The sequence below is a fragment of the Hetaerina americana genome, unplaced genomic scaffold (genome assembly GCF_022747635.1).
Source record: "Hetaerina americana unplaced genomic scaffold, ioHetAmer1.1.p SCAF_123, whole genome shotgun sequence".
Lineage (NCBI taxonomy): Eukaryota > Metazoa > Arthropoda > Insecta > Odonata > Calopterygidae > Hetaerina > Hetaerina americana.
The window spans coordinates 582,902-871,259 of record NW_027286326.1 but is presented as its reverse complement, the minus strand read 5'-3'; the positions used below and the strand labels follow the sequence as shown (position 1 = coordinate 871,259).

The 288,358-nt window shown below is 48.8% G+C and overlaps 1 protein-coding gene across 1 annotated transcript in view; it reads right to left on the bottom strand.

Moving 5' to 3' along the window:
* LOC139685976 (uncharacterized) overlaps positions 1-11,897 on the bottom strand; it is a 14,093-nt gene extending 2,196 nt beyond the window's left edge. Inside the window, exons 1-2 of the mRNA XM_071583103.1 lie at positions 11,649-11,897; positions 6,361-6,718 (exon numbers count right to left, since the gene is read on the bottom strand). Coding sequence (XP_071439204.1) covers positions 6,361-6,718; positions 11,649-11,897 — 607 coding nt within the window. The remainder of the gene's footprint in view (positions 1-6,360; positions 6,719-11,648) is intronic.
* Positions 11,898-288,358: the final 276,461 nt, after the last annotated feature.

The window sequence follows — 288,358 nt, the reverse complement described above, 5'->3', positions numbered from 1 at the left end:
CCAATTGGTCATCTAATCCAGTTCACTCAGAAGGAAGCCTGCCTCCCATTGCACTTCTGTAGGACCTGGGTGGGTCCACTTCATAGGGTGCTAGGATGGGTGGATTCCTGGCCACAGGCCTGCTGTGCCCGTTTGCAGATCAACAGGAGTGTCCAAAGAATCTCCCAAAAACCTTCCCTCCCCGGTAGCTCAAGTCGTTTTATGCGCACAATCCTATAAACATCATACTCAAAGATATAGGTACTTAACTGAATGCATGTGAAAGTCCCGGGCTTAATGATATTCCAGTCACTATTTTTGCCATTCCAGTTGCCTTCTTACAAGGCCCTGTCATGAAGTGAGAGTAGTTTTGTGAAGTCGTCTCTTCATATATTTGCCAGGTTGGTGGTATATGGAGTAAATGTGTAGGTTTCCTTGTGATGTGTGTAGCGTGATACCAAGGGCCTCAAGGGTTCAAAAATGAAGATGGATAAGGAGGATTGTCTAAGTTCCATATGGTGACCAGGGATGTTTCTGTCTGGTGGATGTATGTTGTGATTATGAGAGTAATAGACATTATGGTTTTAGAAATATTTCTTGTAAAAGTGTAATGTCTAATTTGTTTTTGTCTATGTATTTCAATAAATGGTCTTTTTGTGTGTGTAGTATGCTGTTGCAATTCCAGGATTGTTCATATGTGTTGTGATGTGTTTGGAAGTGTAATGTTGTTAGTTCAGTCTGGAAGAGAAACATTTTTCTAGCAAGAACAATTTCTTTTCCTTAAGGGAAGGGAAGACATTTTTGCCCAAGTGTCCCTGAAGAAGGGCATTTAAGCTATAGATTCATTCGTATCAGTCTTTTGTTGAGAGAATGGTGTTGTAGGTGAATAATGGATTAAAGAGGGAAAGGAGTTGTTATTGGTGAGAGCAGCAGAGAAGGATTGTGTGAGAGAGGCTGGACAAGGTGCTGTGGTAAGAAGTCCAGCATTTCCTCAGTGCAATAGCAAAACTTGTTTTGTGTTTTTGTGGACCAGGCACCCTCGATAATTGGCAGTGTGGTCTTGTTTGCAGAGATATCACATGGCTGGGTGTCTTTGGAATTTTGACATTTGGAGGTGGTGTGGTCTTAGCCACAGCAAACACAGTTTAAAAGACAGGTGCTGTGATTTATGCATTACCAATGGCTGGGCACCTATGGCCCTGCACAGGTAATGGAAATTATTTTAAATAGTCTATTTTGATTGCCAGACCTGCTAGATTGGTTTTTAATGACAGGGCTTGGGGGTGTTCTGAATTTTCAAAAACTAGGTGACAAGTTGTGGGATATTTGGCCACAAATTGGATCCCTAAGGTATGCTGGATGTCAAAGGGACGAGTAGAGCATATTCCGCCTACTGATACCATTGAGAAACTGTGGCTTTTCAATTCTGTTTGCCTTAATCTTCAATGGAAGGGAAGAGACTCCTCAGTGAAAATTATATTTTCTGTCTCCAGGGAGTTGGTATGTGACAAAGGGACAGTCATGGATTTCAGAATTTTACCTACTTTGTGATATTCATGAACAGTGGAACATTTTATTACCATAGTGTTGGTACCAGTCAAGTAATGTATTGGGAGTATGTATGACAGAGTTTAATTATTTCGTTGTTAATCACCAGCCAATTGCTAGTGTCAGCAATGTGAAAAGGTGAGTCAAATGTTTTGCAGTCTTTACAGCTGAAAGGGGGCACATTGCAGCAGGTGTGCTTGTGGTAACCTAATTGTCCACCAAAGTGGTTTGGGCTGAGAACCTAAAGAGAGCTGAGAAGCTAAATTATATTTTCTATATGGCCTACAGCATGATAGATTGAGTTTGGATTGAATTAAGCTAATTGTCTACCTGTTGTGAAGGCACATTAGCAGTAGTGGTGGATGTATTAGTTTTGTCTAATAGAATGGGGATTTTAAAATAGTTATAATGAAGTCCTCTTTGATCTCAGTGAACATTGAGGAAAAAAACATTCAACATATTTAAATTAAGGGCTGGTGTCGTTTGCCCTTAGGAGGCATTTTGGCCGCCATACCCATTGAATAGAAAGTCACCTTTGAAAGAAACCCTTTGTGTAGTCGATTTTGGCATTACTGCACCTAATGTCTGAAATGGCTCATTGAAAGCCCTTGTGGGCACACGTACCATGCTGGTGGGTGCAAACAACCTTAACAGGTCGATTCACAACAAATGAAAACCATGGCATGATGAAAAAAAACCAACGTCAGTGTGCGTGTTGTTCATGAGAAGAGAAGCTTATGACACAGCCGTATCATTGTCGGCCCTTGCGGGCGCATATTATACCGTCCCGGTGGGCGATACCCACCTTTACCGGTCATTTTACATAAATTAAATCCTTGGCATTGCAAAAAACCTGACGAAAGTATGCATGTGTTTGTGAGAAGCGGGAAACTTAATACTAAGTGCAATAGGACTGTTACACCCTAACAATTTACAACATAAGTTGAACGAGCTGACAGGAACATTTCGGGGAAACATCAGTAAAAATAAACAGGAAAAAATGGCGAAGAGAGTGCCGTACATTTAAGAGTAGACATAGGAAAGACTCAAAGTCGAGTAATATCTTTAGGCAGTGTATAGGTATGTTTCCGATTTATGTCGTAATCCCAAATGGCCGTGAGGAGTGGATTGCCCGCTGATTTCAGGCGCGAATGGAATTTGGTTACCTGCGTGCGAATTAAGTCCGCGACGGCCGGGATATCGTGGGCGGCACGGACCTCGGCCATTCGCGTCCTGCGGCTTAGTGCAGTAAGCCCCGTATGGATTTGTTTTGAATGGTTTCCAGGTGGCGCCATGTAGTTTTACGGTTTGCGAAAATGGAGCTGGCATAAAGAAATTTGGGCCGAATGATCGCCTTGTAAAGGCGCATTCGGTCCTTGTGACTGAGTGGCGATGTCGTCAAGGTGAGGCAAGACAGCTTGTTCCTTGCGACAATCGCCGACGTTCGGCAATGGTCCAAATGTGGTCGGAAGGTCAGTTTCTCGTCGATAATGACGCCAAGGAAGCTCTAGGAATCACATGTTTTTGGAGCGTTATAGGAAGGTGAGGAGTGCGTTGGCGTCGTCGGGCGAAGTGGACGTGTGTGCTTTTGTCGGCGTTTATCTTAATTTTCCATGTAGACGTCCACTTTTGCAGTTTGCGTAGGTGCGTGTTGATGCGCCGAATGTTCGCCGAGCGTACCCCGGACGAGGCAGCAATGGCGGTGTCATCTGCGTACATGTAGAGATACGTGTGGGGCGTGGACGGTATATAATTAACGAATAAATTGAATAAGAACGGGCTTTAGAGAGCCCTGCGGGACGATGCCGGCGGGGTTCTTTACGGATGAAAGGGAATCCCCCAAGCAAACCCGAAATCGGCGATTGGCGAGAAAACGGCGTACCATTAGGAGGAAAGGTTCATTTTGAAAAGGAGACCGTTGTGCCATACCCTGTCGAACGCACGGGCGATATCGAGAAATACCGCGTCCGTGGATCGACGAAGGTTGAAACCGTGCGAAATACGTTCGCACAAGCGAAGGATTTGAAATTCCGCGGAAACCAAGTTGCTCAGGGCGAAAAATGTGACGGTCGCGCGCGTGCGATTCTAGCAGGGACAGAAGGACCCGCTCAAAGATTTTGGACACGTTAGAGAGCAGAGTAATTGGTCGGCAATTACCCGGTATCGTGGCGTCTTTCCCTGGCTTTGGAAGGAGGATAACTTTCCCTGTTTTCCAAGGGGAAGGGAAGTGGGCGGAAAGGTAACAATGATTAATTAGGTCGGAAAGGATGAGAGGGAAGATAGGTACTTGGGCCGCAAGAATAAGTTCCCGATTTGACACATTGTCAAACCCGGGCGCCTTCTTCGGCGGCAGCGAGGTTAAGATTGACTTTATTTCGTCTGCAGACGTTATCAAGGGGAGACTGGTAGGATTGGAAGGAAGATTCGCAGGGAATTTGCGGATTTTATGGTCCGCGGGGGAAGGATCGGCGGCCATCGTACCTTCCAGGAACACCGCCTTCTGGGTTGGGTCGAAAATTAATGTCGATTAATTTCAAGGGAGGTCTGTTTTGGGGAGCGACGAAGGGACTTAGAAATTTTCCACAGAGAGTTATCCTCGAAAGACAGAGAGGAAACATGACGCATCCACTTTTGAGAAGAGAAAGCAGCAATGGAGCGCCTGACGTCAGCATGGAGCCGATTGTAAAGGGACTTGTCCCAAGGCAATCGGTCCCTTTGCCATGCACGGCGAGCGGCATTTCTGGCTTTTATCTTCGCAAGAATGTGAGGAGGAAGGGCACGGCTTTTTCTCCCAGATTTGGGAGGGACTGATGACGTAATACGGCGCTTCGCTTCCGCAAAAGCTTCCGAAACGGCCTCGGCATGGCGGTCTAGGTCCTCGGGGGACGGGGACGTCTGCGAGGGCATCTGGAAAGCGGTTCTAGGAAAAGGACTGGGTCGGGGGGAGTTGCGCACGTGGCGAGGAGATAGGGAGATGGAAAAGGACGGGAAGATGGTCCGAAGTGAATCCGTGAACCACGGAAGGAGGAGAGATGAATGGAAGATTAAGGGAGTCTATGATGCTGACGGAGGAAGGGGATCGGGAAATATGCGTCGGCTCGGAAGGAGCCAATATGGACGCCGACTGGGATTCAATGAAGGACTGCAGAATTCTCCCGTTGTAATTTTGTTTAGAACAGTTCCAATGGAAGCTGCGTGCGTTCCAATCGCCGATGAATAAGCCCGATTTTCGTGGGGAGATCAGGCGCGCGAGGTCGTCTTTATTCAATTTATTCGGTCTACCGCATAGTTGGTAAATGGAGAATATGTTTATAGTACCGTTCGTTGTATGTACTTCGATTCCTAGAGCTTCCATGCTGGAGAGAATGGGAACAATAAGAAGGGAATGAGGAATATCCCGCTTAATAAGGATAGCAACTCCTCCGCCGGGTTTGTTTCTGTAAAGACGGTGTGTGCAATACTCTGGAGAGTAAAAGATGTGTGGCTTCAGAAAGGTCTCCTGAAGAAGCAGTATGTCGATGTGATGTAACGCGGCATAGTTAAAATGTTCGTGTTTCTTGTTTAACAGGCTATTGCAATTCCAAGATAAGATTTTTAGCGAACGACGCAATGATGTACACGGGGAATCAAACATGTAGACGGAGAAGTTGCTCAAGAATGAAAATCTTTTTCGCTTCGATAGTCGGGGCCTGCTGAATGACGGACATTATTCCGCGGAACCATTGCAGTAGGTCCGTAGCAGCGGAGGAAAGGAGGGGAGGTTGCTGAAGGCCGGGGAGGGGCGCGTGGCAGGCTGGCAGCGGCGGAGGGGAAGACTTAGAAACTGGGAGCGGAGGGAACTTCACATTGGAGGTCATTGCCCGGGCGAAGGAGCGAGAGAGGGGAGGGGGAGCGGTCGCCGAAGGAACAGCTGGCGCGATCTTTTTACGCTCCGCTTGCAAACTCTTGGCTTCTTTGTGGACCTCGCAACCGCGATAATTCGCCGGATGCGCGTTACCACAGAGGAAACATAATGCAGCCTCCTCCCTAGGCTTCGTACATTCACTGCTCAGATGTTTGCCACCGCATCCAACGCTAATAGGTTGCAAGAAACAATGGTTTTTCGTATGTCCTAAACGATGGCATTGCACCGGTTCGTTGGGTTTGCGGAAAATAGAAACCGCGACGCGTAAGACCGCGAGGGATTGGATTTGAAGGAAAGCTTCCGTGTCGACGGAGCTTTCGCAAGCTATATGGCAAGTAGTAGTGGGATAACGGGCGACTTCTTTAATTTTGTGGGACCTTTCAATGTCCGACGGGCGGGTTGAAAAAATGCGGCGAGCGAATATCACCGGGAAGCCTAGAGATTGCAAGTGCGTCGTTATTTCAGATTCCTCGATTGCCGGAAGGATGACCTTGATCGCGAATTCCCGCCGACGATTGCACGGGAGTTGGTATGTTTCGTAAGGAACATTCAGCTCCTTAAGGATTACAGAGACTTTATTGTAATCGTCAATGGTGCTACATTTTATTACCGCGTAATTATTACTCGTGGAATGGGCGATCGGGGGAAACTGGCAAGCGCGGGCGATCATCTCTTCATCTCCGTCCATTGTTTTGTGTCGGCGATACGGAAAGGAGGGATTTTACCTTTATTCCCGCTCGAAGCGGACGTCGGCCGCGGAGCACTGTTACCGGATAAATTAGCGGAATTGGATGCCATTGAATTGGAAAGTAATGAATATTTGTTAGAAATCGCAACCGGAGCGATCGGGAATGCAGGTAAAGCGCCTGTGGCCATGTGTCGCCGGCGCTTGGATGACACCACCTGGAAATTTTCCACGGATGAAATACCTTCATTTGAAACCTCGTTTACAGTGCCAAGGGATGCGCTCTGCTGGCACTGGCGGTCAGGCACAGGTCGCGCATTGGGATCAAGAATTGAATGACCGGCAAGGAAGGAATCACTCACCGCATCCTGAGCGGAGCTGGTCTCCATGGGCTCGGCCGGGACTGGTGTGGAAGCCGAGTGGCGAGCATCAGGGATGGAAGTAGTGCTGACTCCTGCTGAAGGCGAAGTTGTCGCGTGGAGAACGGCAGAAGGCAAGTCCTTGGGCGAAGTAGAAGGAGCAGAGGCGGTCGAAGGACGGAAATTGTCGAGGATTGCGTCCCTTTCGCTCACCGAAAGGGCCGCGAGCGCGTTGCGCAAGCTCTGTTGTCAACGGGGTAGCGTTCATGGCGAAAGACGAATTCGTATCACGCGTTATAGCTGTTGTTGAAACTTTTGTTAACGCCACTGGTGACGAAGTCGTACGGCGATTGCCACGCAAACCAATGTTTATTGAGACGTCATGCGCACCGCGCGGGTGACGAAGCGGTCCAGTTTCGTGATGCAGCGGAGTAGAGGTTTTTATTCTCATTGTCTGTTCACCTGACACATCGGAGATGTTGCTCTCGACGATGGAAAGGGAAGGAGAGGGGGGCGGGCGAGGAAAGAGAGAATGCTCGGGCGGGGCGAGCGCCAGGGCGGCTCCGGGGAGGAGGAGGGGAGGCAAGCGACTGGCCCCGGCGGGCGGGGTCGTTGCTCGGCGGCGTCGGCCGGATCAAAGGACCCGCCGGTCGGCACGATGAACCACAGGCTCGTACTGCCAAAATGCACACAAAAACCAAAGGAGCGCACGAAAGACACGTCCGTTCTCTTTGAAAGAGCAGTATGTTATCGAGAAGCTTATGAAATGGAGCAATGGAAGCCCTGGAGAGGGCACACATAAACCGTGCCGGTGAGCGTTACCCACCTTTACCGGTCGTTTCACAATAAAGAAATACCCTGGCAATTTGAACTAAAATGACGTCAGTGTACGTGTTGTTTCTGTGAAGAAAGAAACTTAACAACTAGTATGTGAGGAGTACATTCTCACATGAAATGAACATAAAAATATGACAAGCCGACAGGAAACGGCTTGGGTTAAGAACTATGAATAAACTATACGGGAGAAGGCAATTTACAGGGGGATGACTTAAAATTTAAAAGAAAGGATAATGAACTCTAATATGAATATATGGCGGGGAGTATTTACAGAAAGGGGGAGCGCCCGTATACGTCCTACAGGTGGACAGGGCGGGACTAAGCGATCGCTAAAAACAATAACGAGAGAACACCGAATGAATATTGTTATCGGTGAAATATTAACATCAATGGGTGCGAAAAGAAAGCACCCGGCTAAGCTGAGAAGGAGATTACACACGATATGATAGGCTATAATGAACGCTAACTTAGGACGATATATTTAAATTTAACGACTAAGAAGAAGACTAAAAGCAGGCATAGGAAAGACTCAGGCGAGTAGTATCCTTAGGCAGTGTATATGTATGACGCTTTTCAATATCGTAATCCCACAACGACGCCAGAAGGGGATTACCAGCGGTGGTCAGCGACGCATGAAACGACTTAATTTGGCGGCGCATAAAGTCCGCAATTGACGGGAGGCGATGTGCCGCGCGCACATCTGCCATTCGGGTGAGACGGCTCACATTAAGCAGACCCCGAATGGCTTTGTTTTGTATTGTTTCGAGGTGGGTCCATAACGTCCTTCGGCACGCGAAAATTTGAGATCCGTAAAGAATTTGCGGACGGATGATCGACTTGTAAAGTCGCATCCTGTCCGCGTGCGACACAGAAGAGGCTTCCGATGCGAGACATCGAAGCTGATTCACGGCCACAATGGCTTTGCGGCGGCACAGATTAAGGTGCGGTTGGAAGGTTAATTTGGCGTCAAGAGTGACGCCAAGGAATCGGCATGTCATTGACGAATAAATTGAATAGAAACGGGCTGATAAGAGAGCCGTGCGGAACACCCGCTTCGGCTCGCTTTACAGAGGAGAGGGAGTCCCCATTAGACACCCGGAATCGGCGATTGGAAAGGAAACTGGCGATCAAGTTGATGAGGGGCGGAGGAAAGTGCGAAAGGTGCAATTTATAAAGCAGACCTTTATGCCAAACTCCATCGAACGCGCGGGCGATGTCAAGAAAGACAGCGTCCGTGGATCGACGGAGGTTAAAGCCGTGCGAAATACGTTCGCATAAGCGAAGTATTTGATGCGGCGCGGAGACGCGAGATCTAAAACCAAATTGCTCCGGGCGGAAGATGCCCTGAGCGTTCGCGTGTGATTCAAGCTGAGTCAGAAGGACTCGCTCGAAAATTTTCGACAGGTTTGACAAAAGAGTTATCGGGCGACAATTTCCGAGGATTGAAGCGTCTTTCCCTGGCTTCGGAAGGAGGATAACTTTCCCTGTTTTCCAAGGGGATGGGAAATGGGAAGCAAGGTAGCAATGATTAATTAAGTCTGAAATGAGAAGGGGAAACTTCGGAACGGAGGCGGCAAGTTTAAGTTGATGGTTTGTTATCCCATCAAAACCGGGTGCTTTTTTTGACGGAAGAGAGGTGATAATCCCTTTGATATCGTCCGCCGACGTTATCAAGGGGAGATCAGGGGGATTTGACGGAAGAGATTTTAAAAACTGTCTGATTTTACGATCCGCGGGGGATGGGGTTGGATCGACTGTCATGGTGGACTCCAGGTGGTCAGCCTGGATGTCCGCCTTTTTCATCGGATCGAAAATTAATTTGTCCGTTAATTCAGTGGAGGGTTGGTAGATTTAATGTTACGGCGAAGGGACTTGGATATTTTCCAGAGAGAGTTATCCTCGAAGGACAGGGAGGAAACATGACGCAGCCATTCCTGCGAAGAAAAAGCCTTAATGGACCGTCTGACGTGAGCAGCGAGGCGGTTGTATCGGGACTTATCCCAAGGCAATCGGTCACGCTGCCACAGACGACGGGCGGCATTTCGTGCTTTGATCATCACAAGAATGTGCTGTGGAAGGGGACGCGATCTCCCAGAAATGGGAGGAATAAATTTCGTTATTCGGCGTTTCGCTTCTGCAAAGGCATCCGAAACGGCTTCTGCTCGGCGGTCAAGGTCCGCAGGAGTGGGGGAAGAAAGGGGAGCAAACGGCTCCAAGACGTCTGCTAGGGAAGCAGGAAAAAGGTCCCAGTTTAAGGACGGGGTAGGTGGGGGAAGAAGACGAGGAGAGGGGGAGGTGAAAAAGGACCGGGGAAATGGTCGGATGAAAAATCTCGGACGACCGAGGGCGTGCCGACAAAGGGAAGGTTGATCGCCAGACCGAAATCGATAATGGAAACACGGGAAGGGGATCGGGAGACACGTGTCGGCTCCATGGGAGCGAGAAAGGACGAGGGTAGGTTCGATGCGGACGCATGCAAAATGCGCCCGTTTCGGGAGGTCGAGGAATAATTCCAATGTCTGCTATGAGAATTCCAATCTCCTATGTACAAGCCCGACCTGTGACGTAACATCAAAAGGTTCAGGTCGTTTTTATTCAATTTACGCGCCCGGCCGACGAGTTGGTAAATGGTGAATATATTCAGGTTACCCTGCGTTGTATGTACTTGAATTCCGAGAGCTTCCATGCAGGAGAGGATGGGGACGTCGAGGAGGGAATGAGAGATATCCCGTTTAATCAAGATAGCAACTCCTCCGCCTTGAGCGTTGCGGTCGAGACGGTGTGTAATGTAATCGGAAGAGTAGAAAGAGACGTGAGGTTTCAAAAAGGTTTCCTGAAGAAGAATGATGTCTATGTGGTGTTGCGAAGCGAATTGTAGCAACTCGTGTTTTTTGTTGGAAATACTGTTACAATTCCAGGAAAGAATTTTCAGCGTGTCGCGCGGTGAAGACGTGTGGACGTTACACATGAAGTTGGAGGAGTTGCTCCAGGATAAACATTTTCTTCGCCTCGAGCGTTGGTGCATGCTGAATCTGGGTCATTATACTTCGAAACCATGCTAAAAGCTCCGAGGCGGGCGAAGAAATACGGGATGACGGCATAGGGCCGACGAGGGGAGGGGATGCGCTCCGGGCGTGGGCGCGTGGCCATCTGGTCCGCTCGGAAAGGGACGCCTTGAGCGAGGGAGCGGAGGAAAAGCAGCTGACGAGGTCACTGCCCCGGCGAAGGAGCGTGGGAGGGGAGGAGGAGTCTGTGCCGCGGCAAAAACATTGGGTTTTTTCTTCGCGGCCTGCAATCGCTTGGCTTCCTTGTGGACGTCGCATCCACGGTAATTTGCGGGGTGATCTTGTCCGCAGAGATAGCAATGTGCCGGGGTTTCGCGGGATTTGATGCATTCATTACTAAGGTGCTTTTCGCCGCACCGAACACAGTTCGGCTGCAAAAAGCAATGGTTTTTGGTGTGCCCGATTCTCTGGCAACGGTGGCATTGCACGGGCATGTTGGGTTTTCGAAATGGGGTCACCGTGACGCGGAGACCCGCCAAGAATGATATGCTTAAGAAAGCTTCGACGTCGACTGCGTGTTCGCAGACGACGTGAATTGTGGTCGTCGGGTAGCGCTGAATTTCGCGAATCCCTTGTTCGCGTTCGTTATCCGATGGACGAGTGGACGTGATGCGTCGCACTGAGATTACAGGGTGGCCAAGCGACTGCAGATCGCGAAGAAGAGAATCATCGTCGATCGACGGAAGTACGCCACGAATAGCGAATTCGCGGGGGCGGTTTTCGGGCAGTTGATACGTCACGTGGGGAACCTCCAGTTCCCGGAGTATTGAAGCGACCTTGGTATAATCATCGGAGTTAACACATTTAATTACGGCCACATTCGCGCCCGTGGAATGAGCGACCGGGGGGAAAGCGCAAGCTCGCTTGATGCGCGAATTAATTTCTCCCCATTTGGAGACGTCCACGAGTCGAAACGGCGGAATTTTCCCTTTACCTGGGGACGTATTTGGACCCGCTGCGGTGGGCGATACGCGCGCCTGATCACGCGGAGGAGGACGAACGGAATTTAAACGGGAAGGGGGAGTTTCACCTTCCGTCAGAAGAGTAAATCGGTTCGCGATGTGAACGGAGGACACCGGCGGGGAAGATAATGCGCCTGACGCCATATGGCGGCGGCGTTTAGACGTCACTAGCGTGAATTCGGCGTCTTGCGAATTGGAAACACTATTAATATCGTGATTTGCATTGCCAGGGTATGCGCTCGGACGCATTGCGTCCGTCACAGTGCGCGGAGGCGAATTTGAACGACCGGGGAGGGCGGGAACACTCACCGGGGCCGGGGTGGCACCAAGGTCCATTGGCTCCACTGGCAAGGTAGCTGAGTGACAAGGTGTCTGGTTGAGTGGCGATGTAGGAGGCCGAGAAGGTGATGTGATGGGAAGAGCAGATGTTGTGGCGTTGTGAAGCACAGGCGACACAGAATGTGGACGAAAAGTTTCGAAGATTGCGTCCCTTTCGCTCACGGAAAGGGCCGCGAGCGCATCGCGCAAGCTGTCCGTGGTCAGCGGGACGGCGTCCATGACCGGAGAAACGATATCACTCTGAATTAAGTTCGCTGAAATTGCCGCTAAAGCAATTGGCGTTTGCGTCGTTCGGCGATTACCCCGAAGTCCAAGATTAATAGCGACGTCATGAGAACCACGCGGATTATTAAGTGGACCAGCGTCGTGATGTAGAGGCGACGACGCTTTAATTCGCATTAATTTATTTAAAAGCACATCGGAGACTGCTCGATGACGGAATGTATCGGGAAGGGGAACTGCTCAGCCGAGCAGGCGGGCGGGGCGAGCACCTAGGCGGCTCCCGGGAGGGGAAGGGGAGGCAAGCGACCGGCCCGGGCGGGCGGCCGTTGCTCGGCGGTTGGATCAAAGGACCCGCCGGGCGGCACGGTGACCCACAAAGGGATCGTACCCAAAACACGCAAACGCGCACAAAAATACGAAAGAAGGAGCGCTGGAAAACACGTCCGTTCACTTCGCAAGCACAGTGTGGAATCCTGTCTGTGAGAAGCTTATGAGCTGGAGAGCAATTTATATATAAGCTGGCGATTTGTACAGAAGTCCTTTATGCCATACTCTACTGAATGCATGAGTGATGTCAAGGAACACAGCATCCGTGGATCAACTGAGGTTGAAGCCGTGCGAAATACGTTTGCACTGTCGCAAGGGGCGTTCCTAATGGTGCGACACAAAGGTTATCGGGGAAAGTCAGAATAACTACACCGAGTCTTACCCAAACAATCGTTTATTATACAACATACAGTTATAATGCACCAATCACAAAGGTATACGCAACTTATGGATGGCTAGACCCTCAGTAAACCAACGCGCGTCCGTCGGGAAGGAAGGGAGTATGGCAGGGCGGACGCGGTCACGACACGCATAACCTAGGCAGAGCCCTCGTCCGTCGGGAATGAAGGGAGTATGGCAGGGCGGACGCGGTCACGACACGCATCACCTAGGCAGAGCCCTCGTCCGTCGTTGGGTCAGAAATAGGACACGCTGTCGCGACTAGCGCAACACTGCCGAAGCTTCGTGCTCTACCGGTCACCGCCAGATAACCAACCCTGCTTTTCGCCCCGCGATCAGGGCTTTTATACCCAATTTAGGAGCCGGGGGAGGAGTGCTCTTGAAAAATTGTTGTTGGTCACGTGGGAGTCTCGGGGGAACCAGGGAAGGAATACCATGCTGCATACTTGCAACATCTATGTGATTACTGCCTTCAAAATGCCATCTGGCCCAGGTGATTTTCGCGGCTTGTGCTAATTTTCCGTATAAGGTCCTCCTTAGAAATTGTTGGTGGCAGCTCGTGGTCGCGAACGTGACGGGCGTCATTGGCGGAAATACATGCAAAGTCGAGAGATCTGGCTGGTCAATGTTGTTCTGTAAGGGAGAAAATACTTCCTCTACATGGACCGCTATAGCCGTGGCTTTCTCCGGCGTTTGCCGCATCCCCGTAGAAGCATGCAGCGGAGCCTCCTCCCATGACAACCCTGAGGCACCTTGTTAAGCCCCACAAGGAGCCATCTTCCGGAGAGAGATTAGAAACTTTCCTCTCCCAGCTGGTGGTCCTAAAGGCCAATATGTTATTGCAGATTTGCTGCCGGGCAGCATTAAGAAGTTATCCACCAGGCATCGGGAGTCTGAAACAGCTAAGCCAATTTTTCTCCTGAATTTCCTCCCGGATGAGCTCCGTAGGCAACCTGGCGTGCACAGAGATGTCCAAGATGTCGCTTGTTCTGCACTAAGCAAAATTAGTGGGCGTAAGAGGACCGATGGCAGCAAGCCGCTCAGACAAAGTCCACTGCCGCAGGTGCAATCCCCGAGTGTTTCCAATCTGGGTCCTTCAATAAAGTCCCCTGCCATGATTCGCAGAAACTGGTCCCACGAAAATTGCTGTGAGTTTCTCTGCAAGGAACTGTGGTGGAATGTGGACCAAAGCAAGCCAAATGGGTCCTTCGCCTCACCACGTCTATGGTAGGGCCTTCTGTGGAAAGAAAAGGCTGCAGCAGGAACCACTGCGAGCAGGTGATCTGCGATCAATATCACTGTCCCTCTTCAGTGCGACTGGTTGCGAAAGATGCAAAATCCGGGAACTGTTCACCGATCCTCTGGCCCAAGGAATGTTTCCTGCTGTAGTGGAACCTCTCATCTCTGTCAAGACAGAAATACATGGAGCTCAGGCGTCTTTCTCGCCACGGCGCCACCATTCCAGGATGCGATGACAATGTTTCGGAATCTATCAGGGAATTATCCATTGCGGGCCTGGGGAAGAGCAGGCAGCTGCCGCAGCGTTGTCGAGAGCACCTGAGGCTGCGACTGCAAGGCAGCTGAGATGGTGGGCAGCATCCCAAGGATGCTGAGAAGGTCATTTCTGTCAGCAGCATCGACAGTGTGGTGATGGAGTCGGACGTGGTCCCCGAAAGGACCAATGGTTGGTGAGGCGCCAATGCTTGGAGACGACTATGTTTGCATAATGGAATACGAAGAGAAGCAGCCATCTGCGAGATGTTTGCAGCAGGCATCAGCAACACAGAGAAATACTCCAAGGCGCAGATGCAGTTCAGGGCGTTTTGGTGCAGGGCCGTGAGATGCGTCAACTCCTCGCCATGCATTCGTTCCCAACGAAGCCGGCTGATTAACGGCAGTGAGAGTAGAAGCAGAAGATGGAATTTTCCAGCTTTGGAATTGCCAGCCATGACGGTGGCACCTTTCCCGCGACATCCGCGGCGCTTCCACGGAGACTTGTCCTCGCGGCATTATTTTTCGGCTTTCCCCTTTTCGCCTGTAGGCATAAAAGTGGCATGGTCACGGCCACAGCTTGGGCACTTCTCAGCACCCGTCCGTGGGGCACCTGCAGACTGTGGCCCTTGGACAAATGCCGGCATAGAGTAAACACCATACAAATAAGCTCCTGTTGCCGAATTAAGATCAGCAATAGCACAGCTCTGGATCTCTGTACACGTAAAGGTGCTCGGAAATGTTCCCCACGCTGCGAAGCGCCTTTACAGATGACACTTTAGCAGACCGGGCCAGACTTGACATCAAAATTTAAACCTCAGACTATGTTACCTTGATCTTTTCTTGCCGAAATAGATTCATTCCTCTCGATGTTTGGCACTTCTTCGATGGCACTTGCAGTTTCTGAAAAGTTTTTTTTGAACCCAAGAAACTGATTTCACTTCTTTTCGGAGAACTTCCTTCTGAGCATGTTCTTTTGTTTGACGTGCCTTCTTATATTGAGCTCCACTCAGTCCCTCACGTCAATGAGTAATATTCACGAAAATCAAACAAAAACATCTTCACAAAGACAATTCAAATCTTTTCACAATTCAGAGCTTTTGAATAAATAATGCAAACCAAATCAATGTGCTGCAAAGAAAGTCCTGAAGGTGAAGGAGGTGGTTTTCTCACTGCTAATGTCGCATGTGGACATCTGCGGTTGTAAGCGCCACTTGCAGAGATCCTAAGTATGTCATAGAACATTGAACACAAGTGGACAATTTCCGTACGCAACGGTGTACAAATGGTCGGAGACAGAGGTCCAGATCAGATCGCGAAACACTCGTATGGCAGAGAAGCATCAGATGGACCCAGGGCTGCTGCTGGAGCCGAGTCCTTAGCCATAGGGACCGCCCGTGACTGACTCAGATGAGTGGTCACGGGCAGAAAGAATTGCCAGTCGATAGCGGCGCGAAAGCTTCGGCCGACATGCATTCAAGGCATCCTCCTCCCCTTCCCTTCCCTTCAAGCCCTTCAAGGCATTATCGCTCTGCAAGGTGAATGGCCGATAAACGCCTGGCCAAGGATGCAGTATCGGCGTCTCCTTGAGAACGGGCGAGAACTTTTATCCTCATTCCGAAGATTAATCCATCCTGGACCACTGGAGATCAAGGACAGGATGCACCAGGGATGAAGAAGCCGCCATGGCATGAGAAGTTAGGGCCCTGTCCACTGCAGATGCAGGAATATGGCTCAGCAGGTTGAGGATATGTGTGATGCTTCATTTGCGTTGTCTCAGAGAGTGAAATTTAGATCAGGTCCAAATAAAGGCTGGTTAAGCTCACAGCCGGATGCCTTATTGCCAAATTGGTCGTCCGGCTGATTTCACACTGGCTCCTGCCGCTGCCCAGTATTGCTGCTCAGCTGTGTTTTTCTTGGAGAAATGCACAGTCCTAAGGGACTCCACCACTTTCATACCATTTTGTAGCGAAATGGCTGACGAACAAAGTGCCCGAAAGACCCCGTCATTGTGATAGCATGAGGAAGACGCTGCACACTCCAGGGAGGGCACATTCCGCTCCCTAAGTGCAGCATCCAGCGGTGGAAGGCCGGCAATCTCCGTAAGCGCCTCGTTGCCCGGAGTCCAACCAAGACGCAGTGTCGCCCACAGGTTCTTCCTATCCACAGTGCACAGCACGTTCACAGTGGCCTTGCCCATAATGCCACACGACGCGTGTACCGCTTAAGTGAGGATCGGGCATAGCACCGCCGTGAACAGCTGGTCTCCTTCGGAGCGAAAGACGTGGTGTGAGGATGGGCGCCAGCGGATGCTGTGATGCCGGTTGCTGGCTAGACAAGGTTCTTCATAGTAAGGTGCTTGTCGAGGAGCATGCCCAGCTAGAAAATGCAGCTCTTCCAAGGAACTTGTGTGATTCCGACAAGAATTTTGCCGGGCTCCTTCAGTCCCTAGGAAAATTGGCAAGCGAAGTGCCCTAAAGACCGCATCACTGTCGTACCATTTTGGAGCAAATGGCCCCAAAATGGCATTTGTACTTGCGTTTCGTCGGCGGCTGCTCTTCGACGTTTCCCATGCCTGCGCCTGGCATTGCACTGATGCATTGGTTTTACGGTAAATAGTGACAGTGATGTGTAAACCTGCATGGGATTGAATTGTATAAAAGCTTATGTGTCAAGGGAACTCTTGCAAGCAACATGGCATGTCGTCATCAGGTAGTGGGCGATTTCATTAATGCCTGCGGACCTCTCAATGTCCGAAGGGCGGGTAGAAAAATGCACCGTGCAAAAACCACAGGGAAGTTTAGCGTTTGCAGCTGCGCGAGGATATCGGAATCTTCAATGGACGGAAAGATGCCTCTAACGGCGAATTCTCGTCGCCAGTTTGGACGTTGATAGGTAACAAAAGGTACATTCAGCTCTTATGGAATTTAGCGGTGAAATTGCCGGCATAGATCAACGTGCCACACCTGCGGTGTCCACTGCAATTTCGCAGTGGTTGTTCCTCGCGGCATTACTTATCAGTGCGCCACTTTTCGCACTTAATGCGAAACCTAATTTCGCCTAATGGCTGAGATCGGCCAATCTTTTGATGTAGCAATCGCGACAACGACACCGATGGGTTTTCCTTGTGCTGAGAACTGGCGACAACGGCAAGTGTTAATTCCCAGGACGCGTAGGTCCTCGAGAAGGCCTTCGGTCTGATGGCGTGATGAAAGGCCGTGGAAAGGTGAATGAGGTGGTGGAATTTTTTAGCTGGAATGAGAAGGGAACCAATGGCAGTAAGGAAGACAATTTGGTTCCTCGCGACTAATGCTTTTCGGCAGCAATATTCTAAGTGCGGCAAGAAGGAAAGCTATAAATCCAAGACTATACCCAGACAGCGATGAGAAAACGCTCGCGGAATCCTGTGTTTATTGAAGAGTAAAGGGATATGCGAGAGTAATTAGCACGCACATTCAAAGTGTGCTCTTATCTGCATTGATTCTGATTTTCCAAGTTCGCGTCCAGATGTGAAATAAGTGTTAAGTTTCGTAATATTAGTATGGCGCTGTCGGGATGATGCAGCGACGTCAGCATACACGTGTAAAGGAGTAAGCGAAGAAAATGGTAAATCATTCACATAAATATTGAGTAGAAGGGGCTGAGGAGAGAGCCTTGCGGCGGCCCCGCTTGTCGCGTCGAGGAAAGAAAGTCGCCCGATGACACGACGAATTGCCGATGCGAAAGGAAGCTCTGTATACTACTGAAGAGGGGGGAGGCAAAGCGAGAGAGATGGAGTTTGAAAAGGAGGCATTCGTCCCAGACACGGGGAAAAGCCCTGGCCACAACTTAAGACCCAGCGTCTATGACATTCCATGGTTGAAACCGTGGGAGATTTTTTCACGAAGGGGAAGGACTTCATGGGTGTCCGACACGTTCGCAAAAGCCCAGCTATTCGGGGCGTAGAATGTTTTTTTCCGAGACGTGCTTAACAAGGGGGAGAGGAGGATATTTTGAAAGACTTTCGAAATATCGAAAATGATGAAATGTGACGGCTAATACCGGGAATGGTGGCGTCCTTCCCTGGCTCGGGAATAAGGAACATTTTGCATAGTTTCCAAGGAGACGGTTAGTGGGAATGGATAAAACAATGACTTGTAACAGGACTGTTACACCCTAATAGTTAACAATATAAGTGTTACAAGCCGACAGGAAACGGCTCGTGGCTAAAACTAATCCTAAGAACAGGGCGGGGGAATGTACAGTTCGGGGAGCATATGAAAAATCTTGGTGAATTGATCAATATTGAAAAATGAACACGTATGAACACGGGATAACCAAAGAAAAATGGCGAAGAGAGAGCCTATACACTTAATAATACAAGACATAGGACAGACTCATAGACGAGTAATATCTTTAGGCAGTGTAAATGTGTTTACGCTTGACATCATAGTCCCAGATATTCGTGAGGAGAGAATGACCAGCTGATTGCAGGCGGGAATGGAATTTGGCGGTCTGTTTGCGAATGAAATCCGCGACAGACAGGAGATCATGGGCGGCACGGACATCAGCCATTCGCGTCCTGCGGCTTATGTTCGACCGACCGACCGACCACCGTAAAGGACTGCGCCGTTAGGCGCATTTTTAATTTCCGATATCCAGCTAAGCTGATCAACGGTTGGCGGATTTATTTCTTGCAGGGTGTGGTTAAGCAATAAAGGATGTGTCGAAGGAGCTGATTGCGTATTTAATTTAATGGCGTCTATATTTCATTGAGGCTAGTTTTGGGGCGTTTGTGTTTGAAGTGAGGATTTGTAGAATAGTCCCATAGAGATTCGATAATTGGGTTCCCAGTTTTACCCAGAGCTTGGTTGAAGGACGACGCAAGGTCATTGAGATGTGTTGGTAGGTCTGAAATTTTGAGGTCTTTGTGGATATCTTCATTTCGGACGAACCAAGGAGCGTTAGTGATTATTCTCAAAGTTTTATTTTGGAAGCGAGTCAATTTTATCAGATTGGTTGCAGCTACTGACCCCCAGGCTGGATATCCGTACGTCAGAATAGGCCTTATCATTGATTTAAACAGGAGTGTTTTAGTGAGCAGACGGAGGGGACTTGTGCGTTTGATAAGGGGGTAGATGGAGAATAAAGCTGCGTTGGCCTTATTTAGTGCATGCTGGATGTGAGTTTGCCAGGTTAGCTTTGTATCTAGCTGCACACCGAGAAATTTGGCAGATGATGCCTGTGGGATCTTTTCCTTGCCGTAGTATATTGGGGTGCTGTTTGGTTTCCTCCATTTTCTGGCAAAATTGACGTTCACACATTTTGATGGGTTGATGGAGTTTCCAGTCGGACATCCACTCTTCTATGATGTCTAAGTGTTCTTGGACATTGTCGGCAGCATGATCAGGATCAAAGGATGTTGAGGCTATGGCTGTGTCATCCGCGTAGAGGTAGCTTTCGGTTTTTGGGTGCGAGGGGATGTCGTTAATATAAATATTGAATAGGACAGGTGATAGGATGGATCCTCGTGGGACGCCTGCTGTTATAGTGCGGGTGGTTGATCTGGAGTCATGGAGGGAAAATGCGAAAATGGAGCTGGCATAAAGAAATTTGGGCCGAATAATCGCCTTGTAAAGGCGCATTCGGTCCTTGAGGCTAAGTGGCGATGTCGTCGAGGTGAGGCATGATAGTTTATTCCATGCGACGATCGCTGTCGTTCGGCAAAAGTCCAGGTGGGAACGAAAGGTTACTTTGTCGTCAAGAATGACGCCAAGGAAGCGGTGCGAGGTAGCTCTGGGAATTAAATGTTTGTGAAGCGTTATAGGGAGTTGCGGAGTACGTGGGCGTCGTCGGGCCAAGTGAACATGTGTACTTTTGTCGACGTTTATCCTGATTTTCCATGTTGACGTCCACTTGTGAAGTTTGCGTAGGTGTGTGTTGATGCGCCGAATGTTCGCCGTGCGTACCTGAGACGAGGCAGCAATGGCGGTGTCATCTGCGTGCATGTAGAGAGACGTGCGGGGCGGTGGCGGCATATCGTTAACGAATACATTGAATAAAAACGGGCTTAAGAGAGAGCCCTGCGGGACGCCGGCGGCGGCGGTCTTTACGGAGGAAAGAGAATCCCCCATACAAACCCGAAATTGGCGATCGGTGAGAAAACTGCGTACCATTTGGATGATAGGATGAGGAAAAGCGGAAAGGTTCATTTTAAAAAGGAGACCATTGTGCCATACCCTGTCGAACGCACGAGCGATATCGAGAAATACCGCGTCCGTGGAGCGACGAAGGTTTACACCGTGCGAAATACGTTCGCACAAGCGAAGGATTTGGAAGTCCGCGGAAACGCGTGAGCGAAAACCAAGTTGCCCCGGGCGAAAAATGTCACGGTCGCGCGCGTGCATTTCGAGCAAGGACAGAAGGACCCGCTCAAAGATTTTAAAGACGTTGGAAAGTAGAGTAATCGGTCGGCAATTACCCGGTATCGTGGCGTCTTTCCTTGGCTTTGGAAGGAGGATAGCTTTCCCTGTTTTCCAAGTGGAGGGGAAGTGGGTGGAAAGGTAGCAATGAATTATTAAATCGGAAAGGATTAGTGGAAAGATGGGGACTTGGGCTGCAAACATAAGCTCCCGATTTGACACATTGTCGAACCCGGGCGCCTTCTTTGACGGCAGCGAGGTTGAGATTGATTTAATATCGTCCGCGGACGTTATCAAAACGAGAGTGGATGGGTTAGATGGAAGATTGGTTAGGAATTTGCGTATTTTTTTTTGGTCCAGGGGGAGGGGGAAGGATCGGCGGCCATCGTAACTTCCAGGAAAGTCGCCTGGATCTCCGCCTTCTGGGATGGGTCGAAAATTAATCTGTCGATTAATTTCAAGGGGGGATTGGTCGGTTTTGGGGAGCGAAGAAGGGACTGGGATATTGTCCAGAGAGTTATCCTCAAAAGACAGAGCCCCCCCGCGGGTAGGGGGATAGAGAATACTCCCGCAGTATCCCTGCTTGTCGTAAGAGGCGACTAAAAGGGCGGGGAGAGAACCCCGAAAACAAACCCCAAGCCAGCAAGGGATGCGTCCGGACAGTGCTGTGGATCCACTGTCTGTGAGCGGCCATACCATCTGGCCTGCGATCCGCCCAGGTGTTTGCCGTGCCTGGAGACCCGTAAGGGAGAGAAGGGGATCCTGGAGGGTGAGCTTTCTGGTTCCCAGCAGGGTGTCGGATGCCCTGTATGGACCGGGGAGTGATACCCCTCTTCGGCCCCGGATTTCGTGTAAACGGGAGGCCGGGAGCTAGCCACTCCCGGTCAATCGGCTTCCGTCGCGTTTTCGCTCCGGTGGCGAGTGCCAAGGTTGTGGGGGTCTGCGTAGGGAGGTCGGAGATGTAAGGGTTTTGGTGGGCCCTTGCACCGAAGATCCACCCCGAAACAGACAACCACTCCAGAAGCGCTATATCCCTCGAGTTAGCCCTGGCGACCGCTCCGGTTTGGCGGAGTGGCGTCCCAAATGTGTGGCTCCGTGGTGGGTGGGGAGGCCGAGGGACGAATCATTTACTATTATGGAGGAAAAACCCTTTCCACCACTAAAAAGATCCCGTCCGGACACCGGCGGGGGAGAAAAGTGTATTGGCGCATGTAAGCGCTATTTAATTATGTCGTGCATAAAGGAAGGTGAAACCTTGAAAAAGGTTTCTCCTTTCTTAATTCGCAGAGTGTTGTCACAGATTGTGCCTGGGGACCCAAAGAGCGTGAAGAAGCTCCGGGATGGTACACTTCTTATAGAGACCCTGAACGATACACAAAGTGAAAAACTGCTTGCTATGGGAATGCTCCATGACATTCCGATTAAGGTGGAGGTGCACCGCACTCTTAACACCTGTCGGGGAGTCATCAGTCACTACGACCTCCTATACGTGGACATCGAAGAAATCAAGAGAGAAATGTTCTCTCAGGGAGTGACTGATTGTCGTCGACTCACCACAAGGCGCAACGGAGAAAACGTGAACAGCACCTCCGTGATCTTGACGTTTGCGCGTGATAGACTACCCGACAAGGTGTTTGTGGGCTATGAATCGGTACCAGTGAGGCCATTCATCCCAAATCCCGTGCGTTGTTTCAAATGCCAACGGTTCGGCCATGTCGCGTCGCGCTGCGAGGGCAAGGCCACCTGCCCGCGCTGTGGCAAAGACGCGCACGAGGATAAAGAGTGCTCTTCGGAACCTCTTTGTGTCAATTGCGAGGGTACACACCCAGTGTACTCTCGTGATTGCCCGAAGATGAAAGAAGAGAGGAAAGTCATGGAGATAAAAACACTGGAAAAAATCCCATATGCGGAAGCGAGGAGAAAATACAGGGCGCTAATCGCCCCAACTTTCTCCCGGTCCTTTGCTTCCGTTGCAACCACGCCATGTGTAAAGTGTACCATCACCACGCAGACGGAGATACCGAAAGAATCCCCAATGGAAAACACGCAAGTGCCTAAACCCAAAAGGGTGAAGGATGGAAAGAGTAAGGTGGACAAGGAGCCACCTACTCCTGTGTGCCCTTCAAAGAAGAGCCCACTAAAAACCACCAAGGGGAACACGCCAAAAGGGCGTGAGAATACACCTTCCCCGCCGCCTCCAGTGAAGCCAAAGAAGCCGGAGGTAATTGAAGAGGACCAGAGTATCTCTGATACAGAGGTCTTCGCAAACGAGTGGAAGAGGAAACATCGCTTCAAGCGATAACCTCAATAGAGTTGGTCATCTCCCTTTTTAGTCAACTTATTTATTTATATATTTATTTATTTATTTTAATTTAACATTTTAAATGTGTTCCATTCTGCAGTGGAACTGCAATGGTTTTTATCGGCACAAGGAGGAGCTGGCCATTTTAATCCAAGATTTTAAACCCTCTTGTATTTGTCTCCAAGAGACCCATTTTAAGGCTGAAGATAAGGGTATTCTGAAGGGGTTCACTGTTTTTAGAATGGATGACCTAAGTGGCCAACGAGCCCAAGGGGGAGTAGCAGTTGCGGCCCGTGAGGCCCTTTACACCTCGCGAGTCCAACTGAACTCTCCATTCCAGGCCGTCGCTGTCACGGTGCACACCCCTGAGAGGATGACGTTATGCAACGTGTATCTGCCAGAGGGTGCACCGGTGACCCGCCTGAACCTTGAAGCCCTTGTCCACCAGCTTCCTCAGCCGTTCATTTTGATGGGAGATTTTAATGCCCATGATCCTCTCTGGGGAGGGCCAGAAACCCAAAGCAATAGGAGAGGTCGAATTTTATCCAACTTTATTGAGGATTTTAACCTGTTTTTATTAAATAGCGGCAAAAAAACCCGCTTTAACAGCTTCAATGGGGAATTCTCAGCAATAGATCTTTGTCTATGCTCGAGAAGTCTAGCCCCAAAGCTAAAAATGTCCACCCACAACGATCTCTGTGGGAGTGACCATTTTCCTCTTCTACTCGTCAAAGAAGACTCTTCGCCCACCATTTCAAAACCTCCGGAAAAGTGGCGTATTAACCGTGCGGACTGGCCACTTTTCAAGCGTACGTTTACATATAAACACGACGCAAGTTTCGACGCGTTGCACAACCTCGATAAACTAAGTTCAACGCTGTTGGCGGCAGCTACCAAAAGTATCCCTCGTACGTCCGGGAACATTAATCGAGCTCCTGTCCCTTGGTGGAACGGGGAATGCGACCGGGCGGCGAGGAAAAAAGCATTGAGTATTTTTAGAAAATATCCCACGGCAACTAATCTGGCATCGTACCGCCGTCTGAGAGCGCGAGCTCGAAGGGCCGTGAAGGAGGCCAAGAGGGCTTCCTGGATAGAATACGTCTCTACCATCAACCATCGCACGCCACTTGGTCAGGTTTGGGACAAAGTCAAGAAAATCTCCGGGTCCAAGGGCTCATTTGTCATCTCGCCATTGCTTGTTGCTGGCCGGGTGGTTAATTCACCTGCCGAAATAAGCAACATATTTGCCAGTCAGTTCGCGGCCAATAGCAGTGACGAGGGCTATGCCGCGGACTTTGCGAACCTGAAGAGGCAATGCGAGAGTGTCCCTCTCAATTTCGGTGCAGGTCCTACAAGGCAAGAGTGGATGCGTGACGTTATTTGCCATCGCCATCAACGACGTGGTGGAATGCATCAATGGTGATGGCATCGCTCTATGTGGACGACCTAGCCATATTTTGCCGGTCGACACGACTGCCAAACGCTTCCACGCAAGCCCAGGTGACTCTAAACAAACTGGGAGAGTGGTCGCGAAAGAACGGATTTCGTTTCTCCATGGAGAAAACGAAATGCGTGCACTTTCACCGTCTTCGCGGTTACCACGTTACCCCGACCCTAACCCTGTTGGGTAGGATTCTTCCATTTGTGGAGTCCGTCCGCTTTCTCGGCATGATCCTGGACCAAAAGCTGAACTGGCGGGAGCATATCCGCGTGTTACGTGAGAGGTGTCGCCAAACCCTCAACGTTTTAAAGTTTTTAACTCACTCCACTTGGGGAGCAGACCGCACCACCATGCTTTTATTGTACAGAGGCTTGGTGCGATCCAAACTGGACTATGGTTCCATATGTATTCCTCAGGACGAGAGTCTTACTTGAAACCGGTTACATGTGTCCACAATGCTGGGATACGGTTGGCCACCGGGGCATTTAGAACAAGCCCAGTCCCAAGCTTACTTGCAGACGCAGGGGAGCCTCCGTTGGAAACCCGCAGGATGATTTTAATGGGCAACTATGCCTACAAAATTTTATCAGAGACAATCCACCCTTGTTTTAACATAGTTTTTAACCAACGGTTTTTAGACTTATTTAACAGGCGGAGAAGGGCAACTAGGCCCTTTGCCGTTCGTTTTAATGATTTTATTAATGAGGTAAATTTTACATTTCCTCAAATATGCCCCGTCTCCTATGCTAAGTATCCGCCTTGGTTAACACCAATGCCGGATATTAAACTCATTGCCAGTGCACGCCGCAAAGCCAAGACGACCGATTCCGAATACCAGCAGCTCTTTAGTGCCGTCCTCAGCTCACTTTCTGACTTCGTCCCAGTCTACACCGACGGGTCAAAGTCAGAATCTGCATGTGCCTATGCGGTCGTGTCCCACTACCATGGAGTCGTGAGGAAAAAACTGCACACTTCTTGCAGCATTTTCACAGCCGAGCTGTCAGCCATAAGGACGGCCCTAGGAGAAATAAAAGAAAGCAATGGCTCTTTCCTCATCTGCACCGACTCGTTGAGCGCCCTAAAATCTTTATCGGTCTTTGCACCTGTGCACCCGATAGTCCAGGAGATCCATTATACCCTGTTGTCCCTTCAGAGAAAGGGGAACAGGGTCTCCTTTATATGGACTCCTGGTCACGTCGGCATAAGAGGCAATGAAAAAGCTGACCAGGCAGCGAAGGATGCCCTTCGACAACCCGAGACCGACTCCACCTTGGTTCCAATGGAGGACGTGAAGGCCGCCTTGCGGAACTCGGTCCTGCATCAGTGGAAGGAGACTTGGCAGTCTCTGCAAAATAATAAACTCAGGGCAATAAAACCGGTCGTTTCCCCATGGTCCTCTTCCATCCGGAGCATTCGGAGGGAAGAGGTCATGATTACGCGCCTGAGAATAGGACACTCTGCCCTCACTCATTCGTACCTCTTTGCGGAGGTAAAAGAACAGCCCCGCTGCAATGAGTGCCTCCAACCCCTGACGATAAAACATATCCTGACGGAATGTACAACACACCAAAGGGCCAGAGACATGTTGAAGATAAGGGGAGACTTAAGAAATATTTTAGGGGATGACTCTGGGTCTATAAACCGAGTCTTAAGTTTTTTAAGGTCAACCGGTTTAATGGGGCAGCTTTAGCTTTGGAGCTCATAATTTTAATGCTTTTGATTTTAGCATTTTCCTTTTTTTTTTTTCTGTTTTGTTTGTCTATTTTATTTATTTATATATTTATTCGTATTTATTTGTTTACTTATTCCTAGTTTAAAAGGAACATAAGTTTTACGTAATGACAGTGGTGCAAAATGACCATAGCTGTCGACGCACCCTACAAACCCCTAAAACTACTACTACTACTACTGCATTTCTCCGGAACATTCCGGAAAACTCGATTGGGGAGGTCCTAAATACCCTCAACCAACTTTGGAACGAGGGCAGTTTTCCAAATGCCTGGCGAGAGTCCATCGTGATACCAATCCCAAAACAGGGCAAGGACAAAAATGACCCGAACAACTACCGTCCCATATCTCTCACCAGCTGCCTGTGCAAGGTGATGGAACGGATGGTAAACCGACGTCTCATGTGGTGCTTGGAGAGTCGACACCTGCTCTCCGACGCTCAGTGCGGCTTTCGGCGTGGCAGGTCCACGACAGACCATCTGGTGCGCACTGAGAACTTCATCCAAGAAGCCTTTCTCCACCGTCAACACGTCATAGCAGTCTTCTTCGACCTGGAGAAGGCCTATGATAGTGTGTGGCGATGGAGAATCCTCAACACGCTCCACAAGTGGGGATTTAGAGGCAACATGGCCCTATTTATCAGAAATTTTTTAACTAACCGCCATTTTAAAGTAAGGACTGGGAAGCACTTATCCCGATCTTTTACACAGGAGAACGGGGTACCCCAGGGTTCAGTACTGAGCGTGACGTTATTTGCCATCGCCATCAACGACGTGGTGGAATGCATCAATGCCCCGGTGATGTCATCGCTCTATGTGGACGACCTAGCCATATTTTGCCGGTCGACACGACTGCCAAACGCTTCCAGGCAAGCCCAGGTGACTCTGAACAAACTGGGAGAGTGGTCGCGAAAGAACGGATTTCGTTTCTCCATGGAGAAAACGAAATGCGTGCACTTTCACCGTCTTCGCGGTTACCACGTTACCCCGACCCTAACCCTGTTGGGTAGGATTATTCCATTTGTGGAGTCCGTCCGCTTTCTCGGCATGATCCTGGACCAAAAGCTGAACTGGCGGGAGCATATCCGCGTGTTACGCGAGAGGTGTCGCCAAACCCTCAACGTTTTAAAGTTTTTAACTCACTCCACTTGGGGAGCAGACCGCACCACCATGCTTTTATTGTACAGAGGCTTGGTGCGATCCAAACTGGACTATGGTTCCATAGTGTATTCCTCAGGACGAGAGTCTTACTTGAGACCACTCACATGTGTCCACAATGCTGGGATACGGTTGGCCACCGGGGCATTTAGAACAAGCCCAGTCCCAAGCTTACTTGCAGACGCAGGGGAGCCTCCGTTGGAAACCCGCAGGATGATTTTAATGGGCAACTATGCCTGTAAAATTTTATCAGAGACAATCCACCCTTGTTTAAACATAGTTTTTAACCAACGGTTTTTAGACTTATTTAACAGGCGGAGAAGGGCAACTAGGCCCTTTGCCGTTCGTTTTAATGATTTTATTAATGAGGTAAATTTTACATTTCCTCAAATATGCCCCGTCTCCTATGCTAAGTATCCGCCTTGGTTAACACCAATGCCGGATATTAAACTCATTGCCAGTGCACGCCGCAAAGCCAAGACGACCGATTCCGAATACCAGCAGCTCTTCAGTGCCGTCCTCAGCTCACTTTCTGACTTTGTCCCAGTCTACACCGACGGGTCAAAGTCAGAATCTGCATGTGCCTATGCGGTCGTGTCCCACTACCATGGAGTCGTGAGGAAAAAACTGCACACTTCTTGCAGCATTTTCACAGCCGAGCTGTCAGCCATAAGGACGGCCGTAGGAGAAATAAAAAAAAGCAATGGCTCTTTCCTCATCTGCACAGACTCGTTGAGCGCCCTAAAATCTTTATCGGTCTTTGCACCTGTGCACCCGATAGTCCAGGAGATGCATTATACCCTGTTGTCCCTTCAGAGAAAGGGGAACAGGGTCTCCTTTATATGGACTCCTGGTCACGTCGGCATAAGAGGTAACGAAAAAGCTGACCAGGCAGCGAAGGATGCCCTTCGACAACCCGAGACCGACTCCACCTTGGTTCCAATGGAGGACGTAAAGGCCGCCTTGCGGAACTCGGTCCTGCATCAGTGGAAGGAGACTTGGCAGTCTCTGCAAAATAATAAACTCAGGGCAATAAAACCGGTCATTTCACCATGGTCCTCTTCCATCCGGAACATTCGGAGGGAAGAGGTCATGATTACGCGCCTGAGAATAGGACACTCTGCCCTCACTCATTCGTACCTCTTTGCGGAGGTAAAAGAACAGCCCCGCTGCAATGAGTGTTTCCAACCCCTGACGATAAAACATATCCTGACGGAATGTACAACATACCTAAGGGCCAGAGACATGTTGAAGATAAGGGGAGACTTAAGAAATATTTTAGGGGATGACTCTGGGTCTATAAACCGAGTCTTAAGTTTTTTAAGGTATACTGGTTTAATGGGGCAGCTTTAGCTTTGGAGATCATAATTTTAATGCTTTTGATTTTAGCATTTTCCTTTTTTTTTGTTTATTTTATTTATTTATATATTTATTCGTATTTATTTGTTTACTTACTCCTAGTTTAAAAGGAACATAAGTTTTACGTTATGACAGTGGTGCAAAATGACCATAGTTGTCGACGCACCCTACAAACCCCTAAAACTACTACTCGAAAGACAGAGGAAACATGACGCATCCACTCTTGAGAAGAGAAAGCAGCAATGGAGCGCCGAACGTCAACATGGAGCCGATTGTAATGGGACTTGTCCCATGGCAGTCGGTCCCTTTGCCATGCACGGCGAGCGGCATTTCTGGCTTTTATCTTCGCAAGAATGTGAGGAGGGAGGGCACGATTACTTCTCCCAGATTTGGGAGGAACAGATGATGCAATACGGCGCTTCGCTTCCGCAATACCTTGGCAATGCGAACTAATTTGACGTCAGTATGCGTGTTGTTTGTGTGAAGATGGAAACTTAACATCTAGTATGTGAGGAATACATACATGATATAAACATAAAAAGGTGACAAGACGACAGGAAACGGCTTGAACTATTGACTGTATAAACTAGACGGGAGAAGGCAATTGTACATGGGGATGACCTAATTCTAAAAGAAATATTAATGAACAATTTTATGAGTATAGGGCGGGGAGTATTTACAGAAGGGGGAGCGCCCGAATATGTCCGACAGGTGGACAGGGCGGGACTAAGCGATCGCTTAGAAACAAAAACTAGATAAAACTGAAATATTATCTCTATTGGTGAAATATAAACAAAAGAGGCTGCGGAGAGAAAGCACCAGGCGAAGCGGAGATTTAATTACACTCGATACTATAGTCTATAATATACTCTTAACATAGGACGATAAATGTAAAGGTTACGACTAAGAAGAAGGCAAAAAGCAGACATAGGAAAGACTCATAGGCGAGTAGTATCCTTAGGCAGTGTATATGTATGGCGCTTGTCAACATTGTAATTCCACAATGACGTCAGAAGGGGATTACCAGCGTGAAAGGACTTCACCTGGCGTCGCATGAAGTCCGCAATGGACGGGGGGCGATGTGCCGCGCGCACATCCGCCATCCGGGTTAGACGGCTTACATTAAGCAGGCCCCGAATGGCCTTGTTTTGTATCGTTTCTAGGCGGGTCCATATCGTCCTACGACACGCGAAAATTTGGCAGCCGTAAAGAATTTGGGGACGGATGATGGACTTATACAGCCACATCCGGTCCGCGTGTGTCACCGAAGATGCTTCCGAGGCGAGACATCGAAGTTGATTTACTGCCACGATGGCTTTACGACGGCACAGATCAAGGTGTGGTTTGACGGTTAATTTGGCGTCAAGAATGACGCCAAGGAATCGGTGGGAGGAAGCTTTCGGAATGGAATGGTTCTGTAAGCGGAGTGGAATGTGCGGGGTGCGTGGGCGGCGTCGGGCGAAGTGGACATGAGTACTTTTGTCGGCATTTAATTGTATTTTCCATGTTTTAGTCCACTTCTGTATTTTATGGAAGTGCGAGTTGAGGCGTCTGAAATTCGCGCTGCGTACCCGAGAGGGAGGCGTCTTCCGTGTTTTCACTGTTGGTGCTCCTCCGGTGACGGCGGGCGTCGGGATGGCGTCGTCCGTAGGGGTTGACGTCTTCTTCCTTTTCCTTGAGCCGACAACGGTAAAACCGTCGGCCGACTCGTCGCCCGAGTCCAGGGCTCGGGAAGCTCCCTCCTCTTCACCTGGGAGCGCCGAAGACGAAGTTGGTTCAGAGGAAACCGGACACGCCTTTTTCCTCGCTTCCTTCTTACTCTTGGTAGTCTTGCGACCTGACTGGTCGTCAGCTCCAATTTGGTCCTGAAAAGGGCCGCTGGAGCTTTCCTGCAGCACCGATGGTGCCGGTTCAGTTTGTGTGGCAGGTACGTTGCCAGCGGTCTCCCTTGGTTTCGCCGACCCCAGGGTCGAGGAATCCGACGCAGGCGCCGACTTCCCTTTCCCAAACACACGACGAAGGTCCTCAGGAGACATTATCCCAAAAGACGACGTCCTGTCGCCCGTTGAAGATGTACGGCGATGCCCCTTCGTCATCTGAGGCAACGCGAGCGCTGAGTCGGCCGTAGCTGCACGTGGCATATCGGGCTCTCTCTCTCTTAGGGCAAAATTCCCGGGGATTCCCTAGGGACCCCTTTCGTGTCGTACCATTTCGGGGCCATTTAGCCCCGAAATGGCCGTTACACTTACGCCGTGTCGTACCATTTCGGGGCCATTTAGCCCCGAAATGGCCGTCACACTTACGCCGCTTCGCCGGCGGCTGGTCTTCCTTTTCCCCCGTCGCTGCACGTGGCCGTGGATGTTTATCCCACGGGCAAACCACGACATCAGTGATGCCGCGGAGTTCCCCGTGGGTGGAGGATGCTGCTTTTCTCCGGAAGGCGCGCGACCTCTCCCGAAGCGCGTTTTCTAGCGGTTGCATACCGGACAGCGCCTGAAGCGTTTCGTTCCCCGTAATCCACCCGATCTCGAGTGCCGCTCGGAGGCTTCTACTGTCCGCAGCGTGTAGCTTTTCCTTGCGCCGTCGCACATGATGCCGCACCATTCGGGTGCGGTGTGTGCAAAGGTTGGGCGTAAATCCTCGAGGAGATCCTCGCTGGTGTGCCGCGGCGAGAGCCCACGGATGGTGAATGACGTCGTCTTCTCGCTGATTCCCCAGGTGGACTTCTCTGCGTCCGCCGCCGATAGCGCCGAGCGCAGAGATTTGAAATCATCCAAATTACGGGTTTGAACCCGCGCCGAGGACTCCCTGTACGAGATGGAGAATGTCTGATCCGATACATTCGATCGGATCAGATTTCGGAACGCCTTCACATCCTCTCCGTGGTGAACGACGAGAGGAAGGCGGGAGCCGCGAGCTGGACGCGGAAGAGAAGAAGCGGCGCTCGTGCTCGTAGCAGCGGCCGGTTCTTCTTCCATGCATTCCGGGACCGGTTCCGAGGCGTCTGTCTCCTGGGCGATGGCCGCAAAGGAGTTCTTCCTCGGCACGGCGACGAATACTTCGGTAGATGTGCGCGCACGCTTGAGGGCTGCGTCGCCTAAGGAGGTGAATGGCCTGCGGGTGCCGGCCCTGACAGCTGTCGGCTCCTTGAAGACAGGAGCGACAAGTCGAGAGGTTCTTCGCGGCGTAATGAATCCTTCGGGATCAACCGGATCCGGGACGGGAGGCACCAGGCGCCGGGGCGGCCGCCATGGAGAGTAGTCTAGTGGGCTGTGGCCCGGAGGTCAGGTCCACCAAACAAGTCGAAGCCGTGGCTCCAACGCAGAACTGGCGGATGCTGGATGACTTGAAGAGCTAGTTGACCCGAAAATCAGGATAACAAAAGCGCCGGATGATCGCACAGCGAGAAAATACATTCGGCCACTTACTTGGTTCCACCGGCTCCTTGCCGGTTTTCTTCTTCGCTGCCCAGCGCTTGGCTCTTCAGCGTTGCTTCCCTCGGCGATGCGCGAAGTCGCGAACAACCCCGCCACTATCGTATCATTTCGTAGCATATGGCTCCGAAAGGGCCGATAGTTTTCCGCCGTTTTCTCGGCGGCAGGTCTTCGTCTCTTCCGCTGCCGGCGCAGGGACGTGGATGTTTATCCCACGGGAAAACCATGACATCCGCGATGCCGTGGATTTCTCCGTGGGATGACGAAGCAGCAACGCGTCGGGACCAGACCAGACCAGAAACCCTAATTGTCTGGGCATTGCCCTTCGTTTTAACGCTGCTTCGGTGTGACAACGTCCACCCCTTCAGCGACAGTGTGTGTGCATTTTGCACAGGGAAACAATGGCGAACGAAAGTGTAAATGGCGAACGTGTACCTTTCCAGTGTTAGTGAAGGAGAATTTGAAAAAAAGACCACTAGTGGGTTGGCAATTGGCCGTAACCTAATGAGGATAACTATACTGAGAAGAATTAACTACCCTTATAAGTATGGGTGGGAACATTTTTCCCTTATCATCGTCAACATGACGGAAACTACAACTAAGTCTTAAAATTAAACATTAACTTATTAATTCTGGTCTACAGTCTCATTTTTTTTCCTGACTAGCCTTTGGGACGACCTCTTCCTTTGTGGAGGCGTCTCTGTCGTCTTGCCAGTAATTTTACTCTAAAGACGTCTTGTTGTCGAATACGGGATCTCTTGGCGTCTCATCTGGTCTGCTTTAGAATATCTTAATGGTTACGCGGTTTCTTCCCTGGCGGAAGTGTTGCTGGGAGATCAAGGCTAGCAATGGGCCGTTTGTGGCGATCCCATGGCATGACTTGGGCTTCGGAGGCTCCTCGAATGGCAGCGAAGTCAGACCCCGCTGCTTTTTCGAAGAAATCCCGGGCTATTTTCGGGAGAAAGACATCCAGTGGTTCCAGATCCCCGTCATGGTGCATACTGGAGACGGGTTCGTATCGACCCCGTCCCAGAATGCACCGCAGAGCAGCATTCTGCACCACCTGGATCCGAGAAAGGGCTGACTTCGAGACTCCGGACCACACCGGCGAGGCGTACGATATCGCTGGAAGGACGCATGTTCTGTAAAGTCTCCGTTTGGTCTCCATGCTCAGGACAGGCGGCTGAAGAATTGGTCGAAGCCGATTCAGCGCCGCAAAACCTTTAGCAGGGGCACGCTCGCATTGGGACCTCCAGAGAAGCTTGCGGTCCATTACAACCCCAAGGTAGAGGACTTCTGACTCCAACGGCAGGACGGCTCCACTCACCGTTAATCGTTCGTTAGGTGCCGCTCCTCGGCCAGTTTGGAAGACTGGCTTTCGTCTTCCCTGCGTTGACTGAGATACGCCATTGACGATACCAATAAAGGAGATCATCAACGGCGTCCTGCAGTCGCTCAACAGCAAGGTCCTTCTGCCAGGATCGGAAGAGGAGCGCCGCATCATCTGCGTAGAGGGACAGGATTCCATGCTGGCCATGGTCCCTAGGGATGTCGTGGGCGAAGATATTAAATAGTACCGGTCCGAGGACAGAACCCTGTGGCACGCATGTCGCGGCATGAATCCGTCGTACCCCAGAGTCCGCCCCGCGCCAGCTGGTGATGAATGTCCTGTCCCGCAGGTACGATCTGATCAGGCACCAGATCCAGGCTGGGAAGTGGAGTCGTTTCATCTTCAACAGAAGGGCTGGGTGCCAGACGCGGTCGAATGCTTTCCCAATATCGAAGAAAGCACCGGCCACCACCATCCTCCTGTTGAAGGCGTCCGTGACGAAGTCAGAAGTCCTCGCTAGCTGGTGGGTTGTGGAGTGTTGCTCGCGGAAGCCGAACTGCTCCTCAGGGAGGATTTTCTCTGCCCGAACAAAATCACAGATCGGCCCCTGAAGTATCCTTTCAAATATCTTCCCAAAGCCATCAAGAAGAGAGATGGGCCGGAAGTCCCCGGGACCAAGCTCTATTTTTTGTGTCTTTGGGATACAGATAATCCTTGCTCTTTTCCAGGTGGTTGGGAAGAAGGATATTTTGACGCAGCCATTAAAGATGCTCGCCAGGTACGCCACCGCCGCCTTTGGGAGTTCCCGGATGACAACGTTTGAAATGTCGTCGATTCTGGGCGCTTTTCGAGGGCGAAGGTGACGCACAACAGCCTCGATGTCCTTTCTCTCGATGATAGGTGCAGGAATCTCGTCCTTGGCATCGCCCATTTCGTTTATCTCTGCCTCGGTCACCGCGGAGGCGCGGTTTCACGGGTTTGGGGTGAAGATACTCTCAAGATGACCCGCCGGCATCTCCGCATTTTCCGCCGGGGAGGCCGCAACATTGTTGCCGCTTACAATGATAGGATCAGTATGGTGGGAATTTCGTAGTTTCCTGCAAAATTTCCATACATTTTCCTCCCTCTCTTCTCCGTTTACTTCAAGGAGTTCCTCTTTCAGGTGTTGTTCCCAGTTATCCGATCGGACCTTTTGCAGTGCAGTGTCGACTTCCTTGTTCAGGGCTGTCAGGTCTCTCTTCAGGGTTGGTGTTCTGTACCGCTGCCATTGCCGACGGATGTTATTTCGGCGCGTAATCAGTGCATTCACCGGCGGCGGAAGAGGAATCCGATGAAAATGCGGATGGACTTTCTTCCTCGGTATTGCTGAGTTCATGGCTGCAGTGATAGATAGATAGATAGATAGATAGATAGATAGTGGTCTTTATTTGGGCGAAATTGAGACCAAATGGTCCCTTCTTCCATTTAACCCATCGTCATATACATATTATATTAGCCATTAAACTTATAAATACAGTCATATGTACACATAAATACATATAGACAGACATCAATTCATTAACACAGATTTGCACATCGAAAAGAAAACAGTATATACATATATATAGACACACACATACATACACATACACACACATACATACCTATCATACACATACCTACACATATACATACATATCCACACACACATACACATACACACATAAACATACATACATGCATTCATACACATACATAAATACAAACATAAGTACGCACATACACACCCATACATACATATACATATATAAATTAAGAATACACCTACATATACTCAAATTAAATGACAGTGAAGTCAACAGTACAATAAAATGAGGAAAGTCTGAGCAAAGAATGAGGTTTGTGGGAAAAGCTAGGGAGAGCGTGGCATTGCTCAACTAGTAAAAACCCACGCAGGAAAAACACCCACGAAGAGAAGGGGGGTGTGAAAAACCTGCGAAAACCCTATTAATTAGAGGAAAGATACATGTACATTGTAACAATCATTTTTACAGAGTATACATATTATTAAGTTACTGAAATTGAAATGGAGAAATTAAATACATTGACAACACATGCGGAGTAATGAGAAGCGTGATGTTTCTAAAAATAATTACGCAAACTCCTACCGCTTGAGATGACAAAACAAAAAGCAGGGTAAAAAACAAAGTAGACACAGTGATCTGTATAACAGCTGAGTGGAATGACGGAGGGATACTGGTTAAGTTAAGTACCTGAGGAAAATGAACTTGTGAAGTGCTCTTCTAAATGTTGTTGTTGATGAAGAGTTTTTTATGTCATCTGGGAGAGAGTTCCACAGACGGCATGCTGTAACATGAAAAGATTTGTGATAGATTTCCGTGCGATGGTGTGGGACAAGAAGTTCGTTATTACCCCTGGTATTTCTGTTGTGGATTGAGTTGATGAAGAGGAAGTTTTTGTATAGATAATTAGGGGTGTGCTTTGAAAGTATTCCGTAGAGAAGTGAAAGAATATGTAAATGCCTGCGGCCTTCTAGCTTTAACCAGGATATTCTATTAAATGAGTCGGAAATATGATCGTACTTCCTAAGATCACATATGAACCGCACACAGGAATTATGGGTCTTCTGGAGTTTGGTTTTTAGTTCGCCTGAAAGGTCTTGGTATACTACATCACAGTAATCAAAGTGGTGTATGAGAAGAGTGGACACAAGAAGCATCTTTAAGGAGGGGGGAGCAATGTGCTTTAACCTTTTCAGTGAATGCAGGGATGAGTTAATTTTTATGCAGATAGCAATTGCATGATCAGTCCAAGATAATGTTTCATTTATGGTTAAGCCTAAATTATTTACTGTCCTTAGGTATGGTATGATAGATCCTTGCAATTTTAGTGGTGGTAGTTTATCAATACTTATTTTAGAATGTATTTTATGGTATCCAATTATGATGGACTGACTTTTGATTGGGTTTATTTTCAATAAATTTTTTATTCCCCATAGTGACAAAGCAGCCAGATCTGCATTAATTTCGTTTATAATTGTAGGTAGGTCTTGAAGGCGGGAATGGTGATATATTTGTAAATCATCGGCATAAAGGTGATGATTGCAATTTAAAATGCATTTACTAATATCGTTTATATACAGGGAAAAAAGCAAAGGTCCAAGAATGGATCCTTGTGGAACACCCCTGTGTATTTGAAGCCAGTTAGAGGATGAATTAGGTGTAGTGACACTTTGGAATCGGTTACTTAGGTATGAGCGAATCCACAGTAAAGACGAGGAAGAAAAATTCAGGTTTTGAAGTTTTGCTAAGAGAATATCTTTGTCAAGTGACGGTTTCCGTGAGATAGCGTACCATCTCGTCCGCTTTTTTCTCTGTTGCCGGTTCCTCGACGTCCTTGGGCAGCTGCGAGGCGATGCTTCCCCGGAAGGAAACCCAGTCCGCTCTCCTTAAGTCCCATCTGCTTGTCGGTGGAATTTTCGGTACTCTTGTGCCCATCAGGAGAATCGTGGGGTTATGGTCCGACGACAGCTCAACACACGTGTAAATGCTCAGCGACGTCCTGATGCCACGAGCAATCGCGATATCTAGTACGCCACCTCGCACGTGAGTCGGGCCAAGTACTGTCAGACCTTCCTCGTCTGCTAACTTCCTCAGAGCTTTCCCTCTCCGGTTGTGGTTGCTTGCGTTCCAACTGTGATGTTGAGCGTTGATGTCTCCCAAAATTAATGCAGGTCCGCTGCCGTCTCCGAGCAGCTGAAGGATGAGGTCTGGGTCCCACGGTTTTTTCGGAGGATAGTATACTGAAGATACTCTCACCCATCCCTTCTTCGTTCGTATGTCCACCGACACGACCTCAGCAAATGAGTGTGATCGAGATTTACACGCCCTATGCTCCAGGCTCCGGTGGACAAGTATTGCTGCTCCTCCTGAAGGCGTCATCTGACGGTGACTATCCCGGTCTGCCCGAAAGATGGACCACCCCGGGATTTTCCATGAGTCAGATGGTGGGAGGTGTCTCGTTGACGGCAGCGACCTTTGCATTTTTCTCTTGGAGGAACGCTCTGAGTTCTTCTCGCCGGCGAAGAATCCCGTTTGCATTCCACTGCGCGAACACAAGGTGGCCATTATCCATGGTGGTTTCCGGATGACCTCGTTGTCGCTAGTCCCTCGAGTAAAGTCAGGAGCAGCTGTCCCTCTGTTGAGGTGATGTATCTCCGGAGGGTTCTGCAGATTGTTGCTATGGTGTCCCATAGCTCCTTATCCTCGTCTGTTATTTGGACCTGTGCAAGAGGCACGGAATGCGTAGGCTCAGTAGGCGTTCTGGGAATGTTGACTTCGTTTTTCTCCCCTGCTCTCTCCGGTCCACTTGCGGGCGGAGTCACGGTAACTTCCTTCTCCTTGTCTGGGAGGGATGTGGGTAGAAGGGGGGACGACTTCCCCTTCTTCTTCTTCTTTTTACTCTTGGGAGCCTCCGGTTTCGGTTTCTCCTTCTCCGAATTGCTGGCTTTCGTCGTCGCAGTCGCTGCAGGGAGATTGCAGTCAGATTCCTCTGTTTTGGCAGTCTCCGAAGGTGGCGTTTGAGAAGCGGCTTCATCAGTGGCTTCCGTCCCCTCAGTCGCTTCGTCCTTTCTCCCCGTAAGTATAGAGGAAAAGGAAACCTTTCCACTCACGGGCTTACAGGGTGCCGTTAGTTTTACCGGTGTCACGAGCTTCGGCTTCCAGGTGGCCCGGAGAGGTGCCGGAACCTTTCCCGCTGCACGGTGTCTTTGGAGGGCTTCGGCGTATGCTGGACATTTCCTTGACACCGCCGCGTGGTCTCCGTCACAGTTTATACATTTGGCCTGGTCCGTCCTTGACAGGCTGCATTCATCAATGTTGTGCTGGCCAGCACACCTGAAGCAGCGTGGAGCGCATCTGCATGCAACTGCAATGTGGCCGAAGCGTAGACAGTTCAGGCACTGCGTCGGTCCACCAATCCCCCGGTAGGCTTCCACCGTCACCTTGCAGTGAAGAATGGTCTTTATGTCCCCGGGATTTACAGCTCTCGGCGTTTTCACCAGGCTGCAGACGTGTCGGTCAATGAAGACTGGTTTCCCAGCTTCTAAGACAGTCATTTGCCGCACGCTTCGGACCTCGTACCCCAGCTGCACCAATGCAGCTGTCACCTCCGAAGTCGGCAGCCATCGAGATATACCTTTTATAAGGTATCGTACGCCGGGGATCCGGTCTATTGGGTGGGTGTGAAATTGGATCTTCCTCCCAGTGAAGAGTTCCACCACTGCTCGATGATCCGGAATTGTTTCCACCAGAAGACGAGTTGAAACACGCCTAGCTTCCAGGGTGAAACGTCCAATTTTCCCCTCAAAGGCTGCGATAACCTCGTTTATCCGTGTTACACCGTACATTACGATGGCTGGGATACGAGGCTTCTTTTGTCCTTCCTCTGCTGAGGCCTCGGCAGGAGACGGGGCCGTAGTAGGGTTGGTTGCGGCAGGAGAAAGGGGACTGCTCTTCTTCTTTTTCGAGACGACTTTGAAGCCGTCATTCTCTCCCTCTTCCGACGATAGCGCAGGTTCAGCGCCGTCATCCTTCGTAGCCATGTTTGTGGCCTCAATGGAGTTAAAGGAGGGCTTCCCAGAAACCTTCCTCTTAACGCCCGACGTCGAAATCTCCATGGGCACGGAGTCAGCGTTTGAAGTCTCCATGGCGGAGGTGGTAGTCTCCTGGCCCCTAAAAGGACCGTTCACCTCAGAAACTTGCGTCGCAATTGCAATTGGATCTGGAAGTGCAGCAGTCGATGTTTCAGAAGAAAACATCGTCAGCAGTCCAGCAGGCGTGATTTTCCCAAAGGATGGGGGGCTTTCACCCAAAGAAGACGAACGCCTGTGTCCGGACATCTTCCCCTCGAACACAGGGATAAGAATTCCCCTTAACCTCAAAAGGCAACGGCAATTCTCTCAATCAGCTTTGCTCTGATCCAAGAAGGTTCCGCTCAAAGCTCTCCTCTCTCTCCTCAATAATCAATCCTCAATCAATAATCTCAATAACTTAATCTTTTTTTTTCCTCTTTTTTACATACTTTTATATAAATATGTGTCTTTTTTTCCTTATCTTTTTTGTTGATTTTTTTAAGGAATATATGTTTTTTTAATATTTTTTTTGTTTTTCTTCCAAAATTAGGCGTGAACAATGCAATAGTTTGACAAGGCATTCATAGATAATGTACAAAACAGAAACCATTGTTCAATTACACTAGCATACATTTCTAATATTTTAAGAGAAATAAAAGTAATAGGAAAGAATTCGGTTTTGCTACCGAAATATAATTTCTTTTGGGAGTCTGTAGCTCGGGCGGCGTTTTCAATGTAGGGAGTAATCCCATATTATTTTGTAAGCGTGTTTCGTGGAAGGGACCTCTCGAGTCGTTTGGCTTGTGCTCGAATGAAGTCGTGTACTTTAGGTATTTTGTGTGCGTTTCTGATCTCTTGTATTGGGACGAGATTACTCTGGTTTGTGAGGTAGCGAAGTGTTTTATTCTGGAATGTTTCTAAGCGTTTTCTGTCTGTTTTTGTCGCGTTCCCGAAAATTTCGCAACCGTACAGCATCCTGGGACGAACGTATGAGAGGTAGAGTCTAATTTTTGCCCGGTGCGTGAGGCGCGATTTGGTGCACAAGAGTGGGGATAGGAGTGATCTTGTGCCCCTTGCTATTTGTAAGGCATGCTGTACGTGCGTGGCCCATGACAGTCTGTAACCGAAATGTATCCCTAAGAATTTGTGTGAGGATTTCGTCGGAATACGTACGGATAGAAAGGTTAGAGGTTTTTTTGGGAAATAGCTTCGTTTCCTCCGAAAGTCGACAACACTTTTCTCAGCATTAATTGTGACTTTCGAGTCGACGGTCCACTTTTCAAGTAAAGAGAGGTGGTTTTGTATCTTTCGGAAGGCACACGTGCCGCTCCAAGATCTTGCCGCGATAGCAGTATCGTCGGCGAACATGAAAGTGAGGGTTTGTGGAGAAGAAGGAAGATCGTTGACATAGCAGTTGAATAGAATAGGAGATAATATGGCGCCTTGCGGCACTCCACAGTTTATCTGTTTCCTGGCTGACAGAGCTCCGTTTTCGGCGACATGTATAGCTCGTGAAGCGAGAAAACTTTGAAACATCTTGATGAGATGTAGTCGTACCCCGATTTTAATTAACTTCAGTATCAGTCCATCATGCCAGACTTGGTCGAATGCCTTGGCCACATCCAAGAACAACACCGCAATGTGTTGGTTGTTCTGCATACCGTGGCTGATATACTCTGCTAGTCTGAGCATTTGCAGGGAGGTGGATTGTCCTTCCCGGAATCCCATTTGCTCCGGTCGTATTACGTCATTGGTCCGTAGGAAGAGGTCTAGACGGGCTTTCAAAATTGATTCAAACAGTTTGGATATACAGGAAAGTAAAGATATAGGTCTGCGGTTAAGAGGAATTGTCGGGTCTTTGCCTGGTTTGGTAAGCAAGCAAAGTTTTGCTATTTTCCAGGAGTCCGGAAAGTAGCAAGAGGAAAGACAGTTATTAAATAAGCCCAGCAAATGACGAACGGCCGGCAGTGGCGCGTTCTTTAAATGCCTGTTTGAAATGTCATCAATACCCGGGGCTTTTTTCGGGTTCAAGTATTTAATAGTCATTCTTAGCTCCGTCTCTGTAACTGGTTGGAAAGGCGGAGTCGGAAGAAAGCTTAGGCTACTTACAGCAGCTTCGGCCTCTTCGTCCTCCACAGTTCTTGGCCAGCCGGTTTTGAGAGTCATAGTTCCTTGGAACTCGTTGGCGAGGATTTCTGCCTTGTCATTAGCGTCAAAATACAAGTTGTTATTATGCTTGATGGGCTGGTCTGGACGGCCTTTTTTGGTCAGTTGCTTAGCAACCTTCCAAAGGGATCCGTCGTCGAAGGAAAGGTTGTCGAGTTTGTCCCTCCATTGGTCATTAAACCGGTTTCTGATCTCTCGTTCGACGCAGGACGCGAAAAAGTTATAGCGCCGTTTATAGGCGCCATCCCTGGTTCGCGCCCATTGTCTGCGAGCCTTGTTACGCTGCCTTATGAGCAATAGGATGTCGTCGGGTAGGGCATTTGAAGGAGGTGGTTGAGGATACGGGAGCGATGCAAGTGCATGCGCGTCCCGCATTGCCTCTGTGATTGCAAGGACATGAGTGTCAATGTCCTGCCGGACTGAGGAAAGTGGAATGGGGATTGTTGATAAGGCGTCTTCTGTAAGGGAGGCGAACTGTTTCCAGTTCGTTCATACAGGGGTGGAAGGAGGGTGCTCAAAAGGAACAGTCGCAATGTCGGCTTTAATCGGGTAATGATCAATGGAGAGATCGGGTAGTACCGTTGGAGTCGTTATAACTGGTAGGTTTTTAGTTAGGAAAAAATGCAGGATGTCCTCCCCTCCACGACACTCAATGTGCGTCGCCGTTAGTGGCACTTCGACGTCTAGCATGATGGAGTTCACAATGTTGTGCAAACGCTGGCCATTACTATTCGAGGACCGGCACCCCCATTCTAAGTGTTTTGAATTCCAGTCACCGATGGCTACGACGCGTCTGTCAGTCGGGAATAAGGGACGAAACTCGTCAGGAACAATAGGTTTACCACAAGGTTGGTAAGCTGAAAAGATGTCGATGTCACCTATGGGCGTTGGGAGTCGTATTCCGACGAATTCTAATGTACTAAGGGCGTGTCCTTTCAGTGCGTTGTGTTTTATTGAGGATTTTACTGCGATAAGCACGCCTCCACCTCGAGAGTTCGGGCGGTCTCGCCGATATGTGGTATAGTTTGGTATTGTGAATGTGTGACTTGGTTTCAGATGTGTCTCCTGAAGGAGGACTACATCGAAATTGCCAGAGCTTATAAAATTTTTGAATTCCCGTTGGCGGCCGAGTATGCCGTTGCAATTCCAACTGGGAAGGCAAATGTTACGGAGCTTACTAGTCATTAAGCTCGTGCAACTCGCATAATTGCTGGAGCATAAAGATTTTCTTCTCCGTTTTGGTCTTTAAGAGACTTAGCTGGTGATGCATGGACATAAAGTATCCAAACAGTGACTGTTCATTGTGTGCGGGATTTGAAGCAGGAATGTTTGGTAGGTGATTTGAAGAAGAAGAGGAAAGTGGAATAGCGCCGCCGGGCATTAGAGGGTTGATCACATGGGGAGGAGGGATTCTGGGTGGAGGTAAGGAAGGAAATGGGTTGATGGCAGCTAAAGATGTTTGGTCCTGCAAAGGACCTTGAGCACGGGTCGCTCAAGCATTCCCTGTAGGAGCCGGGGCAGATATATATGTTTTCCCTTGTTCTGATCCTCGGGAAATTGTGTCGCGCTTTCCACGCGCCAGTCGTCGTTGGTTTTCCCATTTATAAACGGGGCAACCGCGATAATTGGCAGGGTGGTCCATTTCGCAATTTACGCACCTCGCGGGCGTAGAGCGATCTTTTTTTCACATTCGGTTGTTAGGTGTGATCCGGCACACTTAACACATCGGGGCCGAATGTTACAGTAATTTTTTGTGTGCCCGAAGCCCTGGCATTTTTGACACTGAATCACGCCCATAGGTTTGGTGAATGTTGTGATATTCACCCGCATGGCCATTAAATATTCTACTTTCAGGAGGTCGCCCGGTTGTGGGTCATTTGTCAAAATGACGTGGTACACTGGGACCAGCCTTTTGGTGCCAGTGGTTATACCATTCTCCCTTTCCTTGGTAGTCGGTTTCGTCGTTGTCAGTTGGACTACACTTTTCGTTATGTAACCTAGACGATTTAATTCCTCCTCCAATTCTGCGGCTCTCACGTCTCCTACCAGGTTCTTGATACAGAATTCTTTTAGCCTGTCGGCTGGGAGCTGATAGGAGGCGAATTCCATTTCCTTTGCTTTTAAAATTTCTCTTGTCTTACAGTAATCGTCTACGTTGGCGCAGGATATTGCTACAGTGTTAAGTCCCCTGAGAATACATTTGGGGGGAATAATGAGGTTTGCTGTTAATTCCTTCGCCAAATTAACCCATCCTTTGACATTATGTACCGTGATAGCCGGGATTTTAGGAGACTTTGGAACTGACGGTTGAGTCTCCATCACCTCAGCCGTAGTTTCAATTGGCGTGAATCTATTTGATTGGGGAATTTCTGGGGAAGAAATCACCCGGCGTCTTTTGATTGGAGTTCCCTTCTTTCTGGAGACGACAGTGAAGCCATCGTCTCCCTGGCCATGCGGTGTTTGTGTAGGTAGGCCTGTGTTGTGTTTTACGGCAAGAGGGTGATTTAAAATAGTGGTCGCTGAGGAGGTGGACGTTGTAGTTTCCGTGGCTTCCTTTGGATCACCAACGGCCAAAGAATCGACGATTGTGTTCGATGTTTTGGACACTGACATTGTGTTAATGATGCATTGCCGCTTTCGAAGGGCGGCTATAGCTGCGGCTGCAGCAGGAGATGGTGTAGCGAGACTAGCCTGATTGAGTTTCTTTATGTTGGCTTCAGCAGAGGTCACCGAAGCAGTAGCTGCAGGTTTTTGAGGGTGCTCCGCCATGTTGTTTACTGTTTTGTCAAAGTTAGCGGCCGCGGTTTCTAACCTTAATGGTTTAGGACCAAATGTATAATTAGGTTTAAACATTCCCTGTAGCGGCAGGGCTGATGGTGCTTTATTGTCGCCGTATTTCGATGATTTTGTCACCGCCGGTAGAGACGAATCAGCCATTTCGGGCTTACTTTGCCGGGCGCGATGATGCTCCGAAATGGTACGATACCCCGGATAGGGCTAAATGCGTTTTTCCGCGCTCATAAGTCATTCTGCTGCCTACTCTCAATGCGAACGGACGTACTCACTGCCGGAACGCGACAGCCAGTCCACGAGGCCGCTGCCATCCTATCTGCAATCCTTCTGGTATTGCCCTCTTTATACGCCATCCAGTCCGCACATCGCGACTTTCACACTATACACACACCTACACACCGGCAACTTGAGTCCTCAGCCGTGGCTCCGTTGGGGGGGAGGCTAACTCAGTCCCTCCTCACCCCTCGGAGGCGCTCGTGCTGTGTCCCCCCAAGGTCGTCTTGTCCGTCTACCTTAGGAAGGGAGCTAGTCTCCCATTGCACTCCTCTGGGAACCGGGCCGGTCCACTTGTTAGGGCTTTAGGGCGGGAAGACTCCCGGGTACGGACCTGCTGTGCCCGCTCTGCGGATCGGCAGGGGTTCCCGTGGTGTCCCCCATCTTCCATCTTCCCTCCAGTAGGTTGTCTCAAGTTGCCTACACACACACCATTAACTATCAGGATACTGCCGGACCGCTTTCTTCGATCGGCATCCTCGCTGCCCAGCACTAGGCTCTTCAGCGATGTTCTCCTCGGCGATCAGACGGGGTTCACGAGGGACCCCGTCGCTGTCGTACCATTTCGGAGCACAAAGGCTCCGAAAAGGCCGACTTATCTCCGTCGCTTCCGCGGCGGCTGATCTTCGTCGTCTCCTGTGCCTGCCCGGGGACGGGGATGTTTGTCCCACGGAAGAACCACAGCATCAATGATGCCGCGGATTTTTCGGTGGGATGAGGAGGCGGCACGTCTTCGGAAGCGGAGGGTCCTCTCCCGAAGAACGTCGTCGAGCGGCTGGACGTTGGCAATTTCCCAGAGGGCTGCATTCCCTGGTTTCCATTCTAGGCGCAGTGTTGCACGTAGGCTCTTTCTATCTGTTGTGTTTAGGGTGCATCTCGCCGCCGCACCCATCAAGCCGCACCACGCTGCAGCCGCGTAGGCGATGACCGGGCGGAGGACGGCGGAGAAAAAATGGAGTCTTCGCCCGAGGGGAAGATGTTGATTCCCGAGAATCAGCGCCAGGAGATGACGATGGTTTCCGGCGAGGCCTGATGTCCTTTTGACATGCTGCAGCATGTTGAGGCGTTTGTCTAGGGTGATTCCTAGATAAATCACCGAGCGCTGCCACGGGATCTCCTCCGACCCGACGTGAATTTCATCGGGTTCCTTCGGGCCCTTCGAGAAGACTATCGCCTGCGTCTTCTTCTCGTTCACGGAGAAGCGCCAGCGGGAGTACCAGTCCGTGAGGGTGTCGACCGCACGTTGCAGGTACCTTGATGCAAGGTGGCGCCTGCATGACCTCGCAAGGATGGCTGCGTCGTCTGCGTAGGTTGCAATTAAGCAATTGCTTCCCAGATCCGAGGGGATGTCCGCCGTAAAGATGTTAAACAGGAAGGGCGATAGCAAGCTCCCCTGCGGGACGCCGGCTCGGATTTTCCGTTTCGCAGATGTGGCGTGGCCCCAGGTTACTCGAAAGGTCCGTCCTTGAAGCCAGGACGATGTGATCGCCGACCACCAACGTGGGAAGCCGAAGCAGTGCAGCTTCCAGAGTAGCCCCTCGTGCCACACCCGGTCGAACGCCTTGCTGATGTCAAAGAAGGCCCCGACGGTGGTGTGCCGTCGGTTGAAGCCCTCAGTGACAAAATTCAGCAGGCGTGCGACCTGGTGTGTGGTTGAATGCTCGCTCCTGAATCCAAACTGATGGTCCGGAACGATGTTAAGTTCTTCCGCGATGGCGATGAGGTGGCGCAGGAGAATCCTCTCGAAGAGCTTCCCCATGCCGTCGAGCAGGGATATCGGACGGAGATTCGCCGGGGAAGATGGTCTCCCGACCTTTGGCACGCAAACGATGCGCGCCTCTTTCCAACGAGTTGGAAAGTGGCCAAGTGCAAGACAGGCGTTGAAAATGCACAGGAGAGCCGATGCCAAAGAGGTTGGCATCTGCGCGAGGACGGCGTTGACGATGCCATCCGGTCCCGGTGCTTTGCGGCGCTTGAGCTGTTTTATGGCCCCTCGAAGGTCCGACGCGTCAACGATAGGAGGAGATTCCTTGCGTTGTAGTTGCGTACCATCTTGGGTGGATTCACAAGCGGGCGTCCGGCGATCTGGAGAAGGACAGGCAGATGGTCACTGTCCAGGGCGTGGATGGTTCGCGCCGAGAGCGACGATGGTAATGCCGCATGGATCGCGATGTCGAGCACGTCGGTTGTTCCGCACGGGGCGACGTGGGACGGCGTGCGGGGCCCGATGACGCCTAGTCGGCTTTCCGAGATCCATTTTCTGAGTCGAAAACCACGGATATTTTCGACCCGCGAGTGCCATGACGAGTGCTTTGCGTTAAGATCCCCTGCCGCGATGGTAGGGGTGTTCCCTCGGAAGATTTCTTCCAAGTCTGCGATGCAAAGCGGCGCCTGGGGAGCGATGTAGACGGAGGCCAGGCGAAGCAGGCCGCCGTCGCAGTCGAGTTCCACTGCAGTCGTTTCCGTGGAGTTGAAGGCCGGTAGCGGGAAACGTTGAGCGCGGAGATGTCTCGTCACAAGGATTGCCGTACCTCCGCCTCTGCTTTCCCTGTCGTTCCGGAAAACTTGAAATCCAGGAACAGTCCAGCGGTCCTTTGATCGAAGGTGGGTTTTTTGGATCAGGGCAATCTCGGATTTTTGCCGGGTCAAGAATTCGAGAAGCTCCGGGGTCTTCCTCGCGATCGCGCCTCCGGCGTTCCATGACGCGATCACGATGTTTCGGCGTCTCGTAAACCGCTTATCCATGATGGATTGAGAGGAGGTTCGGCAGCCGCTGAAGCGTCATGGAGAGGACTTGAAGTTGCGACTGAAGCGTGGTCGCGATCGTGGCAAGCGTTCCAAGTACGCTTAGAAGCGCCTCGGAACCGGAGTCTTCGCCTTGGTTGTCGGTCGGCGGCTCCGATGTGGTCCTTAAAAGGGCCGACGGCTGGTGTGTCACTGCCTTTTGGGGGCGACGGCGTTCCCGCAGGGGAACGAGGATGGATGCCGCTGTTTCAGCAGCAGACGCAGCAGGGTGCGGCAGCACTGGAAATTTGATGCCGAGACGCTGTCGCGGCGTGGATCGTTGAGAAGCTGGAACTTGGGAAGCGGTGCTTCCTCCCCAGGCGTTTCTCGCGTCCAGCGTGGCGGGATGCTTCGCTGTGGCGCTTGGCGATTGCTCAGAAGTGGATGGGTTTCTCCCGGGCGTCGTAGCTTGGGAGGGAAAGGCTTGCGGGCCTTTTCCGCGGCGTCCACGGCGTTTCCTCATCGGTTTCTGGTCGCGGCGTTCCTTTTCCGCGTGCCATTTCGCGCATCCGGAGAGTACGCGGTGTGGTTCCCGTCGCAGTTCGGGCACTTTTCCGCGCCTGAACGGGGGCATTCTTGGAGGCAGTGTCCTCCGGAACAGAAGGGGCATCTTGGAGAGGCCGAGCAGAAGTAGCTCCCGTGACTAAAACGGGAGCATCGGTGGCACAGCTGGGGGTTACGGTAGACGTAAAGTCTCACCGAAACCACGCAATTTCCAACGGTACGAAGGGCTTTGATCGCGGAGATCGGCCAGGATTCTGAAGAAGTTATAGCGATCACAAAGACGCCGATCGGTTTCCCCTCCGCAGTTAGTTGACGGCCTCTTCGGGCGTTGATTCCTAATTCTCTTAGGTCCTCAAGGAGGTCATCAAGCTGGTGGCGGGAAGATAGGCCACGGAAGGTAACGGAAGTGGTCTTCTCTTCCCCAACGCCCCAAGTTGACATCTGGGCGTCTGCTTTCAATAGGGCGGATCTTAGAGACTTGAAGTCATCCATTGTGCGTGTTTGCACTCGGGCCGACGAGTCTCCGAAGGATACCGAGCCCCCCCGCGGGTAGGGGGATAGAGAATACTCCCGCAGGATCCCTGCTTGTCGTAAGAGGCGACTAAAAGGGCGGGGAGAAAACCCCGAAAACAAACCCCAAGCCAGCAAGGGATGCGTCCGGACAGTGCTGTGGATCCACTGTCTGTGAGCGGCCATACCATCTGGCCTGCGATCCGCCCAGGTGTTTGCCGTGCCTGGAGACCCGTAAGGGAGAGAAGGGGATCCTGGAGGGTGAGCTTTCTGGTTCCCAGCAGGGTGTCGGATGCCCTGTATGGACCGGGGAGTGATACCCCTCTTCGGCCCCGGATTTCGTGTAAACGGGAGGCCGGGAGCTAGCCACTCCCGGTCAATCGGCTTCCGTCGCGTTTTCGCTCCGGTGGCGAGTGCCAAGGTTGTGGGGGTCTGCGTAGGGAGGTCGGAGATGTAAGGGTTTTGGTGGGCCCTTGCACCGAAGATCCACCCCGAAACAGACAACCACTCCAGAAGCGCTATATCCCTCGAGTTAGCCCTGGCGACCGCTCCGGTTTGGCGGAGTGGCGTCCCAAATGTGTGGCTCCGTGGTGGGTGGGGAGGCCGAGGGACGAATCATTTACTATTATGGAGGAAAAACCCTTTCCACCACTAAAAAGATCCCGTCCGGACACCGGCGGGGGAGAAAAGTGTATTGGCGCATGTAAGCGCTATTTAATTATGTCGTGCATAAAGGAAGGTGAAACCTTGAAAAAGGTTTCTCCTTTCTTAATTCGCAGAGTGTTGTCACAGATTGTGCCTGGGGACCCAAAGAGCGCGAAGAAGCTCCGGGATGGTACACTTCTTATAGAGACCCTGAACGATACACAAAGTGAAAAACTGCTTGCTATGGGAATGCTCCATGACATTCCGATTAAGGTGGAGGTGCACCGCACTCTTAACACCTGTCGGGGAGTCATCAGTCACTACGACCTCCTATACGTGGACATCGAAGAAATCAAGAGAGAAATGTTCTCTCAGGGAGTGACTGATTGTCGTCGACTCACCACAAGGCGCAACGGAGAAAACGTAAACAGCACCTCCGTGATCTTGACGTTTGCGCGTGATAGACTACCCGACAAGGTGTTTATGGGCTATGAATCGGTACCAGTGAGGCCATTCATCCCAAATCCCGTGCGTTGTTTCAAATGCCAACGGTTCGGCCATGTCGCGTCGCGCTGCGAGGGCAAGGCCACCTGCCCGCGCTGTGGCAAAGACGCGCACGAGGATAAAGAGTGCTCTTCGGAACCTCTTTGTGTCAATTGCGAGGGTACACACCCAGTGTACTCTCGTGATTGCCCGAAGATGAAAGAAGAGAGGAAAGTCATGGAGATAAAAACACTGGAAAAAATCCCATATGCGGAAGCGAGGAGAAAATACAGGGCGCTAATCGCTCCAACTTTCTCCCGGTCCTTTGCTTCAGTTGCAACCACGCCATGTGTAAAGTGTACCATCGCCACGCAGACGGATATACCGAAAGAATCCCCAATGGAAATCACGCAAGTGCCTAAACCCAAAAGGGTAAAGGACACAAAGAACAAGGTGGACAAGGAGCCACCTACTCCTGTGGGCCCTTCAAAGAAGAGCCCACTAAAAACCACCAAGGGGAACACGCCAAAAGGGCGTGAGAATACACCTTCCCCGCCGCCTCCAGTGAAGCCAAAGAAGCCGGAGGTAATTGAAGAGGACCAGAGTATCTCTGATACTGAGGTCTTCGCAAACGAGTGGAAGAGGAAACATCGCTTCAAGCGATAACCTCAATAGAGTTGGTCATCTCCCTTTTTAGTCATCTTATTTATTTATTTATTTTAATTTAACACTTTAAATGTGTTCCATTCTGCAGTGGAACTGCAATGGCTTTTATCGGCACAAGGAGGAGCTGGCCATTTTAATCCAAGATTTTAAACCCTCTTGTATTTGTCTCCAAGAGACCCATTTTACGGCTGAAGATAAGGGTATTCTGAAGGGGTTCACTGTTTTTAGAACGGATGACCTAAGTGGCCAACGAGCCCAAGGGGGAGTAGCAGTTGCGGCCCGTGAGGCCCTTTACACCTCGCGAGTCCAACTGAACTCTCCATTCCAGGCCGTCGCTGTCACGGTGCACACCCCTGAGAGGATGACGTTATGCAACGTGTATCTGCCAGAGGGTGCACCGGTGACCCGCCTGAACCTTGAAGCCCTTGTCCACCAGCTTCCTCAGCCGTTCATTTTGATGGGAGATTTTAATGCCCATGATCCTCTCTGGGGAGGTCCAGAAACCCAAAGCAATAGGAGAGGTCGAATTATATCCAACTTTATTGAGGATTTTAACCTGTTTTTATTAAATAGCGGCGAAAAAACCCGCTTTAACAGCTTCAATGGGGAATTCTCAGCAATAGATCTTTGTCTACGCTCGAGAAGTCTAGCCCCAAAGCTGAAAATGTCCACCCACAACGATCTCTGTGGGAGTGACCATTTTCCTCTTCTACTCGTTAAAGAAGACTTCGCCCACCATTTCAAAACCTCCGGAAAAGTGGCGTATTAACCGTGCGGACTGGCCACTTTTCAAGCGCACGTTTACATATAAACACGACGCAAGTTTCGACGCGTTGCACAACGTCGATAAACTAAGTTCAACGCTGTTGGCGGCAGCTACCAAAAGTATCCCTCGTACGTCCGGGAACATTAATCGAGCTCCTGTCCCTTGGTGGAACGGGGAATGCGACCGGGCGATTCGGGCGAGGAAAAAAGCATTGAATATTTTTAGAAAATATCCCACGGCAACTAATCTGGCATCGTACCGCCGTCTGAGAGCGCGAGCTCGAAGGGCCGTGAAGGAGGCCAAGAGGGCTTCCTGGATAGAATACGTCTCTACCATCAACCATCGCACGCCACTAGGTCAGGTATGGGACAAAGTGAAGAAAATCTCCGGGTCCAAGGGCTCATTTGTCATCTCGCCATTGCTTCTTGCTGGCCGGGTGGTTAATTCACCTGCCGAAATAAGCAACATATTTGCCAGTCAGTTCGCGGCCAATAGCAGTGACGAGGGCTATGCCGCGGACTTTGCGAACCTGAAGAGGCGATGCGAGAGAGTCCCTCTCAATTTTGGTGCAGGTCCTACAAGCGAATATTACAATGAGCCTTTCACGTCCTGGGAGCTTAAATCCGCCATCGAAGACTCCCATTACACCTCGCCAGGGGCGGACGAAATCCACAACGCATTTCTCCGGGACATTCCGGAAACTGCGATTGGGGAGGTCCTAAATACCCTCAACCAACTTTGGAACGAGGGCAGTTTTCCAAATGCCTGGCGAGAGTCCATCGTGATACCAATCCCAAAACAGGGCAAGGACAAAAATGACCCGAACAACTACCGTCCCATATCTCTCACCAGCTGCCTGTGCAAGGTGATGGAACGGATGGTAAACCGACGTCTCATGTGGTGCTTGGAGAGTCGACACCTGCTCTCCGACGCTCAGTGCGGCTTTCGGCGTGGCAGGTCCACGACAGACCATCTGGTGCGCACTGAGAACTTCATCCAGGAAGCCTTTCTCCACCGTCAACACGTCATAGCAGTCTTTTTCGACCTGGAGAAGGCCTATGATAGTGTGTGGCGATGGAGAATCCTCAACACGCTTCACAAGTGGGGATTTAGAGGCAACATGGCCCTATTTATCAGGAATTTTTGCCGTTTGCCTAGCCATATTTTGCCGGTCGACACGACTGCCAAACGCTTCCAGGCAAGCCCAGGTGACTAAACAAACTGGGAGAGTGGTCGCGAAAGAACGGATTTCGTTTCTCCATGGAGAAAACAAAATGCGTGCACTTTCACCGTCTTCGCGGTTACCACGTTACCCCGACCCTAACCCTGTTGGGTAGGATTATTCCATTTGTGGAGTCCGTCCGCTTTCTCGGCATGATCCTGGACCAAAAGCTGAACTGGCGGGAGCATATCCGCGTGTTACGCGAGAGGTGTCGCCAAACCCTCAACGTTTTAAAGTTTTTAACTCACTCCACTTGGGGAGCAGACCGCACCACCATGCTTTTATTGTACAGAGGCTTGGTGCGATCCAAACTGGACTATGGTTCCATAGTGTATTCCTCAGGACGAGAGTCTTACTTGAGACCACTCACATGTGTCCACAATGCTGGGATACGGTTGGCCACCGGGGCATTTAGAACAAGCCCAGTCCCAAGCTTACTTGCAGACGCAGGGGAGCCTCCGTTGGAAACCCGCAGGATGATTTTAATGGGCAACTATGCCTGTAAAATTTTATCGGATACAATCCACCCTTGTTTTAACATAGTTTTTAACCAACGGTTTTTAGACTTATTTAACAGGCGGAGAAGGGCACCTAGGCCCTTTGCCGTTCGTTTTAATGATTTTATTAATGAGGTAAATTTTACATTTCCTCAAATATGCCCCGTCTCCTATGCTAAGTATCCGCCTTGGTTAACACCAATGCCGGATATTAAACTCATTGCCTGTGCACGCCGCAAAGACAAAACGATCGATTCCGAATACCAGCAGCTCTTCAGTGCCGTCCTCAGCTCACTTTCTGACTTTGTCCCAGTCTACACCGACGGGTCAAAGTCAGAATCTGCATGTGCCTATGCGGTCGTGTCCCACTACCATGGAGTCGTGAGGAAAAAACTGCACACTTCATGCAGCATTTTCAGAGCCGAGCTGTCAGCCATAAGGACGGCCCTAGGAGAAATAAAAGAAAGCAATGGCTCTTTCCTCATCTGCACAGACTCGTTGAGCGCCCTGAAATCTTTATCGGTCTTTGCACCTGTGCACCCGATAGTCCAGGAGATCCATTATACCCTGTTGTCCCTTCAGAGAAAGGGTAACAGGGTCTCCTTTATATGGACTCCTGGTCACGTCGGCATAAGAGGTAACGAAAAAGCTGACCAGGCAGCGAAGGATGCCCTTCGACAACCCGAGACCGACTCCACCTTGGTTCCAATGGAGGACGTAAAGGCCGCCTTGCGGAACTCGGTCCTGCATCAGTGGAAGGAGACTTGGCAGTCTGCAAAATAATAAACTCAGGGCAATAAAACCGGTCGTTTCACCATGGTCCTCTTCCATCCGGAAAATTCGGAGGGAAGAGGTCATGATTACGCGCCTGAGAATAGGACACTCTGCCCTCACTCATTCGTACCTCTTTGCGGAGGTAAAAGAACAGCCCCGCTGCAATGAGTGTTTCCAACCCCTGACGATAAAACATATCCTAAAGGAATGTACAACATACCAAAGGGCCAGAGACATGTTGAAGATAAGGGGAGGCTTAAGAAATATTTTAGGGGATGACTCTGGGTCTATAAACTGAGTCTTAAGTTTTTTAAGGTATACTGGTTTAATGGGGCAGCTTTAGCTTTGGAGCTCATAATTTTAATGCTTTTGATTTTAGCATTTTCCTTTTTTTTTGTTTATATTATTTATTTATATATTTATTCGTATTTATTTGTTTACTTATTCCTAGTTTAAAAGGAACATAAGTTTTACGTTATGACAGTGGTGCAAAATGACCATAGCTGTCGACGCACCCCAGAAACTCCTAAAACTACTACTACTAGGATACCGAGAAGGATTGGTCCTTCACAGTGGATTTAATTAAATCACGGAAAGAACGAACGTCTTCGACGTCGTAGACAACCAAGGGGGGTGGGCGCCGCCCACGATTGACTTGCGTTGTGTTTCTTGAATTGGAATCGGATTGTACAGAATGGTCCTCAATTTCCATTTCGTTGTTCTTAGTATTTTCATTCGCTGGGGTGAGCGCCGCGAAGGAGTTATTGACCTCAATGGGCACAAAAGGGTCAGCCGAGGTTCAGGCACGTTTCATTGCCGCATCACTGAGGGTGGTGAAAGGCCGTCGGATGCCGGAGCGGGAGGGGGTTGACGCCGTTTCCTTGAAAAGCGGCGCTAATATCTTAACAGTTCTCTTTGGAGTGATGAAGCCTTCTTGGTCGGTAAAGGTCGGGGATCCAGGTCGGGAGACACCAGGCGATGGGACGGCCGCCATGGCGTAGGAGCGGGTAGGATGGGATGGGATTCCTTCCACCTTCTAACGTCCTTCAGGTGTCCTTGAGGGAGCGTAAATATGTTTTTGAAAAACACTTTAATCAAATCAACAATACCAACAATTGGCAACAACCGATGCTAATTTGGGAATCAGTATGTAAACATATGCTGGATAAGCGCACAGCACGAAAATTCGAAAATTCACACACACCATTCACTAACACATTGACACACGGGTATTACCCATTACACACACATACATATTATTATTTTTATCCGAATCTCTCAAACCCCTCCTATCTAACCCCTGAGGGTCTTAAAGGGTAGCGAGGGTTGTTGATCACCCCTACCCCCCAATTTGAACTTGAATCTTTTCTCAGATTTTCTCTAAGTCTTACCGTTTAAGAGATAACCGCCCAACCTCCTTTAAGACGTTGTCGGTGGCGCCATCTATTGATTTTTGCCACGGACTGCATCATTTATTTTCTTTTCTAATTTCTAAAACAACCCCTACCACCTCACTTAGGGTAGCAAACTCTACTTAGGGTGATCGAACCCCACCTTCCTTCAACCCCACTTTGGCTTCAAATCTTTTGTCAGATTCAAGCTATCTCATACCGTTACTGAGATACGGACGATCCACCGCTAAGACGCTGACGGTGGCGACACTGGTGTCAGCCAACGTCACTATTTTTACTATATCCATATATTCTTTCCGAAAATTTTTTCAAATCCAATATTCCCGGGATTTCTTAGTCCCATCTTATAGCAAGAGCTGTTGATCCCCCATTTTGGCTCTAATTTTCTTGCCATTTTCGCGATATCTCCAACCGTTTAGGTGATACAGCTACTTACGATCTCAAGACGCTGACGGTGGCGACGCCTACATCTCACTCGCGCCACCAGTTGAAATCTCCAGCGCTATAAACAGGTGGGCACGCCTGTTGAAGTCTCCAAAGCCTCAACAGGTGGGTGCGCCTGTTGAAATCTCCTGCCGTAATAACTGCGATTTACGGCCATTTCTGACCAATATACTGCCGGTAAGACCCCCTTAGGCAGGGGTATCCAAACCATGGATCCCCAAGCCTCCAATACCGCCTCCCTACCTGTCGAAGCGCAAATCACACCTGCCGCTTCCACAGATGAATCCCTTGAAAACCGTGCTGGGACTTCCAATCTGAAATTCCTCATGAACCTCATTCCGAAACCACTTCCTAGCACCAAGAAAGCTATTATAGAGCTGGATGAACATCTCCTTAACGACCCGCGCATCCAATCCATGATAGCATCAATAAAAGGAGCCAAGATTACCACACTGTCAGAGAACCAATCGTTTGACTTAAGACCCGACCGAATACCTATTAATCCCTCCTCCCACCCCAGTTCATCAGCCAACATGATAAGGAGCATTGGAGGTAACCCTCCTCAATCAACTGAAGATCCTTACCAGCCGCCCTCACAACAAACTCAAACTCCTACAATCAAGCGCTCTGCTCCTGCCGATGAGCCCTTCCAAACGGTCTCAACAAAAAGGAAAGCCAGAAACCAAACTGCCCTAGTTACCTCTCAAATCCCCACCTCAAACTGTTTTAACTGCCTCTCCCCCTCCCCAATGGACGACCAAAATGCGGAAACTCCAACTGAAGATGCAGACACAGTACCTCTGCCCTCTCCACCTACCAAACCCCGTATCCCTCCAATTTTCCTCCGAGATATTAACAACTGGCAAATCGAATTCAATGAAATCCGGCAAGTCTGCACTATCCCCCCTGTTGCTAACCTCATGCGCAATGAAATCCGTGTCCAATGCCAAACCATCACCGACTTTAGAGCCGTCACCAAAAAACTAACCAGCAAGAACTACGCATACTACACATATCAACTCAAATCTGATAAAAAGCCGCATTTCGTTCTTCGTGGAATTCCCGCTAACACCCCAAAAGAAGCCATTTAAGAAGCCCTGGCGGACATTGGTTTTCCTGCAGAGAACATCTCACAACTGCGTTCCACCCGTCCTAACCAAGTACAGAGAGCAGAAAGGGAAGCTATTCGGAGTGCAAACCCTAATGCGGTGCTCCCTCGTAACGACCCCGTCCCTCTCCCGCTCTTCCAAGTCCGACTTCAGGACTCCTCCCGATCGAAAGAATTTCTGGAGCCGAATTCGGTTCTCCACCTAAAAACTTCGGTGGAACCGTACAGACCGCCACCTGGACCTCCACAGTGTCTAAGCTGCCAACGATATGGACACACCCACAAGACATGCGGCCTCCCACCCCGTTGCGTGAAATGTGCCGGAGACCACCACTACAAAGAATGCCAGAAGCCAAAAACCACTCCAGCCAAATGTGTCAACTGCGGTGGACCACATACCGCCAATTACCGTGGATGCCTTGTACACCGCAATCTTCTCCTCAAGCTTCGCAACACAAGAGAAGCCCTTCAACTTCAGCCCATGCATGAGCCCACTAGGCAACCGAACCTGAGCACAAACTCGCTTTCGTTTCCCCCACTCCGCAATCCCTGGCTAAACCATCAATCTGGCACCGCGGATACACCTCGACCATCTCCCAGCTCTCCTCCAACCACCGTTCTACCCCTTCCGCCACCCTCTGCGCAACCTTCCCAATCAATCAACGATACATCGCCTACCGCTGATACAAGAACTGCTCTGTTAAACATTATTACGAAACTTCTCTCTCCTACCGACAATAAAACCCTCATAAGCATCATCACGAATGACCTTATCCCAGCCCTGCTTCAACTTGTAAATGGCGTATAATTTACAAACAACCAACCATATCCTCAAAGTCCTACAATGGAACATTAACGACATCAGTAACAAAAAACAAGAACTCAACCCCCTAATAGCAAACCATAACCCAGACATTGTCCTGCTTCAGGAAACTAAACTGAAAAACAACCAAACGTTTTCCTGTCCAAACAACCGTGCTACAAGAAAAGATAGGACAAATGGTCCTGGCGGTGGTGTTATGATCCTATCGAAAAATAACCTACGCTTCACCGTACTTCAACCCCCGCCCACCCAAAAACTGGAACTTACTGGAATAGCTATTAAGGGAGTCACTGGTACTCTCAACATCTGGTCTGCCTACTTTCCTCCTTCATCCCCGAAGTCAGACGCCCCTGACTTAACAGCGCTCGCCTCCCTACTACAACCTAAACTTATAATAGGTGATGACTTAAATGCCAAACATTCTGCCTGGGGTTGCAAAACCACTACATCACGAGGACGCGCCCTTCGTAAGCTGCTTTTTACCAATAACCTTTCCATCCACTCACCACCTTTCCCCACCCACTTTCACCATCACCCAAATTCCTCCGATATCCTGGATGTAGTCCTCTCATCCGCTGACATTGCATTTCAAATCCTTAACCTTGATAACTCAGCCTCAGACCACTGCCCCATATTTTTCTGCGTCCCTACTTTCTCCTTCTCTCCACTGGAACCTACTAGAAGGGTTAACTGAAAGCTATTCAAAGAGAACTGCTTGGCCTATACCCTTGTCCCCCTTTCGACTAGCATTCCAGCCAGTATAGAAAAAGCGGCAATAGACTTCACAAACTCCCTAACCGACGTCATTCATCGCTCCTACTACCCCTCCTCTCCAATCTCTATCGCTGGTCCCACACTACCTCCAGACATATTGCGCTTAATCACTCTGAGGAACAAAGCCAGAGCCCTCTGGCAACGCACCCATCTCCGCCAAGACAAAAACCGCTTCTGTGCACTCCGAAACCTTGTAACATCCAAAATTAGGAGACATAATGATAAAACCTGGCACGACAAAATTAGCTCACTCTCCCACAAGGACAATTCAGTTTGGACCCTAGCCCGCTGTCTGCGTAGGGAAAAACTACCCACTCCACCATTACGTTACAATGGTCAAGCACTATACGATGACAGCGACAAGGCAAATGCTTTTGCTGACTCACTAAGTAACATCTTTAAAAACGACAATACTTCTCCGTTGGACCCAGTAGCGTTGGACAGCGCCTCTAGCCTGATACGCTGCCCATCTCCTCCATTCCCGGAAATTACCCCTCAAGAACTCCAATCAATTATCTCGCACTCCAAAACCAAGTCATCACCGGGCCCCGATCAAATCTCCTAGCTTCACCTCAAAAACCTTCCAAAACCTTTCCTCAAGCACCTGCTCTCCATCCTCAACACCTGCCTTTCCCATTCATATTTCCCAAAGACGTGGAAACTGGCCAAAATAATACTCATTCCAAAACCTGACAAAAACCCCTCCGACATATTAAACTACAGACCAATCAGCCTGCTCCCCTGCATGGGCAAGGTACTAGAAAAATGCATACTCAACAGACTTCAAGAGGAAGTTTCAGCACTGGATCTAATCAGACCGGAACAAACTGGCTTCCGCCATCGCCACTCCACTACTCAACAAATAACTAGACTGGTTGAACAAATCTCTTTCGGCTTTAATATCAACAAGAACACCCAAGTAGTCTATCTAGACCTACAAAGGGCCTTTGACAAGGTCTGGCATACTGGGCTGATTCAGAAACTGCAGCAAACTGACATATCTATCTACCTTACCAAAGTCATCTACTCCTTTCTTTCACACCGCACTTTCTTTGTAGCCCTTAACAACGCCAAATCAACCTCCCGGTCCATATCTGCAGGCGTTCCTCAAGGATCAATCCTATCACCCGTCCTGTTTAACCTGTACATCAACGACCTTCCATCACACCCAAACACCGAAAGCTACCTCTACGCTGACGACTCAGCTATAGCGTCAACTTCCTTCGATCCAAACCACGCCGCGAAAAACGTCCAAGAACATCTCAATACCATAGCCGAGTGGATGACGGAATGGAAATTAACAATCAACCCCAGCAAATGCATTAACGTTAATTATGCCAGAAAAACGAAGAAAGCCAACACTTCCGCTATCTACTACGGAAGGGAAAAAATCCCTCAGGCAACATCGGCTAAATTCCTTGGCGTCCACCTAGACAAGAAACTGAACTGGCAAACTCACACCCAATACGCGCTCAACAAGGCAAATGCGGCTGTTTTTCCATCTATCCTCTAATTAAACGCACCAGTCCCCTCCGTCTCCACACCAAAGTCCTCCTTTTTAAATAAATGATACGCCCCATCCTAACATACGGTTACCCTGGGGCTCAATAATACAAACCAAAATCAAAAAAATGTCACAATTCCAAAACAGTACCCTAAGAACCCTTACAAACGCCCCGTGGTTCATAAGAAACGTAGACATCCACAAGGACCTAAATATACCGGAGTTGTCAATACACCTCAAAAACATAGCAAAGTCTTTCGAGGCAGCGCTAGGAAATACTGGTAACCCTTTATTTAGCACCTCTTTGGAACTACTCGGAAAACCCCCACTTCAAATATAAAAGAGCCAAAACCTGTGTACATGGGCAACCATAACATATAAATAAAACTGTCGCAACAAACTACAATAATGGATACTTTATATAGAAACTTCGCCCTTTAAACACCAACATCCTTCAACCGTTCATCAGCAGAGCTGGAAACCGGTTTAAAATGCGCCTTCGGCGCAGTTCTACATGCGTGGTGGTGGTGGCGCTCATAAGTCCGAACACAGATTTCACCCTTTTTATAAACTAGGTTAGGGGAACCCTAGCGTGGGGACCCACCCGGTTCCCTAGTAAGTGGAATGCGCCCGAAGGCGCTTTACTAGGTTGCCGAAATGAGACGACCGCTTTAAAATGATGAGGCGCAGAGCGCCACCCGGAAGTGATTAAGTGGTGCTTAGTTAGCCACTCCTCCCGGGTGCCTTGCAGCCTGGGTTATACTACCCGAGGTCCTATGGCTGCAGTTGTCTTCTTTGCAGATTTCTTTCTTGAGGTATCGAATTGTGTTACCTGAAAACCCCAGCGTACGTGTCTGTCTCAGCAACGCGTCGGGAGCGCTGGGTCCGCTTTTAAAGTTCGTCGAGCAGAGGATGGATCCCGGCTATCTCCCAAAGCACCGAATTCCCGGGTTTAAACGCGATACGAAGTGTCGCCCGCAGATTAGTTCGGTCCGCGACTTCGACGGTGTGTCTTGCGTCGAATCGCATGAGGCCGCTCCACGCGGGAGCCGCGTACGTGAGAGTCGGACACAAGACAGCCGCGAACAGGTGAAGACGTCTGCGCAGCGGGACGTTCGGGTTTCCGAGGATCGGCGCGAGGAGATGACGCCTGGATGCTGCTATGCCGGATGCCCTTGTCGCGTGGCGATGCATGGAGAGACGTTTGTCGAGGACTCCGCCCAGGTAAAGGACCGCCTCTTTGCTTCCGTGGTCCGCTGGGATGTCTGCGGTGAAGATGCTAAAGAGAAGCGGCGAGAGCAAACTCTTGCGGAACGCCTGCTCTAATTTTCCGCTTCTCCGATGTTGCGTCGCCCCAGCTTACACGAAAGGTTCGTTCCCGAAGCCAAGATGCCGCTATCCTTGTCCACCATCCAGGAAAGCCGAAGCACTCAAGCTTCCACAGCAATCCCTCGTGCCACACCCGATCGAACGCCTTGCTGACGTCAAAGAAGGCGCCGACGGTGGAATGCCGTCGGTTGACACATTCAGTGACGAATTTCACCTTGCAATGACTTTTTCGAATAATTTGCTGAGGGCACATGTGAGGGAGATAGGACGGTAGCTCGAGATCTCAGAGAGGGGTTTGGCAGTTTTGGGGAGCATTATTATATTGCTTTTCCTCCATATCAGCGGGAAGTAGGAAGAGGCCAGGCACGCGTTAAATATGTCCGTGGAAGGAAGTGTATATATGAGTGAGCTAACTTCTCTAACAGTGCAAGTCTGAGGTTCAGGGGAAGGGATGAGTTTAGTAGCACATGCATAGACAGTTGCTTCAGAGTTTGATGAGGTTGCAAGTGGAGAGGTGTCTAGCATGCGAGTGAGGAAGGCCTCTCCTCTTTCGGAATCAGTGGTAGAATGGAGGGACCTTGCCATTTTCCAGAGAGTTGTCGTTCCGGTTGAGAGTGGCTTTCTTACCGGTCCATTGTGAGTTTCTGTATTTCTGATTTGACCGCTGTGTGTAGGGTGCTGTATTGTGCTTTGATGTGGGGAGATCGGGTTTTTTAGTATAGTTTCCTGAGTCTGTTTTTGTCTGTAATGAGTGATCTGACATAGGTAGGTAAAGCCGCAGAAAGAAGGGATTAAGAACGGGGTTATTTAGGGAACTGTCAAGAGCGGAGTTATATCTTCTGTTAGAATTTCAATGTTGTGGTCAATGGAGGATTGGTTAATCAATGGAGAGGGTGGGGGAGTTATGAATTTTTCAGCAATCTTTTTTTGAAACTTACGCCAATTATGGGTTCTGGGGGAAATGGGGAGAGATGCTACTGATGCAGTTTCAATTAAGTATATAACTGGCAGATGGTCTGAGGAATAGTGATGTATTACTGTGGCTGGGATGTGGAAGGAATAGTTGCTGGATACTGCTATGTCAAGGATGTCTGATGTGTCTGTGCCCTGATGCTCGGATATGTGCCTGTGTTCATTTGGGGCATGGAAGGAAATGTCCAGGTCTTGAGAGAGCTTGAATAGTGCTCTGCCTTTTTCATTGGTGGTGCGACAGCCCCAGTTAGTGCTTGCTGTTTAAATCACCTATGACTATGGTTGGGATGGTGTTGTGAAATAAGTCCTTCAGGTTGGGGATGACTGCTTGTTTAGGGGGTATGTAAAGAATGTGGATGTTGAGATGGCCTATGTGTGTAGAGAGGTATGCCGACGTGTTCGAGTTTGGGTGAAGTTAATGGGAGTTGAGTGTGATTAAGGGTGGATCTAATGCTAATCGCCACTCCAACCATCGGGTTGGTGTTGTTTGTGTTGTCACGATCAAGTATGTATGTAGTGTAACCAGGAATATGAATGTTGTTTTTCTGTGTGAGCTTTCTTTCAGAAAGTGTGATGATGTCCGGTGTACGTTTTCAATGAGCAGATGAAAGTTAATAAGATTGGAGCGGGCTCCATTCAGTTCCAGGCGAGGACAGATAGGTGATAAATTTTAGACGCTTGGGGGGCAGCCATTATTCATTATGAAGGGGGTGAGGGAGGATAGCAAGGATAATAATAAGACGGGCTTAATTGAGGCCGGTGCACTACTAACTTGGGACGTAAATGAGGTAATCCTCTGAATTAATGCTGGCCAGTCGAGGATGGGGGAAGATAGGTCTGAGTGAAAGTTATGTTGGGCGAATGAATTGCATGTCTGGCTGCGATGGCATAGGGAAGGGTGGGAGTTGAGAAGTAAATGGGAGTGCTTCAATAACGGGGGCGGTAGCTCCAGATGGAGGGTTAGGGGAGGTTTTTTGGAAGGGAGGGGGAATGGCAGGAATCGAGAGTATACTAGGGTCAAAGGGAGCGATTGAAGGAGGAGGAAACAGTGAAATTTCAAGGGAAGGCGGCGGACAGATAGTTGGGGTGAATGGATAAGAAGTTAAGGGCGGAGGGGGAATAGATGTATCATTCAGGCTGGGAAAGTCGCTTTGCATGTAGAGTGGATTCAACAATGCAGTTTTGACAGCTGCTCTCTTGTCCCAGAAGTTTTCCGGAGGTGGGGCGGGGGGGAACATAAGAGCTGAGGTGTCCGGAAGGGGTTGGCCTAGCTTTCGGGCTTTCGCTGTTAAAAATGCGGGGCATCCGCGGTAAGTAGCGGCATGTGGTCCGCCACAGTTACAACAGTAGCTAGGGCTATCAGCGGGAAGAGGGCATTTAGATTTGAGGTGGTTCTGACCACATTTCCTACAGCGGACAGGTAGACGACAGTAATTTCTGGTATGGCCAAACCTCTGGCATTGAACACATTGGGCATGGTCCGTGGATGGTATGAACTCCTCAACCTTGATGTCGATACCACAGTACGATTTCAGCTCAAGCAGGTCGCACTCACGGGAAAGGTCCTCTAAGGATACTTTAAAGTGGTTAAAGGGAGTTGAAGTGGATTGCAGGCCTGACTGGATATTAAGTATTCCCCTAAGAGTGAGGCCGGCTTCATCTAGATCTTTAGCGACCTGTTCAGTTGGGGTAATCGGCGGGATGCCTTTGATTACGAAGGCACGCCTTGTTTCCGCAGGAGTTGGGTTGGTAAAATAGGGAAGGTTATTTGAATCAAGGAATGTGCGTATTTTTTGGTGGTCATTAGGGCATCTTGGAAGGATATGGATATAGGTATTGCTGTATGAAATTTTGGGTTGGTAGCTGGTGAGGCGGGAGAGTTAAAGGATGTATTTATAATATGATAGAGAAGCAGATAGCCACCCTGCGGGTAGGGGGTTAGAGAATACTCCCGCAGTATCCCTGCTTGTCGTAAGAGGCGACTAAAAGGGCGGGGAGAAAACCCCGAAATCAAACCCCAAGCCAGCAAGGGATGCGTCCGGACAGTGCTGTGGATCCACTGTCTGTGAGCGGCCATACCATCTGGCCTGCGATCCGCCCAGGTGTTTGCCGTGCCTGGAGACCCGTAAGGGAGAGAAGGGGATCCTGGAGGGTGAGCTTTCTGGTTCCCAGCAGGGTGTCGGATGCCCTGTATGGACCGGGGAGTGATACCCCTCTTCGGCCCCGGATTTCGTGTAAACGGGAGGCCGGGAGCTAGCCACTCCCGGTCAATCGGCTTCCGTCGCGTTTTCGCTCCGGTGGCGAGTGCCAAGGTTGTGGGGGTCTGCGTAGGGAGGTCGGAGATGTAAGGGTTTTGGTGGGCCCTTGCACCGAAGATCCACCCCGAAACAGACAACCACTCCAGAAGCGCTATATCCCTCGAGTTAGCACTGGCGACCGCTCCGGTTTGGCGGAGTGGCGTCCCAAATGTGTGGCTCCGTGGCGGGTGGGGAGGCCGAGGGACGAATCATTTCTTATTATGGAGGAAAAACCCTTTCCACCACTAAAAAGATCCCGTCCGGACACCGGCGGGGGAGAAAAGTGTATCGGCGCATGTAAGCGCTATTTAATTATGTCTTGTGCAAAGGAAGGTGAGCCCTTGAAAAAGGTTTCTCCCTTCTTAATTCGCAGAGTGTTGTCACAGATTGTGCCTGGGGACCCAAAGAGCGTGAAGAAGCTCAGGGATGGTACACTACTTATAGAGACCCTGAACGACACACAGAGCGAAAAACTGCTTGCTTTGGGAATGCTCCATGACATTCCGATTAAGGTGGAGGTGCACCGCACTCTTAACACCTGTCGGGGAGTCATCAGTCACTACGACCTCCTATACGTGGACATCGAAGAAATCAAGAGAGAAATGTTCTCCCAGGGAGTGACTGATTGTCGTCACAAAAGGGCGTGAGAATACACCTTCCCCGCCGCCTCCAGTGAAGCCAAAGAAGCCGGAGGTAATTGAAGAGGACCAGAGTATCTCTGATACAGAGGTCTTCGCAAACGAGTGGAAGAGGAAACATCGCTTCAAGCGATAACCTCAATAGAGTTGGTCATCTCCCTTTTTAGTCATCTTATTTATTTATATATTTATTTATTTATTTTAATTTAACATTTTAAATGTGTTGCATTCTGCAGTGGAACTGCAATGGTTTTTATCGGCACAAGGAGGAGCTGGCCATTTTAATCCAAGATTTTAAACCCTCTTGTATTTGTCTCCAAGAGACCCATTTTAAGGCAGAAGATAAGGGTATTCTGAAGGGGTTCACTGTTTTTAGAACGGATGACCTAAGTGGCCAACGAGCCCAAGGGGGAGTAGCAGTTGCGGCCCGTGAGGCCCTTTACACCTCGCGAGTCCAACTGAACTCTCCATTCCAGGCCGTCGCTGTCACGGTGCACACCCCTGAGAGGATGACGTTATGCAACGTGTATCTGCCAGAGGGTGCACCGGTGACCCGCCTGAACCTTGAAGCCCTTGTCCACCAACTTCCTCAGCCGTTCATTTTGATGGGAGATTTTAATGCCCATGATCCTCTCTGGGGAGGGCCAGAAACCCAAAGCAATAGGAGAGGTCGAATTTTATCCAACTTTATTGAGGATTTTAACCTGTTTTTATTAAATAGCGGCGAAAAAACCCGCTTTAACAGCTTCAATGGGGAATTCTCAGCAATAGATCTTTGTCTATGCTCGAGAAGTCTAGCCCCAAAGCTGAAAATGTCCACCTACAACGATCTCTGTGGGAGTGACCATTTTCCTCTTCTACTCGTTAAAGAAGACTCTTCGCCCACCATTTCAAAACCTCCGGAAAAGTGGCGTATTAACCGGGCGGACTGGCCACTTTTCAAGCGCACGTTTACATATAAACACGACGCAAGTTTCGACGCGTTGCACAACGTCGATAAACTAAGTTCAACGCTGTTGGCGGCAGCTACCAAAAGTATCCCTCGTACGTCCGGGAACATTAATCGAGCTCCTGTCCCTTGGTGGAACGGGGAATGCGACCGGGCGATTCGGGCGAGGAAAAAAGCATTGAGTATTTTTAGAAAATATCCCACGGCAACTAATCTGGCATCGTACCGCCGCCTGAGAGCGCGAGCTCGAAGGGCCGTGAAGGAGGCCAAGAGGGCTTCCTGGATAGAATACGTCTCTACCATCAACCATCGCACGCCACTTGGTCAGGTATGGGACAAAGTAAAGAAAATCTCCGGGTCCAAGGGCTCATTTGTCATCTCGCCATTGCTTGTTGCTGGCCGGGTGGTTAATTTACCTGCCGAAATAAGCAACATATTTGCCAGTCAGTTCGCGGCCAATAGCAGTGACGAGGGCTATGCCGCGGACTTTGCGAACCTGAAGAGGCGATGCGAGAGAGTCCCTCTCAATTTTGATGCAGGTCCTACAAGCGAATATTACAATGAGCCTTTCACGTCCTGGGAGCTTAAATCCGCCATCGAAGACTCCCATTACACCTCGCCAGGGGCGGACGAAATCCACAACGCATTTCTCCGGAACATTCCGGAAACTGCGATTGGGGAGGTCCTAAATACCCTCAACCAGCTTTGGAACGAGGGCAGTTTTCCAAATGCCTGGCGAGAGTCCATCGTGATACCAATCCCAAAACAGGGCAAGGACAAAAATGACCCGAACAACTACCGTCCCATATCTCTCACCAGCTGCCTGTGCAAGGTGATGGAACGGATGGTAAACCGACGTCTCATGTGGTGCTTGGAGAGTCGACACCTGCTCTCCGACGCTCAGTGCGGCTTTCGGCGTGGCAGGTCCACGACAGACCATCTGGTGCGCACTGAGAACTTCATCAAGGAAGCCTTTCTCCACCGTCAACACGTCATAGCAGTCTTTTTCGACCTCGAGAAGCCCTATGATAGTGTGTGGCGATGGAGAATCCTCAACACGCTCCACAAGTGGGGATTTAGAGGCAACATGGCCCTATTTATCAGGAATTTTTTAACTAACCGCCTTTTTAAAGTAAGGACTGGGAAGCACTTATCCCGATCTTTTACACAGGAGAACGGGGTACCCCAGGGTTCAGTACTGAGCGTGACGTTATTTGCCATCGCCATCAACGACGTGGCGGAATGCATCAATGCCCCGGTGATGGCATCGCTCTATGTGGACGACCTAGCCATATTTTGCCGGTCGACACGACTGCCAAACGCTTCCAGGCAAGCCCAGGTGACTCTAAACAAACTGGGAGAGTGGTCGCGAAAGAACGGATTTCGTTTGTCCATGGAGAAAACGAAATGCGTGCACTTTCACCGTGTTCGCGGTTACCACGTTACCCCGACCCTAACCCTGTTGGGTAGGCCTCTTCCATTTGTGGAGTCCGTCCGCTTTCTCGGCATGATCCTGGACCAAAAGCTGAACTGGCGGGAGCATATCCGCGTGTTACGCGAGAGGTGTCGCCAAACCCTCAACGTTTTAAAGTTTTTAACTCACTCCACTTGGGGAGCAGACCGCACCACCGTGCTTTTATTGTACAGAGGCTTGGTGCGATCCAAACTGGACTATGGTTCCATAGTGTATTCCTCAGCACGAGAGTCTTACTTGAGACCACTCACATGTGTCCACAATGCTGGGATACGGTTGGCCACCGGGGCATTTAGAACAAGCCCAGTCCCAAGCTTACTTGCAGACGCAGGGGAGCCTCTGTTGGAAACCCGCAGGATGATTTTAATGGGCAACTATGCCTGTAAAATTTTATCGGATACAATCCACCCTTGTTTTAACATAGTTTTTAACCAACGGTTTTTAGACTTATTTAACAGGCGGAGAAGGGCAACTAGGCCCTTTGCCGTTCGTTTTAATGATTTTATTAATGAGGTAAATTTTACATTTCCTCAAATATGCCCCGTCTCCTATGCTAAGTATCCGCCTTGGTTAACACCAATGCCGGATATTAAACTCATTGCCTGTGCACGCCGCAAAGCCAAAACGACCGATTCCGAATACCAGCAGCTCTTCAGTGCCGTCCTCAGCTCACTTTCTGACTTTGTCCCAGTCTACACTGACGGGTCAAAGTCAGAATCATCATGTGCCTATGCGGTCGTGTCCCACTACCATGGAGTCGTGAGGAAAAAACTGCACACTTCTTGCAGCATTTTCACAGCCGAGCTGTCAGCCATAAGGACGGCCCTAGGAGAAATAAAAGAAAGCAATGGCTCTTTCCTCATCTGCACAGACTCGTTGAGCGCCCTAAAATCTTTATCGGTCTTTGCACCTGTGCACCCGATAGTCCAGGAGATCCATTATACCCTGTTGTCCCTTCAGAGAAAGGGGAACAGGGTCTCCTTTATATGGACTCCTGGTCACGTCGGCATAAGAGGTAACGAAAAAGCTGACCAGGCAGCGAAGGATGCCCTTCGACAACCCGAGACCGACTCCACCTTGGTTCCAATGGAGGACGTAAAGGCCGCCTTGCGGAACTCGGTCCTGCATCAGTGGAAGGAGACTTGGCAGTCTGCAAAATAATAAACTCAGGGCAATAAAACCGGTCGTTTCACCATGGTCCTCTTCCATCCGGAAAATTCGGAGGGAAGAGGTCATGATTACGCGCCTGAGAATAGGACACTCTGCCCTCACTCATTCGTACCTCTTTGCGGAGGTAAAAGAACAGCCCCGCTGCAATGAGTGTTTCCAACCCCTGACGATAAAACATATCCTAAAGGAATGTACAACATACCAAAGGGCCAGAGACATGTTGAAGATAAGGGGAGGCTTAAGAAATATTTTAGGGGATGACTCTGGGTCTTTAAACTGAGTCTTAAGTTTTTTAAGGTATACTGGTTTAATGGGGCAGCTTTAGCTTTGGAGCTCATAATTTTAATGCTTTTGATTTTAGCATTTTCCTTTTTTTTTTGTTTATATTATTTATTTATATATTTATTCGTATTTATTTGTTTACTTATTCCTAGTTTAAAAGGAACATAAGTTTTACGTTATGACAGTGGTGCAAAATGACCATAGCTGTCGACGCACCCCAGAAACTCCTAAAACTACTACTACTACTAGAAGCAGATAGACGAATAGGAGGAAGGTTATTGGTGGGGCGAGGTTCAATAGGCAAAGTAGAATTGCTGGGTATTGTTGGGATTGGTAGACAGGAAAATTTTTCTTGGCAACTGTGGTCCATTTTTCTTCCCCCGCTGCAGCCGATGATTCAGCATCTGCAGTCGAAGTCTCAGCATCTGCAGCCGTGACATTGCTGGTATGCACATGTTGTTTTAGGAACGTTGGATGGACAAGCTTCTACTTCCGGACACGTGGGGTTATCGTCGGGTCGTGTCACCAAGGGGCAGTCACATAACAACACCGCAGTCTTCCTTTTTGGGCAGAGGTTTGTCAGCTTCAGGGTCGATGGTGTCAGAGGGAGGCATCGCCTTTTTAAGGGCCTTAGTTGTTTTCTTGAGTTTGCTTTTTTTTATTCTCAGGTTCTGCCTGGTGCAGTCTTTTAGTCATCCTGGTGACAATTTGGGGAGTTGAGTGCTGGTCAGTTACGGGCTGAGGAAGGGTTTCCTGCGCAGTCTTCATCAGTAATGGAGATAGGATGGAGTGAGGTGAGCATGGAGAGGAGGCAGAGTAAAAGGTGGATATAGATGAGGGAGAGTCAGGGATATCCGGGTCTTTGTTTCCCATACTGATCCCACGGAGTGTGATTTCCGGGCGGGGAATAAGGTTTTACATGGTATTTATCTATTATCAGGAGATGCTAAACCTAACATACAGCCCTATGAAGTGGACCCTCCGGTTAAACAAGGCGTACAGTGATGGTGCAAGCCCTCTGCCAAGTCTCCCCGTACAAGACGACCGAAATAAGGAAGTAAGCACCACCCGGGGGTGAGAAGACGGGACTAGTTAGCCCTCCCCACCAGGCGCCTCAACCACTTGGGATCTTTAACGAGTATAGCTAAAATAACGTTGCGGGCAATAATTTTTTTTGGTCCTAATAAGGGCCGAAAAAACCACGTGGGTTCAGGTGCAATATGTGGCCCTGAAAAGGTCCGTGCAATTGCTAAAAGTAGATGAGTCCGGAGAAGAGCTGAGGTCGTTGCCGGGAGAGAAGAGTACTCCAGGAGGTCGAGGTCGATATGCAGAGCGTCCAGAGTAGTCCAGGAAATAGCAAGGTCAGCCAGGAGAAAAATCCAAGTTCCGGTCCAGTCGAATATAGGTTTGAAGGTTCCCAGTAGGCAGCAAATATCTCCGCTGAACAGCTGCGCTCCTTCGCCAGGTCTACTTCGTCACCAAGTCACCAGTGCTATCTTCAGTCTTCCGTGTGTCTTCTGTGTGTACCGCCGTCTGGAGATACTTACATTCGGCCAACTATCTGTTTGCCCGGCTGACTTCATGCCGGCTTCTTCCGCTGCCCAGAATTGCTGCTCTTCAGCGTTGTTTTACTCGGCGAAACGCCCGGGATCCTAAGGGACTCCGTCAATGTCGAACCTTTTCAAAGCATGAATGCCCGAAAAGGCCGAAAAGACGAAGTTTCCCGAAGAACCCCGTCACTGTCGTACCATTTCGGAGCACAAAGGCTCCGAAAAGGCCGACTTATCTCCGTCGCTTCCGCGGCGGCTGATCTTCGTTCCCCCTGCGGGTAGGGGGTTAGAGAATACTCCCGCAGTATCCCTGCTTGTCGTAAAAGGCGACTAAAAGGGCGGGGAGAAAACCCCGAAAACAAACCCCAAGCAAGCAAGGGATGCGTCCGGACAGTGCTGTGGATCCACTGTCTGTGAGCGGCCATACCATCTGGCCTGCGATCCGCCCAGGTGTTTGCCGTGCCTGGAGACCCGTAAGGGAGAGAAGGGGATCCTGGAGGGTGAGCTTTCTGGTTCCCAGCAGGGTGTCGGATGCCCTGTATGGACCGGGGAGTGATACCCCTCTTCGGCCCCGGATTTCGTGTAAACGGGAGGCCGGGAGCTAGCCACTCCCGGTCAATCGGCTTCCGTCGCGTTTTCGCTCCGGTGGCGAGTGCCAAGGTTGTGGGGGTCTGCGTAGGGAGGTCGGAGATGTAAGGGTTTTGGTGGGCCCTTGCACCGAAGATCCACCCCGAAACAGACAACCACTCCAGAAGCGCTATATCCCTCGAGTTAGCCCTGGCGACCGCTCCGGTTTGGCGGAGTGGCGTCCCAAATGTGTGGCTCCGTGGCGGGTGGGGAGGCCGAGGGACGAATCATTTCTTATTATGGAGGAAAAACCCTTTCCACCACTAAAAAGATCCCGTCCGGACACCGGCGGGGGAGAAAAGTGTATCGGCGCATGTAAGCGCTATTTAATTATGTCCTGCATAAAGGAAGGTGAAACCTTGAAAAAGGTTTCTCCCTTCTTAATTCGCAGAGTGTTATCACAGATTGTGCCTGGGGACCCAAAGAGCGTGAAGACGCTCAGGGATGGTACACTACTTATAGAGACCCTGAACGACACACAGAGCGAAAAACTGCTTGCTTTGGGAATGCTCCATGACATTCCGATTAAGGTGGAGGTGCACCGCACTCTTAACACCTGTCGGGGAGTCATCAGTCACTACGACCTCCTATACGTGGACATCGAAGAAATCAAGAGAGAAATGTTCTCCCAGGGAGTGACTGATTGTCGTCGACTCACCACGAGGCGCAACGGAGAAAACGTGAACAGCACCTCCGTGATCTTGTTCGCTCGCGCGCGATAGACTACCCGACAAGGTGTTTGTGGGCTATGAATCGGTACCAGTGAGGCCATTCATCCCGAATCCCGTGCGTTGTTTCAAATGCCAACGGTTCGGCCATGTCGCGTCGCGCTGCGAGGGCAAGGCCACCTGCCCGCGCTGTGGCAAAGACGCGCACGAGGATAAAGAGTGCTCTTCGGAACCTCTTTGTGTCAATTGCGAGGGTACACACCCAGTGTACTCTCGTGATTGCCCGAAGATGAAAGAAGAGAGGAAAGTCATGGAGATAAAAACACTGGAAAAAATCCCATATGCGGAAGCGAGGAGAAAATACAGGGCGCTAATCGCTCCAACTTTCTCCCGGTCCTTTGCTTCAGTTGCAACCACGCCATGTGTAAAGTGTACCATCGCCACGCAGACGGATATACCGAAAGAATCCCCAATGGAAATCACGCAAGTGCCTAAACCCAAAAGGGTAAAGGACACAAAGAACAAGGTGGACAAGGAGCCACCTACTCCTGTGGGCCCTTCAAAGAAGAGCCCACTAAAAACCACCAAGGGGAACACGCCAAAAGAGCGTGAGAATACACCTTCCCCGCCGCCTCCAGTGAAGCCAAAGAAGCCGGAGGTAATTGAAGAGGACCAGAGTATCTCTGATACAGAGGTCTTCGCAAACGAGTGGAAGAGGAAACATCGCTTCAAGCGATAACCTCAATAGAGTTGGTCATCTCCCTTTTTAGTCAACTTATTTATTTATATATTTATTTATTTATTTTAATTTAACATTTTAAATGTGTTCCATTCTGCAGTGGAACTGCAATGGTTTTTATCGGCACAAGGAGGAGCTGGCCATTTTAATCCAAGATTTTAAACCCTCTTGTATTTGTCTCCAAGAGACCCATTTTAAGGCAGAAGATAAGGGTATTCTGAAGGGGTTCACTGTTTTTAGAACGGATGACCTAAGTGGCCAACGAGCCCAAGGGGGAGTAGCAGTTGCGGCCTGTGAGGCCCTTTACACCTCGCGAGTCCAACTGAACTCTCCATTCCAGGCCGTCGCTGTCACGGTGCACACCCCTGAGAGGATGACGTTATGCAACGTGTATCTGCCAGAGGGTGCACCGGTGACCCGCCTGAACCTTGAAGCCCTTGTCCACCAACTTCCTCAGCCGTTCATTTTGATGGGAGATTTTAATGCCCATGATCCTCTCTGGGGAGGTCCAGAAACCCAAAGCAATAGGAGAGGTCGAATTTTATCCAACTTTATTGAGGATTTTAACCGGTTTTTATTAAATAGCGGCGAAAAAACCCGCTTTAACAGCTTCAATGGGGAATTCTCAGCAATAGATCTTTGTCTATGCTCGAGAAGTCTAGCCCCAAAGCTGAAAATGTCCACCCACAACGATCTCTGTGGGAGTGATCATTTTCCTCTTCTACTCGTTAAAGAAGACTCTTCGCCCACCATTTCAAAACCTCCGGAAAAGTGGCGTATTAACCGTGCGGACTGGCCACTTTTCAAGCGCACGTTTACATATAAACACGACGCAAGTTTCGACGCGTTGCACAACGTCGATAAACTAAGTTCAACGCTGTTGGCGGCAGCTACCAAAAGTATCCCTCGTACGTCCGGGAACATTAATCGAGCTCCTGTCCCTTGGTGGAACGGGGAATGTGACCGGGCGATTCGGGCGAGGAAAAAAGCATTGAGTATTTTTAGAAAATATCCCACGGCAACTAATCTGGCATCGTACCGCCGTCTGAGAGCGCGAGCTCGAAGGGCCGTGAAGGAGGCCAAGAGGGCTTCCTGGATAGAATACGTCTCTACCATCAACCATCGCACGCCACTTGGTCAGGTATGGGACAAAGTGAAGAAAATCTCCGGGTCCAAGGGCTCATTTGTCATCTCGCCATTGCTTGTTGCTGGCCGGGTGGTTAATTCACCTGCCGAAATAAGCAACATATTTGCCAGTCAGTTCGCGGCCAATAGCAGTGACGAGGGCTATGCCGCGGACTTTGCGAACCTGAAGAGGCGATGCGAGAGAGTCCCTCTCAATTTTGATGCAGGTCCTACAAGCGAATATTACAATGAGCCTTTCACGTCCTGGGAGCTTAAATCCGCCATCGAAGACTCCCATTACACCTCGCCAGGGGCGGACGAAATCCACAACGCATTTCTCCGGAACATTCCGGAAACTGCGATTGGGGAGGTCCTAAATACCCTCAACCAACTTTGGAACGAGGGCAGTTTTCCAAATGCCTGGCGAGAGTCCATCGTGATACCAATCCCAAAACAGGGCAAGGACAAAATTGACCCGAACAACTACCGTCCCATATCTCTCACCAGCTGCCTTTGCAAGGTGATGGAACGGATGGTAAACCAACGTCTCATGTGGTGCTTGGAGAGTCGACACCTGCTCTCCGACGCTCAGTGCGGCTTGCGGCGTGGCAGGTCCACGACAGACCATCTGGTGCGCACTGAGAACTTCATCCAGGAAGCCTTTCTCCACCGTCAACACGTCATAGCAGTCTTTTTCGACCTGGAGAAGGCCTATGATAGTGTGTGGCGATGGAGAATCCTCAACACGCTTCACAAGTGGGGATTTAGAGGCAACATGGCCCTATTTATCAGGAATTTTTTAACTAACCGCCTTTTTAAAGTAAGGACTGGGAAGCACTTATCCCGACCTTTTACACAGGAGAACGGGGTACCCCAGGGTTCAGTACTGAGCGTGACGTTATTTGCCATCGCCATCAACGACGTGGTGGAATGCATCAATGCCCCGGTGATGGCATCGCTCTATGTGGACGACCTAGCCATATTTTGCCGGTCGACACGACTGCCAAACGCTTCCAGGCAAGCCCAGGTGACTCTAAACAAACTGGGAGAGTGGTCGCGAAAGAACGGATTTCGTTTCTCCATGGAGAAAACGAAATGCGTGCACTTTCACCGTCTTCGCGGTTACCACGTTACCCCGACCCTAACACTGTTGGGTAGGCTTCTTCCATTTGTGGAGTCCGTCCGCTTTCTCGGCATGATCCTGGACCAAAAGCTGAACTGGCGGGAGCATATCCGCGTGTTGCGCGAGAGGTGTCGCCAAACCCTCAACGTTTTAAAGTTTTTAACTCACTCCACTTGGGGAGCAGACCGCTCCACCATGCTTTTATTGTACAGAGGCTTGGTGCGATCCAAACTGGACTATGGTTCCATAGTGTATTCCTCAGGACGAGTCTTACTTGAGACCACTCACATGTGTCCACAATGCTGGGATACGGTTGGCCACCGGGGCATTTAGAACAAGCCCAGTCCCAAGCTTACTTGCAGACGCAGGGGAGCCTCCGTTGGAAACCCGCAGGATGATTTTAATGGGCAACTATGCCTGTAAAATTTTATCGGATACAATCCACCCTTGTTTTAACATAGTTTTTAACCAACGGTTTTTAGACTTATTTAACAGGCGGAGAAGGGCAACTAGGCCCTTTGCCGTTAGTTTTAATGATTTTATTAATGAGGTAAATTTTACATTTCCTCAAATATGCCCCGTCTCCTATGCTAAGTATCCGCCTTGGTTAACACCAATGCCGGATATTAAACTCATTGCCAGTGCACGCCGCAAAGCCAAAACGACCGATTCCGAATACCAGCAGCTCTTCAGTGCCGTCCTCAGCTCACTTTCTGACTTTGTCCCAGTCTACACCGACGGGTCAAAGTCAGAATCTGCATGTGCCTATGCGGTCGTGTCCTACTACCATGGAGTCGTGAGGAAAAAACTGCACACTTCTTGCAGCATTTTCACAGCCGAGCTGTCAGCCATAAGGACGGCCCTAGGAGAAATAAAAGAAAGCAATGGCTCTTTCCTCATCTGCACAGACTCGTTGAGCGCCCTAAAATCTTTATCGGTCTTTGCACCTGTGCACCCGATAGTCCAGGAGATCCATTATACCCTGTTGTCCCTTCAGAGAAAGGGGAACAGGGTCTCCTTTATATGGACTCCTGGTCACGTCGGCATAAGAGGTAACGAAAAAGCTGACCAGGCAGCGAAGGATGCCCTTCGACAACCCGAGACCGACTCCACCTTGGTTCCAATGGAGGACGTAAAGGCCGCCTTGCGGAACTCGGTCCTGCATCAGTGGAAGGAGACTTGGCAGTCTCTGCAAAATAATAAACTCAGGGCAATAAAACCGGTCGTTTCACCATGGTCCTCTTCCATCCGGAACATTCGGAGGGAAGAGGTCATGATTACGCGCCTGAGAATAGGACACTCTGCCCTCACTCATTCGTACCTCTTTGCGGAGGTAAAAGAACAGCCCCGCTGCAATGAGTGTTTCCAACCCCTGACGATAAAACATATCCTGACGGAATGTACAACATACCAAAGGGCCAGAGAAATGTTGAAGATAAGGGGAGACTTAAGAAATATTTTAGGGGATGACTCTGGGTCTATTAACCGAGTCTTAAGTTTTTTAAGGTCAACCGGTTTAATGGGGCAGCTTTAGCTTTGTAGCTCATAATTTTTATGCTTTTGATTTTAGCATTTTCCTTTTTTTTTTGTTTATATTATTTATTTATATATTTATTCGTATTTATTTGTTTACTTATTCCTAGTTTAAAAGGAACATAAGTTTTACGTTATGACGGTGGTGCAAAATGACCATAGCTGTCGACGCACCCAACAAACTCCTAAAACTACTACTGATCTTCGTCGTCTCCTGTGCCTGCCCGAGGACGGGGATATTTGTCCCACGGAAGAACCACAGCATCAGTGATGCCGCGGATTTCTCGGTGGGATGAGGAGGCGGCACTTCTTCGGAAGCGAAGGGTCCTCTCCCGAAGAACGTCGTCGAGCGGCGGGACTCTGGCTATTTCCCAGAGGGCTGCGTTCCCTGGTTTCCATCCTAGGCGCAGTGTTGCACGAAGGCTCTTTCTATCTGTGGTGTTGAGGGTGCATCTCGCCGCCGCACCCATCAAGCCATACCACGCTGGAGCCGCGTAGGCGATGATCGGGCGGAGGACGGCGGAGAAAAGATGGAGTCTTCGGCCAAGGGGGAGATGTTGATTCCCGAGAATCGGCGCCAGGAGATGACGATGGTTTCCACGAGGCCTGATGTCCTTTTAACATGCTGCAGCATGTTAAGGCGTTTATCTAGGGTGATTCTTTAATAAATCACCGAGCGCTGCCACGGGATCTCTTCGGTGCCGACGAGGATTTCACCGGGTTCCTTCGGGCCTTTCGAGAAGACTATCGCTAGCGTCTTCTTCTCGTTCACGGAGAAGCGCCAGCGGGAGTAGCAGTCCGTTAGGGTGTCGACCGCGCGTTGCAGGTACTTTGATGCAAGGTGTCGCCTGCATGACCTCGCGAGGATGGCTGCGTCGTCTGCGTAGGTTGCAATTAAGGAATTGCTTCCCAGATCCGAGGGGATGTCCGCCGTAAAGATGTTAAACAGGAAGGGCGATAGCAAGCTCCCCTGCGGGACGCCGGCTCGGATTTTCCGTTTCGCAGATGTGGCGTGGCCCCAGGTTACTCGAAAGGTCCGTCCTTGAAGCCAGGACGATGTGATCGCCGACCACCAACGTGGGAAGCCGAAGCAGTGCAGCTTCCAGAGTAGCCCCTCGTGCCACACCCGGTCGAACGCCTTGCTGATGTCAAAGAAGGCCCCGACGGTGGTGTGCCGTCGGTTGAAGCCCTCAGTGACAAAGCAGCAGGCGTGCGACCTGGTGTGTGGTTGAATGCTCGCTCCTGAATCCAAACTGATGGTCCGGAACGATGTTAAGTTCTTCCGCGATGGCGATGAGGTGGCGCAGGAGAATCCTCTCGAAGAGCTTCCCCATGCCGTCGAGCAGGGATATCGGACGGAGATTCGCCGGGGAAGATGGTCTCCCGACCTTTGGCACGCAAACGATGCGCGCCTCTTTCCAACGAGTTGGAAAGTGGCCAAGTGCAAGACAGGCGTTGAAAATGCACAGGAGAGCCGATGCCAAAGAGGTTGGCATCTGCGCGAGGACGGCGTTGACGATGCCATCCGGTCCCGGTGCTTTGCGGCGCTTGAGCTGTTTTATGGCCCCTCGAAGGTCCGACGCGTCAACGATAGGAGGAGATTCCTTCTGGTCGCGGACGAGCTGCGGAGGTCTCGGCGGGGTCACTGGCGACTGAAACGGATCTGGCAGGTTCGGGTCACCATCCAGGGGCGCGAAGACTTCCTCTAGATGATTTTCCATCGTTTCCGCTTTGTCTTCCGGCGTGCGAAGGTAGCCCGCTGATGAGCGATGCGGCGCTTCTTCGCGAGATTCTCCTCGAAGGCTCCTCGCTAGCCTCCAGAGGGAGCCGTCTTCCGGGGATAGGGAGGAGACCTTCCTATCTCAGTTGGCGACCCTGAAGGTGGCGATCGCGTCCCTGATGCGGTGTCGAGCGGCGTTTAGCAGGGATTTTTCCGAGGGACATCGGAAGCGCTGGAATAGTCTTCTTATCCGATTCTTCTCCTTTATCTGGTCCCTGATGGTCTTGGGGAGTGCCAGATGATTCCATTCTCGAACTGGGCGCTCAGGAATGGATGTTGCTACCGCCGACTGCACAGTCTCCCTCAAAAGATCGACCTGGGAGTCGATCTCTTCAGGAGAGCCTACAGCCAGAGGTAGCGGTAGGGCGGCGATACGGTCCGTAATCCGGTTTCGAAGAAGAGTCCAGTCGGCGTCTTCGTATTTGCGTACCATCTTAGGTGGATTCGCAAGCGGGCGTCCGGTGATCTGGAGGACAGGCAGATGGTCACTGTCCAGGGCGTGGATGGTTCGCGCCGAGAGCGACGATGGTAATGCCGCATGGATCGCGGTGTCGAGCACGTCGGTTGTTCCGCACGGGGCGAAGTGGGACGGCGTGCGGGGCCCGATGACGCCTAGTCGGCTTTCCGAGATCCATTTTCTGAGTCGAAAACCACGGATATTTTCGACCCGCGAGTGCCAAAACGAGTGCTTTGCGTTAAGATCCCCTGCCGCGATGGTAGGGGTGTTTCCTCGGAAGGTTTCTTCCAGGTCTGCAATGCAAAGCGGCGCCTGGGGAGCGATGTAAACGGAGGCCAGGCGAAGCAAGCCACCGTCGCAGTCGAGTTCCACTGCAGTCGTTTCCGTGGAGTTGAAGGCCGGTAGCGGGAAACGCTGAGCGCGGAGATGTCTCGCCACAAGGATTGCCGTACCTCCGCCTCTGCTTTCCCTGTCGTCCCGGAAAACCTGAAATCCAGGAACGGTCCAGCGGTCCTTTGATCGAAGGTGAGTTTCTTGGATCAGGGCAATCTCGGATTTTTGCCGGGCAAAGAATTCAAGAAGCTCCGGGGTCTTCCTCGTGATCGCGCCTCCGGCGTTCCATGACGCGATTACGATGTTTCGGCGTCTCGTAAACCGCTTATCCATGATGGATTGAGAGAAGGTTCGGCAGCCGCTGAAGCGTCGTAGAGAGGACTTGAAGTTGTGACTGAAGCGTGGTCGCGATCGTGGCAAGCGTTCCAAGTACGCTTAGAAGCGCCTCGGAACCGGAGTCTTCGCCTTGGTTGTCGGTCGGCGGCTCCGATGTGGTCCTTAAAAGGGCCGATGGCTGGCGTGTCGCTGCCTTTTGGGGGCGACGGCGTTCCCGCAGGAGAACGAGGATGGATGCTGCTGTTTCTGCAGCAGGGTGCGGCAGCGCTGGGAAGTTGATGCCGAGACGCTGTCGCGGCGTGGAGCGTTGAGAGGCAGGAACTTGGGAAGCGGTGCTTTCTCCCCAGGCGTTTCTCACGCCGAGCGTAGCAGGATGCTTCGCTGTGGCGCTTGGCGATTGCTCAGGGATGGATGGGTTTCTCCCGGGCGTCGTAGCTTGGGAGGGAAAGGCTTGCGGGCCTTTTCCGCGGCGTCCACGGCGTTTCCTCATCGGTTTCTGGTCGCGGCGCTCCTTTTCCGCGTGCCATTTCGCGCAGTCCGGAGAATACGCGGTGTGGTTCACGTCGCAATTTGGGCACTTTTCCGCGCCTGAACGGGGGCAATCTTGGAGGCAGTGTCCTCCGGAACAGAAGGGGCATCTTGGAGAGGCCGAGCAGAAGTAGCTCCCGTGACTAAAACGGGAGCATCGGTTGCACAGCTGGGGGTTACGGTAGACGTAAAGTCTCACCGAAACCACGCAATTTTCAACGGTACGAAGGGCTTTGATCGCGGAGATCGGCCAGGATTCTGAAGGAGTTATAGCGATCACAAAGACGCCGATCGGTTTCCCCTCCGCAGTTAGTTGACGGCCTCTTCGGGCGTTCATTCCTATTTCTCTCAGGTCCTCAAGGAGGTCATCAAGCTGGTGGCGGGATGATAGGCCACGGAAGGTAAAGGAAGTTGTCTTCTCTTCCCCAACGCCCCAAGTTGACATCTGGGCGTCCGCCTTCGATAGAGCGGATCTTAAAGACGTGAAATCATCCATTTTGCGCGTTTGTACTCGGGCCGACAAGTCTCCGAAGGATACCGAGAAGAATTGGTCCTTCACAGTGGATTTAAGCAAATCTCGAAAAGAACGAACGTCTTCGACGTCGTAAACAACCAAGGGGGGTGGGCGCCGTCCACGATTAACTTGCGTTGAGTTTCTTAAATTAGAATCGGGATGCACAGAATGGTCTTCAGTTTCCATTTCATTGTTCATAGCATCTTCGTCCGCAGGGGCGAGCGCTGCGAAGGAGTTATTGACCTCAATGGGCACAAAAGGGTCTGCCGAGGTTCGGGCACGTTTCAGTGCCGCATCACTGAGGGTGGTAAAAGGCCGTCGGATGCCGGAGCGGGAGGGGGTTGACGCCGCTTCCTTGAAAAGCGGCGCTAATATCTTCACAGTCCTTTTCGGAGTGATAAAGCCTTCTTGGTCAGTCAAGGTCGGGGATCCATGTCGGGAGACACCAGGCGATGGGACGGCCGCCATGGCGTAGGAGCGGGTGGGGTGGGATGGGTTTCCTTCCACCTTCTAATGTCCTTCAAGTGTCCTTGAGGAAGCGTAAATATGTTTTTGTAAACACTTTAATAAATGCAACATTACCAACAATTGGCAACAATCGATGCGAATTCGAAAATCAGGTTGTAAACATATGCTGGATAAGCGCACCGCACTCAAATGGGTAGTGGCAGTTGGCAGTTGGTAATTGTCAATGGGCGCCCGCTCACTGGTGCTTATCCTCGTCCCTAGCAAGTTAATGCTAGCTACGGGGAGTTATAATATTGGTGGAGTGTGGTATAGTTAATTGTCTCTATTTAATGTTTGACGTTGCTATATACATGTTTCTAGTTGGGGTGTTATATTAGCGCAAATTTCGGCCTCGGGTGCTTAAGGTTCTCGTCGTATTCATAGTTCCATAGGTTTGTGAGTAGTGGGTTCGATGATGATTTGAGGGAGAAATGGAAGTTTTGTGTTAGGGAAATTATGACATCTGGCATTGGTGTGAGTTTAAGGTCCTTGTGTAAATCTGAATTCCTGATGAAGTGGGGGGCATGTGTGAAATTACGGATGATTTTATTCTGGAAGACTGTTAGTCTATGGATTTGATGTTTTTTGGCATGGGCCCAGACTGGTGCCGCGTAAGTGACAATAGGGCGGACCATGGAGAGGTAGAGGATTCTTTTTGTGGATAGTGTTAAGGGGGACGATGGCTTGAAAAGGGGGTAGAGGGAGTGATATGCGCCCCATCCTTTGGCTATTACTGCGGAGAGGTGGGATTTAAACGTAATTTTCTTGTCCAATATCACGCCGAGAAACTTCTCTTCTTGTCGCTTGGGAATTTCTTGGGCGCCGAAGTAGGGAGGTGGTCCCTCGCCTTTTCTTCTTATTCTTGAGAAGTGTACAACGCTGCACTTGGCCGGCTGAACGGATAACTTCCAGGAGCACATCCAGTCATGAATGTGATCCAGGTGTTCCTGAAGGTACTCTATGGCCTTGTCTGGTTGTAGTGAGCAGGCAGAGATAGCGGTATCGTCTGCATAAAGCATGAGGTTTGTACGGGGGTGTGATGGTATATCGTTTATGTACAGATTAAACAGGAACGGGGATAGAACTGCGCCTTGTGGAACGCCGGAGGTGATGGGGAAGATGTCGGAGGAGGCGTCGGACACTGAGGTATGGCAGGAGCGGTTGGTGACGAAGGACTGAATGATCTTAATCAGGTATGTAGGGAATGATAAGTTTGAAATCTTGTGGATGAGTCCTTCGAGGCATACTTTGTCAAATGCCTTGGCAAGGTCGAGGAAAGCCACCTGTGTGCTCATTTTGTTGTTGTGGCCGAGCACTAGCTGCTCAGTGAGACGGGCAATTTGGTGGATTGTCGAGGTTGCTTGGCGAAAGCCCATTTGTTCAGGTCGCAGACTGTCCTGGATGAGAGGATGTAACCGCCAGTGAATTATTCTTTCGAGCACTTTGGAGAGGGCCGGTAAGAGACTAATTGGACGGAAGGAGTTAGGGTCGGAAGGGTTTTTTCCAGGTTTAGGTAGCATTATTATTTTGGCAAGTTTCCATGGGGATGGGAAGTGAGAATGCAGAAGGCATTGGTTAAACAGGTGCGCAATGAAGCGAATAATGCAACGGGGTAGGGCTTCCAAGCAGAGGTTCGATATGTTATCCGTTCCTGGTGCCTTCTTTGGTTTAAGGTGGTTGATGAGGGCGGCTACTTCCTTAGGGGTTGTATATTCCGGCTCACTTATTGGAGTATACTGCAGGGACGTGAACGTGTTCATGACCTCGGTTTGGATTGGTGAGTCAGTGAGGTTTGTGAAGCTTGAGGCTAATGAGCTGGCAAACATTGCCGCTCGTTCTTCATTAGTCGTGGCAATGTTGCGGCCGGAACGAAGGGGGGTTGCAGGTGCCTTCTTCGACCGAAGCTTCAGGGCGAGGCGCCAAACTGAGTAGTCCTCCAGGGAGAGTGACGTGATGTAGTTCTCCCAGCATTGGGCCCGGTGACGACGAATCAGAGCGCAGACCTTATTCCTGAGGACCTGGTAGTCGATGCGGTCCAGTGGGTGCCGACTAAGTTGCCAGGCGCGACGTGCTCGGTTTCTTTCAGATATAGTTTGTAAAATGTGCGGTGGTAGAATATCCGGCGATGTAAAGTTTTTGAGAGGACGTTGTGCTGTGGATTGCGAGGACTGGATGGATTTCGTGAGGAATTCAACTGCCTGATCTATTTCAGCATTTGTGTTCAAGGGAAGGCGGTCTAGGGCAGGTGAGTATTTCGCTATTTCCCCAGTGAAGACGCGCCAGTAGGTGCGAGACGTGCAGACGGGGGCCAGAATCGAGTGAATATTGATGGAGTAGATGAGAGGGAGGTGATCAGAAGCACCGAAGTCCAATGTGCTAGGGGAGGGAGCGATGGGAATGTTGGACGTTAGGACTATGTCTAGGATGTCGTTCGCGGCAGGGTCTTTCTCGTGGATATGAGAATACGTATCTGGAGCAGATATGGTGAAGGGGGTAGATTGAGCGAGCTCGAGCAGCGTTTTTCCTTTGGGTGTCGTACGGTTGCAGCCCCATATTTGGTGCTTACTGTTAAAGTCACCGCCGACTACGGCTGAGGAAGAGAGTATGGAGACGAGAGCATTGCAGTCTACTTTGGTATACTTATTAGTGGGAGGTAGGTAAGCCGACCAGAAATTGACCGGGCCGTCCACTGTGTTGATTTGCGCACCTACTATTTCGAGGACTTTAGTACGAGGTGGGGTAAGTTGTTTGCAAATTAAGGATCGTTTAACCAAGATTGCGACACCACCGCCCTGGCCAGGGTCACGATCTTTCCGGAATAGTTTGTAATTAGGCATGGTAAACGCATGGTGGGGTTTAAGGAATGTTTCCTGGATAAGCACGACTTGGGGGTTACGCAGTTGGATTAGATGTTGGAGTTCTGCCTTGTGCGCGGTAATGCTTCTGCAGTTCCATTGTAGGATTGTTAAGGAGTTTGGTATTGTTTGTCTAGTTTCCATTGAGGAATTTAAGGGCGCCTGTGATTACCTCTTCTATGAGGGTATCAAGGAGGGATTTTCCAGAGGGGGGAGAGTAGTTTTCGGATGAGGTTCGTGACCCATTCTTTGAGTTTAGCCATGAATGAGGAATCAGGATTGGCGGTTGGAGCAGAAGCGGGAGCCGGCTGGGGGTAGCGGCAGGTTGTGAAGGTAAGGGAGGAAAGGATTGTGAGGTGGAAACAGGCACTGGGGCTTCTGAGTGACGGCGTGAAGCGCGGAGTTTTTCGGCAAAGGTTTTGTACACCGGGCATCCACGGTAGCTGGAAGGATCCCTTACAGTTGGCGCAGATGGGAGTGGAAAGTTCTCCAGAGAGGCGTGGGCAATCATTTTCTGCGTGACTGCGGCCGCAGCGGACACAGCGTGGAATGAGTCCACAGCCTTTGTAAGTGTGACCGATTCTCTGGCATCTGGTGCATTGGGGCGGTCCAGGAGAGGGGCGGTGGTGTTCGAAGTGCACTGAGAGTCCTAGGAGGGAGTGTATTTCGGTAAGCTTCCTTTCCATGGAAGCGGACGCCAGGGAGAGTTGAAAAAGTGGCATTGGGCGCTTTGGGAGCGCTGCTGGCACGAAGTTGGGGTTCAAAAGAATTGCCTCGTCTCTGATTCTTCTTTCTGCCGCGGTCGGGCGGGACGTCAGCATTTGGCTGATGGTAGAGAGTTGAATGCCCTTCTGCGCCAGTTCTTCTTGGATAGCTGAGATACTGGAGTCAATTGGAAGCCCCCGGATTACGAAGAACTTTTTCTTGTCCTCCGCTAGTTGGAAGCTGAAGTATTCCCAGCTGTTTTCAGCTAGGGCTTTAGTCACCGCCCTGTGATCTACTGGGTTTTGGCATTGGATACGGATGTTGTTGCCAGTCATGTGAGAGATGGGTGGGTAGGAGCAGACGGAGTTAATTAGTTTGCTCTTTGTAGCCCAGTCGGTGGTGCTTTTCAGAAATATCGGCGGGATTTTGGGACCTGCGCTGCGGGGGGCGGGGTTATCAGGATAAGAGCCTACTGCAGTAGTCGAGGAGGTGGTTGTATCGGATTCGGGGTCAATCGGATGGAACCTGTTATTGGTGGATATGGGAGCCGTAGTTTTATTAGGGATTAGCGGCGGAGTATGTGCTTTGCGCTTGCGGACCTGAGTGAAGCCATCGGTGTCCATGGGTTCCGGTCGCAGAGAGAGGTCAACGTTTTCGTGATGGCTTGGGAGAGAAGTTCCCGGAAGGATGGACGCTAGAGTCTTCAGAAGCGCCGAGTTGGGCATACCGGATGATGCGGGATTATAGGTGTCTCCCGATGATTCGCAGTTACGACTGCCTACGGGATGGTTGGCTAGGGGTTCCGGGTCCGGAGACGCTGGGCTGTCCATGATTGTTGGAGTGTTACTCATTATATTGGTGGGAGATGTGGGACGCAGGGGCGTCCCTTTAGACGTAGGTCCAGGAATGGTGGCTAAGGACACTGAACCTGGCACAACCATATCCTCACTCCTGGAGAGTGAGGAGAGTAAAGGAGGACTCCACTGAGTGCGGCTTGATCTGGAACAATATGGTTGAAAAAAACTATACTTCTAGCAGCGCTGAGAAAAGCGCGGTTAGTTGAAAATAGTTTGGAGAGTTCAATGGGCGCACCCACCTGTTAGAAACATGGGAGATTTCAATGTATGGAGTAGCGGAGATTCCAACTGGCGGAGCCACCTGTTGATGTATTGGTGATTTCAACGGGCGAGGTTTAGTTTGGTAGGTGTCACTACCGTCGGCGTCTTGAGAAATGATTCGCGATATCTCCTTAACCGTAAGAGATAGCGAAATTCTGAGTAAAAATTTGAAGCCAAAATGGGAGGAAGAGGGGATCAACAGGCCTACCTATAAGATTGCGTCCTTAGAAGGCAAGAAAGTACAGTATTTAAAAGTTAAGAAATTTAGAATGAAATAAATGGAATATAGTTCCCGAAACTGCCACGAGTGTCGCCACTGGCAGCGTCTTGAGTGTGAATGGCTGTATCTTCGAAACGGTTAAAGTTAGGTCAATTTGGACAAAAGATTTGAAGCAAAATTGGGGGGATCGATTGTCCGTACTATAGATTGACACCCTAAGATAGGGCGTGGAGTGGGTTCGTAAATTCTGTAAGGAATTAAACGGGAGTAGTGGAAAAAGTCGGTAATAGATGTCGCCACCGACAACGTCTTAAAGGAGGTGGTGGCTGTAACTCCTTAACGGTTGGTCGTAGCGCAATTCTGACAAAAAATTCAAGTTTAGTTTGGGGGGTAGGGGGGATCAACAATCCTTGCTACCCGATGAGACCCTCAGGGAGGGGGAAGGAGGGGTTTTAAGAAAGTGAGTAATAAATAAAGTAGTGTATGTACGTAAAGGGTGATACCCTAGTGTAGGTGTGTGTAAGCGAATGGAGTGTGTGTGTGTGTAAGCGACTTGAGCCGACCTACTGGAGGGTAGATGGAAAATGGGGGACACCACGGGCACCCCTGCCGATCCGCAGAGCGGGCACAGCAGGTCCTTACCCAGGAGTCTTCCCGCCCTAACGCCCTATGAAGTGGACCGGCCCGGGTTCCAGAGGAGTGCAATGGGAGACAAGCTCCCTTCCTAAGGTTGCCGGACAAGACGACCACGGGGGGACACAGCACGAACGCCTCCGTGGGGTGAGAAGGAGGGACTGAGTTAGCCTCCCCCCCAACGGAGCCTCGGCTGAGAAGGGCTCAAGTCGCCGGAGTGTCAATGTGTGTAGAGTGTGTATATTTTGGGTGTGCAGACTGGATGACGTGTTGAGAGGGCAATTCCAAAAGGATTGCAGACTCGATGGCAGCGGCCTCGTGGGCTGGTTGTAGCGTTCCGGCAATGAATACGTCCGTTCGCACGGAGAGTTGGCAGCGGAATGAGGGTCTATCTGTGTGCCCGGCTGACTTGAGGCCGGCTCCTTCGCTACCCAGCATTACTGCTCTTCAGCGTTGATCTTCTCGGAAAACGCCCGGAGTTCTAAAGGACTCCGTCCCTTGCAATCCTTTTCAAGGCATAAATGCCCGAAAAGGCTGAACGGACGAAGTTCCCGAAAGACCCCGTCACTGTCGTACCATTTCGGAGCATGTGGCCCCGAAATGGCCGATCAGTTTCCTTCGTTTCGCCGGCGGCTGGTCGTCGATGTTCCCGGTGCCCGCGCATGGTCTTGAATGTTTATCCCACGGGAGAACCACAGCATCAGTGATGCTACGGATTTCCCCCTGAGACGAAGACGCTGCCCGGTCCTGGAAGGCGATGGTCCGCTCTCGAAGAACAGCTTCCAGCGGAGCTTCGTCGGCGATCTCCCAAAGCGCGGCGTTCCCCGGCTTCCAGCCGAGGCGGAGCGTTGCCCGAAGATTCTTCCTGTCTGCGGTGCACAGGATGTATTCCGCTTTCTTGTTCATCACGCCGCACCATGCAGGCGCCTCGTAAACAAGAGCAGGGCGAAGCACCGCCGCGAAGAGATGAAGCCGCCGACGGAGTGGAAGGCACGGATGTCCAAGTATGGGCGCAAGGAGATGCCGCCGTGATGCTGCAATCCCGGATGTCCGCTTGGCGTGGTTCACCATATTGAGGCGCTTGTCGAGAAGAACGCCCAGGTAGAGAACGGATTTCTTCCAAGGAACTTCCGTGAATCCGACGAGCAATTCGCCGGGCTCCTTCGGTCCCTTGGAGAAAACGATCGCCTGAGTTTTCTTCTCGTTGACGCCGAAGCGCCAAAGGGAAAACCACGCCATGATGGAGTCGACCGCCCGCTGAAGGTAGCGCGCCGCCTGATGCTGCGACGACGAGCGCGCCAAGATCGCCGAATCATCTGCATACGTCGCGACAAGGACGTTTGTTCCGAGGTCCCCGGGGATGTCCGATGAGTAGACGTTGAAGAGGAGCGGCGAGAGCAAACTCCCTTGCGGGACACCCGCGCGTATGCTCCTCTTCCCGGAAAGCGCGTCGCCCCAGCTCACCCGGAACGTCCTGCCTTGAAGCCACGATGCCGTGATGCGCGTCCACCAACGAGGATACCCGAAGCAGTCAAGCTTCCACAGCAAGCCTTCGTGCCACACACGATCGAACGCCTTACTGATGTCGAAAAAGGCGCCGACGGTGGATTGCCGTCGGTTGAAACCTTCCGTGACATAATTCAGCAGGCGCGCGATCTGATGTGTCGTAGAATGTTCGCTGCGGAAGCCAAACTGGTGCTATGGTAGGATGTTAAGCTCCTCGGTGATGGCGATCAGGTGCCGAAGAAGGACCCGCTCGAACAGTTTTCCCAGGCCGTCGAGCAACGAGATTGGGCGATAATTGGCCGGCGACGGTGATTTCCCTTCCTTTGGAATGCATACTACACGAGCCTCCTTCCATCGGGATGGGAAATACCCGATGGCGAGACACGCGTTGAATATGCATAGCAGGAATGAGGCAAGGGAAATCGGCATCTGGGCGAGAACGGCATTGGAAATGCCGTCCGGTCCAGGCGCCTTCCGCGGCTTCAATGTCCTTATGGCCCCTCGAAGGTCCTTCTCTGCGATGGTCGGCGGCAGCTCTTCTCTGTCCCGAGAATGTGTCGGCAGCTTTGGCGGGATGGCACGGGAGTCCAACGGGTCCGGCTGGTCTCCATCGCCCTGCAGGGGAGAAAACACCTCCTCTAGGTGTATCGCCATTCCTTCCGCTTTCTCCTCCGGTGTGCGCAGCATCCCCGTGGCAGCAAACAGCGGGGCCTCTTCCCGCGACTCCCCGCGGAGGGTCCTCGCCATCCTCCACAAGGAACCGTCCTCCGGCGAGAGAGAGGAAACCTTTCTCTCCCAGGAGGTGGTCCTCAGGGCGAAGATGGACGAACGGATGCGGCGCCGAGCGGCATTCAGCGCGGCCTTTTCCAGCGGGCAGCGCGAGCGTTGGTAACGTCGTCTGAGGCGATTTTTCTCCCAGATCTCGTCCCGGATGGATCTCGGGAGCGCAAGATGGTCTTGGATACGGACGCAGGTTTCGGGAATCGAAGCCGCAACCGCCGACTGGACAGTTTCCGTAATAAAATCGACCTGACGGTCGATTTCCTCGGCCCCCCCTGCGGGTAGGGGGTTAGAGAATCCTCCCGCAGTATCCCTGCTTGTCGTAAGAGGCGACTAAAAGGGCGGGGAGAAAACCCCGAAATCAAACCCCAAGCCAGCAAGGGATGCGTCCGGACAGTGCTGTGGATCCACTGTGAGCGGCCATACCATCTGGCCTGCGATCCGCCGGGGTGTTTGCCGTGCCTGGAGACCCGTAAGGGAGAGAAGGGGATCCTGGAGGGTGAGCTTTCTGGTTCCCAGCAGGGTGTCGGATGCCCTGCATGGACCGGGGAGTGATACCCCTCTTCGGCCCCGGATTTCGTGTAAACGGGAGGCCGGGAGCTAGCCACTCCCGGTCAATCGGCTTCCGTCGCGTTTTCGCTCCGGTGGCGAGTGCCAAGGTTGTGGGGGTCTGCGTAGGGAGGTCGGAGATGTAAGGGTTTTGGTGGGCCCTTGCACCGAAGATCCACCCCGAAACAGACAACCACTCCAGAAGCGCTATATCCCTCGAGTTAGCCCTGGCGACCGCTCCGGTTTGGCGGAGTGGCGTCCCAAATGTGTGGCTCCGTGGCGGGTGGGGAGGCCGAGGGACGAATCATTTCTTATTATGGAGGAAAAACCCTTTCCACCACTAAAAAGATCCCGTCCGGACACCGGCGGGGGAGAAAAGTGTATCGGCGCATGTAAGCGCTATTTAATTATGTCTTGTGCAAAGGAAGGTGAGACCTTGAAAAAGGTTTCTCCCTTCTTAATTCGCAGAGTGTTGTCACAGATTGTGCCTGGGGACCCAAAGAGCGTGAAGAAGCTCAGGGATGGTACACTACTTATAGAGACCCTGAACGACACACAGAGCGAAAAACTGCTAGCTATGGGAATGCTCCATGACATTCCGATTAAGGTGGAGGTGCACCGCACTCTTAACACCTGTCGGGGAGTCATCAGTCACTACGACCTCCTATACGTGGACATCGAAGAAATCAAGAGAGAAATGTTCTCTCAGGGAGTGACTGATTGTCGTCGACTCACCACGAGGCGCAACGGAGAAAACGTGAACAGCACCTCCGTGATCTTGACGTTTGCGCGCGATAGACTACCCGACAAGGTGTTTGTGGGCTATGAATCGGTACCAGTGAGGCCATTCATCCCGAATCCCGTGCGTTGTTTCAAATGCCAACGGTTCGGCCATGTCGCGTCGCGCTGCGAGGGCAAGGCCACCTGCCCGCGCTGTGGCAAAGACGCGCACGAGGATAAAGAGTGCTCTTCGGAACCTCTTTGTGTCAATTGCGAGGGTACACACCCAGTGTACTCTCGTGATTGCCCGAAGATGAAAGAAGAGAGGAAAGTCATGGAGATAAAAACCCTTGAAAAAATCCCATATGCGGAAGCGAGGAGAAAATACAGGGCGCTAATCGCTCCAACTTTCTCCCGGTCCTTCGCTTCCGTTGCAACCACGCAATGTGTAAAGTGTACCATCGCCACGCAGACGGAGATACGGAAAGAATCCCCAATGGAAATCACGCAAGTGCCTAAACCCAAAAGGGTAAAGGACACAAAGAACAAGGTGGACAAGGAGCCACCTACTCCTGTGGGCCCTTCAAAGAAGAGCCCACTAAAAACCACCAAGGGGAACACGCCAAAAGGGCGTGAGAATACACCTTCCCCGCCGCCTCCAGTGAAGCCAAAGAAGCCGGAGGTAATTGAAGAGGACCAGAGTATCTCTGATACTGAGGTCTTCGCAAACGGGTGGAAGAGGAAACATCGCTTCAAGCGATAACCTCAATAGAGTTGGTCATCTCCCTTTTTAGTCATCTTATTTATTTATATATTTATTTATTTATTTTAATTTAACACTTTAAATGTGTTCCATTCTGCAGTGGAACTGCAATGGTTTTTATCGGCACAAGGAGGAGCTGGCCATTTTAATCCAAGATTTCAAACCCTCTTGTATTTGTCTCCAAGAGACCCATTTTAAGGCTGAAGATAAGGGTATTCTGAAGGGGTTCACTGTTTTTAGAATGGATGACCTAAGTGGCCAACGAGCCCAAGGGGGAGTAGCAGTTGCGGCCCGTGAGGCCCTTTACACCTCGCGAGTCCAACTGAACTCTCCATTCCAGGCCGTCGCTGTCACGGTGCACACCCCTGAGAGGATGACATTATGCAACGTGTATCTGCCAGAGGGTGCACCGGTGACCCGCCTGAACCTTGAAGCCCTTGTCCACCAGCTTCCTCAGCCGTTCATTTTGATGGGAGATTTTAATGCCCATGATCCTCTCTGGGGAGGGCCAGAAACCCAAAGCAATAGGAGAGGTCGAATTTTATCCAACTTTATTGAGGATTTTAACCTGTTTTTATTAAATAGCGGCGAAAAAACCCGGTTTAACAGCTTCAATGGGGAATTCTCAGCAATAGATCTTTGTCTATGCTCGAGAAGTCTAGCCCCAAAGCTGAAAATGTCCACCCACAACGATCTCTGTGGGAGTGACCATTTTCCTCTTCTACTCGTTAAAGAAGACTCTTCGCCCACCATTTCAAAACCTCCGGAAAAGTGGCGTATTAACCGTGCGGACTGGCCACTTTTCAAGCGTACGTTTACATATAAACACGACGCAAGTTTCGACGCGTTGCACAACGTCGATAAACTAAGTTCAACGCTGTTGGCGGCAGCTACCAAAAGTATCCCTCGTACGTCCGGGAATATAAATCGAGCTCCTGTCCCTTGGTGGAACGGGGAATGCGACCGGGCGATTCGGGCGAGGAAAAAAGCATTGAAAATTTTTAGAAAATATCCCACGGCAACTAATCTGGCATCGTACCGCCGCCTGAGAGCGCGAGCTCGAAGGGCCGTGAAGGAGGCCAAGAGGGCTTCCTGGATAGAATACGTCTCTACCATCAACCATCGCACGCCACTTGGTCAGGTATGGGACAAAGTAAAGAAAATCTCCGGGTCCAAGGGCTCATTTGTCATCTCGCCATTGCTTGTTGCTGGCCGGGTGGTTAATTCACCTGCCGAAATAAGCAACATATTTGCCAGTCAGTTCGCGGCCAATAGCAGTGACGAGGGCTATGCCGCGGACTTTGCGAACCTGAAGAGGCGATGCGAGAGTGTCCCTCTCAATTTCGGTGCAGGTCCTACAACCGAATATTACAATGAGCCTTTCACGTCCTGGGAGCTTAAATCCGCCATCGAAGACTCCCATTACACCTCGCCAGGGGCGGACGAAATCCACAACGCATTTCTCCGGAACATTCCGGAAACTGCGATTGGGGAGGTCCTAAATACCCTCAACCAACTTTGGAACGAGGGCAGTTTTCCAAATGCCTGGCGAGAGTCCATCGTGATACCAATCCCAAAACAGGGCAAGGACAAAAATGACCCGAACAACTACCGTCCCATATCTCTCACCAGCTGCCTGTGCAAGGTGATGGAACGGATGGTAAACTGACGTCTCATGTGGTGCTTGGAGAGTCGTCACCTGCTCTCCGACGCTCAGTGCGGCTTTCGGCGTGGCAGGTCCACGACAGACCATCTGGTGCGCACTGAGAACTTCATCCAGGAAGCCTTTCTCCACCGTCAACACGTCATAGCAGTCTTTTTCGACCTGGAGAAGGCCTATGATAGTGTGTGGCGATGGAGAATCCTCAACACGCTCCACAAGTGGGGATTTAGAGGCAACATGGCCCTATTTATCAGAAATTTTTTAACTAACCGCCTTTTTAAAGTAAGGACTGGGAAGCACTTTTCCCGATCTTTTACACAGGAGAACGGGGTACCCCAGGGCTCAGTACTGAGCGTGACGTTATTTGCCATCGCCATCAACGACGTGGTGGAATGCATCAATGCCCCGGTGATGGCATCGCTCTATGTGGACGACTTAGCCATATTTTGCCGGTCGACACGACTGCCAAACGCTTCCAGGCGAGCCCAGGTGACTCTAAACAAACTGGGAGAGTGGTCGAGAAAGAACGGATTTCGTTTCTCCATGGAGAAAACGAAATGCGTGCACTTTCACCGTCTTCGCGGTTACCACGTTACCCCGACCCTAACCCTGTTGGGTAGGATTCTTCCATTTGTGGAGTCCGTCCGCTTTCTCGGCATGATCCTGGACCAAAAGCTGAACTGGCGGGAGCATATCCGCGTGTTACGCGAGAGGTGTCGCCAAACCCTCAACGTTTTAAAGTTTTTAACTCACTCCACTTGGGGAGCAGACCGCACCACCATGCTTTTATTGTACAGAGGCTTGGTGCGATCCAAACTGGACTATGGTTCCATAGTGTATTCCTCAGCACGAGAGTCTTACTTGAGACCACTCACATGTGTCCACAATGCTGGGATACGGTTGGCCACCGGGGCATTTAGAACAAGCCCAGTCCCAAGCTTACTTGCAGACGCAGGGGAGCCTCCGTTGGAAACCCGCAGGATGATTTTAATGGGCAACTATGCCTGCAAAATTTTATCAGAGACAATCCACCCTTGTTTTAACATAGTTTTTAACCAACGGTTTTTAGACTTATTTAACAGGCAGAGAAGGGCAACTAGGCCCTTTGCCGTTCGTTTTAATGATTTTATTAATGAGGTAAATTTTACATTTCCTCAAATATGCCCCGTCTCCTATGCTAAGTATCCGCCTTGGTTAACACCAATGCCGGATATTAAACTCATTGCCAGTGCACGCCGCAAAGCCAAGACGACCGATTCCGAATACCAGCAGCTCTTTAGTGCCGTCCTCAGCTCACTTTCTGACTTCGTCCCAGTCTACACCGACGGGTCAAAGTCAGAATCTGCATGTGCCTATGCGGTCGTGTCCCACTACCATGGAGTCGTGAGGAAAAAACTGCACACTTCTTGCAGCATTTTCACAGCCGAGCTGTCAGCCATAAGGACGGCCCTAGGAGAAATAAAAGAAAGCAATGGCTCTTTCCTCATCTGCACCGACTCGTTGAGCGCCCTAAAATCTTTATCGGTCTTTGCACCTGTGCACCCGATAGTCCAGGAGATCCATTATACCCTGTTGTCCCTTCAGAGAAAGGGGAACAGGGTCTCCTTTATATGGACTCCTGGTCACGTCGGCATAAGAGGCAATGAAAAAGCTGACCAGGCAGCGAAGGATGCCCTTCGACAACCCGAGACCGACTCCACCTTGGTTCCAATGGAGGACGTAAAGGCCGCCTTGCGGAACTCGGTCCTGCATCAGTGGAAGGAGACTTGGCAGTCTCTGCAAAATAATAAACTCAGGGCAATAAAACCGGTCGTTTCCCCATGGTCCTCTTCCATCCGGAGCATTCGGAGGGAAGAGGTCATGATTACGCGCCTGAGAATAGGACACTCTGCCCTCACTCATTCGTACCTCTTTGCGGAGGTAAAAGAACAGCCCCGCTGCAATGAGTGCCTCCAACCCCTGACGATAAAACATATCCTGACGGAATGTACAACATACCAAAGGGCCAGAGACATGTTGAAGATAAGGGGAGACTTAAGAAATATTTTAGGGGATGACTCTGGGTCTATAAACCGAGTCTTAAGTTTTTTAAGGTCAACCGGTTTAATGGGGCAGCTTTAGCTTTGGAGCTCATAATTTTAATGCTTTTGATTTTAGCATTTTCCTTTTTTATCTGTTTTTTTATTTTTTTATTTTATTTATTTATATATTTATTCGTATTTATTTGTTTACTTATTCCTAGTTTAAAAGGAACATAAGTTTTACGTAATGACAGTGGTGCAAAATGACCATAGCTGTCGACGCACCCTACAAACCCCTAAAACTACCAACCTCGATTTCCTCGGGAGAACTGACAGCCGGAGGAAGCGAAGTGGCCGTGATTCCGTCCGTGATCCTGCGCCGAACGGTGTCCCAATCCGCTGCAGCGTAATTCCGGAAGGTCCGCTTCTTCGCCTCCATGGGACGTCTCGCCAGCTGAAGGATGATCGGAAGATGGTCGCTATCGAGCGCGAAATGCGCTCTCGCGGAGAGCGCAGTAGGCAACCCGGTGTGCACAGCGATGTCCAAGACGTCGCTCGTTCCGCAAGTTGCGAAATGAGACGGCGACCGAGGACCGATGACGGAGAGCCGCTCAGCCGACGTCCACTGCCGTAACCGCAATCCCCGGGCGTTTCCTACCCGGGAATGCCAGTCAGGATGCTTCGCGTTGAAGTCCCCCGCGACGATCGCAGAAGTACATTCCGCGAAGATCGACGGCAGTTCGTCCATGCGAAGCATCGCCTGAGGCGCACCGAAGCAAGGCGAAGAGGACCCTCGCCGCACTCCAGGTCTATGGCAGTGGCTTCTGTTGAGAGAAACGGCCGTAGCGGGAATCGCTGTGCACGTAGATGTTCCGCAACCAGGACCGCCGTTCCTCCTCCTCGACGGGAACGGTCGTCGCGAAAAATCCGGAAGCCGGGAACGGTCCACCGATCTCCTGGGCCCAGGAACGTCTCTTGCAGCAGAGCAACCTCACATCTCTGCCGAGACAGAAAACCGAGGAGCTCCGGCGTCTTCCTTGCCATCGCGCCGCCTACGTTCCACGACGCGATGACGATGTTACGGCGTTTTGGCAAGGAATTAGCCATGTCGGGCCGCAAGGAGAGAAGGCAGCTGCTGCAGCGTCGCCGAGAGCACCTGGAGTTGTGACTGCAAAGCAGCCGAGATGGTGGCTAGCGTTCCCAGAACGTTAAGTAAGGCGTCTCCCTCGGCGGCATCGGCCGAGTCGGATGTGGTCCCCAAAAGGACAGATGGCTGTTTGGGCGCGGACGCTTGGAGACGTCGGCGCTCGCGAAGTGGGACGCGAAGCGACTCGGCCGTCTCAGAGGTGGTCCTTGCCGGCGTCGGCAGCACCGGAAAGTTCACGCCGAGGCGCGGACGTGGTGCAGGACGCTGTGGGGCTGGGCCGCGAGACGCATCCCCTCCTCGCCAGGCGTTCACCGTCCCCAGGGAAGGCGCCTTCTTGGCCGCAGCGTTGGATGAGGCAGCAGGTGGAGTCGTCTTCACCCAAGGAGAGGCGGCTCCTTTTCCGCGGCGTCCGCGGCGTTTCCGCGAGGGCTTGTCATCGCGGCGCTCCTTCTCCATTCTCCACTTTTCGCAAAGCGGAGAGAATGCGGAGTGCTCTCCTCCGCAGCTCGGGCACTTCTCAGCTCCAGACCGGGGACAATCCTGGAGGCAATGGGCCTCGGAACAGCGCGGGCAGCGAGGAGAGGCCGAGCAGAAAAAACTGCCGTGGCCGAACCGAGAACAGCGATGGCAGAGCTGCGGGTCTCGGTAAACGTATAGACGCACCGAGACGACGCAGTTGCCGACGCTTCGGATAGTCTTGACCGATGAAATTGGCCAGGCCTCCGAAGTAGCGATGGCGACCACAAAGACGCCGATCGGCTTCCCGGCTGACGACAGCTGGCGTCCTCGGCGGGCGTCGATCCCCATGGACCGCAGGTCTTCCAGTAGGTCCTCCGTACGGTGGAGCGATGACAAGCCCCGGAACGTGAAGGAGGTTGTCTTCTCCTCGCCGACGCCCCAGGTGGACGTCTGCGGCCGTGAGCGCAGCACGAAGGGCACGGAAGTCGTCCATGGTCCTGGTTTGGACCCGGGCCGAAGAATCACCGTATGCCACGGTATATGACTGATCCGTGACTGAGGTCCGGATCATATCGCGAAACGCGCGAACGTCCTCCACATCGTACACGACGAGCGGAGGAGGACGGGCACCGCGGCTTGGGCGCGGGGGCGGAGCGGCTACAGATGGACCCTGATCAGATGCTGCATCTGTGGCCATGGCGACCGGCTCAGATGAGTCGGTCGCGGGAGCGAGCACCGAGAAAGAGTTGCTCGTAGCGATGGGCGCGAATGGCTCGGCCGACGTACGTTGGCGCTTCTGAGCGGCGTCGCTCAATGGAGTGAACGGCCGGCGTACGGCTGGCCGAGAGGATGCAACCGGCGTCTCCTTGAAAACGGGGGCCAAGATTTTGATTGTCCTCCTTGGGAAGACGAATCCGTCATTGTCGACCGGAGATCCGGGACGAGAGGCACCAGGCGACGCGGTAGTCGCCATGGTAGGCGTAAAGAGAGTCGAGCTCCTTTCCACTGCTGACGGTGTGTCGCAGACAGTGGATTGATGTAAGGCGTGTAGAGGTCCTTTATTAATGTTGTTATGATACGAAGATCAGGAAAAATAACGGGCCGGATAAACGCACCAAAATTCGGAATGAGGGTAGTGGATGAAGTGTCCGAAGGACCCGGTCACTGTCGTACCATTTCGGAGCATATGGCCCCGAAATGGCCGTCAGACTTTCTGCGTTTCGCCGGCGGCTGGCCTTCCCCGTTGCCGGTGCCCGCGCGTGGTCGTGGGTGCTTATCCCACGGGAGAACCAAAGCAGTGATGATGCTGCAGATTTCCCCGTGAGATGATGATGCTGCACGTTCCCGGAAGGAAACGGTCTGCGTTCGGAGGACAGCATCCAGCGGAGGAAGGTTGGCGATCTCCCAGAGCGCCTCATTTCCTGGGGTCCAGTCAAGGCGCAGCGTCGCTCTCATATGCTTCCTATCCGTGGTGCACCGGATGGCACTCGCTTTCTTGCACATTACGCCGCACCATGCAGGTGCTGCGTAAGTGAGAACTGGACGAAGCACCGCCGCGAATAGGTGAAGTCGCCGACGGAGCCGAAGACATGGATGTCCAAGGATGGGCGCGAGGAGATGTCGCCGTGATGCAGCAATTCCAGATGCTCTCCTGGCGTGGTTCACCATGTTGAGGCGCTTATCGAGAAGGACGCCCAGGTAGAGAACGGATCTCTTCCAAGGAACTTCCGTGACTCTTACGAGTATTTCGCCGGGCTCCTTCAGTCCCTTAGAAAAGACGATCGCCTGGGTTTTCTTCTCGTTCACGCCTAAGCGCCAAAGGGAAAACCAGGCCATGAGGGAGTCGACCGCTTGCTGTAGGTACCGCGCCGCCAGATGCTGCCGTGAAGAGAGTGCCAGGATTGCTAAATCGTCGGCATATGTCGCGACGAGGACGTCGGTTCCGAAGTCACCGGGGATGTCCGAAGAGTAGATATTGAAGAGGAGCGGTGAGAGCAGACTTCCTTGCGGAACGCCCGCTCGTATTCTCTTCTCGGAGAGCGCGTCGCCCCAGCTGACCCGGAACGTCCTGCCACGAAGCCATGATGCCGCGATGTCCGTCCACCAGCGAGGAAACCCGAAGCAATCAAGCTTCCACAGCAAGCCGTTATGCCACACCCGATCGAACGCCTTGCTGATGTCAAAGAAGGTGCTGACGGTGGATTGCCGTCGGTTGAAACCTTCCGTGACATAGTTCAGCAGGCGCGTGACCTGATGTGTCGTGGAATATTCGCTGCGGAAGCCGAATTGGTGCTCGGGAAGGATTTCCAGCTCCCCTGTGATGGCGATCAGGTGTCGAAGAAGGACCCGCTCGGACAGTTTTCCCAGGCCGTCGAGCAACAAGATTGGGCGGTAATTTTCCGGCGAAGGTGATTTCCCTTAGGAATGCACACAACACGCGCCTTTTTCCACCGGGATGGGAAATCCCCGATGGCGAGACACGCGTTGAAGATGCACAGCAGAAATGAGGCAAGGGAAATCGGCATCTGGGCGATTACGGCATTCGAAATGCCGTCCGGCCCAGGTGCCTTCCGCGGCTTCCAAGTTTTTATGGCCCATCTAAGGCCTCCTCCACGATAGTCGGCGGCAGCTCTTCCCGGTCACTAGCATTGTTCGGCGTCTTCGGCGGGATGACACGGGTAGCCAGCGGATCTGGCTGGTCCATATCGCCTTCCGAGGGAGAAAAGACTTCCTCTAAATGGACCGCCATTCCCGCAGCTTTCTCCTCCGGTGAGCGCAGATCTCCGCCGGCAGCAATCAGCAGGGCCTCCTCTCGTGACTCTCCGCGGAGGGACCTCGCCAGTTTCCACATCGAGCCGTCTTCCGGGGAGAGAGAGGAAACCTTTCTCTCTCAGGAGGCGGTCCTCAGGTCCAGGATGTCTGCGCAGATAGGGCGTTGGGCGGCATTCAGCTGGGCCTTGTCAGACGGGCAGCGCGTACTTTGAAAGCGCCGTCGGAGGCGATTCTTCTCCCGCATGTCTTCGCGGATGGATCGGGGAAGCGCCAGGTGGTTCCAGGAGCGAGTGCAGGTATCGCAGCCGTTACCGCCGACTGCAAGGTTTCCGTAATATTATCAACCTGGCGGTCGATTTCATCGGGAGAACTGAGAGCCGGAGGCAGCGAGGTGGCCGTGATTCCGTCTGTAATCCTTCGCCGGAGTGAATCCCAGTCCGCTGTGGCGTAGTTTAGGATGGTCCGCCTCACAGCTTCCTTATGACATCGTGCGAACTGAAAGAGGACCGGCAGGTGATCACTGTCGAGCGCAAAAAGCACTCGCGGAGAGCTCTGTAGGCAACCCGGCGTGCACAGCGATGTCCAAGACGTCGCTCGTTCCGCAAGTAGCGAAATGAGACTGCGTTCGAGGACCGATGATGGAGAGCCGCTCAGCCGAAGTACACTGCCGTAACCTCAATCCCCGGGCGTTTCCTATCCGGGAATGCCAGTCCGGATTCTTTGGGTTGAAGTCCCCCGCGACGATCGCAGAAGTACATTCCGCGAAGATCGACGGCAGTTCGTCCATGCGAAGCATCGCCTGAGGCGCACCGAAGCAAGGCGAAGAGGACCCTCGCCGCACTCCAGGTCTCTGGCAGTGGCTTCCGTTGAGAGAAACGGTCGTAGCGGGAAACGCTGTGCCCGCAGGTGCTCCGCAACCAGGATCGCCGTTCCTCCTCGGCGCGAACGGTCGTCGCGAAAAACACGAAAGCCGGGAACAGTTCACCGATCTCCTGGGCCCAGGAACGTCTCCTGCCGCAGAGCAAACTCGCATCTCTTCCGAGACAGAAATGCAAGGAGCTCAGGCATCTTCCTTGCCATCACGCCGCCCACGTTCCACGACGCGATGACGATGTTGCGGCGTTTCGGCAAGGAATTATCCATGTCGGCCCGCAAGAAGGGAAGGCAGCTGCTGCAGCGTCGCCGAGAGCACCTGGAGCTGCGACTGCAGGGCAGCCGAGATGATGGCTAGCGTTCCCAGAACGCTGAGGAGTGCATCTGCGTCGGCGGCAGCGACAGTCGGACGTGGCCCCCGAAAGGACCAATGGCTGCTGTGGCGCCGATGCTTGCTGACATCGGCGTTCACGAAGCAGAACGAGCAGCGATGCGGCCATTTCAGAGACGCTCGCAGCTGGTGTCGGCAGCACGGGGAAGTTTGCGCCGAGGCGCTGACGTGGTGTCGGACGCTGTGGCGCCGGTCCCCTGGATGCGTCTCCTCCTCGCCAAGCGTTGGTCGTCCCTAGAGAAGGCGCCTTCTTTGCCGCAACATTGGACGCGGCAGCAGGTGGTGCAGTTTTCCCGCCGGGTGGATTGGCGGCCCCTTTCCCTCGGCGTTTCCTCAACGACTTGTCCTCGCGACGCTCCTTTTCCAGTTTCCACTTTTCACAAAGTGGCGAAAAGGCAGAGTGCTCGCCATCGCAGCTCGGGCACTTCTCGGCGCCCGTCCGTGGACAGTCCTTCAGGCAGTGAGCCTCGGAACAGCGCGGGCAACGAGGAGAGGCCGAGCAGAAGAAACTGCCGAGGCCGAAGCGGGAGCAACGGTTACTCCACCTTCCAATCTGTTTCCTACACCCCACCTGCAATCCCTCCGATCCCCCCTATCGGAACTACAATCAATCATAAACCACTCCAAATCCAAATCCGCTCCCGGCCTAGACCCCATCTCCTACTCCCATCTGAAAAACCTACCCAAATCCTTTCTCCAACACTTCCTAGCTATCCTAAACGCCTGTCTCGCCCACTGCTACTTCCCGCCGGCCTGGAAGAAAGCAAAAATTATCCTGCTTGCCAAACCTGGCAAAGACCCCAAAGATCCCTCGAATTACCGGCCCATCAGTCTCCTGCCCTGCATGGGTAAAATCCTGGAGAGACTTATCAAAACCCGCCTCCATGAAGAGCTACTCTGCTTAAACCTTCTAAGGCCTGAACAAACTGGATTTAAGAAAAAGACTGCCACAACTCACCAAATTCTAAGATTGGTTGAATTTATAACCTTCGGTTTCAACATCCACAAGCACTCTCAAGTTGCTTTCCTGGACATAAAGCGCGCATTTGACCGTGTCTGGATAGAAGGTCTCATCGACAAACTAGCTCAGACAGATTTATCCTTTAGCCTTGTCAAAATCATTTCCTCTTTCCTCTCCTCTAGAACCTTAGTCGTTTCAATAAACTCCTGTCTTTCGAACTCCAGGCGTATCCAAGCGGGGGTCCCCCAAGGAGCTATCCTTTCGCCCACTCTCTTCAACTTATCTATTAATGACCTTCCGACCCACCCTAAAATTCAACTTTTCCTATACGCCGACGATACAGCAATAGCCTCTCAATCCTTCTGTCCAGACACTGCGGCTGATACCCCACAGGAACACCTAGACACCGTGGAGGAATGGATGGCCTCCTGGAAACTAACAATAAACACTGAAAAAAGCGAAGTCGTCAATTTTGCCAGAAAATGGAAAAAGCCGTGCTCAACTTAACTGTTTTATAAGAACGCCCAACTTCCCCAGCGTGATAACGCCAAATTTCTGGGTGTTATCCTCGATAGAAAACTCACTTGGCACTCCCACACACAGTATGCACTAAACAAAGCAAATGCAGCTTATTGCTCCATTTACCCCCTCCTTAAATCCGGAAGTCCCCTTAGCCTAAACACCAAAATAACCCTTTATAAATCAATGATCAGGCCAGTCCTCACCCGGCTTGGGGAGCAATTGCCGCAACCCATTTAAAAAAGCTACTAACTTTTCAAAATAAAACCGTCAGGAAAATTCTAAACGCCCCTTGGTTCATCCGCAACGACTCAATTAAAAAGGATATAAAACTACCTGATTTAAGCACTGACCTCCAAACAATAGCAGTATCCTTCTCAAAATCTCTGGCTTTCACAAACAACCCCCTTTTAGAAAACCTATGGTCATACGTTAAAAACCCACACTTTAAACATAAACGCCCGAAACATTCAACCATGCCAACAAACACCTAAAACCAAACATTCACTCCGAAAACCTAAATGTCCTAAACCCATACTAAAGTCCTAAACCAGTAGATTTCATCATAACACCGTTCATCAGCAGCAGCTGGAAACCGGAAATACATGCGCAGTAGGCGCCGCTCTTAAGCGTCGGTCGGTCGGGCGGGAGCAACGTTGGCAGAGCTGCGGGTCCTGGTAGACGTAAAGGTGAACGGAGACGATGCTATTGCCAACGCTCCGAATTGCCTTGATGTATGATATTGGCCAGGCCGCAGACGTGGCAATAGCGACCACGAAAACGCCGATTGGTTTCCCTTTGGCCGTCAGCTGGCGTCCTCGCCATGCGTCAATGTCCATGGATCTTTGATCTTCGAGAAGATCCTCGATCCGATGGCAGGAAGACAATCCCCGGAACGTGAAGGACGTCGTCTTCTCCTCTCCTACGCCCCACGTTGACATCTGCGCGTCGACAGCCGAAAGCGCAGCACGTAGCGACCGGAAATCATCCATGGTCCTAGTTTGGACCCGGGCCGATGACTCGCCGTACGCCACGGTGAACGATTGATCCAAGACCGAGGACCGGATCATTTCGCGGAACGTGCGTACGTCCTCGACATCGAAGACGCGGAGCATAGGAGGTCGGGCGCGGCGGGAGAGTGGCTTCTGACGTACCCGTTTCTGGTGTGGAGTCCGTAGACATCGCGACCGGTTCTGATGAATTGGTCGCAGTGGCAAGCGCCGAAAAAGAGTTGCTCGTTGACATTGGCACGAATGCTTTGGCCAACGTGCAAGCACGTTTCAGAGCGGCATCTCTCAAGGGCATAAATGGCCGACGAACGCCTGGCCTAGATGGTAATACCGGCGTCTCCTTAAAAACGGGGGCAAGTACTTTAATCGTCCTCCTGGGAAAGATGAATCCGTCGCTCTCGACCGGGGAACCGGGACAGGATGCACCAGGCGACGTGGGAGCCGCCATGGCAACAGAAAGAGAAGCTGGGCTCCTATCCACTGCTGATGTAGGATTCCAGACAGTGGATTGATGTGGCGTGTAAAGGTCCTTTATTAATGTTGTAGGATTCGCGAATCAGGAAAAGTCACAGGCTGGATAAGCGCACAGCCGAGGTCCGTACCCAGGAGTCTTCCCGCCCTAAAGCCCTGAGAAGTGGACCGGCCCGGGTCCCAGAGGAGTGCAATGGGAGACAAGCTCCCTTCCTAAGGTAGACGGACAAGACGACCACGGAGGGACACAGCTCGAACGCCTCCAAGGGGTGAGAAGGAGGGACTAAGTTAGCCTTCCCCCGACAGAACCTCGGCTGAGGATTCAAGTCGCCAGAGTGTAGGTGTGTGTAAAATGAGTAAGTTTTTGACGTGCAGACTGGATGGCGTGTAGAAAGGGCAATTCCAGAAGGATTGCAGATTTGATGGCAGTGGCCTCGTGGACTGGGTGTCGCGTTCCAGCACTGGATACGTCCATTCATACCGAGAGTTGCGTCGGAATGGACTCGGCGATCAGACGTGTTTCCCGGGAGACCCCGTCGCTGTCGTACCATTTCGCAGAACATGGCTCCGAAAAGGCCGACTCATCTCCGACGCTTCCGCGGCGGTTGGTCTTTGTCGTCTCCTCTTGCTGCCCGAGGGCGGGGATGCTTGTCCCACGGGAAAACCACGACATCGGTGGCGCCGCGGATTACACCGTGGGATGAGGTTGCGGCACCTCTTCGGAATCGGATGGTCCCCTCCCAAAGAACGTTGTCAAGCGGCGGGATGTTGGCGAGTTCCCAATGGGCTGCGTTGCCTGGCTTCCATCCTAATCGCAAGGTTGCACGCAAACTTCCTGTCGGTAGTATTCAGGATACATCTCGCTGCTGCACCCATCAAGCCGCAACACGCGGGAGCCGCGTATGCGATGATCGGGCGGAGGACGGCGCTCTTTGGAGACGACGGCGTTCCCGCAAGGGGACGAGGATGGATGCAGCTGTTTCTTCAGAAGACAGCTGGGTGTGGCAGCGCTGGACAATTACTTCCAAGTCGCTGTCGCGGCGTGGTGCGTTGTGAGGCCTGGTCTTGAGATGCGTCGCTTCCTCGCCAGGCGTTTCTTGCGCCGAGCATAGCAGGCTGCTTCGTTGTGGAATTAGCTGATGGTGCTGGATTGGTTGGAGTTTTCTGGGATTCTGTAGCTGGAAAGGCAGAAGCTTGTGAGCCTTTTCCACGGCATCCACGGCGTTTTCGAAATGGTTTTTTGTCTCGGCGTTCCTTCTCAACACGCCGAACAGAAGAAACTGCCGTGCCCAAAACGGGAGCAGCGATGGCACAGCTGAGGGTTTCGATAGACATACAGTCGCACCGAAACCACGCAATTTCCAACACTGCGGATAGCCTTTACTGCCAGGATTCTGATGGAGCAATGGCTATCACAAATACGCCGATTGGCTTCCCCTCTGCGGTGAGTTGGCGACCTCTGTGGGCGTCGATTCCTATTGCTTTCAACTCGTCCAGTTGGTGGTGAGATGATAAACCTCAAAAGGGAAAGGATGTTGTCTTTTCTTCGCCAACACCCCAAGTGGACATCTGGGCATCCCCCTTGGAGAGTGCTGCTCTCAGGGATTTGAAATCGTCCATGGTGCTGTGGTCCACAGCTGATTTGCATAGGATTTAACGTATTTCTTGGGGTTCTGTTCAGAATTGTCTTCTGTATCCATTTTGTTATTGTTTGGTGCAAGGTTTTCAGTCACAGGAGCGAGCGCTGAGAGGGAATTACTTGTTTCAATCGGCATGAATGGGTCCGCCGAGGTACTTGCGTGTTTCATTGCAGCGTCGCTTAAGGTCGTAGAAGGTCGTAGGACATCGGATTGGGGGGAGCTTTATGCTGTATCCTTGAACAATGGAGCCAATATTTTAACGTTCCTTTTAGGTGTTATAAATCTATCTTGGTCCATCGGGGATCCAGGACGGGAGACACCATGCGATGGGACAGCCGCCATGGCGCAGGGCCGGGTAGGGTGAGTTGGGTTTCGATCCACCTTCAAATGCCCTTGAGGCGTAAACAGGAGATGGAAAATGCTTTAATCACATCTAAATCCGCGAATCAGGACCCACGAAAAGGCTGAATAAGCGCACAGCCATTGAGGCTGGCTGCTGCACGATGATAGAAAGAGAAAATTACCACTTTCTTGGTTCCACCGGCTCCTTGCCGGTTTTCTTCTTCGCTGCGCAGCGCTTGGCTCTTCAGCGTCGCTTCCTTCGGCAATGCGCGAAGTCGCGAACGACCCCGCCACTATCGTATCATTTAAGGCTGGTTTCGCGAAGTGTTCCGGTAGACTACTTGGCTATCGTACCGGTTTGTAGCATGTTTATCCACTGGCAAGAACGCCGGTGAATTGGAGTATAGCGGAAGAGAGAGACTTGAACAAACGAAAAACTGTTTAAACTAACCATTCCGTGAGGCGGCTCATGATGTAGGAGGAAATGGACAATAGTTTTTAACAATAAGAAAAACAGTGGGAATGACTGATCGCCGCGGACGGCCGTGAAGCGGCCTGCCCGGTAAGACGAGAGAGAAAAGATCACGGTGGAGAACATAAGTTTACTTAGCCTAGAAAAGCATAATAAAGCCATGAAGCGGGTACAACTAGGAAGAAACATTATTTAAATTAACAGACATAGGAAAGACTCATAGAAGAGTAATATCTTTCGGCAGTGTGTCCTTTTTTTCCGTGGGGGTGTATAATCCCAGATGTTGCGTAGGAGGGGGTTACCAGTTTGCAATAAATGTGCACGAAATGACATCGCTTGCTTGCGGATGAATTCCAAGACGGAAGAGAGCTTGTGGGCGAGATAGACATCGGCCATCCGGGTCAGTTTGCTCATGCGTAACAGGGCCCGGATGGATTTTTGCTGGGAAATTTCCAATTTAGTCCAAATCGACTTGCGGACAGCAAAAACCTCGCAGCCGTAAAGGAGCTGCAGACGGATAATCGCCGTATACAGGCAAATTTGTTCGGCTAGGGAGAGAGAGGAACCACTGGCGGTAAGGCAGCCTAGTTGGTTCCTCGCGACTATTGCTTTTCTGTTGCAAAATTCTAAGTGAGTCGAGAAAGAGAGTTTTGAATCCAAGACGATACCCAAAAAGCGATGCGAAGAGGCTCGGGGAATTAAGTGTTTACTGAACAGTAAAGGGATGTGCGAGGGTAGTTGACGTGTACGTTCACAGTGAACGTGTGTGCTCTTGTCTGCGATGATTTTTATTTTCCATCTTTTCGTCCATGCGTGTATTTTTTGAAGGTGCGCTTTTAGTTTCGTAATGTTTGTATGGCATTGTCTGGATGAAGCAGCGATCGCGATGTCGTCAGCGTATTTGTGAATGGACGTGAGTGGAGAACCAGGTAAATTGTTCACGTTGACCACGGAGTACAAAGTGGGGCTTTTTGTTGCATTTTAGCTGGTAGGTATAGTGCTTCCAGCCTTTTGTTCTGAGGAGGGTGGAGACGGCACGGAAGTCCTCAATGGTCTGGCAGGTTAGCCTTATCTCGTTGCGCACGAGAGTGGCAACGGGCGGAAAGACGCAAACGGATCAGAGACTTTTAAATTTGTCCTGCCAGTTCCGGATATCCTTTAAAAATATGGGAGGAATTTTTGGACGAGGTTGTTGCACGGTGGGCTCCTCCTCCATGGAGTACTGGTTGGTTTCGGGATCATCCTCATTTTCGGGAGAGGGGAAAATCTATTTGAAGTTGGAGCGGGAATTGTTACCACTTGGGGTGAGGGTTTAGCTTTTCTCTTGGATTGGACGATTGTAAAGTCAGACTCCACAGGGGCAGTGCGCTTTGCGCAATTTGAATTTGGCGCGTTTGATTGGGAAGGTATTATCGACTTAATTGGGCGAGGTTGGGACTAATAGTCCCTTCTTCCACCTAACCCTACATTACAGACATTTGACAACAGTCACATACAACCAAGCCCTAGATGGAGGGAAATCCACCTAGATGGGAATCGAACCTACGACCTCTAGGTTGGTAGGCGAGGACGTTACCCCGCCGCCACTGAGGCCGGCTGGAGGTATGGGAACGGGGCATTGTACCCCGTAAGAATTAAGGATGGTTTTTAAGCAGGGATCGGTCAAGGCTTTCCTCGGGATATGAATGGGAATTGTTTGCGGAGTAGGCCACCGTAGGCAGCAGGCAGGAGGTTGAGGAGCATTTGTAGTCCAGGACTTTGCGACCGGGGGTCAGGCCATAGCGTAACTTGAGTATTAGGCGGGCATATGGCCGTCATTTCCGAGGTCGGGAGATCCATATTAACGGTTCCCGCCCTGAGTGGGCCCGAGGATAATCTTAGAATTGGTTAAAAGGGAGGTTAAGGGCCATATAATATGATTTTTATAACGGAGACTTCAACAGGCGCACCCACCTGTTAAAAGTGCTGGAGATTTAAACGAGCGAGCTATGGGGATAGTTCCGGTGGCTGACACCTGCGTCGCCACCGACAACATCTTAAGCGGAAAAGGGCTGTATCTCGGGAACGGTGAGAGACAGCTTATTCTGAAGTAAGATTCGAGTTCAAAATGGCGGGCGGGGGGATCAAATGTCCCCGCTACCGTATGGCACCCTGAGGAATTGGGTCGGTTGCGTTTGAAGAAAGTCTAAGAGAAATACATATATTGGATTCACTACGTGGTTCGTGGTTGAACCGAACAGATGGCGCAACCGACAACGTCTTAAAGCGGGTAGGGCCTCTATCTCCTGAATGGTAGGTCTTAGGACAAATCAGATGAAAAATTTGAGTTCAAAATGAGGGTAGGGGATACCAACAAATCTTTCTACCCAATAAGACCATCTTGGAGGGGGTGGGAGGAATTTAAAGAAAACGGAATATATAATACAAAGTGACACTATGTTGCAAAGTGGGGAGTGACTGTCAGCGTGTTTGTGCTGGTAGTGGTGAGTGTGGCGACTTGTGCCGACCCAACGGAGGGGAGATGAAAGCAGGGGGACGCCAGATACCCCTGCCGATCCGCATGCGGGCACAGCAGGTCCGTGCCAGGGTGCCCTCCCGCCCTAATGCCCCAAGAAGTGGACCGGCCCGGGTCCCAGTGGAGTGCAAGGGGAGCAAACTCCCCTCCAAAGGTAGCCAGACGAGACAACCAATAGGGGACACCGTTCGAGCGCCTCCAGAGGATGAGAAGAAGGGACTAGTTAGCCTCCCCCCACCGGAGCCACGGCTGAGAAGGACCCAAGTCGCCCAAGTGTGCGCGTGTGTATATGTACCTATGACTATGACCATGTTCACACAAGCGTGCAGACTTGATGGCGAGTCGGAAGGGCAATCACCAGAAGTCACTGCACCGTGGATGGCAGCGGCCTCAAGGACAGGCTGCAGAGCTCCAGCAGCGGAACGATGCCTCATCTCCGGGAGCAGGCAGCAGAATGGCAGTCTCAGCCGCTGTTCTAGAATATGCATTTTTTTATCTTGAATAGTGGGAGCTTTTTAAATGCCCGCCATGATAGTACGAAACCAACGCAGTAGTTCCGGGCCATCTGGGTTCGCGCTTGAGAGAGAGGAGGGGGAACTGTGGAGGAAGCCGGAAGAGGAGGAGGGGTAGAATAGTCGCTTGGGAGAAAGTGACCACGCGGTCTGGGAAGGGTCTTGGCGGGGAGGGCGGGGAAGGCCGTGGATGAGTCCAAGGCGGCGGCGAAGGAGCGGGAGAGGGGGAGAAGGCTTCCGGCGGGAATCGCTCGGCCCGAGGCAGCGCGGCGTTCAAAACTTTTTCTTTGCCTCGAGATGAATTTCGCATCCATGGTAATTCGCGGGGTGATCCTGCAGGCAAAGGAAGCACGTAGCGGGGGTCTCCTTGGACTTTTCGCATGCGGAGCTTAAGTGGGCGCCTCCGCAGCGAAAACAGTTTGGATTTAAATGACAGTGGTTCTTGGTATGCCCGATGCACTGGCAACGATGACATTGCACGGGATCACCCGACTTGTGAAAGGGAGTAATCTGGACTCGGAGTCCCGCGAGCGCATGAATGTTTAAAAATGCCACCGAATCAATGTCGCTCACACAGGAAACATGGCATGTATTTGTCGCATAACTCGGTTTCCCGGTGATGCCTTCCTTCCGCTCGTGCTCTGATGGGCGAGTGGAAAATATTCACCGCCCCGAAATAACAGGAATATCCAATGAATTTATGTTTTCAAGGATTGCATCATCCGAGACGGACGGAAAAACGCCATGAAGAGCGAATTCTTTTTGCTTATTTTCGGGGAGCTGGTAGGTGACAAACGGGATGTTCACCTCCTCTAAAATTGAATTTACCGCGGTATAATCAGGGATGTTGCTGCATTTTATGACAGCCGAGGACACGCCCGTAGAGTGCGAAATGGGCGGAGTGGAGCATGCTCGTTGCATACGAGCATTCAGTTCAGCCCATTTCGAAGTGTCCGCTAGTCGAAATGGAGGAATCCTACCGGCGCAATGTTTGCCACGGAGTCGCTTTGGAGGACAGCTGCTGAGGTGGCCGGGATGCTAGCGGGGGAAATGGGGATCGGTTCACTCAAAAGCGTGAACCGGTTCTGAACCGTCTTGGAAGACGGCGGAACAGCTGAAATTGTGCCTGACGCCATTAAGCGACGACGCTTATTTACAACTATTTGGAAACCCTCCTCAGGGGTCGGCGGAATGCCATTCTATAAGAATATGAATTTCTCGAATTCTTTTTCACAAGAGATGGACCGGTAAGGAAAGAGTCACTCACCGGTGGTTCAGAGTCGTTTCCCGCTGCAATGTCCATCGGCACGGGCGCAGGAGAGGTTTCAGCAGGCGGAATGGATGTGGTGCGGCTTGCGGCGGCATCCGGTGGAGCAGGAGAAGCGGCGTTGATCTGTTGAGGATCCGGGACCGGAGAGGCGAAGCGGAGGTCCGCGAGCAGCTCATTTCGTTCATTGACCGAGAGAGCGGCTGGGGCGGCTGCCACTGATGATTCGGGTGGCGTCTTGGGCATCTTGGGAACACAAATCACCTTAGTTGCACACGAGGGGGAGCTTGCATCATCTGTAGTGGGGATATACGGAACAATGGCTCGGCGGCGAAGGGCCTGTGTCCCGAGATTAATGCTCAAATCACGACAACCTCGGGGATGATTAAAGGGGCCCTCTGAGTGTTTTCTCGTAATAGTTTAAAGTCGCATTACGCAATTAACAATAAAAAAGGCCTTTCACTGGCCATAGTCAAAAATAATTCGATCAAAATCCTTCCCGTTATATGTGGCGAGAGAGGAAGGAGGGGAGAGAAAAGTGAAAGGTCACGGCAGAGCGACGGCAAGGCCCAGGCGGGCAGGCGACGCGCAGACTGGGTGCGCTGCAGGGGGAGGGAGTGGCCCGCGACCGGCCCGGCAGGGCGGTCGGTCGGGCGGCGGCAGCGGCGGGGACAATGGGCCCTCACTGCGGCACCCAAAAACTCAAAAGTGGCGCGGGTTTTTCAAAGAGAAAAAGACGCAAAGACTAAAAACACGTCCGTCCTCGACGGAGGTTGAACAGAGAATCCCAATCCTCAATAGCTGCACAGAATCGTCGTTACGCACATCTGTAGTGGCTGTTGCTCCCTGGAGGCCGCCATCTAAGTTTCTTTGTAATTTGTCGTGGTCGAGCGTCGGGCCGGAGAACTGAACGAGGGTATTATAGCAGGAGACTTTCTTCTTTGGAGGAAGAGGAAAGACAGAGACAGAATACTCATACTGACTGACGACAGACAGAAAGAGATAGAGACGATACTGACAGAGGATTATTGTCATCAGTGACTCCGTCTCTGCCCTGCTACTGATCCTGACTGCTTGATTTACTACGGACCCTGCCTGCTTGGACTTTCTCTCCTGGATATTACACGGACTGGACCTGAAATTATCGTATCTTCTCTCCTGCTTGACCTTGACCTCCTGGACCACTCTACGGCTTCTGCATACTCTGCTGGTCCTCCTGGACATCTCTTTTGCTTTCCAACTCGACGTGGTGTCGAGAAAAATCATACCCAAACTTCGGAGGTGGACGGACCTTCTCAGGACCATTCCCACATACCCATTTCACACAGTACACACACTACACTCAGGTGACTTGAGACTTTCTCAGCCGTAGCTCCGGAGGGGGGAGGCTAACTTAGTCCCTCCTTCTCACTCTCCGGTGGCGATTGAGCTGTGTCCCCATTGGTCGTCTCGTGCGGTTACCAAAGAAAGGGAGCCAGTCTCCCCTTGCACTTCCTTGGGACCCGGGCGGGTCCACTTATTAGGGATTTAGGGCGGGAAGATTCCTGGGCACGGACCTGCTGTGCCCGCTTGCGGATCGGCAGGGGTGTCCAAGGTGTCTCCCAAGGTAACCCCATCCCCCCCTTAGGTACGTCTCAAGTCGCCCACACACATAACAATCACTACATACACCCTCCCCTCTCCTTCTGCTTACTGATATTTCTTACTTTTACAGGTTGGTGCGCCTGTAGAAATATCACAACTCCAAATCATATTAAATGATTTCATATCCCAAGTTGCACCAATTTTAAATCAATTCTCGAGCCCTTTCCGGCCGGGAACCATTCAACATGGACCACCCGGTCTCGGAGAAAAAGACCTTAGGCCAGGCAGACGATCACTTTACGCTGCGCCCTGACTCCCCCTCACCACCATTGCAAAGTCCTGAGCTACAAACGCTCCTCAACCTCCTGCCTACTAACAAAACCAACGTTCAAACGGTAACCATTCCAATCCCCACCAAAGCCCTGGAGGATCCCCGCCTCCAATCCATCCTTAGCGCATACGGAGTGCAATGCCCAGCCACCATACCTGTCCAATCGAACCCTCCGAATTCTACCTGCTCTAAGCGGACAGCCCCTGCTGATTCGGAATTCAGAAACGTTCAATCAAAGAGGAAAAGGAAACCCTCGCCCCAAGGAGTAGAAAATCCTACCCCAACCTCAAATAGATTTTCGCCTCTCTCCTCTCCTGAAAATGACGCAGTTCCTGAACCTAACCTGTGCTCAATGGAGGAGGAACCCACTGCCTCAACCACGTCCCAGAATACCTCCTATCTTCCTAAAAGATATCAGACACTGGCAAGAAAAATGCAACAGCCTTCGCTCTGTCTGTGTCCTTCCTCCCGTTGCCACTCTCGTGCGCAATGAAATCCGAATTAACTGTCAGACCATAGAAGACTTCCGAGCCATCTCCGCCATGCTCCGTACAAAAGGTTGGGAGCACTATACATACCAATTGCATTGCGACAAGAAACCTCACTTTGTGATCCGCGGTCTCCCTGAAAACACCCCAGTCGAAAATATTCAAGAAGCCTTGGCCGACATCGGTTTTCCGACGGACCAAGTCATCCAACTCAAATCCACCCGACCTTCTCGCATTCAACAAGCAGAGAGAAACGCCATCAGGGCCGCCAACTCGGAAGCAATACTCCCCTCCATCCCACAAAGGGAACTTCCTCTCTTTCAAGTCTGTCTTCAAGACGACTCAAGAAGGGACGAGTTCCTCAAAACATCATCCCTCCTTCATCTTAAAACGACCATTGAACCTTTTCGCCAGCCAGCTGGCCCACCCCAATGCATGTCTTGCCAGAGGTATGGCCATACTCATAAAACCTGCGGCCTTAGCCCTAGGTGCGTCAAATGTGCAGGTGACCACCACTACAGGGAATGCACCAAATCCAAAGACCTTCCTGCAAAATGCGTCAACTGCGGTGGCCCGCATACAGCTAACTATAGGGGCTGCGTGGTCCACAGAGAGTTACTATATAAATTACGTTCCAAACGTGCGTCATTTAACATTGGCTCTCTACCCACCCCGCCAAATTCCGTTTCACAAGCTTCATTTCCACCCCTTCAAAACGCATGGCAAACTCGCCCCAACCCCTTTGCACCGACTGACCGCCCTGTACCAAACCAGACCACCTCAACCTCTACCCCACCCGCACCAACCCAATCTGAACTTAACTCAAGTCAAAACCTAAATCCTGTTCCTTCCGTCCCAACAAATTTGAAGTCGTCCCTACTTTCCATCATTTCCAAGCTCCCAACCAGCGACAATAATGCTTCCCTTATGGCCATCCTTAAAACTGACCTAATCCCCTGCCTCATTCAGCTACTAAATGGCTTTTAATCCGCCTTCCCTTCCCCAACACCTAAGTTTCCTTCAGTGGAACTGTAATAGCATCCACCCTAAGGTCCCTGAACTGCAACATCTTGTGGCCAACCACTCTCCAGATGTCATTCTACTACAGGAAACTAAGCTTAAACCTGACCAATCCTTTTCAATCCCCAACTACAAGGTTTTCCGGCGGGATAGACCCGATAGCCAAGGAGGTGGTGTTGCCATTCTCATAAAAAGGTATATCCCCTGCGACCAACTTTGCCCACCAAAAACGAATACGCTAGAACTGGTCGGTATCAGTATTATGACCAGAGAAGGCCTGGTACGCATCTGGTCTGCCTACTTCCCCCCCAGTCGCTACAAGCTCCCCAAGGACGATCTGGATGCCCTTTCGACTATACTAGCTTCCAGATCTATACTGGGTGGTGATTTAAATGCCAAGCACACGGCCTGGGGTTGCAGGACCAATTCTAGCCGGGGGCACTCTTTGCGCCGCCTACAACAGGTTGAAAACTTTGCCATAATATCACCAGCTTTACCAACCCATTTCCCTCCAAACCCAGCACTCCCCGATATCCTAGACCTTGTCCTTACTTCCCTTCCACCCAGTTTTACCATCAGCAACGTCGACAACGCGGCTTCTGACCACTGCCCGCTTACCTTTACGATTCCGCTCAATCCCAGCTTGCCATCTATCCGTTTTTCCAAAATAAACTGGTCCAAATTCAAATCTACCTGCAGCTCCACTTCAATTACATTACCAATTATATCCAACACAGATCTGATCGACTCTGCCATTTCCAAATTTACAAACTTAATCAACTCAATCGCCGCAACCTCAGCTCTCCGCCCAAATCCGGAAAACCTCACCGGTCCTGCCCTTCCAGCCGCGATAATATGGCTGATGCAATTAAGAAACCAGGCCAGACAGCTCTGGCAACGTACTCATCACCCTATCGATGGCCGCAAATACCGTGCCCTTGGAAACCTGCTTACCTCCCAGCTAAGGAAACATAAAAACCTATTATGGGACAAAAAGATTTCCAGCCTTTCGCACAAGGATAACTCCGTCTGGCCACTTGCTAGATCTCTCAGAAAGAGGACTACTCCTCCTGCCCCGCTCTCTTACCAGGGTAAACTAGCATACTCTGACAAAGACAAGGCAACTATATTTTCAGATGTTTTGGAGTCCATTTTCCGAAACCCAGATCCCCCCCCCCCCCGCGGGTAGGGGGATAGAGAATACTCCCGCAGTATCCCTGCTTGTCGTAAGAGGCGACTAAAAGGGCGGGGAGAAAACCCCGAAAACAAACCCCAAGCCAGCAAGGGATGCGTCCGGACAGTGCTGTGGATCCACTGTCTGTGAGCGGCCATACCATCTGGCCTGCGATCCGCCCAGGTGTTTGCCGTGCCTGGAGACCCGTAAGGGAGAGAAGGGGATCCTGGAGGGTGAGCTTTCTGGTTCCCAGCAGGGTGTCGGATGCCCTGTATGGACCGGGGAGTGATACCCCTCTTCGGCCCCGGATTTCGTGTAAACGGGAGGCCGGGAGCTAGCCACTCCCGGTCAATTGGCTTCCATTGCGTTTTCGCTCCGGTGGCGAGTGCCAAGGTTGTGGGGGTCTGCGTAGGGAGGTCGGAGATGTAAGGGTTTTGGTGGGCCCTTGCACCGAAGATCCACCCCGAAACAGACAACCACTCCAGAAGCGCTATATCCCTCGAGTTAGCCCTGGCGACCGCTCCGGTTTGGCGGAGTGGCGTCCCAAATGTGTGGCTCCGTGGTGGGTGGGGAGGCCGAGGGACGAATCATTTACTATTATGGAGGAAAAACCCTTTCCACCACTAAAAAGATCCCGTCCGGACACCGGCGGGGGAGAAAAGTGTATTGGCGCATGTAAGCGCTATTTAATTATGTCGTGCATAAAGGAAGGTGAAACCTTGAAAAAGGTTTCTCCTTTCTTAATTCGCAGAGTGTTGTCACAGATTGTGCCTGGGGACCCAAAGAGCGTGAAGAAGCTCCGGGATGGTACACTTCTTATAGAGACCCTGAACGATACACAAAGTGAAAAACTGCTTGCTATGGGAATGCTCCATGACATTCCGATTAAGGTGGAGGTGCACCGCACTCTTAACACCTGTCGGGGAGTCATCAGTCACTACGACCTCCTATACGTGGACATCGAAGAAATCAAGAGAGAAATGTTCTCTCAGGGAGTGACTGATTGTCGTCGACTCACCACAAGGCGCAACGGAGAAAACGTAAACAGCACCTCCGTGATCTTGACGTTTGCGCGTGATAGACTACCCAACAAGGTGTTTGTGGGCTATGAATCGGTACCAGTGAGGCCATTCATCCCAAATCCCGTGCGTTGTTTCAAATGCCAACGGTTCGGCCATGTCGCGTCGCGCTGCGAGGGCAAGGCCACCTGCCCGCGCTGTGGCAAAGACGCGCACGAGGATAAAGAGTGCTCTTCGGAACCTCTTTGTGTCAATTGCGAGGGTACACACCCAGTGTACTCTCGTGATTGCCCGAAGATGAAAGAAGAGAGGAAAGTCATGGAGATAAAAACACTGGAAAAAATCCCATATGCGGAAGCGAGGAGAAAATACAGGGCGCTAATCGCCCCAACTTTCTCCCGGTCCTTTGCTTCCGTTGCAACCACGCAATGTGTAAAGTGTACCATCGCCACGCAGACGGAGATACCGAAAGAATCCCCAATTGAAAACACGCAAGTGCCTAAACCCAAAAGGGTGAAGGATGGAAAGAGTAAGGTGGACAAGGAGCCACCTACTCCTGTGGGCCCTTCAAAGAAGAGCCCACTAAAAACCACCAAGGGGAACACGCCAAAAGGGCGTGAGAATACACCTTCCCCGCCGCCTCCAGTGAAGCCAAAGAAGCCGGAGGTAATTGAAGAGGACCAGAGTATCTCTGATACAGAGGTCTTCGCAAACGAGTGGAAGAGGAAACATCGCATCAAGCGATAACCTCAATAGAGTTGGTCATCTCCCTTTTTAGTCAACTTATTTATTTATATATTTATTTATTTATTTTAATTTAACATTTTAAATGTGTTCCATTCTGCAGTGGAACTGCAATGGTTTTTATTGGCACAAGGAGGAGCTGGCCATTTTAATCCAAGATTTTAAACCCTCTTGTATTTGTCTCCAAGAGACCCATTTTAAGGCTGAAGATAAGGGTATTCTGAAGGGGTTCACTGTTTTTAGAATGGATGACCTAAGTGGCCAACGAGCCCAAGGGGGAGTAGCGGTTGCGGCCCGTGAGGCCCTTTACACCTCGCGAGTCCAACTGAACTCTCCATTCCAGGCCGTCGCTGTCACGGTGCACACCCCTGAGAGGATGACGTTATGCAACGTGTATCTGCCAGAGGGTGCACCGGTGACCCGCCTGAACCTTGAAGCCCTTGTCCACCAGCTTCCTCAGCCGTTCATTTTGATGGGAGATTTTAATGCCCATGATCCTCTCTGGGGAGGGCCAGAAACCCAAAGCAATAGGAGAGGTCGAATTTTATCCAACTTTATTGAGGATTTTAACCTGTTTTTATTAAATAGCGGCAAAAAAACCCGCTTTAACAGCTTCAATGGGGAATTCTCAGCAATAGATCTTTGTCTATGCTCGAGAAGTCTAGCCCCAAAGCTAAAAATGTCCACCCACAACGATCTCTGTGGGAGTGACCATTTTCCTCTTCTACTCGTCAAAGAAGACTCTTCGCCCACCATTTCAAAACCTCCGGAAAAGTGGCGTATTAACCGTGCGGACTGGCCACTTTTCAAGCGTACGTTTACATATAAACACGACGCAAGTTTCGACGCGTTGCACAACCTCGATAAACTAAGTTCAACGCTGTTGGCGGCAGCTACCAAAAGTATCCCTCGTACGTCCGGGAACATTAATCGAGCTCCTGTCCCTTGGTGGAACGGGGAATGCGACCGGGCGATTCGGGCGAGGAAAAAAGCATTGAATATTTTTAGAAAATATCCCACGGCAACTAATCTGGCATCGTACCGCCGCCTGAGAGCGCGAGCTCGAAGGGCCGTGAAGGAGGCCAAGAGGGCTTCCTGGAAAGAATACGTCTCTACCATCAACCATCGCACGCCACTTGGTCAGGTATGGGACAAAGTGAAGAAAATCTCCGGGTCCAAGGGCTCATTTGTCATCTCGCCATTGCTTGTTGCTGGCCGGGTGGTTAATTCACCTGCCGAAATAAGCAACATATTTGCCAGTCAGTTCGCGGCCAATAGCAGTGACGAGGGCTATGCCGCGGACTTTGCAAACCTGAAGAGGCGATCCGAGAGAGTCCCTCTCAATTTTGGTGCAGGTCCTACAAGCGAATATTACAATGAGCCTTTCACGTCCTGGGAGCTTAAATCCGCCATCGAAGACTCCCATTACACCTCGCCAGGGGCGGACGAAATCCACAACGCATTTCTCCGGAACATTCCGGAAAACTCGATTGGGGAGGTCCTAAATACCCTCAACCAACTCTGGAACGAGGGCAGTTTTCCAAATGCCTGGCGAGAGTCCATCGTGATACCAATCCCAAAACAGGGCAAGGACAAAAGTGACCCGAACAACTACCGTCCCATATCTCTCACCAGCTGCCTGTGCAAGGTGATGGAACGGATGGTAAACCGACGTCTCATGTGGTGCTTGGAGAGTCGACACCTGCTCTCCGACGCTCAGTGCGGCTTTCGGCGTGGCAGGTCCACGACAGACCATCTGGTGCGCACTGAGAACTTCATCCAAGAAGCCTTTCTCCACCGTCAACACGTCATAGCAGTCTTCTTCGACCTGGAGAAGGCCTATGATAGTGTGTGGCGATGGAGAATCCTCAACACGCTCCACAAGTGGGGATTTAGAGGCAACATGGCCCTATTTATCAGAAATTTTTTAACTAACCGCCATTTTAAAGTAAGGACTGGGAAGCACTTATCCCGATCTTTTACACAGGAGAACGGGGTACCCCAGGGTTCAGTACTGAGCGTGACGTTATTTGCCATCGCCATCAACGACGTGGTGGAATGCATCAATGCCCCGGTGATGTCATCGCTCTATGTGGACGACCTAGCCATATTTTGCCGGTCGACACGACTGCCAAACGCTTCCAGGCAAGCCCAGGTGACTCTGAACAAACTGGGAGAGTGGTCGCGAAAGAACGGATTTCGTTTCTCCATGGAGAAAACGAAATGCGTGCACTTTCACCGTCTTCGCGGTTACCACGTTACCCCGACCCTAACCCTGTTGGGTAGGATTATTCCATTTGTGGAGTCCGTCCGCTTTCTCGGCATGATCCTGGACCAAAAGCTGAACTGGCGGGAGCATATCCGCGTGTTACGCGAGAGGTGTCGCCAAACCCTCAACGTTTTAAAGTTTTTAACTCACTCCACTTGGGGAGCAGACCGCACCACCATGCTTTTATTGTACAGAGGCTTGGTGCGATCCAAACTGGACTATGGTTCCATAGTGTATTCCTCAGGACGAGAGTCTTACTTGAGACCACTCACATGTGTCCACAATGCTGGGATACGGTTGGCCACCGGGGCATTTAGAACAAGCCCAGTCCCAAGCTTACTTGCAGACGCAGGGGAGCCTCCGTTGGAAACCCGCAGGATGATTTTAATGGGTAACTATGCCTGTAAAATTTTATCAGAGACAATCCACCCTTGTTTTAACATAGTTTTTAACCAACGGTTTTTAGACTTATTTAACAGGCGGAGAAGGGCAACTAGGCCCTTTGCCGTTCGTTTTAATGATTTTATTAATGAGGTAAATTTTACATTTCCTCAAATATGCCCCGTCTCCTATGCTAAGTATCCGCCTTGGTTAACACCAATGCCGGATATTAAACTCATTGCCAGTGCACGCCGCAAAGCCAAGACGACCGATTCCGAATACCAGCAGCTCTTCAGTGCCGTCCTCAGCTCACTTTCTGAATTTGTCCCAGTCTACACCGACGGGTCAAAGTCAGAATCTGCATGTGCCTATGCGGTCGTGTCCCACTACCATGGAGTCGTGAGGAAAAAACTGCACACTTCTTGCAGCATTTTCACAGCCGAGCTGTCAGCCATAAGGACGGCCGTAGGAGAAATAAAAAAAAGCAATGGCTCTTTCCTCATCTGCACAGACTCGTTGAGCGCCCTAAAATCTTTATCGGTCTTTGCACCTGTGCACCCGATAGTCCAGGAGATCCATTATACCCTGTTGTCCCTTCAGAGAAAGGGGAACAGGGTCTCCTTTATATGGACTCCTGGTCACGTCGGCATAAGAGGTAACGAAAAAGCTGACCAGGCAGCGAAGGATGCCCTTCGACAACCCGAGACCGACTCCACCTTGGTTCCAATGGAGGACGTAAAGGCCGCCTTGCGGAACTCGGTCCTGCATCAGTGGAAGGAGACTTGGCAGTCTCTGCAAAATAATAAACTCAGGGCAATAAAACCGGTCATTTCACCATGGTCCTCTTCCATCCGGAACATTCGGAGGGAAGAGGTCATGATTACGCGCCTGAGAATAGGACACTCTGCCCTCACTCATTCGTACCTCTTTGCGGAGGTAAAAGAACAGCCCCGCTGCAATGAGTGTTTCCAACCCCTGACGATAAAACATATCCTGACGGAATGTACAACATACCTAAGGGCCAGAGACATGTTGAAGATAAGGGGAGACTTAAGAAATATTTTAGGGGATGACTCTGGGTCTATAAACCGAGTCTTAAGTTTTTTAAGGTATACTGGTTTAATGGGGCAGCTTTAGCTTTGGAGATCATAATTTTAATGCTTTTGATTTTAGCATTTTCCTTTTTTTTTGTTTATTTTATTTATTTATATATTTATTCGTATTTATTTGTTTACTTACTCCTAGTTTAAAAGGAACATAAGTTTTACGTTATGACAGTGGTGCAAAATGACCATAGTTGTCGACGCACCCTACAAACCCCTAAAACTACTACCCCCCCAGATCCCTCTCCACTTGACAACCTAGTATACTCCACCTTCGAATCCATTTCACACTCCCCCCCTCCTTCAATCCCTCCGATAGCCTTACCTGAACTACAATCTGTCATAAACCATTCCAAAACCAAATCTGCACCCGGCCTTGACCTCATCTCCTACTGTCACGTAAAAAACCTACCGAAAACCTACATCCAACACTTCCTAGCCATTCTCAACGCGTCTTACTCATTGCTACTTCCCGCCTGCCTGGAAAAAAGCTAAAATTATCCTACTAGCAAAACCTGGTAAGGATCCAAAAGATCCCGCAAACTATCGGCCCATTAGTCTCCTGCCCTGCATGGGTAAAGTCTTGGAGAGACTAATCTTAAACCACCTTCAAGAAGAGCTACACTGCTTAAACCCATTAAGACCAGAGCAAACAGGTTTCACTAAAAAGACGGCCACCACCCACCAAATTCTACGACTTGTCGAGTATATCACTTTCGGATTCAACATCAACAAGCACACTCAAGTAGCCTTTCTCGACATAAAGCGTGCTTTTGACCGTGTCTGGACGGAGGGACTCATCCATAAACTAGCACAGACGGAGTTATCCTTCAACCTCATCAAAATAATATCCTCCTTCCTCTCCTCAAGAACGTTTGTAGTATCAGTCAATTCAAACCTCTCAAACCCCAGGTGCATCCTAGCAGGGGTCCCTCAAGGAGCCATCCTTTCCCCAACCCTCTTCAATTTATTCATAAATGACCTTCCGGCCCACCCAAAAACGCAGCTCTTTTTATATGCCGATGACACAGCACTCGCCTCCCAATCCTTCTGTCCAGACACAGCAGCCGATACTCTACAAGAACACCTCGACTCAGTGGAGGAATGGATGACCTCCTGGAAACTGCAAATTAACGTGGAAAAGAGCAAAGTCGTAAACTTTGCTAGGAAATGGAAGAAACCGTGCTCAACAAAGCTATTTTATAAAAACGTCCAACTACCCTAAAGGGACACCGCCAAATTTCTGGGTGTCGTCTTCGACCGTAAACTTACTTGGCACGCCCACACGCAATACGCAGTGAACAAGGCTAATGGAGCATATTGCTCAATTTACCCCCTACTAAAATTCGGCAGTCCACTAAACCTGAATACAAAACTAACCCTATATTAAACAATAATAAGGCCAATCCTAACTTACGGATACCCGGCATGGGGGGCTATTGCAGAGACCCACCTAAGAAAAATTTGCACTTTCCAAAACAAAACCATCAGGAAAATCGTTAATGCACCTTGGTTCATCCGTAACGACTCCCTTCAAAAAGACCTTAAACTACCTGATATACGCACCTACCTCCAATCAATAGCTGAGTCATTCCCAAAATCACTAGCCTCCACGAATAACCCCCTCTTAGACAATCTATGGGCATACGACAAAAATCCTCATTTTAAGCATAAACGCCCGAAACACACTACCATGAAAACCAGTTCATAATACAAAACCCTAATCCTGTAACCATAATCATCCTTAACTTGCCCTAAACCAAAAAATTAAAAGTCACAAAACCGTTAATCAGCAGCAGCTGGAAATCGGTCTAGATGCGTTTAGGCGCAGTACTACATCGGTCGTCGTTTGGAGGAAGAGGACAAAGGGATGAAGAAAGGAGCGTAGCTGAGCAGCGGTACTTGAGTGGAAGCGGATTGGAGCAGCAGAGATTCGAGCTGCCATGTTGACTCTATCTACTTTAATACACCGACCGGACGGGATTTTGGACTTCTCTCCTGGCTGACATTGCTCTCTTGGACTATTCTCGACATCTTGCACACTGACACTGACCTTCTGGACACCTCCTCTCTCCCGGCATCGACCTCAGCGCTCCACAGGATCTCACTTTGTTTCGCAGGTGGACGGCCCTTTTAAGGACCACCACTCTCAGCACTCACCTTGTGGTTTTTCGGCCCTTATTAGGACCAGATACAGAATCATTGCCTGCGCTGCTACTTAATATATACTGGTCACCAAGTGACTGAGGCACTCAGGGGGGAGGGCTAACTAGTCCCCTCTTCTCACCTCCAGGTGGTGCTCACTCACATTCCCCCTATTTCTGGTCATCTTGTCCGGGGAGACTTGGCAGAGGGCTTGCACCTCTACTGCACGCCTTGTTGAACCGGAGGGTCCACTCCTTAGGGCTGTTAGGGTTAACGTTGCGTGGCAAAAGATCAACCACTTTATAGTACCTTACTCCCGGCCATATAATCATTCTCCACGGGATCCCGACTGGGTTCACTTCATAGGGTCCTTTCCCTATTGCACCTTACGGCTACCTGTACAATTAGTAGTATGTAAAATGATATTTAGTTCGTACTTAGAATGCCAAAGCCGGCTGCTCAGGAACACTTGACCGTGTATTCCACTAGGATGGTGGCCAAGGCCCGTAAAGACGTTATAGACTACCAGCACCTGAGCTTAATGTTCATCTGCTAAATGTTTTCTCTTCCTTGTCCAATGAAGACAAAGAAGGCTTTTTTAAATCAATAATCGGCAAATACCCTGAATTTCTCGGTCAAGCTTCAACAACCCCAACTGAAAGTGTATCCCATAAGGCCAAGGAATCTGCTAAGCATCTGTTCTCTTCAAGCCGCCTGGATAATTCACTTCCAAAAAAAAATGAAGCTATTACACACCCTACACATAAGGTAGTCCCCAACATTAACTTACAAAACAGATTCTCTGCATTGACATCTTTAGCTGATGAACCACTAGTAAGCGCACCTGCTGCAGTTCCCCCCACTCCTTTAGCAACAAACCCCAAGGCAAAAGTACCACCTTACCATGTCGCGGATACGAAAGACTGGCCGGTGCTTCACGCCGAATTAATAAAAGTTAGTACCATTCCCCCGGTTGTCATTCTACAGGACCAAACGGTCTGTTATTCTACTGTAATCAAATGCTCCACAGTTGACGACTACCGGCAAGGGGGTAAAATCTTAAAAGAAAGAACGATCCCATTCGTTACGTGCCAACTCCCTGGGGTACGTAAAAAGGAATTTGCCCTGAGGGGTCTTTTTCCCTCGATATCAGATGGAGATATCTTCACCGAGTTGTGTAGCCAAGGCTGTCCAATTGATTCAGTGAACAGAATATGGTCCACCCATCTCTCAGATGCAGAAGGCGCCTCAGGCCTGCAATCTAACCTTAAATACCCCACACAAACCTGCCACATTATTTGTGAACATGCAGTGAATGTCCAAGCCCTGCTTGCGACAACCAACCTAGCCGGCCTTGCAATCAAAATTGACTACTTTTGAAAATCACCCCAACCTGTCCAGTGCCACTGATGCCAAGCGATTGGCCATACCAAGAACCATTGCACTCTGCCACCTAACTGTGTTCGTTGTGGTGAAGCCCATGCCACCTCAGAATGCCTCAAATCCAGGGACACCCCAGCAACTTGTTATCTCTGCAAACAAGATCATACCGCCAATTACAGAGGCTGTCCAGTTCACAAGAGTGCAAAACAGACTCGGCTGTGGCGCTCAGGAAACGCTCGCACCCTTACTGCAGCACCTTCTCTGGCCCCTTTAACCCGATCGTTTTCTGCTGCTTTAAATAATGTTAATTCTTTTCCCTCCTTACCTGCAACTTCTTCCGCCCATACAGAACCAGATTCGAATGAATCTGCAGAATTTATATCATTTTTGAAGGAGACTTGGTCGCAAATGTCCTCCCTTGCTTCCCTTAAGGATAAGAAACTGTTTGAGATACTGGACTCATCTAGGTTTTGCAACTGGACGGACCTTTTAAGGACCACTCATTGCACTACTACCCACGTGGGTTTTTCGGCCCTTATCAGGTCCACATAAAAAATTTATCCTTTCCCTATCTCACCAATTTAACCATTACTAACTCCAGTCCTTTCCTGAAACCTGGAAAACCGGCAAAGTCCTCCTTATCCCCAAACCTGGTAGAGACCGAACAATCCCCAGCAATAGTGGACCCACAACCCTCCTCTCCAACCTCTCCAAAATTTTTGAAAAAATCTTCCTCACTGGCCTTTGTAAATAATGCCGCTTCCAAAAATATCCTATGCCTTGAACAATTCGGCTTCGGGTCCAACACCTCCGCAATCCACCAAGTCCTATGCCTAGTTGAAACAATTAGTCGTGGATTCATGCTTCGCCGCCCCGCCAATATATATATTGTCCCTGCACCACCCCCGCTGTATTCTTGGATGTCAATCAAGCCTTTGACAAGGTCTGACACAAAGGCCTCAATTTTAAACTTTTTGTGAACAATTTCCCCTCTCAGCTCATGAGACTCCTCCGCAATTATCTCAACCGTCTCAAGTTTACAGTTGCCAATGGACAGGTCCTATCTTCAGTGCATCCAGCCTCTGCTGGCATCCCGCAGGGCTCCCTGCTTAGTCCTCTGCTGTTTAACATCAACTTAAACAACCTCCCTTAATCATCTCACACTCAACTACACATATATGCAGATAATAATAATAATAATAATCTTTATTTGCCCAGAAGACACTGACACAGTGTAATAGATACATCAGATAAGTGTATAGGACACGTCATATGTACATATAGATGTTAAACAATGATGAAATTCAGAAAAGCATGACACAATAATAATTTTTTGCATAAAATATGTTCCATATTCAGTATGGTTATTTTTTCTCCATGAATTCCATCACAGAATAAAACTGTTCTTTCCTTAAAAATGATATTAATTTCTTTTTGAACAGGACTGGATCCTTTACGTACTTAAAATCGTAAGGGAGCCTGTTCAGTGCAAGGAGGCCCATTGATTTAGGCCCCAGGGATGTATTTAAAGTCCTGCAATAAGTTTGATGCAGGTCTCTGCAGGCTCTGGTTTGGTGACAATGAACGTTGTCATTTGTCATATAATTGGATATATTACTTTTAGCGAAAATGCATACGACATAAATGTAAATACATGGAACAGTCAGAATATTTAACCTTTTGAAGAAGGAAAGACAAGGTGCATTGTAGGGAGCATTGCATATTAATCGTATTAAACATTTTTGAGCTTTAAAAATTGAATCAGAATGAGGGGAAGAACCCCAGAACAGAATACTATAGATAATTAAAGAATAAAATTCTCCGTAATAAATTGAAAGTAAGATATCAAGGCTTACAGATTTCCTAATACTTCTAATGAGAAAGCAAATGGAATTTAACCTGCTACGAAGATTGCATATGTGTTCATCCCATGATACATTTTTATTTATAACAACTCCCAAAAACTTGGAACTAGAAATTTGGGGTACACACGTTCCCCCTAGGTCAATGGCCAATGAAGCAGGGGCTTTATTTTTATTAGAGAAGTATATGAGTCCAGACTTGTCAGGGTTGAGTTTCAGAGAATTTTGTGAACACCATTCACAAAGAAGTTCGGAAACTCTAGTTGCTGTCAAGGTCAAGTTGTTTAACGATGGTGCTGATACAATTACGTTAGTGCCATCAGCATATAAAATTGGCTCGGCTCCTGGAACTGACTGCAGAACTTTTGGTAAGTCATTAATGTAAAGTAAAAATAGGATAGGGCCCAAGACTGAGCCTTGGGGTACGCCTAATGTAACTTCTTTACTAGGAGAAGTAAAATTAGTACCGTTCTTTGACAAAATAACCTGTTGGTGCCTTGCACTGAGGTAAGATTTGATCCAGTTATAAGGGATACCTCTGATGCCATAGTGTCCTAATTTGGACAAGAGTAACTGATGATTAACTAGGTCAAAAGCCTTGGAAAAATCGAAGAATAGTCCCAAGGTTTCAATTCTATTATCAAGATTTGAAAGTATTAGGTTTACGAGGTGATAGGTGGCTGTAGATGTAGATCTGCATTTCCTAAAACCATTCTGTGAGCCAGACAAGAGATTAAAAGATTCAAGAAATGATGTAAGTCGATTATGGAAGACCTTTTCAAATAGTTTCCCTATCTGGTTTAATAAACATATTGGACGGTAAGAATTCATATCCTGCTCACTACCTTTCCCTTTATAAAGTGGTACAACTTTGGCAATTTTAATGGCATCAGGAAAAACACCAAGTTGTAGGGATTTATTAATTAGGAAGAGTATCTGTTCCTTGATAGAATTAATTGATTTTTTTATCACAATCCCTGGGATACCATCTGTACCAGGACTACTTTTGTTAGGGAATTTTTTAATGATGTTCATCAGTTCCAGTTCAGTACAAGGAAGCAGGTACAATGAATTAGACAGGCTTGGGATTAGAGGATAATTAACAGGAATTGGAGTATTTGTAGTAGTCTGGTGGGACAAGTAGAAGTCATTTAAGTTGGATGCCATTTGAGAGTAATCAGAAATAACATTACCGGTGGAGTCCTGTAATTTGAAATCATGATGATTATCGATAGAACACTTAGCTTCCTTTATAATCTTCCAAATTTCTTTAGATTTGTTATCGGCATTGAGGATTCTACAGTTGTTAAATGTTTTTTTAGCCAGTTGTAACTTTTGACGGTACGTTTTTTTCAGTGTTCTATACTCCAAGCAGTCTATCGAGTTACATTTATTTTTATAAGAGATAGCTAACTCCTTCATTTTTTTCGAGAGGCATCGTATTTCATCGGTGACCCAATGGTTTCTAGTATTTAAGGACAAGTTTCTAGTTTTGTGGGAGACCAATGGAAAACAAATGTCAAAGTAATATTGATATGAAGAATAAAAATACTCAAATGAGTCATTGTAGGATCTGAGTTGGTATAAATCAGACCAATCATGGGACTTCAACATATAATTGAAGATAATAAAGTTTTGCTCTGAAAACTGCCTTTTATAAATTTTTTTGCAGTGACTAGGAGAAGCAATTAAAATCTTGCATAGAAGAGGATAGTGATCTGATATGTGGGATTTGATTACTTCAGTATTTACTTTTCCCAAATCAATGTTTGTTAAGATAATATCTATAATAGTAGAGGAAAGGCCGTTTACCCTAGTGGGTTCGGTATTAGTAACACAAATGTTGAAAGAGGTGAGGATATCTAAGAATTCCTGTTTGGCTTTGGAATTACTTGTGAAATCACAATTAAAGTCCCCAGTTATAATTAAATTAGGTTTTGGTATAGCATCATGAATTAGCTCTAATAGTTTAGCAAGTTTGTTAAGAAAAACCCTAAAATCACTCGAGGGAGAATGATAGATAGATAATAAATGATATGTGACATTATTTACACTGAGACCCACGACACAGGACTCGAAGGACAACTCTTCATTGAGAAAATCCTGTGAGAAACAGGTCGGGAAAAGGCGCACACACTGTGAAACTAGAACCAATACACCTCCATTTCTATGCTTTGAATGGCAAAATACATCGGCGATGGAATATCCAGGTAGATTTAAAAATTTCAAATCACTTAATTTCAACCAGTGTTCATTAATACAAAGGACATGAGGTTTATATTCACTCATCAGGACCTCAAGATCCAGCAACTTGTTACTAAGACATTGAATGTTAATGTGCAGGACCTTGAGGTACTTCGCTACCCTGTCGATGTTGTCGGGCGTGTCTTCCAAAAAGAATAATTTCCGACGTGCACATATTTGGGCCAAAATGAAGGCTTTATGAGGGTTTCCCGTAGCTCACTATTCACTGAAATGCGGAAGGAGGCATGGTTGCCGCGGGTCACTTCGAGCTTGACAACTTCCATGACCGATGAAGTATCCAGATCAGGAATTTCCTCTCGAACATATTCCTGAATAGCTTCCACAGTTGTGCTGGAGTTGAGATTCCATACATGAAGATGCGATCGTCGTGGAATACCTGCGAGGGAGCACATCTTCTCCGACGATCCTATCGCCAGAGGAGTACGGCGTCTTCGTTTATTGGTCGCAGGGATGAATCCATCATCAGATGCATTAAGGGGATGACGAGGTTTAAGAGTCATAACAGGTTCAGGGGAGTCACACAATTCGACATTGTGGGCACTTTGGGTAGATTTGCTCAAAGTGGCAGCAGTGAATGTATCACATTTCTCAGAAACTGTACATATTTGCTCTGGGGCTCCTTCTTTAGAGATCGCAGTCTTAGCAGATGACGCAGCCATTTCCGCTACCTCCAGATCCTTAGACATGATATAAGAAGATTAAAGTCATTTAACACTCATTCACCGTTGGACACAAACATGGAAAATTCAAATGAATGCCTCAAAAAGCACTCACGTACACTTCGAACGAGGATGCAAACACGACAGACACAACTCACCACGAATTAAACACACACTCATCCCAAGGACCTCTAGTCACCGCTTCCTAGGTTTAATTTTAGACCGCAAACTCATATCAGCCTCATTTACAAGACTGCTTCTGCTGCCCATGCCACTACAAACATTTGTTTATTTAAAAGGAAATTGAGAGCTTTTCTTCAAAGGAATTTCTTCTATTCTATTAGGAATTTCATGGAACATGAAACTGAGAATAGGTATATGTATTACATTGTGTATTATTGTATTAATACAATATGTATCACAATGTAAGCATAAATTGTATGTCAAATAATGTACGTGAATTACCTATAATTATATCTAATTATCATATGTGATATCTAATGCCTTGATGTGTCTTGACGTGCCTTGTTATGTTTAATATATGTCATTTTAATGCCTTAACGTGTCTTGACGTGCCTAGTCATATTTAAAGCCTTGACGTGTCCTATACCCTGTATACAATTTTTTGTATGATGCAGTCTCTGGACAAATAAACTTATTATTATTATTATTATTACTAAAAACAGTATGTGGAGCCTATTTTGTGGTAACTCTTTATCTTTCTCACCCTGCCCGTATCCACCTTCATAAGGGTATAATCCGTCCAAAACTCCTTTATGGTAGAGATATATTTGCACTAAATAAAAACATCAGATCCAAACTAGAATCCTTCCAAAACAACACCATCCATTTTTTACTGAAAATCTCAAGGTTAACAAATACGCAGCATGTGCGCTCGGCCCATAAACTCCCCACCATAGCGTCTTTTCTAAAAAAAATCATCAAAAACTTCATTACCACCTTCGGAAATCAAAATCCCTTTCTTAACCAATATCTGGAACTATGATATCCCACCCAAATGTACAATAACACTGCCTAAACATATTGCTCCCCTAAGAGTCTTCCCTATATCTCTTTATCATTATTTTAAACTTATTAAAAATCATTGTTCAGATTTATTCGCAACACGTATTAGTTATAAGTCGGATGCTTTTTCCATATCCTGTTTGAAAAATTATCGCCAATTATCAAATCCTATTCAATAAGTGTAAACGTACCCAAATATATATTAATAGGTAAACAAATCAAAGAAAAAAAAATAATAGTAATAAAAAAAGGTATAAAAAGGAAAAAATCAAAAGGTTAATAATATAAAGAAATTAGCAATAAAAAAAGAAGAAAATAAAAAATAAAAAGTTATTAAAAAATAAACTTATAATAAAAAAAGAAAACAAAAATTATAAAAAAAGAGAACAGTATAATCAAAAAATAAATCTTCTCTTAACTTTAATTCTTATAAATGTATCTCACTTGTAAATTTGTTTGTCTCTACTGTTAATTTACTCTGTTAAACTTGTAAATAGTTCTAATTTTAGCCTGTAAGTTTCCTTTTCCCACAAACAACATAAGCACATGTCCCCATGTCTCACTAGTCCCTTTCGCCATCAGCTGCGATGACTACCAGTGGTGGTGGGAGTTCCCACCAGAACAGATTATGTGGTCTACACAAAAGTGTTGCATCAGACTGTTTGGCAGTCAGTGAAGAGGTCACTGACCGGACTGGCAGCAGAAGGAGACTACGTGGAGCAGGAACTGTTGGAGCTGTGCCAATCTGTGAAGAATCGAGCTTCCTTCTAGGACACCTCTGCATTGTTCTACATCGACCAGACCGGAACTTACTGGCTTTTCTCTCCTGGCTGACGTTGCTTTTTTGGACTCTTCTGGATACTGCACACTGACCTGGACCTCTTGGATACCCTAAATCTCCTGGCAACGACCTCAGCACCTCATAGGACTACTCTACTTCTGGGAAGTGGAGGGACCTTTTAAGGATCACTACGCCTGCTTCAAACCACGTGGTAATCGGCTCTTATTAAGACCATATTACTGGCATCACTGCCAACACCAAGATTTTCCGCCGTTATGCTCAAGGAATGCCCGACCTCTAGCCACAGCTCCTCCCCTGGCCCCTCTGCCGCAATCCTTTCCTGCCATTCTCACAGACACCAAGTGTCGCATCAGATTGGTGAACAGGTCCATATAGGAGGTCCCGTCTCTTCTCAAAGCTAAATCTGTTCCGTATGTCACATACCAACTGCAGGGTAAGCGTAGGAAAGAGTTTTCACTTTGTGGCCTCTTCCCCTCAATTTCTGAGGACAATTTATCGGAACTCAAGACAAAGGGTTTCCTCATAGCAGTTCACTGAATCTGGTCTACCAGACCTTTGGCTGCTTAACGGGCTTCAGGGCTCCTATCACTTGACAAATACCCGACCCGAACCTGCCAAATAATAGCAGAAAATTCTATAGATACCCAAGCATTTTTATGGCTTTCTAATTTAGCAGGACTTTCGATAAAGATCGACTTTTATTATAAGCCTCTGTTGCCAGTGCAATGCCAATGCCACTGGGACACAGAAAAGCACTGCACTCTCCCTCTGAACTGCGTCTGCTTTGACAGTCCCCACGCCTCTTCCGAATGTTTGAAAACACCCGACTCCCGTGCTAAATGCTGCTACCTTTGTCAAAGGGAGCATAAGGCCAATTACAGGGGTTGTCCTGTCCACACAAGGCCAAACAAGAATTAATATTGCAACTAGGTAAGACAGCTTCCTTCACTCCTACCCCTGCTCCAAAACCGTTCACCCACTCCTACTCTGCTGCACTTCACAACCCCCTTTCTTTTCCGTCCCCAACACACCCCCTTGATTCCAACCCTGTTCCCAATTTAAGTCATTCCCAAGAATCAACTGAACTGTAAGCCCTTAATTCCTTCTTCAAAGACATCTGGGGAAAAATGTCCTCACTTCCCACTATTAAAGCCAAAAAACTCTTCACCTTAGAACAAATTTTCTTCCTCCAGACTGAACCATGAACACATCAAGCCACCCTCATGTACATACCTCCAAACACATCACTATTCTCTCCTGGAACTGTGACAGCATCACCAATAAAAAAGAACTATTGAAATACGCAACTGAGCACACCACTGACTTAATACTCCTTCAAGAAAGTTTTATTAAACCTTATATTTCACTCTTCTTTCCAAAATACATCTACAGACTTGACAGAAACACTCCTGGAGGAGGAGCAGCCATTCCTGTTAAAGAAAGGGTTGAAGCACACTCCTCTTCCTTCTCCCGTTTTCCAAAAACTAGAGACCTTGGTATTACACCTCACACTCCCCAGGGAAACTTACATATATACTCTGTCTACCATCTCATATCTTAAGCAGGGATGACTCAGCAATTTATTTTTGCTCCATAACAGGGCCATGTTTGTCGGCGACTGGAATTGCAAACACCAGGACTGGGGTTGCCTCGTCTCCAACTGCAAAGGCTGCATTCTCCAGTCCTCCATTTCCCTTTAACTGATAATACATTCATTCTCCCTTGAAACCTACCCATCTCACTCCACAAGCTCAAGCTAGATGCGTCATCCTGGATATAGCTGTCTCCCTCAATCTTCCTTTTCGAGACCCTCCTTCAGTTATTCACGACCTCAGTTCAGACCACCTATCTTTCCTTATTACCATTCCACTAAATCCCATTCTCAACATCCTGCTGACAAGACAATTGACTGACTGGCATAGACTTCCAGACACCCTTTCAACCCTTTTACATCCCCTTATTACCCTAGACAACCCGTCTTATGAAGACATGAACGCCCGTGCCATTCTCTTGATAAATATACTCCAAGATGCCCTTAACAAAGTCATGAAATCAGTCTCCAGAAAACACTCGTAAACTCATCCTTCTGCCACACATCATAAATCTCATAAATACCTGAAACGCTCCACATACACATTGGCAACACTTACGACTTCCTCTTCACAAACAAGAATATTGGCATTTTTGCAACAAAACCAAACTGGAAATTGCCAAATTCAAAACTAAAACTGGGAATCTCACCTATCAACTTTAACAGCCAAAGACAACTCCACCTGTGCAATTTCCAGATCCCTTAGAAAAACCAACAGAATTTTCTCTCCGCCATTAAAACATGACAACTCCTTAATGTTTAACCCCAAAAGCCACCACAGCCAACCTCTGGCCACGGCTTCTCCTCTGGCCCATATGCCAATAAGATCTGGGGCTGTCACTCTACAAACTGGAACGACCGCATACTGCAGGCACTCTCAAAGGTCTTCGTCCATGATTGGTGGGATCTCTTTGCATTTGCGAACATGGCGTGGCATTCCTGGCGGCTGCACTGGCGATTGCAGGGGGTCTTCTTGGTCAGCATTTCCTTCGGAAAGAGACGATACCTTAATGTGTTTAGCCATCTCCATGGCCTTCTCTGCCATTTGCAGGATCCCGGTCATGGTGCGCAGATGCACCTCATCCCACGGCTCGCCCCGGAGGCTTCGAGCTAGGTGCCATAAGCCATCATCAGGGGAGGGCGAGGAAACCTTTTCCCATGTGATTGTCCTGAAGGCCGCAATTTTGTTCCTGATGATGAGATGCTGCCAGCCAGTACTCATTGGTGTGGCATTAATATGTGCAAGAAATTTGCTGCATCAATACGACAATTGTTCACCCCATCAGTGTCAATGTTAGTGCAAACAGCTCACAAAGGAAACAGTGGCAATCGAATGTGTAAATGAGGAATGTGTACCTGTCCAGTGTTAGTGAAGGAGAATAAGAAAGAAAGACTTCTAGTGAGTTGGCAATTAGCCATAGCAAGTGAAAGAGAGTAAAAATAAATTTGAGTAATAACATGGTGCTTGAAACATTGTCAACAGGACAGAGACATACTAATGACTAAACTTACATATCCAATTTTTTTATTGTTAATAGCACTGGTCTTGGATTGACTTTTTTTAAAGAGAAATTTTGATTTTTTTAAAATAAAGTTTTTATCATCTTTTTTATATATTTTGCTTATTTTTTCCTTCGTAGTTATATGATTTTTTGTTTGCCATATATTATTTTAGTGGCGCCTGGTTTCCCAACAAGCCCACACAACATCAGATCATGCCGGGGCCAGGGGATCCTAAGTTATAGAGAGGTTGGCAACAATGGAACCTTCCCATACATAAACCTGATATATTTACCCTTTTTACTGGGGGGTTTTCAAACCACATGGTTGAACTGATGAACTGCTAAGAGTAGTATTCTTGAACTGGACCAAGGGTTACTCATAACCATTCTCCTCTCTTCCCGATTGGGAAGTTAGTAAGTGTCCACACAGGAAACACCAGGCGACATTTTCACTTGAACCCAGGTGAGCCCTGGTAAGTTAAGACATTTAGACTTAGTCTCCCATGTGGGATAGGCCCTAACAAAGTGAGTGCCAAGTGAGGAAGGCTGAGGCCCTTCTCACCATCGGGTGGTGTCATTTTTGTGTCCCCATAAGGTCGCACTCCCCTGCCAACTGGAAAAAGGGCTTGCACCTCGAGGGCCACAGGGGAATTCCACTCATTAAGGCTTTGGTGGGCAGGATAGAGAGATCCTTGACTCAGACCAGTTGTGCCCTGTCCGCTTGCCAAAGAGGATCAGTTGGGGGGGTCACTGCGGGGTCTCTTAGTTTTTCTAAAGGCGTTCCCTTCCCCTTTGTTATCTTTTCAAGTGGGAGACTAGGATAGGACAAGATGATCAGGTCCCCTGTGAAAGCCAGCAAAATGGCATAACAAAAATGCTGGGAAGCGAATGCTTCCTCCACAAATAGCTGCAATTATGTTTCCTTCCGATAACAATAGCAGACAGGCCAAACAAATGAGAGCCACCACCAGCTCAGAAAAGACAATGGAATTGGAAGCTCAAATTGACCACCCTCCATTATCGGAAGGCGTAAATAGCAATATGGACGACATCATTTTGATGGAAAATGATGCAGGCACACTCTTCGAAACTGTTGAGCAGACAAAGGAAAAAATACAGAGGGAAGATTCATCCTGGAATCAAAAAAACTTTCCCCTCCTATCCTCCCCTCCAAAGGCATCAATGCACATTGCCGATAATGGGGCTTCCATGTCTACAATGATGGGATTCACAATTTAATGTAAATGCCGGTCATTATCATTAGCAGCTCCCCACCCCCATTCCGCGTGTTTTAAGTTCCAATTGCCGATGGCTACGACGTGTCTGTCATTCGGGAATAAGCAACAATTTTTGTCAGAAACAATAGTCTTCTTACCAGGAGGTTGGTAAACAGAATAGATGTCAAGTTCACCTATGGTTGTTGGGAATCATGTTCCAAAATATTCAATTGTACTAAGGGCGTGTGCTTTCATTGCCTTGTGCTCTGTAGAGGTTTTGACTGCTATAAGCACGCAAGTGGTGTCGCGGTCATGCTGATATGTTGTATAATTATGCAGTTGTAGTGAATAATTTGGTCTTAAATATCTCCTGAAGGGCGACTACATCAAAATTACCAGTTATTAGATTTTTGAATGCCCTTTGGTGGCCGAGTATGCTATTGCAATTCCAACTGAGGAGACATATGTTACGGAGCTTAGTAGTCATTAAGCTGGTGCAATGCGCATAATTGCTTTAAAGGGTACAAGCTGCCCAAGCATTTGCTACAGGAACCGAGGCAGGGATGTATGTTTTCCCTTAGGGTGATCCTTGGGAATTCGTGTTGCATTTCTCTCGTGCTAATCTATGCTGGTTTTCTCATTGATAAATGTGACAACGGCGATAATTGGCAGGATGGTCTATTGCACCATTCACGCACCTTGCGGGTGCAGTGCAGTGGTCTTTTGTCTCGCATTCAGCAGTTAGATGCGCTCCGGCACACTTACCACAGCGGGGCCGAATGCCACAATAATTCTTCGTGTGCCCAAAGCCCTGGCATTTGTGGCACTGTATCACGCCCTTAGGTTTTTGGAATTTTGTGATTATTACTCACATGGTCAGCAGCCATTCTACTTTGAGAAGATCGCCTGGTTGCGGATCTTTCCATGGTATGGAGTGGTAAACTGGTATCAATTGTTTGATACCATTGGTTTTCCCTTGTTCTCTGTCTTTAGTGGCAGGTCTAGTAGTTGTTCATTGGGTTACGCTTTTTGTTATAAATCCCAATCTTTGCAGTTCTGCCTTCAATTTCTTAAAATTTACATTCCCTACTAGATTCCTAATGCAATATTCATTTAGTTTGTTTACCAGCAGCTGGTAAGATGAGAATTCCACTTGCCTTCTCCTTAGTATTTCCCTTGCTTTGTGGTAGTCTTCCGAATCAGAGCCTTAGACTAAATGAAGTCATGATTCCCTACCTAGTAACAAAAGTTTTGCAGAAAATCATGTGGTGGTATATTAGCAAGAGAGTGAATAGCTCTCTTTGTAGTAGCAAGATTTGTTTAACACGTGGGGAATGACGCCATAACACCATAATTCAAATGACATTGAAAGAAGGCATGGTAAAGTGTCAACCGATACCCATTTGAAATGAGAAAGTTGAGCTTTCTTAACATATAAACAGCCGTACTCCAGTTTATTACAGGTCTGACTGATGTGAGTCTCCCAGTTGATTTAAGACTGCTCACAATATGCTGAGTTTTGTTAGTATTTAAATTTGAATGATTAATATCAAACCATTCCTTATCCTGTCTGTGGGCAGTGCTCTGTCATTTCTGTGATTAAACAGGAAAAACAAGTTTGATCTACAGAGTCTGCACAAATACTCTGCCAATAGATGCAAGATAGAAGCAGTTGGAAACTCTCTAAACCTTCTAAACAAGGGCGGTTCAGTATGTGCCTGTGTTAGAAATGAAGAAGTAGTTCATGCAAAGTTCAAAGTTGACAGCCGGATCAGCTTATTGTCCACCGTGAGCAATCGCGGCACCTATCGGGCCGACAATTTTTTCATCGCCAACTTATTATGTAAAATATTAATTGCCGTTCCGGTCAACACACCCACGGCTTCTGCTACTTCATGCACTTTTGTTCATCGATCAGCGAGAATCATGGCATGGACTTTTTGAATGATTTCCTTACTAACCACATCTGTCGGGCAACCTGGTCACTCCTCATCAAAAACAGATGTTCGCCCACGTTCAAATTCGTTGAAACTATATCTAACTGTGGTCATACATGGCAAAGTGTCCCCTTAAACAGCATCCAACTTTGCTTTTACCTCCTTGCATTTCTTCCCGTTCAAAAACAAAAAGCGAATTACCGAACATCTTAGTGAATATCACGAAAGAAACACGTCTTACTTGAATGCCTGCCAAATCCAAACTAACCTTTAAATCAGTCTGAAATTTGTTTCACCGTCATTTGACAGATGGCAGCACACGATAATAACATACACTTCTCTCAGAAACGACTTTTATCGTCAAACACGGGTACTTATTTAACCGCCCTCATATTGTTATGGGTCTCATGACAATGGTTTTACCTGTTTTGAGAAATTTGAGTCTTAAAAGTGAAGCTTATACCTTGATGGTCAGAAAGGAGATAGTCAATAACACTTCTACTGCACAGTTCAGGACCATAATTGGCAATTACATTATCTAGGCAGGCAGAAAATCGAGTAGGCTGTTCGTTTATTATTAGGTAGGCTACCGTTTAAGGTAGGTTTTTGGATGGACACAACTACCAAACAAATATTTCATTACTCCTAACAAAACACAAAATCCATCATCCTACTCTATATTAGGTCCCTCTTCATCTCTGAGTACTTTCTTCCTCCCTTCATCCCATCCAACAACCCCATCCTGTTCCTTCCCTTTCCTCTTTTGCCCAACATTCTACCCTCTATCACAGTCTTCAACATCCCACTGCCGGTCAACACCCCCTTCATCCACTTTTCCTGCCTCCACAAACCCCTCTCTTCGCCCACCATACCAAGTACTTCCTCCTTTGTTTTCTTCTCTGTCCATTTCACCTTCTCCATTCTTCTCCACACCCACATTTCCAGCACCTCCACTCTATGTCCATCCTCCATCTTCAATGACCACGTTTCCGCGCCGTACATAGCTTCGCTCCATATCAAAGTTTTCACGAGTCTTTTCTTAATATCCTCATTCAACGTCCCTCTCATCAACTCCCTCCTCCTTGTGAAGGCCTCTTTGCCGAGTGCAATCCTTCTCCTCACGTCCCTACTACTTTGACCGTGTTGGTCCAAACCACTCCCAAGATACATAAAATGTTCTACCTATTCTAGTTTTTGCTGTTTGTTTGCAAGGTATAAATGATATGAAAGCAAAAGATTTTAAAGAGCCTGGCAATTGCTAGTGTTTAGAGTTATGTCAATGTTGAGATCTCCTCAAATTATGGAATTTTAAAGTAAAGAAATGGGATCGTGAGGAAACCTTTGGTGGAGATGCCACCAAAAATCATCCGGGACTATGCCATTGTAGATTGGACAATTTTTTGGGACCAGTTCGATGACCAAATCAGCACAATCCTGCTGCCTCCGTCTCCCATTTCTCTGGAAGAGTTCAACTGACAGGCTGGAAACTCCAGTGGGATTGCTCGTGCTCATCTCCATCTACAGATCACCAACTGGTGATTTTCATTCATTCATTAAAAAACTGGACCAACTCATTTGCTCCTTATATGCAAGCAACCGGATACTCGTGCTGAACGGCGATCTCAACTGTAATCTCGTAGTTGACTCCCCTCACAGATCCGAATTGTTGAATCTGTTCAAAACTTATGGCATGGAATGTTTTAACAATAATCCTACCAGAGTCACTCCCACATCTGCCACCCTAATTGATTACGCTGTGACCAACCTTAACCATGAAAAAGTAGTTACAACTGTTAGTGACCTAGGTATAACAGACCATTGCATGGTGAAAATAAGTATCGATACTAACCAACCAATGGATAGTCCCAATGATGAAACTTACCCAAGGCGGCCTCTCACTCATGGAAATATGCAGCATTTTCCTTCTACAGTCCCAAAACTGGAACAATGTCTATGACCTTAAGTCAGTAGACGAAGGTTTCAATTACTTTTATTCAATTTTCAAACACAATTTTGAAATGTGTTTCCCAGTAACACATCATAAAATATTTCATAGAACTAAATGTAAGCCTTGGCTAACTGATGAGATCCGTTACTACTCAACTATCCTTAAAAAAACTTGCTATCTCCAGTAAAAGTTCAAACAATCATGAACAAAGGTTACTCTATAAGGAATTTCAAAAGTATTACCGTAAACTGATTTCTACCACGAAAAGAACCTATAATGATAATAAGTTACTTAATTCCAATAATAAGGCCAAAACTGCATGGGAAATAATTAATGACTGTAGAGGTAAGAAAAATCCACAACTCACTCTCCCAAAACTTTGTAACCCTGAAAATAACACTGCCACTAGCTATTCATCTCTAGCTAATAAATTTAACAAATTCTACATATCAGCTCCTTGCCTAACTACTTCTCCAGCCAATGTGCTTTTTGCAAATGCACCATCGTCAATGTTTGCCAAGCCCTGTTCTGAAACCCATCTAAAAACTATTGTCTCCTCACTCAGAAACAAATCCAGTACTGGCCCAGATGAAATTCCTGGTAAGGTTGTTCATCATTGTTTTGAAGCCATAAAAGCACCCCTTTTATTTTTAATTAATGAATCTTTGATACAAGGGATTTTCCCATCCCAATTAAAAGAATCAAAAGTAGTGCCCGTTTATAAAGACCATGGCTGTGTAAATGATTTGAATAACTACAGACCAATAGCCATCCAAAATACATTTGCTAAAATATTCGAAAAAGCCAGGTATATGCAAATAGCATCTTATCTCGAAAAAAACTTCCTACTTTCAAATTCTCAGCATGGATTTAGATCTGAAAGGTCTACCACAACTGCCATATGTCAGGCAATCGACAGCATACCTAATTCATTAGATGCTAAACGCAAAACTCTTAGAATGTTTTTTGACTTGTCAAAGGCTTTTGATAATGTAAACCACAATAGACTACTAATTAAACTCAATAGAATAGGAATTAGAGGAAGTCCTTTAAACTGGTTGAAGTCCTATATTCATAATCGCACTCAGAAAGTAGTGTTATCAGTTGATGGGTCAAAATATTCATCCGAAGCATACCAAGTTAACAAAGGTGTTCCACAAGGCTCAAACCTTGGGCCACTCCTCTTTCTGATTTACATCAATGACCTACCTAACTGCTTACCAAATAATGATGGAATAATACCAGTGTTGTACGCTGATGACACTAATGTGTCCCAACACACGGACCACGGGATACGGGACACTACGGGATAGCAACTGTAGGATTATAGATAGTAAAAATTCCACTTGCCACCCTCAGTGTCTAAAAAATAATTAGTTCTACTTAAATGCATGCTCCTCCACTAACCTTATGTGTTTTGTTATAATAACCCATTCTTTCCGCATGACATCATTCGCATTCGTGTTCTGTTCATCTGTTTTTAAGTTTCCCTTTCAGTCCCTCTTCCCTCCCGGCGGGGGGAAATTCCTGCTACCTGCAACGTTGGGTCGAATTCCCTTCCTTTTACTGTCTCTTTGGGGGGTAGAGTGTTTTGTGGTGCATTTTCATGTGGTAGTGATGTTTCACATTCTTGCTTGTTGTGTCCTGGCTTGCGTGTTTTAGGATGGCTTTGGTGCTGTATCCTGGGGTGCAGTTTTTTGTTGTTTTGCGGTGTATGTGTTTGCATGAGTATTGGATGGAGGGAGTTTTGCATGAGTGTGTGCGCTGCTGGGGTGTAATTTTCCGTGTTGTTTTTTGCATGTGGTATTTTTCGTTTTTACGGTTGGTGACCTAACACCCCCCGCCACACGCCCTTGCGGCGGCTTGCGGGGTATTATGTAGATGTAGATGTAGATGTAGATGTAATGTAATAATATCAACACAAACATATCCCAGCCTCGTGGAAAAATCTAAGTCTGTCACACTTGCAGTAAACAAGTGGTGTACAGACAACCTTCTAGACTTAAATGTAAATAAAAGTAAAATATTAAACTTTACACGCAATAAGAACGTGTCAGATGATCTGCTGGTAAAAATCAATGACCTATCAATTGAGCGTGTGACAGAATGCAAATTTCTAGGTATTTCTCTACGTGCAAATATTTCTTGGGATACTCATGTAAAAGCCCTTCAACACAAGCTCAGTTCAACTTGCTACTTATTAAGACACCTGTATGAAACTACAAGTAAAACTGTACTACTCAATTTGTACTATGGGGAAATTTATTCAAATATAACCTACAGTATAATATTATGGGGATCAGCTGCTATTTCTCAAACCATCTTTAAAATGCAAAAGAAAGCTATTAGAATCATCACCAGGAAACCTCACAATGCTCCATCAAGGCCTATTTTCCGTGAATTAAATTTGCTACCACTCCCATGCATCTACATTATGTTTCTAATTCTAAATATAAAAAATAACATCGGCAACTATTCTCTTAACTCTGCCTATCATCATCATTACACCAGAGGCAGGAATGACTTCCATTGTGGGAATATAAGAACTAAAGCATTGAAATTAGGACCCAATGAAATGGGCATCAGATTATTTAACAAACTACCCAAAAGTATCAAGGATACACAGGGAACTGCTGCATTCAGGCATAAATTAAAAAGATATCTACAGCGTAATATGTTCTACTTGGTTGGCGAATATCTCAACAATATTCCCAACCAGTAAGTTCATACTTTTAGTTTCTAGCAATGGTCATGGTCTGATTCATGTTTGTGATCAATGATTTTTCTGAATTTGATATTGTATGTGCATGTTACAGCCGATGTTCATGGGTTTGTACCAAACACTTATGTAACTATGAGCATCTATTCTTTTATGTATCTTAACTGAGCCTGTGTCTTTGCTCCTCATTTGACGTGCCTTATATCATGTACATACTCCACCCACCTGGTATTTTTGTATTGTGATCTCTGGGCAAATAAAAAGTAATAATAATAATAATAACCAATGCTGCAGTCCCCGAGCGCTTTGCTTGGTAATGGAATCATCTGGCGCTCCCACAGTCCATTCGCAACAAGATCCGGGAGAAAAATTGGCTCAAATGTTGGTTTTAGCGTTCCAGACTGATAAAATGCTGCTCAACACCATGCAGTACCTTATCAGAGACAGGAGACGGACAAGAGACAGAGACTGAATTGGCGTCCACCCTTCATTGGCTTTCAGACAAAGCACATACGATACATCAAAAAGACAGAGAAGACATCAAGTTGGTGATTCAGGAGATACCATAAACACTAAGGCTGCAAGGTATCTGGAAGGAATTAACCCAGCTCCACTTACTCCTGGTTGGTGCTTTACTCCTCAAATACATCAAGGTCATCTCATTTTGGCAACCCAGTAAAGCACTTCAGGATGCAATTCACTCACTGGGGAAGCGGGTGGGTCCCACCCTAGGGTTTCCCAAAGTTAAACCCCAACACTACATTTGGTCACAAAATGACTTCTTTTCAAATCCTATAGGGACTATTGTATCAATTTAGAGCAAAATTGAACTTTGAAAATTTAAAATTTTTGATATTTAAACTTAGACGATAGCACTTGGGGCCACAGATGGTGTCCAGGTTGCATTAATATGCTAGTTTTAATCTTTAGTAATTAATTCTAATCAGTAATGCAAATATAAAAATTTTTATGTACCAAGGCTCCCTGGTCAGTCGAACCAATTGAACGGCTAGCTAAATTTGCCGCCCAGCTCCTGGCTCTTCAGCGATGTTTACTTTGGCAATTTGACGAGTTTCCCGAAGGACCCATCACTGTCGTACCATTGCTACAAACCCATTGTAAACCTCTTTGGGGGTATTGTACCATTTTGGAGCAAGCTCTGGCTCTGAAAAACATCGCTTCACAGACAGAATCATCTCCTAAAATGGAGAAAGACAAGGTTAAAAAATGGGGCACATCAATGCCCCCTGCTTTGCCGCTGCAGGGTATGTTTGAACCCATTTATAGCTTCGAGCTACCAAACAAAAATAGTCTTGTTTCAAGCAAGTGCCTGAAAATTGTGAAAAATAACTTGCCTGACCCGATTCAGAAAATAGCAGATGCCGATGTGCAAGGGGTTTCTGAAAGAATAGGTAAAATAGGACTTACGCAGACACCGGCCTTATCATCTCCTGCTGCAGCAGCACCTGTTGCAGCCAATACAGGCACTGTAAAAAGCAAAAGGCACAAAAAACCAAAGCACAAGCCGCAAACAAACCGGTCGGAATGGACACAATTGTTCCCGAGTGGGACCAGGCAAAACAACCTATGAACCCTAGCTTTGCATCACCATCTACTTCTGTAGTGGAAGTCAATCCAGCCCTCCCGCTTGTCAAAAATATAAACACCGGCCTACAAGCACACACATCGCATGGTCAGGATGACGGAAGCTTCACTGTCATCTCTATGAAAAATGGTACGCCCTTAAAAAGGAGGGTTTTTAAATCTCCTGAAATTACCCAAACCAAAAGATTTGTACCCATTGAAACGACTGATACGATGGAGACTCAGCCGTCCATTTCAAAGACACCTAAAATTCCAGCCATAACAGTACACAATGTTACAGGGTGGGTAGATGTGACAAAGGAGCTGATGGCAAACCTACTCATTCCACCGAAATGCACCTTGAAAGGTTTGAACACGGTTGCCATAAACTGCAGAAGCACAGATTCATTACCAGGCAAAGTTGGCTCATCAAACTGTAATGCAATTTCTGCTGTTCTCAGGATGCTGCACAATATGGAGAAGAAACTTTAAGAAATGTTATTTTGTTGCGTTCTGAAAAATTACTCTTTGAATATTAACTGGCGCTAAAAACTCATTGATCTAAATGCAAATGATGCTATTCGCTCTCTTGCTAAAAACCACCACGATTCCTGCAAAACTTTTTTTTATTAGGTATAGAATCATGACTTTATTTAGTTTATATATCTCTAAGGCTCTGATTCATGTGAAATCTAATCTAGAAACTTAACAATTAAGATCTAACATCCATAACTACTCCACAAGAGGCAAATAAAATCTAAATACCACTAATTGTGGATTGTCATCGTCATTTCTTAATATGAACATACGACTATATAACCATCTGCCTACTCAGCTGAAATCAGACTATCCAGAGATTCAAGAATAGGGTACCTGGTTACTTGCTCACCCACTTTACTCATTTGATGAATTCTTTTGGGACTATCTTCATCATATTTAAGAACTTATGTTTATATGTTAGATAATATTTACATTGACGACATTTTATATGGTTGTACCATTTTTCAAAATTAATCAAGAATTATTATGATGGGGAGTTGAGTATAGGTTTATGGATCCTGGAGGACGAAGGCTCGAAAACGTCTGGGAGACACTGGAATAAAGTTGCTGTGAACGAGGTCGGTATAGCTGTGAAGTTTCAAAATTTTTCATCCAGGCTGTGAGAGAATTAATGTATGATACCCAAATATTATTAGTTAAATGCCAAATTTTATGCACGATTAAAGACAATACCAAACAGATTTATTAAAATTACCCAAGTATATCCTGCAAACGTTTGGCTCCATGACTATAGAATGTTTGTATTTAACCTAAATGATCATGGCATATATTTAACAATAATGTGAGATTGTTTTTAAGTCAAGAATCTAGAATTTACGTATACCAACCTTTGTGGAGAAGGCAAACATTTTTACATTGAAATTGAGTTCACTTAACAATTCACTCGGCAGAATTTCATTGAAGTTTTCCATTTCTTTCGTTTAATTTTACAATTTTAGTAGTAGTCTCATATTCATTTTCTCTCATGGGGCTATATTTAAGTAGAAATTATCCGTTTTTTATTTTGTTTTACATATCAGGTTATATAGTATTGTATCTGAATAATTTAAAACTTATCATATTATTTGGTATATTACTACAGGGTAATTTTTCGATCATTAATCGTTGTCAGTAGTTGTTTTAAGATATGCTCTGTGCCGTGTGTAGGTCATTTATATTTATGAGTATTTCTCCAGTTAAATGTTTCCCATTTTGAAGTTAAGCTTACTATGCATTTTATATTTATCCTACAAATAGTTTTCGCCTGCTCTTTTTAATTTGTCTGGGTTCATTGCTTTGCAGTGTTTTGTAGTGAAACGGTGGCGAATAACCCATGATTAACCAGGTGGATTCATACAGACAGCAATAATCCAACAGGGCATTTTATAATTACCCAGGCCATTACTAAAAGCTTTCACTCGCCTAACATTACAATGAGATTGAAGATTATTTTCCTTAATGTTTATACATCAAAATAATACAAAAACGAGGCATGGATATAAGGACGATTTTCTAGCCTGGAAAATGTATCACCAAACCTAGGCACACTTTATTACATAACGCGAACTACCGGCATGGCGATTTCCTTCTGCTACTTGTGACGCTACCGGCACTTTGCATTATGGGGTACCAATATCTGCTAGTTATCGCGCCTTAAATTACTTGCTTTATTGGGTATGTTTACGTGGCCATTTTGGAATGATAAATCTGGGGGCTCGAATAGGTGCCTTAATATGCGCCCTCGTTTGGCAAATTACGTAGGGTGGCTTTTAAGATGGTGTTCCCAATTAATTTCTGCGATTACGGCGTCTAAGTTACGAGGTTGGACGCAGCTTAATTTGCCAAAGGTTGAAACACGTGGTTAAGCTACGCTTTCCTTGGTCGTCGAATGTGAAAGTGAATAAGTTATTCGTCCTTCATTGAAACGCCTGGTGAACGTTACAATTTTTGAATGAAAGGTAAGAAAAGTATTTTAAGAATTCTTGGTAGATATTATTTTCAAAGAAATTGAGTTTTTGATTATTTCATAGGTACATGATATCGTGAGCATATCAAGAACCCAGTGGAAATATTGTTGCTGAAGCTATATTCTGCTTGTTGCTTTTGATTGAGTTTCTCCTTATGGAGGAGAACTTGGATTCTCTTATTTGGAATTTCATTACAAACCTTGTTCAATTCTTTATATATGCGCAATTACAAAATTGCGTTGGTTGTGTGTGGTTCGGAAAATACAGATATTCGTAATTTAATTATTCATCAGTGTATTTTGGTTGACCCTTGTAAATATTTAACACGTTCTAAGTGGAGAAATTAGACTTTATTAAATCTATTGTGTGATTGAAAGTGTGGGTATGTACTAATACCAAATAGTGCGTATGTTTGTTGTAGTCGGTTGCTTGCCCGGCTGGGGGTTATCCTGGATGAATGATTAACGTCACATTGAAATATAAAAACATCAGCTGCCACTCAAAAGTAATGAGATGGGTAGAATAAATATTCGATGCTTAAAATCACGTTCAGTGAAACACATCCGTTTTCCATCAAACATTTGTCGAGAACACCAACGCCAAAACAAATTATGTAGACGGTTAATGGCGAAGAAAGGGTCGGATGAATTTATGAGATAATAATTGTAGCATTCTTTGGTGTTTTCGATATTTTCAAATCACCATTGTTCCTCAAAGTAAGGAATGTTGGTACTCGAAATGTACTTTCTATTGTATGGATCGACTTCTTTATTTCAAGTCTGATAATTAAAAAGGGCATGTGCAGTGAGAACTGAGTAAAGCAGAACTTCCTGGTTACGTTAAATTTTCCTTGGAGGACAAGTTTCCGTTGTATACATTATTATGAGTTCATGATGTCATCAACAAACCTAGCCCCACAAGATAAACATTTCTCGACAAGGAATAGGTTATGAAAACGACCAAAGGTTGAGTGTTAATTTTTTCAATGTAAACGTGACCGCATTACTGCTTGCCTTTGATGCAACCCAGCAACTTTGATTTGAAAGGGGTTCACGACTTGAATCTTGTTTATACAAAATAATCACCAGCAGAGAATGCTTATCCTTATATTTTATATAATCACTCAATGAATAATCAAACTGTGATGTGCTAGGTGGTATTAGTAGATCTTCACATAGCCTTTGACATTCCCGGCAGATTGGCCCTCTGTTATTAATGCATAAAATCCGGTTGCTTATTAATAACATTAGCGAAAGAGCAATGTCCTTACCCAGAAACAATCGTTGTAACTTTGATTTTCCTCAACTCTGTGTGGAGGTAAGTACATATTAAGTGCTTCAATACTCATTTCTAACATTGGCAGAGCACTTTGGTGTGGCAATTGTTGAATGTACCCAGGAAATTGTCTCTAATATCAGATAATTATCTACAGTTTATTGTTTGGTATTGGACTTGTGAACATTCTATGGATTTTCCTTATTCTATTATCTATCTCGAAGTCTGGGCTATTATTTAATTTTTTACTAAATAGTATACCAATGCAGGGCGTGGTAGTCCAGGGGCTAGAGTGGATGACTGCTGACCAGAGGGGCCCGGGTTCGATTCCCGGGTAAGGCACAATAGGCACCTGCAGCTCCACCCAAGCTCTGTGATTTGTCAGGGACCAGATCTTCCTGGGAAACCATAACCGGCACAGGGAAAGGAACTGGCCCCCCTGCCCTGATGTGTGAATTTCACACGCCGTCGGGCTTAGTACTGGGTGAACTCTACAAATCACCTTCCGAACTGACCTTTGGGTTGATTACTGTGTTTATGGTTTTTTTTATTACCCCAGCTCTTTTATACTCGTGCAATAGCATCTAAATATTTACCGCCATAATATTTATCCCCATGCTATAAGGCAAGCTTATGTTGTTTAGAAGAGCCTCTTTTTACTTAAAAAATCCAGTCTCTCTGAATTCTGTTTCTCCCTTTTAATATTCCAACCAAATCCCATGCATTATTTTTGTAATGCTTATCGTGTTTGAGCTCTGCTGAAAACTGTGTATATCACTCAACTCCTCAATCAATGAAGTAAATTGAACACAATAACAGTTAAATAAGTTACTTCTCTGTCAGCTGTTCCTTAAAGGGGATTTACTTTCACCATCTCATCTAACAGACAGGTTGTCTGGGTCATCACCTTTTGGAGTGTAAACTACCCTTATTATATCCACATAGTTCTTGCTGGGGAGCATCATTAATTAAGGGGGGGGGGCATTTTTAGTGTGTTGTACAAAACATGAGCCCTTTGCAATGCCAGTATGTAGATTCAGTGAGACAATGTATGAGAATTGTGCATGTCAGGCTATTCCAATTAATTGGATGATAGGGTATGGGATGTAGGAAGGGAGGTGGACAGAATGGAAATCAGAAGAGGAAGTGGTAGTCATGGTGGGGGAGAGGAGGGGATTGTCATTAAGGAGGCAGGGAGATGGATTGGAAGCTTATTGATTGGCTTAGTGAGATGTGGAAGACTGTGATAGAGGTAGAAATACAATGGGGATGTTGGATGGGATGAAGTGGGAAAGGAAGGATGCGGGGAAGATGAGGGGTTGTTGAAGAGTAAGATGTTGGGTAGTGTTATGTTAGGAGAGGAAGATAATTAATGGGTAGTTGATTCCACTGAAAACCTACTTTCACTGGTAGGTTACCAATACTAATAATGATAAAATAAAAAGACCTGTATTTTTCCATTTCTCATTGTGTTGTCCTTTTTCCAAACTATAGGTGGTGTGAAATTGACGTGCCTCAACTCCCTGAGTACATCCGAAAAAAGGCATGTATTACATCAAAGGATCATTCATCACATTCACGCAATACTTCAATGATGCTGAGCATTGTCCAAAGGATAATCCAGTCTGTTACTGCTATCGCCAGGGCACCACTTGGGAAAATTCAGAGGTATGTGGCATTTCAGGGAGAGCATGTTTCACTTAAATCAGAATAGTGAAATTGAATGAATGAAATGAAGAGACTCTTTTGCAGTGTATTTTGTCATGGAGGCCTTTACTTGACATTTAGAGGACATTTTTGTGTATCTTGACTTAAGTCATCCAATTGCATTTGGTGAAGATCTCTGTGCCTCGGAAGATGTTAGTTTTTCATTTCCCTCGCCATCTTCTGAAGTAAATCCTTTTGCAGTGTTCATTACACATTGTACTATGTGACTTCGGTGAGTGATGCTGGATTTTCTTTCGAAATGGAGTGTTCATCCATCTTCTTTCTTCATTTGTAAAGGCCTGTTGATAATGATGATATTTTCACTATCTTTTAATGGTTAATCCTCTCCGAAGTACTGATGCCCTTCACCGAATCACGCATCATAGCTATTAGTGTAGTTGACCCAGCCTGAATTTTGGTGTTTTTGAGGAGGAATGAGCAGCTGGCTATTGCTATTGGGATAAAGGAGTAGGAATTCCAACACACGAGCAACATAAATCGTACAATGAAGAAACGTTGCACTGGGCTAATTTGCGAGGAATTTAGTTTTTCTGGACCAAAATTCATTCCACTTTGACAAAGAATGAGGGCATAGCGAGATAGGTAGTGAAGGTGTTGGAAGTTAATGTTTCCTTGCCGAAGGTTGCAGGTTCCATGTAGGCCTTGCCACAAGATCGACTTGTATGTAGGCTGTATATTTCTTATTTTGCTTTGTTGTGCAATTTCGAAATCTGAGATCCCTTTGAGAAACCATGGTTGGATGAAAATCTTTTGGCTGGACGACGTTTAAATAGAGATAAATGTCATGCGCCTGCAAAAAGTGAAGTTGCAGTTAATCTTCTTCACGTGATAATGAGTAGTTATTAGTGCATTTGGTGCACCAAGTGGGAGTTGGTTAAAGTAGCAGACCGAATCTCTGATCACTTATGGTGAACAGGCAATGGGCCTGAGCTGCTTGGAGTTTCCATTTTGGTTATGGTCGCAGCATCTCCAGCAGTTTCATATGTTTCAATGTGTTATAGGTAAACACCAATGTGTTCAAAAGTTGGCTTTAACCCCTTCCACTTTGATTTATTTTCTGAATGTCGTGGCCCTATCCTACATTTATTTTTTCTGTGGTTCATTTAAAGTGATATGGCAGGTGATGAAATGAAATTTTGTAGTTGGCAACCAACGTAGAATAGCGAAATATAAATTGATTATGATTTCATGTTGTAAAGTATTCCAACTGGTTAAATGATTTTTGGTCGTCCACTCCTTCGCCTTACAAAGCAACTATTTGAAAGTGTAAAAGTGATTTGCGATGAACAGGATACGAACTTGGATCTTAAAATGCTATATATATATAAAGCTGCAGTTTATATATATATATAAAACATAAGCAGTTGCCTCTGGAGAAGTCTCATCAAAAGTGATGATATGTTCCCCATTCCATGACCTCTTTTATAATTCTGAACTGGTAAACATGAGAATGAATTAAGCCTAGTGCTGTCACATCTCATCTTTAGGTGTTCATCACCTAATATTGGAGGTTATGATCGTAACTGTTGCTGCTGGGAATCCTTTGATATTGATGGGAAAATGGAACGGGGCAGTGGGTGAAGGAAGGGAGGGTGATGAGGTGGGGACTACAGACTACGACTTACTTTGGGCACCATGCAAGGCAAATGCTTACAAGGAAAGTGCCAAGTGAACTCAGGAAGGTATCACGTAGATTCTACTAGTTCTTGGAGAGTGATTTGCACTGTAGTATTTATATATCCTTGACTGGTTTTTGACATTTTGTGTCATATTCAGGGGAGAATTGCAGTCCTGCTGGCAGTAATGTTGAAAGGAGAGGATTAAGGGGTTGTGGGGTGAGTGTGAAGTGGGGACTGATTGGCTGGGTGAAAGAGCCAAAAGGGTGGTTGATAGGGGGAGGGCGAGGGAAAAGGGAAGCACTGCTTATGATGGTCTAGTACATTTTGACAATTCATGTGATCACTAAAACGTCGCACCCCATCACAGAAGTGCCTCCACCGGTCTGGACACACTATGATCATGGCTGAGCGATCTTTAAGTATGATCAAATTGTCGCTTGCAACATGGGATAACTGATGATGTCTCTTGTCTGCTGTAGATGCAACAAAAATTCATACACAGCTCTCCTCTTCAGTGAAAAAGAAACACTTGTTTCCACTCGTTCTTCCTTTAGTGCTTGCGTACTCTGTGGGTTTCTGGCCTTTTGTGTTTCCAAGGGTGGGGGTGGGTGTGGGGAAGTGGGGAGGGAGTTTGAATCTTCAATTATCTGCACAGGTATTGGAGGGTGGCAGGCCGTTACGTGCCCTCGTGACGGAATGAACGGGGATAGAAAACAATGGAGAGTTGGAGGGAGGCACTTGTTCATTAACTAGGGTTGCGTTGTTCATTGCACCACTTCAAGAGCTACAAGGATGTCCAGTCACCTCCTTTCACCTTCAGTGTGTAGGGGAGAAGTTGCCATGGTTACTCTGCGGCAATGGTTGTGCAAAATTGATTGTATTTTCCCTTCTTAGCGTATCCAATGCTCATTTTGCCTGGTCTTGATGCTTCCTCCAGTCTTGCCTCTGTACTTAGCTTCGTGTCCAAGGTATGAAGGGTCCACTTAACTATGATTTAGGAGATTGCATCTTGCAATGGAAGACTAACAAGAATAATAGTATTTAATCTCTTTATTCAAAGCAGATCTTGAACCCGGTGCACAAGGTGAGAAGCTTTCCCTTGATTTGCATTTATATTTGGTGCTGCTGTGCACGCTTGCTTGGAATTGGAACTTGCAATGATGGTGGTTGCACTGGCAGTTCCTTGACGGATTCAGAGGATGGGTCCGGTGATGTTTTTCTCGTTGACTCTCGGAATCAGCCAATCACCGTTGCGCAGAAAATTCTTTGCATGATCAGTTTACACCGCAAGTCTGCTCTCTTGAGAATATGTATTCAATAATACGATATGTGCTTATATATAAGTCCACTTGAGAATGCAATATTTCAATGAAAAAATCAAGGTTCGATGAATTTTCGAGAGAGGTATTTATACCAAGCTAAAAAGATATTATTTGAAATGTCAGTTAAACTTCTGCTAAGTCAGATTTATATTATGGTCAAACCTTAAAAAGTAATCAGAATTAATATTGATACTTTAAGTCAGCATACTATATTTGGCATTAAAAGAGTTCAATTGTTTTCCTTTGTGTCCTTATTACTTGATAATTTGAAGAAATTGTATTGAAAAATAGAGTTTCTTCAAAATGAGAAAGAAACTAGTATTGGGGGTTCATGAGAAATGTAAAAAAAGGAACTTACAAATGGAAGTAAAAATTTGGGGATGGGGTATAGAAGGGGTTGACCTTCACGAGGTCTGTCATCGAAAGGATCCAGCGATGAACTTCTGCATGATTTAGTCAATTTCAAGAATTTGGTGGTGCAATCACAGGGGACTTTCTCCAAATGGCAAGCATTGGTCGAGGTTTTCTGAATAAAGTCTGAATGGAGATGAGTCACAGGTCTACAACTATAACCTTGAAATCAAAGACCCATCTTTCCATTTGCCATTTGACTAGACAAAGGAGGCGTGACAATTGATAATTACCATTCCAATTGAATTGGCTTTGCCTGTTGTTTTTATAAGTAGAAGGGATGCTGGGTTGAGTGTGTGAGGCCCCTAGGAGAGTACTTCGAAGGGGACAGCAATGGCCTCCTCATTGTCCTAGGGAAACTATTCATCTCAGGATATTGCCTGGCTGTACCCAGGCAGACCTCTAGTACGAATATATATGGCGAGTGGGAATTCATGGACCAGAGAACAGATGACTGGATTGATCAAATGAAAGAGGGAAGAAACCTTGTTGTATGCAATTCATTTCTCGTTTACGATTGAGGAAGACTCAAATTATTTTCATTATAGATTCAAGGGTACCCCCGGGAATATTAGAATATTTGTAATAGCTGTCGTAGTGGTGTAGTTCACTGCATGTTATAACCAGGGCATAATGCTTAAGATTCTTTGTGTTTCAGATACTGCTTCAACTAAACCACTTTGTAGAGTTCTTATCTTCATTCTTTATTCCTTTTTCTTTGCCTTTTAAGCCTTCACACTGGCAGTATTGTTAAAATACTCTCTTCGAGCAACTTCGAATAGATTGTGTCTTAACTTCCCCTTCATTTATTTTCTTTAGAAGCCTTAGAGCCTTCTAATTTTTGTGTGTGGGATTTTAAATTTCTTCGTATCATTTGTCAACATTGAAATAATTTGATACTTTTTGTAAATTGTGGTATGAGCAATAGGGGTGCATCTAATGCACTGTGACATGCGGTACATTGCGTGGAATAAATGAATGTCACTCAGAAGATATTTGTAGATTGGAGGGCTAGGTGACTTATTTGCAGGCTGCCTTGTGTCCCCGGCTGCTGTGGTGCATGTGGGAAATGGGGAGTTGGGATGAGTAGTGATGAGGGGAGAAGACATAGAACAAAGTAGTGGGTATGTAATGATAATTATAGTAATACTTAATCCATTTTTAAAAATGGAGCTACCATTTAAAATGTCATCAATATAAATGTTTTAAATTTAATATATAAACATAAATTCTTGTAAATTTATTCTTGGAACTCTGGAGAGTCTTGATTTCAGCTGAGTAGGCAGATAAGTAGATGTAGATAGTTGGGTAGTCGTATCTTCATGTAATGGAATGTGTTGTAAGTGGTGGAGCACGAACTGTTTCCTTGGTAATGATTACATTATCTTTATTGTCACTTGGGATTTGTTTATCGTTTTCATCAGTTCCTTCACGCCTTGGGATATCATAGAAATGATGTTCAAAAAGTGTGTTCAAAATATCGTATCCCTTCTGTTCTATACAGCTATGACTGCCTAAGGGGTAATAGTGAATGTTGCTGGTAGGAAATATATAATATCTCTCAAAAACACCTTAAAGTTTCACAAAAACGACATGGACAGCTTATAAACTGATGAGGGTTGGAGAAATAGCTCATAATAGTTCCAAATTAATCCTATGGGACATGAAACCCCCAAAGATTATATACATTCATATTAAAATGTGAGTGGCCACTTGGTACTGGGGGCAAAAACACGTATTAATATGTGAGCATACCGCAAAGTGTTAAGAGACAACTGCTGGGTGGGGGTTTTTATTTTGGGGATACATAAATTTAATTTTTAGTGCATTTTAACATTATTGAGTGAAAAGAAAAGTTGTTTACTCTAAGCTTAATTGTTGAAAACGATTATATAATTTCATGCTTTTGTCGTGTTATTAAATTGAAAAAAGTGGTTACTTGCCAATATGTCTATTTCTTCATTATTGAATGCCATTAATTGTAGTTGTTTTGAGGTTTATTTACACCAATACACACCTAAATAATATCTCACCGAGTGCTGCGCTTGAGTGTGGTGGACTGCAGAAGCACAGAACTTGACAGAGTGGAACGTTGCACTCTCTGCAGTGGTATCATGTATCCCTCATCTGCGTATGTGACCATTGCCTCACGCAACTCTTGTGTGAATGATTTTTAGCTGCAGTTAGTGAATTGAGGTGTGGGAAAAGCTGGCCTGATAATTGTGGCGGAGGGTCTAATTTGGGACTTTTTCTTGGCACTTTTGAAATAGCTCCTCTGTATTTGTTGAATAACCAGGAAATGAGACCTAAACGTAAATTCAAGTGGCTTTGCTGTCTTTTTGAACCGTAAATATCGGTATTTCTTTCCAGTTTTACCTTAGGGTCGCGAGTGCATCAGTGTCCATTATATTCAGAAATTCATGCTGCTCAGGACTGCTGTAATAATTGTCTAGAGCTATCAGGTAACCTTTACGGAGCAACTTTTCTCATAGTTTTGGTGCAATCCACGAGGGTTTGGTTGAATGTTGCACGTCAACTCCTGTCTGACAATTTATGAGTTCCGTATCTTTCCCTGCATACATTATCACATTCCAAACGAATACACTCCTTGCTTTAAAGTGCTTGTAAAATTCAATGTCAAAACACGACCTCTTTTATGGAATGTAGACCGTCCACCCTAAACATGACCTTTCCTAAGTGATAAATTTTCATAGTTAGAAACACCTCCCTCGGGTATGTAACTCTCCAAAGGCTTTTTCTAATGATTGAAGATGGGCGTTATTTGGTACAGCATTGGGGATACTGTCTTTTGCTGCCCATACAAATTGTTTTGCTGTACTATGTAGTTAAATGTGTTATCTTGCATGAAATGTTCAAATATTTCGTCCGCCTCAGTTTTCTTGACTAAATGACCTGCCTTAAATGTAGCCGGGAATCTACAACTTGGGAGTTCCTCCTTCAACCCAAAAGCTGGAATGTGATGGCATGGTCCTGCCATCCTCCCTTTCACTCTCTGTTTTGCTCTCAGAAATGCCGTGCAATCTTTGTAATCTGTTAGGAAACCCTGCTGCTCTCCCACTCGCCCCGGCAGTCGTCATCATGGACCCACAGAAAGAGGGTTCCTCCTCTGATTGCAAACCGCTTTCCTCTTCCTCACTAAGCTCCCACATTTTATTTCTATAATCATCGGGCAGTGTAGGTTTCCTGTTAGCCATTTTGTAGGTAACTTAGCATATGGTCTAAAAATTATAAACTATAGACTCGAGCAAATCCTATGAAAGAAACAAGATAACAAATTCCTGTCCCACATTTGTAACATGTGCAGAGTTAATGTATATTTCATATGCCCTTGAACTTATTTTTCTTGATGGATTACTTTTGGAGAGTCAAGGACTGCAATCAAAATGCATACAAAATCTAAGTTTAAACATTGAACTTGATACAAAAAATTAAACTTGGGTAAATATAGGGGTAATACTTGTACAGATTCCATGATACATTCCAGTCCAACAATACTACCATATTGGCCTGGGTTGAAGCATGAAAATCAATGCTATTGTTTTTTGATGTAGTGAAACCTTTTGCAACAATGTCATATCCTAATTCCTAAGCCGTGGCACAAGGAGGCAGTGAGAACTTCATGAAGAGTTAATATAATTAGAATGACGTTAAAATTATATTATGTCTTCTAGGTTTTATGTGGATAAAGTTGTCTTTGATGCCTTCAAAGTCAAAATGAAATTTTATTTTTCTCTCTGTAGGCCAAATGGCTAGGCTTTTTAGTCCATGGTCAGTCATGATTTAGGCAGGTTAAAATTTTTCCCCACACATCGTAGTCAACATGATGCCAAGAGAGAGGAAACCGATGAACCTGCCGAAGTCATTGGAAGTCCTGGAAAATCTCTTGTCTGAAACACTCCCTAGTCATGGTCAATGAAAGATCATTGGTGATCAAAGTAAGGTTGGGAAACCTCTTTCACCTGAAGCCACTGACAGACAGTATTATGGAATGTTGAGGGGTGAGACAGGTTGGGTGTGTGTTGGATTCAGCCAAGTCCCGTGATGATTAATGATAAACTGAAAGACTTACAAGGAGTCCAGAACGTCGCTTCTTCTGTTCTCATTTGCATTTGTATGTTATTGCAAGATCTTTACTTTTTCCTAGCTCAAGTCATAGTGTAGAAATTGAGATTGTCCACAGCCATGTCTATTTCATTTCCTAGGGCTTCCATTAAAGACTTTGAATTCACTATATCAGAAGCGTTGAGGATTTCCTTCGTGGTAAATAATCTCGCTGATAATTTGCTATGCAGCCTGGTCTTTCTAATTTTTCATTAACCACACCCACAATGTTCATGTCCATCTCTAGATTATTGAGTGCCATATTTGGTAGCTTCCTTGACGAGTGTATGTCTTTGCTGGCCAGGGACTGGTTCACGTGATTCCTCTCCAAGCATTGCTCATCAAATGCAGGCAGCTAGGGGAGAAGAGGTGCATGGAAGTTGAGGGTGGTTGTAGGGGAAGAGGCACGAGCTGGTGGCAGGGCACTCGGATAAACCTTTTTTAAGTGGAGATGAGTCAAAACCGTGGTTCTGAGCTTGGTTTGGGTATGGTTCTTCAATTTCTCCTGGAGAAGGTAGAGTGAGAAGAGGTAGAGATAGGGGGCTTGTAAAAGGGAAGGTGGAGTAGGCGAATGGAAGAGAAGAGGCTTGGTTGGATGGCATGAACACTGCTGCAGTATCCCTTTTTTGATTTTTCACTGCTCAATTAGTGTATGCAATGACAACTTCCTGTAGTGTATAATGTAAACATGTTATTTTGTTGATGCATCAATGGAGCATCTATTTGTTCTGAAGACTTTTCATAAGTCTCAGTTGCATCATCTAACCTTTCAGTGTTAATTTTGAATGTCATGTATGAGAAACTTTGGTTGATGGAAATCTACACAAAGTAGTTTTTAGATTCGATTCACCTCTGGTGGTGTACTTATGGGTGTTAGATCTTGATTGGAAAGTTTCTTGATTAACTTTCACATGAATCAGATCCTTAAAGATTTATAAACTCAATGCAGTCATGATTCCATACTTAATAAAAAAAGGTTTGCAGGGCTCACGGTATATTAGGAAGAGAGCAAATAGCTCTCTTTTGTAATTCAAACATTTGTTTAACAAATGGGGAATAACCCCATAATGCAACACAATAATTGAAATGACATTGGAAGAAGGTACATGTAAGGCGAATGCGTTGGTGCCTTCCCCTTGTATAAACACAGATTTTGAACCACCTTTTGTGTTCTTTTTGCCTTTTTCTCCTTCGCCATTAATTGCAGCATGGGCAATAGTGTGTTATCTTAATGAGTAGGGTAGACTTCCCAAATGATGGGCAGCTCAACTGAAAACTTCTTTAATTCCCACCATTTCCAGTGTTTGCACTTTCTTCCTCTGCTATTAGTCCAAACACCAAGTAAGGAACCAATTGAGTTGGTGTGGTGCCCTCATCAGTTGCAACCACGTGTAATTTCCGGGAATTTACTCTGCAGGTGTGAAGTGCAGTGTCACAAAGTGGCCTCCACCATTTTCGCCCCCTGCCTTTGATTTGGGACACGCTGTCTAATGATGGTGGAGATCCTCCCCTCCTGTTCCTTAGTTCTAGTGGAATATAGAATTCGGCTGAGGCCAGATCTTTGTAGTCATCCTGTTTTTTGTTCTCAGTCTTGTGAGTGGACTCAGTGTACACACAATGATTGCAATGGTGCTCATGGAGTTATCATGCTACAAACATTTCATTATTTGTGTCGTAATCTTAATCTGAAGTTCCTTTCTACGCTGAAATAATATGTCCGATGTATAGCTCCCTCAGGAATCCCTTTCTCTCAAACTTTTTTTTGTCTGAAAAATGCTAATTGCCTTTATTGTGCTCAGGAGAGAATAGCTGGTTTAATACATGCCAAAAATATTTTGTGATTTTTCTTAGTGCCACACACTTTTAATGGATCTGGTACCATTTTATCTCCAGGAGTCAATTCTTTGTTAGGTCTTTAAAATTCCCTGCATGAGTAAGTGTTGAAATGTGTGACCATATATGGTGCCAATGCTGATTTACCGAGAATGATTGCTCACATGAATGCCTGCTTAAGTTGTTGAAAGGAATTATTTACTCATTGACAGAAAGACAGGGAGATAATGTACCAAACTGGCATTGTCGATCTTTAGAAAAATTGCCTTATATTTGCAAAGTCTGGATTAGCAGTTCATTGTCATAAATATGCAAAAACTGCTTTTTAATTCCTCTAAATCTATTTCTAGAAGGGCCCTCCCTGATGAATTTTACCTCTTGGTCTACATCTGTCCTTCAATTAGACTTTCTCTGTGCCCTAGTTCGGTAATCAGTCAAAATCAGTGCACCATAAATTTTCATAGCTCATTGCAACGGGAATGGGAAGGTTGTTTATTTTGATCATGTGAATATTTCACAGGAAATGTAGATATCACATCCATTATTATTTATTAAGAAGTAAATGGCATATTTCAATGATATGTCATCCCTTTGAACTCTTTTGTACCGCTGCTCAGAAAGCCTTTTTGTTATCAGCGTGGAAAGCATCGTAGTATGGTGTACTTTTTACCCAATAGGGAACCAAGGTGCGTGTGGTGGGGGTTGTTTCGTCACCACCCATAAAAACGAACAATACCACATGCAAAATCAACACATACATGTAAAACTACACCCACGGCATAAACACCCCGCAGAAATCCCTTCATTCAACACTCATGTGAACACATACAAGTTGTACACCAGAAGCCAACATGTTGATATTGCATGTGGTTCAGTTCCCTCTTAGGGGTGGCCACCCACTCAGGGTGTTCAACTTCTTCATCTCGTGGTTATGTGCAGCACTCGAGATTCCCATCCACATCCTTAGGAAACTCACTGTCCTTGAGGTCATTATTGCCATCATCTAGCTCCTCTTTATCGACTAGGCAGTTAACTTCCAGGGGATCAGTATCAAAGCAGCAGCAGTCTAATCCTCCGATGGGACCTCACCAACTCCCTCGGCACTGATATGATTTCCTTGGGCATGGTGTAAGGTTTTACATCCAGGTCATCTTAGAATATTAGGATGTGTCGATAAGAGTGCCCTCTGTAGTGAATATACATTGTTCATATATCCACACACAAGTATTTTTTATTTGTGTGAATGGATCCGTAATGGCTTGAGTTTTATTTTAAATAATGCAATGTTCGTAACTGAATGAAGTTGTTGATCTCAGGGAACAATGAGTATCACACAGCTGCAGTATGGTGCAGGTGGCTCGATTGGAATATAATGGCAATGAAGATGGAGAAAGTGCCTGATCATTACTGCATATATTAGTGGAAGGAATTGGTTTTCAATCAGGTATGCATGCAGCCAAGAAATCATAGGGAGTCTAGGGTTTCATTCAATCTCAGTTTCATTTGATCAGTTGCATTCGTATCTCCAGTTATTCCAAAGTCTCGTGGACCATTTCCATCCAATGCAATGGAAAGCACAGATGAGACTGGACGTCGCACTCCTCTCCCCGACTTTCGCTCCACCTGCCACACACACCTGAGCTGGAGGAGGTATATCCATGTGACCAGAAAGCTTCCCATCCCCCCAGCCCACTTTTTGCTTATGCAATACATTCACTAATTCTACACAACTCACTCCATCCTCTTGTTGGAAGTCCCGAGCAACATATTTTCTCTGCTTGCGGAATCAAACTTAATGGTGGAGGGCATAATCTTGGTTGTTGCTGCCAGGAATCATTTGATATTGATAGGAAAACAGAATATGACAGTAAGCAAAGGGGAAGAGGGTGATGAGGTGGGTGACTACAGTTAAGTTATGAGGAATGGCCCCTGGGGGGAGGGAGCAATTGTGATTTCCGCTAAAAGACAAGGTTTAACCTTCAACAACTCTTGCTTTGGGCACCACGCAAGGCATAGGCATACAAGGAAAGTGCCAGGTGAACTGGGAATGGTTTCAGGTAGACTACTAGGTCTTGGAAAGAAATGATGCTTGGGTATTGTGGTTTCCAGTGTAGTATTTTTATTTTCTCGACTGGGTTTCAACATTTGGTGTCATCTTCAGGGGAGAATTGCATTCCCTTTGGCAAAGATGTGCTCTGTTGAAAGGAGGTGGTTTAGGGGAGGGGTAAGGGGTTGTTGGGTGGCTGTGAGGTGGGTACTGATTGGCTGGGTGGAAGAGCTGTGGAAATGATGTGTGAAAATCAAATGTCCCCCTTTGATTTCCACAGATCTGTTAGTTTGAGACAGGTCGTCCTAAACAATGTTTTCAATTAATGACAATTACCTTAAATCATAAACATAATAAATAATCAGCCTCAAGGTCAGTTTGGTAGGTGGTGGTGGAGTTCACGCGGTACTAAGCCCTATTTAGTGGAAAATTCAAGCATCAGGGTGGGGGGGGGGCCTGTGCCATTTATGGTTCACCAGGAAGATCTGGTACCTTAAAATTCACAAAGCTTGTATGGGCCTGAGGGTTCCTGAAGAGGCTTACCCAGGAATCGAACCTGGGCCTTCAGGTCAGTAGGCCAATGCCCTTCTCCTGGATTACCACGTTCATATATTTCATCCATATATGGCCGTGGAAATGTGTAATTTTTAGTGACGGCATTCAGGGTTCGATTATCAAATCAAGGCCTCTACTTCATAAGTTGTTGAAATGAATTATCTGCTCATATGTGAACAGGATCTCATGTGCTAAGGAATCACTTGCCCTCTTCTCCAACCTCTTGTTGGTAATCCTAAGCAACACGATCATTCGGCAATTGAAATTAAACTTAATTGTGGAGGACATAATTGCGGATGTGTCTATGCAAGAATCGCTGTTTTCCACCTTGGGAATTACTCCAAACCACAAACAATGATTGAAATTTTTGAAGAAGGTGTTGATGGAGATGAGTCATTGGTCTACAACAATGACTGAAGCAAAATCATTCTGTTAGTCGGTTGACGAGACAAAGGAGAATGCAACGTGACAGTTGATAATTACCATTCCAATTGAAATGGCTTTTCCAATTGTTTATAAAAGTAGAAGGGATGCTGGGTTGAGTGTGTGAGGCCCCAAGGAGAGTACTTCGAAGGGGACAGCAATGGCCTCCTCATTGTCCTAGGGAAACTATTTATCTCAGGATATTGCCTGGCTGTACCCAGGCAGACCTCTACTACGAATTTATATGGCGAGCGGGAATTCATAGCACAATGCTTAAGATTCTTTGTGTTTTGTAAATTACTCCCACTTAACCATTTTGTAAATTCCTTATCTTTATTCCTTCCTCTTTGCTTTTAAAGCCATCATAAAGGCAGTTGTGTTGAAATACTTTTTGGAAAGAACTTGGAATAGATTATCTAACTTAACTTCCCCTCTCATTATTATTGTTTGTAATATTTAGAATTGGTTCACCAATAGGTTTTCTAAAAATGCATGTTCAACCTGCAAGTTGTATGCTATGAAAGTTGGCCATTGAGCAAATTCCTCAAATAGGACATCATGGAGGCAGAGCAGAATTGGTAACTATGTACTAGGGTGGCCATGAACAAAAGATGCTGTGTGTGAGCCTTGCTGTGGATGCTCTACTACCATAATAATATGTTGATAAGTTAAAATTATAATACCTCTAATCAGTTCACTCATGTGTTTTTTAAATGAATTTCAAGGTAGGGCATGTGAGACATGACATTAGGCTTGTATAATGTGGAAAAGTCAAGGAATATTGAAATCATAATTTGGACTTTTGATTGTGATGTTGATGTATTGCAGTTGAACTATGAGATAAATAATTTTGGGAAGAAGGCAAACTAGGGGTCAAAAGAGCAAAATAAGCACTCAAAGCCAGCTCAATTAAATCACCCATCAAAAGAGCATATGGTATAGTTTAGGCTAGCGTATGTCCATGCATATGTGGATGAAAAGGGAATTGAAATGAAATGGGTCTGTGGGAGTGGATACATTTCTGCAGAACTGATAGAAAGAGATATTTAACCACTAAACAATTATTGTAATAACAGAAATGTATGGAGTTCATCAAAATTTCAAATTATATAAGATTGCATGATTAGTATAGGCTCTTTCTATACTCTCTTGGGCACATTTAAGAGTAATTTTTTTTCCAAAAAGTAACCTTTTCTTAGATTGGTGTTTTTGAAGGGAGTTTTCAATTTATGTTAATCATTGTTGAGCTATCCCAGCAGGCAATACTTTCTCAAGATATGGACTCAAATATAGCTTGGTAGGTTAAAATAAGTACTTGAGCATCAAAATGGCGAGCCAGATTTTTTAGAAAGAATAGGGCTGCATATGATTGTTCACGATCTTATTCCATTTCGAATCTTCAGCATTAGTTATTCTGTTTTTCTGAACCCAGTAAATTGGTATGTTCCACTTAGAAATCAGTTGGGTTTCTGTTTCCTCCGACATTTTTGATCATAGGTGTTTCAATATCAAGATAGGTGTCTTGCAAAGGCTAAAATGGTTCTGGATTTCAGTTCTCATCAGCATGACTGGATGTGCATGCATTTCAGTTCCATCAGCAAATGTAGCTTCATATGACATGCATTCTTGCGTATACGCTGCTCATCCCTCTATCCTGCTAGGAGTTTCTGCATGAACTAGGGTTAAATCCATTAAACAGGACATCCAGGTAAACTTGTGCCCTGGCCTGACTTATAGAATTGCTGCATTTAAAACTCTTTAGTGCAGGCTACTTGTCCTGGTACCAGCTAGAGTAAGTGACCTCCACCAGACATTGCCAGAGGTACCATCCCCAAGCAAATGCACATTGATATTTGTTCATTAACTGGCATTGCATTGTCCATGGCAGCATTTCAAGTGCTTCAAGAGTGTGCAGTTGCCTTCCTTCTACGTCTGTGTGGAGGGGAAAGGTCCACATTGTGGTTACTCCCTGGCAAATGTTGTGCGAAATTTATTGTTTTTTCCCCTTCTTAGCATATCAAATGCTCATTCTTCCTGGTCTAGATTCTTCCTCCAGTATTGCCTATATACTGTGCTTTGAACCAATAGAAGAAGGTTTTATTTAATTGTGAATTAGGAGATTGCATATTGTCATGGGAAGGTACGAAGGGTAATATTATTTAAACAGTTTGTCCGAAACAGATCTTGGTCACAAGGTGCGCTCTTTCTTGATGTATATATTTGGTGCAGTACTTGGTGCTGCTGTGAGTGCTTACATACTTGGAATAATGGTAGGGTCACTGATGTTTCCTCAACGGATGAAGAGGATAGGTCCGATGATGTTTTTTGTTGACTGTCGGAATTAGGTTCTGCAAAGTAACTGCAAAGGCTGCTTGGGGTGAAATATGTTCCTTCGTAGGAGTTTGATATTGGTTAATGACAGGGGTGACTTACAGGAGGAGTTCCATCAGGATATCCTTATGCATACTGGTGTAGTTTTTGATGCCCTTGGGTCCTATGTTGCCGCATTTCGTTTCTCATTTATTATTGAGAAAGATTGAAAGGATTTCATTTATAGATTCAAGGGTACCCCTGGGAATATTTGCTTGTTTTGTAGAACTGTAGTATTTATGTATTTAACTGCATGGTGTAGCCACGGCATAATGCTTAGGAATCTTTGTGTTTCCAAAATTACTCCTTCCTAAACCACTTTGTAGAATTCTTTTCTTTACTCTTTCTTCCTTTTTCTTTGCCTTTAAAGCCTTCACACTGGCAGTAGTGTTAAAATACTCTCTTCAAACAACTTGGAATAGATTATGTAAGTTCACTTCCCCTCTCTTTATTATATTTTGTATTATTTAGAATTGGTTCGCCAGTAGGTTTTAAAAATTCATGTTCAACTTGCATGGAATGCTGTGAAAGTTGGCCGTTGAGCAAAATCCTCAAATAGGAAACCATGGAGGCAGAGTAGAATTTGTAGCTATCTCTGGTGAAGAATTAACTCTCCCAGCTTGATGTGATCAGGTGACCATCGATGAAGCATTTCAGTATCAGGGGTGAATGGCAAGCCAGAGATCTCAATAGGTGGTCATGAGCGAAAGATTTGCGGGGTGAGCCACTTGATGCTAGTTTAATTGAATCGCCCATCAAAAGAGCATATGATATGGATGAGGGTAGCGTATGTCCACGCATATGTGGCAGATGGATGAAAAGGGAATGGAAATGAAGCGAGTCTGTGGGAGTGGATACATTCCATACATTCAGCAGACAAAACCGTATCAAGATATGCACTCAAATAAACCATGGAGATTGGCATTGGTACTTTATCATTAAAATTGTGAGCCAGATTTTTTAGGAAGAATGTGGCTTAGGGTAATTGTTGGCTACATCATTCCATTTTGAATATTCAGCATTACTTGTTTTGTAATTCTTAACCCAATTCATTGGTATGTTCCACTCAGAAATCGGTTGGATTTCCATTTCGTCAGTTATTTTTGATCGGAGGTGTTTCACCGTTGAGAGAGATGTTTCGCAAAGGCTATAATGGTCTGAGTTTTAGTTCTCGTCAGCATGACTGGGCATGCATGAATTTCAGTTCCATCAGCTAATGTACCTTCCATCCTGCAAGGAGTTTCTGCATGAACTCTAATTACATTTGTTCAACAGCCAACGCCCAGGTAAACTTGCCTTCAGGCCTGACACGTGGATTTGCTGCATTTAGAACTCCTTAGTGCAGGCTACTTGCCCTTGTACTCAGCTAGAGTGAGTGACCTCATCGAGACATTGCCAGAGGTACCATCCCCGAGCAAACGCACATTGGTGGCTTCAATTTCAAGTCTGTAATTAATTAGGTGCAATTGTTATGTTTTGGGTGCTGTGATTGTAAAATGGTTTGGTGCTCCTTTGGTATTTTCAGTTGTTTATCTCACCAAGAAATTCTACTTCTGCATGTGCCCGTGAAGTCAAGTCCATCGTAGGGCATTTGCCCTAAATTGACAATGAAAGTGTGATGAGGATAATATATTCCAATAACAATGAATGCTTTATTGCATTGCCATATTGCGGTTAGTACATAAAATGAGATAGTTATGCCATCCTCTGGCGTGGATATCAAATAACCCCTGACCTGCTTCCTGGGGTCTCTTTTCAGATTGTTGGAGCTTTGACGAGTGAATGATGGAGATAATGCGATCCTCCCACTTCATTCCTAATTTGCACGAACCAATCTTTTTTCTTTGGTGTCTACCTCATATTTTGGTATTTTCACTGATTTCAGACTTTCAGGAAGACCTCTATGTCCTCTGGCCCTAAGCAGGAATGATGTCGTTGTCCGACCAAAATAAAACATGACCACCCATCATGTTAGTCAAGTCAGTACTGTCATCAACTTCAGATTCACTGCAAATAAGGGCCAGACACAGTTTTCTTGGTAATTATTACATCTTCTTCACGGTCACCTGGGATTTCATTATCATTCAAACTCATGTCGCTTCTTTCACAACTTGAAACTCCGTACTAATTGAAAGCATCTTCAGTTTCACAAAAACAATATGGAAACCTCTCAATTATTAAGGAAATAGCACCTATTAGTTCCACTTAATCCACCAGGGTGCAAAAATATGTTGAATAAATTTTATTTGTTTTGAAATTGTGAAGAAAAATATATTTACTCTGACCCTAAACACTTGAAAAAAATATTTTTAAAACAATCTTTCTGTTTCTTTTGGTGCCACCAGGACTTGCAGTCAACATTGCTGACAGAGGGCCCCTCCCAAGCATCCTTGAGATGCTTGCAACCATCACAGCTATAGCTCACCTCTGCGCTTCTGCAGCAGTTGTCATTCGTCATGGCTGCCCATCCTGGCTAAATCCCATCCCGTGCTCGTGGGACAGGGAGTCCAGATTACTCCCTTTCGCAAGTAGGGTGATCCCATGCAATGTCATCGCAACCAGCGCATCGGTTAAACTGAGAACCACTGTCATTTAAATCCAAACTGTGTTCGCTGCGGAGGCACCCACTTAAGCTCCGCATGCGAAAAGTCCAAGGAGACCCCCGCTACGTGCTTCCTTTGCCTGCAGGATCACCTTGCGAATTACCGCAGATGTGAAATTCATTCCGAGGCGAAGAAAAAGAGTTTTGAACGCCGCGCTGCCTCGGGCCAAACGATTCCCGCCGGAAGCCCCCTCTCCCACTCTTTCGCCACAGCTGTGGACTCGTCCTCGGCTTTCCCGCCTTCCCTGCCAAGTCCCTTCCCCGACCGCGTGGTCACTTTCTCCCAAGCGACTCTGCTACCCTTCCTCTTCCGGCTTCCTCCACAGCTCTCCCTCCCCCTCTCTCAAGTGCGAACCCAGATGATCCGGAACTACTGTGTTGGTTTCGTACTATCATGGCGGGCATTCAAAACACTCTCATTATTCAAGATAAAAAAATGTATATTCTAGAACAGCTACTCAGTATGCACGCATAATTTGCACACGGGGAACTTAGGGAGCAATTATCTAATTGCCACTTACGCCTACAACGCAGCCATCCTAGCCAGATCATGCAGAAGACACCTGGCCTCCAAATATTTGCAGCAAGCTGTCGACTCCCTGACGGGTTGGTACTCCTGCTGGCGCTTTTCCGTCAATGAACGGAAGACTCGGGCAATAGTGTTCTTCAAAGGCCCGAAGGAACCCGGAGAAATCCTCATCGGCACTGAAGAGATCCCTTCGCAGCGCTTGGTGATTTACCTAGGAATCACCCTCGACAAGCACCTCAACATGCTGCAGCACGTCAGAACAACATCGGGAATTGCAGGTAACCATAGTCATCCCCTTGCACCAATTCTCGGGAATCAACACCTCCCCCTCTGCAGACTTCATCTATTCTCAGCCGTCCTCCGCCCAATCATCGCGTACGCGGCTCCCGCGTGGTGCAGCTTGATGGATGCATTAGGAAGATGTATCCTGAATACTACCGATTGGAAGAGTCTGCGTGCAACCTTGCGATTAGGATGGTAGCCAGGCAACGCAGCCCTTTGGTTAATCACCAACATCCCGCTGCTCGACGACTTTCTTCGGGAGAGGACCATCCGATTCCGAAGAGGTGCTGCATCCTAATCCCATAGAGAAATCCGCGGCATCACCAATGTTGTGGTTTACCCATGGGACAAGCACCCCCACCCTCGGGCAACAACAGGAGACGACAAAGACCAACCGCCGCGGAAGTGTCGGAGATGAGTCGGCCTTTTTGGAGCTATGTGCTCCGAAATGGTACAACAGCGACGGGGTCCCTCAGGAAACTCGCCGAGAACAGCCATAGGTACATATACACTCACACACTTTGGTGACTTGAGTCCTTCTCAGCCGTAGCTCCGGTGGGGGGAGGCTAACTAGTCCCTTCTTCTCACCCTCCGGAGGCGCTCGAGCTGTGTCCCCTGTTGGTTGTCTCGTCCGGCTACCATTGGAAGGGAATTTACTCCCATTGCACTCCACTGGGACCCGGGTGGGTCCGCTTCTTAGGGCATTAGGGCGGGAAGGCGCCTTGGCACGGACCTGCTGTGCCCGCTCTGCGGATCGGCAGGGGTGTCTTAGGCATCCCCCTACTTTCCCCTCCCCTCCATTAGGTCGGCCCAAGTCGCCTCACTCACTCACCACTACCAACGCAAACACACTGACACTCACTCCCCACACTGCTACATAGTGCTACTTAATACTATTTTCCTTTTTCTTAAAATCCCCCCACCCCCTTCAAGTAGGTCTCATTGGGTAGAAAGAATTGTTGGTCCCCCTTACTCTTCCCCCCAAGAATTGTTGGTCCCTCCACTTTGAATCCAAATTTTTTGTCAGATTTGTTCTAAGACCCACCGTTCAGGAGATAAAGGCCCTACCTGCTTTAAGACGTTGTCAGTGGCGCCATCTGTTTAGTTAAACTACGAACCACGTAGTATAACTGGTTTTTGTATTTTTCCAAGACGTTCTTCAAACGCAACCTACACCCTCCATCAGGGTGCCATACGGTAGTGGGGTCATTTGTTCCCCCCTACCCCCCAATTTGTATCCAAATCTTGACTCAGAATTGAGATATCTCCCATAGTTCCCGAGATACAGCCCTTTCCCGCATAAGATGTTGTCGGCGGCGACACAATTGTCAGCCACTGGTATTATCCCCTTATTTTACTACATTTTGTTTAATATTTTTCAAAGCCAACTTCGTTATGATTTTACTGTCTCAAATTGTAGTGAGGGTTGTTGATCCCCCTTACGGTTTAAGAGATACTGGGACTTTCCTCAAAGACGTTGACGGGGGCGACACCTACCAACTCTTTTACGCCCCGCACGTTAAAGTCTCCAGCGCTATTAACAGGTGGGCACGCCTGTTGAAATCTCCAAAGCTCTCAACAGGTGGTTACGCCTGTTGAAGTCTCCTGCTGTAACCACTGCACCGTACTGCTATTTCTCAGCAAGATACCGCCCCTATAACCCCCTTAGGCAGGGGTATCCAAACCATGGATCCCCAAGCCTCCAATACTGACTCCCTCCCTGTTGAATCGCAAAACACGCCCTTTGTGTCGTAGGGGTGGACGACACAAGAGTTCAGTGCCCCTGAGTGAATACACCAGTGGTTGATAGACTATTCATTTATTACTAACAATTGGATTACAAGGGTAACTTACTAATTGAGCGGCCGGTGTCGGTGAGGTCAACACGCAGGTAGGATAGGCACGGGGATGAGAAGGGGAGAACAAGGTTAGCTGGCACTTCTGGTCTCCTACGAGGGAGACCGGAGAGAGCGCGAGCAAGGGAAGGATAGCGGCGCTTCTGGTCTCCGACGAGGGAGACCGGAGAGAGCGCGAGCAAGGGAAGGATAGCGGCGCTTCTGGTCTCCTACGAGGGAGACCGGAGAGAGCGCGAGCAAGGGAAGGATAGCGGCGCTTCTGGTCTCCTACGAGGGAGACCGGAGATAGCGCGTGGGAGGCAAGGGAAGGAAAGGCTGCCGACACTCAGATCGGCGAGTTTATAAGGCCTGGCCCGGGTACAAAGGGCAGCCTCGGTCATTGCCCGAACGACGGAGTAGGCTAGGGTGCGGCGGGGGTTGATTGGAAAGGCCGGGTGACTAATGCTTGATAGCGCTGGCTGGCGCCCACCTCATATCATGTCGCTGGTTTTGGATTTTGCCCGGCGACATCACCCCGGCTTTTAAAAATGCGTCACCCGTCTAACGTGCTCCGTCGTAAGGCACACTCACTTCAAATACACATAAGACACTAATTCATACAAAGAGTGCAATGACCATAAACATACAAAAAATCAACTCAAATAGTAAATTATAGAACATACTTAGTTGCTTAATAGCCACATTTTCAGTAACATGAATACAATATTGTCACTAATGATTTCACAATTCACTTCACGTACAGTCGTGTAGGAGTCACTTAGTAGCAAGACATTCACAGGACTACTGGAACAAGAATTCGATAATAAATCACTCACATCGCTTATTCACTTCATCACTCACAAATCTGGAAAGAGTGGCACATGTATAGAAGCTGCTGGCGAGGTGCCGTTGTTCATTTGAGGAATATTAATTACATTCACAGTGGGGGCACTAGTCGGAGTATTATCACAGGGAGGGGTTACATTTAGTGAAGGAACAAAATTTTTCTTCCACTGGAAACAAACACACAGAAAAAGTAGCGTCACAGATAATAAAATCACAGAAATACCAGTGATACCTGTATAGTGAATGCGTTGAATATCCCCGCTTATTGGTGAAAGTAACTTTACTTTTGCTTCCACATCGGAAGTAGATATTACAGGTACATCGTGTGTATCCAATTTTTCAATGGCGGTTAACAAGGGCTGCAGTTTTTCGGAACGATTGGCTAAATTGAAATACTGGTCACCAAAAAAAGTCATGTTTACCTTAGGCAAGGGGTCGATCACTATTTCGGGGGCAAGGGACGTTCTTAAATTATGAAATTCAGTCATAGCCGGAAGGTAATATTTGCCATCGCTGGCGGAGCAGTCGGAAGCAAGCTTCAGTACTCCTTGCCCGCTTATGGACATATTCTTGTTAAACTGGTGACAACTTATTTTTAATTCAAGGATTTCGCTGACGCTATAATACCATTTTCCGGGAGATTCCCCTTTTATGTACATGGCGAAAGGTGGCTTGGCTATTTTGATTTCGCAGTTTTTTCGGATGGAATTAGTATCATTACAGAATGCGGCGATATTACAGGAACGGGCAAATTTATTGAGGATGGGGTAAGTAGGGGGGCACACTGTAGAACTCAACGATCCGCATTGCAATGGATAGTCTTTTGGCAGGAGCACGTACTTGCCCCGCGTGGCAGACACACCCAGGTAGGGGGAATCTGGGGCGAGCATCACTGCCCTCCCTTTATCATCCCTTGTGGGGAATGAAACGGCTCGGAGAACCTTGAAGCTTGTCTCCTTACTGGTTAGTGGCAGCATTATCACTAGCGCCAAATTTTCCCGATTCTGCAGTACTCTCACTCTAGCAACATCATAGAGGGAGGAGAGTGCAGCGGGGTAATACGGGAAGAAAGTTCCCACGCTGAGTTTTTTCGACATAGTTCTCACCAGGTCGAATAGTTGGGTTGGAGGTAGTCAGGAAGGTGTAAGTTTGCCCATTTCTGCAATCGTAATTTTCTCGGTTACAGCTTTTATTTCTCGGTGAATCACGTTAATGTGCCGAGAAATCGCGATTAAAGTGGAATGGGTGAGACATGTTAAGGGCCATGTTGGAGGGGAATTGAGCAATGAGTCTCGCATTCATTTCGCAAAATTCACTATACTGGTGATTCACTGTACTTACTGCGATTTTAAGTGGACCAATGTGCATATCCATTGATATGATCCATTCACCCGTGGCAAAATACAGTTGTCCTTGGGGGATATAAAGCAGTCCGGTGGAATTCACTTGATAAACTATTAGTAAAACACATAGGGCTCTACGGGTCCAGTCCTCAGTGCTCGCCATGTCCTTTAGGGGAAAAAAATTATTAATGTTAACCACTTGCAGCACCGAAATGATGGATAAAATGTCTAGTTTGGTCTCACTGGGTCTCGGGGGGGATTGCACTGGGTTCCGTTTGTGGCCCTTAGTCGTCGCTTATTTAACCTCCGGCGTCTGTTATTATGGCGTTTTTTCGCGTTGATGGAACGGGGTGCACACTCTAGCCACTGAGTTGCTGGGGGATGGCTGGGGCGAAAGTCCTCGCTCACCTCCCGTTCTCTCTCCCGCACCTTGACGGTCTCGGCGTACGGGATGCGGATATCCGATCCTGGGTGCACGGGCGACGGAAAAAGGGATCGACCGGGAGTAGGCGGAGGATGGCTGTACCCTTGGAAGTTCCATCCCTCGGGTTCCTCCTCTTGGGGTATGGGCTCAGGGGAGGAGTACTGGCACTCTTCCTTAATTGAGGTGACGTCCACCCTTGGGGTGGGAGGGTGACCGTTCAACGGGGAGTCATCACCAAATAAGTCTAAGAATTTTCCCGTCAGTTCTGCTCGTTTTCGCGCCAGCTTGCGAGGCAAAACTCGGGCCATACCTCTACGAAACAAAAATGGCAGGACACAAGGAAGAGTTGAGCGGAGAGCTAGGTTATCTTCCTTCCGGGTAGCGGCCTCAAGTCGTATCTCTTCTCCGTGTGGTTTACAGGATCATGATGAACTTGAACGGATGAAGGACTAATGCTCGGATCGGGGGCGCTGGTATTCGGTGGTGACGAACCTTCAGTCCTTATCTGAATACCCGTGTGGTCATCGACCTTGTTGGTCTGATCGTTGGATTCATCCCCAAGGAATATGGGGGAGGTTCGGGTTCGGGTGGTAAGGGTAACAAATTCCTATGGTGTGCGGTCAGAATTCTCCCACTCGTCACGTCTTCAATATCAAAGGTGACAGCGCTTCTAACTCTTATCACCTTGTAAGGACCTATCCACCTTGAAGCAAGCTTTTGTGAATGCCCTTGGGGAAGCGCCTTATTTCGGAGAAGCACTAATTGACCGTGAGTTATAGGTGTTAGAACTAAATTTCGATTGTATCGCTCGTGCTCCTTTTTGGTGTTAATAGCATTGAAGTCTGTGGCTTGGGCATGAGCAATCTGAAGCCTACGTTTCATGATAACACCATATGGAGGATCTTCGGAATAGCATGGGAGTAAGGGTTCAAGTATGTCATCCCAAGGCATACGGAGCTCTCTCCCATACGTCAAATAAGCCGGGGAAAATCCTGTTATCCTATGTTTGCTATTCCTGTACACGAATAATGCGAAATTGAGTTGTTCATCCCAATCTGATTGGTCTTGGTTGACATAATGGGATATTACTGCTGAAAAGGATTGGTGAGCTCTCTCCAACCGACCATTTGCGGCAGGGTTATAGGGTGAAGTCAGAATTGATTTAATCTTTAGAATGCAACATACTGTTTGCATCAGTTTGGAAGTGAAGTTACTTCCTCTGTCTGTGAGGAGAAACTTGGGAACGCCATGCCGGCATATTACATGTTCCACGAAGCTTCGGGCCACCGTTTCAGCGGATTGGTCGGGGATTGCAACTGCTTCCAGGTAACGGGTTAGATAATCCTGGCAGGAGAGTATATAACGATTACCATTTTTGGATACTCCGAGGGGACCGACTATGTCTAGTGCAATTTTCTCAAAGGGGACTGAAGCTTCTGCAACTGCTTGGAGCGGTATTTTTTCTTTTATGGCCTTCCGTTTTTTGCACTGAATACAATTCTGGATGTAATTCTGGGTTTCCGTGTACAATCCGGACCAATTAAAATATCTCTGGATGATGTTTACTGTTTTATCAAGGCCTAAATGTCCTGCCATCGGATTGTCGTGGCATCTACGCATTATGTGCGTTCTCATACTGGAAGGTGCACAAATTGTATAATGAGGGTCAGGGGTTTTCGTGTGAACTTTAAACAAAACCCCTTGTTCATCGATAAAGTAGGTGGGATCGTGTTCCCTGGCTAATTTAAGGAATGGCTGAACGTCGGCGCAAGTGGCCTGCTCCTTCGCGATTCTACTCATGTCCCATACCGGCTCATATTCTGGGTCCCTTTCTACAACATGAATCTCCGGTTGATGTAGGCGTGAGAGCGCATCGGCATGCGGTATATCTTTTCCTGGTCTGTATTTAATTGTAAATGAATATTCCGTCAGTTCCATGATCCATCTGGCGAGCCTGGGTCTCGGCTCGGAAAGAGTGAGCAACCATCGGAGTGGGCGGTGATCGGTAACAAGTGTGAAATGCTTACCCAGCAGGTATACTCGGAATTTTTTTACCATTAGGACTACCCCTAAACATTCCAATTCTGTGGCTGAGTAGTTCCGTTGTTGACGTGTGAGTTGCTTACTCGCGCAAGCAATAAGATGCTCTCCATCGTCAAAGTCCTGCGATAGTACGCCACCTACTCCATGTGTGGAGGCATCGGTAGTTAAAATGAATTCCCTAGAAAAATCTGGGAAACGCAATATGGGTGGACGAGTGAGGCGATCGCGTAAGGTTTCGAAAGATTTCTGTTGCTCTACTTCCCAAGTGAACCTAACATCTTTTGCCGTTAGCTTCGTGAGTGGTGTCGAAATCTGCGCAAAGTCTTTAATAAATTTCCGGTAGTATCCGGCTAACCCGAGAAACGATTGTACTTTTTTAACATCTCGGGGCACTGGAAAGGTTCTTATTGCTCGGAGTTTGTCGTCATCAGGCTCTAACCCATCAGGAGAAATAATGTGACCCAGAAATTTCACGCGTTTCTTAAAAAATTTACATTTTTGTGGTTTTAATTTCAAGTTAGCTCCTCTTAGTCTTCTAAAAATCTCCCTTAGACCCGCGATATGTTCATCTATCGTGGCATCAAATCGTAATATGTCATCGAGATAAAAAAGAACTCCTTGATTGACAAGCTCTCCGAACACTGTCGTCATTAAGCGCATAAAGGTTGAAGGTGCTCCCGCAAGGCCGAAGGCCATTCTATTGCACTCAAAATGTCCGTCTGGTGTACTAAACGCAGTATACTCCCTGCTATTCTCCTCCATTTCTATTTGCCAATAACCTTGACTCAAGTCTAAACAACTGAAATATTTAGCGCTGCCAAGTTGGTCAAAGGTTTCGTCCATATTCGGTAGGGGAAATACTTCCTTTTTAGTGACATTATTCAGGGCACGATAGTCGATACAGGGCCTATAGGTAATAGGTTCTCCATCTATAGGTTTTTTCCTAACCAGAATTAGTGGTGACGACCACGGGCTGTTAGAATGGGAAATAACTCCTTCGTCAAGCATTTCCTGAACCGTTCCCTTGAGCTTTTCTCTTTGCGAATGCGGGACGCGGTACGGGGGTCTTTTTATGGGCTTAGCGTCATTTAAATTAATACAGTGCTTAACAAGCGGAGTGCAGCCTAATTTTACATTTCCATGGACAAAAATCTCTTGATATTCTGATATGAGTTGGGCCAAGGGGTCGAGTGCCTCGAGGGGGACCTGTGTCAGTTCAAATAGGGAGAGCAGATCATCATCCGTAGGGTCTCCAGCCCGCATCTCTGGTGTATTTACTTTAATTTCACAAATAGAGCTTCCATCAACATGAATATCATAACGAATCTTTGCACCTTTCTTCACTAGTCGGTTTTCCTTTTCCAAATTACAAATCAAAAGAGGCAAAGACCCATCGGGTGCGACATTGACTAGAGTCGGCAAAATGATTATTCCTTCTCCACCCGTTTCGATCATTATTTCCGTCCCAAGGCAACCATGGATTTTGGTCCAAGCTAATACAACTGAACATGGGGGAACCTTAATGTTTTCTATCACCGTGGCTTCTAATAACTCACCTTGTCGCGTACAGGCAAACTCTTCTGTCCCGCGATTGTTCTCTACATTAGCCACTCGCGTACAGGCAAACTCTTCTGTCCCGCGATTGTTCTCTACATTAGGCGTACAGGTCCTTTCATCATCTGTCCCGCCGGGGAAGGTGGTCTGATTTGAAAAATCGTCAGCTCCGTGACCTGGGTTCACTCTCGTATCCGACGATACCTTCAAATCCTTGCCCCCTTCCCACTCGAGCAATTCGTCACATGCGGCACTATTCTTCTTGCCTTCCTCGCTAATACTACTATGCGAATATAATGCAAAGGTGGAAAATCCATGGTTCCTATAAGTAGGGTTGCTGATATCGGGTTTTGAACTGCAATCATCATCGTCCTCAAAGGAGATTAAGTCTCCTTCGGTCGTAATTTCTGAGAGTTGTCGCTCAGCCATAGCTGATTCTAATTTCGTTTCATGACCCTTAGATATTTCTATTTTACATTCCTTTAAACGAATGCTACTCCCATATTTGATCATAAAGTCTAATCCAAGTATGCCGTCATAATTTGAGTGACCAAGGTCAGCAATCAGAGCATCGTGTGGATAAAATCTGTGGTCAATGCGAAACGGGATGTGACACTGACCTAAGATGTTTAGAACGTGGCCTGATGCGCTTCTGACCGGTGTAGAGTACTCGGATAATTGAAGTTGCGCGAAGGGAAAAATTTTGCTGTGAACAATACTTAAGGATGCACCAGTATCCACAAGAAAATTACGTATCTTCCCAATTATCTCCACTCTGACCGTCATGCCAGCCTCCGGTGTTACCGATAGCACTATTTCTTCCCCGACCTGTCGGTCGGGGGACGCGCGTTTCCCGAATTGAATTTTGGTGCTCGCTCAGGACAAGTGACTGGGCGGTGGCCTAATTGTTTACAAAGGCCACACATCACCAAGGGGCAATCCTTGGTGGCATGAATAGTTTCTCCACAATTCTGACATTCTCTGCGTTTCGAGGGACAAAAACGGGCAATGTGACCTGCCTCTTGGCAATTGTAGCAAGTTCGAACGTTGTTCTTGTTTCGTGTCTGCGAGTCACCCCGGAAGTTATTCGTTTGCATAGCGTGTATTTGGGAAGGAAAGTTGCTACTCCCGCTCACAGTGTTATCACATTGCGGATAATGATGTGGGAGTTGAGTCTCGGGAGAGCAGTAATGAAAAGACTCTCGGTGCATCGGAATTGATTCTGCTTGTGGGTAAGAATGACGAGAGAAGGTGGGAGTATGAAAGGGGTGCACACAGTTAACTTCCCTACTGATGGAATAATTTCTCGCATTAGCTTCTTCCATGCACGCATATTCTTCGGCCTCTAACATGTTTCTGGGGTTGCGGACTAACACAAAACGTCCAATGTCTTCTCGTAATCCCACTAAAAATTGGGCTAGCAGGCGGTTTTCAATCATTACCTTAGTCGCCGGCGAGTCGGGTTCTGTATTTACCTCCCTTAGCTTCCGACCTAGTTGCCTTAGTCGTGTAGAATAATCATTGATGCTCTCGAGTGGCCGTTGAATACAGCTAGTGAACATTCTTTCGAGTGAGATCAGTGAAATTTTGGGAGTAAAACGTTTCTTCATTAAGTTGGAAAAATTTTCATAGGAATCAACAACATGAGGGTTGGTTTTAACAAATTCGGCAGCGGTACCACTTAGACGTAAGCGAGCAGCCCCTAAGGTTTGGGTTTCACTCCACGCGCTCAAGTGGCTCACGATTCGGAGGGAATTCAAAAAATCATCGACATGAACGTCGTGATCCCCATTAAAACTTGGAATTAAGTGTATGTGATTACCCGAGAAGGGGGGTTGTCCAGCCCTCGACGTATTTCCGCTTGATTGCTGTGCATTTTCTATCGTATTGATGGATGGGGGGAAATTTATAAGGTCTTGGTAGCCCTGCAAATTGTGTCTCTCCCAAGGCAAAGGGAAATGACCAGTGTTCACTCGGGTGCCCCTGTTTGACGGATCCATGGTTAAAATATTAGGTTGGAGCTTAACTGGAATAGTCGTGGTTATTTATTCGACTCGGTGCACGTGAACAATTCGTGGGTGAGTTGCCGGAAGTATTATACGGGATCTGAATAATTGGTGAGGCATTACTGAGTTTTATATCCGTTGTTACGACGCTATAAACTTGCAACGACAGGATTTTAATGAAGACTTCAACGTCACGGCTTTCGGCATTACCCTAATGAGAAGAAGAACCTGACAAATAGCATGATAATGCCTTCTGATTATAGCGGTATCGAATTTAGTTTCCCTTCGACGATTAGGACTCGGCATACCTGACACCCATATGTCGTATCATCGCATCGACAACTCGGACCCAGCACACCTAACACCAATATGACGTATCATCATCGCATCGACAACTCGTACCCCACACCTGACACCAATATGTCGTAGGGGTGGACGACACAGAGTTCAGTGCCCCTGAGTGAATACACCAGTGGTTGATAGACTATTCATTTATTACTAACAATTGGATTACAAGGGTAACTTACTAATTGAGCGGCCGGTGTCGGTGAGGTCAACACGCAGGTAGGATAGGCACGGGGATGAGAAGGGGAGAACAAGGTTAGCTGGCACTTCTGGTCTCCTACGAGGGAGACCGGAGAGAGCGCGAGCAAGGGAAGGATAGCGGCGCTTCTGGTCTCCTACGAGGGAGACCGGAGAGAGCGCGAGCAAGGGAAGGATAGCGGCGCTTCTGGTCTCCTACGAGGGAGACCGGAGATAGCGCGTGGGAGGCAAGGGAAGGAAAGGCTGCCGACACTCAGATCGGCGAGTTTATAAGGCCTGGCCCGGGTACAAAGGGCAGCCTCGGTCATTGCCCGAACGACGGAGTAGGCTAGGGTGCGGCGGGGGTTGATTGGAAAGGCCGGGTGACTAATGCTTGATAGCGCTGGCTGGCGCCCACCTCATATCATGTCGCTGGTTTTGGATTTTGCCCGGCGACATTTGCTACCATGGAAGATTCCTCTGAAAACAGTGCTGGGACAACCAATCTACAATTCCTTATGAACCTCATCCCAAAACTACTTCCTAGCACCAAGAAAGCTATAATAGAACTGGATGAACACCATCTTAACAACCCACGCATTCAATCCATGTTATCAACAATAAAAGGAGCTAAGATAACCACTCTGTCAGGGAATCCATCCTTTGACCTAAGACCTGACCACTAACCTATCAACCCCTACTCCTACCCCAGTTCATCAGCCAACCTGTCAAGGAACATTGGGTGTAACTCTCCTCAACCAATTGAAGATCCTAACCAGCCGCCCTCACACCAGACTCAAACTCCTACAGTCAAGCGCTCTGCCCCTGCCGATGAGCCCTACCAAACGGTTTCAACCAAAAGGAAAGCCAGGAACCAATCTTCCCCGCAAACCTCTCAAATCCCCACCTCTAACCATTTTACCTGCCTCTCCCCCTCCCCCATGGATGACCAAAATGCAGAAATTCCAAATGAAGATGCAGACACAGAACCTCAGCCCTCTCCACCTCCCAAAACCTGTATCCCTCCAATTTTTTTCTGTGACATCAACAACTGGCAAATTAAATACCATGAAATCCGGCAAGTCCGCACAATTCCTCCTGTTGCAAATCTCATTCGTAATGACATCCGAGTCCAATGCCAAACCATCTCAGACTTCAGAGCAGTCACCAAAAAGGTAACCTGCAAGAACTACACATACTACACGTACCAGCTCAAATCTGATAAAAAGCCTCATTTTGTCCTTCGTGGAATACCCACAAACACCCCAAAAGAAGCCATTGAAGAAGCTCTGGCGGACATTGGTTTTCCTGCAGAGAAGATCTCTCAACTCCCGTCCAAACCAATTTCAGAGAGCAGAAAGGAACGAACGCTGTTCTGTTCACGCTGATCACGAACGCTGTTCTTTCCCAGATTCCGGTCTCATTCGCCACGATGCTGCTCTGCATTCTGAATGCATGCCTCTCGCTAGGGTACTTCCCCTCATGGTGGAAAGAGGCACGCGTGATTTGTATCCCCAAAGCAGGGAAGTCACCAGGACCGGCGAACTACCGACCAATTTCCCTTCTTGACGGCCTAGGGAAGCTCTTTGAACGAATTCTCCTCGGGCAGATTGTCTCCATCACGGAAGAACTCAACATCATCCTGGACCAACAATTCGGTTTCCGCAGCGAACATTCCACCACGCATTAGATTGCACACTTGCTGAATTTCATCAACGAAGGATTCAACCGCCGCCACTCCACCGTCGGCACTTTCTTCGATATCAGCAAGGCGTTCGATCGCGTCTGGCACGAAGGCCTGCTGTGGAAGCTGAATTGCTTCGGTTTCCCCACTTGGTGGAATCGAATAATGGAATCCTGGCTCTCTGACAGGACTTTCCGTGTAAGCTGGGACCGAGCTACCTCAGCTAAGCAAAGCATCCGAGACAGCGTTCCGCAAGGAAGTCTGCTCTCTCTTCTCCTTTTCACCATCTATACGGCGGACATACCCGGGGACTTTGGCAGCAACGTCATCATCGCCACCTACGCTGACGACTCAGCTATTCTAGCGAGGTCGTCGAAGCGGCTCGATACCTTCAGAGGGCGGTGGACTCCTTAACTGAGTGGTTCTCTCGTTGGCGTTTCGGCGTTAACGAAAAGAAGACTCAGGCCATCGTCTTTTCCAAGGGACCATAGGAGCCAGGCGAGATCCTTGTTGGTGTGACAGAAATCCCTTGGAAAAAATCGATTTTGTACCCAGGCGTTGTCCTAGATAAACGCCTCACGATGCGTGCCCACATCCGGAGATCTGCTGGCATCACATCCACGAGGAGAAACCTTCTGGCGCCCATTCTAGGCAATCCTTGTCTAGCGCTGAAGCAACGCCTTCGACTGTTCTCGGCGGTACTCAGTCTGTCGCTGCTCTACGCAGCACCAGCTTGGTGTGGAGTCATGGGAGGTGCGGCAAGAAGTGCTCTTCTCGTCGAGGACCGAAAGAACCTTAGAGCAATCCTACGTCTAGGCTGGACTCCGACCAACGAGGTGCTTTGGGAATTAGCGGACACTCCACCCCTAGCAGACGTCCTTCGAGAATGCGTGAATTCCTTCCTCGACAGAGCTGCATCCTCTACCCACGAGGAAATACTTGGGATAACATCAATGGAGACCCTTCCATGGGATAAGCATCCTCGCCTGGGCGCAGGGGCCAGCCGCGCAGACGATCAACCTCCCACTAAGCAGCGAAAATTGAACGCCCATTGCGGGGCCATATGCTCCGAAATGGTACGATAGTGGCGGGGTGCCTCCAGCACTTCGCGCTACTCGCCGAAGGATGGCTGTGTGCTTATCCGGCCATTGTTTTTTCTGATCTGCGTATTCCACCACATAATAACGGACGTATACACGATAGATCAACCAGAGAACATACTGTGCTTTTGAAGAGAATGGACGTGTCTTTCGAGCGCTCCTTCCTTTGATTTTTGTGCACGTTTTGCATGTTTTTAAGTACGAGCCCTTTGTGGGTCACTGTGCCGCCCGGCGGGTCCTTCGATCCGGCCGACGTCGCCGAGCAATGATCCCGCCCGCCTGGGCCGGTCGCTTACCTCCCCTTCTCCTCCCCGAGGCCGCCCTGGTGCTCACCCCGCCCAACTACTCGAGCATTCCCTCTTTCCTCTTCTGCCCCCTTCCCCCTTCTCCTTCCCTTTCCATCGTAGAGAACAACATCTCCGATGTGTCAGGTGAAAAGACAATGTGAATAAAAAGTTCTACTCCGCTGCATCACGAAACTGGACCGCTTCGTCACCCGCGCGGTGCGCATGATGTGTTGATTAACATTGGTTTGCATGACAATCGCCGTACGACTTCCACACCAGTTGCGTCAGCAAAAGTTTCATCAAACGCTTTAACGTGTGATCCGAATTCCTCTTTCGCCATGAACGCCACCCCGCTGACTACAGAGAGCTTGCGCAACGCGCTCGCGGCCCTTTCGGTGAGTGAAAGGGACGCAATCCTCGACAATTTCCGTCCTTCGACCGCCTCTGCTCCTTCTACTTCGCCCAAGGACTTGCCTTCTGCCGTTCTCCACGCGACATCCTCACCTTCAGCAGGAGCCAGCACTACTTCCATCCCTGATGCTCGCCACTCGGCTTCCACACCAGTCCCGGCCGAGCCCATGGAGACCAGCTCCGCTCAGGATGCGGTGAGTGATTCCTTCCTTGCCGGTCATTCAATTCTTGATCCCAATGCGCGACCTGTGCCTGACCGTTTTCTACTCAAAATCTCGCTATCTCAAACCGTTGATTTGTGTAACTGCGATTTGTTTCTTGAGACATCGATGGTAGTGACATCTACCAACCATAACTTCGCCCGATGAAGTCTCCAATACTTAAACATGTGGTTGCGCCAGTTGAAATCTCAAAGTATATCACGCGTTGAAATCTCTCATGTCCTTAACAGGTGATTGCACCCATTGAAATCTCAAAGTAATTTTTCATCAAACTGTGCTTCTCCTAGCACTGTTAGTGTCTAGTTTCACAGCCAAATTGGGTTGGCTTAAGCCGCTCTTAGTGGAGCCCTCTTCTCTCCTCACTCTCCAAGAGTGAGGGCATATTTGTGCCTAGTCTAGCGTCTCAAGCCACCATTCCTCGGCCATTGGCCTAAGGGACGCCCTTGCATCCCATAACTCCCAACAAAATGCTGAGTAACGCACCCAAAGTGATGGACAGCTCAGTGTCCCCGGACCTAGAACCTCCAGTAAACCATCCTGTTGGTCCTCGCAACTATGAAACATTGGAAACTATCTGTTAACCCGCAATATCCAGTCATCTTCTTGTGTAAAGTCCTGTTGATCATGATGCTACTTTCACTATCTTTTTATGGTTAATCCTCTCAGAAGTACTGATGTCCTTCACCGAATCACGCATTATAGCTTCAGGTATAATTGACCCAGTCAGAATTTTGGTGTTTTTGTGGAGGTATGCTCAGCTGGTTATTGCCATAGGGTTAAAGGATTAGGTATTTCAACAAACGAGCAACATTATTAGCACAATGAAGGAACATTTATTTGTGCTAATTTTTGTGGTGTTTAGTTAATGTGGACCAAAATTCATTCCACTTTGACAAAGAATGAGGGCATAGCGAGATAGGTAGTGAAGGTGTTGGAAGTTAATGTTTCCTTGCTGAAGGTTGCAGGTTCCATGTAGGCCTTGCCACAAGATCGTCTTATGTGTAGGCTGTATATTTCTTATTTTCTTTTGTTGTGCAATGTCGAAATCTGAGATCCCTTTGAGAAACCATGGTTGAGCTGCTTGGAGTTTCCATTTTGGTATTTATGAGCAAATATTTGTCAGAGGATAAGTTTGTTGCCCCATCATTTCTCGAGTCCCTGTGGATTCATGAATAAAACTAAGATTTAACACCAAAGATTTAGTTCTTGCATCAAATCATTAGACCAGCATGAAATAGCATGCAGTGCCCTTTCTCAAGAATGCTGTGGTGCATCTAACAGTCATGTTATACCTTAGTGCCTGCAGTAACCATAATTCAAAAACAGATGGACATTGAAACAAAACAACCCGGCTTTTCCTCATAGAAATTTTTTTAAATTTACCGCTCTTTTTCGTTATGGTATGACAAAATAGGTAGTAAATGAAAAAACAATTCTATGCTGAATTGCCGAGTTTGTTAGTTTCAATTTCAATATGAAGATTTTCCACCAGGTGGCGGCAGAAGGCAACAAGATGGATTATTGAGTTGTGCCAATCGAAGTTCTTCAAAGAAACTGCATGAGATGCTGCTAGGGTAACATTTTTAATGAGTCGTCCACTACTTTGCCTCGCAATGCAACTATTTGAAAGGGTGAAAATGATTTGCCATGAACAGGATACGAACTTGGATCTTAAGAGGTCCAGCCGAGTGCCCGAGTCAGATGAGCAACGAAGGTGTCCTCACTCTTAAATGGTACAAGACGTAAAGGAACAATATGTTTTGACATAATACCGTGCATGCAGAGTCACGGGTATTTATTGGCCCGGGCAAGAGGGGTGGCTTTTTTAATTTGAAATTTTGGCATTGTAATGCTCATTAGTGGTTGACTCAATCAAATGTCATGGTCGCAGCATCTCTTTGCAGTGTCTTGGAAAGTGTCTTTAAGGTAAACACCAAAGTGTTCAAAAGTTGGCTTTGACCTCGTTGCCCTGTGGCATGAAGCACACAGCTACTAATGCCTGTGACTTCGTGCCAGACCACATGTCACATATGTACACCTCTATGTACACCATTTTAACATCTTGTTCCTTTGAAGCTCCTGAAATTTCTGAGGGTGATAATTCTTGCGCAATTGATTGACTATGTCATTTACGCTGTTTTGCTTCAGATGTACTCTTAAAACATCAGCAGTTGCCTCTGGAGAAGTCTCATCAAAAGTGATGATATGTTCCCCATTCCACGACCTCTTTTGTAATCTGCACTGGTAACCATGAGAATGAATTAAGCCTAGTGCTGTCCCTTCTCATCTTTAGGTGTTCATTAGATTCCAGTCGCCTTTCTTCTTCAGTGTGGAGGGGAGAAGTTGCCATGGTTACTCTTTGGCAATGGTTGAGCAATATTGATTGTATTTTCCCTTCTTAGCGTATCCAATGCTCATTTTGCCTGGTCTTGATGCTTCCTCCAGTCTTGCCTCTGTACTTAGCTTCGTGTCCAATGTAAGGAGGGTCCATTTAACTTTGATTTAGGAGATCGCATCTTACAATGGAAGACTAACAAGAATAATAGTATTTAATCTCTTTATTCAAAGCAGATCTTGAACCCGGTGCACAAGGTGAGAAGCTTTCCCTTGATTTGCATTTATATTTGGTGCTGCTGTGCACGCTTGCTTGGAATTGGAACTTGCAATGATGGTGGTTGCACTGGCAGTTCCTTGACGGATTCAGAGGATGGGTCGAGTGATGTTTTTCTTGTGGACTGTCGGAATTAGCCAATCACCGTTGAGCAGAATATTCTTTGCATGATCAGTTTACACCGCAAGTCTGCTCTCTTGAGAATATGTATTGAATAATACTCTATCTGCCCATTTCTGATTGCATTATTTCAATAAAAAAATCAAGGTTTGATGTTTTTTCAAGAAAGGTTTTTATACTAAGATTATCAGGGTTGCTGTACTTTAAAGGCAGTAATTTTTTGTTGAAAATGTTTTCATTGTTTTTCATGATAGTCTATGCACTTTTGCATGTGCTCGAACCATTTTGAGTAACAATTTTTGTGCACCAACTTAAGGACTTCAGGAACAAATGTTTTTGAAGGCATCACCTATCACCCATTAAGGATGTCACACTATCACCCATTAAGGATGACCCATCAATTTGACATTTTGACCAGTCATATAGGTGGTTGTTTCAGCCAATCTGTGAGAGCTTGCATAGTCACGATGAAGAATTTTCCTTTGTGCTTCATCTTTTTCCTTATTTTACCCACCACATCTATCATACAAATGCTCATGTACCATTGAGAATTCACAGTTCCACTTTGCTCTAATGGTGCAGTTGCCTCCTGTCCAGTTATCCAGAAGAAACAGGCAATCATTTGTTTTGATGTCCTTCAAGCACAAATCACTTTGGTCGGATTCAGCTCGTCTTCAAAGACACATACTGTCCATTGCTGTATTGTTTAACCCTCTTAGTGTGGCGGGCTGATACATCGGCTTTCGTATCCCTGGCGAAAAGTGCGGCGGGCTGATATATCGGCTCTTGCATAGGCTATTGTTTAAATCGTTGTAACTTATGGTTTTTTCTTTAATAATTTATGGTTTTTGTGCTATCGATAGGTTGAATTCCATAGAATTACATGACTAATTTTTTATTAACAATTTTAAATGCTTTTCAAAAAGTATAATTCTTACCATAATTTTATGTTCAGTTATATTATTTGAAGGTCAGTTAAACTTGTGCAAAGTCAATTGATTTTCATTTATAAATTCAAGGATACCCTTGGGAATAATAGAATATTTAGTGGAGCTGTAGTATTTGTGTAGTTCACTGCATGGTATGACCACGGCATAATGCTTGGGATTCTTTGTGTTTCATATATTGCTCCTTCCAAACCACTTGGTAGATTTCTTATCTTCACTCTTTATGCCTCTCTCTTTGCTTTTAAGGCCATCACACTGGCGGTAGTGGTAAAATACTTCATTCAAAGAACTTGTATTAGAGAATGTTTCTTAACCTCTATCCATCATTGTTTGTAATATTTACAAGTGGTTCACCGGAGGGTTTGAAAAATTCATGTTCATCCTGCATGGTATGCTGTGAAAGTTGGCCGTTGAGCCAAATACTCTATTAGGATACCTTCTAGGGAAAGAAGAAATTTGTAACCATCTCTTATGGTGGCCATGAAGAAAAGATGCAGTGTGTGAGCCTTGCTGTAGATGCTCGACTGCCATAACAATAGTATGATAAGTTAAAATTGTAATTCCTGGAATCAGTTCATTCATGTGCTTTTCACTTGAATTTCAAGGCAGGGCATGTGAGACATGACGTTAGGCTTGTAAAATGTGGACAAGTCTAGGAATAATGAAATCAGAATTTGGAGTATTTGTTTTGATTCAGACAGAAACAAAGAAATTCTGAATAGAATCTTAAAATATGAATTCTTTAAATATGTTTATTTTAAATAGCTTGGAATCTTTTTCGTGTCATCGTGGTTGTTGTTTAATAAGGCTTGAATAGCGAGCAGCGATAGTGCTTTTGCTGGCTATGCATGACAATGGGTGTCCTTCAGATGACCTTGGAAGCTCGAGCTGATGTGAGTGCCCTACATAATGGCGGTGCTTGTTGAGTGGAAATGGAATATAATGTTTTCAGAGCAGAAATGACCTCTGGTGAATAATTTTGATTTTGTGGAGTTGAACTATGAGATCATATTGAGAAGATGGCATTACTTGTTCTGTATTTCTTAACTCTGTAAATTTGTATGTTCCACTCAGAAATCTATTGGGTTGCTGTTTCTTCAGAACTTTTCGATTGGAGGAATTTCACCATCGAGATGTCTCCCAAAGGCTGTAATGGTGATTCTGAATTTCAGTTATCATCAGCATGACTGGACCTGCATGGATATGTGTTCCATCAGCAAATGCAGCTTCATGTTACGTGCATAATTGCATGTACGCTCTTCATCCTTCCATCCTGCAAGGAGTTTCTGCATGAACTCTAATTACATTTGTTCAACAGCCAACGTCCAGGTAAACTTGTCTTCTGGCCTGACATGTGGATTTGCTGCATTTGGAACTCTTCAGTGCAGACCACTTGTCCTTGTACTCGGCTAGAGTGAGTGACCTCAACCAGACATTACTAGAGGTACCATCCCCGAGCAAACGCACATTGGTGGCTTCAATTTCAAGTCTGTAATTAATTAGGTGCCATTGTTATGTTTTGGGTGCTGTGATAGTAAAATGGTTTGGTGCCCCTTTTTTATGTTCATTTGCCTATCTCCATAAGAAATTTTATTGCTGCTTGTGACCATGAAGACAAGTCCATCATAGGGTGTTTCCCCAAAATTGACAATCAAAGTGTCATGAGGATAATATATTCCATCAATAATTACAGGTTCATTGCAATGCTGTACTGTGGTTAGCACATGAAATGAGATAGTTATGCCATCCTCTGGCATTAATATCAAATAACCTCTGACGTGATTCCTGGGATCTCTTTTCAGATTGTTGGATAGGTGAGGAGTGAAAGGTGGAGATCATGGGTCTCTCCCACTCACTTGTCTTTCCAAATTTGCAGGAAAACATCTTTTATCTTTGGTATGCTTCCTTGTCTTTTGGTGTCTTTTGCTGATTTCAGACTTTCAGGCAGACCTCTATGTACTCTGGTCCTAAGCAGCAATGATGCCTTTGTCTGACCAAAATAGAACATCGCACGGGTCATGTTAGTCAAATCGGTACTGTCATCAACTTCAGATTCACTGCAAATGCAGGCCACGTACAGTTTTCTTGGTAATTGTTACGTTGTCTTCACGGTTACCTTGGATTTCGTTATTGTTGGAACTCGTGTCAGTTCTTTCTTGACTTGAAACATCATACCAATTATTGGCAAAAAGTATATGTTTGATGTATTTTTTCTGTTCTCTGCAGGCTTATTTATATACGTTATAACAGTAATCATTGCGTGTTTAAAAAATAACATCTTTCAAAAGCACCTTTAGTTTCACTAAAACAATATGGAAAAAATGTCAAGTATTAAGGAAATAGCACCTAATAATTCCATTGTGAATAGGCACCCGCCAGATGGTAGGTTTTTATCTGTTAAATAAATTTTATTTTTAAAAATTGTTTTGTACAATTGTGAAGAAAAATATATTACTCTAACCTTAACCACTGAAAAAATATTGATAGAAATAATCTCTGGTTTTTTTTTTGGGTTCCACCAGGTCTCGCAGTTGACGCCACTGACGGAAGGCCCCTCCAAGGCATCCTCTGGATGATAGCAACCATCGTGGCTATAGCTCATCTCAGCACCGCTGTAGCAGTTGCCATTCCTCATAGCTGCCCACCATGGCTAATTCCCAACCAGGGCAATGCAACTTGGTCCCCCTTCCCTGGAATGAGGGTGGTGTCATGGATATGAAGACACCCAGCCTCCTCACATTTCTCTCCCATCAGAAATGTGAGGTCCCTCCAGAGAGAGAGAGAAGAAAGCCTGGGTACCACATTCCAGGAGTCCAGGTTTGCCAGAAGGACAGATCGACGCAGAGAGAAGCAGCTGTTTTGGTTATTCATCATCTTGAGTGCTCAGAGATTCCCACTGCCAGCCTTTCAGTCAACAGAAGCCACTGCCATTGACCTGAAGTGCAGCAAGGCTCCTCTTTGCCTCGCGTCCTTTTAAATCTCAGAAACTCAGTCGGCAGGCTACATGAGGGATGAGTGGCGTGATGGACACTGCAGTGTGGTGAGGTGAAGCATACTTCGGAAGTTCAGTAAGATTCTGAAGATCTTTGAAAGCCAGATAAATTATCATAACAAAAATAATAAGCTGCTTGGCTATCAATGAGGGTCACCGCTGGTGACATTCAGAGTAGAATCTCCAAAGGGTGGTTGCCCATGGTGATCCTGGGCATTGTATACACGTCCCGGAGCAATTATTGAGTACAATTTGAATTGGAAATGTCACAGTATGGTGGGGGTGCGAATAGGTGGCATGTTAGATTTGTAAGATTATTTACTACCCAAAGAGAAAAAGAGATGGTTTGAAGTGGCGTATCAAAGAAGGCACAAAGGAAACAGTGTAAATTTATTTGTAAATGAACATGCACTGTAATAAGGTGAGGTCACGTGACCTAGGAAGAAGAATGACACAGAGACATAGGATAGACTCTTAGACGTGATATATTTAGGCAGTCTACTTGATTTTTACATGGAAGAGCATAATCCCAGGTATTAAGAAGGAGAGGGTTACCAGTTCATAGAATCCACAATTGAAAGGGAATTGTCTCTTACTGGCGCAGATGAATTTCACGATGGATGCTGGGTTGTGGGGTGCTCAAATGTCGGCCATCCGGGTCAGTTCGCTCATGAGTAAGCCGCCGGAAGATCGCCTCAGGAGGGTGCATCCTTTCGATGTGCGTGAAAGAGGTTTCTCTGGTGGTACGCCAGAGAAGCTTGTGTGACTGTCTTGGAGGTGCTGCGATTGTGGTGTTTTCTGCATACATACATGTGGAGTGGAAAGTAAGTTGTTCACCAACAGATGTAGGAGGAGAGGACTGAGCATCAAGTCTTGTGGCACAGATGCACCTTTGTGTGACGGGAGATGGATTCACCCAATGCCCTGACAAATTGCTGATGCGGAAGGTAGCTGTGGCTGATGAACAGCAGGGGAGGGGGAAATGAGAGGGGTTAAGTTTAAAGAGATGGCCATCGTGCCATACTGTAGAAGGCCGTGGCGACGTCTTAAAAGACAGAATCAGTTACCATTAGACTTCAATCCATGCAAATTATTTTGCAGAGGCGAAAGACTTGGTGATTAGCTGACGCATGCTCATGGAAACAGACAGGCGAAATTGAAGGAGAAAGTGTGATGAAAACTCATTGAAGATGGTTGGTGTAATTAAGAGGTTTGAAGAGAGTGAAATAAAATAGTGAGTAGGCCTGGTGAGGGGACCTGGTGACTTGGGTGGGCTCAAGAAGAGCTAGGATAGAGACAGGTTTGCCTGTGATGAAGGAAGCAGGATACAGCTGCTACTCTCCGTGCTGGAACAATTAGCTGCACCATGATGTGAATTTCAACCCCCAAAGAACCATCTGTTCTTTCTCTTGGATGTAAACCAAGGAAAGTCATTCTTTTCCGAAATGAGTGAAAGAACCACACATTGGTAAATTGAAAATATGTTTAAAATCCTTGTGTTGGATGAAGAGTTATTCAGAGAGCTTTTTATTAGTAAGAACGAGGACGTCTAAAAAAGAATTGGAGATTGCACTCAACCAGAACAGTTACTCATTGTGAATGCCTATTGAATTAGTGTGTAGTGTCATTCCGCCCATAAAAGAAAATGTGCAGCTTAAGTAAAGTTTCCTGTGAAAGTATTATGTCAATGTGGTGTGTGGTAGGATGCTATAAAAGTTCATGCTTTATGCAGTGAATGTTGTTACATTTCTGGGAAAGAATTGTATTGTCTAAGCGCAAAGACGATGGCAAGCATTAATTATGTGTACATTTGAAGTACCTCTTCTAGAATATAAATTTTCTTCTCATGCAACTTACTCACTTTCTGAGTATGGACCATGAAAGCAGGGAATCAATGCAAGAGGTCTGGATGGAGATATAGATAATTAGTGGCCATGGGAATTGAATGTTGCTCTGAGCCCTTCCTTGGATCTTTGCCTGCCCGGTTGTCCTGTGGTTCTGATTTTACCACTGAATGTCGTGGACAACAATTTTGGAAAGTGAGCATGATGTTCAATGACATGAACAGTTGAAATAAAGATTAATAGACATACACAACGATTCGAGCTGTCCTCAGCTGAGCCTCCAAAAGGGGGAGGCTAACTAAGTCCCTCCTTCTCACCTTTTGGAAGCATTTGAGCTGTGTCCCCAATTGGTCATCTAATCCAGTTCACTCAGAAGGAAGCCTGCCTCCCATTGCACTTCTGTAGGACCTGGGTGGGTCCACTTCATAGGGTGCTAGGATGGGTGGATTCCTGGCCACAGGCCTGCTGTGCCCGCTTGCAGATCGACAGGAGTGTCCAAAGTATCTCCCAAAAACCTTCCCTCCCCGGTAGCTCAAGTCGTTTTATGCGCACAATCCTATAAACATCATACTCAAAGATATAGGTACTTAACTGAATGCATGTGAAAGTCCCGGGCTTAATGATATTCCAGTCACTATAATCGATGGTTTCAGGCGTTATTTTATGGAATCGGTTCATTCTAAAGCGGATAAAATAAAACTTTGTAATTCCACAGATTTATAAATAAAGTTTATCAATTAATTTATCATCGTAGCCGTTATTACGTGCTATTAATTTAATTGTTGACAGTTCTTTCTTGAAATTGCATAGAGACAAAGGAATGCTTGTCAGTCGGTGGATCATAGAATGGAAGGCGGACAGTTTCTGGGAAAAACAGTGCCTTGAGTTACAATGAATAACTTGGTCTGTGTATGAAGTTTTCCGGAAAATGGAGAATTCCAAGTGATTTTTAACTTTTGAAATATTTAAGTCAAGAAAATTGAGTGAATTGTTTTCTTCTAACTCACAGATGAATTTAAGGTTCTTATTTAGAGAGTTTAAATGAGCCAAGAAATTTTCAAGTTGCCTTTTTGAACCCTTCCACACACAAAAGACATCGTCTACATACCGATACCAGCATAAAACATTCTTGAAATGTAATGAAATAATTGACTTTGTAATTCCACACACTTTATTTAAAAAACACACGACCCAGGTTTCGACGTTGAACGTCATCATCAGGTCGAAACCTGGGTCGTGTGTTTTTTAAATAAAGTGTGTGGAATTACAAAGTCAATTATTTCATTACATTTCAATATGTTATGCAAATTCCACAAAGTTACGCCTGAGACAACAAATTTTAAAACATTCTTGTTGAGTACATTCCCAGAGGAGAACAGACATTTCTCCCAGTGGTCCATGTAAATATCCGCCAAGAGGGGGGACAAGGGGGAGCCCATGGCCAAGCCATTGAGTTGTCCAAAATATTTTCCGTTAAACTTGAAATAGTTTTGCAGAACACATGTTTCCATCATTGCATGAAGTTCACAGATGATAGGGGCAGGGACGCACTTTTGGAAGAGAATAGTCTCTGCTATACTCAGCGCTTCTTTAGGTGGGACACTAGTAAAGAGATTGCAAACATCAAAGGAAACTAGCAAGCACTTAATGGGAAGGACCATCTTGGATAGTTTACCAGTAAGGTCAATGGAATTGACGATCCCATATTTGGCAGAAAATTTAGAATGCTGCCTAAAGATGTCGTTCACTTTTTTCGATATTAAATGATTGGGGGCAGTCACGTTTGAAACCACGTCCCGTCTAATCGGGATTCCAACTTTGTGAATCTTTGGCAGTCCAAAGAAACGTGGTGCTGACGGGTAAATCTGTGGAATTACAAAGTTTTATTTTATCCGCTTCCAGTCACTATTTTTGCCATTCCAGTTGCCTTCTTACAAGGCCCAGTCATGAAGTGAGAGTAGTTTTGTGAAGTCGTCTCTTCATATATTTGCCAGGTTGGTGGTATATGGAGTAAATGTGTAGGTTTCCTTGTGATGTATGTAGCGTGATACCAAGGGCCTCAAGGGTGTCAAAAATGAAGATGGATAAGGAGGATTGTCTAAGTTCCATATGGTGACCAGGGATGTTTCTGTCTGGTGGATGTATGTTGTGATTATGAGAGTAATAGAAATTATGGTTTTAGAAATGTTTCTTGTAAAAGTGTAATGTCTAATTTGTTTTTGTCTATGTATTTCAATAAATGGTCTTTCTGTGTGTGTAGTATGCTGTTGCAATTCCAGGATTGTTCATGTGTGTTGTGATGTGTTCGGAAGTGCAATGTTCGTAGTTCAGTCTGGAAGAGAAACATTTTTCTAGCAAGAACAATTTCTTTTCTTAAGGGAAGGGAAGACATTTTTGCCCAAGTGTCCCTGAAGAAGGGCATTTAAGCTATAGATTCATTCATATCAGTCTGTTGAGAGAATGGTGTTGTAGGTGAATAATGGGTTAAAGAGGGAAAGGAGTTGTTATTGGTGAGAGCAGCAGAGAAGGATTGTGTGAGAGAGGCTGGACAAGGTGCTGTGGTAAGAAGTCCAGCATTTCCTCAGTGCAATAGCAAAACTTGTTTTGTGTTTTTGTGGACCGGGCACCCTCGATAATTGGCAGTGTGGTCTTGTTTGCAGAGATATCACATGGCTGGGTGTCTTTGGAATTTTGACATTTGGAGGTGGTGTGGTCTTAGCCACAGCAAACACAGTTTAAAAGACAGGTGCTGTGATTTTTGCATGACCAATGGCTGGGCACCTATGGCCCTGCACAGGTAATGGAAATTTTTTAAAATAGTCTATTTTGATTGCCAGACCTGCTAGATTGGTTTTTAATGACAGGGCTTGGGGATGTACTGAATTTTCAAAAACTAGGTGACAAGTTGTGGGATATTTGGCCACAAATTGGATACCTAAGGCATGCTGGATGTCAAAGGGACGAGTAGAGCATATTCCGCCTACTGATACCATTGAGAAACTGTGGCTTTTCAATTCTGTTTGCCTTCATCTTCAATGGAAAGGAAGAGACTCCTCAGTGAAAATTATATTTTCTGTCTCCAGGGAGTTGGTATGTGACAAAGGGACAGTCATGGATTTCAGAATTTTACCCACTTTGTGATATTCATGAACAGTGGAACATTTTATTACCATAGTGTTGGTACCAGTCAAGTAATGTATTGGGAGTATGTATGACAGAGTTTAATTATTTCGTTGTTAATCACCAGCCAATTGCTAGTGTCAGCAATGTGAAAAGGTGAGTCAAATGTTTTGCAGTCTTTACAGCTGAAAGGGGGCACATTGCAGCAGATGTGCTTGTGGTAACCTAATTGTCCACCAAAGTGATTTGGGCTGAGAACCTAAAGAGAGCTGAGAAGCTAAATTATATTTTCTATATGGCCTACAGCATGATAGATTGAGTTTGGATTGAATTAAGCTAATTATCTACCTGTTGTGAAGGCACATTAGTGGTAGTGGTGGATGTATTAGTTTTGTCTAATAGAATGGGGATTTTAAAATAGTTATAATGAAGTCGTCTTTGATCTCAGTGAACATTTAGGAAAAAAACATTCAACATATTTAAATTAAGGGCTGGTGTCGTTTGCCCTTAGGAGGCATTTTGGCCGCCATACCCATTGAATAGAAAGTAACCTTTGAAAGAAACCCTTTGTGTAGTCGATTTTGGCATTACCGCACCTAATGTCTGAAATGGCTCATTGAAAGCCCTTGTGGGCACACGTACCATGCTGGTGGATGCAAACAACCTTAACAGGTCGATTCACAACAAATGAAAACCATGGCATGATGAAAAAAAACCAACGTCAGTGTGCGTGTTGTTCATGAGAAGAGAAGCTTATGACATAGCCGTATCATTGTCGGCCCTTGCGGGCGCATATTATACCGTCCCGGTGGGCGATACCCACCTTTACCGGTCATTTTACATAAATAAAACCCTTGGCATTACGAAAAACCTGACGAAAGTATGCGTGTGTGTTTGTGAGAAGCGGGAAACTTAATACTAAGTGCAGTAGGACTGTTACACCCTAACAATTTACAACATAAGTTGAACGAGCTGACAGGAAACGGGAACATTTCGGGGAAACATCAGTAAAAATAAACAGGAAAAAATGGCGAAGAGAGTGAGTCTTTCCTATGTCTACTCGTAAATGTACGGCAAAGTCGAGTAATATCTTTAGGCAGTGTATAGGTATGTTTCCGATTTATGTCGTAATCCCAAATGGCCGTGAGGAGTGGATTGCCCGCTGATTTCAGGCGCGAATGGAATTTGGTTACCTGCGTGCGAATAAAGTCCGCGACGGCCGGGATATCGTGGGCGGCACGGACCTCGGTCATTCGCGTCCTGCGGCTTAGTGCAGTAAGCCCCGTATGGATTTGTTTTGAATGGTTTCCAGGTGGCGCCATGTAGTTTTACGGTTTGCGAAAATGGAGCTGGCATAAAGAAATTTGGGCCGAATGATCGCCTTGCAAAGGCGCATTCGGTCCTTGTGACTGAGTGGCGATGTCGTCAAGGTGAGGCAAGACAGCTTGTTCCTTGCGACAATCGCCGTTGTTCGGCAATGGTCCAAATGTGGTCGGAAGGTCAGTTTCTCGTCGATAATGACGCCAAGGAAGCTCTAGGAATCACATGTTTTTGGAGCGTTATAGGAAGGTGAGGAGTGCGTTGGCGTCGTCGGGCGAAGTGGACGTGTTTGCTTTTGTCGGCGTTTATCTTAATTTTCCATTTAGACGTCCACTTTTGCAGTTTGCGTAGGTGCGTGTTGATGCGCCGAATGTTCGCCGAGCGTACCCGGGACGAGGCAGCAATGGCGGTGTCATCTGCGTACATGTAGAGATACGTGTGGGGCGTGGACGGTATATAATTAACGAATAAATTGAATAAGAACGGGCTTAAGAGAGCCCTGCGGGACGAGAAATGGCGAGAAAACGGCGTACCATTAGGAGGAAAGGTTCAATTTGAAAAGGAGACCGTTGTGCCATACCCTGTCGAACGCACGGGCGATATCGAGACATACCGCGTCCGTGGATCGACGAAGGTTGAAACCGTGCGAAATACGTTCGCACAAGCGAAGGATTTGAAATTCCGCGGAAACCAAGTTGCTCAGGGCGAAAAATGTGACGGTCGCGCGCGTGCGATTCTAGCAGGGACAGAAGGACCCGCTCAAAGATTATGGACACGTTAGAGAGCAGAGTAATTGGTCGGCAATTACCCGGTATCGTGGCGTCTTTCCCTGGCTTTGGAAGGAGGATAACTTTCCCTGTTTTCCAAGGGGAAGGGAAGTGGGCGGAAAGGTAACAATGATTAATTAGGTCGGAAAGGATGAGAGGGAAGATAGGTACTTGGGCCGCAAGAATAAGTTCCCGATTTGACACATTGTCAAACCCGGGCGCCTTCTTCGGCGGCAGCGAGGTTAAGATTGACTTTATTTCGTCTGCAGACGTTATCAAGGGGAGACTGGTAGGATTGGAAGGAAGATTCGCAGGGAATTTGCGGATTTTATGGTCCGCGGGGGAAGGATCGGCGGCCATCGTACCTTCCAGGAACACCGCCTTCTGGGTTGGGTCGAAAATTAATGTCGATTAATTTCAAGGGAGGTCTGTTTTGGGGAGCGACGAAGGGACTTAGAAATTTTCCACAGAGAGTTATCCTCGAAAGACAGAGAGGAAACATGACGCATCCACTTTTGAGAAGAGAAAGCAGCAATGGAGCGCCTGACGTCAGCATGGAGCCGATTGTAAAGGGACTTGTCCCAAGGCAATCGGTCCCTTTGCCATGCACGGCGAGCGGCATTTCTGGCTTTTATCTTCGCAAGAATGTGAGGAGGAAGGGCACGGCTTTTTCTCCCAGATTTGGGAGGGACTGATGACGTAATACGGCGCTTCGCTTCCGCAAAAGCTTCCGAAACGGCCTCGGCATGGCGGTCTAGGTCCTCGGGGGACGGGGACGTCTGCGAGGGCATCTGGAAAGCGGTTCTAGGAAAAGGACTGGGTCGGGGGGAGTTGCGCACGTGGCGAGGAGATAGGGAGATGGAAAAGGACGGGAAGATGGTCCGAAGTGAATCCGTGAACCACGGAAGGAGGAGAGATGAATGGAAGATTAAGGGAGTCTATGATGCTGACGGAGGAAGGGGATCGGGAAATATGCGTCGGCTCGGAAGGAGCCAATATGGACGCCGACTGGGATTCAATGAAGGACTGCAGAATTCTCCCGTTGTAATTTTGTTTAGAACAGTTCCAATGGAAGCTGCGTGCGTTCCAATCGCCGATGAATAAGCCCGATTTTCGTGGGGAGATCAGGCGCGCGAGGTCGTCTTTATTCAATTTATTCGGTCTACCGCATAGTTGGTAAATGGAGAATATGTTTATAGTACCGTTCGTTGTATGTACTTCGATTCCTAGAGCTTCCATGCTGGAGAGAATGGGAACAATAAGAAGGGAATGAGGAATATCCCGCTTAATAAGGATAGCAACTCCTCCGCCGGGTTTGTTTCTGTAAAGACGGTGTGTGCAATACTCTGGAGAGTAAAAGATGTGTGGCTTCAGAAAGGTCTCCTGAAGAAGCAGTATGTCGATGTGATGTAACGCGGCATAGTTAAAATGTTCGTGTTTCTTGTTTAACAGGCTATTGCAATTCCAAGATAAGATTTTTAGCGAACGACGCAATGATGTACACGGGGAATCAAACATGTAGACGGAGAAGTTGCTCAAGAATGAAAATCTTTTTCGCTTCGATAGTCGGGGCCTGCTGAATGACGGACATTATTCCGCGGAACCATTGCAGTAGGTCCGTAGCAGCGGAGGAAAGGAGGGGAGGTTGCTGAAGGCCGGGGAGGGGCGCGTGGCAGGCTGGCAGCGGCGGAGGGGAAGACTTAGAAACTGGGAGCGGAGGGAACTTCACATTGGAGGTCATTGCCCGGGCGAAGGAGCGAGAGAGGGGAGGGGGAGCGGTCGCCGAAGGAACAGCTGGCGCGATCTTTTTACGCTCCGCTTGCAAACTCTTGGCTTCTTTGTGGACCTCGCAACCGCGATAATTCGCCGGATGCGCGTTACCACAGAGGAAACATAATTCCTACGCCCTTCGCTTATCGGTCGCTTAGTCCCGCCCTGTCCTACAGGTGGACAGGGCGGGACTAAGCGATCGCTAAAGACAATAACGACAGAACACCGAATGAATATTGTTATCGGTGAAATATTAACATCAATGGGTGCGAAAAGAAAGCACCCGGCTAAGCTGAGGAGATTACACACGATATGATAGGCTATAATGAACGCTAACTTAGGACGATATATTTAAATTTAACGACTAAGAAGAAGACTAAAAGCAGGCATAGGAAAGACTCATAGGCGAGTGGTATCCTTAGGCAGTGTATATGTATGACGCTTTTCAATATGGTAATCCCACAACGACGCCAGAAGGGGATTACCAGCGGTGGTCAGCGACGCATGAAATGATTTAATTTGGCGGCGCATAAAGTCCGCAATTGACGGAAGGCGATGTGCCGCGCGCACATCCGCCATTCGGGTGAGACGGCTCACATTAAGCAGACCCCGAATGGCTTTGTTTTGTATCGTTTCTAGGCGGGTCCATAACGTCCTACGGCACGCGAAAATTTGAGATCCGTAAAGAATTTGCGGACGGATGATCGACTTGTAAAGCCGCATCCTGTCCGCGTGCGACACAGAAGAGGCTTCCGACGCGAGACATCGAAGCTGATTCACGGCCACAATGGCTTTGCGGCGGCACAGATTAAGGTGCGGTTGGAAGGTTAATTTGGCGTCAAGAATGACGCCAAGGAATCGGTGAGAGGAAGCTCGCGGAATGCAGTGGTTTTGTAATCGGAGTGGCATGTGCGTGGGCGGCGTCGGGCGAAGTAAACATGTGTACTCTTGGCGGCGTTTAATTGAATTTTCCATGTTTTAGTCCACTTCTGTATTTTATGCAGGTGTGCGTTGAGGCGTTTGAAATTCGCGCTGCGTACCCGAGATGTAGCGGCAATGGCGGTATCATCGGCGTACATGTACAGTGACGTGTGTGGCGTCGACGGCATGTCATTGACGAATAAATTGAATAGAAACGGGCTGATAAGAGAGCCTTGCGGAACACCCGCTTCGGCTCGCTTTACAGAGGAGAGGGAGTCCCCAATAGACACTCGGAATTGGCGATTGGAAAGGAAACTGGCGATCAAGTTGATGAGGGGCGGGGGGAAGTGCGAAAGGTGCAATTTATAAAGCAGACCTTTATGCCAAACTCTATAGAACGCGCGGGCGATGTCAAGAAAGACAGCGTCCGTGGATCGACGGAGGTTAAAGCCGTGCGAAATACGTTCGCATAAGCGAAGTATTTGATGCGGCGCGGAGACGCGAGATCTAAAACCAAATTGCTCCGGGCGGAAGATGCCCTGAGCGTTCGCGTGTGATTCAAGCTGAGTCAGAAGGACTCGCTCGAAAATTTTCGACAGGTTTGACAAAAGAGTTATCGAGCGACAATTTCCGGGGATTGAAGCGTCTTTCCCTGGCTTCGGAAGGAGGATAACTTTCCCTGTTTTCCAAGGGGATGGGAAATGGGAAGCAAGGTAGCAATGATTAATTAAGTCTGAAATGAGAAGGGGAAACTTTGGAACGGAGGCGGCAAGTTTAAGTTGATGGTTTGTTATCCCATCAAAACCGGGTGCTTTTTTTGACGGAAGAGAGGTGATAATCCCTTTGATATCGTCCGCCGACGTTATCAAGGGGAGATCAGGGGGATTTGACGGAAGAGATTTGAAAAACTCTGATTTTACGATCCGCGGGGGATGGGGTTGGATCGACTGCCATGGTGGACTCCAGGTGGTCAGCCTGGATGTCCGCCTTTTTCGTCGGATCGAAAATTAATTTGTCCGCTAATTGCAGTGGAGGGTTGGTAGATTTAATGTTACGGCGAAGGGACTTGGATATTTTCCAGAGAGAGTTATCCTCGAAGGACAGGGAGGAAACATGACGCAGCCATTCCTGCGAAGAAAAAGCCTTAATGGACCGTCTGACGTGAGCAGCGAGGCGGTTGTATCGGGACTTATCCCAAGGCAATCGGTCACGCTGCCACAGACGACGGGCGGCATTTCGTGCTTTGATCATCACAAGAATGTGCTGTGGAAGGGGACGCGATCTCCCAGAAATGGGAGGAATAAATTTCGTTATTCGGCGTTTCGCTTCTGCAAAGGCATCCGAAACGGCTTCTGCTCGGCGGTCAAGGTCCGCAGGAGTGGGGGAAGAAAGGGGAGCAAACGGCTCCAAGACGTCTGCTAGGGAAGCAGGAAAAAGGTCCCAGTTTAAGGACGGGGTAGGTGGGGGAAGAAGACGAGGAGAGGAGAGGGGGAGGTGAAAAAGGACCGGGGAAATGGTCGGATGAAAAATCTCGGACGACCGAGGGCGTGCCGACAAAGGGAAGGTTGATCGCCAGACCGAAATCGATAATGGAAACTTTTGAAGGGGATCGGGAGACACGTGTCGGCTCCATGGGAGCGAGAAAGGACGAGGGTAGGTTCGATGCGAACGCATGCAAAATGCGCCCGTTTCGGGAGGTCGAGGAATAATTCCAATGTCTGCTATGAGAATTCCAATCTCCTATGTACAAGCCCGACCTGTGGCGTAACATCAAAAGGTTCAGGTCGTTTTTATTCAATTTACGCGCCCGGCCGACGAGTTGGTAAATGGTGAATATATTCAGGTTACCCTGCGTTGTATGTACTTGAATTCCGAGAGCTTCCATGCAGGAGAGGATGGGGACGTCGAGGAGGGAATGAGAGATATCCCGTTTAATCAAGATAGCAACTCCTCCGCCTTGAGCGTTGCGGTCGAGACGGTGTGTAATGTAATCGGAAGAGTAGAAAGAGACGTGAGGTTTCAAAAAGGTTTCCTGAAGAAGAATGATGTCTATGTGGTGTTGCGAAGCGAATTGTAGCAACTCGTGTTTTTTGTTGGAAATACTGTTACAATTCCAGGAAAGAATTTTCAGCGTGTCGCGCGGTGAAGACGTGTGGACGTTACACATGAAGTTGGAGGAGTTGCTCCAGGATAAACATTTTCTTCGCCTCGAGCGTTGGTGCATGCTGAATCTGGATCATTATACTTCGAAACCATGCTAAAAGCTCCGAAGCATCCGAGGCGGGCGAAGAAATACGGGATGACGGCATAGGGCCGACGAGGGGAGGGGATGCGCTCCGGGCGTGGGCGCGTGGCCATCTGGTCCGCTCGGGAAGGGACGCCTTGAGCGAGGGAGCGGAGGAAAAGCAGCTGACGAGGTCACTGCCCCGGCGAAAGAGCGTGGGAGGGGAGGAGTCTGTGCCGCGGCAAAAACATTGGGTTTTTTCTTCGCGGCCTGCAATCGCTTGGCTTCCTTGTGGACGTCGCATCCACGGTAATTTGCGGGGTGATCTTGTCCGCAGAGATAGCAATGTGCCGGGGTTTCGCGGGATTTGATGCATTCATTACCAAGGTGCTTTTCGCCGCACCGAACACAGTTCGGCTGCAAAAAGCAATGGTTTTTGGTGTGCCCGATTCTCATGCAACGGTGGCATTGCACGGGCATGTTTGGTTTTCGAAATGGGGTCACCGTGACGCGGAGACCCGCCAGGAATGATATGCTTAAAAAAGCTTCGACGTCGACTGCGTGTTCGCAGACGACGTGAATTGTGGTCGTCGGGTAACGTTCTATTTCGCGAATCCCTTGTTCGCGTTCTTTATCAGACGGACGAGTGGACGTGATGCGTCGCACTGAGATTACTGGGTGGCCAAGCGACTGCAGATCGCGAAGAAGTGGAATCATCGTCGATCGACGGAAGTACGCCACGAATAGCGAATTCGCGGCGGCGGTTTTCGGGCAGTTGATACGTCACGTGGGGAACCTCCAGTTCCCGGAGTATTGAAGCGACCTTGGTATAATCATCGGAGTTAACGCATTTAATTACGGCCGCATTCGCGCCCGTGGAATGAGCGACCGGGGGGAAAGCGCAAGCTCGCTTGATGCGCGAATTAATTTCTCCCCATTTGGAGACGTCCACGAGTCGAAACGGCGGAATTTTCCCTTTACCTGGGGACGTATTTGGACCCGCTGCGGTGGGCGATACGCGCGCCTGATCACGCGGAGGAGGACGAACGGAATTTAAACGGGAAGGGGGAGTTTCACCTTCCGTCAGAAGAGTAAATCGGTTTGCGATGTCCACGGAGGACACCGGCGGGGAAGATAATGCGCCTGACGCCATATGGCGGCGGCGTTTAGACGTCACTAGCGTGAATTCGGCGTCTTGCGAATTGGAAACACTATCAATACCGTGATTCGCATTGCCAGGGTATGAGCTCGGACGCATTGCGTCCGTCACAGTGCGCGGAGGCGAATTTGAACGACCGGGGAGGGCGGGAACACTCACCGGGGCCGAGGCGGCACCAAGGTCCATTGGCTCCACTGGCAAGGTAGCTGAGTGACAAGGTGTCTGGTTGAGTGGCGATGTAGGAGGCCGAGAAGGTGATGTGATGGGAAGAGCAGATGTTGTGGCGTTGTGAAGCACAGGCGACACAGAATGTGGACGGAAAGTTTCGAAGATTGCGTCCCTTTCGCTCACGGAAAGGGCCGTGAGCGCATCGCGCAAGCTGTCCGTGGTCAGCGGGTCGGCGTCCATGACCGGAGAAACGATATCACTTTGAATTAAGTTCGCAGAAATTGCCGCTAAAGCAATCGGCGTTTACGTCGTTCGGCGATTACCCCGAAGTCCAAGATTAATAGCGACGTCATGTGAACCACGCGGATGTTTAAGTGGACCAGCGTCGTGATGTAGAGGCGACGACGATTTAATTCGCATTATTTTTATTATAAGCACATCGGAGACAGCTCGACGACGGAATGTATCGGAAAGGGGAAGGGGAACTGCTCAGCCGAGCAGGCGGGCGGGGCGAGCACCTAGGCGGCTCCCGGGAGGGGAAGGGGAGGCAAGCGACCGGCCCGGGCGGGCGGCCGTTGCTCGGCGGCGGCGGTCGGATCAAAGGACCCGCCGGGCGGCACGGTGACCCACAAAGGGATCGTACCCAAAACACGCAAACGCGCACAAAAATACGAAAGAAGGAGCGCTGGAAAACACGTCCGTTCACTTCGCAAGCACAGTGTGGAATCCTGTCTGTGAGAAGCTTATGAGCTGGAGAGCAATTTATATATAAGCTGGCGATTTTTACAGAAGTCCTTTATACCATACTCTACTGAATGCATGAGTGATGTCAAGGAACACATCATCCGTGGATCAACTGAGGTTGAAGCCGTGCGAAATACGTTTGCACTGTCGCAAGGGGCGTTCCTAATGGTGCGACACAAAGGTTATCGGGGAAAGTCAGAATAACTACACCGAGTCTTACCCAAACAATCGTTTATTATACAACATACAGTTATAATGCACCAATCACAAAGGTATACGCAACTTATGGATGGCTAGACCCTCAGTAAACCAACGCGCGTCCGTCGGGAAGGAAGGGAGTATGGCAGGGCGGACGCGGTCACGACACGCATAACCTAGGCAGAGCCCTCGTCCGTCGGGAATGAAGGGAGTATGGCAGGGCGGACGCGGTCACGACACGCATCACCTAGGCAGAGCCCTCGTCCGTCGTTGGGTCAGAAATAGGGCACGCTGTCGCGACAAGCGCAACATAGCCGAAGCATCGTGCTCTACCGGTCACCGCCAGATAACCAACTGACCCTTACCTGGGAAAGGGTGTAGGCAGGTTGGACGCGGTCACGACGAACGTAACCTGGGTGGAGCCCTCGTCCAAGATGAGTCAGAAATAGGACACGCTGTCGCGACTAGCGCAACACTGCCGAAGCTTCGTGCTCTACCGGTCACCGCCAGATAACCAACCCTGCTTTTCGCCCCGCGATCAGGGCTTTTATACCCAATTTAGGAGCCGGGGGAGGAGTGCTCTTGAAAAATTGTTGTTGGTCACGTGGGAGTTTCGGGGGAACCAGGGAAGGAATACCATGCTGCATACTTGCAACATTGTGTCGTTGATCGCTTGGGGCATTCGGTGGAGCCAGGAAAGGGATATTTTGTTACATACTTGCAACATTGTCTTTGATCGCTTGGGGTTGGTATTCGGAGGAGCCAGGAAGGGAGAACCATGTCGCATACTTGCGACAGCACTATCAAAGAATTTGTTGGGTTGCGGTAATACAAGAGCAAAAACCAAATTGGATTGGCTCAGGATGGAACAGACCGAGAGCTGAAAAATTTTACACAGGTTCAATAAAAGGGTAATTGGGCGACAATAACCCATGATTGTTGCATCTACCCTGGCTTCAGAAGCAGAATAACTTTCCTTGTTTTCTAAGGAGACAGGAAATGGGATATAAGGTAACAATGGTTAAAGAAATCTGAAAGGAGAGGAAATTCGGGAACTGAGGCAGGTAGTTTAATCTCCTGATTCTGCAGAACCATTTACATTGTCTGTTGGCGTAATCTTAGGGCTTTCAGGAATTTTCCCGGGGAAATTCAGAAGGCGCATAACTGTGTTGAAGAATATTTGCTGCGGAAGTTAAACTGGTGCCCGGGAAGAACATTAAGTTCCCTGACGTTGTCAAGATGCTCAAAGAGAACCCAGTTGAACAGCTTTCCCAGGACGTTGATCAACGAAAGTGGATGGTAATTTGCGGGCTAAGATTTCCCGGCCTTCGGTATGCACATCGTCAGCCTCCTTCCACCAGGATGGGATATACCCGATGGCGAGAGAAATATGCATCTAGGTGATTACTGCCTTCAAAATTCCATCTGGCCCAGGTGATTTTCGCGGCTTGTGCTAATTTTCCGTATAAGGTCCTCCTTAGAAATTGTTGGTGGCAGCTCGTGGTCGCGAACGTGACGGGCGTCATTGGCGGAAATACATGCAAAGTCGAGATCTGGCTGGTCAATGTTGTTCTGTAAGGGAGGAAATACTTCCTCTACATGGACCGCTATAGCCGTGGCTTTCTCCGGCGTTTGCCGCATCCCCGTAGAAGCATGCAGCGGAGCCTCCTCCCATGACAACCCTGAGGCACCTTGTTAAGCCCCACAAGGAGCCATCTTCCGGAGAGAGATTAGAAACTTTCCTCTCCCAGCTGGTGGTCCTAAAGGCCAATATGTTATTGCAGATTTGGTGCCGGGCAGCATTAAGAAGAGTTATCCACCAGGCATCGGGAGTCTGAAACAGCTTTGCCAATTTTTCTCCTGAATTTCCTCCCGGGTGGACCTCAGAAGTGCCAGGTGGTTCCAAGTTCAAGCACAGCGTTTGGGAATTGCAGCCGCGACTGCTGGCTGCACGTTTTAAATAAATAATAATCTTAATAAAATCAACCTCGCGATCGATTTCATCAGGACAACTGATAGCCGGAGGCAGCGAGACGTTAGTCATGTCATCCGTAATCTTACGTCATAGGAGAACCCAGTCAGCTGCGGCATAGTCCCAGATTGGCCGTTTCTCAGCCTCCATCTGATGTCTCGCAAGCTGGAAGAGGACCGGCAAATGATCACTGTCCAACGGGAAAAGCACTCGCAGAGAGCTCCGTAGGCAACCTGGCGTGCACGGAGATGTCCAAGATGTCGCTTGTTCTGCACTAAGCAAAATTAGTGGGCGTAAGAGGACCGATGGCAGCAAGCCGCTCAGACAAAGTCCACTGCCGCAGGTGCAATCCCCGAGTGTTTCCAATCTGGGTCCTTCAATAAAGTCCCCTGCCATGATTCGCAGAAACTGGTCCCACGAAAATTGCTGTGAGTTTCTCTGCAAGGAACTGTGGTGGAATGTGGACCAAAGCAAGCCAAATGGGTCCTTCGCCTCACCACGTCTATGGTAGGGCCTTCTGTGGAAAGAAAAGGCTGCAGCAGGAACCACTGCGAGCAGGTGATCTGCGATCAATATCACTGTCCCTCTTCAGTGCGACTGGTTGCGAAAGATGCAAAATCCGGGAACTGTTCACCGATCCTCTGGCCCAAGGAATGTTTCCTGCTGTAGTGGAACCTCTCATCTCTGTCAAGACAGAAATACATGGAGCTCAGGCGTCTTTCTCGCCACGGCGCCACCATTCCAGGATGCGATGACAATGTTTCGGAATCTATCAGGGAATTATCCATTGCGGGCCTGGGGAAGAGCAGGCAGCTGCCGCAGCGTTGTCGAGAGCACCTGAGGCTGCGACTGCAAGGCAGCTGAGATGGTGGGCAGCATCCCAAGGATGCTGAGAAGGTCATTTCTGTCAGCAGCATCGACAGTGTGGTGATGGAGTCGGACGTGGTCCCCGAAAGGACCAATGGTTGGTGAGGCGCCAATGCTTGGAGACGACTATGTTTGCATAATGGAATACGAAGAGAAGCAGCCATCTGCGAGATGTTTGCAGCAGGCATCAGCAACACAGAGAAATACTCCAAGGCGCAGATGCAGTTCAGGGCGTTTTGGTGCAGGGCCGTGAGATGCGTCAACTCCTCGCCATGCATTCGTTCCCAACGAAGCCGGCTGATTAACGGCAGTGAGAGTAGAAGCAGAAGATGGAATTTTCCAGCTTTGGAATTGCCAGCCATGACGGTGGCACCTTTCCCGCGACATCCGCGGCGCTTCCACGGAGACTTGTCCTCGCGGCATTATTTTTCGGCTTTCCCCTTTTCGCCTGTAGGCATAAAAGTGGCATGGTCACGGCCACAGCTTGGGCACTTCTCAGCACCCGTCCGTGGGACACCTGCAGACTGTGGCCCTTGGACAAATGCCGGCATAGAGTAAACACCATACAAATAAGCTCCTGTTGCCGAATTAAGATCAGCAATAGCACAGCTCTGGATCTCTGTACACGTAAAGGTGCTCGGAAATGTTCCCCACGCTGCGAAGCGCCTTTACAGATGACACTTTAGCAGACCGGGCCAGACTTGACATCAAAATTTAAACCTCAGACTATGTTACCTTGATCTTTTCTTGCCGAAATAGATTCATTCCTCTCGATGTTTGGCACTTCTTCGATGGCACCTGCAGTTTCTGAAAAGTTTTTTTTGAACCCAAGAAACTGATTTCACTTCTTTTCGGAGAACTTCCTTCTGAGCATGTTCTTTTGTTTGACGTGCCTTCTTATATTGAGCTCCACTCAGTCCCTCACGTCAATGAGTAATATTCACGAAAATCAAACAAAAACATCTTCACATAGACAATTCAAATCTTTTCACAATTCAGAGCTTTTGAATAAATAATGCAAACCAAATCAATGTGCTGCAAAGAAAGTCCTGAAGGTGAAGGAGGTGGTTTTCTCACGGCCAATGTCGCATGTGGACATCTGCGGTTGTAAGCGCCACTTGCAGAGATCCTAAGTATGTCATAGAACATTGAACACAAGTGGACAATTTCCGTACGCAACGGTGTACAAATGATCGGAGACAGAGGTCCAGATCAGATCGCGAAACACTCGTATGGCAGAGAAGCATCAGATGGACCCAGGGCTGCTGCTGGAGCCGAGTCCTTAGCCATAGGGACCGCCCGTGACTGACTCAGATGAGTGGTCACGGGCAGAAAGAATTGCCAGTCGATAGCGGCGCGAAAGCTTCGGCCGACATGCATTCAAGGCATCCTCCTCCCCTTCCCTTCCCTTCAAGCCCTTCAAGGCATTATCGCTCTGCAAGGTGAATGGCCGATAAACGCCTGGCCAAGGATGCAGTATCGGCGTCTCCTTGAGAACGGGCGAGAACTTTTATCCTCATTCCGAAGATTAATCCATCCTGGACCACTGGAGATCAAGGACAGGATGCACCAGGGATGAAGAAGCCGCCATGGCATGAGAAGTTAGGGCCCTGTCCACTGCAGATGCAGGAATATGGCTCAGCAGGTTGAGGATATGTGTGATGCTTCATTTGCGTTGTCTCAGAGAGTGAAATTTAGATCAGGTCCAAATAAAGGCTGGTTAAGCTCACAGCCGGATGCCTTATTGCCAAATTGGTCGTCCGGCTGATTTCACACTGGCTCCTGCCGCTGCCCAGTATTGCTGCTCAGCTGTGTTTTTCTTGGAGAAATGCACAGTCCTAAGGGACTCCACCACTTTCATACCATTTTGTAGCGAAATGGCTGACGAACAAAGTGCCCGAAAGACCCCGTCATTGTGATAGCATGAGGAAGACGCTGCACACTCCAGGGAGGGCACATTCCGCTCCCTAAGTGCAGCATCCAGCGGTGGAAGGCCGGCAATCTCCGTAAGCGCCTCGTTGCCCGGAGTCCAACCAAGACGCAGTGTCGCCCACAGGTTCTTCCTATCCACAGTGCACAGCACGTTCACAGTGGCCTTGCCCATAATGCCACACGACGCGTGTACCGCTTAAGTGAGGATCGGGCATAGCACCGCCGTGAACAGCTGGTCTCCTTCGGAGCGAAAGACGTGGTGTGAGGATGGGCGCCAGCGGATGCTGTGATGCCGGTTGCTGGCTAGACAAGGTTCTTCATAGTAAGGTGCTTGTCGAGGAGCATGCCCAGCTAGAAAATGCAGCTCTTCCAAGGAACTTGTGTGATTCCGACAAGAATTTTGCCGGGCTCCTTCAGTCCCTAGGAAAATTGGCAAGCGAAGTGCCCAAAAGACCGCATCACTGTCGTACCATTTTGGAGCAAATGGCCCCAAAATGGCATTTGTACTTGCGTTTCGTCGGCGGCTGCTCTTCGACGTTTCCCATGCCTGCGCCTGGCATTGCACTGATTCATTGGTTTTACGGTAAATAGTGACAGTGATGTGTAAACCTGCATGGGATTGAATTGTATAAAAGCTTATGTGTCAAGGGAACTCTTGCAAGCAACATGGCATGTCGACATCAGGTAGTGGGCGATTTCATTAATGCCTGCGGACCTCTCAATGTCCGAAGGGCGGGTAGAAAAATGCACCGTGCAAAAACCACAGGGAAGTTTAGCGTTTGCAGCTGCGCGATGATATCGGAATCTTCAATGGACGGAAAGATGCCTCTAAGGGCGAATTCTCGTCGCCAGTTTGGACGTTGATAGGTAACAAAAGGTACATTCAGCTCTTATGGAATTTAGCGGTGAAATTGCCGGCATAGATCAACGTGCCACACCTGCGGTGTCCACTGCAATTTCGCAGTGGTTGTTCCTCGCGGCATTACTTATCAGTGCGCCACTTTTCGCACTTAATGCGAAACCTAATTTCGCCTAATGGCTGAGATCGGCCAATCTTTTGATGTAGCAATCGCGACGACACCGATGGGTTTTCCTTGTGCTGAGAACTGGCGACAACGGCAAGTGTTAATTCCCAGGACGCGTAGGTCCTCGAGAAGGCCTTCGGTCTGATGGCGTGATGAAAGGCCGTGGAAAGGTGAATGAGGTGGTGGAATTTTTTAGCTGGAATGAGAAGGGAACCAATGGCAGTAAGGAAGACAATTTGGTTCCTCGCGACTAATGCTTTTCGGCAGCAATATTCTAAGTGCGGCAAGAAGGAAAGCTATAAATCCAAGACTATACCCAGACAGCGATGAGAAAACGCTCGCGGAATCCTGTGTTTATTGAAGAGTAAAGGGATATGCGAGAGTAATTAGCACGCACATTCAAAGTGTGCTCTTATCTGCATTGATTCTGATTTTCCAAGTTCGCGTCCAGATGTGAAATAAGTGTTAAGTTTCGTAATATTAGTATGGCGCTGTCGGGATGATGCAGCGACGTCAGCATACACGTGTAAAGGAGTAAGCGAAGAAAATGGTAAATCATTCACATAAATATTGAGTAGAAGGGGCTGAGGAGAGAGCCTTGCGGCGGCCCCGCTTGTCGCGTCGAGGAAAGAAAGTCGCCCGATGACACGACGAATTGCCGATGCGAAAGGAAGCTCTGTATACTACTGAAGAGGGGGGAGGCAAAGCGAGAGAGATGGAGTTTGAAAAGGAGGCATTCGTCCCAGACACGGGGAAAAGCCCTGGCCACAACTTAAGACCCAGCGTCTATGACATTCCATGGTTGAAACCGTGGGAGATTTTTTCACGAAGGGGAAGGACTTCATGGGTGTCCGACACGTTCGCAAAAGCCCAGCTATTCGGGGCGTAGAATGTTTTTTTCCGAGACGTGCTTAACAAGGGGGAGAGGAGGATATTTTGAAAGACTTTCGAAATATCGAAAATGATGAAATGTGACGGCTAATACCGGGAATGGTGGCGTCCTTCCCTGGCTCGGGAATAAGGAACATTTTGCATAGTTTCCAAGGAGACGGTTAGTGGGAATGGATAAAACAATGACTTGTAACAGGACTGTTACACCCTAATAGTTAACAATATAAGTGTTACAAGCCGACAGGAAACGGCTCGTGGCTAAAACTAATCCTAAGAACAGGGCGGGGGAATGTACAGTTCGGGGAGCATATGAAAAATCTTGGTGAATTGATCAATATTGCAGGAAATAATGAGCTCTACGGCCTCTCAATAAAGAAGAAAGGGGAAGAAAACTCCAATGGCCGTAAGGATTAGTTGCCAATCTCTCGTCAGACCAAATGTTGTGTTGGTGTGACGGGAATCACGTCAGGAACCAACCACAACCTCTCGACCAGAATACCCTCTGGTGGTTTACGGGAGATTAATCCGCGTCAGGGACCAACACACAGCCACACGCACACTATCCTGCCTGAAATCCTTCACGAGGCTGTGAGACCCTGTTAAAGAATTTCAGATGGAGATGTAATCCTTCACGAGGCTGTAGAGTAGACCCCGTTAAAGATTCCAGGATATTCTCAAGCACACTCTGTGGCGGTTTACGGGAGATTAATCCGCGTCAGGGACCAACACACAGCCACACGCACACTATCCTGTCTGAAATCCTTCACGAGGCTGTGAGACCCTGTTAAAGAATTTCAGATGGAGATGGAATCCTTCACGAGGCTGTAGAGTAGACCCCGTTAAAGATTCCAGGATATTCTCAAGCACACACTCTGTGGATGGCACAGACCAAACACACACACAAGCACTCGAGAAACGCACACACACTCAAAAGGGCCCAACTTCTGGGAGAATCTGGACACTGTGGCCGAAACACGCGTGTTCGACGCACTTCCTAGTTGCTTTTTACCTGTGTCCAGATTCTCCCAGAAGTTGGGCCCTTTTGAGTGTGTGTGCGTTTCTCGAGTGCTTGTGTGTGTGTTTGGTCTGTGCCATCCACAGAGTGTGTGCTTGAGAATATCCTGGAATCTTTAACGGGGTCTACTCTACAGCCTCGTGAAGGATTCCATCTCCATCTGAAATTCTTTAACAGGGTCTCACAGCCTCGTGAAGGATTTCAGACAGGATAGTGTGCGTGTGGCTGTGTGTTGGTCCCTGACGCGGATTAATCTCCCGTAAACCGCCACAGAGTGTGTGCTTGAGAATATCCTGGAATCTTTAACGGGGTCTACTCTACAGCCTCGTGAAGGATTCCATCTCCATCTGAAATTCTTTAACAGGGTCTCACAGCCTCGTGAAGGATTTCAGGCAGGATAGTGTGCGTGTGGCTGTGTGTTGGTCCCTGACGCGGATTAATCTCCCGTAAACCACCACAGAGGGTATTCTGGTCGAGAGGTTGTGGTTGGTCCCTGACGTGATTCCCGTCACACCAACACAACATTTGGTCTGACGAGAGATTGGCAACTAATCCTTACGGCCATTGGAGTTTTCTTCCCCTTTCTTCTTGATCAATATTGAAAAATGAACACGTATGAACACAGGATAACGAAAGAAAAATGGCGAAGAGAGAGCCTATACACTTAATAGTAAAAGACATAGGACAGACTCATAGACGAGTAATATCTTTAGGCAGTGTAAATGTGTTTACGCTTGACATCATAGTCCCAGATATTCGTGAGGAGAGAATTACCAGCTGATTGCAGGCGGGAATGGAATTTGGCGGTCTGTTTGCGAATGAAATCCGCGACAGACGGGAGATCATGGGCGGCACGGACATCAGCCATTCGCGTCCTGCGGCTTATGTTCAATAAGCCCCGGATAGATTTATTTTGAATTGTTTCCAGGTGGCGCCATGTTGTTTTCCGGTTTGCGAAAACAGCAGGCATATAGAAATTTGGGCCGAATAATCGCCTTGTAAAGGCGCATTCGGTCCTTGAGGCTAAGTGGCGATGTCGTCGAGGTGAGGCATGATAGTTTATTCCATGCGACGATCGCTGTCGTTCGGCAAAAGTCCAGGTGGGAACGAAAGGTTACTTTGTCGTCAAGAATGACGCCAAGGAAGCGGTGCGAGGTAGCTCTGGGAATTAAATGTTTGTGAAGCGTTATAGGGAGTTGCGGGGTACGTGGGCGTCGTCGGGCCAAGTGAACATGTGTACTTTTGTCGACGTTTATCCTGATTTTCCATGTTGACGTCCACTTGTGAAGTTTGCGTAGGTGTGTGTTGATGCGCCGAATGTTCGCCGTGCGTACCTGAGACGAGGCAGCAATGGCGGTGTCATCTGCGTGCATGTAGAGAGACGTGCGGGGCGGTGGCGGCATATCGTTAACGAATACATTGAATAAAAACGGGCTTAAGAGAGAGCCCTGCGGGACGCCGGCGGCGGCGGTCTTTACGGAGGAAAGAGAATCCCCCATACAAACCCGAAATCGGCGATCGGTGAGAAAACTGCGTACCATTTGGATGATAGGATGAGGAAAAGCGGAAAGGTTCATTTTAAAAAGGAGACCATTGTGCCATACCCTGTCGAACGCACGAGCGATATCGAGAAATACCGCGTCCGTGGAGCGACGAAGGTTTACACCGTGCGAAATACGTTCGCACAAGCGAAGGGTTTGGAAGTCCGCGGAAACGCGTGAGCGAAAACCAAGTTGCTCCGGGCGAAAAATGTCACGGTCGCGCGCGTGCATTTCGAGCAAGGACAGAAGGACCCGCTCAAAGATTTTAAAGACGTTGGAAAGTAGAGTAATCGGTCGGCAATTACCCGGTATCGTGGCGTATTTCCTTGGCTTTGGAAGGAGGATAGCTTTCCCTGTTTTCGAAGTGGAGGGGAAGTGGGTGGAAAGGTAGCAATGAATTATTAAATCGGAAAGGATTAGTGGAAAGATGGGGACTTGGGCTGCAAACATAAGCTCCCGATTTGACACATTGTCGAACCCGGGCGCCTTCTTTGACGGCAGCGAGGTTGAGATTGATTTAATATCGTCCGCGGACGTTATCAAAACGAAAGTGGATGGGTTAGACGGAAGATTGGTTAGGAATTTGCGTATTTTTTGGTCCGGGGGGAGGGGGAAGGATCGGCGGCCATCGTAAATTCCAGGAAAGTCGCCTGGATCTCCGCCTTCTGGGATGGGTCGAAAATTAATCTGTCGATTAATTTCAAGGGGGGATTGGTCGGTTTTGGGGAGCGACGAAGGAACTGGGATATTGTCCAGAGAGTTATCCTCGAAAGACAGAGAGGAAACATGACGCATCCACTCTTGAGAAGAGAAAGCAGCAATGGAGCGCCGAACGTCAACATGGAGCCGATTGTAATGGGACTTGTCCCATGGCAGTCGGTCCCTTTGCCATGCACGGCGAACGGCATTTCTGGCTTTTATCTTCGCAAGAATGTGAGCAGGGAGGGCACGATTACTTCTCCCAGATTTGGGAGGAACAGATGATGCAATACGGCGCTTCGCTTCCGCAATACCTTGGCAATGCGAACTAATTTGACGTCAGTATGCGTGTTGTTTGTGTGAAGATGGAAACTTAACATCTAGTATGTGAGGAATACATACATGATATAAACATAAAAAGGTGACAAGACGACAGGAAACGGCTTGAACTACTGACTGTATAAACTAGACGGGAGAAGGCAATTGTACATGGGGATGACCTAATTCTAAAAGAAATATTAATGAACAATTTTATGAGTATAGGGCGGGGAGTATTTACAGAAGGGGGAGCGCCCGAATATGTCCGACAGGTGGACAGGGCGGGACTAAGCGATCGCTTAGAAACAAAAACGATAAAACTGAAATATTATCTCTATTGGTGAAATATAAACAAAAGAGGGTGCGGAGAGAAAGCACCAGGCGAAGCGGAGATTTAATATACTCCATACTATAGTCTATAATATACTCTAACATAGGACGATAAATGTAAAGGTTACGACTAAGAAGAAGGCAAAAACCAGACGTAGGAAAGACTCATAGGCGAGTAGTATCCTTAGGCAGTGTATATGTATGACGCTTGACATTGAAATCCCACAATGACGTCAGAAGGGGATTACCAGCGTGAAAGGACTTCACTTGGCGTCGCATGAAATCCGCAATGGACGGGGGGCGATGTGCCGCGCGCACATCCGCCATCCGGGTTAGACGGCTTACATTAAGCAGGCCCCGAATGGCCTTGTTTTGTATCGTTTCTAGGCGGGTCCATATCGTCCTACGACACGCGAAAATTTGGCAGCCGTAAAGAATTTGCGGACGGATGATGGACTTATACAGCCACATCCGGTCCGCGTGTGTCACCGAAGATACTTCCGAGGCGAGACATCGAAGTTGATTTACTGCCACGATGGCTTTACGACGGCACAGATCAAGGTGTGGTTTGACGGTTAATTTGGCGTCAAGAATGACGCCAAGGTATCGGTGGGAGGAAGCTTTCGGAATGGAATGGTTCTGTAAGCGGAGTGGAATGTGCGGGGTGCGTGGGCGGCGTCGGGCGAAGTGGACATGAGTACTTTTGTCGGCATTTAATTGTATTTTCCATGTTTTAGTCCACTTCTGTATTTTATGGAAGTGCGAGTTGAGGCGTCTGAAATTCGCGCTGCGTACCCGAGAGGGAGGCGTCTTCCGTGTTTTCACTGTTGGTGCTCCTCCGGTGACGGCGGGCGTCGGGATGGCGTCGTCCGTAGGGGTTGACGTCTTCTTCCTTTTCCTTGAGCCGACAACGTTAAAACCGTCGGCCGACTCGTCGCCCGAGTCCAGGGCTCGGGAAGCTCCCTCTTCACCTGGGAGCGCCGAAGACGAAGTTGGTTCAGAGGAAACCGGACACGCCTTTTTCCTCGCTTCCTTCTTACTCTTGGTAGTCTTGCGACCTGACTGGTCGTCAGCTCCAATTTGGTCCTGAAAAGGGCCGCTGGAGCTTTCCTGCAGCACCGATGGTGCCGGTTCAGTTTGTGTGGCAGGTACGTTGCCAGCGGTCTCCCTTGGTTTCGCCGACCCCAGGGTCGAGGAATCCGACGCAGGCGCCGACTTCCCTTTCCTGAACACACGACGAAGGTCCTCAGGAGACATTATCCCAAAAGACGACGTCCTGTCGCCCGTTGAAGCTGTACGGCGATGCCCCTTCGTCATCTGAGGCAACGCGAGCGCTGAGTCGGCCGTAGCTGCACGTGGCATATCGGGCTCTCTTTCTCTTAGGGCAAATTACCACTTCCTTGGTTCCACCGGCTCCTTGCCGGTTTTCTCTTTCGCTGCCCAGCGCTTGGCTCTTCAGCGTTGCTTCTCTCGGCGATGCACGGAGTCTCGAACGACCCCGCCACTATCGTACCATTTCGGAGCATGTGGCTCCGAAAGGTCCGATAGTTTTCCGCCGCTTTTTCGGCGGCAGGTCTTCGTCTCGTCCACTGCCGGCGCAGGGACGTGGATGTTTATCCCACGGGAAGACCATGACATCCGTAATGCCGTGGATTTCTCCGTGGGATGACGAAGCAGCAACGCGTCGGAAGCGCTGGGTCCGCTCTTGCAGCTCTTCGAGGAGAGGATTGATTCCGGCGATCTGCCAAAGCGCCGCATTCCCGGGTTTAAACCCGAGACGAAGTGTCGCCCGCAGATTAATCCGGTCCGCGACTTCGATGGTATGTCTTGCGTCGAATCGCATGAGGCCGCTCCACGCGGGAGCCGCGTATGCGAGAGTCGGACGCAAGACAGCCGCGAACAGGTGGAGACGTCTGCGCAGCGGGACATTCGGGTTTCCGAGGATCGGCGCGAGGAGATGACGCCTGGATGCCGCTATGCCGGATGCCCTTGTCGCGTGGCGATGCATGGAGAGACGTTTGTCGAGGACTACGCCCAGGTAAAGGACCGCCTCTTTCCAAGGAACCTCTGTCACGCCGACGAGAATTTCGCCGGGCTCCTTCGGCCCCTTAGAAAAGACGATCGCCTGGGTTTTGTCCTCGTTGACACCGACTCTCCAGCGGGAATACCAATTGACAAGGGCATCTACCGCCCTCTGGAGATACTTCGCTGCCAGGTGCTGTCTGCAGGATCTTGCCAAGATCGCCGTGTCGTCCGCGTACGTTGCGATGAGAACGTTGCTTCCGTGGTCCGCTGGGATGTCCGCGGTGAAAATGTTGAAGAGAAGCGGCGAGAGCAAACTCCCTTGCGGAACGCCTGCTCTGATTTTCCGCTTCTCCGATGATGCGTCGCCCCAGCTTACACGGAAGGTTCGTTCCCGAAGCCAAGATGCCGCTATCCTCGTCCACCATCCAGGAAAACCGAAGCATTCAAGCTTCCACAGCAATCCCTCGTGCCACACCCGATCGAACGCCTTGCTGACGTCAAAGAAGGCGCCGGCGGTGGAATGCCGTCGGTTGAAACCTTCAGTGACGAAGTTCAGCAGACGGGCGACCTGGTGCGTCGTGGAGTGCTCGCTGCGAAAGCCGAATTGGTGCTCCGGCAGGACGTTCAGCTCCTCTGCGATGAAGACGAGGTGACGAAGAAGGACCCGCTCGAACAGCTTTCCCAAGCCGTCGAGCAACGAGATTGGACGGAAGTTCCCCGACGATGGCGATTTCCCCGCTTTCGGAATGCATACAACGCGGGCCTCCTTCCACCGGGATGGGAAGTACCCGATGGCGAGACACGCGTTGAAGATGCAAAGAAGCATGGTAGCGAGGGAAACCGGAATCTGGGCGATGACTGCGTTCGCAATCCCGTCCGGTCCGGGCGCCTTACGAGGTTTTAAAGCTCGTATGGCCCCTCGAAGGTCCGTCTCGTCGATGGTCGGCGGCATCTCTCCGTAGTCGCGGACGTGGTGCGGCGTCCTTGGCGGCTTCACAGCTGACAGCAGGGGATCGGGTTGGTCTCCGTCACCATCAGCAGGAGCGAACACGTCCTCCAGGTGGGCGGCCATCCCTGCAGCTTTCTCCTCCGGCGAGCGCAGCATCCCGGTCGGTGTTATCAGCGGCGCCTCCTCGCGGTACTCCCCCTGGAGATTCCTCGCCATTCGCCACAAGGATCCGTCTTCTGGGGAAAGGGAGGAAACCTTCCTTTCCCAGATTTCGGCCCTGAATGCGGCGATGGCATCCCGGATGTTGTGCTGGGCAGCGTTGAGGCGAGATTTCTCCTCGGGGCAGCGGGATCTCTGGTAGCTGCGTCGGAGCCGATTTTTCTCTCGGATTTGGTCACGGATCGCCCTCGGGAGCGCCAGATGGTTCCATTCCCGAGCTGAGCGCTCGGGAATTGATGTCGCCGTCGCCGACTGCACGGCTTCCGTCAGAAAATCGACCTGTCGGTCGATTTCTTCAGGAGAGCCGACAGACGGAGGAAGCGGCATGTTCCCGATTTTCTCCGTGACCTTCGTCCGGAAGAGATTCCAATCGGCAGCAGCGTAGTCCCGGAATGTCCTCCTCGGTGTCTCCAGCGGGTGCCTCGCTAGCTGGAAGAGAACTGGCAAGTGGTCGCTATCCAGTGCGTGATGCGCTCTCGCAGAGAGCGCCGTCGGCAATCCTGCGTGCACGGCTATGTCCAGCACGTCGCTCGTTCCGTGGACAGAGAAATGAGACGGCGTGCGTGGACCGATGACGGCGAGTCCCTCGACGGAAGTCCACTGCCGAAGATGCATTCCTCGGGCGTTCTCAACTCGGGAATGCCAATCCGCATGCTTCGCATTGAAATCCCCCGCGGCTATCGTGGGAAAGGATCCCGTGAATATTGCCGCGAGTTCTTCTGTGCGAAGCATCACCTTCGGCTTGATGTAGACTGAAGCGAGGCGAAGAGGACCTTCGCCGCACTCCAGATCTATCGCTGTGGCCTCCGTCGATTTGAAGCTCGGCAACGTAAAACGTTGCGCACGCAGGTGGGTAGCGACCAGGATTGCAGTTCCTCCTCCACGAAGCCTCCGGTCGTCCCTGAAGACACGGTATCCCGGAACGGTCCAGCGGTCCCTCGGCGTCAGGTGCGTCTCTTGGAGCAGAGCAATCTCGCATTTCTGTCGAGACAGAAATGCGAGAAGCTCCGGGGTCTTCCTTGCCATGGCGCCTCCTACATTCCAGGACGCGATGACGATGTTCCGTCGTCTTGGAAGTGGATTATCCATGACGGGCGGAAAGAAGAGCCGGCAACTGCTGGAGCGTCGCCGAGAGGACCTGTAGCTGCGATTGCAGGGCAGCCGAGATGGAAGCAAGCGTCCCGAGGACACTCATAAGAGAATGTTCGTCAGCAGCGCCGACCGGGTCGGCAGCGACGAAGTCCGAAGTGGCCCCAAAAAGGGCCGACGACTGTGGCTGCGAATTCCTTTCGAGACGCCGGCGTTCTCGAATAGGGATTCGTATGGATGCAGCTGTCTCGGTGCGGGTCGGAGCCGGCGTCGGAAGCGTCGGAAAGTTAATTCCGAGGCGCTGACGTGGAGCGGGCTTCTGCGGTGCTGGACCTAAGGATGCATTTCCGCCCTTCCATGCATTCCTCATTCCCAGGACCCCTGCGGGAATTCTCGCAGCTGGAGCAGTAGCTACGGGCTTCCTCTGCGCAGCGACAGGTGGATTGGCTGTTCCTTTCCCCCGACGGCCGCGACGCTTCTTCCCCGGTTTCGCTGATCGGCCCTCCTCCGCGAGCCATTTTTCGCACTGGGGCGAAAAAGCTGCGTGCCCGCCGTTGCAGCTCGGGCATTTCTCTGGGACGTCCTTCGGGCAATCCTGAAGGGAGTGCCCTCCCGAGCAGAAAGGACAGCGAGGTGATGCCGTACAAAAGAATGAGCCATGCCCGAAGCGGGAGCAACGGTGGCACAGCTGCGGGTCTCGGTACTCGTACAGGCGCACCGCGATGACGCTGTTGCCAACGTATCGCAGTGCCTTCATCGCCTGCATCGTCCACTTTTCTGAGAGTGCGACGGCGACCACGAACACGCCGTGCGGAGGTAAAAGAACAGCCCCGCTGCAATGAGTGTTTCCAACCCCTGACGATAAAACATATCCTGACGGAATGTACAACATACCAAAGGGCCAGAGACATGTTGAAGATAAGGGGAGACTTAAAAAATATTTTAGGGGATGACTCTGGGTCTATAAATCGAGTCTTAACTTTTTTAAGGGCAACCGGTTTAATGGGGCAGCTTTAGCTTCGGAGCGCATAATTTTAATGCTTTTGATTTTAGCATTTTCCTTTTTTTTTGTCTATTTTATTTATTTATATATTTATTCGTATTTATCTGTTTACCTATTCCTAGTTTAAAAGGAACATAAGTTTTACGTAATGACAGTGGTGCAAAATGACCATAGCTGTCGACGCACCCTACAAACCCCTAAAACTACTACTACTCGGTTTTCCCTCTGCCGTGAACTGGCGGCAGCGACGAGCGTCGATTTCAAGGGCACGTAAATCTTCGAGGAGATCCTCGCAGGTGTGACGCGGCGACAGCCCACGGATGGTGAACGACGTCGTCTTCTCCTCGCCGATTCCCCAGGTGGACATTTGAGCGTCCGCTGCCGATAGCGCCGAACGCAGGGACTTGAAGTCGTCCAAGTTGCGGGTTTGAACCCGCGCCGAGGACTCTCCGTAAGAAATTGCGAATGTCTGATCCGAAACATTTGAACGGATCAGATCGCGGAACGCCTTCACATCCTCTACGTCGTAAACGACGAGAGGAGGGCGCGAGCTGCGAGTCGGTCGCGGAAGAGAAGTTGAAGCGACGTTCGTAGCTTCGGCCTGCTCCTCTTCCATTGATTCCGGGACCGGGTCAGACGAATCGGTCTCCGGGGCGATGGCCGCAAAAGAGTTCTTCGTCGGCACGGCGACGAAGACTTCCGCTGATGTCCGCGCACGCTTGAGGGCTGCGTCACTTAGCGAGGTAAATGGCCTGCGGGTGCCGGCCCTGGCAGCTGTCGGCTCCTTAAAAACAGGAGCGACAAGGCGATGAGTCCTTCGCGGCGTTACGAAACCTTCCGAGTCAATCGGGGATCCGGGATGGGAAGCACCATGGGCCGGGGCGGCCGCCATGGCGGGTAGCGTAGTGGGCTGTGGCCCGGAGGTCAGGTCCACCAAACCAGTCGAAGCCGTGGCTCCAACGCAGAACTGGCGGATGCTGGATAGTCGATGAGCTGGATAATACGAAGATCAGGATTCGAAAGACGCCGGATGATCGCACAGCGGGGATCTTAGGGCAAAATTCCCGGGGATTCCCTAGGGACCCCTTTCGTGTCGTACCATTTCGGGGCCATTTAGCCCCGAAATGGCCGTTACACTTACGCCGTGTCGTACCATTTCGGGGCCATTTAGCCCCGAAATGGCCGTCACACTTACGCCGCTTCGCCGGCGGCTGGTCTTCCTTTTCCCCCGTCGCTGCACGTGGCCGTGGATGTTTATCCCACGGGCAAACCACGACATCAGTGATGCCGCGGAGTTCCCCGTGGGTGGAGGATGCTGCTTTTCTCCGGAAGGCGCGCGACCTCTCCCGAAGCGCGTTTTCTAGCGGTTGCATACCGGACAGCGCCTGAAGCGTTTCGTTCCCCGTAATCCACCCGATCTCGAGTGCCGCTCGGAGGCTTCTACTGTCCGCAGCGTGTAGCTTTTCCTTGCGCCGTCGCACATGATGCCGCACCATTCGGGTGCGGTGTGTGCAAAGGTTGGGCGTAAATCCTCGAGGAGATCCTCGCTGGTGTGCCGCGGCGAGAGCCCACGGATGGTGAATGACGTCGTCTTCTCGCTGATTCCCCAGGTGGACTTCTCTGCGTCCGCCGCCGATAGCGCCGAGCGCAGAGATTTGAAATCATCCAAATTACGGGTTTGAACCCGCGCCGAGGACTCCCTGTACGAGATGGAGAATGTCTGATCCGATACATTCGATCGGATCAGATTTCGGAACGCCTTCACATCCTCTCCGTCGTAAACCACGAGAGGAAGGCGGGAGCCGCGAGCTGGACGCGGAAGAGAAGCGGCGCTCGTGCTCGTAGCAGCGGCCGGTTCTTCTTCCATGCATTCCGGGACCGGTTCCGAGGCGTCTGTCTCCTGGGCGATGGCCGCAAATGTGCGCGCACGCTTGAGGGCTGCGTCGCCTAAGGAGGTGAATGGCCTGCGGGTGCCGGCCCTGACAGCTGTCGGCTCCTTGAAGACAGGAGCGACAAGTCGAGAGGTTCTTCGCGGCGTGATGAATCCTTCGGGATCAACCGGGGATCCGGGACAGGAGGCACCAGGCGCCGGGGCGGCCGCCATGGAGGGTAGTCTAGTGGGCTGTGGCCCGGAGGTCAGGTCCACCAAACAAGTCGAAGCCGTGGCTCCAACGCAGAACTGGCGGATGCTGGATGACTTGAAGAGCTAGTTGACCCGAAAATCAGGATAACAAAAGCGCCGGATGATCGCACAGCGAGAAAATACATTCGGCCACTTACTTGGTTCCACCGGCTCCTTGCCGGTTTTCTTCTTCGCTGCCCAGCGCTTGGCTCTTCAGCGTTGCTTCCCTCGGCGATGCGCGAAGTCGCGAACAACCCCGCCACTATCGTATCATTTCGTAGCATATGGCTCCGAAAGGGCCGATAGTTTTCCGCCGTTTTCTCGGCGGCAGGTCTTAACTAAGTCTTAAAATTAAACATTAACTTATTAATTCTGGTCTACAGTCTCATTTCATTTCCACAGTAACAGGCATTGGCACCCTCGATGTTTGAGGGCATGTTACAAAACCGTACCGGTGAGAAAGACTCACCCTTACCGGTCAATTTACAAGAATAATTAAAATGGCGTTTGAGAAACTTGGCGGCTGTGTGTGTTTATGTTTGCGTGAAAGAGAAACTTAATAACTAACCTGGGGAAGTTTTCCCCCAGCTAAAGTTAATAATGATGATTAAGGCTAAATAACAGCTAAAATTCTTTTTTTTCCCAATTGAGGAATGCTTTTTTGTTTATTTACATATTTTTTTTTTAATTTTGTTGTGTTATAAATTTTTTTTTTCTTTTTACCAATTTTCAGAGTTAACATATATAATTAGTTTTAAGGAGTTAAAATTCTAATTGCTAACATTGTGGGGAATTTACTTAGATCAAATTATGAAGAATAGGAAAAGAAAATTAAAGCTTCGTGGTCGTCCGGCTCCTCAACGGCCGGCTCCTTCGCTGCCCAGCATCTCTGCTCCTCAGCGATGTTCAATTCGGAAAAAGCGAAGTCCCGAAGGACCCCTCCGTTATCGTACCATTTCGGAGCTAATGGCCCCGAAATGGCCGAAGCGTTTTCGCCGTTTGGCAGGCGGCTGGTCTTCTGCTCTCCCTGTCGCTGCTAAAGGCCGGGGATGTTTATCCCATGGGAAAACCACTACCTCAGTGATGCCGTGGATTTCGCCATGTGATGAGGATGCTGCTTTCCTCTGAAACGTCTGCGCTCGCTACCGAAGTGCGGCCTCCAGCGGGATCACGCCCGAGAGTTGTTGGAGTGCCTCGTTGCTTGGGGTCCACCCTAGTTGCAATGCTGCTCGTAGGTTGGACCTGTCCGTCGTGTGCAGCCTATTCTTTGCAGCTTCACACATAATGCCACACCACGCGGGAGCGGCATATGTCAGAGTTGGCCGAAGCACAGCTTCGACCAGATGGAGTCTCCTGCGAAGCGGGAGGTAAGGACTGCAAAGAATAGGGGAGAGTTGCTGCCGCCGGGATGCGGAGATGCCGGATGCCCTCTTCACGTGGTGCTGCATGGAGAGCCGCTTGTCGAGGACAACTCCGAGGTATAATACCGTCTTCTTCCAAGGGACTTCAGTCGCGCCGACGAGAATTTCGCCGGGCTCCATCGGCCTCTTGGAGAAGACGATCGCCTGCGTCTTGTCCTCGTTCACGCCGAATCTCCAGCGGGAGTACCAGCTGATCAGATCGTCGACCGCCCTCTGCAGGTATCGCGCCGCCATCTGTTGTCGTGTTGATCTCGCCAAGATCGCCGTGTCGTCCGCGTATGTGGCGACGAGAACGTTGCTACCGAAGTCCAATGGGATGTCCGCCGAGTAGATGTTGAAGAGAAGCGGCGAGAGCAAACTCCCTTGCGGGACGCCTGCACGAATTTGCCGCTTCTCTGATGCCGCTTGTCCCCAGCTGACTCGGAAGGTTCGATCTCGTAGCCAAGATGCCGCTATCGCTGTCCACCAGCGAGGAAATCCGAAGCAATTCAGCTTCCACAGGAGACCCTCGTGCCACACCCGATCGAACGCCTTGCTGACGTCAAAGAAGGCGCCGACGGTGGAATGCCGTCGGTTGAAACCTTCTGTGACGAAGTTCAGCAAGCGCGCGACCTGATGCGTCGTAGAGTGCTCGCTGCGAAAGCCGAATTGATGCTTCGGAAGGATGTTCAGATCCTCGGTGATTTCAGTTAGGTGGTGCAGGAGGATTCGCTCAAACAGCTTTCCCAGGCCGTCGAGCAAGGAGATCGGACGGAAATTCGCCGGCAATGGCGATTTCCCCGCCTTTGGGATGGACACAACTCGTGCCTCCTTCCACCGGGTTGGGAAATGTCCGATGGCGAGACACGCATTGAAGATGCAAATTAGTAGAGAGGCGAGAGAAATCGACATTTTGGCGATCACAGCGTTCGCAATGTCGTCCGGTCCCGGCGCCTTTCGAGGTTTCAGAGTTTTTATGGCCCCTCGAAGGTCCTCCTCGTCGACGGTTGGCGGCATCTCTTCGCGGTCGCGTACGCGGCTGGGCGATCTTGGCGGAAGAACTGGCGAGCGGAGAGGGTCCTCCTGGCTTTCATCTCCTTCGGAAGGAGAGAACACTTCCTCCAAGTGGTCTGCCATCCCCGTAGCTTTCTCCTCTGGTGTCTTCAGGATCCCGGTAGCGGTACGCAGCGGCGCCTCTTCTCGCGGCTCTCCTCGAAGGCTTCTTGCGAGCCTCCAGATCGAACCATCCTCTGTGCCAGACAAGGTCAAAGGCTCTGGCGACGTCTAAAAACACAGCGTCAGTGACCATTTTCTGGTTGAATCCGCGCGAGATTTTTTCACAAAGGCGGAGGACCTGGTGGTTTGCCGACACGTGCTCACGAAAGCCCAGCTGTTCGGGGCGGAGGATATTATTTTCCGAGGCGTGTTTTTGGAGACGATCTAGAAGGATTTTTTCAAAAATTTTCGAAATATTTGAAAGTAAAGTAATCGTACGGCTATTACCGGGAATGGTGGCGTCCTTTCCGGGTTTGGGAAGAAGGAAGATTTTGCCAAGTTTCCAAGGAGAAGGATAGTGGGAACAGATGTAATAGTGGTTAAAGAGGTCGGAAAGAATGAGCGGGAAGGACGGGATTTTTGAGGCGAATTTTAGTTCTCGGTTTGAGACGTTGTCCAACCCGGGAGCTTTTCTCGTGGAAAGGGATGAGAGGATAGACGAAATCTCCTTTGCCGAAGTGATCGGTTCGAGAGAAGACGAATTGGGAGGAATGGAATTAAGAAACTGGCGGATTTCTGGATCGAGAGGAGAAGAGGAAGGATCCACAGACATGGTGGACTCGAGGTGATCAGCCTGGATGTCCGCCTTGCGCTGTGGATCGAAGATATATGAATTTCGGAATTTAATTGGGGGATTGGTTGCTTTTGGGCGGCGACGAAGAGATTTCGACATCCGCCACAGGGAATTGTCGTCGAAGGATAGGGATTCAATATGACGGAGCCATTCCTGAGCGGAGTAGGCTGAGATAGCCTTTTTTACTTCCGCCGCGAGTCTATTATACGCGGTTTTAAATTCGGGAGTTCTTTCGCGCTGCCAGGTACGTCTGGCAACGTTGCGACGCTTGATTTTAAAGAGAATGTCGGCGGGGAGAGGGTGACGCCCTTCTCTCGCACGTGGCTTGAAAATATCCTTCGTGACCGATCGTCTGGCCTCGGAAAAGGCTTCGGCGACGGCCGAAGCACGGCGGTCGAGAACCTCGGGGGTGGGGGAGGAAAGGGGGGACAGCTGCTCGAGTTTGTATGCAAGGGTGTCGGGGAACCGAGCCCAGTCAATGACCTGGCGGAGGGGGGGGAGATGGGCTTGCGACCCAAGGGGAAGACGAAATAGAAGGGGAAAGTGGTCCGAGGCGAAGTCTCGAACGACCGAGGGACGCTCGTGGAAGGGGAGGTTGACCGAGAGGGCGAAATCAATTACGGAGCACGTGCGCGGGGACCGAGACACGTGGGTCGGTTCGGAAGGGGCGAGGATGGAAACGGGTTTGCCCTCGATGAAGGCAAGAAGGGTCCGGCCGTTGGTGTTCGTAGACGAGCAATTCCACGCGACATGTCTCGAATTCCAATCTCCGACGAACAAACCGTTCTTACTCTGAGACGTCAGCAGAGAAAGATCGTTTCTATTCAATTTACGTGAACGACCAGGACTATTGTAAATGGAATAAATGTTAATGTGTCCGAGCGTTGTATGGACTTTTATTCCTAGAGCCTCGATGTTCGCCAAAATGGGTACGTCCAGAAGAGAGTGGGATAAATCACGTTTAATTAGAACAGCTACTCCTCCCCCTGGAGTGTTTCTGTCCAATCTAAGCGTAATGTAATGGTCCGAATAAAAAGAAATGTGTGGTTTTAAAAAGGTTTCCTGTAGGAGGATAATGTCTATGTGGTGCGTGGTAGCGTAGTATAAAAGTTCGTGTTTTTTGTGGTGTAAGCCGTTACAGTTCCAAGATAGTATTTTTAAATTTGTGCTTAAGATCCCCGTGTGCATATTATATGTGCATACAGAGTAGCTGTTCTAATATATACATTTTTTTCTCCTGCATTGTGGGAGCGTTTTGTATACCCGACATGATGGAACGAAACCAGCGCAGGAGTTCCGGGCCATCTGGGATCGCGTTAGAAGGGGGCGGGGGAGCTGGGGCGGAAGCCGGAGGAGGTAGCGGAGTCACTAGGGTAGGGGAGACCATGCGGTCGAGAAAGGGACTTGGAGGGGAGGGCGGGGAAGGCCGAGGACGAGTCCACAGCTGAGGCGAAGGAGCGGGAGAGGGGGGGAGGAATTCCGGCGGGAATCGCTCGGCCCGAGGCCGCGCGGCGTTCAAAACTCTTCTTCGCCTCACGATGGATTTCACAGCCACGGTAATTCGCTGGGTGATCTTTCAGGCAGAGAAAACACGTAGCGGGGGTCTCCTTTGATTTTTCGCATGCGGAGCTCAAGTGGGCGCCTCCGCAGCGAACACAATTCGGGTTAAGATGACAGTGGTTCTTTGTGTGTCCGATGCGTTGACAACGATGGCACTGCACCGGATCACCCGACTTGCGAAAGGGAGTTATTTGGACGCGGAGTCCCGCGAGCGCGTGAATGCTTTGGAATGCCACGGTGTCGATATCACTAGCACAAGAGACATGACACGTGTTTGTTGGATAACTCGGGACCGCGGAGAGTTTTAATTTACGCTCCTCGTCTGAAGGACGAGTAGAGTAAATGCGGCGTACTGAATGAACCTGAAAGCCCAGCGAATTAAGTTGGTCAAGAATAACATCATCCGATACTGATGGGACAACACCTCGCAGAGCGAATTCCTTTCGCTTATTCTCGGGGAGCTGGTAGGTGACGAACGGAATGTTCAGTTCCTTTAAAATACCGTTCACTGAATTGTAATCGGCGATATTGCTGCACTTTATCACAGCCGTGGACCTGCCTGTGCAGTGGGAAATGGGCGGAGTTGAGCAAGCTCGCAGCATACGAGCATGTAGCTCAGCCCATTGCGAGATATCCGCAAGCCGAAAAGGAGGAATCCTACCGGCGCGCGTAGGAAGCGACTGAGTCGCTTCGGAGGGCGGCTGCTGAACCGGTCGTGAGGCGGCCGGGACGCTAGCGGGGGGAGTGGTGACCGGTTCACTTAGAAGCGTGAATCGGTTCTGAACCGCCGTTGAAGACGGCGGAGCAGCGGTAATCGCGCCCGATGCCATGGAGCGACGACGCTTATTAGCAACCAGTTTAAATCCGTCTTCAGCGGTTGGGGGAATACCATTTACAAAAACATAGCCATTTTTCGAAGACACATTTGCGGCGCATTGACCGGTAAGAGAAGAGTCACTCACCGGAGGATCCAGATCCGCTCCTACCGCGACGTCCATTGGCACGGGCGCAGGAGAGGTGTCAGGGAGCGTGCTGGAAGTCAGGCTGATGTCTGCGGCACCAGAAGGAGCAGTAGAGGAGGCGGCGTTGGTCGGGCGAACGTCGGGAATCGGCGAGCAGCTCATCTCTCTCGTTCACGGAGAGAGCGGCGAGAGCAGCTCTCGCGGCAGACACAGCTGATTCTGCGGGTGATGCAGCCATCGCGGAAGAGGAGACGATCGAGGTTACACACGAATCCGAGATTGCATCCTCGGAAGTCGGAATGTATTGCAATATTGCTCGGCGACGCAGGGATTGCGTCCCGAGATTGATGTTGGCGTCCCGACAACCACGGGGATGAAAAAGCGGGCCTTCAACGTGTTTTTTTGTTGAGATTTTCACACGCATAATCAATCAATTACACAGTAAAAGGCGCTCATTCGTATTCGGAAATAAACTCCAACGAAGACTAGCCCGCTGAGCGGGGCGAGAGGGGAAGGAGGGGAGGGAAAAGTGAAAGGCCACGGCCGAGCGGCGGCGGGGCCTGGGCGAGCTGGCGACGCGCAGCCTGGGAGCGCTGCAGGGGGAGGGGGTGGCACGCGACCGGCCTGCCTGGGCGGTCGGGCGAGCGGCGGCTCCGGCGGGCACAAAGGGTCCGCACGGCGGCACTAGGAAAACACAAAGGCGGCACGAGATTTTCACAAAGAAAAAGGGCGCACAGACGGAAGAAAAACACGTCCGTCCTCAACGAAGGTTGAGCAAAGTATCAATCCAATCTCATTTCATTTCCTCTTTTTTACATACTTTTATATAAATGTCTTTTTTTCCTTATCTTTTTTGTTGATTTTTTTAAGGAATATGTTTTTTTAATATTTTTTTTTGTTTTTCTTCCAAAATTAGGCGTGAACAATGCAATAGTTTGACAAGGCATTCATAGATAATTTACAAAACAGAAACCCTTGTTCAATTACACTAGCATACATTTCTAATATTTTAAGAGAAATAAAAGTAATAGGAAAGAATTCGGTTTTGCTACCGAAATATAATTTCTTTTGGGAGTCTGTAGCTCGGGCGGCGTTTTCTATGTAGGGAGTAATCCCATATGGTTTTTGTAAGCGTGTTTCGTGGAAGGGACCTCTCGAGTCGTTTAGCTTGCACTCGAATGAAGTCGTGTACTTTAGGTATTTTGTGTGCGTTTCTGATCTCTTGTATTGGGACGAGATTACTCTGGTTTGTGAGGTAGCGAAGTGTTTTATTCTGGAATGTTTCTGAGCGTTTTCTGTCTGTTTTTGTCGCGTTCCCGAAAATTTCGCAACCGTACAGCATCCTGGGACGAACGTATGAGAGGTAGAGTCTAATTTTTGCCCGGTGCGTGAGGCGCGATTTGGTGCACAAGAGTGGGGATAGGAGTGATCTTGTGCCCCTTGCTATTTGTAAGGCATGCTGTACGTGCGTGGCCCATGACAGTCTGTAATCGAAATGTATCCCTTAGAATTTGTGTGAGGATTTCGTCGGAATACGTACGGATAGAAAGGTTAGAGGTTTTTTTGGGAAATAGCTTCGTTTCCTCCGAAAGTCGACAACACTTTTCTCAGCATTAATTGTGACTTTCGAGTCGACGGTCCACTTTTCAAGTAAAGAGAGGTGGTTTTGTATCTTTCGGAAGGCACACGTGCCGCTCCAAGATCTTGCCGCGATAGCAGTATCGTCGGCGAACATGAAAGTGAGGGTTTGTGGAGAAGAAGGAAGATCGTGGACATAGCAGTTGAATAGAATAGGAGATAATATGGCGCCTTGCGGCACTCCACAGTTTATCTGTTTCCTGGCTGACAGAGCTCCGTTTTCGGCGACATGTATAGCTCGTGAAGCGAGAAAACTTTGAAACATCTTGATGAGCCCCCCTGCGGGTAGGGGGGTAGAGAATACTCCCGCAGTATCCCTGCTTGTCGTAAGAGGCGACTAAAAGGGCGGGGAGAAAACCCCGAAAACAAACCCCAAGCCAGCAAGGGATGCGTCCGGACAGTGCTGTGGATCCACTGTCTGTGAGCGGCCATACCATCTGGCCTGCGATCCGCCCAGGTGTTTGCCGTGCCTGGAGACCCGTAAGGGAGAGAATGGGATCCTGGAGGGTGATCTCTCTGGTTCCCAGCAGGGTTTCGGATGCCCTGCATGGACCGGAGAGCGATATCCCTCTTCGGCCCCGGATTTCGCGTAAACGGGAGGCCGGGAGCTAGCCACTCCCGGTCAATCGGCTTCCGTCGCGTTTTCGCTCCGGTGGCGAGTGCCAAGGTTGTGGGGGTCTGCGTAGGGAGGTCGGAGATGTAAGGGTTTTGGTGGGCCCTTGCACCAAAGATCCACCCCGAAACAGACAACCACTCCTGAAGCGCTATATCCCTCGAGTTAGCCCTGGCGACCGCTCCGGTTTGGCGGAGTGGCGTCCCAAATGTGTGGCTCCGTGGCGGGTGGGGAGGCCGAGGGACGAATCATTTACTATTATGGAGGAAAAACCCTTTCCACCACTAAAAAGATCCCGTCCGGACACCGGCGGGGGAGAAAAGTATATTGGCGCATGTAAGCGCTATTTAATTTTGTCGTGCATAAAGGAAGGTGAAACCTTGAAAAATGTTTCTCCTTTCTTAATTCGCAGTTTTGTCACAGGTTTTGCCTGGGGACCCAAAGAGCGTGAAGAAGCTCCGGGATGGTACACTTCTTATAGAGACCCTGAACGATACACAAAGCGAAAAACTGCTTGCTATGGGAATGCTCCATGACATTCCGATTAAGGTGGAGGTGCACCTTAAGGGATAGGGCTAAATGCGTTTTTCCGCGCTCAGAAGTCCGAACACTACACTTTTCGTTATGTAACCTAGACGATTTAATTCCTCCTCCAATTCTGCGGCTCTCACGTCTCCTACCAGGTTCTAGATACAGAATTCTTTTAGCCTGTCGGCTGGGAGCTGATAGGAGGCGAATTCCATTTCCTTTGCTTTTAAAATTTCTCTTGTCTTACAGTTATCGTCTACGTTGGCGCAGGATATTGCTAGTGTTAAGTCCCCTGAGAATACATTTGGGGGGAATAATGAGGTTTGCTGTTAATTCCTTCGCCAAATTAACCCATCCTTTGACATTATGTACCGTGATAGCCGGGATTTTAGGAGACTTTGGAACTGACGGTTGAGTCTCCATCACCTCAGCCGTAGTTTCAATTGGCGTGAATCTATTTGATTCGGGAATTTCTGGGGAAGAAATCAACCGGCGTCTTTTGATTGGAGTTCCCTTCTTTCTGGAGACGACAGTGAAGCCATCGTCTCCCTGGCCATGCGGTGTTTGTGTAGGTAGGCCTGTGTTGTGTTTTACGGCAAGAGGGTGATTTAAAATAGTGGTCGCGTTAGAGGTGGACGTTGTAGTTTCCGTGGCTTCCTTTGGATCACCAACGGCCAAAGAATCGACGATTGTGTTCGATGTTTTGGACACTGACATTGTGTTAATGATGCATTGCCGCTTTCGAAGGGCGGCTATAGCTGCGGCTGCAGCAGGAGATGGTGTAGCGAGACTAGCCTGATTGAGTTTCTTTATGTTGGCTTCAGCAGAGGTCACCGAAGCAGTAGCTGCAGGTTTTTGAGGGTGCTCCGCCATGTTGTTTACTGTTTTGTCAAAGTTAGCGGCCTCGGTTTCTAACCTTAATGGTTTAGGACCAAATGTATAATTAGGTTTAAACATTCCCTGTAGCGGCAGGGCTGATGGTGCTTTATTTTCGCCGTAATTCGATGATTTTGTCACCGCCGGTAGAGACGAATCAGCCATTTCGGGCTTACTTTGCCGGGCGCGATGATGCCCCGAAATGGTACGATTCCCCGGATAGGGCTAAATGCGTTTTTCCGCGCTCATAAGTCATTCTGCTGCCTACTCTCAATGCGAACGGACGTACTCGCTGCCGGAACGCGACAGCCAGTCCACGAGGCCGCTGCCATCCTATCTGCAATCCTTCTGGTATTGCCCTCTTTATACGCCATCCAGTCCGCACATCGCGACTTTCACACTATACACACACCTACACACCGGCAACTTGAGTCCTCAGCCGTGGCTCCGTTGGGGGGGGAGGCTAACTCAGTCCCTCCTTCTCACCCCTCGGAGGCGCTCGTGCTGTGTCCCCCCAAGGTCGTCTTGTCCGTCTACCTTAGGAAGGGAGCTAGTCTCCCATTGCACTCCTCTGGGAACCGGGCCGGTCCACTTGTTGGGGCTTTAGGGCGGGAAGACTCCCGGGTACGGACCTGCTGTGCCCGCTCTGCGGATCGGCAGGGGTTCCCGTGGTGTCCCCCATCTTCCATCTTCCCTCCAGTAGGTTGTCTCAAGTTGCCTACACACACACCATTAACTATCAGGATACTGCCGGACCGCTTTCTTCGATCGGCATCCTCGCTGCCCAGCACTAGGCTCTTCAGCGATGTTCTCCTCGGCGATCAGACGGGGTTCACGAGGGACCCCGTCGCTGTCGTACCATTTCGGAGCACAAAGGCTCCGAAAAGGCCGACTTATCTCCGTCGCTTCCGCGGCGGCTGATCTTCGTCGTCTCCTGTGCCTGCCCGGGGACGGGGATGTTTGTCCCATGGAAGAACCACAGCATCAATGATGCCGCGGATTTTTCGGTGGGATGAGGAGGCGGCACGTCTTCGGAAGCGGAGGGTCCTCTCCCGAAGAACGTCGTCGAGCGGCTGGACGTTGGCAATTTCCCAGAGGGCTGCATTCCCTGGTTTCCATTCTAGGCGCAGTGTTGCACGAAGGCTCTTTCTATCTGTGGTGTTTAGGGTGCATCTCGCCGCCGCACCCATCAAGCCGCACCACGCTCGAGCCGCGTAGGCGATGACCGGGCGGAGGACGGCGGAGAAAAAATGGAGTCTTCGACCGAGGGGAAGATGTTGATTCCCGAGAATCGGCGCCAGGAGATGACGATGGTTTCCGGCGAGGCCTGATGTCCTTTTGACATGCTGCAGCATGTTGAGGCGTTTATCTAGGGTGATTCCTAGATAAATCACCGAGCGCTGCCACGGGATCTCCGACCCGACGAGAATTTCATCGGGTTCCTTCGGGCCCTTCGAGAAGACTCGCCTGCGTCTTCTTCTCGTTCACGGAGAAGCGCCAGCGGGAGTACCAGTCCGTGAGGGTGTCGACCGCACGTTGCAGGTACCTTGATGCAAGGTGGCGCCTGCATGACCTCGCAAGGATGGCTGCGTCGTCTGCGTAGGTTGCAATTAAGCAATTGCTTCCCAGATCCGAGGGGATGTCCGCCGTAAAGATGTTAAACAGGAAATGCGAAAGCAAGCTCCCCTGCGGGACGCCGGCTCGGATTTTCTTTTCGCAGATGTGGCGTGGCCCCAGGCGACTCGAAAGGTCCGTCCTTGAAGCCAGGACGATGTGATCGCCGACCACCAACGTGGGAAGCCGAAGCAGTGCAGCTTCCAGAGTAGCCCCTCGTGCCACACCCGGTCGAACGCCTTGCTGATGTCAAAGAAGGCCCCGACGGTGGTGTGCTGTCGGTTGAAGCCCTCAGTGACAAAATTCAGCAGGCGTGCGACCTGGTGTGTGGTTGAATGCTCGCTCCTGAATCCAAACTGATGGTCCGGAACGATGTTAAGTTCTTCCGCGATGGCGATGAGGTGGCGCAGGAGAATCCTCTCGAAGAGCTTCCCCATGCCGTCGAGCAGGGATATCGGACGGAGATTCGCCGGGGAAGATGGTCTCCCGACCTTTGGCACGCAAACGATGCGCGCCTCTTTCCAACGAGTTGGAAAGTGGCCAAGTGCAAGACAGGCGTTGAAAATTCACAGGAGAGCCGATGCCAAAGAGGTTGGCATCTGCGCGAGGACGGCGTTGACGATGCCATCCGGTCCCGGTGCTTTGCGGCGCTTGAGCTGTTTTATGGCCCCTCGAAGGTCCGACGCGTCAACGATAGGAGATTCCTTGCGTTGTAGTTGCGTACCATCTTGGGTGGATTCACAAGCGGGCGTCCGGCGATCTGGAGAAGGACAGGCAGATGGTCACTGTCCAGGGCGTGGATGGTTCGCGCCGAGAGCGACGATGGTAATGCCGCATGGATCGCGATGTCGAGCACGTCGGTTGTTCCGCACGGGGCGAAGTGGGACGGCGTGCGGGGCCCGATGACGCCTAGTCGGCTTTCCGAGATCCATTTTCTGAGTCGAAAACCACGGATATTTTCGACCCGCGAGTGCCATGACGAGTGCTTTGCGTTAAGATCCCCTGCCGCGATGGTAGGGGTGTTCCCTCGGAAGATTTCTTCCAAGTCTGCGATGCAAAGCGGCGCCTGGGGAGCGATGTAGACGGAGGCCAGGCGAAGCAGGCCGCCGTCGCAGTCGAGTTCCACTGCAGTCGTTTCCGTGGAGTTGAAGGCCGGTAGCGGGAAACGTTGAGCGCGGAGATGTCTCGTCACAAGGATTGCCGTACCTCCGCCTCTGCTTTCCCTGTCGTTCCGGAAAACTTGAAATCCAGGAACAGTCCAGCGGTCCTTTGATCGAAGGTGGGTTTTTTGGATCAGGGCAATCTCGGATTTTTGCCGGGCCAAGAATTCGAGAAGCTCCGGGGTCTTCCTCGCGATCGCGCCTCCGGCGTTCCATGACGCGATCACGATGTTTCGGCGTCTCGTAAACCGCTTATCCATGATGGATTGAGAGGAGGTTCGGCAGCCGCTGAAGCGTCATGGAGAGGACTTGAAGTTGCGACTGAAGCGTGGTCGCGATCGTGGCAAGCGTTCCAAGTACGCTTAGAAGCGCCTCGGAACCGGAGTCTTCGCCTTGGTTGTCGGTCGGCGGCTCCGATGTGGTCCTTAGAAGGGCCGACGGCTGGTGTGTCACTGCCTTTTGGGGGCGACGGCGTTCCCGCAGGGGAACGAGGATGGATGCCGCTGTTTCAGCAGCAGACGCAGCAGGGTGCGGCAGCACTGGAAATTTGATGCCGAGACGCTGTCGCGGCGTGGATCGTTGAGAAGCTGGAATTTGGGAAGCGGTGCTTCCTCCCCAGGCGTTTCTCGCGTCCAGCGTGGCGGGATGCTTCGCTGTGGCGCTTGGCGATTGCTCAGAAGTGGATGGGTTTCTCCCGGGCGTCGTAGCTTGGGAGGGAAAGGCTTGCGGGCCTTTTCCGCGGCGTCCACGGCGTTTCCTCATCGGTTTCTGGTCGCGGCGTTCCTTTTCCGCGTGCCATTTCGCGCATCCGGAGAGTACGCGGTGTGGTTCCCGTCGCAGTTCGGGCACTTTTCCGCGCCTGAACGGGGGCAATCTTGGAGGCAGTGTCCTCCGGAACAGAAGGGGCATCTTGGAGAGGCCGAGCAGAAGTAGCTCCCGTGACTAAAACGGGAGCATCGGTGGCACAGCTGGGGGTTACGGTAGACGTAAAGTCTCACCGAAACCACGCAATTTCCAACGGTACGAAGGGCTTTGATCGCGGAGATCGGCCAGGATTCTGAAGGAGTTATAGCGATCACAAAGACGCCGATCGGTTTCCCCTCCGCAGTTAGTTGACGGCCTCTTCGGGCGTTGATTCCTAATTCTCTTAGGTCCTCAAGGAGGTCATCAAGCTGGTGGCGGGAAGATAGGCCACGGAAGGTAAAGGAAGTGGTCTTCTCTTCCCCAACGTCCCAAGTTGACATCTGGGCGTCTGCTTTCAATAGGGCGGATCTTAGAGACTTGAAGTCATCCATTGTGCGTGTTTGCACTCGGGCCGACGAGTCTCCGAAGGATACCGAGCCCCCCCGCGGGTAGGGGGATAGAGAATACTCCCGCAGGATCCCTGCTTGTCGTAAGAGGCGACTAAAAGGGCGGGGAGAAAACCCCGAAAACAAACCCCAAGCCAGCAAGGGATGCGTCCGGACAGTGCTGTGGATCCACTGTCTGTGAGCGGCCATACCATCTGGCCTGCGATCCGCCCAGGTGTTTGCCGTGCCTGGAGACCCGTAAGGGAGAAAAGGGGATCCTGGAGGGTGAGCTTTCTGGTTCCCAGCAGGGTGTCGGATGCCCTGTATGGACCGGGGAGTGATACCCCTCTTCGGCCCCGGATTTCGTGTAAACGGGAGGCCGGGAGCTAGCCACTCCCGGTCAATCGGCTTCCGTCGCGTTTTCGCTCCGGTGGCGAGTGCCAAGGTTGTGGGGGTCTGCGTAGGGAGGTCGGAGATGTAAGGGTTTTGGTGGGCCCTTGCACCGAAGATCCACCCCGAAACACAACCACTCCTGAAGCGCTATATCCCTCGAGTTAGCCCTGGTGACCGCTCCGGTTTGGCGGAGTGGCGTCCCAAATGTGTGGCTCCGTGGCGGGTGGGGAGGCCGAGGGACGAATCATTTATTATTATGGAGGAAAAACCCTTTCCACCACTTAAAAGATCCCGTCCGGACACCGGCGGGGGAGAAAAGTGTATTGGCGCATGTAAGCGCTATTTAATTATGTCTTGTGCAAAGGAAGGTGAGACCTTGAAAAAGGTTTCTCCCTTCTTAATTCGCAGAGTGTTGTCACAGATTGTGCCTGGGGACCCAAAGAGCGTGAAGAAGCTCAGGGATGGTACACTACTTATAGAGACCCTGAACGACACACAGAGCGAAAAACTACTTGCTATGGGAACGCTCCATGACATTCCGATTAAGGTGGAGGTGCACCGCACTCTTAACACCTGTCGGGGAGTCATCAGTCACTACGACCTCCTATACGTGGACATCGAAGAAATCAAGAGAGAAATGTTCTCTCAGGGAGTGACTGATTGTCGTCGACTCACCACAAGGCGCAACGGAGAAAACGTAAACAGCACCTCCGTGATCTTGACGTTTGCGCGTGATAGACTACCCGACAAGGTGTTTGTGGGCTATGAATCGGTACCAGTGAGGCCATTCATCCCAAATCCCGTGCGTTGTTTCAAATGCCAACGGTTCGGCCGCGTCGCGCTGCGAGGGCAAGGCCACCTGCCCGCGCTGTGGCAAAGACGCGCACGAGGATAAAGAGTGCTCTTCGGAACCTCTTTGTGTGAATTGCGAGGGTACACACCCAGTGTACTCTCGTGATTGCCCGAAGATGAAAGAAGAGAGGAAAGTCATGGAGATAAAAACACTGGAAAAAATCCCATATGCGGAAGCGAGGAGAAAATACAGGGCGCTAATCGCTCCAACTTTCTCCCGGTCCTTTGCTTCCGTTGCAACCACGCAATGTGTAAAGTGTACCATCGCCACGCAGACAGAGATCCCGAAAGAATCCCCAATAGAAACCACGCAAGTGCCTAAACCAAAAAGGGTGAAGGATGGAAAGAGTAAGGTGGACAAGGAGCCACCTACTCCTGTGAGCCCTTCAAAGAAGACCCCACTAAAAACCACCAAGGGGAACACGCCAAAAGGGCGTGAGAACACACCTTCCCCGCCGCCTCCAGTCAAGCCAAAGAAGCCGGAGGTAATTGAAGAGGACCAGAGTATCTCTGATACTGAGGTCTTCGCAAACGAGTGGAAGAGGAAACATCGCTTCAAGCGATAACCTCAATAGAGTTGGTCATCTCCCTTTTTAGTCATCTCTTTTATTTATATATATATTTATTTATTCTAATTTAACACTTTAAATGTGTTCCATTCTGCAGTGGAACTGCAATGGCTTTTATCGGCACAAGGAGGAGCTGGCCATTTTAATCCAAGATTTTAAACCCTCTTGTATTTGTCTCCAAGAGACCCATTTTACGGCTGAAGATAAGGGTATTCTGAAGGGGTTCACTGTTTTTAGAACGGATGACCTAAGTGGCCAACGAGCCCAAGGGGGAGTAGCAGTTGCGGCCCGTGAGGCCCTTTACACCTCGCGAGTCCAACTGAACTCTCCATTCCAGGCCGTCGCTGTCACGGTGCACACCCCTGAGAGGATGACGTTATGCAACGTGTATCTGCCAGAGGGTGCACCGGTGACCCGCCTGAACCTTGAAGCCCTTGTCCACCAGCTTCCTCAGCCGTTCATTTTGATGGGAGATTTTAATGCCCATGATCCTCTCTGGGGAGGGCCAGAAACCCAAAGCAATAGGAGAGGTCGAATTTTATCCAACTTTATTGAGGATTTTAACCTGTTTTTATTAAATAGCGGCGAAAAAACCCGGTTTAACAGCTTCAATGGGGAATTCTCAGCAATAGATCTTTGTCTACGCTCGAGAAGTCTAGCCCCAAAGCTGAAAATGTCCACCCACAACGATCTCTGTGGGAGTGACCATTTTCCTCTTCTACTCGTTAAAGAAGACTCTTCGCCCACCATTTCAAACCCTCCGGAAAAGTGGCGTATTAACCGTGCGGACTGGCCACTTTTCAAGCGTACGTTTACATATAAACACGACGCAAGTTTCGACGCGTTGCACAACGTCGATAAACTAAGTTCAACGCTGTTGGCGGCAGCTACCAAAAGTATCCCTCGTACGTCCGGGAACATTAATCGAGCTCCTGTCCCTTGGTGGAACGGGGAATGCGACCGGGCGATTCGGGCGAGGAAAAAAGCATTGAATATTTTTAGAAAATATCCCACGGCAACTAATCTGGCATCGTACCGCCGCCTGAGAGCGCGAGCTCGAAGGGCCGTGAAGGAGGCCAAGAGGGCTTCCTGGATAGAATACGTCTCTACCATCAACCATCGCACTCCGCTTGGTCAGGTATGGGACAAAGTGAAGAAAATCTCCGGGTCCAAGGGCTCATTTGTCATCTCGCCATTGCTTGTTGCTGGCCGGGTGGTTAATTCACCTGCCGAAATAAGCAACATATTTGCCAGTCAGTTCGCGGCCAATAGCAGTGACGAGGGCTATGCCGCGGACTTTGCGAACCTGAAGAGGCGATGCGAGAGAGTCCCTCTCAATTTCGGTGCAGGTCCTACAAGCGAATATTACAATGAGCCTTTCACGTCCTGGGAGCTTAAATCCGCCATCGAAGACTCCCATTACACCTCGCCAGGGGCGGACGAAATCCACAACGCATTTCTCCGGAACATTCCGGAAACTGCGATTGGGGAGGTCCTAAATACCCTCAACCAACTTTGGAACGAGGGCAGTTTTCCAAATGCCTGGCGAGAGTCCATCGTGATACCAATCCCAAAACAGGGCAAGGACAAAAATGACCCGAACAACTACCGTCCCATATCTCTCACCAGCTGCCTGTGCAAGGTGATGGAACGGATGGTAAACCGACGTCTCATGTGGTGCTTGGAGAGTCGACACCTGCTCTCCGACGCTCAGTGCGGCTTTCGGCGTGGCAGGTCCACGACAGACCATCTGGTTCGCACTGAGAACTTCATCCAGGAAGCCTTTCTCCACCGTCAACACGTCATAGCAGTCTTTTTCGACCTGGAGAAGGCCTATGATAGTGTGTGGCGATGGAGAATCCTCAACACGCTCCACAAGTGGGGATTTAGAGGCAACATGGCCCTATTTATCAGAAATTTTTTAACTAACCGCCTTTTTAAAGTAAGGACTGGGAAGCACTTTTCCCGATCTTTTACACAGGAGAACGGGGTACCCCAGGGTTCAGTACTGAGCGTGACGTTATTTGCCATCGCCATCAACGACGTGGTGGAATGCATCAATGCCCCGGTGATGGCATCGCTCTATGTGGACGACTTAGCCATATTTTGCCGGTCGACACGACTGCCAAACGCTTCCAGGCAAGCCCAGGTGACTCTAAACAAACTGGGAGAGTGGTCGCGAAAGAACGGATTTCGTTTCTCCATGGAGAAAACGAAATGCGTGCAGTTTCACCGTCTTCGCGGTTACCACGTTACCCCGACCCTAACCCTGTTGGGTAGGATTCTTCCATTTGTGGAGTCCGTCCGCTTTCTCGGCATGATCCTGGACCAAAAGCTGAACTGGCGGGAGCATATCCGCGTGTTACGCGAGAGGTGTCGCCAAACCCTCAACGGATTAAAGTTTTTAACTCACTCCACTTGGGGAGCAGACCGCACCACCGTGCTTTTATTGTACAGAGGCTTGGTGCGATTCAAACTGGACTATGGTTCCATAGTGTATTCCTCAGCACGAGAGTCTTACTTGAGACCACTCACATGTGTCCACAATGCTGGGATACGGTTGGCCACCGGGGCATTTAGAACAAGCCCAGTCCCAAGCTTACTTTCAGACGCAGGGGAGCCTCCGTTGGAAACCCGCAGGATGATTTTAATGGGCAACTATGCCCTTAAAATTTTGTCAGAGACAATCCACCCTTGTTTTAACATAGTTTTTAACCAACGGTTTTTAGACTTATTTAACAGGCGGAGAAGGGCAACTAGGCCCTTTGCCGTTCGTTTTAATGATTTTATTAATGAGGTAAATTTTACATTTCCTCAAATATGCCCCGTCTCCTATGCTAAGTATCCGCCTTGGTTAACACCAATGCCGGATATTAAACTCATTGCCAGTGCACGCCGCAAAGCCAAGACGACCGATTCCGAATACCAGCAGCTCTTTAGTGCCGTCCTCAGCTCACTTTCTGACTTTGTCCCAGTCTACACCGACGGGTCAAAGTCAGAATCTGCATGTGCCTATGCGGTCGTGTCCCACTACCATGGAGTCGTGAGGAAAAAACTGCACACTTCTTGCAGCATTTTCACAGCCGTGCTGTCAGCCATAAGGACGGCCCTAGGAGAAATAAAAGAAAGCAATGGCTCTTTCCTCATCTGCACCGACTCGTTGAGCGCCCTAAAATCTTTATCGGTCTTTGCACCTGTGCACCCGATAGTCCAGGAGATCCATTATACCCTGTTGTCCCTTCAGAGAAAGGGGAACAGGGTCTCCTTTATATGGACTCCTGGTCACGTCTACATAAGAGGCAACGAAAAAGCTGACCAGGCAGCGAAGGATGCCCTTCGACAACCCGAGACCGACTCCACTTTGGTTCCAATGGAGGACGTGAAGGCCGCCTTGCGGAACTCGGTCCTGCATCAGTGGAAGGAGACTTGGCAGTCTCTGCAAAATAATAAACTCAGGGCAATAAAACCGGTCGTTTCCCCATGGTCCTCTTCCATCCGGAGCATTCGGAGGGAAGAGTTCATGATTACGCGCATGAGAATAGGACACTCTGCCCTCACTCATTCGTACCTCTTTGCGGAGGTAAAAGAACAGCCCCGCTGCAATGAGTGCCTCCAACCCCTGACGATAAAACATATCCTGACGGAATGTAAAACATACGAAAGGGCCAGAGACATGTTGAAGATAAGGGGAGACTTAAGAAATATTTTAGGGGATGACTCTGGGTCTATAAACCGAGTCTTAAGTTTCTTAAGGTATACTGGTTTAATGGGGCAGCTTTAGCTTTGGAGCTCATAATTTTAATGCTTTTGATTTTAGCATTTTCCTTTTTTTTTTTTTGTTTAATTTATTTATTTATATATTTATTCGTATTTATTTGTTTACTTATTCCTAGTTTAAAAGGAACATAAGTTTTACGTAATGACAGTGGTGCAAAATGACCATAGCTGTCGACGCACCCTACAAACCCCTAAAACTACTACTAAAACTACTACTCTTAACACCTGTCGGGGAGTCATCAGTCACTACGGCCTCCTATACGTGGACATCGAAGAAATCAAGAGAGAAATGTTCTCTCAGGGAGTGACTGATTTTCGTCGACTCACCACAAGGCGCAACGGAGAAAACGTAAACAGCACCTCCGTGATCTTGACGTTTGCGCGTGATAGACTACCCGACAAGGTGATTATGGGCTATGAATCGGTACCAGTGAGGCCATTCATCCCAAATCCCGTGCGTTGTTTCAAATGCCAACGGTTCGGCCATGTCGCGTCGCGCTGCGAGGGCAAGGCCACCTGCCCGCGCTGTGGCAAAGACGCGCACGAGGATAAAGTGTTCTTCGGAAACGCTTTGTGTGAATTGCGAGGGTACACACCCAGTGTACTCTCGTGATTGCCCGAAGATGAAAGAAGAGAGGAAAGTCATGGAGATAAAAACACTGGAAAAAATCCCATATGCGGAAGCGAGGAGAAAATACAGGGCGCTAATCGCTCCAACTTTCTCCCGGTCCTTTGCTTCAGTTGCAACCACGCCATGTGTAAAGTGTACCATCGCCACGCAGACGGATATACCGAAAGAATCCCCAATGGAAATCACGCAAGTGCCTAAACCCAAAAGGGTAAAGGACACAAAGAACAAGGTGGACAAGGAGCCACCTACTCCTGTGGGCCCTTCAAAGAAGAGCCCACTAAAAACCACCAAAGGGACCACGCCAAAAGGGCGTGAGAATACACCTTCCCCGCCGCCTCCAGTCAAGCCAAAGAAGCCGGAGGTAATTGAAGAGGACCAGAGTATCTCTGATACTGAGGTCTTCGCAAACGAGTGGAAGAGGAAACATCGCTTCAAGCGATAACCTCAATAGAGTTGGTCATCTCCCTTTTTAGTCATCTTATTTATTTATTTATTTATTTATTTTAATTTAACACTTTAAATGTGTTCCATTCTGCAGTGGAACTGCAATGGCTTTTATCGGCACAAGGAGGAGCTGGCCATTTTAATCCAAGATTTTAAACCCTCTTGTATTTGTCTCCAAGAGACCCATTTTACGGCTGAAGATAAGGGTATTCTGAAGGGGTTCACTGTTTTTAGAACGGATGACCTAAGTGGCCAACGAGCCCAAGGGGGAGTAGCAGTTGCGGCCCGTGAGGCCCTTTACACCTCGCGAGTCCAACTGAACTCTCCATTCCAGGCCGTCGCTGTCACGGTGCACACCCCTGAGAGGATGACGTTATGCAACGTGTATCTGCCAGAGGGTGCACCGGTGACCCGCCTGAACCTTGAAGCCCTTGTCCACCAGCTTCCTCAGCCGTTCATTTTGATGGGAGATTTTAATGCCCATGATCCTCTCTGGGGAGGTCCAGAAACCCAAAGCAATAGGAGAGGTCGAATTTTATCCAACTTTATTGAGGATTTTAACCTGTTTTTATTAAATAGCGGCGAAAAAACCCGCTTTAACAGCTTCAATGGGGAATTCTCAGCAATAGATCTTTGTCTATGCTCGAGAAGTCTAGCCCCAAAGCTGAAAATGTCCACCCACAACGATCTCTGTGGGAGTGACCATTTTCCTCTTCTACTCGTTAAAGAAGACTTCGCCCACCATTTCAAAACCTCCGGAAAAGTGGCGTATTAACCGTGCGGACTGGCCACTTTTCAAGCGCACGTTTACATATAAACACGACGCAAGTTTCGACGCGTTGCACAACGTCGATAAACTAAGTTAAACGCTGTTGGCGGCAGCTACCAAAAGTATCCCTCGTACGTCCGGGAACATTAATCGAGCTCCTGTCCCTTGGTGGAACGGGGAATGCGACCGGGCGATTCGGGCGAGGAAAAAAGCATTGAGTATTTTTAGAAAATATCCCACGGCAACTAATCTGGCATCGTACCGCCGTCTGAGAGCGCGAGCTTGAAGGGCCGTGAAGGAGGCCAAGAGGGCTTCCTGGATAGAATACGTCTCTACCATCAACCATCGCACGCCACTTGGTCAGGTATGGGACAAAGTGAAGAAAATCTCCGGGTCCAAGGGTTCATTTGTCATCTCGCCATTGCTTGTTGCTGGCCGGGTGGTTAATTCACCTGCCGAAATAAGCAACATATTTGCCAGTCAGTTCGCGGCCAATAGCAGTGACGAGGGCTATGCCGCGGACTTTGCGAACCTAAAGAGGCGATGCGAGAGAGTCCCTCTCAATTTTGGTGCAGGTCCTACAAGCGAATATTACAATGAGCCTTTCACGTCCTGGGAGCTTAAATCCGCCATCGAAGACTCCCATTACACCTCGCCAGGGGCGGACGAAATCCACAACGCATTTCTCCGGAACATTCCAGAAACTGCGATTGGGGAGGTCCTAAATACCCTCAACCAACTTTGGAACGAGGGCAGTTTTCCAAATGCCTGGCGAGAGTCCATCGTGATACCAATCCCAAAACAGGGCAAGGACAAAAATGACCCGAACAACTACCGTCCCATATCTCTCACCAGCTGCCATTGCAAGGTGATGGAACGGATGGTAAACCGACGTCTCATGTGGTGCTTGGAGAGTCGACACCTGCTCTCCGACGCTCAGTACGGCTTTCGGCGTGGCAGGTCCACGACAGACCATCTGGTTCGCACTGAGAACTTCATCCAGGAAGCCTTTCTCCACCGTCAACACGTCATAGCAGTCTTCTTCGACCTGGAGAAGGCCTATGATAGTGTGTGGCGATGGAGAATCCTCAACACGCTCCACAAGTGGGGATTTAGAGGCAACATGGCCCTATTTATCAGGAATTTTTTAACTAACCGCCTTTTTAAAGTAAGGACTGGGAAGCACTTATCCCGATCTTTTACACAGGAGAACGGGGTACCCCAGGGTTCAGTACTGAGCGTGACGTTATTTGCCATCGCCATCAACGACGTGGTGGAATGCATCAATGCCCCGGTGATGGCATCGCTCTATGTGGACGACCTAGCCATATTTTGCCGGTCGACACGACTGCCAAACGCTTCCAGGCAAGCCCAGGTGACTCTAAACAAACTGGGAGAGTGGTCGCGAAAGAACGGATTTCGTTTCTCCATGGAGAAAACGAAATGCGTGCACTTTCACCGTCTTCGCGGTTACCACGTTACCCCGACCCTAACCCTGTTGGGTAGGCTTCTCCCATTTGTGGAGTCCGTCCGCTTTCTCGGCATGATCCTGGACCAAAAGCTGAACTGGCGGGAGCATATCCGCGTGTTACGTGAGAGGTGTCGCCAAACCCTCAACGTTTTAAAGTTTTTAACTCACTCCACTTGGGGAGCAGACCGCACAAGCATGGTTTTATTGTACAGAGGCTTGGTGCGATCCAAACTGGACTATGGTTCCATAGTGTATTCCTCAGGACGAGAGTCTTACTTGAGACCACTTACATGTGTCCACAATGCTGGGATACGGTTGGCCACCGGGGCATTTAGAACAAGCCCAGTCCCAAGCTTACTTGCAGACGCAGGGGAGCCTCCGTTGGAAACCCGCAGGATGATTTTAATGGGCAACTATGCCTGTAAAATTTTATCAGAGACAATCCACCCTTGTTTTAACATAGTTTTTAACCAACGGTTTTTAGACTTATTTAACAGGCGGAGAAGGGCAACTAGGCCCTTTGCCGTTCGTTTTAATGATTTTATTAACGCGGTAAATTTTACAATTCCTCAAGTATGCCCCGTCTCCTATGCTAAGTACCCGCCTTGGTTAACGCCAATGCCGGATATTAAACTCATTGCCAGTGCACGCCGCAAAGCCAAGACGACCGATTCCGAATACCAGCAGCTCTTCAGTGCCGTCCTCGGCTCACTTTCTGACTTTGTCCCAGTCTACACCGACGGGTCAAAGTCAGAATCTGCATGTGCCTATGCGGTCGTGTCCCACTACCATGGAGTCGTGAGGAAAAAACTGCACACTTCTTGCAGCATTTTCACAGCCGAGCTGTCAGCCATAAGGACGGCCCTAGGAGAAATAAAAGAAAGCAATGGCTCTTTCCTCATCTGCACAGACTCGTTGAGCGCCCTAAAATCTTTATCGGTCTTTGCACCTGTGCACCCGATAGTCCAGGAGATCCATTATACCCTGTTGTCCCTTCAGAGAAAGGGGAACAGGGTCTCCTTTATATGGACTCCTGGTCACGTCGGCATAAGAGGTAACGAAAAAGCTGACCAGGCAGCGAAGGATGCCCTTCGACAACCCGAGACCGACTCCACCTTGGTTCCAATGGAGGACGTAAAGGCCGCCTTGCGGAACTCGGTCCTGCATCAGTGGAAGGAGACTTGGCAGTCTGCAAAATAATAAACTCAGGGCAATAAAACCGGTCGTTTCACCATGGTCCTCTTCCATCCGGAAAATTCGGAGGGAAGAGGTCATGATTACGCGCCTGAGAATAGGACACTCTGCCCTCACTCATTCGTACCTCTTTGCGGAGGTAAAAGAACAGCCCCGCTGCAATGAGTGTTTCCAACCCCTGACGATAAAACATATCCTAAAGGAATGTACAACATACCAAAGGGCCAGAGACATGTTGAAGATAAGGGGAGACTTAAGAAATATTTTAGGGGATGACTCTGGGTCTATAAACTGAGTCTTAAGTTTTTTAAGGTATACTGGTTTAATGGGGCAGCTTTAGCTTTGGAGCTCATAATTTTAATGCTTTTGATTTTAGCATTTTCCTTTTTTTTTGTTTATATTATTTATTTATATATTTATTCGTATTTATTTGTTTACTTATTCCTAGTTTAAAAGGAACATAAGTTTTACGTTATGACAGTGGTGCAAAATGACCATAGCTGTCGACGCACCCCAGAAACTCCTAAAACTACTACTACTAGGATACCGAGAAGGATTGGTCCTTCACAGTGGATTTAATTAAATCACGGAAAGAACGAACGTCTTCGACGTCGTAGACAACCAAGGGGGGTGGGCGCCGCCCACGATTGACTTGCGTTGTGTTTCTTGAATTGGAATCGGATTGTACAGAATGGTCCTCAATTTCCATTTCGTTGTTCTTAGTATTTTCATTCGCTGGGGTGAGCGCCGCGAAGGAGTTATTGACCTCAATGGGCACAAAAGGGTCAGCCGAGGTTCAGGCACGTTTCATTGCCGCATCACTGAGGGTGGTGAAAGGCCGTCGGATGCCGGAGCGGGAGGGGGTTGACGCCGTTTCCTTGAAAAGCGGCGCTAATATCTTAACAGTTCTCTTTGGAGTGATGAAGCCTTCTTGGTCGGTAAAGGTCGGGGATCCAGGTCGGGAGACACCAGGCGATGGGACGGCCGCCATGGCGTAGGAGCGGGTAGGATGGGATGGGATTCCTTCCACCTTCTAACGTCCTTCAGGTGTCCTTGAGGGAGCGTAAATATGTTTTTGAAAAACACTTTAATCAAATCAACAATACCAACAATTGGCAACAACCGATGCTAATTTGGGAATCAGTATGTAAACATATGCTGGATAAGCGCACAGCACGAAAATTCGAAAATTCACACACACCATTCACTAACACATTGACACACGGGTATTACCCATTACACACACATACATATTATTATTTTTATCCGAATCTCTCAAACCCCTCCTATCTAACCCCTGAGGGTCTTAAAGGGTAGCGAGGGTTGTTGATCACCCCTACCCCCCAATTTGAACTTGAATCTTTTCTCAGATTTTCTCTAAGTCTTACCGTTTAAGAGATAACCGCCCAACCTCCTTTAAGACGTTGTCGGTGGCGCCATCTATTGATTTTTGCCACGGACTGCATCATTTATTTTCTTTTCTAATTTCTAAAACTACCCCTACCACCTCACTTAGGGTAGCAAACTCTACTTAGGGTGATCGAACCCCACCTTCCCCCCCACTTTGGCTTCAAATCTTTTGTCAGATTCAAGCTATCTCATACCGTTACTGAGATACGGACGATCCACCGCTAAGACGCTGACGGTGGCGACACTGGTGTCAGCCAACGTCACTATTTTTACTATATCCATATATTCTTTCCGAAAATTTTTTCAAATCCAATATTCCCGGGATTTCTTAGTCCCATCTTATAGCAAGAGCTGTTGATCCCCCATTTTGGCTCTAATTTTCTTGCCATTTTCGCGATATCTCCAACCGTTTAGGTGATACAGCTACTTACGATCTCAAGACGCTGACGGTGGCGACGCCTACATCTCACTCGCGCCACCAGTTGAAATCTCCAGCGCTATAAACAGGTGGGCACGCCTGTTGAAGTCTCCAAAGCCTCAACAGGTGGGTGCGCCTGTTGAAATCTCCTGCCGTAATAACTGCGATTTACGGCCATTTCTGACCAATATACTGCCGGTAAGACCCCCTTAGGCAGGGGTATCCAAACCATGGATCCCCAAGCCTCCAATACCGCCTCCCTACCTGTCGAAGCGCAAATCACACCTGCCGCTTCCACAGATGAATCCCTTGAAAACCGTGCTGGGACTTCCAATCTTAATTTCCTCATGAACCTCATTCCGAAACCACTTCCTAGCACCAAGAAAGCTATTATAGAGCTGGATGAACATCTCCTTAACGACCCGCGCATCCAATCCATGATAGCATCAATAAAAGGAGCCAAGATTACCACACTGTCAGAGAACCAATCGTTTGACTTAAGACCCGACCGAATACCTATTAATCCCTCCTCCCACCCCAGTTCATCAGCCAACATGATAAGGAGCATTGGAGGTAACCCTCCTCAATCAACTGAAGATCCTTACCAGCCGCCCTCACAACAAACTCAAACTCCTACAATCAAGCGCTCTGCTCCTGCCGATGAGCCCTTCCAAACGGTCTCAACAAAAAGGAAAGCCAGAAACCAAACTGCCCTAGTTACCTCTCAAATCCCCACCTCAAACTGTTTTAACTGCCTCTCCCCCTCCCCAATGGACGACCAAAATGCGGAAACTCCAACTGAAGATGCAGACACAGTACCTCTGCCCTCTCCACCTACCAAACCCCGTATCTCTCCAATTTTCCTCCGAGATATTAACAACTGGCAAATCGAATTCAATGAAATCCGGCAAGTCTGCACTATCCCCCCTGTTGCTAACCTCATGCGCAATGAAATCCGTGTCCAATGCCAAACCATCACCGACTTTAGAGCCGTCACCAAAAAAACTAACCAGCAAGAACTACGCATACTACACATATCAACTCAAATCTGATAAAAAGCCGCATTTCGTTCTTCGTGGAATTCCCGCTAACACCCCAAAAGAAGCCATTGAAGAAGCCCTGGCGGACATTGGTTTTCCTGCAGAGAACATCTCACAACTGCGTTCCACCCGTCCTAACCAAGTACAGAGAGCAGAAAGGGAAGCTATTCGGAGTGCAAACCCTAATGCGGTGCTCCCTCGTAACGACCCCGTCCCTCTCCCGCTCTTCCAAGTCCGACTTCAGGACTCCTCCCGATCGAAAGAATTTCTGGAGCTGAATTCGGTTCTCCACCTAAAAACTTCGGTGGAACCGTACAGACCGCCACCTGGACCTCCACAGTGTCTAAGCTGCCAACGATATGGACACACCCACAAGACATGCGGCCTCCCACCCCGTTGCGTGAAATGTGCCGGAGACCACCACTACAAAGAATGCCAGAAGCCAAAAACCACTCCAGCCAAATGTGTCAACTGCGGTGGACCACATACCGCCAATTACCGTGGATGCCTTGTACACCGCAATCTTCTCCTCAAGCTTCGCAACACAAGAGAAGCCCTTCAACTTCAGCCCATGCATGAGCCCACTAGGCAACCGAACCTGAGCACAAACTCGCTTTCGTTTCCCCCACTCCGCAATCCCTGGCTAAACCATCAATCTGGCACCGCGGATACACCTCGACCATCTCCCAGCTATCCTCCAACCACCGTTCTACCCCTTCCGCCAACCTCTGCGCAACCTTCCCAATCAATCAACGATACATCGCCTACCGCTGATACAAGAACTGCTCTATTGAACATTATTACGAAACTTCTCTCTCCTACCGACAATAAAACCCTCATAAGCATCATCACGAATGACCTTATCCCAGCCCTGCTTCAACTTGTAAATGGCGTATAATTTACAAACAACCAACCATATCCTCAAAGTCCTACAATGGAACATTAACGACATCAGTAACAAAAAACAAGAACTCAACCTCCTAATAGCAAACCATAACCCAGACATTGTCCTGCTTCAGGAAACTAAACTGAAAAACAACCAAACGTTTTCCTGTCCAAACAACCGTGCTACAAGAAAAGATAGGACAAATGGTCCTGGCGGTGGTGTTATGATCCTATCGAAAAATAACCTACGCTTCACCGTACTTCAACCCCCGCCCACCCAAAAACTGGAACTTACTGGAATAGCTATTAAGGGAGTCACTGGTACTCTCAACATCTGGTCTGCCTACTTTCCTCCTTCATCCCCGAAGTCAGACGCCCCTGACTTAACAGCGCTCGCCTCCCTACTACAACCTAAACTTATAATAGGTGGTGACTTAAATGCCAAACATTCTGCCTGGGGTTGCAAAACCACTACATCACGAGGACGCGCCCTTCGTAAGCTGCTTTTTACCAATAACCTTTCCATCCACTCACCACCTTTCCCCACCCACTTTCACCATCACCCAAATTCCTCCGATATCCTGGATGTAGTCCTCTCATCCGCTGACATTGCATTTCAAATCCTTAACCTTGATAACTCAGCCTCAGACCACTGCCCCATATTTTTCTGCGTCCCTACTTTCTCCTTCTCTCCACTGGAACCTACTAGAAGGGTTAACTGGAAGCTATTCAAAGAGAACTGCTTGGCCTATACCCTTGTCCCCCTTTCGACTAGCATTCCAGCCTGTATAGAAAAAGCGGCAATAGACTTCACAAACTCCCTAACCGACGTCATTCATCGCTCCTACTACCCCTCCTCTCCAATCTCTATCGCTGGTCCCACACTACCTCCAGACATATTGCGCTTAATCTCTCTGAGGAACAAAGCCAGAGCCCTCTGGCAACGCACCCATCTCCGCCAAGACAAAAACCGCTTCTGTGCACTCCGAAACCTTGTAACATCGAAAATTAGGAGACATAATGATAAAACCTGGCACGACAAAATTAGCTCACTCTCCCACAAGGACAATTCAGTTTGGACCCTAGCCCGCTGTCTGCGTAGGGAAAAACTACCCACTCCACCATTACGTTACAATGGTCAAGCACTATACGATGACAGCGACAAGGCAAATGCTTTTGCTGACTCACTAAGTAACATCTTTAAAAACGACAATACTTCTCCGTTGGACCCAGTAGCGTTGGACAGCGCCTCTAGCCTGATACGCTGCCCATCTCCTCCATTCCCGGAAATTACCCCTCAAGAACTCCAATCAATTATCTCGCACTCCAAAACCAAGTCATCACCGGGCCCCGATCAAATCTCCTACCTTCATCTCAAAAACCTTCCAAAACCTTTCCTCAAGCACCTGCTCTCCATCCTCAACACCTGCCTTTCCCATTCATATTTCCCAAAGACGTGGAAACTGGCCAAAATAATACTCATTCCAAAACCTGACAAAAACCCCTCCGACATATTAAACTACAGACCAATCAGCCTGCTCCCCTGCATGGGCAAGGTACTAGAAAAATGCATACTCAACAGACTTCAAGAGGAAGTTTCAGCACTGGATCTAATCAGACCGGAACAAACTGGCTTCCGCCATCGCCACTCCACTACTCAACAAATAACTAGACTGGTTGAACAAATCTCTTTCGGCTTTAATATCAACAAGAACACCCAAGTAGTCTATCTAGACCTACAAAGGGCCTTTGACAAGGTCTGGCATACTGGGCTGATTCAGAAACTGCTGCAAACTGACATATCTATCTACCTTACCAAAGTCATCTACTCCTTTCTTTCACACCGCACTTTCTTTGTAGCCCTTAACAACGCCAAATCAACCTCCCGGTCCATATCTGCAGGCGTTCCTCAAGGATCAATCCTATTACCCGTCCTGTTTAACCTGTACATCAACGACCTTCCATCACACCCAAACACCGAAAGCTACCTCTACGCTGACGACTCGGCTATAGCGTCAACTTCCTTCGATCCAAACCACGCCGCGAAAAACGTCCAAGAACATCTCAATACCATAGCCGAGTGGATGACGGAATGGAAATTAACAATCAACCCCAGCAAATGCATTAACGTTAATTATGCCAGAAAAACGAAGAAAGCCAACACTTCCGCTATCTACTACGGAAGGGAAAAAATCCCTCAGGCAACATCGGCTAAATTCCTTGGCGTCCACCTAGACAAGAAACTGAACTGGCAAACTCACACCCAATACGCGCTCAACAAGGCAAATGCGGCTGTTTTTTCCATCTATCCTCTAATTAAACGCACCAGTCCCCTCCGTCTCCACACCAAAGTCCTCCTTTTTAAATAAATGATACGCCCCATCCTAACATACGGTTACCCTGGGGCTCAATAATACAAACCAAAATCAAAAAAATGTCACAATTCCAAAACAGTACCCTAAGAACCCTTACAAACGCCCCGTGGTTCATAAGAAACGTAGACATCCACAAGGACCTAAATATACCGGAGTTGTCAATACACCTCAAAAACATAGCAAAGTCTTTCGACGCAGCGCTAGGAAATACTGGTAACCCTTTACTAGCACCTCTTTGGAACTACTCGGAAAACCCCCACTTCAAATATAAAAGAGCCAAAACCTGTGTACATGGGCAACCATAACATATAAATAAAACTGTCGCGACAAACTACAATAATGGATACTTTATATAGAAACTTCGCCCTTTAAACACCAACATCCTTCAACCGTTCATCAGCAGAGCTGGAAACCGGTTTAAAATGCGCCTTCGGCGCAGTTCTACATGCGTGGTGGTGGTGGCGCTCATAAGTCCGAACACAGATTTCACCCTTTTTATAAACTAGGTTAGGGGAACCCTAGCGTGGGGACCCACCCGGTTCCCTAGTAAGTGGAATGCGCCCGAAGGCGCTTTACTAGGTTGCCGAAATGAGACGACCGCTTTAAAATGATGAGGCGCAGAGCGCCACCCGGAAGTGATTAAGTGGTGCTTAGTTAGCCACTCCTCCCGGGTGCCTTGCAGCCTGGGTTATACTACCCGAGGTCCTATGGCTGCAGTTGTCTTCTTTGCAGATTTCTTTCTTGAGGTATCGAATTGTGTTACCTGAAAACCCCAGCGTACGTGTCTGTCTCAGCAACGCGTCGGGAGCGCTGGGTCCGCTTTTAAAGTTCGTCGAGCAGAGGATGGATCCCGGCTATCTCCCAAAGCACCGAATTCCCGGGTTTAAACGCGATACGAAGTGTCGCCCGCAGATTAGTTCGGTCCGCGACTTCGACGGTGTGTCTTGCGTCGAATCGCATGAGGCCGCTCCACGCGGGAGCCGCGTACGTGAGAGTCGGACACAAGACAGCCGCGAACAGGTGAAGACGTCTGCGCAGCGGGACGTTCGGGTTTCCGAGGATCGGCGCGAGGAGATGACGCCTGGATGCTGCTATGCCGGATGCCCTTGTCGCGTGGCGATGCATGGAGAGACGTTTGTCGAGGACTCCGCCCAGGTAAAGGACCGCCTCTTTGCTTCCGTGGTCCGCTGGGATGTCTGCGGTGAAGATGCTAAAGAGAAGCGGCGAGAGCAAACTCTTGCGGAACGCCTGCTCTAATTTTCCGCTTCTCCGATGTTGCGTCGCCCCAGCTTACACGAAAGGTTCGTTCCCGAAGCCAAGATGCCGCTATCCTTGTCCACCATCCAGGAAAGCCGAAGCACTCAAGCTTCCACAGCAATCCCTCGTGCCACACCCGATCGAACGCCTTGCTGACGTCAAAGAAGGCGCCGACGGTGGAATGCCGTCGGTTGACACATTCAGTGACGAATTTCACCTTGCAATGACTTTTTCGAATAATTTGCTGAGGGCACATGTGAGGGAGATAGGACGGTAGCTCGAGATCTCAGAGAGGGGTTTGGCAGTTTTGGGGAGCATTATTATATTGCTTTTCCTCCATATCAGCGGGAAGTAGGAAGAGGCCAGGCACGCGTTAAATATGTCCGTGGAAGGAAGTGTATATATGAGTGAGCTAACTTCTCTAACAGTGCAAGTCTGAGGTTCAGGGGAAGGGATGAGTTTAGTAGCACATGCATAGACAGTTGCTTCAGAGTTTGATGAGGTTGCAAGTGGAGAGGTGTCTAGCATGCGAGTGAGGAAGGCCTCTCCTCTTTCGGAATCAGTGGTAGAATGGAGGGACCTTGCCATTTTCCAGAGAGTTGTCGTTCCGGTTGAGAGTGGCTTTCTTACCGGTCCATTGTGAGTTTCTGTATTTCTGATTTGACCGCTGTGTAGGGTGCTGTATTGTGCTTTGATGTGGGGAGATCGGGTTTTTTGGTATAGTTTCCTGAGTCTGTTTTTGTCTGTAATGAGTGATCTGACATAGGTAGGTAAAGCCGCAGAAAGAAGGGGTTTAAGAACGGGGTTATTTAGGGAACTGTCAAGAGCGGAGTTATATCTTCTGTTAGAATTTCAATGTTGTGGTCAATGGAGGATTGGTTAATCAATGGAGAGGGTGGGGGAGTTATGAATTTTTCAGCAATCTTTTTTTGAAACTTACGCCAATTATGGGTTCTGGGGGAAATGGGGAGAGATGCTACTGATGCAGTTTCAATTAAGTATATAACTGGCAGATGGTCTGAGGAATAGTGATGTATTACTGTGGCTGGGATGTGGAAGGAATAGTTGCTGGATACTGCTATGTCAAGGATGTCTGATGTGTCTGTGCCCTGATGCTCGGATATGTGCCTGTGTTCATTTGGGGCATGGAAGGAAATGTCCAGGTCTTGAGAGAGCTTGAATAGTGCTCTGCCTTTTTCATTGGTGGTGCGACAGCCCCAGTTAGTGCTTGCTGTTTAAATCACCTATGACTATGGTTGGGATGGTGTTGTGAAATAAGTCCTTCAGGTTGGGGATGACTGCTTGTTTAGGGGGTATGTAAAGAATGTGGATGTTGAGATGGCCTATGTGTGTGTAGAGAGGTATGCCGACGTGTTCGAGTTTGGGTGAAGTTAATGGGAGTTGAGTGTGATTAAGGGTGGATCTAATGCTAATCGCCACTCCACCCATCGGGTTGGTGTTGTTTATGTTGTCGCCATCAAGTCTGTATGTAGTGTAACCAGGAATATGAATGTTGTTTTTCTGTGTGAGCTTTGTTTCAGAAAGTGTGATGATGTCCGGTGTACGTTTTTCAATGAGCAGATGAAAGTTAATAAGATTGGAGCGGGCTCCATTCAGTTCCAGGCGAGGACAGATAGGTGATAAATTTTAGACGCTTGGGGGGCAGCCATTATTCATTATGAAGGGGGTGAGGGAGGATAGCAAGGATAATAATAAGACGGGCTTAATTGAGGCCGGTGCACTACTAACTTGGGACGTAAATGAGGTAATCCCCCCCCCCGCGGGTAGGGGGATAGAGAATACTCCCGCAGTATCCCTGCTTGTCGTAAGAGGCGACTAAAAGGGCGGGGAGAAAACCCCGAAAACAAACCCCAAGCCAGCAAGGGATGCGTCCGGACAGTGCTGTGGATCCACTGTCTGTGAGCGGCCATACCATCTGGCCTGCGATCCGCCCAGGTGTTTGCCGTGCCTGGAGACCCGTAAGGGAGAGAAGGGGATCCTGGAGGGTGATCTTTCTGGTTCCCAGCAGGGTTTCGGATGCCCTGCATGGACCGGAGAGCGATATCCCTCTTCGGCCCCGGATTTCGCGTAAACGGGAGGCCGGGAGCTAGCCACTCCCGGTCAATCGGCTTCCGTCGCGTTTTCGCTCCGGTGGCGAGTGCCAAGGTTGTGGGGGTCTGCGTAGGGAGGTCGGAGATGTAAGGGTTTTGGTGGGCCCTTGCACCGAAGATCCACCCCGAAACAGACAACCACTCCAGAAGCGCTATATCCCTCGAGTTAGCCCTGGCGACCGCTCCGGTTTGGCGGAGTGGCGTCCCAAATGTGTGGCTCCGTGGTGGGTGGGGAGGCCGAGGGACGAATCATTTACTATTATGGAGGAAAAACCCTTTCCACCACTAAAAAGATCCCGTCCGGACACCGGCGGGGGAGAAAAGTGTATTGGCGCATGTAAGCGCTATTTAATTATGTCGTGCATAAAGGAAGGTGAAACCTTGAAAAAGGTTTCTCCTTTCTTAATTCGCAGAGTGTTGTCACAGATTGTGCCTGGGGACCCAAAGAGCGTGAAGAAGCTCCGGGATGGTACACTTCTTATAGAGACCCTGAACGATACACAAAGTGAAAAACTGCTTGCTATGGGAATGCTCCATGACATTCCGATTAAGGTGGAGGTGCACCGCACTCTTAACACCTTTCGGGGAGTCATCAGTCACTACGACCTCCTATACGTGGACATCGAAGAAATCAAGAGAGAAATGTTCTCTCAGGGAGTGACTGATTGTCGTCGACTCACCACAAGGCGCAACGGAGAAAACGTAAACAGCACCTCCGTGATCTTGACGTTTGCGCGTGATAGACTACCCGACAAGGTCCTTGTGGGCTATGAATCGGTACCAGTGAGGCCATTCATCCCAAATCCCGTGCGTTGTTTCAAATGCCAACGGTTCGGCCATGTCGCGTCGCGCTGCGAGGGCAAGGCCACCTGCCCGCGCTGTGGCAAAGACGCGCACGAGGATAAAGAGTGCTCTTCGGAACCTCTTTGTGTCAATTGCGAGGGTACACACCCAGTGTACTCTCGTGATTGCCCGAAGATGAAAGAAGAGAGGAAAGTCATGGAGATAAAAACACTGGAAAAAATCCCATATGCGGAAGCGAGGAGAAAATACAGGGCGCTAATCGCCCCAACTTTCTCCCGGTCCTTTGCTTCCGTTGCAACCACGCAATGTGTAAAGTGTACCATCGCCACGCAGACGGAGATACCGAAAGAATCCCCAATTGAAAACACACAAGTGCCTAAACCCAAAAGGGTGAAGGATGGAAAGAGTAAGTTGGACAAGGAGCCACCTACTCCTGTGGGCCCTTCAAAGAAGAGCCCACAAAAAACCACCAAGGGGAACACGCCAAAAGGGCGTGAGAATACACCTTCCCCGCCGCCTCCAGTCAAGCCAAAGAAGCCGGAGGTAATTGAAGAGGACCAGAGTATCTCTGATACTGAGGTCTTCGCAAACGAGTGGAAGAGGAAACATCGCTTCAAGCGATAACCTCAATAGAGTTGGTCATCTCCCTTTTTAGTCATCTTATTTATTTATTTATTTTAATTTAACACTTTAAATGTGTTCCATTCTGCAGTGGAACTGCAATGGCTTTTATCGGCACAAGGAGGAGCTGGCCATTTTAATCCAAGATTTTAAACCCTCTTGTATTTGTCTCCAAGAGACCCATTTTACGGCTGAAGATAAGGGTATTCTGAAGGGGTTCACTGTTTTTAGAACGGATGACCTAAGTGGCCAACGAGCCCAAGGGGGAGTAGCAGTTGCGGCCCGTGAGGCCCTTTACACCTCGCGAGTCCAACTGAACTCTCCATTCCAGGCCGTCGCTGTCACGGTGCACACCCCTGAGAGGATGACGTTATGCAACGTGTATCTGCCAGAGGGTGCACCGGTGACCCGCCTGAACCTTGAAGCCCTTGTCCACCAGCTTCCTCAGCCGTTCATTTTGATGGGAGATTTTAATGCCCATGATCCTCTCTGGGGAGGTCCAGAAACCCAAAGCAATAGGAGAGGTCGAATTTTATCCAACTTTATTGAGGATTTTAACCTGTTTTTATTAAATAGCGGCGAAAAAACCCGCTTTAACAGCTTCAATGGGGAATTCTCAGCAATAGATCTTTGTCTATGCTCGAGAAGTCTAGCCCCAAAGCTGAAAATGTCCACCCACAACGATCTCTGTGGGAGTGACCATTTTCCTCTTCTACTCGTTAAAGAAGACTCTTCGCCCACCATTTCAAAACCTCCGGAAAAGTGGCGTATTAACCGTGCGGACTGGCCACTTTTCAAGCGCACGTTTACATATAAACACGACGCAAGTTTCGACGCGTTGCACAACGTCGATAAACTAAGTTCAACGCTGTTGGCGGCAGCTACCAAAAGTATCCCTCGTACGTCCGGGAGCATTAATCGAGCTCCTGTCCCTTGGTGGAACGGGGAATGCGACCGGGCGATTCGGGCGAGGAAAAAAGCATTGAGTATTTTTAGAAAATATCCCACGGCAACTAATCTGGCATCGTACCGCCGCCTGAGAGCGCGAGCTCGAAGGGCCGTGAAGGAGGCCAAGAGGGCTTCCTGGATAGAATACGTCTCTACCATCAACCATCGCACGCCACTTGGTCAGGTATGGGACAAAGTCAAGAAAATCTCCGGGTCCAAGGGCTCATTTGTCATCTCGCCATTGCTTGTTGCTGGCCGGGTGGTTAATTCACCTGCCGAAATAAGCAACATATTTGCCAGTCAGTTCGCGGCCAATAGCAGTGACGAGGGCTATGCCGCGGACTTTGCGAACCTGAAGAGGCGATGCGAGAGAGTCCCTCTCAATTTTGGTGCAGAACCTATAAGCGAATATTACAATGAGCCTTTCACGTCCTGGGAGCTTAAATCCGCCATCGAAGACTCCCATTACACCTCGCCAGGGGCGGACGAAATCCACAACGCATTTCTCCGGAACATTCCGGAAACTGCGATTGGGGAGGTCCTAAATACCCTCAACCAACTTTGGAACGAGGGCAGTTTTCCAAATGCCTGGCGAGAGTCCATCGTGATACCAATCCCAAAACAGGGCAAGGACAAAAATGACCCGAACAACTACCGTCACATATCTCTCACCAGCTGCCTGTGCAAGGTGATGGAACGGATGGTAAGCCGACGTCTCATGTGGTGCTTGGAGAGTCGACACCTGCTCTCCGACGCTCAGTGCGGCTTTCGGCGTGGCAGGTCCACGACAGACCATCTGGTGCGCACTGAGAACTTCATCCAGGAAGCCTTTCTCCACCGTCAACACGTCATAGCAGTCTTCTTCGACCTGGAGAAGGCCTATGATAGTGTGTGGCGATGGAGAATCCTCAACACGCTCCACAAGTGGGGATTTAGAGGCAACATGGCCCTATTTATCAGGAATTTTTAACTAACCGCCTTTTTAAAGTAAGGACTGGGAAGCACTTATCCCGATCTTTTACACAGGAGAACGGGGTACCCCAGGGTTCAGTACTGAGCGTGACGTTATTTGCCATCGCCATCAACGACGTGGTGGAATGCATCAATGCCCCGGTGATGGCATCGCTCTATGTGGACGACCTAGCCATATTTTGCCGGTCGACACGACTGCCAAACGCTTCCAGGCAAGCCCAGGTGACTCTAAACAAACTGGGAGAGTGGTCGCGAAAGAACGGATTTCGTTTCTCCATGGAGAAAACGAAATGCGTGCACTTTCACCGTCTTCGCGGTTACCACGTTACCCCGACCCTAACCCTGTTGGGTAGGCTTCTCCCATTTGTGGAGTCCGTCCGCTTTCTCGGCATGATCCTGGACCAAAAGCTGAACTGGCGGGAGCATATGCGCGTGTTACGCGATAGGTGTCGCCAAACCCTCAACGTTTTAAAGTTTTTAACTCACTCCACTTGGGGAGCAGACCGCACCACCATGCTTTTATTGTACAGAGGCTTGGTGCGATCCAAACTGGACTATGGTTCCATAGTGTATTCCTCAGGACGAGTCTTACTTGAGACCACTCACATGTGTCCACAATGCTGGGATACGGTTGGCCACCGGGGCATTTAGAACAAGCCCAGTCCCAAGCTTACTTGCAGACGCAGGGGAGCCTCCGTTGGAAACCCGCAGGATGATTTTAATGGGCAACTATACCTGTAAAATTTTATCGGATACAATCCACCCTTGTTTTAACATAGTTTTTAACCAACGGTTTTTAGACTTATTTAACAGGCGGAGAAGGGCAACTAGGCCCTTTGCCGTTCGTTTTAATGATTTTATTAATGAGGTAAATTTTACATTTCCTCAAATATGCCCCGTCTCCTATGCTAAGTATCCGCCTTGGTTAATGCCAATGCCGGATATTAAACTCATTGCCAGTGCACGCCGCAAAGCCAAAACGACCGATTCCGAATACCAGCAGCTCTTCAGTGCCGTCCTCAGCTCACTTTCTGACTTTGTCCCAGTCTACACCGACGGGTCAAAGTCAGAATCTGCATGTGCCTATGCGGTCGTGTCCCACTACCATGGAGTCGTGAGGAAAAAACTGCACACTTCATGCAGCATTTTCACAGCCGAGCTGTCAGCCATAAGGACGGCCCTAGGAGAAATAAAAGAAAGCAATGGCTCTTTCCTCATCTGCACAGACTCGTTGAGCGCCCTGAAATCTTTATCGGTCTTTGCACCTGTGCACCCGATAGTCCAGGAGATCCATTATACCCTGTTGTCCCTTCAGAGAAAGGGGAACAGGGTCTCCTTTATATGGACTCCTGGTCACGTCGGCATAAGAGGTAACGAAAAAGCTGACCAGGCAGCGAAGGATGCCCTTCGACAACCCGAGACCGACTCCACCTTGGTTCCAATGGAGGACGTAAAGGCCGCCTTGCGGAACTCGGTCCTGCATCAGTGGAAGGAGACTTGGCAGTCTCTGCAAAATAATAAACTCAGGGCAATAAAACCGGTCGTTTCACCATGGTCCTCTTCCATCCGCAAAATTCGGAGGGAAGAGGTCATGATTACGCGCCTGAGAATAGGACACTCTGCCCTCACTCATTCGTACCTCTTTGCGGAGGTAAAAGAACAGCCCCGCTGCAATGAGTGTTTCCAACCCCTGACGATAAAACATATCCTGACGGAATGTACAACATACCAAAGGGCCAGAGGCCAGAGACATGTTGAAGATAAGGGGAGACTTAAGAAATATTTTAGGGGATGACTCTGGGTCTATAAACCGAGTCTTAAGTTTTTTAAGGTATACTGGTTTAATGGGGCAGCTTTAGCTTTGGAGCTCATAATTTTAATGCTTTTGATTTTAGAATTTTCCTTTTTTTTTTTTGGTTTATATTGTTTATTTATATATTTATTCGTATTTATTTGTTTACTTATTCCTTGTTTAAAAGGAACATAAGTTTTACGTTATGACAGTGGTGCAAAATGACCATAGCTATCGACGCACCCTACAAACTCCTAAAACTACTATGAGGTAATCCTCTGAGTTAATGCTGGCCAGTCGAGGATCGGGGAAGATAGGTCTGAGTGAAAGTTATGTTGGGCGAATGAACTGCATGTCTGGCTGCGATGGCATAGGGAAGGGTGGGAGTTGAGAAGTAAATGGGAGTGCTTCAATAACGGGGGCGGTAGCTCCAGATGGAGGGTTAGGGGAGGTTTTTTGGAAGGGAGGGGGAATGGCAGGAATCGAGAGTATACTAGGGTCAAAGGGAGCGATTGAAGGAGGAAACAGTGAAATTTCAAGGGAAGGCGGCGGACAGATAGTTGGGGTGATTGGATAAGAAGTTGAGGGCGGAGGGGGAATAGATGTATCATTCAGGCTGGGAAAGTCGCTTTGCATGTAGAGTGGATTCAACAATGCAGTTTTGACAGCTGCTCTCTTGTCCCAGAAGTTTTCCGGAGGTGGGGCGGGGGGGAACATAAGAGCTGAGGTGTCCGGAAGGGGTTGGCCTAGCTTTCGGGCTTTCGCTGTTAAAAATGCGGGGCATCCGCGGTAAGTAGCGGCATGTGGTCCGCCACAGTTACAACAGTAGCTAGGGCTATCAGCGGGAAGAGGGCATTTAGATTTGAGGTGGTTCTGACCACATTTCCTACAGCGGACAGGTAGACGACAGTAATTTCTGGTATGGCCAAACCTCTGGCATTGAACACATTGGGCATGGTCCGTGGATGGTATGAACTCCTCAACCTTGATGTCGATACCACAGTACGATTTCAGCTCAAGCAGGTCGCACTCACGGGAAAGGTCCTCTAAGGATACTTTAAAGTGGGTAAAGGAGGTTGAAGTGGATTGCAGGCCTGACTGGTTATTAAGTATTCCCCTAAGAGTGAAGCCGGCTTCATCTAGATCTTTAGCGACCTGTTCAGTTGGGGTAATCGGCGGGATGCCTTTGATTACGAAGGCACGCCTTGTTTCCGCAGGAGTTGGTTGGTAAAATAGGGAAGGTTATTTGAATCAAGGAATGTGCGTATTTCTTGGTGGACATTAGGGTATCTTGGAAGGATATGGATATAGGAATTGCTGTATGAAATTTTATGTTGGTAGCTGGTGAGGCGGGAGAGTTAAAGGATGTATTTATAATATGATAGAGAAGCAGATAGACGAATAGGAGGAAGGTTATTGGTGGGGCGAGGTTCAATAGGTAAAGTAGAATTGCTGGGTATTCTTGGGATTGGTAGGCAGGAAAATTTTTCTTGGCAACTGTGGTCCATTTTTCTTCCCCTGCTGCAGCCGATGATTCAGCATCTGCAGTCGAAGTCTCAGCATCTGCAGCCGTGACATTGCTGGTATGCACATGTTGTTTTAGGAACGTTGGATGGACAAGCTTCTACTTCCGGACACGTGGGGTTATCGTCGGGTCGTGTCACCAAGGGGCAGTCACATAACAACACCGCAGTCTTCCTTTTTGGGCAGAGGTTTGTCAGCTTCAGGGTCGATGGTGTCAGAGGGAGGCATCGCCTTTTGAAGGGCCTTAGTTGTTTTCTTGAGTTTGCTTTTTTTATTCTCAGGTTCTGCCTGGTGCAGTCTTTTAGCCATCCTGGTGACAATTTGGGGAGTTGAGTGCTGGTCAGTTACGGGCTGAGGAAGGGTTTCCTGCGTAGTCTTCATCAGTTGATGGAGATAGGATGGAGTGGGGTGAGCATGGAGAGGAGACAGAGGAAAAGGTGGATATAGATGAGGGAGAGTCAGGGATATCCGGGTCTTTGTTTCCCATACTGATCCCACGGAGTGTGATTGCCGGGCGGGGAATAAGGTTTTATATGGTGGTTTATCTATTATCATGAGATGCTAAACCTAACATACAGCCCTATGAAGTGGACCCTCCGGTTTAACAAGGCGTACAGTGGTGGTGCAAGCCCTCTGCCAAGTCTCCCCGGACAAGACGACCGAAATAAGGAAGTAAGCACCACCCGGGGGTGAGAAGAGGGGACTAGTTAGCCCTCCCCACCAGGCGCCTCAACCACTTGGTATATTTAACGAGTATAGCTAAAATAACGTTGCGGGCAATAATTTTTTTGGTCCTAATAAGGGCCGAAAAAAACCACGTGGGTTCAGGTGCAATATGTGGCCCTGAAAAGGTCCGTGCAATTGCTAAAAGTAGATGCGTCCAGAGAAGAGCTGAGGTCGTTGCCGGGAGAGAAGAGTACTCCAGGAGGTCGAGGTCGATATGCAGAGCGTCCAGAGTAGTCCAGGAAATAGCAAGGTCATCCAGGAGAAAAATCCAAGTTCCGGTCCAGTCGAATATAGGTGTGAAGGTTCCCAGTAGGCAGCAAATATCTCCGCTGAACAGCTGCGCTCCTTCGCCAAGTCTGCTTCGTCACCAAGTCACCAGTGCTATCTTCAGTCTTCTGTGTGTACCGCCGTCTGGACATACTTACATTCGGCCAACTATCTGTTTGCCCGGCTGACTTCATGCCGGCTTCTTCCGCTGCCCAGCATTGCTGCTCTTCAGCGTTTTTTCACTCGGCGAAACGCCCGGAATCCTAAGGGACTCCAGACCAGACCAGACCCCCTATTGACTGGGCTTTTGCCCTCATTTTTATCGCTGCTTCGGTGAGACAACGTCCACCCCTTCAGCGGTAGTGTTTGTGCAATTCGCACAGGGGAAACAATGGCGATCGAATGTGTAAATGGCGAACGTGTACCTTTCCAGTGTTAGTGAAGGAGAAGTTGAAAGAAAGACCTCTAGTGGGTTGGCAATTGGCCTTAACTTAAAGGAAGAACTAAAATTAGCTTAATTCTAAGGGCCGAGACATTTTGCCCAAAAACTCGTCAACAGGACGGAAAAACATTTACTAGTCTAAAAACTTAAAATTAACTTACGATTCTGGTCTAATTTTTGGTTATACAGGATATATATTTTTTTCTCTTTTGTTCTGTTTTTTTTTTTATTGTTTTCTTTTATCCATTGGATTTATATTTTTTTTTCTTTTTGACCTTTTTTTTCCCTTCTTTTCTTTTCAAAAGAGACTTTTTTTTTTTTTTTTTTTTACATTCAATGATAACAAAATAAAATGATAATATAATGGCAGTTACACAATGCCTTAAACATAATACATAAACCCTGGCTCAAATACATATTAATTTTTGAATCATATATAAGAAAGAAAGTCATAGGAAAGAATTCGGTAATGTTACCGAAATAAAATTTCTTTTGGTAGTCTGTAGCTCGGACGGCGTTTCCTGTGTAGGGAGTAATCCCATATATTTTTTGTAAGCGTGTTACGTGGAAGGGACCTCTCGAGTCGTTCAGCTTGCGCTCGAATGAAGTCGTGTATTTTAGGTATTTTGTGTGCGTTTCTGATCTCTTGTATTGGGACGAGTTTACTCTGGTTTGTGAGGTAGCGAAGTATTTTATTTTGGAATGTTTCTAAGCGATTTCTGTCTGTTTTTGTCGCGTTCCCGAAAATTTCGCAGCCGTACAGCATCCTGGGACGGATATACGAAAGGTATAGTCTAATCTTGGTTCGGTGCGTGAGGCGCGATTTGGAGCACAAGAGTGGAGACAGAAGTGCTCTTGTGCCCTGAGCGATGTGTAAGGCATGCTGTACGTGCGTGGCCCATGTCAGTCTGTAGTCGAAGTGTATCCCTAAGAATTTGTGTGACAATTTCGTCGGAATACGCACGGATTGAAAGGTTAGAGGTTTTTTTGGGAAATAGCTTCGTCTCCTCCGAAAGTCGACAACAACACTTTTCTCAGCATTAATTGTGACTTTCGAGTTGACGGTCCACTTTTCAAGTAAAGAGAGGTGGTTTTGTATCTTTCGGAAGGCACACGTGCCGCTCCAAGATCTTGCCGCGATAGCAGTATCGTCGGCGAACATGAAAGTTTGAGTTTGTGGAGAAGAAGGAAGATCGTTGACATAGCAGTTGAAGAGAGTAGGAGATAATATGGCGCCCTGCGGGACGCCACAATTTATCTGTTTCCCGGTTGATAGAGCTCCGTTTTCGGCGACATGTATAGCTCGTGAAGCGAGAAAACTATGGAACATCTTGATGAGATGCAATGGAACCCCGATTTTAAATAATTTAAGTATCAATCCATCATGCCAGACTTGGTCGAAAGCCTTGGCCACATCCAAGAACAACACTGCAGTGTGTTGGTTGTTCTGCATGCCGTGGCTGATATACTCTGCTAGTCTGAGTATCTGCAGGGAGGTGGAATGTCCTTCCCGGAATCCCATTTGTTCCGGTCGTATCCCCCCCGCGGGTAGGGGGATAGAGAATACTCCCGCAGTATCCCTGCTTGTCGTAAGAGGCGACTAAAAGGGCGGGGAGAAAACCCCGAAAACAAACCCCAAGCCAGCAAGGGATGCGTCCGGACAGTGCTGTGGATCCACTGTCTGTGAGCGGCCATACCATCTGGCCTGCGATCCGCCCAGGTGTTTGCCGTGCCTGGAGACCCGTAAGGGAGAAAAGGGGATCCTGGAGGGTGAGCTTTCTGGTTCCCAGCAGGGTGTCGGATGCCCTGTATGGACCGGGGAGTGATACCCCTCTTCGGCCCCGGATTTCGTGTAAACGGGAGGCCGGGAGCTAGCCACTCCCGGTCAATCGGCTTCCGTCGCGTTTTCGCTCCGCTGGCGAGTGCCAAGGTTGTGGGGGTCTGCGTAGGGAGGTCGGAGATGTAAGGGTTTTGGTGGGCCCTTGCACCGAAGATCCACCCCGAAACAGACAACCACTCCAGAAGCGCTATATCCCTCGAGTTAGCCCTGGCGACCGCTCCGGTTTGGCGGAGTGGCGTCCCAAATGTGTGGCTCCGTGGCGGGTGGGGAGGCCGAGGGACGAATTATTTATTATTATGGAGGAAAAACCCTTTCCACCACTAAAAAGATCCCGTCCGGACACCGGCGGGGGAGAAAAGTGCATAGGCGCATGTAAGCGCTATTTAATTATGTCGTGCATAAAGGAAGGTGAAACCTTGAAAAAGGTTTCTCCTTTCTTAATTCGCAGAGTTTTGTCACAGATTGTGCCTGGGGACCCAAAGAGCGTGAAGAAGCTCCGGGATGGTACACTTCTTATAGAGACCCTGAACGATACACAAAGCGATAAACTGCTTGCTATGGGAATGCTCCATGACATTCCGATTAAGGTGGAGGTGCACCGCACTCTTAACACCTGTCGGGGAGTCATCAGTCACTACGACCTCCTATACGTGGACATGGAAGAAATCAAGAGAGAAATGTTCTCTCAGGGAGTGACTGATTGTCGTCGACTCACCACAAGGCGCAACGGAGAAAACGTAAACAGCACCTCCGTGATCTTGACGTTTGCGCGTGATAGACTACCCGACAAGGTGTTTGTGGGCTATGAATCGGTACCAGTGAGGCCATTCATCCCAAATCCCGTGCGTTGTTTCAAATGCCAACGGTTCGGCCATGTCGCGTCGCGCTGCGAGGGTAAGGCCACCTGCCCGCGCTGTGGCAAAGACGCGCACGAGGATAAAGAGTGCTCTTCGGAACCTCTTTGTGTCAATTGCGAGGGTACACACCCAGTGTACTCTCGTGATTGCCCGAAGATGAAAGAAGAGAGGAAAGTCATGGAGATAAAAACCCTTGAAAAAATCCCATATGCGGAAGCGAGGAGAAAATACAGGGCGCTAATCGCTCCAACTTTCTCCCGGTCCTTTGCTTCCGTTGCAACCACGCAATGTGTAAAGTGTACCATCGCCACGCAGACGGAGATACCGAAAGAATCCCCAGTTGAAAACACGCAAGTGCCTAAACCCAAAAGGGTGAAGGATGGGAAGAGTAAGGTGGACAAGGAGCCACCTACTCCTGTGGGCCCTTCAAAGAAGAGCCCACAGAAAACCACCAAGGGGAACACGCCAAAAGGGCGTGAGAATACACCTTCCCCGCCGCCTCCAGTGAAGCCAAAGAAGCCGGAGGTAATTGAAGAGGACCAGAGTATCTCCGATACTGAGGTCTTCGCAAACGAGTGGAAGAGGAAACATCGCTTCAAGCGATAACCTCAATAGAGTTGGTCATCTCCCTTTTTAGTCATCTTATTTATTTATATATTTATTTATTTATTTTAACTGAACACTTTAAATGTGTTCCATTCTGCAGTGGAACTGCAATGGCTTTTATCGGCACAAGGAGGAGCTGGCCATTTTAATCCAAGATTTTAAACCCTCTTGTATTTGTCTCCAAGAGACCCATTTTAAGGCTGAAGATAAGGGTATTTTGAAGGGGTTCACTGTTTTTAGAACGGATGACCTAAGTGGCCAACGAGCCCAAGGGGGAGTAGCAGTTGCGGCCCGTGAGGCCCTTTACACCTCGCGAGTCCAACTGAACTCTCCATTCCAGGCCGTCGCTGTCACGGTGCACACCCCTGAGAGGATGACGTTATGCAACGTGTATCTGCCAGAGGGTGCACCGGTGACCCGCCTGAACCTTGAAGCCCTTGTCCACCAGCTTCCTCAGCCGTTCATTTTGATGGGAGATTTTAATGCCCATGATCCTCTCTGGGGAGGGCCAGAAACCCAAAGCAATAGGAGAGGTCGAATTTTATCCAACTTTATTGAGGATTTTAACCTGTTTTTATTAAATAGCGGCGAAAAAACCCGGTTTAACAGCTTCAATGGGGAATTCTCAGCAATAGATCTTTGTCTATGCTCGAGAAGTCTAGCCCCAAAGCTGAAAATGTCCACCCACAACGATCTCTGTGGGAGTGACCATTTTCCTCTTCTACTCGTTAAAGAAGACTCTTCGCCCACCATTTCAAAACCTCCGGAAAAGTGGCGTATTAACCGTGCGGACTGGCCACTTTTCAAGCGTACGTTTACATATAAACACGACGCAAGTTTCGACGCGTTGCACAACGTCGATAAACTAAGTTCAACGCTGTTGGCGGCAGCTACGAAAAGTATCCCTCGTACGTCCGGGAACATTAATCGAGCTCCTGTCCCTTGGTGGAACGGGGAATGCGACCGGGCGATTCGGGCGAGGAAAAAAGCACTGCATATTTTTAGAAAATATCCCACGGCAACTAATCTGGCATCGTACCGCCGCCTGAGAGCGCGAGCTCGAAGGGCCGTGAAGGAGGCCAAGAGGGCTTCCTGGATAGAATACGTCTCTACCATCAACCATCGCACGCCACTTGGTCAGGTATGGGACAAAGTGAAGAAAATCTCCGGGTCAAAGGGCTCATTTGTCATCTCGCCATTGCTTGTTGCTGGCCGGGTGGTTAATTCACCTGCCGAAATAAGCAACATATTTGCCAGTCAGTTCGCGGCCAATAGCAGTGACGAGGGCTATACCGCGGACTTTGTGTACAGGAAGAGGCGATGCGAGAGAGTCCCTCTCAAATTTGGTGCAGGTCCTACACGGGAATATTACAATGAGCCTTTCACGTCCTGGGAGCTTAAATCCGCCATCGAAGACTCCCATTACACCTCGCCAGGGGCGGACGAAATCCACATCGCATTTCTCCGGAACATTCCGGAAACTGCGATTGGGGAGGTCCTAAATACCCTCAACCAACTTTGGAACGAGGGCAGTTTTCCAAATGCCTGGCGAGAGTCCATCGTGATACCAATCCCAAAACAGGGCAAGGACCAAAATGACCCGAACAACTACCGTCCCATATCTCTCACCAGCTGCCTGTGCAAGGTGATGGAACGGATGGTAAACCGACGTCTCATGTGGTGCTTGGAGAGTCGACACCTGCTCTCCGACGCTCAGTGCGGCTTTCGGCGTGGCAGGTCCACGACAGACCATCTGGTGCGCACTGAGAACTTCATCCAGGAAGCCTTTCTCCACCGTCAACACGTCATAGCAGTCTTCTTCGACCTGGAGAAGGCCTATGATAGTGTGTGGCGATGGAGAATCCTCAACACGCTCCACAAGTGGGGATTTAGAGGCAACATGGCCCTATTTATCAGAAATTTTTTAACTAACCGCCTTTTTAAAGTAAGGACTGGGAAGCACTTATCCCGATCTTTTACACAGGAGAACGGGGTACCCCAGGGTTCAGTACTGAGCGTGACGTTATTTGCCATCGCCATCAACGACGTGGTGGAATGCATCAATGCCCCGGTGATGGCATCGCTCTATGTGGACGACCTAGCCATATTTTGCCGGTCGACACGACTGCCAAACGCTTCCAGGCAAGCCCAGGTGACTCTAAACAAACTGGGAGAGTGGTCGCGAAAGAACGGATTTCGTTTCTCCATGGAGAAAACGAAATGCGTGCACTTTCACCGTCTTCGCGGTTACCACGTTACCCCGACCCTAACCCTGTTGGGTAGGATTCTTCCATTTGTGGAGTCCGTCCGCTTTCTCGGCATGATCCTGGACCAAAAGCTGAACTGGCGGGAGCATATCCGCGTGTTACGCGAGAGGTGTCGCCAAACCCTCAACGTTTTAAAGTTTTTAACTCACTCCACTTGGGGAGCAGACCGCACCACCATGCTTTTATTGTACAGAGGCTTGGTGCGATCCAAATTGGACTATGGTTCCATAGTTTATTCCTCAGGACGAGAGTCTTACTTGAGACCACTCACATGTGTCCACAATGCTGGGATACGGTTGGCCACCGGGGCATTTAGAACAAGCCCAGTCCCAAGCCTACTTGCAGACGCAGGGGAGCCTCCGTTGGAAACCCGCAGGATGATTTTAATGGGCAACTATGCCTGTAAAATTTTATCAGAGACAATCCACCCTTGTTTTAACATAGTTTTTAACCAACGGTTTTTAGACTTATTTAACAGGCGGAGAAGGGCAACTAGACCCTTTGCCGTTCGTTTTAATGATTTTATTAATGAGGTAAATTTTACATTTCCTCAAATATGCCCCGTCTCCTATGCTAAGTATCCGCCTTGGTTAACACCAATGCCGGATATTAAACTCATTGCCAGTGCACGCCGCAAAGCCAAAACGACCGATTCCGAATACCAGCAGCTCTTCAGTGCCGTCCTCAGCTCACTTTCTGACTTTGTCCCAGTCTACACCGACGGGTCAAAGTCAGAATCCGCGTGTGCCTATGCAGTCGTGTCCCACTACCATGGAGTCGTGAGGAAAAAACTGCACACTTCTTGCAGCATTTTTACAGCCGAGCTGTCAGCCATAAGGACGGCCCTAGGAGAAATAAAAGAAAGCAATGGCTCTTTCCTCATCTGCACCGACTCGTTGAGCGCCCTAAAATCTTTATCGGTCTTTGCACCTGTGCACCCGATAGTCCAGGAGATCCATTATACCCTGTTGTCCCTTCAGAGAAAGGGGAACAGGGTCTCCTTTATATGGACTCCTGGTCACGTCGGCATAAGAGGCAACGAAAAAGCTGACCAGGCAGCGAAGGATGCCCTTCGACAACCCGAGACCGACTCCACCTTGGTCCCAATGGAGGACGTGAAGGCCGCCTTGCGGAACTCGGTCCTGCATCAGTGGAAGGAGACTTGGCAGTCTCTGCAAAATAATAAACTCAGGGCAATAAAACCGGTCGTTTCACCATGGTCCTCTTCCATCCGGAAAATTCGGAGGGAAGAGGTAATGATTACGCGCCTGAGAATAGGACACTCTGCCCTCACTCATTCGTACCTCTTTGCGGAGGTAAAAGAACAGCCCCGCTGCAATGAGTGTTTCCAACCCCTGACGATAAAACATATCCTGACGGAATGTACAAGATACCAAAGGGCCAGAGACATGTTGAAGATAAGGGGAGACTTAAAAAATATTTTAGGGGATGACTCTGGGTCTATTAACCGAGTCCTAAGTTTTTTAAGGTCAACCGGTTTAATGGGGCAGCTTTAGCTTTGGAGCTCATAATTTTAATGCTTTTGATTTTAACAATTATTTATTTATTTATATTTAACCGTATTTATTTATTTATTTATTATTCCTAAGTAAAAAGGAATTTTAGTTTTATATTTAATGAGTGGTGCAAAATGACCTTAGCTGTCGACGCACCCTAAAACCCAAAACTACTACTACTCCGGTCGTATTACGTCATTGGTCCGTAGGAAGAGGTCTAGACGGGCTTTCAAAATCGATTCAAACAGTTTAGAGATAGAGGAAAGTAAAGATATAGGTCTGCGGTTGAGAGGAATTGTCGGGTCTTTGCCTGGTTTGGCAAGCAGGCACACTTTTGCTATTTTCCAGGAATCTGGAAAGTAGCAAGAGGAAAGACAGTTATTGAATAAGCCCAGTAGGTGACGAACGGCCGGCAGTGGCGCGTTCTTCAAATGCCTGTTTGAGATGTCATCAATACCCGGGGCTTTTTTCGGGTTTAAGTACTTTATTGTCATTCTAAGCTCCGTCTCAGTGACCGGCTGGAATGGAGGAGTCGGAAGGAGACCTAAGCTACTTACAGCAGCCTCGGCTTCTTCGTCCTCCCGCGTTCTTGGCCAGTCGGTTTTAAGAGTCATGGTTTCCTGGAACGCGTTGGCTAGGATTTCTGCCTTGTCATTGGCGTCGAAGTACAGGTTGTCGTTATGCCTGATGGGCTGGTCTGGACGGCCTTTTTTGGTCAGTTGCTTAGCAACCTTCCAAAGGGATCCGTCGTCGAAGGAAAGGTTGTCGAGTTTGTCTCTCCATTGGTCATTAAACCGATTTCTGATCTCGCGTTTGACGCAGGACGCGAAAAAGTTATAACGCCGTTTATAGGCGCCATCCCTGGTTCGCGCCCATTGTCTGCGGGCCTTGTTGCGCTGTTTTATGAGTAGCAGGATGTCGTCGGGTAGGGCGTTTGAAGGAGGAGGGGGATGAGGGTACGGGAGCGATGCCAGTGCATGCGCGTCACGCATTGCCTCGGTTATGGCCAAGACATGAGCGTCAATGTCCTGCCGGGCTGAGGAGTGTGGGATTGTGATTGAGGAAAAGGCGTCTTCTGCTATGGAGGCGAACTGTTTCCAGTTCGTCTTTGAGGGAAGGGAAGGAGGCTGCTCATAAGGGACAGTCGCAATGTCGGTTTTAATCGGGTAATGATCACTGGAGAGATCGGAAAGTACAGTTGGAGTCGTTATGTAAGGCAGATTTTTCGTTAGGCAGAAATCCAGGATGTCTTCACCACCACGGCTGTCAATGTGCGTTGCCGCTAGTGGCACTTCGACGTCTACCATGATGGAATTAACAATGTTATGCAAACGCCGGCCATTAGTATTCGCGGACCGGCACCCCCATTCCGTATGTTTTGAATTCCAATCGCCGATGGCTACGACGCGACTGTCAGTCGGGAATAAGGGACGAATTTCGTCAGGAACAATAGTTTTACCAGAAGGTTGGTAAACGGAATAGATGTCAAGTTCACCTATGGGAGTTGGGAGTCGTATTCCGACGCATTCTAATGTACTAAGGGCGTATCCTTTCAGTGCCTTGTGTTTAATAGATGACTTTACTGCGATAAGCACGCCTCCACCGCGAGCAGTGGGACGGTCTCGCCGATATGTGGTGTAGTTGGGTATGTAGAATCTGTGACTGGGTGTTAGATGCGTCTCCTGAAGGGCGACTACATCAAAATTGCCAGAGCTTATAAAATTTTTGAATTCCCGTTGGCGGCCGAGTATGCCGTTGCAATTCCAACTGAGAAGGCAAATGTTGCGGAGCTTACTAGTCATTAAGCTCGTGCAACTCGCATAATTGCTGGAGCATAAAGATTTTCTTCTCCGTTTTCGTCTTTAAGAGACTTAGCTGGTGGTGCATGGACATAAAGTATCCAAACAGTGACTGTTCATTGTGTGCGGAATTTGAGGCAGGAATGTTTGGTAGGTGATTTGAAGAAGAAGAAGAGGAAAGGGGAATAGCGCCGCCGGGCAATAGGGGGTTGATCACGTGGGGAGGAGGGATTCTAGGTGGAGGTAAGGAAGGAAATGGGGTAGTGGCAGCAAAAGATGTTTGGTCCTGCAAAGGACCTTGAGCACGGGCTGCCCAGGCATTCCCTGCAGGAACCGGGGCAGGTGTGAATGTTTTCCCTTGGGCTGATCCTCGGGAAGTTATGTCGCGCTTTTCACGCGCCAATCGTCGTTGGTTTTCCCATTTGTAAACGGGGCAACCGCGATAATTGGCTGGGTGGTCCATTTCGCAATTAACGCACCTCGCGGGCGTGGAGCGGTCTTTCTTCTCACATTCGGTAGTTAAGTGTGGTCCGGCACACTTAACACAACGGGGCCGAATGTTGCAGTAATTTTTGGTGTGCCCGAAGCCCTGGCATTTGTGGCACTGTATTACGCCCTTAGGTTTGGTGAATTTTGTTATATTCACCCGCATGGCCATTAGGTACTCTACTTTCAAGAGGTCACCTGGTTGGGAGTCATTTGTCAAAATGACATGATACACTGGTACCAACCTTTTGGTACCAGTGAGTATTCCCCTTTCCCTTTCGTTATATGAGGGCTTAGTTGTTGTTAGTTGGACAACACTTTTGATCGAGAATCCCAGCCTGACTAGTTCGGCCTCTAGTTCTTTTGCGGGAACGTCTCCCACCAGATTCCTAATGCAGTACTCTCTCAGCCTATCAGCTGGTAGCTGATAGGAGGTAAATTCCATTTCCCTGACCTTAAGAATATTTTTTGTTTTGAGGTAGTCCTCTACACTACTGCAGGATATTAATACAGTGTTTAGACCTCTGAGGACACATTTAGGGGGGGTTAGCAGATTTTTTGTGAGCTCATTCGCCAAATCAACCCATCCTTTGACATTGTGTACTGTTATCGCTGGGATCCTCGGGGATTTTGGAGTTGACGGCTGAGTCTCCATTACTTCAGTCGTGTTTTCAATGGGAGAAAACCTATTACTTTGTGGGATGTCGGGGGAGGGAATGACCCGGCGTCTTTTCATGGGAGTTCCCTTTTTTCTAGAGACGACAGTGAAGCCGTCGTCTCCCTGGCCATGCGGTGTTTGCGTTTGTTGGCCCGTGATTTGGTTTACGACGAGAGGGAGGGTGTGAGTAGTCCCCGCTGAAGAGGTGGACGCATTTGTATTTGCGAGTTGATGGTCGTCGCCAACGGCGGAATTAGCGACGGCTAATTTGTCTTTGTCCGCTTCTCCTGCGTTTTTGTTAACTACCTTCCGCCTACGGAGTGCTGCTATAGCTGCAGCTGCTGCAGGAGAAGGTGTAGAGAGGTTAGTGAGTTTGAAAGGCCTGCTTTCGGTTCCCGTCGGAGGCCCCGAAACACTGATTGCTGGTTGTTGGTCGAGTCCCGCCATGGTTTTTTCTGCCGATATTGGATTTGCGTCCGCGGTTTTTGTAAGTGGTGGTGTCAGACCAAAGGTGTATATTGGCCTAAACATACCTTGTAGTGGCAGGGCTGTAGATGTCTGGTGAGTGTCGTTTTTTGATGTATTTGTCCCCGCCGGAGAGGACGAATCTGCCATTTCGGGCTTACTTCGTCGAGCGCAGTGATGCTCCGAAATGGTACGATAGCCCGGACTGGGCTATGTGAACTTTCGCGCGCTCATACGGTTGAGATTTATTGTCACCCTTTTTTTTTTTTTTTAACAGTAATTTTAGGGGGAACCCTAGCGTGGGGACCCACCCGGTTCACCGGCAAGTGCAATGCACCCAGGGGGCGCTTTACCGGATAGCCGAAATGAGGCGACCGATTTAATAATAGATGAGGCGCAGAGCGCCACCCGAGAGTGAGAAAGTGGTTCTGAGTTAGCCACTCCTCCCGGGTGCCTTGCGACCTGGGCTATACCACCCGTTGATTGTCTGGCTGGAGCGTTCTTGTGGTTTTCTTGAAGTTAACGAATGTGTTATCTGAAAACTCTATCTCTCTTCTCTAATCTCTCCTGATCTAATCTGCCTAATCTCTAATCTAATCTCCTAAGGGACTCCGTCAATGTCGAACCTTTTGTAAGCATGAATGCCCGAAAAGGCCGAAAAGACGAAGTTTCCCGAAGAACCCCGTCACTGTCGTACCATTTCGGAGCACAAAGGCTCCGAAAAGGCCGACTTATCTCCGTCGCTTCCGCGGCGGCTGATCTTCGTCGTCTCCTGTGCCTGCCCGAGGACGGGGATGTTTGTCCCACGGAAGAACCACAGCATCAGTGATGCCGCGGATTTCTCGGTGGGATGAAGAGGCGGCACTTCTTCGGAAGCGAAGGGTCCTCTCCCGAAGAACGTCGTCGAGCGGCGGGACGCTGGCTATTTCCCAGAGGGCTGCGTTCCCTGGTTTCCATCCTAGGCGCAGTGTTGCACGAAGGATCTTTCTATCTGTGGTGTTGAGGGTGCATCTCGCCGCCGCACCCATCAATTCATACCACGCTGGAGCCGCGTAGGCGATGATCGGGCGTAGGACGGCGGAGAAAAGATGGAGTCTTCGGCCGAGGGGGAGATGTTGATTCCCGAGAATCGGCGCCAGGAGATGACGATGGTTTCCACGAGGCCTGATGTCCTTTTAACATGCTGCAGCATGTTAAGGCGTTTATCTAGGGTGATTCCTAAATAAATCACCGAGCGCTGCCACGGGATCTCTTCGGTGCCGACGAGGATTTCACCGGGTTCCTTCGGGCCTTTCGAGAAGACTATCGCCTGCGTCTTCTTCTCGTTCACGGAGAAGCGCCAGCGGGAGTAGCAGTCCGTTAGGGTGTCGACCGCGCGTTGCAGGTACTTTGATGCAAGGTGTCGCCTGCATGACCTCGCGAGGATGGCTGCGTCGTCTGCGTAGGTTGCAATTAAGTAATTGCTTCCCAGATCCGAGGGGATGTCCGCCGTAAAGATGTTAAACAGGAAGGGCGATAGCAAGCTCCCCTGCGGGACGCCGGCTCGGATTTTCCGTTTCGCAGATGTGGCGTGGCCCCAGGTTACTCGAAAGGTCCGTCCTTGAAGCCAGGACGATGTGATCGCCGACCACCAACGTGGGAAGCCGAAGCAGTGCAGCTTCCAGAGTAGCCCCTCGTGCCACACCCGGTCGAACGCCTTGCTGATGTCAAAGAAGGCCCCGACGGTGGTGTGCCGTCGGTTGAAGCCCTCAGTGACAAAATTCAGCAGGCGTGCGACCTGATGTGTGGTTGAATGCTCGCTCCTGAATCCAAACTGATGGTCCGGTACGATGTTTAGTTCCTCCGCAATGGCGATGAGGTGGCGCAGGAGAATCCTCTCGAAGAGCTTCCCCATGCCGTCGAGCAGGGATATCGGGCGGAGATTCGTCGGGGAAGATGGTCTCCCGACTTTTGGCACACAGACGATACGCGCTTCTTTCCATCGAGTTGGAAAGTGGCCAAGAGCAAGACAGGCGTTGAAAATGCACAAGAGAGCCGATGCCAAAGAGATTGGCATCTGTGCGATGACGGCGTTGACGATGCCATCCGGTCGCGGTGCTTTGCGGAGCTTGAGTTGCTTTATGGCCCCTCGAAGGTCCGACGCGTCAACGATAGGAGGAGATTCCTTCTGGACGCGGACGGACTGCGGAGGTCTCGGCGGGGTCACTGGTGACTGCAACGGATCTGGCAGGTTCGGGTCACCATCCAGGGGCGCGAAGACTTCCTCTAGATGATTTGCCATTGTTTCCGCTTTGTCTTCCGGCGTGCGAAGGTAGCCCGCTGATGAGCGAAGCGGCGCTTCTTCGCGAGATTCTCCTCGAAGGCTCCTCGCTAGCCTCCAGAGGGAGCCGTCTTCCGGGGATAGGGAGGAGACCTTCCTATCCCAGTTGGCGGCCCTGAAGGTGGCGATCGCGTCCCTGATGCGGTGTCGAGCGGCGTTTAGCAGGGATTTGTCCGAGGGACATCGGAAGCGCTGGAATCGTCTTCTGATCCGATTCTTCTCCTTTATCTGGTCCCTAATGGTCTTGGAGAGTGCCAGATGATTCCATTCTCGAACTGGGCGCTCAGGAATGGATGTTGCTACTGCCGACTGCACAGTCTCCGTCAAAAGATCGACCTGGGAGTCGATCTCTTCAGGAGAGCCTACAGCCAGAGGTAGCGGTAGGGCGGCGATACGGTCCGTAATCCGGTTACGAAGAAGAGTCCAGTCGGCGTCTTCGTAATTGCGTACCATCTTAGGTGGATTCGCAAGCGGGCGTCCGGCGATCTGGAGAAGGACAGGCAGATGGTCACTGTCCAGGGCGTGGATGGTTCGCGCCGAGAGCGACGATGGTAATGCCGCATGGATCGCGATGTCGAGCACGTCGGTTGTTCCGCACGGGGCGAAGTGGGACGGCGTGCGGGGCCCGATGACTCCTAGTCGGCTTTCCGAGATCCATTTTCTGAGTCGAAAACCACGGATATTTTCGACCCGCGAGTGCCAAGACGAGTGCTTTGCGTTAAGATCCCCTGCCGCGATGGTAGGGGTGTTTCCTCGGAAGATTTCTTCCAGGTCTGCAATGCAAAGCGGCGCCTGGGGAGCGATGTAGACGGAGGCCAGGCGAAGCAAGCCACCGTCGCAGTCGAGTTCCACTGCAGTCGTTTCCGTGGAGTTGAAGGCCGATAGCGGGAAACGCTGAGCGCGGAGATGTCTCGCCACAAGGATTGCCGTACCTCCGCCTCTGCTTGCCCTGTCGTCCCGGAAAACCTGAAATCCAGGAACGGTCCAGCGGTCCTTTGATCGAAGGTGAGTTTCTTGGATCAGGGCAATCTCGGATTTTTGCCGGGCAAAGAATTCAAGAAGCTCCGGGGTCTTCCTCGTGATCGCGCCTCCGGCGTTCCATGACGCGATTACGATGTTTCGGCGTCTCGTAAACCGCTTATCCATGATGGATTGAGAGAAGGTTCGGCAGCCGCTGAAGCGTCGTAGAGAGGACTTGAAGTTGTGACTGAAGCGTGGTCGCGATCGTGGCAAGCGTTCCAAGTACGCTTAGAAGCGCCTCGGAACCGGAGTCTTCGCCTTGGTTGTCGGTCGGCGGCTCCGATGTGGTCCTTAAAAGGGCCGATGGCTGGCGTGTCGCTGCCTTTTGGGGGCGACGGCGTTCCCGCAGGAGAACGAGGATGGATGCTGCTGTTTCTGCAGCAGACGCAGCAGGGTGCGGCAGCGCTGGGAAGTTGATGCCGAGACGCTGTCGCGGCGTGGAGCGTTGAGAGGCAGGAACTTGGGAAGCGGTGCTTTCTCCCCAGGCGTTTCTCACGCCGAGCGTAGCAGGATGCTTCGCTGTGGCGCTTGGCGATTGCTCAGGGATGGATGGGTTTCTCCCGGGCGTCGTAGCTTGGGAGGGAAAGGCTTGCGGGCCTTTTCCGCGGCGTCCACGGCGTTTCCTCATCGGTTTCTGGTCGCGGCGCTCCTTTTCCGCGTGCCATTTCGCGCAGTCCGGAGAATACGCGGTGTGGTTCACGTCGCAATTTGGGCACTTTTCCGCGCCTGAACGGGGGCAATCTTGGAGGCAGTGTCCTCCGGAACAGAAGGGGCATCTTGGAGAGGCCGAGCAGAAGTAGCTCCCGTGACTAAAACGGGAGCATCGGTGGTACAGCTGGGGGTTACGGTAGACGTAAAGTCTCACCGAAACCACGCAATTTTCAACGGTACGAAGGGCTTTGATCGCGGAGATCGGCCAGGATTCTGAAGGAGTTATAGCGATCACAAAGACGCCAATCGGTTTCCCCTCCGCAGTTAGTTGACGGCCTCTTCGGGCGTTCATTCCTATTTCTCTCAGGTCCTCAAGGAGGTCATCAAGCTGGTGGCGGGATGATAGGCCACGGAAGGTAAAGGAAGTTGTCTTCTCTTCCCCAACGCCCCAAGTTGACATCTGGGCGTCCGCCTTCGATAGAGCAGACGTGAAATCATCCATTTTGCGCGTTTGCACTCGGGCCGACGAGTCTCCGAAGGATACCGAGAAGAATTGGTCCTTCACAGTGGATTTAAGCAAATCTCCAAAAGAACGAACGTCTTCGACGTCGTAAACAACCAAGGGGGGTGGGCGCCGTCCACGATTAACTTGCGTTGAGTTTCTTAAATTAGAATCGGGATGCACAGAATGGTCTTCAGTTTCCATTTCATTGTTCATAGCATCTTCGTCCGCAGGGGCGAGCGCTGCGAAGGAGTTATTGACCTCAATGGGCACAAAAGGGTCTGCCGAGGTTCGGGCACGTTTCATTGCCGCATCACTGAGGGTGGTGAAAGGCCGTCGGATGCCGGAGCGGGAGGGGGTTGACGCCGCTTCCTTGAAAAGCGGCGCTAATATCTTCACAGTCCTTTTCGGAGTGATAAAGCCTTCTTGGTCAGTCAAGGTCGGGGATCCATGTCGGGAGACACCAGGCGATGGGACGGCCGCCATGGCGTAGGAGCGGGTGGGGTGGGATGGGTTTCCTTCCACCTTCTAATGTCCTTCAAGTGTCCTTGAGGAAGCGTAAATATGTTTTTGTAAACACTTTAATCAATGCAACAATACCAACAATTGGCAACAATCGATGCGAATTCGAAAATCAGGTTGTAAACATATGCTGGATAAGCGCACAGCACTCAAATGGGTCTCTATCTGTGGGCCCGGCTGACTTGAGGCCGGCTCCTTCGCTGCCCAGCATTTCTGCTCTTCGGCGTTGATCTCCTCGGAAAACACCCGGAGTCCTAAAGGACTCCGTCCCTTGCAATCCTTTTCAAAGCATAAATGCCCGAAAAGGTTGAATGGTGTTATCAATATACTAAATCGAGGTTTTGCCTCCATCGGGGCTTATCCTCTTGTCGCTCTTCACGGCTTAGCCGCTCCTCTTTTCCCAGTCATCCACCGGGATGTTAGATTTTCCTCGGCCTCTTGGGCTGAGGTAGGTCGGTCAGTTCGGCCGTGGAAGAGCGTGGTCTCTTGTGAATATCATAGGCGAAGCACACAGTATGTTCGCCCAGTCGTCTAATTATGTCGTCTTCATGTTCTCCTTTTTTAAAAAAGTCTCGGGAGCGTTTTTGCCTGAATGACAGGATGTTGTCAACACCTGTTTTTTCATATAAGTTAATGCGGCACCTTGGGCGTGGGCATAGGATGGCCCGGAGACATCGCTTCTCGAGGCCGTTGATCCTCTCGATGGCGAATTTCGTCGTCATTCCCGTCCACACGGGGCAGGCGTATGTGATTATTGGGCGGATACAAGCCGTATATATTCTTATTTTTGTCAATTTGTCGACGTCCGTTGACCTTAGTATGGGCGCTAGTGCTGCTCTTGCCCCTGCTGCTTTTAAGACCGTCTTTCTAGAGTGGACGGTGAAGGACAGTCTCCTATCCAGTGTGACGCCCAGGTAGGTGGCAGCTTCACTCCACTCGATTTTCTCTCCTTTAATGTAGAGATTACCTGGGGATTTGCTTCTCTTGACTGTTCTAGAGAATAAGACAGCCTGCGTCTTCGCTGGGTTGAGAGCGATTCGCCACCTGTCGTACCAATCTGCCAGTCGGGTGGTTGCTCTTTGAAGGTACTTCACGGCCAGAGGTGCTTTCATGCTTCGACATATTATCGCTGCGTCATCGGCATATAGGGCGGTAATCGTATGCCAGTCCCCCTCGGGTCTCGGGATATCCGCTGTGAAGATGTTAAATAGAATAGGTCCTAGGACCGATCCTTGGGGGACGCCTGCCGTGATAGGATGATCGCTGCTCTTTCTGCCTCTCCAGTCCACGTGAAATTTCCTGCCTGTGAGATACGAGCGCGTCCAACGGACCAGCCAAGGAGGAAAGCCCGCCGCGGACATTTTTCCCAGGATGCCCTCATGCCATACTCGGTCGAACGCCTTTGAAATGTCGAAGAACGCTGCGGCCGAGTGAGCTTTCTTGTTGAATCCGTCCGCGACGAACTCAACCACCCTGTGTAGTTGTTGTTCCGTGCCCCTTTTTTCCCGGAATCCGAATTGCTCCGGGGGGAGCACGTTTTTTAGCTTCACGATCTTTTGCAGGTGGGGGAGAATCAGCCTCTCTAAGAGTTTCCAAGGCCGGACAGCAGGGATATTGGGCGGAGTTTGTCTGCCGTGTAGGCGCGGAGTCCACATTTCGGGATGCATCTCACCGTCGCCGTCTTCCATGGGTCCGGGAAGTGTCCTAGCTGGATGGACGACGTCGCAAGACAGGCCAGGAAGTCGCCGGCCGCCACAGGGAGGCGTTTTAATATCTCGTTTGGGATTCCGTCGGGTCCAGGCGCCTTTCGCGTAGGAAGAGCGCTGATGACGGCTGCAACATCAGTTAGAGAGATCCGGGGGAGAGCTCCCACATCCTCCAGGTGTTCATTGGTTTTCCCAGCTTCCTCCGTTCCCGGATTGGGTGAAAAGACTCCTTTTAGGTATTCAGCTAGGTGGTCAGCTTTTTCTTGGGCGCAGTAGATTTTCTTTTTCCGATCCTGTGTTACAATCGGTGGATCTGTTTTCGGAGCTGATCGTAAACTGCGAGCCAGCTTCCAAACGCTTCCATCCGTCAGGCTGAGGGATGCAAGTTTGTCCTCCCATCTTTGCCGCCTTAAAGTCCTAAAGGCGTCACGGACCTTCTTTTGCAGGAGGTTTGCCTCTCGCCTGAGCGTCGCCGTGCCATACCTTAGGTGAAGCCTTCGTGTCCGGTTCCTCTCTGATATAAGTGCGGCTATCTCCGGTGGGACAGCTAGGAAGTTCGCCGGTCTTGGACATTTCTTGGGGATGGCTGCTTCAGCAGCTTTTTTGATTGCCCCCCCCCGCGGGTAGGGGGATAGAGAATACTCCCGCAGTATCCCTGCTTGTCGTAAGAGGCGACTAAAAGGGCGGGGAGAAAACCCCGAAAACAAACCCCAAGCCAGCAAGGGATGCGTCCGGACAGTGCTGTGGATCCACTGTCTGAGCGGCCATACCATCTGGCCTGCAATCCGCCCAGGTGTTTGCCGTGCCTGGAGACCCGTAAGGGAGAGAAGGGGATCCTGGAGGGTGAGCTTTCTGGTTCCCAGCAGGGTGTCGGATGCCCTGTATGGACCAGGGAGTGATACCCCTCTTCGGCCCCGGATTTCGTGTAAACGGGAGGCCGGGAGCTAGCCACTCCCGGTCAATCGGCTTCCGTCGCGTTTTCGCTCCGGTGGCGAGTGCCAAGGTTGTGGGGGTCTGCGTAGGGAGGTCGGAGATGTAAGGGTTTTGGTGGGCCCTTGCACCGAAGATCCACCCCGAAACAGACAACCACTCCAGAAGCGCTATATCCCTCGAGTTAGCCCTGGCGACCGCTCCGGTTTGGCGGAGTGGCGTCCCAAATGTGTGGCTCCGTGGTGGGTGGGGAGGCCGAGGGACGAATCATTTACTATTATGGAGGAAAAACCCTTTCCACCACTAAAAAGATCCCGTCCGGACACCGGCGGGGGAGAAACGTGTATTGGCGCATGTAAGCGCTATTTAATTATGTCGTGCATAAAGGAAGGTGAAACCTTGAAAAAGGTTTCTCCTTTCTTAATTCGCAGTGTTGTCGCAGATTGTGCCTGGGGACCCAAAGAGCGTGAAGAAGCTCCGGGATGGTACACATCTTATAGAGACCCTGAACGATACACAAAGTGAAAAACTGCTTGCTATGGGAATGCTCCATGACATTCCGATTAAGGTGGAGGTGCACCGCACTCTTAACACCTTTCGGGGAGTCATCAGTCACTACGACCTCCTATACGTGGACATCGAAGAAATCAAGAGAGAAATGTTCTCTCAGGGAGTGACTGATTGTCGTCGACTCACCACAAGGCGGTGCGGAGAAAACGTAAACAGCACCTCCGTGATCTTGACGTTTGCGCGTGATAGACTACCCGACAAGGTCCTTGTGGGCTATGAATCGGTACCAGTGAGGCCATTCATCCCAAATCCCGTGCGTTGTTTCAAATGCCAACGGTTCGGCCATGTCGCGTCGCGCTGCGAGGGCAAGGCCACCTGCCCGCGCTGTGGCAAAGATGCGCACGAGGATAAAGAGTGCTCTTCGGAACCTCTTTGTGTCAATTGCGAGGGTACACACCCAGTGTACTCTCGTGATTGCCCGAAGATGAAAGAAGAGAGGAAAGTCATGGAGATAAAAACACTGGAAAAAATCCCATATGCGGAAGCGAGGAGAAAATACAGGGCGCTAATCGCCCCAACTTTCTCCCAGTCCTTTGCTTCCGTTGCAACCACGCCATGTGTAAAGTGTACCATCGCCACGCAGACGGAGATACCGAAAGAATCCCCAATGGAAATCACGCAAGTGCCTAAACCCAAAAGGGTGAAGGATGGAAAGAGTAAGGTGGACAAGGAGCCACCTACTCCTGTGGGCCCTTCAAAGAAGAGCCCACTAAAAACCACCAAGGGGAACACGCCAAAAGGGCGTGAGAATACACCTTCCCCGCCGCCTCCAGTGAAGCCAAAGAAGCCGGAGGTAATTGAAGAGGACCAGAGTATCTCTGATACAGAGGTCTTCGCAAACGAGTGGAAGAGGAAACATCGCTTCAAGCGATAACCTCAATAGAGTTGGTCATCTCCCTTTTTAGTCAACTTATTTATTTATATATTTATTTATTTATTTATTTATTTTAATTTAACATTTTAAATGTGTTCCATTCTGCAGTGGAACTGCAATGGTTTTTATCGGCACAAGGAGGAGCTGGCCATTTTAATCCAAGATTTTAAACCCTCTTGTATTTGTCTCCAAGAGACCCATTTTAAGGCTGAAGATAAGGGTATTCTGAAGGGGTTCACTGTTTTTAGAATGGATGACCTAAGTGGCCAACGAGCCCAAGGGGGAGTAGCAGTTGCGGCCCGTGAGGCCCTTTACACCTCGCGAGTCCAACTGAACTCTCCATTCCAGGCCGTCGCTGTCACGGTGCACACCCCTGAGAGGATGACGTTATGCAACGTGTATCTGCCAGAGGGTGCACCGGTGACCCGCCTGAACCTTGAAGCCCTTGTCCACCAGCTTCCTCAGCCGTTCATTTTGATGGGAGATTTTAATGCCCATGATCCTCTCTGGGGAGGGCCAGAAACCCAAAGCAATAGGAGAGGTCGAATTTTATCCAACTTTATTGAGGATTTTAACCTGTTTTTATTAAATAGCGGCGAAAAAACCCGGTTTAACAGCTTCAATGGGGAATTCTCAGCAATAGATCTCTGTCTATGCTCGAGAAGTCTAGCCCCAAAGCTGAAAATGTCCACCCACAACGATCTCTGTGGGAGTGACCATTTTCCTCTTCTACTCGTTAAAGAAGACTCTTCGCCCACCATTTCAAAACCTCCGGAAAAGTGGCGTATTAACCATGCGGACTGGCCACTTTTCAAGCGTACGTTTACATATAAACAAGACGCAAGTTTCGACGCGTTGCACAACGTCGATAAACTAAGTTCAACGCTGTTGGCGGCAGCTACCAAAAGTATCCCTCGTAAGTCTGGGAATATAAATCTAGCTCCTGTCCCTTGGTGGAACGGGGAATGCGACCGGGCGATTCGGGCGAGGAAAAAAGCATTGAATATTTTTAGAAAATATCCCACGGCAACTAATCTGGCATCGTACCGCCGCCTGAGAGCGCGAGCTCGAAGGGCCGTGAAGGAGGCCAAGAGGGCTTCCTGGATAGAATACATCTCTACCCCCCCCTGCGGGTAGGGGGTTAGAGAATACTCCCGCAGTATCCCTGCTTGTCGTAAGAGGCGACTAAAAGGGCGGGGAGAAAACCCCGAAAACAAACCCCAAGCCAGCAAGGGATGCGTCCGGACAGTGCTGTGGATCCACTGTCTGTGAGCGGCCATACCATCTGGCCTGCGATCCGCCCAGGTGTTTGCCGTGCCTGGAGACCCGTAAGGGAGAAAAGGGGATCCTGGAGGGTGAGCTTTCTGGTTCCCAGCAGGGTGTCGGATGCCCTGTATGGACCGGGGAGTGATACCCCTCTTCGGCCCCGGATTTCGTGTAAACGGGAGGCCGGGAGCTAGCCACTCCCGGTCAATCGGCTTCCGTCGCGTTTTCGCTCCGGTGGCGAGTGCCAAGGTTGTGGGGGTCTGCGTAGGGAGGTCGGAGATGTAAGGGTTTTGGTGGGCCCTTGCACCGAAGATCCACCCCGAAACAGACAACCACTCCTGAAGCGCTATATCCCTCGAGTTAGCCCTGGCGACCGCTCCGGTTTGGCGGAGTGGCGTCCCAAATGTGTGGCTCCGTGGCGGGTGGGGAGGCCGAGGGACGAATAATTAATTATTATGGAGTAAAAACCCTTTCCACCACTAAAAAGATCCCGTCCGGACACCGGCGGGGGAGAAAAGTGCATAGGCGCATGTAAGCGCTATTTAATTATGTCGTGCATAAAGGAAGGTGAAACCTTGAAAAAGGTTTCTCCTTTCTTAATTCGCAGAGTTTTGTCACAGATTGTGCCTGGGGACCCAAAGAGCGTGAAGAAGCTCCGGGATGGTACACTTCTTATAGAGACCCTGAACGATACACAAAGCGATAAACTGCTTGCTATGGGAATGCTCCATGAGATTCCGATCAAGGTGGAGGTGCACCGCACTCTTAACACCTGTCGGGGAGTCATCAGTCACTACGACCTCCTATACGTGGACATCGAAGAAATCAAGAGAGAAATGTTCTCTCAGGGAGTGACTGATTGTCGTCGACTCACCACGAGGCGCAACGGAGAAAACGTAAACAGCACCTCCGTGATCTTGACGTTTGCGCGTGATAGACTACCCGACAAGGTGTTTGTGGGCTATGAATCGGTACCAGTGAGGCCATTCATCCCAAATCCCGTGCGTTGTTTCAAATGCCAACGGTTCGGCCATGTCGCGTCGCGTTGCGAGGGTAAGGCCACCTGCCCGCGCTGTGGCAAAGACGCGCACGAGGATAAAGAGTGCTCTTCGGAACCTCTTTGTGTCAATTGCGAGGGTACACACCCAGTGTACTCTCGTGATTGCCCGAAGATGAAAGAAGAGAGGAAAGTCATGGAGATAAAAACCCTTGAAAAAATCCCATATGCGGAAGCGAGGAGAAAATACAGGGCGCTAATCGCTCCAACTTTCTCCCGGTCCTTTGCTTCCGTTGCAACCACGCAATGTGTAAAGTGTACCATCGCCACGCAGACGGAGATACCGAAAGAATCCCCAGTTGAAAACACGCAAGTGCCTAAACCCAAAAGGGTGAAGGATGGGAAGAGTAAGGTGGACAAGGAGCCACCTACTCCTGTGGGCCCTTCAAAGAAGAGCCCACAGAAAACCACCAAGGGGAACACGCCAAAAGGCGTGAGAATACACCTTCCCCGCCGCCTCCAGTGAAGCCAAAGAGGCCGGAGGTAATTGAAGAGGACCAGAGTATCTCTGATACTGAGGTCTTCGCAAACGAGTGGAAGAGGAAACATCGCTTCAAGCGATAACCTCAATAGAGTTGGTCATCTCCCTTTTTAGTCATCTTATTTATTTATATATTTATTTATTTATTTTAATTTAACACTTTAAATGTGTTCCATTCTGCAGTGGAACTGCAATGGCTTTTATCGGCACAAGGAGGAGCTGGCCATCTTAATCCAAGATTTTAAACCCTCTTGTATTTGTCTCCAAGAGACCCATTTTAAGGCTGAAGATAAGGGTATTCTGAAGGGATTCACTGTTTTTAGAACGGATGACCTAAGTGGCCAACGAGCCCAAGGGGGAGTAGCAGTTGCGGCCCGTGAGGCCCTTTACACCTCGCGAGTCCAACTGAACTCTCCATTCCAGGCCGTCGCTGTCACGGTGCACACCCCTGAGAGGATGACGTTATGCAACGTGTATCTGCCAGAGGGTGCACCGGTGACCCGACTGAACCTTGAAGCCCTTGTCCACCAGCTTCCTCAGCCGTTCATTTTGATGGGAGATTTTAATGCCCATGATCCTCTCTGGGGAGGGCCAGAAACCCAAAGCAATAGGAGAGGTCGAATTTTATCCAACTTTATTGAGGATTTTAACCTGTTTTTATTAAATAGCGGCGAAAAAACCCGGTTTAACAGCTTCAATGGGGAATTCTCAGCAATAGATCTTTGTCTATGCTCGAGAAGTCTAGCCCCAAAGCTGAAAATGTCCACCCACAACGATCTCTGTGGGAGTGACCATTTTCCTCTTCTACTCGTTAAAGAAGACTCTTCGCCCACCATTTCAAAACCTCCGGAAAAGTGGCGTATTAACCGTGCGGACTGGCCACTTTTCAAGCGTACGTTTACATATAAACACGACGCAAGTTTCGACGCGTTGCACAACGTCGATAAATTAAGTTCAACGCTGTTGGCGGCAGCTACCAAAAGTATCCCTCGTACGTCCGGGAACATAAATCGAGCTCCTGTCCCTTGGTGGAACGGGGAATGCGACCGGGCGATTCGGGCGAGGAAAAAAGCATTAAATATTTTTAGAAAATATCCCACGGCAACTAATCTGGCATCGTACCGCCGCCTGAGAGCGCGAGCTCGAAGGGCCGTGAAGGAGGCCAAGAGGGCTTCCTGGATAGAATACGTCTCTACCATCAACAATCGCACGCCGCTTGGTCAGGTATGGGACAAAGTCAAGAAAATCTCCGGGTCCAAGGGCTCATTTGTCATCTCGCCATTGCTTGTTGCTGGCCGGGTGGTTAATTCACCTGCCGAAATAAGCAACATATTTGCCAGTCAGTTCGCGGCCAATAGCAGTGACGAGGGCTATGCCGCGGACTTTGCGAACCTGAAGAGGCGATGCGAGAGTGTCCCTCTCAATTTCGGTGCAGGTCCTACAACCGAATATTACAATGAGCCTTTCACGTTCTGGGAGCTTAAATCCGCCATCGAAGACTCCCATTACACCTCGCCAGGGGCGGACGAAATCCACAACGCATTTCTCCGGAACATTCCGGAAACTGCGATTGGGGAGGTCCTAAATACCCTCAACCAACTTTGGAACGAGGGCAGTTTTCCAAATGCCTGGCGAGAGTCCATCGTGATACCAATCCCAAAACAGGGCAAGGACAAAAATGACCCGAACAACTACCGTCCCATATCTCTCACCAGCTGCCTGTGCAAGGTGATGGAACGGATGGTAAACCGACGTCTCATGTGGTGCTTGGAGAGTCGACACCTGCTCTCCGACGCTCAGTGCGGCTTTCGGCGTGGCAGGTCCACGACAGACCATCTGGTGCGCACTGAGAACTTCATCCAGGAAGCCTTTCTCCACCGTCAACACGTCATAGCAGTCTTCTTCGACCTGGAGAAGGCCTATGATAGTGTGTGGCGATGGAGAATCCTCAACACGCTCCACAAGTGGGGATTTAGAGGCAACATGGCCCTATTTATCAGAAATTTTTTAACTAACCGCCTTTTTAAAGTAAGGACTGGGAAGCACTTATCCCGATCTTTTACACAGGAGAACGGGGTACCCCAGGGTTCAGTACTGAGCGTGACGTTATTTGCCATCGCCATCAACGACGTGGTGGAATGCATCAATGCCCCGGTGATGGCATCGCTCTATGTGGACGACCTAGCCATATTTTGCCGGTCGACACGACTGCCAAACGCTTCCAGGCAAGCCCAGGTGACTCTAAACAAACTGGGAGAGTGGTCGCGAAAGAACGGATTTCGTTTCTCCATGGAGAAAACGAAATGCGTGCACTTTCACCGTCTTCGCGGTTACCACGTTACCCCGACCCTAACCCTGTTGGGTAGGATTCTTCCATTTGTGGAGTCCGTCCGCTTTCTCGGCATGATCCTGGACCAAAAGCTGAACCGGCGGGAGCATATCCGCGTGTTACGTGAGAGGTGTCGCCAAACCCTCAACGTTTTAAAATTTTTAACTCACTCCACTTGGGGAGCAGACCGCACCACCATGCTTTTATTGTACAGAGGCTTGGTGCGATCCAAACTGGACTATGGTTCCATAGTGTATTCCTCAGGACGAGAGTCTTACTTGAGACCACTTACATGTGTCCACAATGCTGGGATACGGTTGGCCACCGGGGCATTTAGAACAAGCCCAGTCCCAAGCTTACTTGCAGACGCAGGGGAGCCTCCGTTGGAAACCCGCAGGATGATTTTAATGCGCAACTATGCCTGTAAAATTTTATCAGAGACAATCCACCCTTGTTTTAACATAGTTTTTAACCAACGGTTTTTAGACTTATTTAACAGGCGGAGAAGGGCAACTAGGCCCTTTGCCGTTCGTTTTAATGATTTTATTAACGCGGTAAATTTTACATTTCCTCAAATATGCCCCGTCTCCTATGCTAAGTACCCGCCTTGGTTAACGCCAATGCCGGATATTAAACTCATTGCCGGTGCACGCCGCAAAGCCAAGACGACCGATTCCGAATACCAGCAGCTCTTCAGTGCCGTCCTCGGCTCACTTTCTGACTTTGTCCCAGTCTACACCGACGGGTCAAAGTCAGAATCTGCATGTGCCTATGCGGTCGTGTCCCACTACCATGGAGTCGTGAGGAAAAAACTGCACACTTCTTGCAGCATTTTCACAGCCGAGCTGTCAGCCATAAGGACGGCCCTAGGAGAAATAAAAGAAAGCGATGGCTCTTTCCTCATCTGCACAGACTCTTTGATCGCCCTAAAATCTATATCGGTCTTTGCACCTGTGCACCCGATAGTCCAGGAGATCCATTATACCCTGTTGTCCCTTCAGAGAAAGGGGAACAGGGTCTCCTTTATATGGACTCCTGGTCACGTCGGCATAAGAGGTAACGAAAAAGCTGACCAGGCACCGAAGGATGCCCTTCGAAAACCCGAGACCGACTCCACCTTGGTTCCAATGGAGGACGTAATGGCTGCCTTGCGGAACTCGGTCCTGCATCAGTGGAAGGAGACTTGGCAGTCTCTGCAAAATAATAAACTCAGGGCAATAAAACCGGTCGTTTCACCATGGTCCTCTTCCATCCGGAAAATTCGGAGGGAAGAGGTCATGATTACGCGCCTGAGAATAGGACACTCTGCCCTCACTCATTCGTACCTCTTTGCGGAGGTAAAAGAACAGCCCCGCTGCAATGAGTGTTTCCAACCCCTGACGATAAAACATATCCTGACGGAATGCACAACATACCAAAGGGCCAGAGACATGTTGAAGATAAGGGGAGACTTAAAAAATATTTTAGGGGATGACTCTGGGTCTATTAACCGAGTCTTAAGTTTTTTAAGGTCAACCGGTTCAATGGGGCAGCTTTAGCTTTGGAGCTCATAATTTTAATGCTTTTGATTTTAGCATTATCCTTTTTTTTTTTTTGTTTATTTTATTTATTTATATATTTATTCGTATTTATTTGTTTACTTATTCCTAGTTTAAAAGGAACATAAGTTTTACGTTATGACAGTGGTGCAAAATGACCATAGCTGTCGACGCACCCTACAAACCCCTAAAACTACTACTACTACGTCTCTACCATAAACCATCGCACGCCACTTGGTCAGGTATGGGACAAAGTCAAGAAAATCTCCGGGTCCAAGGGCTCATTTGTCATCTCGCCATTGCTTGTTGCTGGCCGGGTGGTTAATTCACCTGCCGAAATAAGCAACATATTTGCCAGTCAGTTCGCGGCCAATAGCAGTGACGAGGGCTATGCCGCGGACTTTGCGAACCGGAAGAGGCGATACGAGAAAGTCCCTCTCAATTTTGGTGCAGGCCCTACAAGCGAATATTACAATGAGCCTTTCACGCCCTGGGAGCTTAAATCCGCCATCGAAGACTCCCATTACACCTCGCCAGGGGCGGACGAAATCCACAACGCATTTCTCCGGAACATTCCGGAAACCGCGATTGGGGAGGTCCTAAATACCCTCAACCAACTCTGGAACGAGGGCAGTTTTCCAAATGCCTGGCGAGAGTCCATCGTGATACCAATCCCAAAACAGGGCAAGGACAAAAATGACCCGAACAACTACCGTCCCATATCTCTCACCAGCTGCCTGTGCAAGGTGATGGAACGGATGGTAAACCGACGTCTCATGTGGTGCTTGGAGAGTCGACACCTGCTCTCCAACGCTCAGTGCGGCTTTTGGCGTGGCAGGTCCACGACAGACCATCTGGTTCGCACTGAGAACTTCATCCAGGAAGCCTTTCTCCAACGTCAACACGTCATAGCAGTCTTCTTCGACCTGGAGAAGGCCTATGATAGTGTGTGGCGATGGAGAATCCTCAACACGCTCCACAAGTGGGGATTTAGAGGCAACATGGCCCTATTTATCAGAAATGTTTTAACCAACCGCCTTTTTAAAGTAAGGACTGGGAAGCACTTTTCCCGACCTTTTACACAGGAGAACGGGGTACCCCAGGGTTCAGTACTGAGCGTGACGTTATTTGCCATCGCCATCAACGACGTGGTGGAATGCATCAATGCCCCGGTGATGGCATCGCTCTATGTGGACGACCTAGCCATATTTTGCCGGTCGACACGACTGCCAAACGCTTCCAGGCAAGCCCAGGTGACTCTAAACAAACTGGGAGAGTGGTCGCGAAAGAACGGATTTCGTTTCTCCATGGAGAAAACGAAATGCGTGCACTTTCACCGTCTTCGCGGTTACCACGTTACCCCGACCCTAACCCTGTTGGGTAGGATTCTTCCATTTGTGGAGTCCGTCCGCTTTCTCGGCATGATCCTGGACCAAAAGCTGAACTGGCGGGAGCATATCCGCGTGTTACGTGAGAGGTGTCGCCAAACCCTCAACGTTTTAAAGTTTTTAACTCACTCCACTTGGGGAGCAGACCGCACCACCATGCTTTTATTGTACAGAGGCTTGGTGCGATCCAAACTGGACTATGGTTCCATAGTGTATTCCTCAGGACGAGAGTCTTACTTGAGACCACTTACATGTGTCCACAATGCTGGGATACGGTTGGCCACCGGGGCATTTAGAACAAGCCCAGTCCCAAGCTTACTTGCAGACGCAGGGGAGCCTCCGTTGGAAACCCGCAGGATGATTTTAATGGGCAACTATGCCTGTAAAATTTTATCAGAGACAATCCACCCTTGTTTTAACATAGTTTTTAACCAACGGTTTTTAGACTTATTTAACAGGCGGAGAAGGGCAACTAGGCCCTTTGCCGTTCGTTTTAATGATTTTATTAACGCGGTAAATTTTACATTTCCTCAAGTATGCCCCGTCTCCTATGCTAAGTACCCGCCTTGGTTAACGCCAATGCCGGATATTAAACTCATTGCCAGTGCACGCCGCAAAGCCAAGACGACCGATTCCGAATACCAGCAGCTCTTCAGTGCTATCCTCGGCTCACTTTCTGACTTTGTCCCAGTCTACACCGACGGGTCAAAGTCAGAATCTGCATGTGCCTATGCGGTCGTGTCCCACTACCATGGAGTCGTGAGGAAAAAACTGCACACTTCTTGCAGCATTTTCACAGCCGAGCTGTCAGCCATAAGGACGGCCCTAGGAGAAATAAAAGAAAGCGATGGCTCTTTCCTCATCTGCACAGACTCTTTGAGCGCCCTAAAATCTATATCGGTCTTTGCACCTGTGCACCCGATAGTCCAGGAGATCCATTATACCCTGTTGTCCCTTCAGAGAAAGGGGAACAGGGTCTCCTTTATATGGACTCCTGGTCACGTCGGCATAAGAGGTAACGAAAAAGCTGACCAGGCAGCGAAGGATGCCCTTCGACAACCCGAGACCGACTCCACCTTGGTTCCAATGGAGGACGTAAAGGCCGCCT